The following is a 270,000-nucleotide window of genomic DNA, read 5'->3' on the forward strand; positions in this document are numbered from 1 at the left end:
AGTATGATTGGAATAAACCTAAATTTGTTTATAAAATTACTATATTTAAAAGGAACATTGAGTATTACATTAGATATGTTCTTAATACCTATAGTAGTTAAGTCGACAAGATCGGATTCATAGTCATTCTTAAAGTATCTCCAACTATACTTCATAATTTACTATTAAATAAAGTTTAGAATTAAAATCGTTTCAATTCCATTCAATTTTTTACTTCACATATAGAATTAATATTGATTATTCAATAAATTGAATATATTTATTTATTATTCATTATTTCATTTTTCACTAAAAATGTAGTAGAACTAGAAAAAAACTCAACCTTCAAATTGTTTTATTTCAAAAGAAAAAAAAATGAAATTTTACATTATAAATGGTTTTATAACGCAAAGAAAAAATTGCTATTTAGTGGAATTCTTGTTAAAAACTACAAAATGAGACATTTCACTATAAAAAAAATTTTCTTTCAAATCTTTGTGTCTATTAAGTTAAGTTTTAGCTTTGTAGTTTGTACACACTAGCTCGTTTATTAGTGGGAAAATGGTTAAATTGTCTTCTTTGCCATCACAAACGGAGTTAGCAGTAATATCCAATCCCAGAAGGACACGTAATGGTCTTCATACCAGCATGTGCCTTTGCGCACGCATCTACATGGATCGACGATTTTGATCCGATGGTCAATATTTAAATAACGTAAGAATCGAACCGCACGCGCTCTTCTACATCGTTCAACAGCTTCGTAATTCACCCACGTTTTTTCTCAACTTCCCTAGAATATCTCCCAACCGTCGATTCTACCAACGTGTCATCCATGCAAACGACTGCTAAGCTCTACGGCGTCGTTCAGAGACACGATCACGAGTCGCCACAAATGGTCACAACTCGCATAACTTGTTGGTCCAATTTCATAAATCTAATTTTTGGTTTAGCTGTAAATTCAGTATGCGTTAATTAATTATCTATATTATGGTCGTTGGAAAAAAAAATCACTAGTGGGATCATACAGCTGCACAGAGGAAACTGTAGACTGTAGAATAAAAAAATTTACAAACGATAGGAGTAATCATGCCGCATGATTTCTGGCACTTGGAATTTTAAAGCTGCAAAATATTTAATACTAGTACCATATAGTAATCTGCAATAAAACCATAACTACTGTCCAAACCATTTAACTACCAGTCTACCACTAATCATATTTTTCCTTATCCTGACTTGTATCTTTTTCTTACTACTAATTATGTATATTTAATTGAATTGTATAAAAAATCAAGTATTTTGCCTTTTAAACCTGCAGTGTATTTATTTGCTCACATTTTTCAAATTATTTAATTGTTAACAAATGTTATAATAAAAGAAATTGGTCATTTTTAATGGAAAGTCACTGGTTACATGAATTAAATGTTAAAAATATCTAGTCGTTCAAATTGATCCATAAATCACAAATAAATTCCATATTTTATATCGGAACTGTATTTCCATTAAGAAAAAGTGTCTTATTTATTGATTTTTGACTCGCGGCAAAACTTTAAACTATTTTTTTTATCAAAACAAGAAAGAATAAAATTGGAATATAGATGGACCCCATAATCCTAAGAGTTAAGCCAGAATAATGGGAGTGACGGGACGTCTCTTATGAGCTATTGGTACGTATAGAGTAGGATCATTCAGTTATGGATCAGTGGGTCTTATTACAGAATCTATTAACAATTTTAGATTCAGGTTTAGTCAATCTATGGATATTGACCCATCCCTAGTTTTCAATTTTCAAACACTAAAATCTTCTCTTTTATTTTTGAGAAATTGGTGTCAATGCACCTAAACCAACCTCTATTTTGCAATATACCCATTATCTTTGACGCCAAATTTCCTTCCCATTTTGCCCTTACCACCTGCTTTTCCCTACACCATAGACCCTGTGCGTTGAGTGTCAGGAGACTCTCTGCGTTGAGTGTCAGGACAGGACACACATCATTTTCCATCGGTCTAAGCATTAGTTCAACCTCTAATAACCACCTACTTTCAATTCACTGATTCATTCCTCTTTTATCCAATTTTTTTTTCTTCTCCTAAAACCAAAACTCTAGTCAAAGATAGTGCTTTGATTTCTTAATCATAAGATGGAAGAAATCATCCTCCCTTCGAAAGTGTTTGCAGCTGGCGAGGAACCGACTGGTGAACGAGGCAACCATCATGACAATGCTCTTGATTGAAGCTCACACCTCAGGTGATGTTGATCAATGTAAGGCTATCACTCCTTGCATTCTCGCAGAAGCTGCAAAACAATTGGCCGTTAACTAACAACATTGGACCCATATGTGATGATGTTGTGGGACTTAAATGACAAACAATCCACTCATTAGTTAACATTTTAATTACCAGCTACCATATGTAGGTTACATGTATCGTGCCTGCACTAAAACCATGGTGTCCATATTTTAGACATGTGGTCATATTGATCTTCATAACTGATAAACAATTCACTTATCAGATAACACCCTCATTAGCAACTAACAACCCCCACATAAGCCTTATTTATATATGAGGTGAGTATCTGATAGATTGTAATTTTCCCTCCAAAATGCTAATCCACTACCAAATCAGATAAAAAATCATTATCAACTGAAAGGTATGTTTCATGCATGTTTGTTTACACAAAGAACTGGGTCTTGTTTTTAGTCACATGTAGGTATTTATAGGTCATAAATGATAATCCATCCTCTTATCAGATAACATTTTTATTATCAACTAACAATACTGAAGGGAATCCATATTTAGCTATGCGGTGACATTATGATAGCCTATAACTATCCTGTCAAACTGATAAACCAATAACAAAACATATAACATATTATTTATCAACTAAAAAGTTATGTTCTATGCTTATTGTTTATCTACTAAAGACGGGGTTATTAACTTATGTGCTGACATTAGTGTACATAACGCCAAGCCATATAAGGCTGACAATTCCATCTGATAAATAACATGGACACAAGTATTAGTTAACGTATTCAAGTATCACCTACATATAAACATTATCAGGTAATATAGAAATTAGCAACTATTGAAAATGTTAGCCTGTTTGCTAAATACCTAGAATCCCATAATCATCAGAACCGTCGTCGTTTGGTAGGACATCAGCCGTTCCAAATTGCTGGGTGTGTGAACCTGAACCTGAACCCAGCTCCAAGTTCAGAAAGTGCTTTCCATGATCGACAGTGTCCAGCATCCTACCCTTCCTCTTATCAGATAATGCCTTCCTTACACAATCAACTTCAGGAATAGCCGTTAACAAAATAGTTGACAGAAATAATTCGTGTTAGCAACAAACACATTCTCTTACCTTTTTTGTAAACGAGTTGCTACCCTTTAAATTCTCAATCACAGTTTTCGTTTTAGATTTACCTCTCACACAAATCTCTCTGTGTCTCCTAAGTTATATATTCTACACTAGAAATCCTAGTATCAAGTACCCTTTTCCATAAGATATCATAGATCCACTTTTTGTTCAAAAAAAAAAAATAGATCCACTTACCGAAGCCATTGGAGGCTGTATAAAAAATACTCTTTATCCACCAGATTCTTCAGTGAAGCGTCCTCTACAGTCAGGTCTACACCTGCAAACAATTCTACACCAAATTTCTTCTGCATATCTTCTCTGACACAACTCGTAGTTCAGCCGATGATGTTATCAAAAAAGCAAGGGTATTATTGTCCTTCTAGGCCCAAAAGGGTAGAAGGCATTTGGAGTTTATCACCACTAGGGCATTTAACTAATATGAGTCTTTTTTGGGTATATTTCACTTAATCTCTCTTTATTTTTTTACTATTTATTTCTTTTAATCTAAAATAGAACTAAAAGTCTAAAATATACATTATTATCTCATAACAAGGGATCATATAACATAATAGAGAAAAATATAAATCACTACTCTATTTTAAGTAAGCTATGTTTCTTATATACTATTTTAACTTCATATGAATGTGGGATCCTAAGAGATGTAGAATTACAAACCAAAAACTCGTAGCATGCAACTAAAAGTTATGAAAAAGCGATAAAAAAAGGAAATAAAAGGGACCAAGAAAAGAAGGCTTGTATTATTACATTGAGAATGCGTAATAATGCCAACAGGAAAAAAAGGCAGATAAATAAATCATAACAATCAGGAGGAGAGAATATAAGAACAATCATACTTATAATGAACATTCCATTTACACCTACACACACACTCAACACATCAATACACATTACATATACGGTGCCATAAAATGAAAATGGTTACCATACGAGTGCCGTCAGTTGCATTGCATAAAGCCATATACAAACATATGTATATAAGACTGAAATATACGATCATCTATACTATACGGTTCTATAAAAGAGAGAAATGGGGCGTGGAGTGAGGGAAACATGGATACTGTGGGAGCTTTGTAGGGTTTGAAGCCGACATTTTTTTTCTGCAAAGTTTATTTTTAATCGAGCTCTGTAAAAAGGAGAGTCCATTTCTTTGTTTCTTCTGTTACTTTCTTTTCTCCAAAGCAACACTATTCCTTATCATCATAGCGCTATTATAGGGATAAATGTCAATAAGAATAAATAACGAGACTCCAAGTTGAAATAGTATACATATTAATCTTTGGTTATATACTATGAAAACCACCATCTATACTTGCATACACAGTAAAATGTGATGGATAAAGTTCACGGTGTGATTAAAGGTTATTACTTTAAGCAGACAGAAAACACATGTAAAGAAGTTATAACAGTTGTATTTAGTGTCGTAGCTGCAATTTTGTCTATTGTTTAATTAAAGTAAGCAGCTACTGGATGAAGGGGTGAATTAGTTGCAAGAAATAGGTATTTGGTATGAATTATTGGTAGTTTAATTTATGTTTCTTGACCACAATAATGGTTATTTAGTCAAAAATACTCAAAGATCTGCCCTGGCTCTCTTTATTTCTATGCTTACTAATTATATTGAAACCTATATATCCTTCTCCACTATATATGCTTAATTTATGTTTCTTGACCTATATATCATTCAGATTAATAGATTAAGCAATTACGTAGGGTCATAAACTTCCAAACATTTTTTTTTTTTTTTGAAACACAAACATTCATTACTCAAACAGAGAGTTAGGTACCATTTAAGGCATACAATACTTGTTCATCAGCTAGACAATTCTTAGCTAACATATCAGCTTCCATGTTTTTCTCTCTAGAAATCCATCGAAACGAAACAGAATCAAAAGCAAGAATTAGTTCATTGATATCCGCTACGATACCGTAGATTTCCATGCTCATAACATTCGTCTGCAACGCCTTGATCAGAAGAGATGAATCAGATTCACAACAAATTCTTCGAAGCTCCATATCCTTGCATTTTTGCAGAGCGGCTCGCAAGGCCAGGCTTTCAGCAACAAGGGGAGATCCGACGAATTCTGCATATAGTGCGAACTTGCACGACCGGTTTTCCGTAGTTATTGTCCAACCCAGACCTGCAAGCAAAAGACTTTCATTCCACGCAGCGTCAGTACGAATCAGGGCACCACTAGGCGCTACAACCACCGGAGTGCTCTGTTTTTTCTTCACAAAGCATTCTTGAGTTTGGCTAAGATTCCATTCTCTGGCCGCAGCTAAGGCCCGAGTTGCTGTTTCCTCCGGTGTGATGTACTTGTTGTTGAAACACACATTGTTCCTTGCTAACCAGATATGCCAAAAGATCCATGGGGTAAGTTGCTGAGAGGTCAGTCCCACTGGCGGTAGTACCACTTCATTGCGCAAACTCATAAACATTATATCTATATATTTGGTAGTAGAAAACAAAACTATAGGGACGTCCTTTAATGATTTTCTCTATGCCATTTTTTTGTTATAATCTTATTAGTTCAACAAGACTCAATCGTACGTGGTTAGTCTCTGACTGATTAAAAGAAAGTAAGAGAACTGGGCCCAAATGAACCCATTATTCGTTAATGGGCTTAACAACTATCTGTAAGTTTAAGAAACATTTTAAAGTGCGTGGTTCGGTTCCATTTTCGTCACTAAATGATTCGGGTACTATTACAAAATGGTTATAATTTTTTTGGTAGAGAGAATCTATGTATAGTTTATTAGAAAAGTTTTGTGTCCTGTGTTTAACTACTCTGACATCTAACGTGTCTCTATCTCCATCTACATGTTATGGCGCCCGATTTAGAAGATCTTTTGCGCAGACATATTTGATACGATATGATATTAAAAAATTAAGGAGGTTAAAGAACTTCGAGATCTTTATATAATTTCATGATTGATCAGGAAGATCTGAAACATTTTTAAATGTTTTTGAATTTGCTACTAACGGTATGGAATACGAATATATGGTTAGTGAGGAAGTAGGTGTTCTCTTCTTTTTCTTGCCTTCAATAATATCGCTTCTCTTTATTATACGATGATTTATCTTTCGTTTTCATTTGAGATTCAGTGAAGGTTGTTCCACATCGCAAACTTGAGTACTCTACAAGCAAAACTAACATTTCTCAAATCCAAAAAATCAATGATATATAGTACCTGACTGCTGGATGAATTGTGGTGTATTTCAATATATTATGTGGGGAGTTTTTCTAAAACTGTAGGATTAGCGTGATCATTGAAGGATACGTAACATCCTGAAAAGCTATGTTCAATACTGTGTGAGAGTAAAGATGAAACAAGAAAAATATCATGATGATTTGTAAGACTAGTCGACAAATGTTTAAAAAATTTGGAGTAATGACCGTTGAACGGTGTTGCCTAGTGATAAAAATGGCTCCGGCTGAAGTTTCCGCCCTGAATTTAAAGTAGCAATGGCTATTCATAGACGTTTTAAATGACAAAAAAAACTTAGATTTCTATGGATCTCGTGAAATTAATTTTTAAGTCTAAAAACTTTTGAAATCCTCGTAGTTGTAAAAAAATGGTGTGGAATCCACATGCAACTCTACAAACTGTAAAATTATCTTAATTTGTAGTGCAATATATATATGAAACTAGTGTAATAGGCCCGCCTGACAATCGGAAACAATCTTCCAATGAAAGATCGGCATATGAACTTTGTATCATGTTCATGTCAGAATTATGGGAGAAGTTGAAGAAAGCAGGGAGAGAATAACGATTAGTTAATATAGTTGGTGCCAAATGGCAAAAGAATATAGAAGGCAAAAGAAAATTTCAACATTCAATGATTCCTAAATTCCTAATCAGTACAATACAATGATTGGGTTAAGACTGAAAACCACATGATTAACAATATTTTAATCACCCCATTCATATACAACTTTGACTTCTCATGCGCACAGCATACTAACACAACGTACCTACCAGAAAAGTTAGAAACATATCTGTAACTTTTGATTTGGTTATGAGATTAGATTCTGATGATTAAGTCGCTCAAAGTGTTCTATCATTAAACCTCTTCATTTGCTAAATACTAGTATATCAAACGGTCTTTCTGATTATAGATCCCCTTCATGCCAAATCATTAGTTTGTTTTCTTCATGTTACCTTTCGTACAAATAATAAACAGTCGTAGTTTGCTATCTCCAAATGACATTTGTATTAAACCAAACATATAAAAAATGACCTATACCTATACTTTTAGGTTTAGTTCAAGATTCAAACTTGTAAATGAACTGGTAACCATCACATATCACGTGAAAATTAGGAACAAATAAAAAAAGTACCTATAGATTTTTTTTTAAGAATGACTAAGTAGTTTATTCCTTATCATATTTAATAAAGAATAATATTGTTCTATATTCTTCTGCAGAAAAATGAATGGAAATTATAAACTATTTTTTTTATAAATGGTAAATTTTTTAGAAACGTTATATTTTTCGTTATTCTCTAGTCACTTTTCATATCCTAAATACAGAAAACGAGATATTGACGAGTTCGTAAATATGTCGAGAAGACAGCTTACATGTCACATGAACAAAACCACGAGTTAAATTAAATCAAACAAAAAACACAAAAACGCTTTGGAACTCAAATAAGCCACGAGTGTTCTTAAGCATTTAGGAAAATAATTAAAATTCAAGACTGGCTTATAAAATGGGTACCGGTAAACCCTACAGTGTGGACACAACTATACAACTGCTTATGATTTCATGAAATATCGGTGTAATTCAATTTTAGAATTCCAATCATATAATATCCAATCATATTCGTCCACTAACAAAAACAAATAACTGTTTTCAAATGATCACGATGTTACAACTTAAAATATATATATATATATATGAAAAGTGTATAATTGAGGGCAGAGTTTGCAGCTAGATAAAGTCGGAAAGAAGTCTTAATACTATGCTTCGTATGGGCACTCACATTTTTTCTCGTTTCTTGGAACTCATCACCTTCTTCTTTTCCACCTCTTTGTTATTCTCATTAGCATGTGATGCTTGGAGTTAGAAGTGTATTTTAGTTAACTAAAGAGGTATCATGAAAGTAAATTGAAACCAGCAAGTCTTCCCGTAATTCATCTTGATCCGTGCCATGGTTTGTCTTATATCACAATGGGGATTTTTAAGTAAACCTGATTTAACTAATTACACGAATTGATTAGTACACATATAATATGATTTTAAATTTATGTATATATGAATATATTACATTCAACTAAGTGACTAACTATGAACATTTTTTGCAAATCCCTTTATAATGAAGTATTGGGCCAAATGATCATGAAAATAAAGTTAACTCATAATGCAGAAAGCTATCTCAACTTTAATGTATCGCTTAATGTTGTTTAAAGTAATGCTGGGAAGATATTTAATTGTATTGCGTATTTGTACGATAATTTCTTTTTATTCAATTGTGACATTTTCTACTCAGTCATCCTTTTCATTCTAAATTATTTTTGTCTCTTATAAAAAATAATTGACCAGGTGATCATAAATCATATAATGTCTTTTAAAATGCTAAAGTTAAGGATAATTGGAGGCCTGGTTATTATTAAATTGTTGCAATCAGATTCAAATGAAGCCTTCTACAATTTATATTGGTTTTCACTTTTCATACACTAAATTTTCATGAGCTGGTCTCTGAACTGGCTTGCCATTGACGTACTTCACGACTTAATCAAAACCAGTAATCATTTCCGGATAACATTTGAAATCACATACGTCAGGACTCAGGGCCTACTTTATTCCTCCACTCCTACAATCAATTCTATATAACTTTATTTGTATAATTGCAATGCAAGGCTGTTATGATCTTCCGCTTTTATTATTTCCTTTTCTTTATTAACATTATGTTTATATCTTTGTCCTATCAATTTTTGGATATCCGATATATACCCACCGTTAATCAATAACTTACGAGTAAATCTTAACATTTTTGCTGAATAATAGAGGAAATTGAACAGTTATTCCCTCCGTTTTAATATAATGTATGTTTTGGAGCTTTCACACATATTAAGAAAACACACAATTTTTTATTATAAATACATTATTTTTCATGATTAACTATTTTCTATAATTTTTAACCAATCAAAGTTCAGTAAACACAATTAATGTTTTGAAGTTTACAATTTATCATTATTACATGCATTGAAAATGTAAAATATATATTTTTTATAAACAATTTTTTTTTCTAAAACATAGATCATTTTGAAATGGATGAAGTATTACATTATATTTTTTTTTTTTTTTTTTGACGTCAAAAGGCTATTCTATTACTCAAACTTGAGGTGGTCTGGGTAACCAAACCGGAATAGAACAACCAACAAAATGTAACTCTCTACGAAAAGATCTAGCAGTCTTGGCTAGAAAATCTGCTGTCTGATTTTGCGCCCGTGGAACGTAAGTGATGTTGAAGTCCGGGAAACATATCTGTAACGTCTCTATTCTCTCCAATTCCGTCGCAAAGCTTGGCCACGCCTGAGGATCCTTAACCATAGAAATCAGTTCCTTACAGTCTGTCCCAAAGCTCTGGCAGGTCGAGTGCTGCAGCATACTCTCCATCGCCCACCGCAGTGCTTCTACCTCTGAATGCAAGGCTGATTCACGTCGAGGGAAGTTTTTTGTCCCCATAAGCTGACTATTCCCAGAGCTATCCATCAATGTCCATCCACATCCACTAAAGTTAGCTGAAAGTGTCCAAGAACCATCTAATAAACAAATATTTCCCAAGCATACGGCTTGGGGTTCCTCATTTATAGTGTCTTGTGATACTGCTTGTACCACTTCATTAGCCTCAAACCATGCGTGGCATTCACTTTCAGCATGTCTAACTAGTTCCAGAGGATCTCTATCTATTCCCCTGAAGAGTTTTTCATTCCTAGCTTTCCAAATGTACCATATTATCCAGGGATAAGGATCCCTGTCTTGCTCTGGCTCCATGATACTATTTTTCCTCCAGAATAGATAATCCATGTTTGTGTAGACGCTCGATACCGGAAAAATATTTGGGCACGTCGGAGTTGAAGATAAAGACCATACTTGACGGGCTGGTGGGCATTCAAAGATTGCATGTGTGACAGTCTCCTCTGCTTCTCCACATCTTGGGCAGTAATTATCACACCTCATATTGCGTCTAACTAAATTCCTCGTTACTGCCACATGACCAGTTAACAACTGCCACATAAGATGGCACATCTTCGTAGGGGCCTTTAATTTCCACGCAAAGGCCTGGAGCTTTGTAATACTTGGCTCCAAAACTTCCTTCTCCTCTGTTAACTTTAATAAATTCTGCGCCACCCAATATCCAGATTTAACCGTGTATTGGCCACTCCTTGTAAAGTTCCAGCAGAAAGAATCACGACGGTGAGTTGAGCTTATGGCCAAACTCCTTATGAGTGGTATATCCTCAGGATGAACATAGCTCTCCAATAGTCCCACATCCCAATCCTTCAATCCCTGATCAATAAGATCGCTTACTCTCATGTTAGGATTCATCACAGGAGCTATGGGGGCAGCTGGCCTAGCGGGATTCGATGGAATCCATGGATCCTCCCATACCTTAACCTCATAGCCTGAGTGAATCTTCTGTCTAATCCCAAGTAACAGCAATTTTCTTGCAGCAGAAATGCTAGTCCACACATAGGATGGGCTGCTAACCGGGCCTACTCTCAGTGGTGAGCTCAATCTATAGTACCTTCCCCGTAAAACTCTGGCGACCAGGGAATCAGGAAACTGTACTAATCTCCATAGTTGTTTCGCCAGAAGCGCCAGATTAAACTCATGAATCAGTCGGAAGCCAATTCCACCCTCCTCTCTGGATCGACAGACCTTCTCCCATTTCGCCCAATGTATTCCCCTTTTTGGGGGATTCGAGCTCCACCAGAACTGAGCAATGGCACTTGCCAAATTTTCACATATCTCCAATGGGAGCAGGAAAGTTGACATGACGTATGTCGGAAGAGCGAGCAGAATGGATTTAATCAGTACTTCCTTTCCACCTTTTGAGAGCCATCTACCTGTCCATCCATTCACTCTATGCATCAGCTTATCTTTCAGAAATGCAAAAAGTTTGCATTTAGACCCGCTTATGTCTTCGGGGATGCCTAAGTATGTTCCCATTCCTCCTTCATTCTGTATCCCAAGTGCGTCTTTAATCTCTTGTCTCGTATTTGCATTAATCCGCTTACCAAAGAGTAAGGAGGATTTGTCGAAGTTGATGCATTGACCAGATGCTTGACCATATTTCCTGACTACTTTCATTACTTCTTCACATTCACGGGGCTCCGCCTTACAGAAGAAAAGGCTATCATCAGCAAAGAGAAGGTGGGATACCGACGGACACGTGCGTGTAACACGCATCCCTGTTATCTTCCCTTGTATCTCTGCATGATTAAGAAGGCTAGCGAGCGCTTCCGTGCATAGAATAAAAATGAAAGGAGACAAAGGATCTCCTTGTCTTAGTCCTCTACCTGGAATAATATTCCCTCTTGGCTCTCCATTCATGAGAACCTTGTATTTCACCGATGTAATGCATCGCATGACCCAGCTAGTCCAAGTTTCTGAGAATCCCATTTTACGCAGGACAGCTTCAATAAACGACCACTCCATCCTATCATATGCTTTGCTCATGTCTGTCTTGATGGCCATCCTTTTATTTCGTCCACTTGGTTTCGTTCGCAATGCGTGGAACAACTCCTGAGCGATCATAACATTATCTGAAATCTGTCTCCCAGCAACAAAGGCTGACTGGGTCTCCGATATCAAACCTGGTAGCACTTTTTTCAACCTCTGGCATAAGACTTTAGAGATTATCTTGTAGCTGACATTGCACAGGCTAATGGGTCTGAATTGAGTCATTGCATTAGGCTTTGATATCTTCGGGATGAGACATATATTTGTGTCATTCAGTCCGTTCGCCATCGTCCCCTCGAAAAGAAATTTATTAACCATAAGAGTTAAATCCTCCTTTACTATATCCCAAAATTTCTGGTAGAAAAGTGCAGTCATCCCATCTGGCCCTGGAGCTTTCTCTGGGTGCATAGCAAAAAGTGCCAATTTGACCTCCCATTCAGAGACCGGAGCTGTAAGGTCGTCATTCATAGCACCAGTTATCGTTGTTGGCACCTGAGCCAGCGCCTCCGCGATCTCCTCCGGGATCGATGATTCAAAAATCTGCCTGAAGTAACTAGTAGCAATGGCTACAAGTCCTTCCTCATCCTCAATAATATTCCCATTCTCATCTAAGAGCTGCGTGATCTTATTTCTTGCTCTTCTTTGCTTCGTCAAGGCATGGAAAAATTTTGTATTTCTATCTCCCTCTCTCAGCCAAAACACCCGACTCTTTTGCTTCCAGAACATCTCTTCCGCTTTAAGAGCATGTGAGAGTTCCCTCAGAGCTGCAGCAATTTCTTCAGTTGTGGCATTATCATCTGCATACAAGCCTTCCACCTTTTCTTTAAGTTCCTCCACTAATTTTGCCGAATTGACATTATTTTGCTTCCGCCACTCACTCAAGGCTCTCCTGCAGCTGGCAATATGTTCCATAATATTCGCGTTTGGAGGAAGATCAGGAGATTTCCATCCATCAAGGATAACTTGCCGTAGATCCTCATTATCCAACCATCTTTTATCAAATTTAAACTTCCTGGATCTTCTCGTTGGCTTTATGAGTATGTCTGCAAGAATCGGACGATGATCCGATCCCCATAGCCTCATATACTTAACAGTCGAGTGGGGAAACTTCTCATGCCAGTCCGCATTTCCCACTGCTCTGTCTAAGCGACATCGAACTGTTGATCCTCCTGCTCTCTTCCCCACCCAAGAAAGCATATCACCCGTAAAAGGAAATTCTAACATGCCACAATCATTAAGCATCTGCTTAAAAGGAAGAAAAGAGCTATCAGGGCGTTGTCTTCCTCCTGTTTTCTCGTTATGACATGTTATCTCATTAAAGTCTCCTATCATGAACCAAGGTCCATTTTTAGTTGTTGAGAAACGCGTAAGACGTTCCCAAACCTCATCTCGTCGTTCCAAAACAGGGTCACCATAAACAAACGTCATGAAAACTTTTATTCCATCAATGATTGCCTCAATGTCAATCATTCTGTTATTCGAAAATAAAACATTAACTCGAAAATCATCCATAAAAAATAAAGCTAAACCTCCGCTAAGGCCAAGTGGCTCAACGGTAAATAAATGATCAAATCCTAAATCGGCCTGAATGTTTTGCAGCAGCGGCCTCCTATTCTTCGTCTCAGAAAGAAACACAAGTCCTGGGCGATGCTTCTCACACATCTCCGTAAGGCGTCGAACTGTGAGGTCGTTTCCAATCCCTCGACAGTTCCAACTGAGTGTCCTCATTTATACTCATGTGATGAGTTTTTGGAACCCATCAATCCATCACTTTTGGACACTCCATTGGAATCACCACTTCTCTGCCTCTTTGAACTATGGTCATGTTTCCTTGACCTGCTCGAATCTCTAGCCATATGAGCTCCGTGAGACGAAGAAGAGGACTTCCGAGGAGATCCTCGACGAAGGATCTCAAATTTTTTGCTCTGAAGGCCCAAAGGGACATTCATTTTATTACTTTGTCTGCTGTGCTTCGACCCTTTATTATCAGGTTCTGAAGTTGCAGGCCCCCTCACAACACTGCTCACAGCCTGCTGCCCTTCTCTCTCTTCCATCTCTTTGAGGTCAAATCCAAGTAAATCCTCATCTATCCCTTCACATTCCATCATTCCATCCTCCTGATTGTCCTCAATATCCATGTCATTCAAAGCACCAATAATCTGATTGTCTGCAGGAACGGTTACCGGCTCGTGGTCACTAAGGCTCGTGAAAGAAAGAGAGCGAGTAAGCTCCTTTGCCCGCTTTGTGACATTCTCCTCCATGTCATGGTCAATACGTGATGGCGTTACAATAGCACTGGCCAATCTCTTAGCACCTCTAGCACTGATACACTCTCCTGGCCTGCCGCTTTGATACTCAATCACACCGTGGGAACCATTTTTACTTGTACCAGTAGGTTGTTCATAAGGAACAATCTGTCGAGAGCTTGTTGGTGTTGACGCTGGCGCCATTGGCGCTGAGACTGGACGCTTAATAGGCACAGCTTTCTCGCGCCAAGTCTGCTTCAGATTACGGTCATACGGACCCTTAGAAGCTCCATATCTATTGCTCCGATTAGGATCATTATGGCGTCTCATGATCCTATCAGAATGCGTAGCACGGAGATTACCAGGCTGATGCGTCCTTTGTGCATACTTCCTGTCATCCTCGCCATACCTCGACTGAGCTGCGTGTCTGGCAGGTTCCATACGTTGCCCATAAGGCTGACGGTCGTATACATTTGGCCTCTGCTCAGTGTGAAAGTTATGATGCTGTGCCTTATCCTGTGGAACCTGCATCCTCGTAAAAATACCAGGTCGCTCTGGTTGAGACTGAAGCCGCGATCGCACATCCAAAGAAGGACAATGATCCTTCTCATGGGTAAGCATACCACATGTAGAGCAGTGCTTAAAAAGCTTCTTGTACTTGATTTCAATGGTGACCTCATCTCCGTCCTTCGACTCCACTTTCCTTGAGAATTTGAGGGGTTTCCTAGAGTCCACATCAATGAGCATACTGCCCTCAGCCACATCCAAAGAATCAACATGAACATGGCCTAATCTTGCCCCAATGTTCCTAAGATTTGTATCCGTCCAAAGATGCAAAGGGAGGCCAATCACTTGAACCTTAAAAGGAACGATCCACGGGTAATCATCATGAACAATGGGTTCCCATCGCACCAGCACAAACATACAGAAGTTAAAATGGAAAGGACCCTGTCGAAGAACAGAGCTGAGATCCTCTTCGGAAGTGAAATTAAGGAGAAATTTCCCATTGCCCAGGTCATTAGCCGTAATGCGATCTTCCATGCCCCATTGTGATGGCATCTTCTGAAGTAGCTTCTCAACGTTTTGTTTCTTCAGGTTGAGAACCTTGCCTATAAGCGAGAGACTGAACTCGCTAGCAACCAGTGAATCATCCTGATCCATCAGAATGATCGGCGCGTCATCATCCTCGTAAAGGATACCTTTTCCTTTCATGTCTGCCATGTGGCTAGAACGTGATCTGTAAGATGACCCCATGAATACTTAGCGTCTACGTGATCCTCGTATAGGTTCGCCGAGCCAAATCAAAGAGATTCGTGCTGTAGCTTGGGGACACGTGAGTGATCAGATGAGAGTGGATGCGAACAGATCAGGGAACGTGAACGCAGCGGCTAGTTCTGGTGACCTCCACGTCAAAGAACGTGATGATCAGAGGGATCAAAGCTTCTAAGGAAGCTCCAATCTAGCGTGGTCAGAGCGTGGTGATCAGATCCGAAATGGTTCTCTCCACCAAGCGAAGCGACGAAGCAGCAACGGGAAGCGTGAACAAGACGGCAGCTACGACACCTCCAGGAAACGCCGTGGGACCACCTCGATACACAGGGAGTGTCGGATAGTCTCCCCTGCGATGATGCAGAGACCGCCGAGTGCAGAATCGACGTCAAGTCTATCTGGATCGTGGAGTCGCCATTCTCATCCCCTCCTGAGCGGCTAGGGCTTCTGTCGATATTCTTTTGTATTACATTATATTTAAAATGGTATTCTAGTGGGAAATAATTTCTTGGTTATAAAGTACAGTATATAGTAGAAAAGGTCTTCGCTATGAAAAAACAATCCTTATTTGTTTTCTTTTTGTCCAACCACAATCCTTATTTGTATAATAGCTTTGCAAGGCTGTGTTCTCTGCTATCTCATTTCCTTCTTCTTTTTTTTTTCTCATTTCCTTCTGTTACAGAATAAAATAACCTTTTCCCCCAATTCTCATTTCCTTCTTCTTTAACTTTTGGCTTGTTTTGTTGCCATTCTACCCCGTGATGTAATCAAATCTAGTGTAACGCAAACTGATAAAATAACCAACAAAACACAATTTCTTATTTTTCAAACAAATATCTAAGGGAGGGTGTCAAGACGTGGCGAAACCTTAGAAGTTGTCAGAAGACGCCGGAAAGATATCTGCTAAATACAAAGCATTATCCTGATTAGTGCCTTAGTGATTAATATGTCTCTTAATGCTTCTTACCAACATAAACATGGCATGTGCAAGCTATGACCACACACACGACCACTTAATTAGTAGTACTAATTAATTAATGATTTTTCTTTTATTCTCGCTTTTAATCCTAAATTAAATAGACATTAAGGTTTAATAAAGTAGATAGCTGCAAACTGTTAACTGAAAGTCATTTTTTTCTTACGTACTTGAACTTATTAGTTCCATGTGTTACACTTTATATCATACTAATTTTTTACAAACTTTTTATTTTGTTATATTTTTAGAGGGTGAGATAGCGACCTCACTTTTATTTCTATGGTCCGTGAAAGCTATGATTAGTTATTTTCTAGCTTGGAAGATAAAAGAAGACTAAGATTTTCAATTAGGTTCATCCCCCCCTCTGCTTATTATAGCTAATCACCGGCTTATAATGAAAATAATTTAGGATACTTAATTAAGGCGATAGTTTTTAAATAGTGATAAGCTGTTATATATTGCATATATGTAAGTTGTAGACATATGTGCAATATAGTGGATTAGGGCAGAAGGAGACACTACAATGCCGATGCATGGCATTTAGATGGATGGTCATGCAATTATTATTGTAGCAATAATGAAGTATGCAGAGGCAAATAAGATTTGGTTATAAGAAGGAAAATTGAAAAGAGACTGGAAGATCCTTAAATCCAACAAGTGGGGTACGTGCGTACCGCATGAGGAGGGGATGGCACCCTACCCTCCCATATCACTTGGTTAACCCACGTACATTTATGTTAAATATTTTTTATGTTTTATTTCTACTCGTACTTCCCTTATAGTTGCAACGCATTATTATTTGTTGCAGATATTTACCATAATATACGAACATGTATATTCAAGTAATTCGATAAGACCGTAGCGTCTGCGTGTTTTGATTTTAATTTCCATGTAGTGAATATAACGATGTCAATCATAGATTTTATTGATTTTAACGAATTTGAAGAGCTTAGGCACATCATATTTGACCGAGAGTAATGTATCATGTGCATACTATGGATTTCAATATTTCATGATTCATTTTAAAATTTAAGATATAGATTTTGACTCGTCCTTAAAATAGCGAATATATATTTTTGTTTTACATTTGTTTAGAAATTTATTTTTTAGTCATATTTGTAGTTTCTTTGTATAATATTTTTCTTAAATAATTAATAAAAAGTTTTAATAATTATATTAGAATAATTAGACCATACCTATATCAATAGGTCATGTTCATGTTTTAATAGAATAGATAATTATATTTTTAGTCATATTTGTGTTTTTCTTTGTATAATTTTTCTCTTAAATGATTACTAAATTTTTTTAATAATTGAATTAAAATAGTTGGACCATATCTATATCAATAGGCTATGTTTCTGTTTTAATATAATTGATTAAAATAGTTGGATCATGCCTATATTAATAGGTGTTTTAATAGAATAGATATTTTTAGTTATATTTATGTTTTTTTTTGTATAATATTTTTCTTAAATAATTGATAAATTTTTAGTAATTATATTAAAATAGTTAGACCATATTATATCAATAAGTCATGTTCTTGTTTTAATAGAATAGATAATTAGTTTTTGCATAATTGGTTTGGCTGCTTGTTGTGAGAATATTTTTGAAAAGCAAGATACAAAAATACCGAGATGGGGCATCGCAGCACATGGAGACATTGACACATTACAAACTACAAAAAAAATTAGTGCCTTGGTACGTCGTGATATATTAATTCAATTTATGTTATTTCTGGAAAATAAAATTAAGTTGTTTGGGGATACAAAAAGAAGCATCTCCGGTTATCATTTAACCGCTAGTGATGAGAGAGAAGCTTATACAATTATATAATGTGTTTTGCTTATCATAAACATAAATTAATAATTAATAATCTTAATAATTCCTGCAAGCTGCTATCCATGTGGTTGGTTTTTACTTTCAGATTTTCGTCTGAAACCGAACTTTTAAAAGTTACTTAAAACCTAAAAAAAAATTAGAATTTAACTAATTTTATCTTGGCAACATTTTAATGAATGATTATTCAAATTTAAATTGTCTTTTGGTCAACAGAGTTAGTGCCTTTTGTTTTTTTTTGCCAACAAAGTTAAATGTCTTTTCATGTTTACTGTATAATCAACAAAGTGATAGATACATCAAAATACGAATCTTATCCTGATATAAATTAACTAAGGGCCAAGTATTTATTCCCATAATCGGTCCATCAACACAATTATCAAAAAACAAAGACTTTTAAAATGAACCACAATACTAATTAACAATAATAAATACATAACCCTAATCAAAATACAATCACTAATTCGAAAAGACAGAGAAGACAGTTCCGTAATTATCTCAAAAACCTGGTGGCATTTTTGTATTCCCTTCACTATTTAAACTTCGTCTCTCCCAAATGCTCAAATCCCTCCCACCTGCTTTCTCGTGAGAAGAAGAAAGAAAAACAGCAGCTCAAGATTCAGTCTTTTCTAACTAAACAGAGAAGAAAGAAAGAGACAACAATGGCCGAAGGTGTCGGAAAATGCAGCAAGATCCGCCACATTGTGAAGCTCAGGCAAATGCTCAGGCGATGGCGAAACAAAGCACGTTTATCTTCAGTCAGCCGTTCTGTGCCGTCGGATGTTCCATCTGGACACGTGGCGGTATGCGTGGGAAGTGGCTGCAGGAGATTTGTGGTGCGCGCGTCGTACCTGAACCATCCGATCCTGAGTAATCTCCTTGTCCAAGCTGAGGAAGAGTACGGTTTCGTTAACCAGGGGCCGCTTGTCATCCCGTGCGAAGAATCGGTTTTCGAGGAAGCTATCCGGTTTATTTCCCGGTCGAACCGGTGTACTTGTCCCGAAGATCTCCAGAAATGCCACGGAGGGGTCACAAGCAAGCTTGATCTTTTGATCGAATCTCGACCGTTGCTTCACGGGGTCGTCGATAAAGCCGTCTGGTGATTCTTTTAAGATCGACGGTGAAGAAATCAAAATTTTGAATAAATCGTCATTGACTAGGCTGAGTTACCACCAAGTCGGGTGGTGCTGATTTTAATCCCCCTTGGGTCACTTTTTTATTTTATACTATTAAATATATTTAATTATATTGGTGGGTTTGAATCGGGTGGCGAGTTACTCACCGAGTAGTGAAAGAGACAGCGGTTAAAAAGTGTGTGAATCATTCCACCGAGTCATCCCGGGTTCGAAGCCAAGTTCAAGACTGTAAATGCAAATAAGACAGATGAACGTTTGGTCTGATGGGAAATAGAGAAAGTGAGTTGATTTCAAAGGGCTTTTGATTTGAATATTAACACCTTCTCTTTTATTTTTCCATAAGTTTTAGAATCGATATTTGTGCTAAGTACTTTCAAATATCATCATTTCTTTAAAATTTATCAGAACTTTGGTAACAAAGTACAAATCTTCGACCCTTCCATAAAATACAAACTACTAGGGGGTTGTTTGTTATAACGTTTAACTATGAGTATATTTTATGGATTAAAGTATTAATATATATAAACATTATTTTGCAGGAAAATTTAGAGTGTTCCAATAGAAAAAGTTAACAACGATAAAATGTTATTTATGAGTGAAAAGTGTATCCGACCAAGGCCATGTGAAAGAAAGACTATTAGCCCATTTTCTGATTCGCCTGACTGTGTTCAACTTCTTTTTTTTTTTTTTTGTCTTCACTTTCTCCACACAGTAAAAAGTACAGTTTCCGGTACACATATAATCATTCGCATTTATTGGAATGATTTCTCGCGGAAATTGTGTACTTTAGATTGTCCATCGAATCTCTGAACTATTTGGAAAAAAAAAAAACTCCTATAACTCTAGACTAGTGCTAAGAGAGAGAAGAGAGAAAAGAGAGAAAACGCGTGGGAGGAAAGCACCGACGTCCGGCGGCGCGTTTGCGCGCGTGCCGGCGCCGGTGGCTCCCTTATTTGTCGATCCTCGCTAGGTTACCCTCTGTGTGCGTCGATCTGCTGTCTTATCCGATATATTTTCGGATCTGGACTAGGGTTTTATCGCCGGGAGAGAACCGTCTACGGCGGGTTTCAAACGGCGGTAAGCTCCCTTTCTCTGGCTTCGGGGTGAGGTAGGACGCGGCTCGTCGCGACAGCTTGTTAGTTTTTTGGGTTGAAGTTAGGTTTCATTCCGGGAGGCGGAGGCTTCGTTTAGCTCCGCCGTCGCCGTTCAAGTTTCCGGGGGGTGGAGGCTCCTTTCAGCTCTGCGCCGCCGGCAAAGCTTCCGGGAGGTAGAGGCTCTCACAGCTCTGCGCCGTCGGATCTTGCACCGAGGGGTGAAGGTGTCCTGTACCTTGCCTCGTCGGCTCTGGTTTTTTCTTCTTCTGCTTAATTTTTAAAATTAGTTTATAGGGCCTTAGTGTTGGTTTTTTGGCTTTGGTGATGTTTGAGTTCCGTGGGTGTTTCTCTCGTTGGTGGAAGAGAGAAGCGACCGTTTCAAGTTGGTGTGTTTCGGTGAGCCGTGGTTGTTACTCTGGTGTGTGCTCGAATGGTGGTGGTGATGATCTCGCTCCGGCGATTGATCTCGCCGGTAAAGATTTCTCTGGAGTACAAGACGGCGGTGATGGAGAGTGTTGGTAGGTCTTGGGATCCGGCTTGTCTCGGTGAGGCTTGTTCCTATAGTGGCCGGTTAGAAGCGTCCGTTCTCCGGCGTAAGTGCTTACGGTGGCGGCGACTTTTGCGGGTTTGCTCCTCGAGGTAGGGCGAACCGCGAGTCGGGTGTTTGGGTTCGAGGTTAACGGGCTTGGGCCTAAGCGGGTTGTTTTGTTTAAGTTGGGTTTTGTGGTTGGGCCTTTTTGGTCTTTGTAATTCTCTTTGGGCTGCGGGCCTGTTATCTATTATAATTCAGTTGGAAAAAAAAAAACTCTAGACTAGTGCTAGAAGTTTAAAAGGTAGTCGAGATTATTGATGTGCTCTCTCCATAGGCTATTCATAATGTCTCTCATGTCTATGTTTATGTGAAGAGGAGATAAGTATTTTTTTTTAAATGATTGTTGATAAATCTAATTCACTATTTTATTCAGCAAGGACTATTGTATCTGTATATTTACTAAGGAATAGACACAACTACAAAATTTGAATAGTTGAGGCATCATAAGTAATTAATTGGCATGTTGGAAAAAAGCATATGGAAACTATTCAATTTTTAACATGTTTAAAAAAATTTAAACAAAATGATATAATTTTTAAAAATATGACATGACATTATTTAATTATGGTATGTATAATTTTGTTTATAAATATTTATATTTTTGCAAAAAATTATAATATAATAATGATTAATAACTTTTATATCATTGTTATAAATTTCCTTTACAAAGATTTGGTATTATCAGCTATCTGTTTTCAGTTAAGCATAAAATTATAAAGAGTTGAAAGGAATACACTTAGTGAGAAAGTCAAAAAGGTCATAAGACCATCTACAATGCTACACTAAAATTTACTCTATATTTCACTCCAAAATAGAGTAACTCTATTATAGAGTTGGATTTGCTCCAATGGTTACTCTTTAATAGAGTGGAATATAGAGTAATCTTGTTTTTTTACTCCAAATATAGAGTGAAAAAATAAGATTACTCTATATTTCACTCTATTATAGAGTAACTTTCAAATTCAACTTTATAATAGAGTTACTCTATTTTAAAGTGAAATATAGAGTAAATTTTAGTGTTGCATTGGAGATGCCCTAATACTTTCTAAACCCCACAAGAATACGATATCTGGCATATCTTCTAACATTTTCTCTACTTTAAAAATCACCCCCATATATATAAAAAGAAAGGAGAATTCGGCCAAAAAAAACCTCAACTTTACACGAATTGCCAAAACAAACATGAACTTTGGGGCTCGCCAAAAAAAACACCAAACTTTCATTGACTATAGAATTAATTAACAATGTTTTTGCTGACTTGCCAATTTAGCACGCCGTCAACAAATTTAACAGAAATATTTGACGTCGTTTATTATTGACGTTAAGTGAAACGACGTCGTTTTCAAATTAGATGAAACGACGTCGTTTTACACGATTTGAAATTAAAAATATGTAAACCCCTGGATTCGAACCCAGGTTGGTTGGTCAAATAGGAAGGTATTTTACCACTGGGCTACTAGCACTTTTAATGTACTTACTAACATGTTTACTTTTATTTGGTACATATTAAATATAAAAAATTCTCTAAAAACTTAATAAGATCTTTAAAATTCCAAAAAAATTAAAAAAATAAAGAAGATTTTTATAAAATTAATTTTGAAATTAAAATTGAAAATAATTTTTTTCTTTTTAAAAAATAAAAATTCTTCCAAAATTTTCTAAAAAATTAAAACGAACTTTAAATTCCAAAAAATTGAAAAAAAAAAGAAATTTTTTATAACATAAATTTTGAAATTAAAATTGAAAATAAAATTTTATTTTTCTTTAAAAAAAATAAAAAAATTATTTTTCTTTAAAAAAAATAAAAAAATCTTCCAAAAATTTCATAAAAATAATTTTGAATTAAAATTAAATATTTGTTTTTCTTTAAAAAATCAAAAACAATTCCAAAATTTTCATTTTTTAAAAAAAATCCAAATTTTTTAAAATTATAATAAAATGCAAAAAATTAAAGTTAGAATTATCAACTTTTTATGTGTGTATAATTAATTTCAACTTTTAGCAAATGTATTAAAAAAATTGAAAATTTTGGAAGATTTTTTATTTTTTTGAAAAGAAAAAATAAAATTTTATTTTCTATTTTAATTTCAAAATTAATTTTATAAAAATTTCTTTATTTTTTCAATTTTTTGGAATTTTAAAGATCTTTTTAAGTTTTTAGAAAGTTTTGGAAGAGTTTTTATTTTTTAGGAGAAAAATAAAATTTTATTTTTAATTTTAATTTTTAAATTAATTTTATAAAAATCTTCTCTATTTTTTAATTTTTTGGAATTTTAAAGATCTTATTAAGTTTTTAGAGAATTTTTTATATTTAATATGTACCAAATAAAAGTAAACATGTTAGTAAGTACATTGAAAGTGCCAGTAGCCCAGTGGTAAAATACCTTCCCATTTGACCAACCAACCTGGGTTCGAATCCAGGTGTTTACATATTTTTAATTTCAAATCGTGTAAAACGACGTCGTTTCATCTTATTTGAAAACGACGTCGTTTCACTTAACGTCAACAATAAACGACGTCAAATATTTCTGTTAAATTTGTTGACGGCGTGCTAAATTGGCAAGTCAGCGAAAACATTGTTAATTAATTCTAAAGTCAATGAAAGTTTGGTGTTTTTTTTGTCAGCCCCAAAGTTCATGTTTGTTTTGGAAATTCGTGTAAAGTTGAGGTTTTTTTTTGCCAAATTCCCAAAAAGAAAGAGAATAGTTTACAAAATACACATGTCCTTTTCTATATGTACGAGCACAGTACTGCCACTTGGAATGACATGAAGTCTGTATCTAATTTATAGTTGGAGTTATATATGAGATCGTTTTTATTGGATTCGTATAAATAGCTACAGAAAATATTATTATTAGACAGAACTTAATTAATTTCTTGACAAGAAAAATGGTGAGAAGATTCTTTGGAAGGACAGCGAAGAGAAACCCATTAGGAGTCATCGATCCAATCACGGAACTTTTGATTTTTTATATTGCCCTTACCTTCTGATCAATTTACACCATACCCTTCCTCACGCTCATTGTTTTCTTTCTTTCTTGTTTTACAAACTTTTTTTTTAACAATAATTCAATAAATAAATGTAAATTTTGGAAAACTAAAGAATTTTGGTGTTTAGGGAATAATAAGATGCTATAAGAGTGCTTCGAGTAAAATTATGATCGTTGACCACTTTCGTTAAATTTGAATCTTCACACATGGTTGATGGTTTACGCATTATAGAGTTTTATATTTTTTTTTGCTAAGGAGTTTAAAATACCAAGGTTACTTGCAGCTGTATTTATTTCAACTAGACCAACATGCATACAAGTTCATGTTCATGCATTATAGAGTTTGATTTGGAATTTTGAAAACTTAAAAAAAATACAGCTGCAAGTAAATTTTTTTTAACAGAAAATCCACCTGGGTCAGTTGACCCATGTACCAACACTGTGGCTCCGCCACTGGTTAGGGCTATTTCCGGTGGGTACGTATGTCAGTATGTGTGTAGAGAAAACTGAAACCAGCGGCCCTTCTGTCTCTTACGTCCTGTACTTCTGTGTAGTCTTATTCTTTTAATTTTTATATATTTAACAAATCCTCTTCTAAGTAGTTGAACTAAATACAGTTGGATAGTAATGTATAATGTATTCATATTGTTTCTCATCAAGTTAAACCAAATATTGAAACTCAAAATGTTAGAACATCATTAAGAATTTCTGATCATTAAAATTAATAAAAGGTTCGCTCGTTTTTCAACATGTTTAATAGATAAGGCTTTTATATGGCGGCAGCCGCGGCACACTCAGGGGCGGACGGAGTGCATCGGGTACGGGGGCACGTGCCCCCAACTAATTTTAAAATTTTCTTTAACAAATGATGTAAGTACATATAAGTGCCCCCAACTGAAAAAAAAAATACAATGAAAACTTTGTTGTGCCCCCTATTAAATCTACTTAATTCTGCATCCGCCCCTGGGCACACTTAAGAAATCGTATTGTTTAGCCTGATGGTGGACTTCGATTTTGAAATAACGAAGCTAAGTTGCATTAAAAGAAAATGACTAAGATAAACACAAGCGAATATATTGGGTCGATCTTGTGAGGCTAAATACTGTAGAGGAATTTTATCGCGTAACTCTATACACGTCTCTCACTTTTTCTAAGTTTATCAAACGACTAAACGAGTAACACATTTACACATTACATACCAAACTCTATAATCATTATAGACTAGTAGACTCTCATTACACACGAATACTTATAGCCCAATATATATATACTGGTTATGATGTTAAAAAGGAAAGAAACGAATAAGTGAAGTAACCGCCCAAAACTGTGAAAAGTCATACAGAAACTAGGTACGCTTCCAAGCCCGGTTTCTGCAGTTCTGCTGCGGTATGCCTTTCAAATAGCCCTGCATTCTCTCTGGAGAGAAAGGAACGAGCGACGCCATGGTTCAGTACCAGTGCCAGTGGCATTCCTGGTCCGGTTTATTTACCGCCAAGTCAAGAATTATTGCCTGTCTATCTCAGCAATGGGGAGTCAAAAGCATGGAGCTCTTTTTCAGCGATGGTTTGCTTCACAAGCATAAATTTAATTTTTTATGTCGGGTGTAAGATTATCTTTTAGATAGAAGATTCAGTTAAACAAGTAAAAAAAAAAAGGCACGCTTCCCTGGTTCCATGTCTTTTATATACCAACTTGTTATTGCACGTCAGAAATTTTTTGAGGGGAAAATCAAAGAGTGAGGAAAAGAGGAAGGTAAGATATGTCACATTGTTTGCCAATTGAGGAAATGGTTGTCAGTTATACATATCGATTTATTTCTCTATTAGTTTTTGGATTTCTTTCAGAGGCCCTATCGATTGAAAAGTAGCCTGGCTTTAGATCGATATCGCTATGTAGTATATGTGACCAGAGCAGGGTTCAATATTGTTTTAGACTTAATTAGGAATTGGTTTAGCTGTCATTCGTGAAGGTGACATATGGGAATAAATACATATCAAGACATGGCCGGATTTCGGCGCATGCCTCTGAAACATTGGTTTGGTCCCAAAAAAATTAGAGGTCTTTTACATGGACATAAATCTCTAAAATTAAAAACAAATTATGAAAATTCTTAAAAAAATGTTTCAAGCCCCCAAAATTTCAGATATATCAAGATTGTGTTAAGTTCCATTGGATATCTTTTTGAACTTCTGAGAAATGATTTTTAAGTAAATTTGAATGCCAATGGCACGTAGCTTAGCCCAAACTGTTTTCACTAGCTAGGATGTGGCCGAGTTCTTCACGTATATTCTATCCAACTTCTCTATATTTAGAGTGTTTAAATATGATTTTTGGGTACATATAAACAAAAGATAAAAATAATTTTATTAGCTCAGGTGACTTGATCTCGGTTCACTTTTAACATGATTTTCATCTTTTTGTAATACACACGAAAGACATCAATCAAGAATATTGAACCGCATGAAAATTGTAAGATCGAGTGCGGTTTAACTGAGTTACGTACCCCTGCCTCCCATACATAACATAACTTTAGTTTGTGAATAAAAAACTTTATAATGTAGATGGTAACTATTTGGTTGTTTTGACTAAACTGTAACATAGTATTATCTTTTCCCTGTAAACCCTCGGTAAAAGTAATTGAAGCTCCATGGAGTTCCAACTTTGGTAAATAGGCCGAAACAATGAGGCCTGTTATAGACTTTTATTAAGAATATTAAATCAGTTGGATAGGCTGGGCTTTATCACTCACTCAGTTTTATTTCAATAATTTGAAACCCAAACAGACCACCCTCCGCTCAAAAGAACCGGTTCAGTTGGTAACTTGGGATAGATGGGAATGGGAGACAAGATACCGTCAAGTGATTCAGTTACAATTACAAAACCTAAACAGTTGGTTAATGACGTGATAACCCGATTTATAAGGTTTAGGTTAGGTTGAAAGTTGAAACAGAGTTTGGTGAAGGCCAGCAACACCACACAAACGTGCACTTCAAAAGTGTGTGCAGTGTAGTACAAATCTCTCCATACCCTCTCATCATCATTCTTTCTCATGTTCTCATTTTTCGCGCACTTATATGTACAGGTAGTTATATCTTATTATTATCATTACATAAAAGAAAATATAATTTAATGATGAGGACCAGCTCTCTTCGATGTTATATATTTTCTTGTTTTTATAGTTGTACGATTTAAGAATGAAGTTTTTTTTTTTTTTTTTTTGTCACAAGATTTAAGAATGAAGTTTATATATATATATATATATATATATATATATATATATATATGATTCATTCGAGAAACTGGACCACCTAAGTTTCTTCGGCAATACTTGGTGTGCATGAAGATGAAGTTGTCTACCAAAATTTTACCAAAAAAAAAAGTTGTCTACCAAAACGTGGTCTAAAAACAAATACAATCACGAAAAAATTGATTGTATTTCAGATAGGTTAACATATTTCTCTTTCAAATCATTTTCCCTAAATAAATTGGTTAATTATAATTTATAAACAACACCAGGAAGGATTGTTTAAGACTTGAAGTCTGAAGACAGGACTATGAGTGGTTGTCGTTGACGTACATACATCAATGTATATATGTATAGCCTTTATTTCGGTCTCATCAGTTACTAAAAATGTGCATAACATTTAACTTCTCTTCTCTGTTTCTCGTTGTTTTTTGTCTAATGAGGAATTGCAACGTACGAACGGACGAGGCCAGACGCACATGCTCGTTACCAAGTGTTTCAGATTCCCCGCATATTTGTTTTTCTAAATTTGTTTATTTACCTATTTTGTGAAATCATTCACGGTGTTACTTAGACAGTAAAAAGTATGTTCGCCGAAACAAATTGATTTATAATTTTCTATGTACACTAAGATATTGATTTAAGTCTAAGATAGTGTTACCATTTATAATGATCAAACTCTGAAATTTCTTAATTTACATTACAAAAGTTATGCGATCGACCTCATTTGTTTTATCATGCATATACTTCTGTGCTTGGAGGCTTCGTGTGATGATTTTAATACAAATGGTTGGAACCGGTAACGTTGGCTTTGATCAACTGTGTGTTTAATTAGTTTTAAGATTTGTCACTAATCAAGTTTTGGATGTTAGTGAACTAACTACAAATGCATTTAGCTATGTTGTAAAAGTAAATGCATTTAACTGCCATGATTATAACTTGAAAGAAAGACGAGAATCCACTCATGTGTCTCTCTCTCTCGGTCATTATTTTCAAAGAAGGGAAATTAAATATATAATGATCATTATAGCTAACTAATAATTAAAGTACATACGTTAAATTCAGGCGTCCTGGGTCCTGCCACAACCGGGAAAAGACCCATTGTGTTCTAAATTTTCTTTTTGTTGATAAAAAGTTCTTATAAAAACTCCTTCAAGATCCTCAAGCTAAATTCATTATCAACATAACATTTCTACTGAGATATCTCCCAAACAAAACGGATAAACTTTAAATGAATTGTCATGGACATGCCCCAGTAACATGAATTTGAATAGTGTTCGTTCTTCTTTTGGTTTTGAGGCAGATCACGGAGGTTCCATAAAATGGTTTAATAGTATAATCTGATAAGGGAAGGGACAAATATTAGCTGGGTAATTAATTACAAGAGGGGTTTACTAGAAACATAATGACAAGAGAATGGCCCAACTCCATCACTTCATGTTTGTAAATTGTAATTATAACTTCGGGGCCTATTCCTCTACTTTTATATTCGTTATCTACCTAAACTTTTTTAAAATACAAAGAGTTACTAAAAAATATTGAAATATCGTGAAACAAATACTAATCTATACTATACTAAAAGACAAATATAAGCCATGGAGAAGGTGTCCACGTAGGATAGAAAAATCAACCAATCAGAGAGCCCGAAATTGCCACGTTATTTTATTTATTTTTTCGTAAAAAATGAAAAACAATGCGAAGGAAATGATCGAACCCGGGTTATTATGACATTAATATAGGACAGTTACCACTAAGCCATTGAAACTTTCTTGAACACATATACAAGAATCACTAAGTATGTAATCACAAACTCTTATGTACAATTACAATAATATGAATTCAACTTTCAAGACTCCGATACTTTGTTTTGTAAAAAAAAATAAGTAAGTGACTAAGCTAATATATTCTTTGAAAGTGTGAGAATATTGAAAAATATGAAAAAACATAGATTTTTGTTTTCGTGACAAAGTTAAGAATTTTATAAAAGTAAATTTAACATATAAATTTCCGTGACAAATATGAAAAAGCATAGATTTTTGTACAATTTTGACTAAACAACTCAAAACATAGTTCTCTAATGTCTTAATAAAATATTATTTAAGGGTGCAATAATTAAATATATCAATTCAATAAATTTTGTAATTTATAGACAAAACAATAACACAACAAATTTTGAAACATTTCAAATTTTGAAACATTTGTTTAACCTATCGATTTCTTTTCATGAGAATCCAACTGAACAAGATAAAAAAAAACAATTAGATTTACAAATATTTAATTACCATTTTATTCAATTTTGATTAATTTCAAGCTGTAATAATGTATCTTTTTGAAGTTACAAAAAATAATGTTCTTTCTTTATTACACTAGCATTATATATAGATTCTATATACACAAATAAATATAATATAACAACATAAGATTGCTTTCTCCGATTCATATGAAATTTTTTTAAGTTATCCACCAAAGCAAATTAATTAAATCAATCAAATTGTTAGAATACAACAAATTAATATATAATTTTATTTTAAATTAAATTATTTAAATGTGTATTTTCATTAAAAACAAAATAATAAATAAGTAAAAATGATTCGATGGTAATTTTATGACATATATATATATATATCAATTCAGTGAAAGAAATAGAAGCTTAATATGGAAAAAATCTTAAATACAAAAAACTCTAAAAATTGACAAAAAAACTAATAAAAATTAAACTATGATATCACTTGAAAGCTTCTTAGACAATATTAATAAAATATTTTAGCGATAATTAGACAAATTTGATTTTTTTTGCCAGCCAAAATTTTATTATTAATTAGCATCAATTATTTCAAGATGTTTAAGAATGGATGGACCAAAAAAAATAGGATGGACATAAATGATATATGAACTATGAATAGTACTTTGTAAAACTGACTTAGATAACACATATGCACATCCATTTTCAGTCATTTTTGATGCCTAAATTCAATTACTTTAGAGTAGTTATTCCACAAAGAGATCGTATGAGATATTGTTTTGATATTCAGATTTGTTTCTTGACTTTTAAGAAGATTGATAACTGTAAAATGCCTTCTTCGAATATAATATGTCTATAACCGAGTCCCCAACATGAGACAAGGTTGTTTAAAAAGTAAATAATTTTATTTTTTCTTATATTATATAATAAATATATATTATTTACTGATAATAAAAATATAGTTATTCATCTATCACATATATCTATGCAAATATGCGAATCAAGTACAACCACTACAAGAAAACATATTTTTTACGAGGGCAATATACGTTGTAACTTCGTCGTAAACGGGGTGTTACGACGAATGAACCGCGAAACACGTTTCGTCGTAAAACGCCCGTCGTAACCGACGTTTCGTCGTAAATGACTTGTTAAGTTTACGACGAAATATATTCCTCGTAAAGCGCAGGGCAGAGATTCGTCGTAAACGACACGTAAAATTTCGTGGTAAACTCCACGTAATGGATTCGATGTAAAGCACACGTAAACATTTTCGTTGTAACACCCTCGTAAATATTTCGATGTAAACTCCACGTAACATTTCGATGTAAAGACCACGTAAAATCTTCGATGTAAAAGACTCGTAATTATTTTCGACGGTAATCAGTTGTAAATGTTTACGTCGAGCCTACATCGACGTTTCGTTTTATAATATATTTTGAATATTATTTTTAACCTCAAATATATATATATATAAAATTTGAATTTATTTAAAATTCTGAATTTTAAATAATTTTAATTTTAAAACGAAATATGAAAATAAAAAACATTTATAAAAAAGCATTTAAAAGTCATAATATTTAAATTCATAATACAAACCGAAAATATTAAAAAAACTACATATCATCGAAGTAGTCGGTGGGGTTGCTCGGCTGTTGACGGGTTGGATCGGACTCTTGGGGATCTCGTACTGGCAACCCAAGAGCGGCTCGTCTCTGACTCAACATTCTCTGCATAACCGGGTTTCCCACGGCCATCACGTCTAGCAAATCCTCAAGAGAGTCTAAACGAACCTGCTGGCTATCCATTCGAGCTTTCATCTGAGAAGTCTCTTCATCCCGTCTCGAAGTGTATGACGAAGTTGCCCTTGCAACTTGGTTAACGGAGCCTATACCGACTATTCGGCCCTTCTTTCTAGGAGCCAGCTATAAAATTAAAACATATATTAATATAGTTATAAAAAATAATGAAAAAAAAACCAACTTCACTTCCCTCCATTTTCTCCTTATCGCTCTACTGAATTGGCAGACAGACGAATGACTCATGTTCGTTATCGTTATCTTCGAAATAGTAATTGGTGGTTCGAGAAGAAGAGAGTTGTGTGTTGTGAGGAAGAGAGTTGTGTGTTGTGAGGAAGAGAGTTGTGGGAAATGACATATATATAGAGAAATATGGTAAGTTTTACATGGATTTTACATGGAAAATTTACAACGCGTTTACAACGAACTTAGGTAAGTTAAAGCACTTTCAATACACGTTTTCACCTTTATGTAACGGTAACATGATTCGTTGTAATGTCGATGTAACGTTTACAACTATTTTGCATTCCACGTACTTTCGTCGTAAACTTACATTAACTTTACGACGAATACATTTCGTCGTAAATTACCATCGAGTTTACGACGAAGTCATGTCGCGTCGTAATTGCGTTGTAAAGCTAATGTAAATTTACGAGGAAATAATTTCCTCGTAAAATGCCGTTGTTACTGCTACGTTTTCTTGTAGTGAACAATCAAATAACATAATAATTTTCACAAAGAAAATTAAAAAAAAATATTTATGTTATATAGTCTTATTTTATATTCTTTAAATAATATAATACAATATTATACATTATTTTTTTAGAATTGAGAAATACATATAATATCTTATCTGCGCGTAGCGCGGTTAAAAACTCTAGTGTACCTAATAAAGAGTGGTACGGGGAATGTAAACATCTCAGTACGCACAAATTTTAGAAGGAATAATTGTTTACACAAACTCTTTTCAGCGTGTCCACTGTAATATTTTTAGCATGCTTTTAATAAAAGTGAGCAAAAAAAAAAAGACAGTTCCTCACAATGATAATGATTTCCAAGAGAGTAAGCAAAATATCAGAATAGAAGTTGGATCATGTGACTTTTACAGAACAGAATCCTAAGGAATGTGATGTAATAAATAAAATAACATTTTGATGATGTTGTTGGTAATAATAAAAGATATGTGAATGATTTTTTTTCAAGTAGATTTTTCTTCCCCAGAGAAAGAAGTGGAGTAAAGCTGTCTTGTGCGCTGGTGGTGTTTTGGGGTTTCATTTTTTCAAATATAATAACAAACTATTTTCTCCAAATGTCTTTGGATTGTTAATTATACTTTTAAAACCCTTTTTTGGCCATGAAAAAATGATAACGTACGAACAAAGCAAAGGCTGTAAAATAAAATTGGTCTATTTCGAGGTAGAAAATCATTCTCTTGTAATCATCGCTTGTCCACCACCGCCAGATCTCTTTCACTCTTTATATTTGCTTAGTGGCTAGTGTTACTAATTAGAGTAGCTATTAGTTAACCTTTTAAAAGTTAGATTTGTTTATCTTACCAAATATTCTTTTCATTTGTCTCATATTCTAGTTGTTTGTTACTGCTATTTCTATGATTAAAAGGCTCTGGACAAATGCTCATACATTTCCCAAATATAGGACCATGAGATGTAATATAATCTCATCCAAAAGGTAACGGATTCGTTACCCAATCATGCAATTTTTAGGCTTTACACTTGGTATGCTGAATCAAATATTTTGGATTTAAAAATAAAATAAAAATAAATGTTATAAATTTATTAATGTAAAATTGGTATGTTAATGTTTCTCGTACTGATTCTTCTATATACAAAAATTAATAAAGAAACATATACTTACCAGATAATGAGACTATTAGTTTTTCGCATAGATATAAAATACCCTTAACATTTTTTTAATTAATCAGGAGCAAAGATTTTTCTATACAACTTTGGGAAAATCTTGTTAAAGGGATTATGGAGAGTTCTTATACAAGTTCTTGGTCAGAGATCATGCGGTTGGCTGCGGAGGGTTGTAACATGGATCGAAAGAGGCTTTTCTGTTTCCGTTATGCGTTTCACATTGTAATATATGGAATATGGAGAGAACGAAACAGAGTTAGGCATGGAAAGAAGCTAATGCCTATAAATGTGTTGAAGAAGGTGACTCATAAGGGGGTGAGAAACAAACTTAGTGTGATGAGAGCTAAAGGAGTAAAGGGTATGGAAGATGCTTTGCAACTCTGGTTTGGTACTAGAGTGTGATTAGCTTTGATTATTTTATAGGGGTTTTGTACAGAGTTTTAACTCTAGATTGATACAAGGGTGGCATCTTTTGTAAAAAGATTTTTTTGAGGAATAAAATTTAACATTTTTTCAAAAAAAAAAAAATCAGGAGCCAAGAGGTGTTTCGGCATTCGGCCCAAATAATCTCCTATACCCAGAACCAACCGATGCTAATATCGATGACATGGTATAAAGCATTAAGGGCGCAATAAAACCAGTTTTCAAGTACTAAACTACTAATCTAATGTACTATTGGTAAAATACACGAACTTGTGAGTTACTATAAATAGTTATTTTATCAACCGTAAAGAGTAAATATCAAAAAATAATTGTGTATTAGAGGATTTAGTATAACTTATACAGCATATATTGGTACATGTTTCATATATTTAGATATCTCGTATAACAAAATATTTAGGCATTTTCGAAATCTCTATTGCATTATTTTACAAAAAGAAAAAAAAATCAAATTGCTTTTTTTTTTTGACAAAACAATCAAATTACTTTTTCGAAATTATGTAGCCAAATTAAGTAATTTTCGCCATTTCATATATTATTTATTTATATTTTATAGTGAATACATACGTATTTATTTGCTTATGAATTTAAAGCTCTGGCTTAATTCAACGTGCAGGATACTTTCACATGCACCACAATGTAAATATACCTACGTGGCTATTCGCATGTGCACTGAACTTCCGCGAACATTTTCTAAAGTCTAAATTGATATTCTCCTTTTATGTTTTCTTTCTCTTTTGGAATTTCGTCTTGCAATTTTTTTGTCAAATTTATTAGCTGATAAATATATTGATATACATCAGGCAGAAAATAAATAGGAATTTAATGTATATATCATATGATAATTAATGTTGTCCACAACATGTGTAAGATTCGAGTTTTGTTTCAGCTACCTACAATCATTAAAGTACTACGGGATACATATGTATACAGTCTATATTTAACATGTATTTTGTGAGTAGTTGATGTACTCTGTCTTTGTTATAGCTAGCAAATGAAGATTTCTTGGTATTTTAACGTAGTTGGTAACAGTTAACCGTATTAGGTCAGTATTTAGGTTTAATTGGTTATCTCTATTTAAATAACGTTAAACAACCACCAAATTAATTAAAACAAATAACCCATTAATCGTTTTTTATTGAATAGCAAGGTCCGGATTTTAGTGGTAGTTGTAATAACAATGGTCCAGTGGATGATTCCTAGATAATATTAGTCATAAATGTAATTGCATAACTGCGGAACTGATTGATATAGTATTATCATATACTTTCAATAAGGTATAAATTAATACGAATTTTATAGAATCTTTATAATAAACATATACCAACTATCTTTTGGATCGATGTAGGTCGGTAACCAGTATTAAAGTCTTTAAGTTAAACGTGTTTAGGTTATCGATCAACATCAACAAGTTGAATGAGTAGTATTGATCTATTTTGTTGGTAGTACTTAGGATTTATCTAAAGTGTATTATCCACCAAATATTGAAGAACAAATAAGAAAACGAAAAAAAAACACTGGACGCATAAAATTATACCCAGAGTGATATTTTTTTTAAGTAATAAATTGTTCGTTTCTCTCTTATATTTTTTTGTTTTATGTGTAAGTTTGTCGTTTGGTCGATGGAGGCTTTTTCACTTCAAGGCAGGGCATGACCCCAGCTAGTCTCACCATTAACTATGCAATTTTTTAGATGAGTTCAATAGTATTAATTAGTGTATCATTTAAATACACTGTACTTTATCATTTTGATAAGACAAATATTAAGGATGTGTGGCGTATTTTCTTCTTTGTAAATTTTTCCTTGTATAGGGATTGCCGTTATGATTATTGAAAGATAAAGCGTACTGATACACACACGTACTAATGTAATGACCCTAGACAATGTAGACATATCACGTGATGAAAAGCGCGTTACGTGGTCTTTTTGTATCTTGACCCACCTCTAATTACTTTTTCTTTTAACATTCGTCAGTAGTCACTAATGCCATTCAACACAGCTCATCATATTCCAAACTTGGTTAGAATGATAGAATCCCATAACTTTTTAGACGATTTTTAATACAGTACTACTTATCTTCATATAAATATGAGAATCTCTTTCTTTTTTTATTCGTCTTCGTGAAGTTTTGGATATCTTTATATACTTAAGCATACTATAATGAATCAGATTCAACTATATCAAACGAATAACATACACTACTGATTAATAGTCTATCTATTGTTACGGGTCAGTGAAGCTACGAACAATCAATAGCAAAAGCAGACAACAGCCGTCAGATTGATTATGAGAATGGAAACTGTACAGCGTATACCATGGTTAGACCAAATGGTCAAGCGTGTGAAACAAAGCCACGGGTTTTTCTTGCTGTCAAGCTGCTGTGTTTGATTTCGACAATAGTTGGATGTTGACTTTCTTCTTTTTTTTTTCTTTTTTCCTCTCAACGATTTTAATTTCAAAAACTAGGCAGACAAAACTTAAAAAAAAATATATTTGATTGACACAACTTTCTAACGTATATGCATATTTATTTATTGACGCCATTACTTACAAAAGTTTATTCGGGTGGTGAGCATCTTATTTGAACAAAAAAATATAAGTTGCTTATTTTTAGTTTAAAATTGGATAAAACGTGTAGGTAGACAGTAGATAGTAGACATATTAGATGATATACCAAATGGAAGTGACTATGATTATTATGTAAAGTCGAAGCTATTTGATCCTCTTTTAAAAACTATATTGTATTTATCTCTATTTTCGAATTGAAAAAAGTTGAAGCTGATAGTCCATTTTTATTTTATTATTAAGTGAGATATAAGGATAGTTAAGAGATGGAAGTAGACGCTTCAACCTAGTTAATATATTTAGTCGATTTGTTATTTGGTCACCACTCTAGGGTAGTTCCATTTTCCATATTTATCACCACAATGATTCTATTATTTATACAATTAATCATTCCTGATGTAATCAGTCAACGTAGTTAAAATAAGAAATTGTAAATAAAATACTCCGTGTAAGAAACTGTAAGTATTCACATGCACGGTACAGTGAAAAAAACAATATCAAAATAGTTATTTAAAAAAAAATAAGTTCAGTAATCATTGTGTATATAATATATAGCCAGTAAAAGAAAGGGTTTCACCATTGAAGTCTAAGTTTCCAAGACGTTAGAGATTAATAGAGCTTTTAGGATAGGTTTTTATCTAAATATAAGAACTCGTTTTTTAATTTTTAATTAAAAAAAAACTAAAAATCGGCTTTTAAATAAAATATTTATTTTATCTTATTAATAAGAAGCAAATAAAATAAGAACCCCATCCTAAGAATACTTATTAATCATCCTCTAAATAATTAGGTTTATTTGCTTCTGTCTTTCCATTAAATGATATTGTAGAGCAAGTAAGCACATGTGTTACATGTCATTCTTTGACTATCGTCGTGGTAAGAATTAACTTGAAAAGCCTATTAAGAAAATAGGCTAGTGTATACGGATTTAGTATTTTTATTTGGTTTCGGCTGACACAGGTTTCGTATTTAATAGGGAAACTATCTAAAACTAAATAGAAATGAAAAAAAAAAACAAATGTATATTAAATCGAATTAGTAATTTATTATGGTCAATTAAATATATAAAAAAAAAGAAAGAAAGAAGAGAAAGCGTTGTTTAAAGAAGAGCCTCTGCTACATTTTAGGCTTTAAAATGATACAGAAGGCATAGCTTATTTTCACCGTCACCGTCACCTTCACTAACACCATAGCCCACCACCACCACCACCACTCTTCTCTCTCTCTCTCTCTCTCTCTTCCTAGAAACAGAGTTGATTCTGTGTTTTCTTGTTTTCAATCTGTATGGTGGTGATTGACTTATCTCCTGATAGTTGCTTTCTGGAGATTCTGTTTCACTGCTGCATTTTGAAAATTTCCGGTTAGTTTCTTCAGATTTGACTCTCTTTTCTCCTCTTGTTTCTGTTTCATTTACACATGTTGGAAGCTCATCAAAAATCAGAATAAACATTCGTTTCTGGAAACTACTTTTTTTGGTCGTTGCTCTGGATCTCTAGTGACTAGAGTTGCTTTGTGTAGATGGATCGTAAGAGCTGGCCATGGAAGAAGAAGTCCTCCTCTGAGAAACCTGCTCCAGTCACGGACCAGGACCAGGTACTTCATCTCTCTTTCTCTCTCTCTACAGAGAGACTTTGAGTTTTGATTCATTTTTTTAAAAATAAACAGGAAAATGGGAAGAAGGCAAGCTACATCCAGATCTCCTTTGACCAATACTCTCATCTCAATGGTTTGAAAGATGACGTTCACAAGTACGAGGCACAAGTCCTCAACCTACAAGATCACATCAAGGAGTTAGATTCCAAGCTATCTACAGCTAATGCAGATATTACATCCAAGGAGGCTTTAGTCAAACAACACTCCAAAGTCGCTGAAGAAGCCGTCTCAGGCTGGGAAAAAGCTGAAGCAGAAGCGTCCGCTTTGAAAACGCATCTCGAAACTGTGACGCTCGCCAAGCTCACCGTTGAAGACAGGGCTGCGCATCTAGACGGAGCTCTCAAGGAGTGTATGAAACAGGTAAGGAGTCTAAAGGAAGAGAACGAACAGAAGCTGCATGATGTCATTGTAACCAACACCAACCAAATGGACAAGATCAGAGACGAGTTCGAGTCCAAGATCCGAGAGTTCGAGCAAGAGCTGCTCCGTTCCGGAGCTGAGAACGACGCGCTGTCAAGATCACTGCAAGAGCGTTCCAACATGGTGATAAGGATAAGCGAAGAGAAGTCACAAGCAGAAGCCGAGATTGAGCATCTCAAGAGCAACATAGAGTCTTGCGAAAGGGAGATCAACACTCTTAAGTACGAAACCCATGTGATCACCAAAGAGCTCGAGATCCGCAACGAGGAGAAGAACATGAGCATGAGGTCAGCTGAAGTGGCGAACAAGCAGCATTTGGAAGGTGTCAAGAAGATTGCAAAGCTGGAAGCCGAGTGCCAGAGGCTACGCACTTTGGTAAGAAAGAAACTCCCTGGTCCTGGGGCGCTTGCGCAGATGAAAATGGAGGTTGAGAGCTTAGGGAGAGGAGGAGACTATGGAGACCATAGACAAAGGAGGTCACCTGCTAGGCCTTCTAGTCCTCTCATGTCTCCATTGTCACATGTCTCTGACTTCTCGTATGACAACATGCAGAAGATTCACAAAGAAAACGATTTGTTGACAGAGAGGTTACTTGCAATGGAAGAAGAGACAAAGATGCTTAAAGAAGCTTTGGCTAAGCGTAACAGCGAGCTTCAGGTTTCAAGAAACCTCTGTGCTAGGACAGCAAACAAGCTTCAAACATTGGAAGCTCATAGGATGAGTAATCCTCCTAGTATGGCTTCAATGTCTGAAGACGGAAACGAAGATGCTAGAAGCGTAGCTGGATCTTTGATGTCTGACCTCTCTCAAACCAACAAAACAAAGAGTGCTAACCAGTTGGAGCTTATGGATGATTTTCTAGAGATGGAGAAGTTAGCTTGTCTGCCAAGTACTGATTCTGATGCTGAGATTCCACCGCTGAAGAAAAGAATCTCTACTTTGCTTCAGTCTCTCCCCAAAGATGCTGCTTTCGAGAAGATTTTGGAAGAAGTACAATGTGCCATTGAAGATGCAGGTGGGCCTAATGTAAAGGAGATAGCCATGTCAAGTGAGACTACAGAGGAAACAGTTACACAAGAACTGGCTCATGCTCTTTCTCAGATATACCACTTTGTTTCCTACCTTGCGAAAGAAGCAACACCGTGTCAGTACACGTTCTCCCAAAAAGTTCACGAGTTATCTGTCACTTTGGACAGAGTATTGAGCAAGGAGAAGACTCTGGTGGACTTTCTGTTTGATCTCTCTCGTGTTTTAGTAGAAGCTAGTGAGCTGAAAATCAATGTGGTGGGATTTAACGCATCTGAAGTGGAGATTCACAGCCCTGACTGCATTGATAAAGTCGCTTTACCGGAAAACAAAGCTCTAAAAGATTCATCACGTGAGCATTACCAGTGTGGTTGTTCTCAGAGCTCTGATTCCGAGATTCCAGATGATTGCATCGGCTACGAACACAAGCTCTCAGCAGTTGCTTGTACATTTACTTCAGAAGAGTTTGAAGGATTGAAACTCGAGAAAGAAAAAGCAGAAACCAACCTTGCAAGCTGTGAAGCAGATCTTGAAGCAACTAAGTCGAAACTACAAGAAACAGAGCGGCTTCTTGCTGGAGTGAAGTCAGATTTGGAATCTGCTCGGATGTCTAATGGCATGGCCGAGACACAGCTCAAATGCATGGTGGAATCGTACAGATCTCTGGAAACTAGATCATCAGAGCTGGAAATCGAGTTGAGTTCTCTTAAAAGCAAAATAGAAAACTTGGAAGATGAGCTTCATGAGGAAAAGGAAAACCACCAAGAGGCTTTAACCAAATGCCAAGAACTCGAAGAGCAATTACAAAGGTATATTTAAAACTAAACACTAATCTCTTTATTCGCCATAAACTAAGTCTCTAACTTCTGTTTCCTACAAAACTTTAGGAACAACCAAACCTGCCCAGTAACTGAAGCTGCTCCCAAAAGCAAACAGGACAATGAACTAGCAGCAGCTGCAGAGAAGCTGCAAGAGTGTCAAGAGACTATATTGCTTCTCGGGAAGCAACTCAAATCCATGTGTCCTCAAACAGAGCAGTTTCCTTCTTCTCCAAGCCAAGAACAAGCCCTAAACTCAGAAGAAGAAAATGAATACGCAGTAACTTCCACAAATCCTCAAGACAAAACATCAAGTTCGCCTCCATACAAAGAAACACCATCGATGACTACAATGAGATCTCCTGTAGGGTCGAAACATAAACACACCAATTCAAACTCATCATCCTCCTCCTCAGGACTTACCCCTGAGAAACACTCTAAAGGATTCAGCAGATTCTTCTCCTCTAAAGCAAAGTAAACAAAAAAGTACAAATCTAACTATGCTTGTATATCGTATCTATTGCTATGTAAAAACATCCGTATTGGATCAATAAGACAGAAAAAAAAAGTTACACACAGTTCTTTAAAGAATCTCCAGCACCTTGAAAGAAGAAGGAAGAAAGCACAAAATCAGCAATAAAGATTCCGACAAGAGACATGACAACTGCAGAAGTTGTGGATTCTCCAACACCTTTAGCGCCTCCCTTAGTAGTAACTCCCCAAGAGCAACTAATCACAGATATTATAGCACCAAACACTTGAGACTTAATCATGGCACTCACAATGTCCCACGGTCTAAGCGCTCTATGAGCCGAGTCCATGATTATGTTAATACTAATCCCATAAACCGCGTCAGATAGCAGAGCGCTCGAAGCCATCCCGACAGTGAAACACATGAGCGTCAAAAACGGCAAGGCCAGACACGAAGCGATAACTCTCGGCGTGATGAGATAATCAATCGGGTCAGCTCCCAAGACACGTAGCGTATCTGTCTGCTCCGAGACTTGCATTGTCCCTAGCTCAGCAGCAAACGCGCTTCCCATTCGTCCAGCGACAACGATGGATGTGATGACAGGACTGAGCTCTATGGAGAAGGCGAGAGCCAGGACGCCTCCGATGGATCTGTTGAGGCCTAGCCTGGTGAATTCTCTAACGAACTGGATGGTGAAAGCCATGCCGAGGATTTAGCTCGCACCTTTTCTCAACTAAAAGAAATAGCAAAACATAACTTGGGCCGCTATAAAGCCCAATATGTTTTACAAATGAAACGTGGGCTTACCCAGTTCTTCAAGGTACTATTTCACCAACTATGTATATTCCATATTTCCACCAATCGATGCCATTATTTTCGTACCGCAAGAATACATATAACAGTCTATATATTTCAAACATTTCATTGTAGAAACATACAAATGTAAAATCACATAAATTTACTCCTACAACTAGAAGTACAACCGAAACTGTTACATTTTAGTCAACACACAAATAAAACAATCAAAATATCAAAATATGATTTAATTCACACAAGAAAAATTAAACAAATTTAAAATTTTAACTTAATTAGCTATTACGTCACTATCACGATTCTCTTTGTGAAGCCTGAAGAAATAAGCGGCGGCGCTCAAGACGGCAGTGATCAAGGCAACACCTTTGAACACATCAAACTCATCGTCCATAAAATTGAAAAATATCACCACAAGAACCGACACGATCGGCCACGTGACAACACTGATCACATTCGACAACACGCTCGACACAGAGAACACAAGTCCAACGATCCCAACCCAGTAGACCTGCCACGAAACGGCTTGGCCCACCATAGCCATCACGTAGGCGCCTTTCCCCTTGGAGAACTCATTCATCTCCCTCTTCAAATCGTCCTGCTCCCCGGCGATGAGAAGCCCCGCCACGGAGATGATGGTAGCGACGAGGGAGGAGAAGATGATGACTTCGAAAACTGAAGCGAAGCTTGGTCTTCTAGATTCCGTGCGTTTGAAGATATAGTTGTCGAAGACGTTTTGGATGTTACACAAGAGGAGAGAGAAGCAGACTCCGGCGAAGAGAGCAGCCCACGCGCCTCTCGCGTAATTCTCCTCGGCTTCGTCGGGCTCCCCGGCGAAGGCCGAGGATAACGTGAGAGCTCCGGTGGCGATGGCCAGAGCCAAGGAGATCACCACCCACCGGTTGAACTTGATCTTGTTGACGAGGCGCGCGAAGACCGGAGTGAAGAAAAGCTGCGTCGTGTAGATGAGGGTGAAAACGCCGAAGGGGATCTCGAGCTTTCCCATGGCGGAGAGCCTAGCTTGGACCGTCATGACGATTCCGATGCAGATGTAGATCACGGTGAGGGATTTGTAGTGGAAGTGGTCGGAAGGGTGTTGGTCGCGGCGGTTCTTGGCGGTGAGGTTGAGGAAAGGGAGGAGGAGGAGAGGGAACGCGACGGTTTGGAGGAGGGCTTGTGTCCAGACGCCGTCGTTTTGGCGGGACTCGTCGTACTCGCTTCGGTTGATTTGGTCGTAGTAGAAGTTTTCGAGGAGTTTGGCTACGGATTGGCCGACGATGACGAGGATGGTTGAGAGGAGGATCGTTGGCCAGTGGTTTGGTTTCCGGTTTGAGTTTCCGGTTTGGTTTATGAGTGTGGTTGAATCACGCTCGATGTTGATTGGAATCTGCACAAAATGTTCTGCAAATAGAGAAGAGGAAGATTGTAAGATATTAGAATCAAATTATTCGCCGAAGAGAATCATTTGGACAGAGTATTATTATTACCTTGTGGCTTGGTCTGAAAGATTGGTTGGTTCTGAGCCATGATTTGGAGCTGATTATCAGAGATTTTTAGTTCTACCGTATTGTCGGAGATTTGATTTGTTTGTTGCGTGTTGGGATGTTTTGGAGTGGATGAAGATGATATTTGATTTGGGATAATAGAAATGTGTTGAATATATATGAAAAAGAAGTCTACTTGGCGGCGTAATGGTCAATTAAGTGAGCTCATGTCTACGCGTCGTTGTTTCATATTTTCTTCGTTGCTTCGTCAGTCGTCGACTCGTCGTAACCAATAAAATACTAAACCACTTACAATGATGATACGTTGAAACTTAAATGAATTATTCTCTAGTCCAAACAATCGACAAAAATGGGGGTTGATAGTAGTCATCATTCAGTTTTTTTTTTGTGTGGTCAACGATATTCAGAATTTGGATTTACGATTCGGTTTTTAGTTAAATCAATTATTAAGGAAATGACATAATAACAAATATATAGTGCTCGTTTCTTTTTATCATGGGAAATAAAGATTACGGGATTATCCAACTTTCTACGTTACGGGAATTGGACAAACACGGTGCCCATTCTGGCAGCCCTCGACGTATTAAAATATCTTAAATGCGTGTCCTTCTTGTTATTTTTATACTCTTAACAGAGTTTGATATCATCTTCGCACCAATATTGCATACTTTTTTGGTAAATTGAAACTTACAACATCTCTAATATTTATATGATAGTATTAAAATAGTGGACTCCTTCATGACACTAATCCAATAAAAAAGTTATATTTTTCCACACAAAACAGGTGGAATTTTCCCATTACCATGGATTATCTGTGGTAACTACTTCGCAAATCAAGAACTCGGATTCAGTGGTACTCAACGCAAACACTAATCATTCTCAGGCCAAATGATTCTCTGGAGATGATTTGGATATGACATGATAAGTGATCAAGAGCGATGAATAAACAAGACAATTCCTTTGCTGCTCCTTTGACAATTTATTTATTTTTAGATTTCAGTCTTTTTTTATCTTAAGAACGTCCCCACACTGTTTGTACGACGCTCAACTCATTAGACCCTTAATGTCTTTTTTCAACATTGATGAGCAGAAACTATATAGCCCACAGATTTAAAAGCTCTCAGCTACACTGGACCCCTAATTTAAACAATATAGCCCAATACTCAAGTCAATGAACACTCCTCTCCTCCCTAAGCTTTAAGGCTTTATAAAGAAACTGAGGCAGCCAATATTGATGCATAGCTTAAGTAGCAAAACCTAACCCTCTGTCAATAGATTCAAAAAGTCAAAGCAACTAACACTATCCATAGATTATACATTTCTTTCAGTCACCAACCAAACACTCATCATCTGCACCAATTTTCGACATGTGTTTATAGAGTTCCTCCATTCATCATCCGTGTAACAGCTTCAGTACTAAAGCACTATGGGGCATTGAAACTCTGATCAAGCAAACTTCACTAGCTAGCAGATTTGCAGGCTTTTCAATGAAATGCCAACTAGAGAAGCGTGATTAAGAACCATACTTGCACCAGTAGAATCATAGACTATTCTTTTATCAGAAATGCAATAAAGAAAAACCTTTTTCTTGATCAATCCAACTACATGATATTATGGTCATAGATGCAATCAAGGGTTTGGCACGGAAACTGTGATTAAGCAAAAAAATATAGATAACAAAATAACATTTTAACAGACTTTCAGTGAAAATTCCAACTCAAGAAGCAATGAATTAGTATTAAGAACATAACCAGACTATTCAATCGGTCAAGCAAACTCATTTCTTCACCAAAGGTCCTACCATTATAGAGGCAATCAAGGATTTGGCACTGAAACTCCGTTTAAGCAAACTTCTGTAGATAGCATTTTAACAGGCTTTCAATGAAAATGCCAACTCAAGATAAGCATCACAAAACTATTCTTTAATCATAGAGGCAATCAAGGATTTGTCATTGAAACTCCGGTTAAGCAAACTTATTTAGATAGCATTTTAACAGTCTTTCAATGAAAATGCTAACTCAAGAAGGGAAATTACCACAAATAGCATATTGATAGTACCACTTTTCATGTTTACACTAATCACTTTTACCATCACTTTTAATGAAGGGTAAAAGACACTTATTCACTTAGGATTAACTAATTTAGACTTAAGGTTTAGAGTTGAGGGGTGGGGTATGATTTTTGGAATGTGAAATTTAGGATTCTAATAAATATATAAATAAATACTTAGAAAATATAATTATTTTTAAAAGATAGTTTCAAAACATAATTTTCTATTTTCAAAAAGAAATTTGAAAAAAAAGAAAATAAAAAAAAGTTTTGGAAAAAAAAATTTCAGAAAAAAGTTCGAATTTGAAAAATTATAATTCGAAAACATAAAAAAAGTTATTTTTTTTTTTTTATTTTTAATTATTTTTATTTAAATAATAATTTATTATATATATAAATAACAAGGATATAAGAGTTTTTTGCTACTTAATGAAGAATGTAATTTTGAAAATGTTCCTTTAATGATGGTAAATATAAAAAGTGGTAGCTTAAAAATGGTAAACATAACTTTTCCCCACTCAAGAAGCATCACAAGACTATTCTTTAATCATAGAGGCAATTAAGTAAAACAATTTTCTTGATCAGTCCAAACTATACGATCCTAGGAAACATCTCCACCATCAAGCACCTACGTTTCTAAAAAATTTACACATTGATCATACATAGTAAATTAAATAAAATATTATCTGCTGAGGAGAGGAAGACAGTGTTAGCCACAAATGAAGAAATTAAAATTTAATGAAAAATATTTGTTGTAAATTAAATAAAATCTTATCTGTTGATAAAAAGATGCTTTGTTCATTCGTGCATGTGGCCAGTGGTTTGTTATGATTCTTCTTTTGTTCGAAGAAAGTAAAAGAATAGAAGTCGAAGAGTGGAATCGAACTTGGGACAGCGGATACCCTCTTTCTTCAGCATTGTTCATCAATATTTCCCATTAAATAAACATGGAGTTGGGTGCACACAAAAAAATAAACATGGAGTTTGTTACAAAAAAAATAAATTAAATAAATTAAACATGGTGTATACTTACAGAAAAATACTAACAACCAACGCACTGACGACACTGACATATAAAAGCTAGGGGAGCTAATGAGATTAGATACCCCCAGTAATTCGTAATCGGTTTCGAATTAGATACGTTAAAAAATATTAAACTAATCAATCGACGTAGACTAGTAGACAAGATGCTTGGACCACTTTAAGAATGGTGATTGTTCCTGTAAAGATTATTGGTAGAGCGATTAGCCAACTCATGTGTCATTCTCATATGTTTTAGCCAAGGTACGACCTTAAACTTGATTTGAGCAGTCTTCTTTACCAGATAACCACGTCATGTGTCATTCTCATATGTTTTCTTTAATGGAAGAGGTAACTGATAGTTAGTACGTAGCATGGCTTGAGTAGATTTAATTGAAGTTGAAAGCTCCTAAACTCCAGTGCTACCTTGAAAGTTTTCTTACTAATATGGGCACCAGGGAACTGGACCATTGTAATTAGGAAGGTTCAATAGTGCTTATTTTCTTCGTAATCTTGGGAGATATGATTCTTTTTGATGAATATATGATTCTATTTTCCGACCACGACTTCACTTTGAGTGGAAACGAGAATGAGCTGCTTGCAATAACGTCTATTCTGTAGTATAGTTCCAGAAAATTCACAACCACAAACGTAACCTTTTCTTCCATTATAAATACTCGTCAAATGCCTACTATGTGTCACAGTAGTCAGCTATCTCTTCACTTCACGAGCTTCTTACACTTGCTTTGAGTCTTTTTGAGATCATCTTAGTCTGAGAATGGTATTAGCAACATCTTTTGTTTAGCCTCGTTCCTCTTTTTATATAAATGATTGTAGTTACGATTATGTAAGATTAACTTGAAGTTGTTGCTGCAGAATGTTCAAGGAAAGCCTGCTTCAGTTGGACCATGGGGAGGCCAAAGTGGTCATGCATGGGATGATGGAACATTCACCACCGTAAGGCAAATAGTTATAGCACATGGTTATAGTATAGACTCCATCCAAATTGAGTATGACAAGAATGGTACCTCGGTTTGGTCTGAAAAACGTGGAGGAAAAGGAGGCATTAAGTTTGATAAGGTAAGTCATATAGACTATTAATCCTTGTTGTTTTCAGAAACTGATTACCGTTCTTGTGTTGTTAAGGTCAAACTTGATTACCCGCATGAGTATCTGACTTCAGTAAAGGGAACGTACAGTGCCTTTGACGTGTGGGGCAATCTATGTGTCCGGTCGCTTACCTTTGAGAGTAACCGCAAACTATACGGACCATTTGGTGTTGAGTCAGGTACATACTTCACTTTGCCAAAATCAGACTCGATGATTATCGGGTTTTATGGGAAGGCTGGTTGGTATCTGGATGCTATTGGTGCTTACCTTAAACCAATTCCTAAAGAGACTAATCCCACGTCGAAAATGGTTTTGCACTCACCTCAAAATGTCCCTCATGGTGTGAAGAAACTCGAGCACTCGGGGAATATTCATGGAAGTGTAGGCCAAAAATTTGATATGGTTGGACTTAAACAAAAAGATTCAACTTTGTCTTCTCATGAAGGTCACGTTGATGCTGAGATCACTAAACATAAGGTGAGTGCAAGACTTTTATGTTATACATTTAGCTCTCTCTTTACCGTTTTGACCAAAAGAGTATGGATTTGTGCTTATCAGTTGGTGACAGATACTGAGAAGTTGCAGCCAAAAGCTGGAGGTGGTGTGAAAATACATGGACCATGGGGTGGAATCGGTGGTATCATGTTTGACGACGGAATATATACCGGTGTTAGACAGATCAATTTGTCACGCAGTGTTGGGATTGTATGGATGAAGGTGTGCTATGATTTTAAAGGACAAGCTGTGTGGGGAAGCAAGCATGGTGGCAGGGGAGGATTCAAACATGATAAGGTGTGTGACTTGGAAACCTTTTTTTTTTTTTTTTTTTTAATGCTAAATTACACTTCATATATCAGTTTTTTTTTTAATATAATTTTTTTTTGTATCTAAAAGTTTGAATATAATTTGCAGATTGTATTTGATTACCCATCAGAGGTTTTAACACATATAACGGGAACATATGGACCGTTGGTATACATGGGACCTAATGTGATAAAGTCACTAACTTTCCATACCAACAAAGGAAAACATGGACCTTGTGGAGAAGAACAAGGACCTTCGTTTACACATAAAATTGGCGAGGGTAAAGTTGTTGGATTCCACGGAAGAGAGGGTATATTTCTTGATTCCATTGGTGTTCATGTTATGCCATGCAAAATAAGTCCCTTTAAGCCATCTCCTCACAATGCAACTGTTCCTCATAACAACACTGGCGTAGGGGTAGTAAACGGCCATGGCGAAAAGGTAATATGTAGATCCCATAATAATGGTAGTTACATATCTATCTGTTCAGCTTTAAGACCTGTTCAGTTTATCTGGATTTTGACACCTTTATAGTAGCTTACTTGTTGGGTTTAAATCATTCTCACAGTTTGAGCGCGGAGTCGTGAAAGAACCAACACCGAACGGGTTTGGACCGTGGGGAGGCAACGGAGGTAAACCATGGGACGATGGTGTATTTTCAGGGATCAAGCAGATATTTGTAACAAGAGCAAACGATGCTATCTCTTCATTACAAATCGAGTACGATAAGAATGGACAATCTGTTTGGTCCGTTGAACATGGTGGTCATAGCGGAGTCGCCACACACAGGGTAAACTGTCACACCCAGCTCTTAATTTAATGTTTCTTGTGGGTGAAGGCAATGTAAATAACATGCCGAAGAGACTGTTGTGACATAAAAAAACAATCGATTCTTCTTTCATATACATAGTGCCACTTTTTGGTATTCATATATGATACTCATTTCAAATCTCGCTTGCAGATTATACTCGAGTATCCAAACGAGACGCTTACCTGCATTTCAGGGTATTACGGACCACTGAACAATTCAGACAAATCTCTTGTTGTCAAGTCTCTGAGTTTCTACACTAGCCGTGGTAAGTACGGTCCGTACGGTGAAGAGACAGGGACGTTTTTCACTTCGACTAAAACAGAAGGAAAAGTGTTGGGGTTACATGGAAGAAGCAGCTCTTACTTGGACGCCGTAGGAGTTCACATGCAGCAGCGGCTTGACAATAAGACTCAGTTCAACAGGACTTCCTGTTTCAAGCGCTACTGACAATCTTGTCGGCACAACACAAGACCAACATCTAACCTTGTATGGTTGGACTAATGCTTACAGTTTATTACAAGTAAAATAAACATGCGCCTAACCGCATTGTGTTTCCTTTCCGAGTAACTATGAAGATCTAGAGAAACAAGAAGAGAGTTTAGAATAAAATGAAGAAAATTTGTAATTTACTTGCTATATTCTGTTTAATGATATGCTAATTTGTTGTTCGTGAGTGAATTTTTGTGTGTTGCAACACTTCTCTGAGCACAGAAGCTATTCGGTGAGACATGTGATGTTCCAAAACCGCAAGCTCTTCATCGTCTTATATTAGTAAATCTTTTTTTAAAAAAATTACCAAAAAAAATCTTTATTTAAAACTCATCTGAATTATACTATAATTCATTTTACAAAATCGTAATCATAACCTATTTAAAAACAATGAAGTAAACTATCTCAAATTTCGTTACATTTAATCCATCCCTTACCAGCTAACTGCCTATATTTATTTTTAATAAATCAACATCCACGTGGGAGCAAAGTCAATATAATCAATCATCTCTTAAAGACTCTAAACTTATGAATAGTTTTCCAGCAGAATGGATCTTCCCAAATGATTTAGTGTCGGCTGCTCGAATTCAATCTCCAACAAACCAAAACGGAACTTATTTGTTTTTCTTATACCGAAAGAAACAAAATATTTAAAACTATAAGCTAGTGTAGCTACAAGAAAAAATTATGTGTTCTGCATTACCGAATTTGCAAATACAAACATATAATAGATCGAATATCGAGGTCTAACTAGCTTAAAAGAAATGAAAAAGACAAGAAAATAGAAAATGGGCATAACAGAAGAGTAAGGAAGGACTCACCAACTGGTTGTTAAGTCATTTAATCCTCCAATTAAGCAATTGAACAGACACACACACACCCACCTAAGTAGTTTTTTTTTTAATATCTTCTTCCTTAAACCAGTTTCTCAAGGGCACGTTTGTAGTTCAAGTTTCCACATATAGTGACGTTTCTACCATGTAAGCATATATCTGTTATATATATTGAAAACGAATTATGGAAAATGAAAAATGAATGATGATCTAAAATGTTAGCTACACTAAATTATAGTAGTATTTTTGGAAGTATGATCAGTATATGAGCCAAGTCTATAACAACACATCATCATTCATTTGTTTCATAATCAATATACAATAATATTGTTTTAATGGTCTTCACCAGAAGATTATTAAAGAAAAGTCGTCATAATATCATCCCTTATCTTCTTATGTTAAAAGTATATTATCCCTAATCAGAAAAGAAGGGAATTAGTGATTTTTGTGCTGTCACGTGTTTATTTAGCAATGGTTGGCACAAAAAAATCATTTAATTAATTTATAGTTAGGCATAAGATACAGAAGCTTCTGCCGGGAAAGATTAAAAATTACAGGTAGCGGTTGCCAAAAATTTCCTACTAGTGTCATTATTGTGTTGTGGATATTGCTAAACAGCTTAAATTTTTAAAATTGGGTTGGTGTTTGTCTAATGTCCCAATAATAAGATGAGTTGGTTTCGTTCTTGTGTAGTGAATTTTTTTGATTATTTCAAAGTTTTCAATAATTAATCGCTTCTCTCGGGATTGGGTCTCAAATCTTCTCTCTTTTTTTTTTGTCTTCGAGTGTTGGAAACTCTTCTCTGATATAGCTCTGCCAGCCACATCCACATTCACAAGAATCTCTCTCTTTTTCTAGGGTTTCTAAAAGCTTCAGTTTCTCTTGCAGGTAGTTTCTCTAGTAACTTTAATCCAACTTCTTGGTTTTGATTCTTGATTTTCTACGGTTGATCTGCCCGGCATTTCTTGTTTCCTGTTTTATTTTATTTTCTCCCTTTTATTTTTTGAAGATTGTCACATTAAGATGAGAGAAGAAATCATCAAAAAGACCAACTTTTTATGTATGTAATAATTGATCTTCTCTGTTTTTAAGTCACTGAGCTAATAATCTTAGACAACTTTTTACTCTGCATTTTTCATTCACCTTCGAACTAGGGCTTCTGTATAACCAAATTAATCTCGATTACACAATTACTGAAATGGGTTTTCTGGGTTTCTTCAGTTCGTGACGAAAAAAAAAAACACTTTGCTTTTATAAAGAATTTGACTTTAATCCTCGAAAGTTTGTTGCTTTCGATACTGTTACTGATAAAAATGCGTTTGGTATAATGGATTACGATGTTTTAACCTCTCCTCCACTCAGATTTCTCCAAAGTATTTTAAAAAAAAACTCCACCTTACACGACTCTTCCTCTTCTTTTTTTTTTTTTTTTGCAGGAACTCATTTCCCGACCAAACTCATCGAGTTTAAGACATCACTGTAATAAAATCTCTTCAAACTCACTAAACATGGCGGTTTATTACCCAAGTAATGTCAATTGTTACCAGCAAGAACCAATCTATCTCAACCATCATCATCACCAACAACAACAACAACCTTCCTCCTCCTCCGCCGCCGCCGCCGCCGCATCTTTCGTCGGCGGCGAAGAGAATGTTCGAAACGAGATGGTTTTCATTCCACCAACGGGTCTTCAGAATCTCAACGGAGACGTTCCCGTTTCGAGCAGCGAGTTAACCTTCCGCGACGGTCAAGGACTATCTCTAAGCCTCCTCGGCACTCAAATCTCTCTTCCTTCGTTTCACTATCATCAATACTCTTCAATCTCGGCTAAGGAAACGCCGCCGTTTAACAAAGAGATGTTGCTGTTGGGTCAATCTGATCCTTCCTCCGGTTATGCTGGAGTCTACAACAGTTACAATATGAGCAGCGTGTTGCGTTCTCGGTATCTTAAACCGGCTCAGGGTTTGCTCGATGAAGTGGTTAGCGTCGAGAAAGAGATGAACCAGTTGAGAAAAAAGAAGAAAGGTGAAGACTTTAACAATAGTGCAAAGGAGACAGAAGGTGGAGGAGGCATTGGTGGTGAGATATCAATAGAGTTATCTACAATTGAACGACAAGAGCTTCGAAGCAAGAAGGACAAGCTTTTAACAATGCTTGATGAGGTAGTTATTTAACTAACTCTCATCTCTTATAACTTAGTTAATTAACTTAATTGTTGTATTAATTGTTGTAGGTAGATAAAAGATATAACCAATATTACCATCAAATGGAAGCATTAGCTTCATCATTTGAGGTAGTAGCAGGATTTGGATCACCTAAGCCTTACACATCAGTGGCTCTCAACAGAATCTCTTGCCATTTTCGTGCTCTTCGCGACGCTATAAAGGAGCAGATTAAGATGATAAGAGAGAAGCTTGGGGAGAAAGGAGGAGAGTTGTCATTGGATGAGCAACAAGGAGGAGAGAGGATACCGAGATTGAGGTATTTGGATCAAAGGTTGAGACAGCAGAGAGCTTTGCATCAACAGCTTGGAATGGTTAGACCGTGTTGGAGACCTCAAAGAGGTCTCCCTGAAAGCTCTGTCTCTGCTCTTCGCGCTTGGCTCTTTGAGCATTTCCTTCATCCGTATGTGGTTTCTTCTCTCACAAGTCACAATTTTTACAGAACATTTTAAGAGAGTTTATGTTTGTTATATGTAGATATCCTAAAGAATCTGAGAAAATGATGCTTGCAAAGCAGACAGGACTGTCGAAAAACCAGGTAACCTGAGCTTTTTTTTGTGTCTTCCCTTTATAATCTTTGTGTTCTGCTTGAATCATTCTATGTGTTATGTAATTAGGTTGCTAATTGGTTCATAAACGCGAGAGTTCGTCTATGGAAACCAATGATAGAAGAGATGTATAAAGAAGAGTTTGGTGATGATGCCTCTGAGTTACTAACTTCCAAGTCTCCCAACAGCACCAACCAAGAAGACTCCTCCTCGCAGCAGCAGCAGCAGCAGGAGAACACAACAAACGTTGCCTTCTCATCAGAACCTAAACCAGACTGTACTCAAGCCAATGAAGATGACCCACAACTACATCAGATGAACCGGTCAGGGGATTACGATACTCTAATGAACTATCAAGGGTATGATTACCGTTACATAGACGGAAACAACCAGCAGGAGAGCAGATTCTCCAGTGGCCAGCACTTACACGACTTTGTCGTTTAATATTACCATTCTTGGAACAGAGGACATGACTCTTGAGGCGCAAGAAATGTGCTGTCTTGCATTTTTATAGATAGGCATATAACACACACATCTGTGGCTTTTGTGTATAGAATAGTACACTTGTAACACAAGTATTTGATTATGTGTGTAAGATTTACGGTGGTGTGAAGAATTATGAACAACCGCTTCATTTTACAACGGAGATTAACTTTTTTTGCCTTTAATTTTAATCTGGGCTGTATCATATTTATATGGGCCTAAAGCCCATATTGTTGACGTTGACTATCGACGAACCTACGAAACAGTCTCCTAGTCACTATCCATCAACCTTATCCATCCAACCATTTTGACAAATGCGTCGTACACGTGGCATTACGATTAATTTATTCGGCTACGGTTACTTGATGACTTGTCGGATTTTTACGAATACTTCACATACAAGTGAATTCTCATTTTTATCCTTCTCCATGAACATAAGCAAAAATGCAAGAAGTTAACTAAAAGGGTAAATTAGTCAATTGACGCGACAATAGAGTTTTTCTTTGTGTAGGCCAAATGGTCAGCCGTGCCTAATAGATACAGTAGAGTTCGATATATTGAGCAACATGATGCAAGCTGTTGATGAAGAACGGTATGATGAAGCAGGTAAGGCTAGGCTCTCTGCCTCTCACTGACTCCTCATGAAACCGTTTGAAAGAATCAAAGATCAGTGAGCTTGTTTGGTTACAATGATGTTGCAGCTGAGTACAGAGAAATGTATTAAGGGATATGTATCCCACATTGGAAAATCAATGGGACATTAAGTAATATATAAAAGGTTAGGGTCAATCCACTAATTGCCAATTGGTTTTGAGTTGGAAGCTCATAATAAACTCGAATCTAACATGGTATCAGAGCCCAGAATCCTAATAAGTTAAACCCCTAATTAATATTAATCCTACCCGACCGGGTATATATGTCGTAATTGACTCGCTCGACCGAGTATAACTGTCTTAAAAAAAAAAAAGTTTCCGAGATTTCTGACCGATAAAAGCCATCATCTCGAGGAGGGGTATTAAGGGATATGTATCCCACATTGGAAAATCAATGGGACATTAAGTAATATATAAAGGGTTAGGATCAATCCACTAATTGCCAATTGGTTTTGAGTTGGAAGTCCATAATAAACCCGAATCTAACAAAATGTTTGGTTACTTCCAAGCAAAACGCAAATTAAGGAAATACAATTGATAGGTATGCTAAGATAAAAAAAAAAGCTCATCTACCTTGGCTAAAACGCAACCAAAGTGGTGGAAGAGACGCTTGCAAATTGCAAAAGAAATAATATCTTTCGTGTGATGGAGGAAATATTGGAGAATGCTTTGTTCTCTATCTACACTTTGTGTACGTAGTAAATTCCCGTATATAAAAGACGAAATGAAAAAACAAAAGTAATGTAGCATGATCGTGAAATCAGTGTGATACATGTCTTCTCAAATATGGGAAAGTAACTAAGCATACTCTAGTTAGATTTAATGTTTTAGTGATAAATCTACTTGTGGTCTTATAGTCTAATAGTTTAACTAAGGATTTATTAACAATCTAAGGATTTATTAATAATCTTACATCAGAAAATATGAGTTCGAGTTTAAAAAAAATATAATTTATCATTAATTATGTAAATTAACGGTTAAAATTTTATAAAAGATTTTTAGTATGGTATAAGCAGAGTATGGTACAGGTAAAACTGTCAGACAATCATAGATGTATACTGTTATAGAATTATTTTATAATATTTTCTTAATCTATAGTAATATAAATAAGCGTTAAAAATTAGATGAAATTTGCATTGAGATTTTAGTTTAATCAAGTCCTTCGTTGAACCTGCTTGATGATACTATTCGATTGTGTGAATTATTGGTGCTTGTGACTTTGGATTCTGTAATTGAGGTCAAAAATAAAAAGGAAAAGAACAAAAAAAATTAAGTGAGTTGTGACATGATTTGTATAATGTATGGTCCTGCATGTTAGAAAAAGGGATGCATCGTCGATCGCCCACATGGTTATATGACCAAACAAAGGACTCGTCACAAGTTTCAGGTACAGTTTGTTCACCTCTTTTACTAGTAATCTAATACAACCTCCCCTAAAAATAGGGAATCATGCATGGCAATGCCACACAACAATCGTGTTCTTTTTGCTGTGAGCTGCAAATACATTGAATTAGGCTCAGCCAAGCTTTAACAGAATGTGAATCGATTCTTGAAATAGTACAATATGCTTTGACATAACAAGAAATATTAGTTAGGCCATGTGAAGTGTCTATCAAACTAAAGTTGATCTATAAAACTAAACCAAACTTAGAGAATATGAAAGAGACTACATTTTTCAACCACAATCAAAACAATAAAAGAGGTTATTCTTTGTACTATGAGGTTAAGAATCCAACCAAATTGTACCAAACTTGAAACGTATGATGATCCTAGTTTTCGAAATTTTTCACGTTGTGTAATTACGAGAGCTATCAACGGTTGGAGCACAATGGTTAGATTCAGTTGCCATGTAGCCGTACATATGTCTATTATGTAATCAACTGTTAGACATTATGATCATCTTATAAATTTTAACTTAAGGTAATTGACTATAACAAAAGATAAACACATTCTTTTTTTTTTTTGTAAAAAATATAAACACATTCTTTTGTACAAAGCAAATGGAAGTTTGTGGAATATACCTTCAAAGTATTTTCTCACTCCCAGGACTAGTCTGTATTGGCTCTTAGCATTTGCTTGCGGAAAATTTATCTTAATTTTCTTCTGCAATCGTTCATCAATTAACAAATAGATTAAAACGGAAATTGGCACAAAATGCTAAATGGCATAAATGTCTTGGAGAAAATTAGATCTAGGTTCTAGTTGGAATCTGGTCGAAGTACGAGTTAGAGATGGGCACGGATTTTTTGGTCTTACTTTTAAAAAAAGAATTCAGTACTATCTAATCTTTTCAATATCAACGACATGTATGAAGTGCAATAAATGTGTGCCAAACTATCACACCAGAAACATGTTTTGCCTTTTCTTCGATATAACACAAGAGGCTCATCGTCGGAACGTGAAGCAGAATCTTCACGTGAAATTACTATCTCATCTAGCAATCTATTCGCGTTGGAAAATTACTTGGCAGCAAAACCCACGTGGTTCACCGAAAAAAAATTGATTCTATTTATATTTTAATAGTTTGACGATAAAAATGAAATAGACCTATGGAAACGGGATAGAGAGTAGAGCTTCATATTTTTGCTTGCAATAAATTAGTAGATGAAATGAAATATTAGTTTCAGTTTCGATTCTACGAAAGTTCGTTTTTAGACACCCTAACTGAATACCATAGACCATGTCTCTACTGTGGAACAGAAAAATAAAACGTGACAAAATGAATAATGTGTTCTCTCACAAGTCACAAGTATTTGTCTTGAGGAATAGTTCGAATATCATTTGCAATAATATGTTCCACGAATCATATGCCATGTGATCTAAGTGATAACAAGTCAAATCATCTGGTATATATTTTAATTCGGATATTTATTCGTTATATTTTAATATCTTAGATTTGAGACCTTTATATACTGTTCTCGTATATTTCGAAGGATTGAGTGATGGCCTCTGTCTTGTGTTGATCATTCGAGTTCTTTACAAGCTCGGTGGGTTCGTCGTATGTGTTGACATTATTAACCCTAATATTTTTTTACAAAAAGATACATAGTGCCATAAGATGTTGTTCATACAAGACAAAATACATGTGAAGTGACCTAAAGTGTTTTTTTCTTGCCTACCTTAAAAACTCGAAAAGACTTATAAACAATATAAATTCAACAATATCATGCAGTCGATTCAGACAAATCCTGAGGCGTGTTAGTTGAAATCAATCTGTAATTGTAGTTTTCTGCTAGTATACAATTACTCGAAATTTCAGTATTGGGTTGAGTTTTTTTTGTTAATAAGATTATGTTACTAAAAATATGAGTTTTAGTGTATAGTATTAGTGTTAGCTGTCTATACACAAAGTTGACAGCCGAGTAACACGATTCCTCCATTGATCCGTGGCATTAAGTTTAGTTTATCATAGTTTACTAGTGTTTGGTCAAATTATAAAATTTGTTTTGAAGACCTAATAAGTTCGTATTAAAAACGTTAGAGCTTGAGTTAACTAGTGTCAACTGTAAAAACTGATCCTAAAATAGAAGTTGATTGTTAACAGCTTAATTACTCCTACCTACTATTAATCAATAATACACTATCGTAATAACATAGCTACCAAATATTGCAGACTAACAAAAAAAAAGTTTCCATATCCAAAAGATACTAAATACACTCTTACGTTATGCTTTACGCATATGTATATAATTTTTTACATAAAAGCAAAGGCTCATCTAGTTCTGTTTTCCTTAAGCTTATCAACAATTTTCACCTCTTTATAACCATCGACCGTGTAGATGAAATTCTTCCTTTTTATAGTTTTTCCATTATTATCTTGGATCAGATGCTATACCTGTACATAAGAGTAAGAGAAGAACAAATACTAATTAAGTAGACCCAACCTAAAGAGCTTGTCTTAACATTGGTATAAAAAATTAAACGAAATTCATATGAAATTGCATGTGGTAAGAATCTATCTCTTATATAAACTAACACAAGATTGAATAATATTACACTACTACTTTGTAGGTCTTTTTTTGTTTGTGCGAATATAAGTTCCCACATCAGGAGTTTAACTAACTGGGACATAATAATATATAAAAAATTAGGACTAATCCATTTATCACTAATTGATTTTAAGTAAAAATTTCATGATAAATCAAAATTTAACTATCGTTTTATTTTTTGTATGGCTGGATATTTGATCCATAAATCTGGCGAAACCAAAACCTAGAACTTTTTAACAAATGGATTCTCTTGCGCAAACCCCCATAATTCAAATCTACCATAATTTGCTCCAATTTTCTTCCAACCAGGTTGAAGCAACTACGTGTGGATTAATATGGTTAAACTTTATAGTTGTTGTCAGGAATTCATATAATATGGGTGAAAGCGTAAAAGAAATAGAAACGAACTAAGGCAATTAGCAAATACTTTCCTTTGCATTAAATGTGTGAATGAACAAATACAATCTTCAAATAGTTTAATTATGAGTTGAAAACCTGATATAATTAGGATTAAGAAATATAAAAACCATTTTTTTCTATTTAGTTCTAATACAGTAGAATGACTTGTAACCAGACATACTTCTTTTAGTTTTAAATCACCTTGAATATATGTTTTATCATAAAGGATTATTCGTAAAAGGAGAGCAACATGGAGAGAAATCAACGTACTTAAGATGCATGTGGCTGAGGCTGTAATAGGACTGTTTTCTAACCACACTTACCTTCTTTCCTTATATATACCAACCCAACATCACTTATTTTCTTCACTAACCTTCTGCCTTAGAAAGAGACATAGAGAGAGAGAGAAATGGAAGTAATGCGAATTCTTCACATGAACAAAGGAAACGGTGAAACAAGTTACGCCAAAAACTCCATTGTTCAGGTTGAAGATTTATATCAAAAACATATTCATCAGTCTTGCGTACACACACATATATATAGTATATACTGTAATGTCAAAATCCATCTATATTTATATTTTATTTTAGATAAGAAAATATAATAAAATATGTGTAAAATGTTTATGTAACTCGCAGAGCAACATAATATCTTTAGGCAGAAGAGTAATGGACGAGGCCTTGAAGAAGCTGATGATAAGAAATTCAGAAATTTTGAGCTTTGGAATCGCCGACTTGGGCTGTTCCTCCGGTCCCAACAGTCTCTTGTCCATCTCCAATATCGTAGAAACAATCCAAAACTTGTGTCATGACCTCGACCGTCCTGTTCCTGAGCTCAGTCTCTCTCTCAACGACCTTCCTAGCAATGACTTCAACTACATCTTTGCTTCTTTGCCGGAGTTTTACGACCGGGTTAAGAAAAGAGACAACAACTATGAGAGTTTAGGTTTTGAGCACGGAAGTGGAGGACCGTGTTTTGTATCGGCGGTTCCTGGCTCTTTCTACGGACGTTTGTTTCCTCGCCGGAGCCTTCACTTTGTTCATTCTTCTTCTAGTTTACACTGGTTGTCTCAGGTGTGTTTTCTGTTTCTCTATGCGGCATTTCAATTATGACTGATATTGACGAGTGTTTACTAAATATTTTATTTAAAAAGAAATTAGTGTCATTTGCCAACTCGCATAATGAAAACTGAATTATTAAATCTGATATACTATTATGACTTGAAAATCATAGTTAAAATAAATATTTCTAAAGTTAAATATGCCTTTTACGAAAATAAGTTAATCTATAGTTCGTAAAATTGATATACAATTTTTTTCTTACATTAGAAAGCTATTCTATTTTTAAATTAGATAGTCTCGAAAACCAAACTGGAATAGAATTATGATAATCACTATAGGTTTCATGCAAAAGTGTTGTTTTACTATACGGTACCAAGAAAATATTTACGCAAGTAATATACCTTTTTAAGTGAAATTTAGTGCGTGGGAATCTTTCTTATTCGAGATACCAAAACAAAACAAAAAGATTGGAAAACCTAGTGGTTCATACATGACATATCACACATCACACTGGAAACTACCAATGTGGTCCATTCATTTCATCAAAATATCACATATTATATGGTAATTTGTACATGCTAACAAATTATCATCTATATACAAGGTTCCATGTGGTGAGGTGAACAAGAAAGATGGGGTGGTCATAACAGCTGATTTAGACAACAGAGGGAAAATATACCTATCCAAGACAAGTCCTAAGAGTGCACATAAGGTTTATGCTCTTCAATTCCAAACCGATTTCTCGGTGTTTCTGAGATCGCGATCCGAGGAGTTGGTTCCTGGAGGCCGAATGGTTTTATCCTTCCTAGGTAGAAGCTCACCTGATCCTACAACCGAAGAGAGTTGCTATCAGTGGGAACTACTAGCTCAAGCTCTTATGTCCTTGGCCAAAGAGGTACAGTGTTGTGAATATGTTTACCTTTAATTAGAACCAACATGTAGCTCTTGGGGCTGTATTATATATATGGCCCATATTACTCTGTAGGGATCTGACCGTGGCACGTTACTTGACCAAATTAAGTTATCCCAGCCGGCCCCATGAATACTATTCCACATTTGTTTTCTCAAATAATTTAGTTTAGTCAGTTTATGTAAATTGATACATATCATGTACTGATATAGACATAGTATTGGTACCATATAAGTTTTGTTTGGTAGTGCCGAATAGCTCAAAACCGCTATTCCCCCCCTCCCCAATATGACAAAAATACATACAAATTATTGTAGAAAATCAAGTAGATAACTAAGAACACCAATGACGAAATCCATTTATAATAACTCAACTAATGTAGCCTGGATTTTCTATAAACCCATAGATACTAGCCCAGCCATAAGAATATTGGATCAATTGATAATACAGCCCAATCGAGTTTAATATATACTCAATGTCATAAATAAACGTCCTCCTTTTCTGTTCTTTATATAAAGGGTATCATCGAAGAAGAGAATATCGATGCTTTCAACGCTCCTTACTATGCTGCGAGCCCCGAAGAATTGAAAATGGCGATAGAGAAAGAAGGTTCTTTTTCGATTGATCGACTTGAGATAAGTCCGGTTGATTGGGAAGGTGGGAGTATCAGCGACGACAGCTATGACATAGTACGCTTCAAACCCGAAGCCCTAGCTAGTGGACGAAGAGTGGCAAAGACAATACGAGCCGTGGTAGAGCCGATGCTAGAACCTACATTTGGTCAAAAGGTGATGGACGAACTTTTCGAAAGATACGCAAAGCTAGTGGGAGAGTACGTGTATGTAAGCTCGCCTCGATACACTATTGTTATTGTTTCACTCCTAAGAATGGGTTAGTCATATTATAACATATGCTTTCTTACATGTCTGTGGACCTACAGTGACATGATTTGGTACTTTAACTATGTAACGCCATTTGCTTCCAGAATAAAATAAACAAAGTGTGTGTGCTTTTGAGTTGAAATGAAGATGTATTTTTTAGTTACGGATAATATATGCAATGTAAAATCTAATAATTTGTCCCTACAATATTTTATTCATGCATCAAATCAACTCTTAAACAAGATTTTAAATTTAATAACGTTTCTCTCTATTAAATATTTACGCCTAAAGAAAATAATATAAATGCAAATAATAAGAATTTAATTGTTCAATATTTATAAAATTAATTTGGGCATTGTCAGTAATTCAGTATCTAGAAGCTGAAACTTGAAATGAGAGACATGGGATGCATATAGAAATAGAAGCATCACTCGAGTGATTTATATATGTTCAACTTTAGTCACACGATTATTGGATTTTCTTTCTTAATGATATTAGAAATATGGAGATTAAAGCGGAATGTGACGTGAGTGTTAAAATTGATAATTACTTGCTGACAAAAAAAGTGATAATCACTTTAATAAGTGGAAAACAAGTTAATCATGCACACTCGTGAAAATGGAGTGCAATAGGCCCAACAGCCTCTCTTCACCGTCCACGTGTCTACCACTTTATGCTTTTATTCTATTTTTTATTCTTTTGTTACAACTTTCAGCGCCTCACGTCACATTCGATGACCAAGACAATTTTATAACAAGAGCGACAAAGTTCCATAACCATTTTAAAACTAAAGCATTTTTGCATTGCCGTTGAAACGTTTTCCGCATGCTCATCATTTATTCTTAGTTTTTGTAACGATCGTGATTACTTTCAAAAATTTCACAGTACCGTTGGCTTAAAACTCTCAACTGGTCGTAATAATGTCCATTAACAAAATAAACAGCAAGTTAGCAACTGGTTATCTAGTTTTTATGGGTTTTAAACGAAGAAAATTACATGAGATTTTACATGTAGAATTAATGTCTTGTTGTGTAGCTTCTCATCAATTGATTTATTTTCTGTATAACAGTATATATGCATGCACGCACACACTTGCGCGAGCATATATATATACTCAACTCAATAGATTTATAGTCAAAAGAAACATCATGAGGAGGGAAAAAAGAGAAACAGCACTCACTCGTTACAAAATATCTTCCTATATTTATAGACTAATTAATAAGCTCGATCCAAGATTCTATACTTCAAGAATCATAATTAAATCTTCTCTCTTTTTTATGTGGAAACTTTCTTTCTCTTTCAGACTGAAAAAAGAAACTTTGAAAACAAAAATAGATGGACCATCTTTCCCTCTGTCCCCTCGTAGTTCTCCTGCTGTGCTTAGTGATACTAGCACTCAGTAAAATATTCAAAACCGTGATCCAAGATCAAAAGAAATCAACGGCTGATATTCCTCCGGGAAGCCATGGTTTTCCGGTGGTCGGAGAAACACTTCAGTTCATGCTTTCCGTAAACAGCGGCAAAGGCTTCTATGAGTTCGTTCGTAGTCGCCGTATCAGGTAAACACAATAAGCCTCTGAACCAGTTAAAAGGTTTCTGGCTGAAGTACTTTTAGGACATTATTTAATACTAATATTACAGGTACGGAAGTTGCTTTAGGACAAGTTTGTTCGGAGAGACGCACGTGTTCCTGTCGACGACTGAGTCAGCTCGGGCTGTTTTAAATAACGAGTCAGGGATGTTCACGAAACGGTATATAAAGTCCATAGCTGCGCTTGTGGGTGACCGGAGCCTTCTTTGTGCTTCTCAACACCATCACAAGATTCTCCGTAGCCGTTTTATCAACTTGTTCTCCAAAAAATCGACGGCTCTGATGGTTAGACACTTCGATGAACTCGTCGTTGACGCGCTTAGTGGATGGGAGCACCGTGGTACAGTGGTCTTGCTCACAGATTTGCTCCAGGTTTGTTTTACACACGTTGCATGTGGTTTAAGAATAAGCCGTTTTTAAAGAAAAGGCTTATTTAGAAAGCCGTTTCCCTTTATGAAAAAAGTTCGGCCCAACTTGGCCCATTTTCATACGTCTCTTATGTGCTAAAAATAAAAGGAAGTTTGGAAAAGGAAAATGATATTTTTACTTTAGCCAAATCAAAAACTGAATTACTGAATCAATTTTTTTTTCTTTTTGAAACTAAAAAGAATTGAATCAATTTTGTTTATAAAGGTCAGTCTTAATATTTGTAATTTCTAAGTATATGAGTAACGGTGCAGATAACATTCAAAGCAATGTGTAAGATGTTAATAAGTCTAGAAAACGAAGAAGAATTGGGTTCATTGCAAAGAGATGTTGGCTTTGTTTGTGAAGCCATGCTCGCTTTTCCTCTCAATTTACCCTGGACTAGATTTCACAAGGGCATCATGGTAATATCAGTACGTTCTATGATGTTTTAACATCAAAGTAATGGAGATTAATTATTACACTTGGATTGGTTTGATTCATAAGAAGAGATGTGTTATAAATGATGCAGGCAAGAGGAAGAGTTATGGAGGTGTTAGAAAAGATAATCAGAGAAAGGAGGAATGAAACAAATAGTCATAATAATAATTATCGTGAAGATTTTCTGCAGCAGCTTCTTGCAGTAGATAGCGACGGCTCTGCTTCGTCTTCTGATCATTCTACTAAGTTGACTGATGCTGAGATTAAGGACAATATTTTGACCATGATCATTGCAGGTCCCATTTATTTATTTTAGTATTCATCACTTTTGGACAAGTCTAGAGATAAAAAGTAAATCATTACATCATATTTCATTTTTTACAAACTTTTGCTACAAAAATGCAGGACAAGACACGACGGCTAGTGCTTTAACGTGGATGGTTAAGTACCTCGGTGAAAATCAGAAGGTTTTGAATATTCTGATTGTAAGTTTTGAAATTAATACAGTTCAAAAAGAAATTATAATTAAATAGTTTCTCATGTATATTAATACTATAGATTATATACACACTTTTAATTTCTGCTTTTTTAATTTAGTCAACATAAAGACAATTTTCAAAGGGTTTTGTTTCTAAAACATGTCACTATACCGGTCAACAGGAAGAACAAACTCAGCTTGCTAAGCAGGCATCACATAAACCATTTCTCGAACTAGATGATCTCACTGAAATGACATATGCTTCAAAGGTAAATACATAACAACGTTCAAACGTGTTTCAATGGACAATTAATGTTTTTAATGTGTACGTATATATAATTTTTGTACATAGATGGTGAAAGAATCTCTGAGAATGGCGTCTGTTGTGCCTTGGTTCCCAAGACTAGTACTTCAAGACTGTGAAATGGAAGGTTTGCTATAAATACTTCATTTAAAGATCGCCTTCAGTTTATTTGTTTTAATCTCAGATTACGAAAAAACAGATTATCTCTGGCTTTTTATAATACATTATTTTCTGATTTGAAAGGATACAAGATTAATAAAGGATGGAATATAAACATTGACGCTAGATCCATTCATCTTGATCCTAACGTATATAGTGAACCTCACAAGTTCAACCCTTCAAGGTTTGACGTACGTACATGATACTCTTAAGAAACCATATTTCCTTTCATTATTCTTGTTTGCATAGTAACATTATTTTGTTTGTACTTATTATAACTTAATCCTAAAATGAAGGAGGAAGCAAAAGCAAACAGTTTCTTAGCATTTGGTATGGGAGGACGAACATGTCTTGGACTTAATATGGCCAAAGCCATGATGGTAGTTTTTCTCCACCGTTTTATAACCACTTACAGGTTCGTACAATTATCTTATATGAATTGCATAAATTGTAATTTCGGTTATAATAAAAATAATGCTTGTGACCCAAAAATAATAATGATTTAACTTTTTCAAAAAAAAAATAATAATAATAATGATGAAGATGGGAGGTGGTAGATGGAGATCCAAGCATCGAGAAGTGGACATTATTTGCAAGATTGAAGAGTGGATATCCGATTCGTGTGTCACGTAGATTGTAAATATATAAGTTTCAAATTAGATCTTATATGTGTATATAAAAAGACTCAACGCGCGAGTGTTCCTATATACGATGTTTCATATCCAAATGTAATATTTACAACTTTGCATTAATGTCATATATTGTCACTATATATACTGTAGATAAAGACAGACGAAGTTTCTACTTGTCTTGTGTTTTGTGAACACATGATTATAATAGTAAAGAATATTTGAACACCAAAAGAATTATAAGGTAAATCCATAAATTATCAGCTAAGAAAGAATAAAGCGATGATGGTTGTTCATTGCTTGTCTTTAGTTTGTGTTGGTTGTTTTGTTATTCCATCAAGGATTTTTCATATTACATTCAAAAATTTGAACCAGACGCCTTGGCTTATTTGACAGGTAACTTTTTCTTCTAATTCATATATTCTTAATATCTAATTTCTTTTAGTATTTTGAACAAATTTACTCTAATAACTATATAATATTTAGGGTAGTTGATATTACGTTTAGTGAAAATCGGTTAGATTATAAGACTCAGTTAAACGATAATCACTGCAGTAATGCGGCTACTTAATTGATACATGCACTGACAACTTTCAGTTCAATACAAAACCAAATTTCTGTTTATTCTCACTTCCTTTGATGCTAAGGAATGGCTCCAAAGAGAAGATTTAGTCTGCTTTTTATTGATTTGAATAATGGTTTAGTATTTAAGGTACAATAATAGTAGTATTATATTTGGTTTTAAAAATGGTTGTGCAAGTGGATAATTGTTCGCCAAAAATATAGTTAATTAATAATTAAATTCCTAAAACGTCCAACTATGTGTCATGGACAGAACAAAAGCTTGATTAAAGAAGATCAAAGTACAGGTTGTGGATCATCCTAGGAGCAAGTGTTTTGTTCTAATGTCAGCTTCGGCATATGGATATATATTCTTTGTACCATTACTATTTTGTAACAATGATGTATGGGCTGTAATTTCAAGTAGATAGCAAGAAGTCTGGCTACAGTTTTGATGGATCTGTAATATCGTGATCTAGACTTTTATATTAAAATATCTTATACATATAAAATATTAGTTTCTTAAATGTATTAGTTCATATTGTAAATATTTATCTAGATCATAGCAATGCTAGAATTTTTGTTGCAAAAAACTATAAGTTGTTAAGTTTGAACTTCTTACCAACAATTTAGTATTATTTCTGGTGCTCTTTTTAAAAGCTAATAGGATTATCTATTACACTTTTATAAACCTACATAAATTATAGAATTCATTTATACCTTACCTTGCAACACTGATACGAGTTTATGTATGTTTTTTGGTTGTCAATGACAAATGTGTCGGGATCAATAATATTGTATTACTCATCTCAGTGAGAGGACGTGGACTCATATATGCCTCTGGAAAATATAATAGAGAAACAACAAAAGTAAAAATGTTGGTGACCTGGTGGCAATTATTATAGAACAAACAAAGTAGTGGATAAGAACATATACTAATAAGTAATAACTTCATAGTTTGGACAAACTTTTTTTTTTTTTGTAAGGCAAATTTTGGACAAACTTTCCGGGAAAATATTATTAATTAGATTAGAAGGAGCTGCTATTGGCACTAAGATCAACAACTAATCATATAATACTACCAAATGGTATTTATTTCATATATGTAGTTTATTTATAACAATGTCACGAATTTAATATACTTTTTAGTTAAGTAGATGTCCCTTCAAATGATATACCACAATCCAAATCAAATGTAGAATAGTAAAAATTGAATTCTACTTATTACAGGATTTAATATAAAATGTTTCTCGTATATTTACATGGAAATTTCCATATATTTTAGGAGTTCACACCGTTTTCTCGAACTCTTCTTATATGAGTCTATAATCAGGAGACAATGAAACAGTCATTAGCACGTCTCATAATATATACAAGCTGAACTAGGAGAGAACAATGTTTCAAAAACTAATTGGCTTGAACTTGTAACAGTTCTCCTTTTCCCACACTGTCATGTTTTACTAACGAATTGATGAATTGACATAATTACAATCAAAATGTTGTCAGTTGGTTCCTTTGGTTTTTTTTTGAAACACAGTTGGTTCCTTTGGCTTTTTTTTTTTTGGAAACAAAGTTGGTTCCTTTGGCTTTAACATAGAATTAACTACAAAAAGCTCATAACTTCACTTAAACCTAAAATCAACCCCAAAACTAGTTGTTCAATTATTTCTCAAAAAAAAAAAACTAGTTCTTCAATTAACTTAAATGAATTTGTCAGTTTAATTATAATTCGGTGTTTTAGGTCGATATTTCGGCTGAAGTGCTGATTATACGTAACTAGTCAATAAGTGGCGTCCTACCATGTGACACAGATTAATAGCCTCATCTATATTAGAAATTTAGAATACAACATCATTGTCCGTAAAAAAGGTTGAGGCACAAACGAGATCTATGCCCCTCGTTTAAAAAAGGTAAAAAAAACCCTAGACTCTCTCAGACACGGGGCTCGAGGCACAAACGAGATCTATGCCCCTCGGCGCCGGCAACGGCGTTTCTCGCCGGCGCTGGGCCTTAACGACGACGCTGCTCTTCTCCTTCACCATCGTGTTCCTGATTTCCTGCTCTGTTTTTTGGTTATTCACTCGTGTCACTTGGATGTTTGGAGGAAGGCGATCCCGACAAATGGTACGACGGAGAAGAGGACTCTTCGTTACGCTTCTTTCGGTGGTCCTTTCCTTCCGACAGGTCCTTCTCTTAGCGATGAGTCGAGAGGGTTCTCTCACCGCCGCTGAGCTCTGGTCTTCGGGTTCAAACCCCGTCGTACCTCTCTCTGTTTGCTGTCAAGTCCAAGCCTTTAAATGCTATACGGAGCCGCGATTTCAACTGACGAGAACAACCTCCTCGTCTCCGGGGAGGCTTGAGTCCCACAAACCACTGCGCGGTGCTCCTCTTCATCAGACTGACGGCAGATCTCGAAGCATCACCAGTTCAGTTCCGAGTTACTTCGGTATCATTTCACTTCCTTCATACCGAAAAGTGATGCTCTCCTCACCTCCGTTAATCATCGACCGTGCTTCATTTCCTCTCCGTCGGAGCTTTGCCGGCGACTTCGTATCCTTCGTATTCCGTGCCAGAATGACAGCGTCTCCTGAGGTATCAATTGATTATGTTTGGGCCTGGCCCATGTGTGTTTTTGAACCTGTCAGCCCAAGATATTGGAAAAGACCCAGATATGTAGAAGAAAGAGTTATCCAACGATTAAGATTAGCTAGTGGTGGGGTCAGTTTGAGTTCCTGTGATTTCAACAGGATCTATCCTTCTCGTATTACACGATCATATTTATCCTTTGGGAAAGTTTTACCGGTGGGTTCACCGGGATTGGTTATCCTTCGTTCCTCCTCCTCGGTTTCATTGTCGCTGCCGAGTGTTTGCTTCAGTTCCCTCATCGGTTTGTCATCTTGCGTAGCGATCTCCACGGGATCTGAAGATGCAACCGAGACTACTTCGGTAGTTCTCGTAGATGAGGTCTGGACCTCAACGTCACATTCTGTGACTATTTTCCAGTTGTCCGACTTTGTCGTGAAGGCTCACTCGACGCATTCAAGCTTCGTCTCGAATTCGCTGTCATCTTCGGTTGAAGACTTATCTTTCTTAGACTATTTATGTGGTGTATGTTATGTTTATGGCCAAAGAGGATGTATAATTCCCTCTTGTTATTGTAGTGAAAAAGTTTGATTATGAATGAAAGTAAGTTTGTGTTCAAAAAAAAAACATCATTGTCCGTAAAAAATAACCTATGTTGTTAACGTCTTTTACTTTTACATAGTCCCCACGCCAAGCTCTAATTCGAAATGGCCAAGTACGGACCACCACTACCAGTAGAGCCAGAACCACCCACGAGCCTACGACTACGATGACGACGACGATCAGTTCCATCGTAATAAGGCTGATCTTGCAACTGGGGGACACAGTTCTGCCACTGGTCAACGCTGCCGTTTTGAAACCGAGAGACTCCGTTTCCCCAGTGATCAGCGACGCCGTTTTGGCAATTCATTTTCTTCTTGTACCCCGTGATAAATGTCTCCACCTTCATACGAAACTCCTCGCTGCTCAGCTCATCCATCGCATGCGACCTCCACGACGCCGTTTTCACCAGTACTCTCTCTGACTCCGTCCTTCGATACTCCACCGTCGACCTCTTCTTCTTCTTCTCCAAACTCGTCGTCTTCCTATAACTCTTAGAGCTCGTCTCCACCACTACTCGTTCATAACATTTACTCTCCTCAACCGTATTAACCGCTTGACACGGTGGCACAGTCTTGTAGTAACTTGACTTATTATAATATTCACCACCGTAGTCTCCAACCTCCATCAGGGCAGAAGACGTCTCCGGGGAGGAACGGACGACGGTGGGCACGGCGGCGATATATTCATCATAGAGATCTTGTTTCTTTTTTTCGGTGGTTTTGAGGAAGCTAAAGTATATCGCGCCTATGAGAGCGTTTAGGATGATGAAGATGAAGAAAACGTTTCTTAGAACCAAACGGAACCAACCGAACCAAAGGTCAACGCCGTCGAGTACATTTATAATCGTCGGGTAACCACAGTAACCGGTGAAGGCTAGGACGGCTGAGACTTTGACAATGAACAGAACATTCTGTAAGCTAAACGTATTGTCGTGTCCCTTAGTTGGCTCATCGTTCTCCTTCTCCATAGTTTGTTAGTAGGTGGAAGAATTATTGAAGGAAATGTTAACGATTTTCTATATGGGGAGAAGGAAATGTTATGTTGGAGAAAAGAGATGCACTGATGCTGAGACAGATACGATCGCTAGAGACTTGAGTGGTCCTTTTATAGAGTGCTTTGATATAAAAATTAACATGGTTAATTTAAAATATTTGCTTGGGCTTTTAATTTTATAATAATATTGTCGACACTCAACCAATAATGTCTCAGTTAGCTTGTTTCTTTTGTTTTCTAGTTAAATGATATGAATTATAAAAATGTAGTCTGTGGAATTATTTTAGCACATAAACTAATGGTTGTTTGCTGTCTATCTCAATTAAGGTTTATTATGATTTTAGCCAATTAAATTGGATTGAAAACTCGCAGTTGCTACTATATAGATATTGTATTATGGTTCCAATTCAACACATCATTGTCTTAAGAACTATTTACAGTTCAGTAATTTTTTTTTTATAGATTTTAGATTGCAGGATATTACTCCAAAACTACTATCACTGGCATTGATGGCTAGGTAGATATCTTGGTTTTATTAAAAAAAAAATTCCAATTATATATGCATACACATATATGATTCGTAGCCATCATGTTCAATTTATAAAAATGCCATATCCTATTTATATAGCAAGTTCTCCGATATGAAATGACACCCAACTGTGTTTCAAAAAAAAAAAGAAAAGGAAAAAAAGAAAAAAAGAAATGACACCCAAAATTTAATGAACATTTCACCAAAGTAAATTTTAGATTCGGGTGTAGATATTTTGCATCAAGTAATAATGTATCAATGTATCATATAGTGTTTTTTGGTAAACAATGTATCATATAGTTTTGAGTATATATAAAGTAATTACGTGACCTGTAACAAATATTTTCAAGTGTATAGTATACGTAGTTGAAGGACATCAATTAATTGATGGAGGGGTTGGTTAGCATATATAAAGCGTATAAGCTATAAAGCATATGCATACACTTGGAAGCACCTCGAACCAGACACGTGAAATCACGCGCCGTCAAGGGGAGGAAACTAAGAACGAACGAACTTATCCACACAAGATGATAGTATCACACTCACGAGGGTCATGGAAATTGAAAGTGACCGAGATCCGAGAATCACGTGAGATGGGATGAGTCACGTGCTCAAAAGCAATTTACAGTTTACTACACATAATAAAGATGGAGATGCTGTTTCAACAAAAAAAGTTTGAGATTCATGAAACATTTTATAAAGAGGTGCTCAAAAGAAACTACAGACAAAGACTGAGACTGGTTTATTTATGGTGCAGCAGATCCAAACACTGTCTGATTCTGTGGTCGCCATCAAACAATCTTTGTCATAATCACAACATTTTTTAATATGAAAAAAAACCCACGATATCAGGGAAATAAATAGATGTTTACAAATGAAAATCAAAGTAATTAATTATTTGTACGGTTACATGCATGTTTGATACAAATTGTAAAGCTTAGCCAGGTTCCAGTTCTTGTTTGACCACCGTACAATTTCGTTCCAACAACTCTGACTTAAATATATAATTCCGATTTTTCTGAAGGCTATATAATTTCGTTTTTGCACAGAAAGAAAAGACTTCCATTATTGCTGTGTTTGCATCCATGTTCAAATGTAATACTGTCTTGACTTTTGATATACATACAAACTTCAAATGTTTGTATCTGGTGTGTCATAGTGTCATGGTAACATGTCCGAACAAATTAGACGTCAGAACTCTTTGATAACAAAGTCTACAGTCAAAACTCCTACTGATTTTCGGATAGAGTTTGGATAAATAGTAGGCTGGGTGGGTTTCATCCCGTTCACACTATACTCTACACAAAAGACAGATCTAGAGAATGCGTTTCTCTATATATAAAGAGCCTTTCAGCTTGTGAATATTATTACCATATAACAAAATTCCATGGCTTCTTCTTACGCACGTTTGCTCTTGCTTTGCCTATCCATCTTCCTCATCGCTTCCACTGGTAAGTTCACTCCACTGCTCAACTGGTATCTCTAGTCACCGTTTTTACATTTTTCTATATCTTCTGTTTCGAGAATTTTTCCAGAGGTGATGATGGTGGAAGGAAGAGTTTGCCAGAGGAGAAGCAAGACATGGACAGGGTTTTGTGGCAACACTCGCGGCTGTGACAGTCAGTGTAAGAGATGGGAACGGGCTTCACACGGGGCTTGTCACGCTCAGTTCCCGGGGTTCGCATGTTTTTGCTACTTCAACTGCTGAAGCAAGCAAAAAGTTCTCTGAATCTTCTTCAAGTGTCACGGTGTTATCTTCTTTTGTTCTGTTGCGAATCATGTACATAGTCTCTATGACAAAACCATAACGTTTACCTTGGGTCCTAATAAAATCCCGTTTGTGCCGGGAGTTACCACTACATGTCTATTGTCTAGTGAAGTTGTGATAAAAACTATAATAAGAGGTTGTCTCGCAGTTTTGTTTATCTACATCAGCAGGGCAATAACTTGTTTGATAGAGCTAGAGCAACTAACTTACACTAGTGATTGCTACAGCTTCATGGTCACAATCTCTATTCTTGAATTAACTAACTACCAGGTAACAATTAAAGTTACGGGTTAAGCTGCCATGTTTGACCTCTAAGGACTAAAACTCTTTTAGGATTTGCATACTCCCTAAACACTAACTAGCGTATCACTCATGTCAAACACAATATTCACTTCGTAACTTCATAACATTACTCTGCTTCCTGAAGGAAATAACGGTAACCCTTATGGCCGAGTAGCCCACACTCGATCGTTGTGATCCACAGAGATACTTAAACCCCGATAAGCCTTTAACAACAGAATGCGTATTGAATTAAAGTGAGACTTCAGCACAGATACAAGGCATTTGCTTTAAGTAAATTCTGTAAGCTTCTTTGTGAAGAACATAAAGCTTATGAGCAGTTTCCAAGACGGATCTTTAACATGCACATGAACTAGCGCATGCTTCAGTCTATTATTGTTATTATTCAATCTTCATGTTTTATAATATTGATTCAGAATTTCAAAGAACCAAAGTAACAGCATCCAAAGTTTGTTCTCACAATACCATTCTTTCCTACGAAACCATGAAGAAAAGTCGAGCAAAAGTTTCTCCAAAGCTGTAATTTCACTCTACTCTAGTGTACTCTACATGCCATTATTCAAACCAGACATCTTCTTGAGACATCTCATAGATACTAGGTATTTAAGGTTTCGATCAGAAAACATACCCCGAAAAATCAGTTCACATTTAAAGGACGTTTGGCTTAGACTCGTTCTTGTTAGGGAGTTTAAGCTCTGGTGGAGTTTCTCTCACAATACCAAGCATGGAGTCGTACTCCTCGTCTTTTGCAGCATACCTCTTGCGTAGAACCTTCTCAAACTCGATCGCATTTAGTGGCTTTGCATTCTCTGCAGCGTGAGCCTTCGCGAGGTTTGAGTAGTTTTCAGCTGACACTGGGATAAAATCAATTTCCTTACTCTTGAGCTTCCTGAGGAACTTTGCTGGGTTTCCTCCCCATATCTGAGTCATTATAGACCAATATGGTAAAAAAAAGTTAAATCTGTCAGTAAGTATGGCTGTAGAAGGAGTTTAATCGGTCATGATGAGATACAAACACCATTTTGTATTCACATGCTGATTGTTTAAAATGAAATTTCACATAATTGACCATAATCATTAGTCTTTAAATGAAAGTTGAGCTTTTACAACACTTCACCTAAAAGGATGATAGATTATGTTTTATCCACTATCCAGACCAATTCATAGACTAAACTGTATTTCAACTTCAAATCTAGTCTCCACTGATCTCAGAATTAGAAAAGATATCATAAATGAAATAGCCTATGCTGCCTAAGTAGCAATAGAAGTATGTCAGCACATATAAGGTTATGGGTCTTCAGATAATGCAAATGTTCTACGCAAAATTATACCTCTCCGGAAGGAATCCTAGTGTTTTGTCGCACAAGCGCACCAGCAGCAACCAGGGCATGCTTTTCAACCACGACACCGTCCAGAAGTGTCGCTCCCATCCCGATAAAAGCCTCATCCTCAACGGTACATCCATGTAAAACAGCACTATGACCTGTTACAGATCTAGTCTAAAACTATATCCCAAATGCTTTGCGGAGATGAATGAATATCAGAAAACTGCAAAACATAGAGCAAGAGATTCCTACTAACCAATGGTTACATTGTCTCCGATAATGGTTGGAGGCACCTTTCCGCTTAAGTTAGATTTTGCCACATGAACAAGTGAGTTGTCCTGAATATTAGTTCCTGATCCAACACTAACAGTGTTCACATCCCCTGCAAAGAACACAAGAGCAAGTCATAGACTGTATGTTATTCCACTGTTTCGTGGTAATAAAGAAAAGGCTTAACCTAACCTAACCACACAGTACCAATCCTGAGTGACATAACATCATTCTGAACGAAAGAACAAACCTAATTCCATTACCATTTAACCTAAATAAAGATACCACAAATAAAAAACAATCTAAACTAGCCTAGGCGGGATCAAGCTCAAATTAGATAAAAGGGGATATTCATCAAGAGAATATGTAGTATACTTGTGTTAAGTCTCCTTAGGTGATGCTAGGAAGCTCCATATTGAGCAGTGTTATTCATCACTAAACCATAAAAGAAGTCTCAAGAACATACATTCCTTCTCTACTTAGTTGACATAGCTAAGGATACATACGTATATGATAGAACACCAAATCAGTCACTATATGAGAAATCAAATCAGTCAAACACCAAAAACACTGAAGAGCTTAGTAACATTTGCTCACCTCGTAGTACGCATCCATACCAAATAGACGATCCTCTTCCAATCTGAACGTTCCCAATGACTGAAGCACTTGGTGCTACAAAAGCTTCCTTATCCACAATCGGAGCCTTATCGAATACGTTCATCAGCGTCCGATGCCTAGATACTACAGAGAAAGCTACGATTACACACACACGAAAGCAAAAACCTAAGCAGCAAATCACAAATCAATGAATCCCTTCTGCTACTCAAAGACATCAAATACCAGATCTGCAACCTAATCGGAAGAGCTGAGTAACCTAATCGAAGCTTCTGTTTTGGAATTCGAAAACGGAGTGGTGAGATCGAGCTACAGTGAAGCTTACGTTGTTCACGGAAGCAGTTTTTGCCTTGGAGGCGACATCCGAGGCGATCGAGAGCCTGACCGGTCTCACGGATCCAAAATCCGACGGAGTAAAATGCTCTGCCTAAGGTTCCCATTGTTCGTCGTCACCTTCCTCGAGTTCACAGGCGAGGAATCTATAGTGAAGCAGATGAATTGCGTTGGTTTATTCTGGTTAACGCAAACCGCTATATTCTAAACTGAACCAAAATTAGATTTTTATTATCTCTGAGTCGATGATTCCTATATGGATTATTCAGTTACTCAAAATCTGAATCACGACAAATAAGTTATAACTAATCACGACAAATTGTACACATACATTAAAAAATTACTAACTTTTTATATTTTCTAAACAAAAATATCATTAATTATTTAACTAATCACAAATCAATTAATAATAGAATAAAAAGTATATTATCATTGTTCATATACATTACGTGTTAATAAATTTTATATAGAAAACCGAAAATGTTATATAATTTGAAACATAAAAATTTTTCTAAAACGGCTTATATAAAAAAAAAACGGAGGGAGTACTAGTTGTATGTTGCATTTGATGTTGTCGTTACGTTAACATTGTGCTAAAAACGTGAAAACCTTTACCGATACGGTTCAAAATTTTCAAATCGTATCTCGCCATGCACCAACACGTGGAAAAGATAACATGTCCTTCTCAAACGTTGGGCAATACTGGACCACTGCTTTTGGTTGAACACTAAAGAGAGAGTGTGTGAGAATTGTGTATAAAAAAACACTGAATAACTCAACAGTTCTTTGATCGCAGCAAAAGAAAAATTCAAGATGGCTCTCGAAGTCTGCGTGAAAGCCGCCGTTGGTGCCCCTGATGTTCTTGGCGACTGTAACTTCTTCTCTCTCTCTGTTTTAGACTTTAGTTCTGATTTTGCAAGATCTGAGTTTTGGATCTTTGAATGTCGTTTCAGGCCCGTTCAGCCAAAGGGTTCTTCTCACCCTCGAGGAGAAGAGTCTGCCCTACAAAATGCATCTGATCAACCTCTCCGACAAACCTAAATGGTCAGTTACTCATTCACCGGATGTGTTGAGCTTTGTTTTAACCGGAAATTGGATTTGGTTCGGTTAGCTCAAATGCTAACCGGAAACTGCAATGGCATTGTTTATATATGATTTTTCGAAAGTAGCTGGATGAAAGATTCGCCTAGAAACATTAGACTATAACCCCAAAATTTTGAGTGTTTAATATAAATGTATCTATCAATTGGTCCGTATAATTAAAAATATATGTTTAATAATTATTTCAAGCCGCATATATCTCAGAGCGTATATGATGCAGGTTCTTAGACATTAGTCCTGGAGGGAAAGTACCAGTGCTTAAGATCGACGGCAAGTGGGTGCCTGATTCCGACGTCATCGTCAGCCTTCTTGAGAAGAAGTATCCTGAGCCATCACTCAAAACTCCTCCTAAGTTTGCCTCTGTTGGATCCAAGATCATGAGTACTTTCGTGGCTTTCCTGACGACCAAAAACTCAAGTGACGGTCCTTTGCTTCATGAGCTAGAAGCCTTGGAGAATCATCTCAAGTCTCATGATGGTCCTTTTATCGCCGGGGAAACGGTCAGCGCGGTGGATCTTAGCTTAGCACCAAAGCTTTACCATCTCGAGGTCGCTCTTGGCCACTTCAAAAGCTGGTCTGTCCCTGGGAGCTTGACCCATGTTCATAACTACATGCATGCTTTGTTCTCCCTCCACTCCTTTGAGAAAACAAAGGCTGAGGAGAAGTATGTGATCGCAGGATGGGCTCCCAAGGTCCACTACTAAAACTACTAGTTCCATATGTTCCGCACCACTATGAGATTAACTGGTGTGATGTTGTGTTCATGGTTTATCTTCTCTATCAGTCAAATAATGAATGTTCTAACCAAACAATCTATTATGCTTTGTATTGTATCAATCAAACCAATTTTATGTTAATAAGGCATTCAGACATACATTATTCCAATATATGAGTTATATATTATTTTTGTTTTTAGATTTTGAGAAATTTTAAATAGATATAAATTTATATAAAAATGGGTTTCCTGATGTGGACAGTAAATATCCGAACAAAACCTGAACAACCAAAATTTATAAATATTCAAATGGAGATTAAATATTTAATCCTGAAAGTTTGAAATCCGAAACCGAATAGATCCAAGTAGCTACCCGAACACCCATCCTACTCCAATGTAGTATTTTGGATCTTACTCATTTTTTTATCTTTTGAAAACATCTGGAATTTGATTATGCGAGAACTTAAATAGACAAATACATTTATAAGCTGAAAACCGTGCCATTAGGCCTTGTTGCGTATACATGTTGTTTAATTTACTCGCATGAAACGAAAGCCACCTCACGTCGTGCTATTTTCGGTGTAACCTTAACGGTGGATATTTAAATAAAACCAAACTGTTTAAATTTAGGGCACAATCCAACAAAAGTAGTACAACACGTAAAAATCGTTGTAACTTTAGACAGCTTAAATAATCTGATTTGACTTCTTTTCTTAAACCATTCTTTTGTTTTAAATATTGAAAAGAAGAACAAGAATAAAAAGTTTGTAGAAGAACGGATGGCGAAAACATGGGTAGCTGTGGTGTTATCCGTGATGCTACTCGTTTCCATAAACTCGGTGACAATTTTGGCTGAGGAGGAACAGCCTACGATTGGGTCGAGGATAGACTCAGCCGTGACAGGCGTCACCAATGCATTCAATGAACACGGTGGCCCAGACGCCGTAGAAACCGTATCTTCCACCGCAAAGTCCGTTTACGGATGGTTTGGTGATAAAGCCAAGTATGTCTACGATTCTTTATAATATTTTTAATTTTTCTGGTATGAATATGATACGTTAGGTACTTAGGTTTAATTTTACTAGTGAATAATGTTTTTGCTACACTGTTGTTCTTATTTTCTTAGAATACATACGTAACATAAGAATAATAACTAACACTGTATATGGTTTGTTCCGATGTTTGTTTTCATTACTTCCATAATCACTCATTATAAATCTTCTTTTTTTTAGGGAAATGGGAATTCATTTCTAAAAGGAGGAATAAGGAAAGGTCGACTTATGGATGTGGTATATATGAAAACAAAAATAGCTTGACCTATCTGTAATTGATTTTATCTATTTAATCTTCATATTCTTCAATGCATGAGCATGAATATGTAAATGTAACCCAATATCTTTAAACAAAATGTTATCACGTCAATGTCGGATGCATGTAACATTACACATAGATTGACCATCTTACAAGCTACATCACTAAAGTTCATGATCCCTTTGTTTTGTCCAAGGCATGATCCAGATTGTTTCCGCTTTCTTTCTTAAACGCCAAAGTCAGAGAGTCGTACTGATCCAAGAAACAAAATTGGATTAATTATTATTACACACATCCAAGATTAGTAGTGTTTTCAGTGAGTTTTCTTGTTTTACAAGGCGAGAGCAAATGTTAAAGTTTTGTTTGCTTATTAGTGGGACTACATATTTATCTTTGATGCCTCCAGTTTTGTTTACCGACCAAACCAGATGAAGCAATCTCTTGACACCGTACGATCCCAGCTGCTCCACCATAACACAACCATCTCTCACTTCCTTTGTTCATATTCCACCGCACTCTATGCATCGCCACCATTTTAGGTGGGAACCTCTCCGCTTTCACAGAACTGCTACTGGTGCTTGCTTCTTTTCTCCTTCCTTCTTCTGCATCGCCATCTTCTTTAACGCAGACCAATGCTCCTCTGTTATCCTCCTCCTCCTCCTCTATTGTGTTGTTCTTCCCTTTCTTAGCCTTTGATTTTGACCCTTTGTTGCTAGTCCCCTCCGTTTCAGACTCTAAGCCCGGATCCTCATCGTGTGCAAAAGCTGCAGAAATGTAAAGTAAATTAATTCATTGGAATAAATGTTAACTTCTGTCGTTTAAGTTTTAACTTACCTAGAGGCTGAGCGTCTGAAACTGGAGGTGCGTGTCGGTTAGGAGATTCGTTCAAGAGACTCCGAAGACATCTCTGTTTTTCACCATTCTCACTAACTGGTTTCTTCAAGAAGATCGGTACGTTAGGCACTGGACTGTGCACTGTAAAGGTGGAAGAATCATTCATAGTCAATCGTCCACAGAGGAAGTGAGGAGTTCGGTTTCTCGAGTCTTTTTCCACTGCTTTGGTCGTAAGCTGTAAAAGCACATCAAGACAGAGAAAAATCTTTAAAACATATAAACCAAAAAGAAAAATCAATGACTTTATAACAGACCTGGAAATGGAAAACAGATCCATCTGCAGTGCAATAAGCTGCCATGCCTGATGAAATTGAATATCATTCAGTGTCACAGTAGTGCTTTATGTATTAAGATGATTGTGTTACTACTGAATGAAAGCACAATACAACAAAGAGCATTTACCTGTTAACCGTGATACTTGGATACTCCAGATGGGAAAAGACGAACAGTTATAAACGCTCAACCCTTGTTGTTTTGTGTTAGGATAAGGCCTTCCGGTTGATGGAACATCATACGCAATCTTAACCAAGCTTAGGATCCTCATTGTGCCATCGTCAAAGGACAATAACACACATCTGCAGAAGAAATTTGAAACACCAAGATGGGTTTAATCAGGACTCTCAAAGACGGTAATCAACTGAGCATGGAGAAACAATTTATACTTTGGGTCTTGTAACCAGTCGATGCTGTAAATAAATCTTGGTACTGGGTGCAGATCCCATAAAGGACGAAATGGATCACTACAGAAAAACCATAGGAAGCAAGCAATAAGTAATGGTATGTAGTACGGCAAAAGAAATTTTAAAACTCGGACATAACACTTGAAGTAAAGTGATGTAGCTGATATTTGTGAAGTTTACCGTAAGTCCCAAAACTTGAGACCTCCATGTCCAGCAGTAGCTACTACGTTTGAACTTTCCTGATCACTGGAAATTTTTCAGAAATTACATTTAATAATAAGCGAATCATCAAACAGAAGGAAAGAGGTATATTGGTTTTTAATTGAAGCCAGTGACAAAGCCAAATTGCTGTGATTTAATGTCACTGACCTTTCACCAGGAGCCCATGCAACTGCCCTAATAGGAGTTGTATCTGCGCTGAAGAAAAGTAAAGGTCTAGTATCTGCACAAAAAATTGAAAATCAAATGTGAAATCAACACATCACTCTCTAGCCACAATGTGAAAACAAACTATCAATACCTTGGGAAGATTTGGTTGTAGAAAATTTCCAGAGAGCAACCTTATGCAAGAGATCAAAACAAACATAGTCAAAAAAAATTAAGCATTGCAATTCCCATACTTGAATACACTTACATTTTACGCATTAAAGAAAAACACAATCATATAATGGAAATGGCAGTGTGAAAGTAATTTGTTAATTACCGTGCCATCGTGGCAACCAGCGAGTAAGAAATCAGGGTTCCCAGAAGTCGACCATTCAACTGTTAAAGGAATACTGTACGACAATAGATGAGCACCATATCAGGAGAAACCCAATAGAGACAGATATTGAGGAAGTATCAATAATAAAAGCGAAAATTAATTATATGTACAACTCTGAGAACACAAAACTGGCAAATGTTAGACATCTACTAACCTTTGTGTATCACCACACTTCAAGTTTGAACATTTGAAAACGGGAGCCAGTTTCACAAAACGAGGATCAGTCGCATCTTTCTTTGAAGATAAATACACAGCCGATACTGCCTGAGGCATTGGAACATCCCACCTGCATAAAGTTATTCATCATTCCGCATAGTACATATTGCATATTGCAAATATGATAACACTAACTATATTCACATAGTAAAGGAAAAGACAATATCTAATGCATTAGGAGGATACAAGATGAAAGAGAAGTAGCTGAACTTACACTTCCAGAGATCCATTCCCCAGCAAGACAGCTAAATATCCCATTCTATGCTTATTAAGAGAATCATCTGCAGATGGGGGACGCCATTTCATATCCCAGGCAACTTTTCCATTGTGTGCCAGACATAAAACAACCCTCGGAAGAGCAATGTCTTCAGAGATATCCGAGGATTGTTCCCCTGGTACGTTTCCAACAGCTTCACTATCTTCTGACACCACCGGTTCGCAAGTTTCTTCAGTAGGTTGGTGTTTTTGTCTCTTTCTCCGTACGGGAAGTTTGATATTTGCATTCTCTGAAGACAGCACTTGTCCTGAGCTTTCGTTGTTGGTTTTAGCTTTGGTTACTGAAGGTTTTCGTAGAACCCGGAGAGGAGTTGCGGGAACAACCGCCTCTTCCGGATACCGAACAGACAAAGCTTCAACGTATAGAACGTCACCATCAAGCTCAATAGGAAGCTCAGCAGTAGTCTTCTTTCTAGGTCTTCCTTTTGGCTTCTTAGGCTCTGTTGCTGTCTCTATTGGATGCTTTCTCGGCCTGCCTCTCGGCTTTTTAGGTTCTGTATTGCGATTACTTTCATCGGATGGTTTCTTCTGATACTTTCCAGACAACTTCTGTTTCTTCCCTGATATATGGGTGCTATCGTTGTCGCATGTGGCATTTATAATACACCATATCTGAATAATGCCTCTACCTGAAAGTCGAACTCCTATCTTGTGGCTGTAGGAATCAGGTGGATGAGTAGCCACAGCTAGAAACTGCAACAGTAAGAACGCACAACAATGAATTGAAAACCTAAGATTTGCATTTCAATCAAGCATCAAAAACAGAAGATATAACCTAATCACCTCACATTTTGCCCGAGCATCTGGGTTTCCATGAACTCTGGGACACCACTCCAATGCCCAAACAGAACCTCCAACATGCATAACAAAATCCTTGCTGCAGAGGTGAATAAATCATTATCATGACTAGGAAAACCTCTTTGATAATTGAAAAAGGACAAGAGCAGATATATAATACACACACAAACAAGCACTGCCTGTCTAGTTAATTACCAACTTAGTCCTGGCTCATACCCGCTTAACTCAATCACTAAACTTAATAAGTGAATTCATAATTTTGAACATGAGAAGGGAAAAACCTATGATCATTCCCCATAGTCAAGATTAAATGCATGCCTAATCAAGTTGTAAGTGATGCATGAGCTTTGCTAGCTAACAGAACCAGTTGGGATTAAATAATTACAGCTCATATAAACCTTAATTACTACCTGGGTTCACCAAATGATGATGGTTCATCGTCATCTATCTTAACCTGCGCCGATAATAACAGAGAGTAAAAAAAAAAAGAAGTATGGTTGAAGCAATTTATGAAGTAAATGGAGGGTAAGAAGAACTAAAGTAGAAAGAAAGAATCTTCTAGTGTAAAGATAAGACACACCTCAGGAGCTCGTGCTGAAGAAAACTGAGGCAAAGTCTGACTCTTGACGTCCTTTGGTTCACAGCTTTTTCCAGCCTCATCATCACAGAACCCAAAACGTTTTGGTTCATAGCTTAAATGCCTCCATTCCCTACAGATGAGGCTTATTGCAATCAATGAGCACTCTTCTACTAACAATGCAATTCACAATGATCAGCTGGTTTATCAAATTGGTTAAGAACAGCTGAATAAGGACAAAGGTAGAATTTTTTCGAAACGAAAGCCTATTACTTTGGTTTATGTTTCTACTCTTAAAGAGTGTTATTAACACAATTAAAACGCGAAGACAGATGTTGGAATAAAGATCCTAACCACTTAAAGTATAGATTTTTCTAGATACAGCACTAGTCTAAGATCAACGTTCTATGAATGCAAGCATAATTGAACTGCTCTTAACTCACTTTAAGAATGTAACTGATGATGACAGTCTGTTGATATCGGTCTCCTCAATACCAGTACCAGCTTCTCCACCGCAGAGATCACTGATAGAGTCTACTGCCTTCAAATGATTCTCAACAGAGTAATCAAACGTTGAGATGCTACATCCTTCTTCACCACTTCCTGAAGGCTCTTCCTCATTCATCGATCCGTTTTTTTTTTACTGTTTCGAACACCTCCCTAGAGCATAAGCAGATATTACGAACCAAGAATTGAAGCTTTAGCACATCGATCGCTGGAGAATTTTTCAATAATGAGACTGCATCTAAAAGGAATCTGGAAGCAGGAATTTTGAAAATTTCGAAAGGAGATCTAGGAACGAAACTTGGACGAACAGAACTTACCGGCGACAGTAACAACGGTTGCGGCAAAGGCTTTTGACTCCCGTCCCGAGTTCGACTCCTCATACTCACATTTCGTATCGACCGCTTAGTTTTTTTATTAGATAATGGGCTGTTAATGGGCCTTCAGGTTATACCGCCCCAAAAACCCATTGATCAATCAACAAACTCGATTTTCAATATATGAAGAGTCTTGGTCATTGAGTTTGGGGAAACCCAAGCTCCACGTTCTCTTTGCATAGCCAATCTTGCAGTTGAACCAAGACATGGGTGGCGCGAATGTTAGATGTTTTTTTTTCCTTTATTGAATGACTTACAAAGTCATTTGCCTAGTGGGCGAATTGATTTTGCTTATTTGTTGGCTGCTTGCCTTCAACATCAAAGTTAGTGGGTTTTCTTATTTTTCTTTGATGGGTAAAAGAATAAGGAGAGTTCTCTTGAGATTTTTTTTTTTTTTTGGTGTAAATTCTCTTGAGATTTTATTGGAAGTAATCGTACCTTTCACAATCATTCATATTATTCGAGCTCAAATTTTCTTTTTGGGAATTCAGGGTTTTTAAAGAATTTGGGAGATTTGAAAATTAGAAATAAGGTGGACAGGGAGAACTAACACTGTCTCTCTTTGTCCGTGGGTGGGTGTACAATGACTTGATCGACACGCAAACTGTGTGACTTTTTTACTCATTAGTTTGGAGTGTTATTTGATGTGTGCGACAGTGCGAGAGACAAAGAAAAGTCAAAGTCTTTCTTTTGTAGTTTGTAGAGTATGTTTGGAATTAATTAAAACAACGAGATGTTGACTATTGACTTAGGCTATCAAAAATTCGCCACTGGTTGCTTCCGTTTTAATCTCGGACGACAACTGTTACCGACACAGCACCCAAACTTGTCCTATAATAATATCTCCCAAGTTCTTATGAAATTCGAAACAATTTGTACTTGTTTAGCCTGCGTTGCAAGTAACCGGAGCTAATTCCTGTAAGAGAAGCAACATCTTTTTTTTTTTGAAAGAATTTTAAATTTATTCATCTCAAAAAAAACTTTTGTACAGAAAAACTGCAAACATTTCTATGAAAATATATAAAGAAATTTCTTTACTACTCTGTTCTAAATTCTCCCCATCCAAACTTCCATAGTCTTCTCATACTTCCTCCAATTCTTCCTTCTCAAAGATGTAATTCTGTTTCTCACCAATTTCTCCAACCTTGCTATCAAACAAGAAATTGGCTGCGACTTCTCTTCTGCTCTTCTTATATTTCTCTCCTGCCAAAGTGCATAAACAACCGCCTGAAAGCAGTATCTAAACAGGAACTTAACACATCTCTCCCAAGTCCCATTCACCACCAATCTAACCACTTGATCCCATTGGTAAATAACTCCACTACCGACAAGATTTCCCACAGTCACTCTCCAAACTTCCTTTGAGTATGCACACTCAAAGAAAATGTGATCTCTGGTTTCCATCTCTCTTTTGCAGAGCCAACAAATAGATATTGCTTGAGGGTTCCATCTTAGAACCCTATCTCCTGTTGCTAATCTATTTTGAATAGCAATCCACGCAAGAAAAGCAAACTTCGGAGTTGCTTCAGGGAACCATATCCCTGTACTCCAAGAAACTTTAGGCGCATGAGCTCTTATGAGATTCCACGTTTGAGACGTACTGAAACCTGTCCTGAAATCTCCACTCTCCCTTTTCCATAGACAGTCATCCTCCAACATGTTAAGTCCTCTGTTTTTTAACTTCATAATTTCTTGTTCTATTAGCCGATACACAGGGGTTCGCTGTCTTCTAGCTCTGTAAATCTGTATTGCACTTTCAACTGTTGCATTTAACGGAATGCCCAGCGCCATACACCCTCCATCTCCTGTTACTTCAATCAGCTTTCCCAATGGCGACCAATCTTCCAACCAGAAAGAAGTATTCGAGCCACTATTAATCTCCTTTTTTGTTAGCTGCTGAGCCACCGGTCTTAGCTTCAACAGCTTCTTCCACATCCATGATCCCAAAGAACTATTCTCCTTAACACTCCAAAAAGAACCCTTCCGTATGAGATACTTCCATATCCACTGAACCCATAAGGAGTTTCTCTCAGCTAATAATCTCCAAATGAGCTTTAGACAAGAGACTCTATTAGCTTCATACAAGTTTCTCAGTCCTAATCCTCCTTCATCCTTAGGCATGCACACGTCTGACCAAGCTATCTTAGCTTTCCTTGTAGACAGAACTGGACCAGACCATAGAAAAGCCGCGCATAAGCTCTGTATCTCTTGAACACACGAGTTTGGCAATCTATATGCTGACATCCAGAAGTTTATTATACTATATAAGACTGAGCCAATGAGCTGAAGTCTGCCCGCAAACGTAAGATGTCTCGCTGTCCACGAGGAGATACGAGCCCTTATTCTTGAAATGAGAGGACTATAGTCTTGAGCATTCATTTTCTTAGTCAGAAGAGGAAGCCCAAGATATCTTACCGGGAGAGATCCAGCTTCAAAGGGGAATTGTTCCAGTATTGCTGCACTATCTTCTTCTCTAACCCCAGCTAGATACAACGTAGATTTTTCAAGACTGATGTTAAGTCCAGATATCCTTGCAAACTGCTTAAAAACTGCTAAAATGCCTTCAATGGATCGCTGCTTCCCATCTGAAAACACTAGCACATCATCCGCAAAACATATATGGGTTAACTTCAACTCTTTACAATAAGGGTGGTATCCAATCTTCTTCTCCACTGCTGCTTTGTCGAGCAGCTTAGTCAAAACCTGCATGCATATTACAAACAGGTAGGGTGACAGGGAGCAACCCTGACGCAGTCCCCTCTTACTGTTGAAATAGCCCGCTAGCTCTCCGTTAACCTGAATGGAGAAAGATGCCAGCTCAATGCATTTCTTGATCCATACTATAAACTTCTCCGGGAAATTTAAAGCAGCCAAAACCGTTAACAGAAAATTCCACTGCACCGAGTCGAAAGCTTTCGAAATGTCTATCTTGACTGCACATCTCTCTGAAACTGAGTCTTTGTGGTAACTCTTGACCAGTTCAGACGCAAGAAGAACATTTTCCATGATAAGTCTATCCTTTACAAATGCTGACTGGTTCAAAGATATGAAGAGAGGAAGCAAACTCTTCATGCGATTAGCCAGAATCTTCGATATGACTTTGTAAATTACGTTGCAACAAGAGATAGGGCGGTAATCCTTCATACAGATTGCATCATTGTTCTTCGGAATAAGCGCCAGGATGGTAGAATTGATTCCCTTAGGAAGGAAACCTGTGTCGAAGAAGGATTTGATAGCTATCACAAAATCACTCCCGGTAATAGCCCAAGTAGCTTTAAAAAACTCCGTGGTATACCCGTCGGGACCCGGTGATTTATCTGCAGCCATAGAGAACAAAACCTTCTTCACTTCTTCACTACTAACCTCTTGTAGCAGCACATTCCTATCCTCCTCCGAACATTCATAGTTAAGTAATGATTTCAGATCCTCCAAGCTTGCCCCTTCATAATCTGCTGGAGAATGAGTTAAGAACGTATAGAAATGCTCCACAGCTTCTTCTTTAATGTCGTCTTGAGTGACTGCCATTGAACCATCTGGACGCTTGATCTCTCTAATAGCATTTCTCGTTTCTCTAACCTTAGCTGCCCTGTGATAACTTTTATTATTTCCATCACCGACATGAAGCCAATGTATCTTGGCTCTTTGACTGATAACCTTTTCCTCTATTCCAGATAATAACAGCCATCTGCTATAAGCCCTTGATTCCACTTCCATACTTATCTGCCCAGGATTCTCCAGATTCTTTACTTGTGCTTCACAAAGATTCTTATAAGCCTCGCTTGTCTTCTTAAAAATATCTCCAAACTTCTCCTTACTTAATTCTCGTAGAGCAGGTTTCAGAGCTTTGAGTTTCCGTGATAATCTGAAAAGTGCTGAAGTAGAGTTAAATAGCGGAACTGTCTCCGACCAAAATCCCTCTACCAGAGCAAAAAATTCCGGTTCATCTACCAGAGCATTGACAAACTTGAAAGGCTTTCTCGGCTTCATAATCTCTGATTTAATCTTTACTCTACACCGCTGGTGGTCTGAGCAGCCTCCTGCCTCAAACACACAATAAGATTGTGGAAATCGCCTCAACCACACCTCATTTATTAATGTACGATCAAGCTTCTTACATATCACCCCATTATCTCTCTTGTTGCACCATGTGAATCTCGGACCTTGATAAGACATGTCGAGAAGTAAACAATGTTTGACCGTGTCCTGAAATTCTCTCATTCCCATAGTATCTTCAGAAGTTCCTGCGACTGAGTGTTCAACTCCATATAGTATCTCATTGAAATCTCCCTGAATAATCCAAGGCGCCCTCCTTATAATAGGTGAGTCGTAGTGACTCTTAAGATCATCCCAAAGCTCTTTTCTTTCCACAGCCAAATTCTTTCCATATACAAAAGAACAGAAAAATTCCTCTTCCAACCCCTCCATAAGAACATACACTGTGATAATCTGATCACTCTAAAAACAAGGCGTTATTCTCACTTTTGAACTCCAAATAATCCATAATCTTCCAAGCCTATTATGCTCATAATTCGCCATAAAAGACCAACCCGGAACAACCTTCTCCAAAATCCCTTTAACTCTATTCTCCTTCACTCTAGTCTCAATAATACACCCAAATTGAAATCCACTCTTCCTTATCCACTCCTTCATAATCCGTTGTTTAGCAGGCTTGTTAAAGCCTCTTATATTCCAGTAAAACGCTGACATACTATTGACGTCGAGGTTTCTTTTTGTTCAGATAGCTTGGACCTGCATCCTGAGCTTTCTGCACTCCTTTCAAATATCTATGATTAATCTTTGAGTCCCGAGGCAAACACTGTCGAGGTACTATTACCTCTTCTTCTTTCTCCTCTGACAAACCCTCTTCTACCTCCTGTTCCCCTAGATCATTTTCATAATCCGGTAGCTCACCATCATCCACTGGAGTCAGCACCGAGAATCTAGACTTTGTAAGGATAGAAACCTGGCCAAACTCCAACTCTTTTTGTCTAGTATTTGGAGATCTACTAGCTTTTCCTGGAGAAACATCTTCCCACTCAGACTTACTTTCCAAACTCTTACTCTCTCGCGTTTTCTCCCCTTCTGTTCCCAAATTAACACCTTTATTTATATTCTCCTGATTTACAGCTATATCCTCAACTTCATCAATCTCCTTCAGAACTTGTCCCTCCTTATTTTGAACCTCCTTATTCTTAGAATTTACCTCTCTTACTTCCCCCTCTTCCAATTCCTCTTGCTCCTTCCTCAAGTCCTCCTTCTCTCTAGTGCAGGTTTTCTCTGAATGACCCCATGTTTTACATCTCAGGCACTTCTTTGGTAACCATGGGTAGTGATATTCCACCATCACATCCTCTCCATGTAGGTTAAAATTCAACTGCGCCGGCAAATCCTTTGTTAAATCCACATTCACAAATATTTTTGCCACCTCCAGATTCAAACATTGAGCTGTCTCCGGATGTAACCTCTCAGGAACTCCCAAAGGACTTGTTACAAAACTCAATCCAGGCCAAGAAAACATCTTCAATGGCACTCGCTTCACATGAACCCACATGGGAATAGATTGTGTTGGTGGCTTCTCTTTCTCTACTACCGGAGACCATTTAGTCATTACAACCGGAACCCCCGCAAGATTCCACATTCCTCTTCGCAAAATCCTACTCTTATCAGCCTGATTTAGAATCCTGAACTTCATTGTAGTAGAGTTCACTTCAAATACCTCTATCTTCTGAGCTTTGTCATTCAGTGTCCAAATTTTATTCACAATCGCGTGCACCTTTGCAATATGCGGAGCATTATCTAGGAACTTTCCTATCAAGAAATCATCCCATAGCGGAACCACACCCTTTGTTATTTCCTCCGGAACCTTCACATTTCCAATACCATCCTTCATCTCAATCGCCACTTCATACTTTTTGAGAATTTTTTGACCTTGGACTGCTCCAACCCACGATCCATTTAGTCTAGCCGGAATCTCTCCCTGAGTTTTTTGATTTCCAGTCTTCTCTTCTAACCCCCGTAGAGATTGATCACCTTCCTCACCACTCGTCTGAATCGTCACGATCTCCAAAGCTTTAGTTGTAACTTCCTCGGAACCTTGCGCCTCCTCCAGTGATGTACCATCCTTCATCAGAGAAGGAGGTAGATCCGGCGGATCCGCCGTACTCATGCTTCGATCGAGAGAAAAAAAACCAAAATCGCCAATCGCCTTTTTTGTCGCCAGTCAAAACGGAGCGTTTTTTGGTAACTATTTAATTTCAATATCATGTTTCTCCTTAGAAATCAAGGACACAGAAGTACTTCCTATAGAACAGATCCTGTTCAAGTAAGGTCGTAAACATTGTCTTAGATTTTTGTTATATTTCAATGAAGCAACATCATGAGGTGCTATATCAATTGTACTTTCACGATTCTTCTCTCTTTTTTACTCATGCCCATTCTTGATTCAAAATTTCACACTCTCCCGAGCTGGTGTCAAACCAACTGTGGGAATATAAATATTTCATACCCCTTTGGAATCCAAGAAGGTTGCTATCTCAATGAATGGTACAAAATCACATGCAGAAACGCTACTTCTCCGTTCCTCTTCAAGATGGACAAGGAAGTTGTCGGGATCTCTTCGCCAAACGAAGGCTCTGTTTCTTTTGAATCTCTCTCAACCGGGTCATTCGGATCAATTCGTGTCAAAAACCCGATAACATCCGTTGGATGTTCTAGAGATGGAAAAGAGTCTGATTCGGCTTTGAATTTGACGGGCAGCCCTTTTTTCTTTGGGAGAGGAAACACCCTTGTAGCATTTGGTTGCAACAGCAAGGCGTCTTTGACTAACATCGAGCCGAGCATGGTGGGATGCGAGCTGAACTGTACTGCAAGCAAAGTTACGCTACCTAGAAAAACCGTCCCTTTTTTGGACAAAACCGGGTGTTCTAACGATGGCTTTATATATACTACTAGCCCTCCATACTGTGAAAATAACCAAGGGGAAGGGGAAGGTGAAGGAAGCTGTGATGGTAACGGATGTTGCAGTGCTAATCTATCGTATAAAGAGGTTTACCAGGTGGTAGGTGTCAGAATAGAGAGCTTTGATCATAGAAACTTGACAAGCGTGAAATGCAGAGTCGCTTTCTTAACAGATGAAGGCTACACCATATCCGAACCACAAAGCTTTTTCGCTCAAGGGTATGCTACGATTACGATAGAATGGGTCATTCAGACGAATACTCTTTCCTTCTTGAACTCGTTAAGCTGCATTAACACAAAAGAGTACGGCGATCTTTCATCTAATACTCGACACAAAACAAGTTGCTTATGCGAAAATTTCACCATTTCTGGGACAAGTTATGCAAACTGTCAATGCAGCCCAGGTTATACAGGCAACCCATACCTCTTTAACGATTGCAAAGGTTAGTAAATAGTTTCTCAACTCCTTTCTTTTGGTATGTGTTAAAATCACGTACAGAGACTTAGTGCAAGTAGATTCCAACGATCTTTCATATCCCTTATTCAGATTTTGATGAGTGCCAACCTGATTCTACTGGAAGACGCGGGGTCTGTAGAGAAAGCGACACTTGTGTGAACGTGGTTGGACATTATAAATGCATACGCGATAAGACTGTACCAATATTAGTAGGTAAGTGACTGAATGTATCTTCTGTTTCATTTAGCACGTAACATCATATATATACCCTCTTAAATTTATAAAAATGACTATTTCTCATGCCATCTTTTGGTGCCATTTTCAGGCTTAGGTGCAGGTTTTGGTATTTTGGTTCTTGTTGGTGGTGTCTGGTTGCTGATAATATAGGATAGAAGGCTTGATCTTATTGAATGATATGAGAGCACTATATATAGTGATTTACAATACTAATCTAGGTATTACATAATGACTAATATGACCTTAATACATATATACTCTACACACCCCCTCAAGATGGAGGGAGTTTAAGCACTCCAATCTTGGATAAGAGTTCATGAAACCGTGATCTCGGTAATGGTTTGGTAAGAGCATCAGCAAGCTGGTCCTTGGTTGAGACATGTGTGACACGAAGGGCTCCAGACTGTACATTCCCGCGGACAAAATGAAAATCAAGAGCAAGATGTTTCATCTTGGAATGGAACACCGGGTTGGCGCTGAGATATGTGGCACCCACGTTATCGCAGTAGATGGTAGGAGTGTTCGTGAGCGTCACACGTAACTCAGAGAGGAGAGAACAGATCCATCGGAGCTCAGCAGCGGTGTTCGCGACAGAACGGTACTCAGCTTCCGTAGAGGAACGCGAGACACTGGACTGTTTGCGTGAAGACCACGCAATAGGCGTAGATCCCATGTAGACAATGTAGGCATTGGTGGAGACGAAGTCGTCTGTGTCTCCAGCCCAATCCGCGTCCGAGTACGCATGAAGTGTGGTCGGAGAGTGTCGTCGGATGTAGATGCCATGGGATAACGTACCAGAGAGATAGCGGAGAATGCGCTTGGCAGCTTTCCAGTGTTCATCGGTTGGGCGATGCATGAACTGAGAGAGACGATTGACGGCATACGCAATGTCAGGCCTCGTGAATGACAAGTATTGGAGACTGCCAACAACCATTCGAAACTCGCGTGGACTCTCTAATGTCGTGCCGAAAGTGAGCGTAAGTTTGGGACTCGTAGGGAGTGGAGTAGACACTTGAGTTGCCTCCTGCATGTTAACTTTAGCAAGAAGATCAAGGATATATCGCCTTTGCATCAGATGGAGACCACCATTTGTCCGAGTAACCTCAATGCCCAAGAAGTAATTCAAGTCAACCGGTTGTTTCAAGGAGAAGCGAGTGGAGAGAGCATGAATGCACGCTGAGACCAGATGAGGACTGCTTCCAGTGACGATAATATCGTCGACGTATATCAGGACATAGAGAATATGTTTGCCTTCAATGTATATGAAGACAGAGGTGTCCGCGGTGGAGTTGATGCAACCCATCTGAGAGAGAAACGTCTTAAGTTCTTGGTACCAAGCACGTGGTGCTTGTTTGAGCCCATAGAGTGCCTTCCGTAGACGACAGACATGATTAGGGCGATCAGGATCCACAAAGCCAGGAGGTTGACTGACGTATACTTCATCGGAAAGAGTTCCCTGTAGAAAAGCGTTGTTTACATCCAGCTGCTTTATTTGCCACGACTGTGTCACTGCGAGATGAAGAACCAGTCGGATGGTAGTGATTTACAATACTAATCTAGGTATTACATAATGACTAATATGACCTTAATACATATATACTCTACAGATAAAGTATCTTAAGAAGAGAAAGGTGACTCAGAGGAAAAAGAAATTCTTCAAACGTAACGGAGGACTATTGCTGCAACAACAACTCAATACAAGAGAAGGTAACATCGAGAAGACAAGAATATTTAGCTCAAGAGAACTTGAAAAAGCCACTGAAAACTTCAGCGAAAGCAGAATACTTGGACAAGGTGGTCAAGGCACTGTGTACAAAGGAATGCTGGTAGATGGTCGAACAGTTGCGGTAAAAAAATCCAAAGTTGTGGATGAAGACAAACTAGAAGAGTTCATCAACGAAATCGTCATTCTCTCTCAAGTCAACCATAGACATGTCGTCAAGCTCTTGGGATGTTGTCTTGAAACAGAAGTTCCTGTTCTGGTTTACGAGTTTATCCCCAACGGTAACCTTTTCCAGCACATCCATGAAGAATCTGATGACTACACAATGATATGGGGAGTGCGCTTGCGCATAGCAGTTGATATCGCAGGAGCTATTTCGTATCTCCACTCTTCTGCTTGTTCTCCTGTTTACCACAGAGATGTCAAGTCAACAAACATAATGCTAGACGAGAAGTATCGAGCCAAGGTATCTGACTTCGGTACTTCAAGATCAGTCACCGTAGATCATACTCACTGGACAACAGTCATTTCAAGCACTGTCGGATACGTGGATCCAGAGTACTACGGTTCCAGCCAGTATACCGATAAGAGTGATGTATATAGTTTTGGAGTCATCCTCGTTGAGCTTATAACAGGAGAGAAGCCTGTAATAACTCTTCCGGATTCTCAAGAAATAAGAGGCTTAGCGGATTATTTCAGAGCTGCCATGAAAGAAAACAGATTCTTCGATATCATGGATGCACGAATAAGAGATGCATGCAAACCAGAACAAGTAATGGCAGTGGCAAATCTAGCAAGGAGATGTTTGAATTCCAAGGGAAAGAAGCGGCCATATATGACGGAAGTGTTTACCGAGTTAGAGAGGATATCTTCATCTCCGGAGAATGCATTGGTAGAGGTTGAAAATGAAGACGGTGATGATGCAGAGGAAGAAGGAATGAATATGATAGAGATAGCTGATTCATGTACCGTTGGTGTTACCGCTCCAGCCTTCAGTACTGCCGCCTCGCCTTCCTCGGCAGATGTTGAACCATTGTTTCCTCGTACAACATGGTGAATTGTGACAAAGGGAAGGTAAAATTCTAAATAAAATTCCTGCCATATTTAAAGATTTGGTATAAGGTGTAATCTAGATGTTGTGGTTGCGTTTGTCTTCTAATTATAGACCTGCTCCTATGTAATGTCCAGAAAACGTTTGTCTTCTTCGCTTTGTCACTCTCTCTTGCACGTCCATCTAATGGATTTCCCTATACACTTCTCTTTTCTCGCCTTGAAAGTTTGAAATAAAACTGTTTTCTCATCTTCTACAACTTCGTACTCTAAAAGACTTATCATCAAACTCTTGTCATTTATCCGTAACTCTATATAACTATTGTCATCCTCTGGGTACAGAACAAAGTGCCAGGTTAACTCTAACTTGGTCAGCAATCCTTTCTTCAAGTCTTGATCTTCACTTCGTCTTGTTCATCCGCATGTGCATTCATAGTCGCAGGCTCTGCTCCATTCGTTGTTGTACTTGCGTCTGTATCAGGATGCTCTTTTCCCCATTTGAGCCGAATGATCCACTTTCCTACTTTCCTACATATAGGAGGGCTTGCTCACAAAGTACCTGATACGAAAAAAGAAAAATTTATAGCCGTGAATGCAATTAAGAACAGAAGCCATCATATCATATATATGAAACAATGAGCCCGACAGAGGCTAATGACTAAGTGAAACTAGAAGAACCGTGCATTAAAGTCTGATAATCCTACTACAGTAGTCACCTAAAACCTTACGATTGGAGGACAGTTTTTACAAAGAAAGCTTGCAAATCCACAAGATACAGATACCAACCTCTTAACAACTCTTTCAGCAATTTTTACATTCAGATTCCATCGTCCTACTTGGAAGCAGATTATTTCCTTTGCCACATTGATAGAATGGAGAAGATTGATTCTTTAAAGTTTTTTTTCAATGGCACAACAACTGAAAAAAGAATTCTTGGAACATATCCATCACTTTGGAATATCTTGAGGGTTAAAACCCCAACAAGCTTAAAATAAGTACTAGCACACACACACATCCCCATGAGAACAAATGGATGTTCTATACAATGTCATAGCCACATACCCAAAAAGGCCAATTCAAACTGAAGAATATAAATTCGCGGTAACTAGCTCGAGAGTTTATGGAGAATGGTATTCTGCAAACATGCCAACTCTGAGAGGTACTAAGAGGATCAATGTCAGGGGTGTGATTCCCTTAGTATGAATCCAACAAGAAAAGGCGGTTATTATGTTCGCGCGTTATTCTGTCAAGCTTCATTTTTCTTGCCAGGCACGTTTCCTATTCTCTAAATTAAAGATTTTTCTTAAAAAAAATTGTGATGACATGTAGGATTCCCTTCCTAATATGTAATCCTCGAAAAACACTCCTTTATTTACTAAGTAAGTAATTTGGAACAGATTTGAAAATAGATTGCTTGTAATACATAGACAACAATTTCGTTGCTACATAATCGTTTTCAGACAACAATACTTCAATGAAAACGCTGTTTATGCATTTTCATTTTATTTGATTTCTATATACAAGAAAATCTTATGCTACTCTCGTGGGCTTTCGTCTTCACAGCTCAACGACGATTGGGCTGGGCCAGACTCGAGTCGGGCTTAAGAGAGCGAACGAGAGACAGTTTAGCTATATCGGAAATAGCACCGTTTCGAACGCCGGCGGAATCACTGACCAAGAACTCATACGCCGCCTCGAAAGCCTCTCGCCAGAACTGAGGAACCCTAACTCCGCCGGAGCGTCCGTACACATCCCACATATGCCTCACAACTTTCTCTCTCTCCTCAATTTCCTGACAATTCCAGAAAAAAAAATCCCAAATTAATAAAAAAAACAATTTCGAGAAAAAAAACATTTCAATTAATTAATTAATTCGTACCAAGACGTCGAGATCGTCGCTGACGTGGAACCCGAACTTTCCGTCAACGGAATGAAACAGACCGAGTCCTTTGAGAGAGACAGAACCGGTTAACATAGAACCTAACGCCAAGAGAAGAACCGCTACTAAAACCCACAGCTTGTAACCAGCGCGTTTGCGGTCGGAACCGCCGTTTGCAGGTTTTCTCACCGGTAAGAGCGTTTGCGATCCTTCAAATTTCATTTTTGATCTCTCCGATTCAAAATCTGATTGTGATGATGGCCCCTTGATAAAGGAAACAAGGATCCGTGTGAAACGAGAGACTTTTGTAACTTGTATAAGTGGATAAAAACCCGTACGGTCTTCACTTAAAAACTAAGTGGGGACAAGGGAGTTGACTTCGTGTTGACTTTACTAACGCGTTCTCTTATTATGGCTGCGATAATTTAACTATAGCTAATCCAGACGGTGGATTAGGAAGTCTTCGTGTCCAAACAGTCCTTACATGAACCGATAAAACCAAACCAAACCAATCCTGACATTGTTTTACGGTGTTAATCCAGACCCGTTTTAGTGTCATGACGGGCTTGTTTTTATTATACTGGCCCTAGTCCATTTAAGCGTAAGCCTATTATCAAACTTATGTACACATGTTTTTTTGATTGCGATATGCACAGAGCTCTGAGCTACAAAGTTCGTTCACATGTTATCGTTCCTAACATCTCTTGTGATAGAACATTCTTTCTGGCTAACTCTGAATAGATATAAGAACAATTCTATAATTTGTGTCCATATAAGTATTCACAGAAAGGTCCATCTATTCCTTGTTTACTACACGTATCCATAAGGCATAATGACTTTTATAAAATGTTCTCATCTTTATGGTCCCGATTCACTAGTCAACTAGCTAGTAAGAAAAGGAGTATCGACCCAATAGAGATGATTAGGTTTCAAAGCATATTTCTTGCCATTTTAACATTTTGATGTAATGATGTGTAAGAAGGGTATACCAAATATATAGAGACTGTTGTATATTGTGGTATTAGTATGTTGATTTTGAATACTGATTTGGATAATAAGTAAATTAAAAGGTGGTCCACGAACAAAACAAAGATCAACTTATACAAAGATAACAAACCGTACGTTCACATGTCTTCCATCTATCTAGATAACTAAACACTTAGTTGTAGAGACGATGACTGAAAGTTATCAGGTGCGTGTCTATAATGAATGTTGGTTGTATTGTAATGCCATCATATGTGAAGCTATTACACTCTAAATCCATTAACATACAGAGCTAAGAATCACACGAATATTAAAATATGGCTCACCATCTTGTTATACTGAGACCATCCAGTACCAAATCTTTAAGAACATATTCTAACATTGCCCATGCACACATGTTAGGTCAAACATATTTTGTCCACTCAATGTCCGTGCGATAATGCCTATATATACACATATCACTAGAGTGTACTCATCAACACATCAGAAGTAAGAAAAAAACATATAACGAGAAACGGTGACATGAAGAATGAGAAGTTGTGTGGTAGCCAAGGATGACTTGCCTGCGTCTTGAACCATATCTATCAGAGACTTGATCAACATGCAGTCTCTGAGTTGGCTAGTCGTTAGGCAGTCTCTTTGGCTATTCAGACAATTCTCTTTCTCCTCATTTCACATTTCTTTTTTTCAAAGACCAAACACATAAAGAGTTGATACAATCGATATTGTTTGGCCACTAAACTATTTTCTTTTTGATTGGTCTTTTATATTGATGTTATAAGCATTGAGGCGGACTTTGTCCATCTATAAGCATTGAGGCGGGTCGGGTCTTGATTCAAGCGTATTTGGTAAAAGAAGAGATAATTTGTTTGGTAACAACCAAAGTTAATCTCTACACTTTAGCATTTGAGTTTTGACATGTAATCAATAGTTAGTTGAAAAGGTTATAATATTTGTAAAGTGAATTTCTCTCTATTATTCTCTGCCGCACAACCCAAATATCAGCGGTCCAACCCCTAAAATCGCGTTCTTGATCGCTGAAATCATATGCGTTTTGTTGAGATGCTATTATTCAAGGTTTGGCAGCTTAACTAACCTCAATCATAGTGTGTTTGGGCTAATCATGTGTTATCGTGCTAACAAGTGGTTATGTTGACCATCGAAATAGTCATCGAAATAGTCATCTCATCGAACGGGTGATATCTCATATTAAACAGGTGGATGCGAGAAAGAAGAAATGCATCTACAGCGCGAAGCAGAGGAATATTAGTTAGCAGCCTTTGTTTCATCATCGTCGTTGTCTTGGCAGAGGAGGCCAAAACAACCTCTCTCTTTCCCTCAACCACTTCAAAACTCAAAAGCATGGAGCTTTGACCCAAAGACCACCGAATAAAACATAACACTATAACAAACTCTTCTCATTTAGCTTCTCCTCTCTTGAGACCGGCCATGGCGGGTCGTAGAGACAGAACACAACAGCTCCGTGGATCTCGAATCGCGATCGCCATCCTCATCGGTATCATCATCGGCTGCGTATGCGCACTTATCTTCCCAAACGGCTTCTTCAACTCCAACTCGTCTCTCACCGTTAACGAACGCGTCCAGGTACTCAAAGATTAGATTTTTATAATCCCACTTGGCGAAAAAGTTCATCACTTTCTTTGCTTTAGGTTGGATCATCCTCTTGTGAATCCTCCAAGACGCTCAAGTCAGACTTCGCATCTCTCTCAGAGAAGAACAACGAGCTAAAGAAACAACTCAGAGAGCTAACTGAGAAGCTACGTTTAGCTGAACAAGGATCAGACAATGCAAGGAAACAGGTTCTGTCTTTAGGACCACAGATAAAGGCTGGACCTTTCGGAACCGTCAAGAGCCTAAGAACAAACCCAACAATCCTCTCAGACGAATCTGTAAACCCAAGACTCGCAAAGATCCTAAAGAGCATCGCTGTGGATAAAGAGGTGATCGTGGCTCTCGCAAACGCAAACGTGAAAGCAATGCTAGAGGTCCAAATCGCTAGCGTCAAGAGACTAGCTATAAAAAACTACCTCGTTGTCGCATTGGACGATTACATAGAGAGTTTCTGTAAACAAAACGACGTCGCTTATTACAAGCGTAATCCAGACAAGGAACTGGACGCTGTCGGGAAAACAGGAGGCAACCACGCCGTCTCCGGCCTCAAGTTCCGTGTGCTACGAGAGTTTCTCCAGCTAGGCTACGGCGTCCTCCTCTCTGATGTAGACATCGTCTTCTTGAAGAATCCCTTTAGTCATCTCTACAGAGACTCTGACGTTGAGTCGATGAGCGATGGACACGACAACATGACGGCTTACGGGTTCAACGATGTCTTTGATGAGCCAACCATGGGGTGGGCTAGGTACGCTCACACCATGAGGATATGGGTTTTCAACTCGGGTTTTTTCTATCTGAGGCCCACGGTTGCTTCCATCGAGCTGCTGGATCGGGTTGCGGAGAGGTTATCCAAGGCGAAGCTGTGGGACCAGGCGGTTTTCAACGAGGAGTTGTTTTATCCTTCGCGTCCTGAGTACGTTGGGCTGCATGCTTCGAAGAGGGTGATGGATATGTATGAGTTTATGAACAGTAAGGTGCTTTTCAAGACTGTGAGAAAGAATGAGGAGATGAAGAAGAAGGTGAGGCCGGTGATTGTTCATGTTAATTATCATCCTGATAAGCTTAATAGAATGAGAGCAGTGGTTGAGTTTTATGTGAACGGTAAGCAAGATGCTCTTGATAGCTTCCCTGATGGTTCTGAATGAGAGTTCACCTGCAAAAGCAGTGTAGGGTCAAAAAGTTTCAGAGTTTCTTCACATTTTGTGATTCTAATTTTACCTTTTTTTTTAATTGTTTCCATGTTCAATGCTCAATGCCTTTTTTGTGTTATGAGTTTTGTGTATCTTATGGCTAAAAATATCATATATGTTTCATTACTTGCCTGTTCTGGTTACATTCTCATCATTTGGTATATCTCAAATTTGAATGAGATACATAATAGTTCAAGCCACTTAATTTCTTCTTTTTTTTTTAAATTGTAATGTCTTACAAGACCTAAAAGGAATGATATAAAATAGAAACATGCATCTTAAATATTCTATCTACAAATAATGCCTTTGTGAAACAAACTCATTGGTACAATGAATATAGATGCTAGTACAAGAACCAAAACCAAGAACTGAACAAACACACTAACACTCAAAAACCATGCCACAATGGATTTTTTTTTCTTTTTGTTCTGAATATCAACTACATACGACCTTTAGCGTTTCCAAGTGTGAGCTCAAGATCCTCCATAGCCACATCATGGATCCTCTCCCCTTCCCACGGCTTCACTTGGCTATTCTCAAACTTAAACTCCGAGCTTTGACCAATCTCTTGTGTTGCTCCAGTGTTTGGAGACAACTGCTGAGGTACAGGCGGTCTCACAAGATTGAAAGTAGGAGAGGCTGGCACTGCAGAAACGCCAAGGAACGGCTGTTGTTGTGAGAACTTCTGAAAGCTTATCCAATGACCAGAATCAACAGTGGAGGCATCAGACTCGTCACACTCAGGTATAGTAGCCGGGGGAGCATTGAACTGGCGGTGATGAGTGGGGCTCGCCGGTGCAGAGACCGCGTAAAACGGGTAGTTGAAAGACGACATTGACTGTTTAGCAGACTGATTGGTAAAACATTCCCCCCAAGTGGGTAACGTCTTGGGGTGTTTAGATGATGGAGACGAGACAGGTGGTGTCACTGGAGCACTGTTTGAGATCCTGAGAGGAGGAAGCGACGAAGGGATCCCACCGTTCCTGAGGAAAGGGAAGATGGTGGAGATGTTGTTGTGCGTGTCTCCACCACCACGAGAAGGGCTAGGGAATGAGGAAGACGATGGACTGACTTGGTAAGAAAGGATGGGACTTTCGAAAGGGCTTTGGTTGTAGGAAGAGTAAGGAGTGGCTCGTGACGATGATCCAGCCACGTCACCAGGTAGAGAAGGAGGCTTGTGTCCCTGTAAAGGAAGAAACTTTGGATCAAAAAAGATCATTTCCACCTAAGATCTATATATAGTAAGCCAGATCCACTTATAGAAACTCCCATTTAATCTAGAAAACTTAAAAAAATTCAGATTCAGACAAGATCAGATCTAATCACCTTGCGGTAAGTGGTTCCGTCTTCTTCAACCACCCAACCAGCTTCAGAGCAAAGAGCCTTGAGCACTTCGTTGTTGTCGCAGTGCTTGGGGAGATTGTAGTTACCTTGAGCTCTCAGACCGGTGTAAATCTTCGCCGCTACGGCTCTTCTCCGTCTCTCCCTCCTCCGATTGTTCTCCCTCTCTCTCCACGACGGCTTCCTCCTCGTCGCCGCCATCGCTGCTGCTGCTGACGTCGACGTCGCGCCGTCCGACGTCATCTTCTCCTTCTCCGTAACCGATCGCTGCTGCAATTTGTGCGCACGGTCTGATGAAGAAGAAGAAGATGAATTATAAAAAGAATCTTTTTTATTATTAAAAGAAAAAGAAAAATTAAATATTTTTTACTGGTGATTTGAGGTAAATCGTCCACGTGTCGGTCTAGTTTGACGAACGGTGAGAAGAGCAGTGGCGTATGTTAATTACTGTGTGGTTTTGCGCAACGGATCAATTGAGGCAGTACGGTTTTAATGTGTGTTTCTCTCGATCTGTGTAAAATGACCAGATTATAAAAGAGAAAAGATGGCGAGACATGTGGGGTCTGTTTATGAACGTGGGTCCCTTAAATGTATGACCGGAAAACACCCCATCTGATTGGTTTTTCAGACATGTTAATTAGAAAACAAATTAGTTTAAGCCTCATAGTATTTAATGATTTATTTAAATTAACAATTTTAATTATCACTATGAACAAAAACATAAGAAATGTAGATTTTTGTCCGGGTTAGTGTGTATATTATCATGTGCATATCTAATGATTGCTATTCTTTTTATTTGTTTGCTTTCTAACAAAAAAAATTTAGTTGATAACATTGTGACAACAAATATATGCAAGTCGGTTGTTGATACATGATTCTGTGAATAAGATTTAAACTTTTGTTTAAATTATTTGAAATTTTCATAACACTATTATTACAAATCACAATACTTATTCAATTATTCAGTCAAGCTGCAAATCTATCATATTTGAAATATGTCGTTAATATTTGTGAGCATATTATTTGGTTGCTATACCAATCAACTATACTTGGAATTATTGTTGGCCCCTTATCTTCATTGGTCATTATTTTCTTTAATTTTCATGTTTGTTTTGAAAACTGTATAGTGCATTGAACATAACAGGAAAATGGGATAGTGGATTTGCCCCCACACATTGACCCATCAAAGCAGATATGTAATCTTCCAACGAGTAGTCACTTATTGAATTCATTCTACACGCTTTTGCCTTTAGTTATTCATATTTTGTTTTAAAAATATCTATACAATATGATGAAGTGCGATATTAATATTGTAAGGGATCTTACTGTACTGTATACATATTTGTCTGAAACATCTGCGATGACAGGAGAAGAAAAAAGCTTACTAAATTGATGGTACAATGACTTTAAAAAAAATTATGGTGACTTCTGAGACGATAATCTAACACTAGTTGTTTCAGGCTTCTCATCTGATTCTAACGTCGGCTCCTTCAAACGATGTCGTTTACCGAAACCATACCTCCTGACGTTACCGAAAGGTCTCCTCACTGTCCTCCCACCCCACCATGAAAAATGGCCCACGCCAATATTCTTCTGGCTAGAACCTATTGTGATGCACCCACTAATCTTTCAAGTTTCAAGAAATATCTCAAGTCCTGGAAGTGAAGTGATTCGTTTCCCCCACGAGGTCCGTCCAGAAGCCATTTCCATAGCAAATGACTCAAGGCACCAAGCTGGCTGAGACCCGGGAACATGTTCCATTACTAATTATTTACTATCTACACAAAAGTCCAAGTGGAAAAAAAAAAATTAGGGAACTTGTGCGGCAAGAATGTTGATGAAGCAAATCGCAGAACAAAGCTGTTGAAGTATGCCTCTAATTGGGGGCTTCCTCGAAAATCTCCAAAGATGCTTATCATTGTCATGTTCTTAAATATTAACCAAGAATTCACAATAGTTACCAGGATTAAGGTCTCGGATGTGCAGTAAATTAAACCTCAAGTCAATATCGGTAAAAAGAAACGTGAGACCGTCTAATGATGGTAAAAATCAGAAGAACCATATCACAGATCGACTTTATCAGCTAAAAGAACTCAATGTTTAGAGAGCAACCATAAGATGGTCAAAGGAAAAATTCACAAACCATGTAGTTCTGGGCATTATATATCTCCGGTTGGAAAACTCTGCTTCAACTTCTTCTTCTGTCTCGTTCAATACTAGGCTATTGAACATTTCAATTACTCAGTGTTCACTGCATTTCACTCTCTTCTACCTCTGCTTCAAACGTAACCCTCCAAAAACGACAGGGTTATAAGATCTTTCTTATAAACCCCTCAAAAGCTTTACAACTGATCACAATTCACCCTTTAGTTTTGAATGTTAAAAACAACCTGAAAACATGTTTTTGAAGTATGTACGAATTTGATTTAGGATGGGAGGGAAATGGTAAGCATTAAAAGTGATGAATAATTGAAGCAGGGGTTTTTGGTGAGGGGTCGCTTTGATAGTTTCCCCAAATATGGGGACGGTTTTACTTGTGGGTGGGTGGGGCATTGTAAACTGTGACTATGTGACAATGACCACATAAAAGTTATGCACAAATAATTGATCCAAAGCTGTGTATTTAATAGAGGAAAAAACATTTATCTTTTTGTATTAGTAACAAAAACATTTATCTTTTTAATAATTGATTTCGGATAATATTCTCATTGCTCAGGAAATGTTTCATGGACTGCGGACTAATAAGGTTTGCCAAAGTAAATATATGGCAATTAAGACGGATATGAGCAAAGCGTATGATCGGGTGGAATGGGGTTTTATTCAAGCGCTACTTCTCAGGATGGGTTTTGATCCCGCATTGGGTTAAATTAATTATGGAATGTATATCATCGGTTCAATACCATGTTGTGTTGAATGGGCAGCCGCGTGGACATATAGTGCCTCAAAGAGGTTTACGCCAGGGGGATCCCTTATCCCCTTATCTATTTATCATGTGTACTGAGGCTTTGATTGCAAATATTAAGAAGGCTGAAAGAGGTAATCAATTCACAGGAATGAAGGTTGCAAGAGCTTGCCCTTCGATTTCGCATCTGTTGTTTGCAGACGATAGTTTTTTTCTGTAAGGCACAGAAGGAAGAATGTCATACTATCCTTAGGATCTTGAAGGAATATGAGGTGGTTTCGGGCCAACAGATTAATTTTCAGAAATCCTCGATTCAATTTGGACATAAGATTGAGGAAACCACGAGACAGGAATTGAGAGACATCCTAGGGATACATAATTTAGGAGGGATGGGATCATATTTGGGTCTGCCGGAAAGTCTTGGGGGGTCCAAGATACAGGTTTTTGGATTTGTCCAGGACCGGTTGAATAATAGGGTGAATGGATGGACGTTTAAATTTTTCTCCAAAGGTGGAAAGGAAGTAATCATAAAATCAGTAGTCACGGCTTTGCCTAACCATGTGATGTCTATTTATCGATTACCGAAGGCCATAGTAAAGAAATTGACGAGTGCGGTATCAAAATTTTGGTGGAGCTCAGGGAGAACAACAAGGGGTATGCACTGGAAGTCATGGGACAAAATGTGTACAAATAAGGACGAAGGAGGTCTGGGCTTTAAGGACATAACAGATTTCAATACGGCAATGCTTGGAAAGCAATTGTGGAGGCTCATAGAGAAGCCTTTTACTCTTTTTGCTAGAGTTTTTAAAGGACGGTACTATAGGAATGCCTCACCCCTAGAACCGATCCGTTCATACTCTCCGTCGTATGGGTGGAGGAGTATTGTATCTGCTAGATCTCTGGTTAGCAAAGGACTAATCAAAAGGGTGGGAACGGGATCCTCTATCTCTGTATGGAGTGATCCATGGCTCTCAACCACTCGTCCGAGACCAGCAAACAAAAATCAACATGACACTTTTCAGGACCTCACAGTGGACTCTTTGATAGATCCAATTTCACGAATTTGGAAGTCGCAAGTAATTCAGAATTTGGTGGATCCCGAAGATGCTCAAATTATTGAAAGTATTCCTTTGAGTAAAACTCAGATGGTGGATAGGAATGGATGGCACTTCACAAATAATGGGAAATATTCGGTAAAATCAGGATATCAGTTAGAACGGGTCTATCCAGACAAGACAAAACCACCAGCATTTTATGGCCCTACAGTGGATGCTCTAAAAGCGTTTTGCTGGGAGGTTAAATGTCCTCCGAAGATTAAACACTTTTTATGGCAAATGGTATCCGGATGTATAGCTGTCAAAAAAAACTTGCAAGCAAGAGGAATGAAGGTAGATATTTGTTGCATTAGATGTGGAGCTGAGGAGGAATCAATAAACCATGTGTTTTTTGAGTGCCCTCCTGCGCGTCAGGTTTGGGCCTTGTCAAAGATACCGTCTAATCCAGTCTATTTCCCCACAAGCTCTTTATTTACGAATATGGATCATCTTTTCTGGAGGGTTCTCCCTAAGATGGAAGATCATCATTTTGCATGGATATTATGGTATATTTGGAAAGGAAAGAATAATAAGGTTTTCAGTAATTTGGATATTGACCCAAGAGATACACTTAAGCTTGTAGAAACTGAATCAATACTTTGGGCTGAGGCTCAAGAGTTGAAAACTAAACAGGCTCCGCAGCAGACGGAGGTTTTGAATTGTCAGCCGAGGGTCGGTCGTTGGTGCTTCATCGATGGTTCCTGGAAAGATAAAGAACCTTATTCAGGTCAGGGATGGTATAGCATACTTGAGGGTTTTTAGGGATTGATGGGTGCAAGGAATACTAGGACAGGTCTTTCACCCCTTCATGCAGAGATAGAAGCGCTGATATGGGCAATGGAATCTATGAGGAATTTACATCAGTTTCAGGTTACTTTTGCTACGGATTGTTCTCAATTGGTGAAGATGGTTTCGGAACCAGAGGAATGGCCAGCGTTTGAGAGTTACCTGCAGGACATAAAGCTACTGAAGACACGTTTTACTAGCTCAGAGATCATTCATGTACTCCGGACGGAAAATCAAAAGGCGGATAGTCTAGCACGATGTGCCAGAAAACAATCGTCTTTCATCGTTCATATGGATGCAGAGCTTCCGTATTGGTTCGCAGAGTCTATATGAGTATGTTTGTTGTTGACAAAAAAAAAACAAAACAAAAATCATTTATAAAAAAAAAAAACCATACCTGCTGGTTTGTGCCAATGAAAACTCTTACAATGCAGTGAATTTAGATCTATTGTATTGAACAATGAATGTAGTTTTCATAATTTTAATAATTCTTTTTGTAAACATGATTTCTAATTAACATAAATGGTATTTAAAATTCATATATTTTTTTTGTTCATACGTTAAACACCATTATTGTTGGTATCTAGAGGAAGTTTCTCAATTTAAAAAAAAAAAACAAAACATGAAAGAAATTGTAGAAGAAGTCAGAATGATTTCTATTCAAAATATATAGATTTATCCATTTTTACTGACTCAATTAAATTAAAAATTAATTATATCACTTAATACTGTTAAAATATTAATAAAACTAGTTTAAACCTATGTGTTGAAATGTTCTTATTATTTTTATAAACCATGGTAGTTTTGGAGATAAAATATAAATATCATTTAAGAAATTTTTTCTCTGTTTATACAAAAAACTAGGATAAGATCCGCGTCTTGCGCGGGATTAAGTTATTATTTTTATTATATTTTGGAGAATGAAACAATAGTTTGGCTTCATTTGGATTACGGGTGTTCAATCCGAATATCGGGTTGGTTTTGGTTCGATTCGGTTTTTTACGGTATTTGGTTAGTAAAATATAACTAGTATTCTAAATCCATATTTACTTTGACTTTAGTCATTCACATACTTTTGAAAGATTTCAACTGGACGACTAAATTGATCAGCCAATCTTATTGCTTTAAATCATTAGTGTTTATATATATATATATATATATATATATATATATATATATATATATATTATTTAGTTTGAATATTTATTAAATAAAAATTCATATGCGTTATATTTTATGATCATTTGTAACTTATTATAACAAAAAAATAATCTATTGATCACAAAATTTTCAGAGTGGGAATATTCAAATTTCTAATAATATATAGACGTTTTGAAAAATTCAAATATAACATATAAGAAAAAATATAAATGTTTTTATTATATATTTAATGTGATTTTTTAATATCTTTCAATAATATAAAATTAAAAAAAAGAACTAAAATACCAAAATTGTTATCAAATATTTATTATTCATAATAATTAATTTTCATATATACGTTAATCATATTAGGTAATTTCGTAGCTTCTAATTAAGGAAAGTGCAAAAATATTTTGGTAGATTATTTATCAATTCGATAGTTAGTTTAATAAAAAATATAATGTAAGTCAAGATGGACCAACCTATTTTTCTAAGAATAGTATATTTTATATAGTCATTTATTAAATGAGAATTTATAATCATACAGTTCTATGATCATTCATATCATTTTATAACTGAATATTTAAATCATCGATAACAAAATTTTCAATGTGAAATCTTTAATAAGTTTATAATTTATAAATGTTTTTGAAAATTCATTGATAGTTTTAATATTAAAATATTTATGTAATCTTATGGTATATAGTATAATCTATATATATATATATATATAAATATATGTTTTATTATTTAATGATATTTTTTACTCATATGGTTTTAAAATAATGTGTATCTTCTTATAATATTAAATAAAAGTTCATATTAATACAATTTTATGATCATTTGTAACTTATTATGACAAAAAAAATAATCTTTTGATCACAAAATTTTCAGAGTGGGGATCTTCAAATTTTTAATAATTTATAGACGTTTTGAAAAATTCAAAATATAACATATAAGAAAAATTATAAATGTTTTTATTATATATTTAATGTGATTTTTAAATATATTTTAATAATATAAAATTAAAAAAAGAACTAAGATACAAAAATTGTTATCAAATATGTATTATTCATTATAATTAATTTTCACATATATGTTAATCATATTAGGTAATTTCGTAGCTTTTATTTAAGGAAAGTGCAAAACATTTTTTGGTACGTTATTTATCAATTCGATAGTTAGTTTAATAAAAAGTGTAATATAAGTTAAGATGGACCAACCTATTTTTCTAGGAATAGTATATTTTGTATAGTTATTTATTAAATAATAATTTATAATCATACGGTTCTATGATCGTTCATATCGTTTTATAACAAAATATTTAAATCATCGATAACAAAATTTTCAATCTGAAATCTTTAATAAGTTTATAATTTATAGATGTTCTTGAAAATTCATTGAAAGTTTTAATATTAAAATATTTATGTAATCTTATGGTATATAGTGTTTAATATATATATATATATATTTATTTATTTTATTATTAAATGATATTTTTTACTCATATGGTTTTAAAATCATATGTATCTTCTTATAATAAAAATGTTAAACCATTGATCATTAATTTTTAACATAATAATTTTAATAGTTTTAGTCATTTATTGTCGTTTTTAAAAATTCAAAATATAACATATACGAAAAAATCTAAATTTTATTTTTATAGCTAATTTGATTTTTTAATTTATTTTAATAATATAAAATTAAACAAAAATGATGGAGGAGATATACATTGTTATCAAATCTTTATTATTAAACTCATTAATTGTCATATATATATTAGTCATTTATGGTAATTCCGTAGGTTTTATTTAAGGAAAGAAAATATCATATCATATCATTATATCATATAGTTTGACCAACTTATATATCTAACAACATATAAAAATCGAATGTGGACCTACTTATTTTTCAATTGAATGTAATTGACTACCTAATTGAGTGCCACCTATGCATTGGGGCCTCTTTTAATTAATACAAAATTGAGGTTACATCTTTTCAAATGTTCCTCAATTAATATATAAGGGATGTTAATGGAGACTGGAGAGAATAATTACAGAAGAAGAGAAAATTACTCTCTATGTTTCATATTAAATGTTATTTTAATCTTTTTTGTTGCAAAAATGTCACTTTACAATTTTAATACAAATTATACTTAATTTCAGCTGAAAGTTAATTAATTGAAAATTGTATTGATTTTATAAATAATTTTATTTATTTAAAATATTATTGATCAGAAAGGTATAATTAATAATAATTTACATATATTTCAGTCAGTTTTTTATTTTATTTGAAAAATATACTTAATTTCAACTGAAAATTAATTAATTGAAAATTACATTGATTTTATAAATAATTTTATTTATTTTAAATATTATTAATCAGATATGTATAATTAATAACAATTTATGTATATTTCTATCAGTTTTTTTATTTTGTATGAAAAAAGTCAAAGTGATATTTATTTAGAAACAAAAAGAAAAAACTATAAGACGAGTAGAAAGGAAATTCTAAATTTCAAATAATGGGAAAAAGTGATGTGTATAAGGTTACAATCGTCATTTAAGTCGAAATGGGCCTACACGCGCCTGTCTTTATTAAACACTAGTCAACCATTCAGGTCAATCGCGCATCTAAATTACAAAAAGGTACCCCTCCGCCGGTTATATCCAAATAAACAATTAAAAACCGGTTTCTGTTTCTTCATAACGCATATAGTTTCAGACCAATGCTTACGGGGCGAGTTCTAACTGGCCTACGTGGTGGAAACCGGTCGCTATTAACACTCTCTCTCCTCTTTCCCTCGCTTCCTCTCTATACCATAGTACTCTGCTTTTTTTTTCTCTTACTCTCTGGCAATGCATGATCTTCTATCGGATTAGAGAAGAAGAATAAGAAGAATGCTGGAAACTGTGGATAGCTCAGGAGTCATTAATGGTGGATTTCGTCAAGTACAGAGCTTTTGCGGAGTGAGCAGTAGCGAAGAGGAGTTATCGGTGCTGCCGCGTCATACGAAAGTGGTGGTAACCGGAAACAACCGTACTAAATCGGTGCTTGTTGGTCTTCAAGGTGTTGTCAAAAAAGCTGTCGGCCTCGGTGGTTGGCATTGGCTGGTTAGTGATTAAAAAAACTAAATTTTCTTTTCCTTAATTGGTGAAAATTTAGTCTTTGTGGTAAAACATTTCGATCTAATCTACTGTTACGCTGCAACTTCTTAATATCATCGAATTTGAACCATCGATGAATAGAATTTAGGATTTTTCTAGTTTTGAATTTCATATTTCGTTTTTTTTTTCTTTTAAATTTCTGAAAATGATTTTGTTCTGGTGAAGGTCTTCCTTTTTTATTTTTATTTTGTCAACCCTTGTTTTAGTTTATATCATCAATGAGATTTGATTTACTAGTTATAGATAAGAATGTTTCTCATAGATAAGATAATTAGTGTGATGAGAAGAAAAATGATCAACTCTTATTGTCTTTGTCACTGTTAAAAATTAAAATATGTAATGTCTGAAATTTGGCGACTGATTACTTGCATGCATGTAAGCATTTAAGTTACCATTAATCAATACTATTAAAACAGGAACATGCCCCATTGATATTAGTTGAGTCCAATTTAAAAAAAAGTGATTTTTATATAACTGCATCAAATATAACGGCATCAGTTGATATATTCATAATTATGTAGATAATTGAGTAACTGAATCTAAAATTAATTAAAAAGGACGTAGGAAGCAGTTACGTAGAAGAGTTGATCAATTATATTAGAAATAATCAGAACCCACTTTACTGAATTATCTGACCCACTAAATTATATATATATATATATATATATATATATATATCTTCTTTTATCAAATAGTTATTCTGGTCATCGATTATAAATGGTGTATTCTGGAAGTTTTTCTTTAATTTTATTTTACTTTTTAATTTCCAGTTCATAAAATGTTATCGTAAATGTTTTGTAAAGTCTGTACATATTGTTTGTTATATGTACCGCTAAGGAAAAAAAGGTATCGATAAGGAATATTTAAATAAGTTAAAAAATATATCATATATTGCTAATAGGTAATTAAATATAAAATTCTAATTTAATATGGATTAGATCAATTGTATATCCTAATTATAAGAGATATCATATTTATTAGATAGAATAGATATGAAGTATATGTTTTTAATATTTAGTCACAATATGTCTAATAGGTGCAAAACAAAATATAAACAAAATATGTCTAATGGATTAAAGTATATGTTTTTAGCTATTTATTCTTTAATCCTTCGAATAATGTAGTATTTTGTCAAAATCAATAGCATGCTTCAATCTGAAACTAAATATATATGAGCATATTCTAAATACAAAATTGAAGTATTTAACAAAATCATTTAAGATATAGAAAATTTAGTCCAACCAAAATCTAAAAAAGTATATTTTGGGAAGTAAATTTAAGATTATTAAAACTATTTAATTAAATTGATATTATTATAGAAGTATTATTTATAAAAATATATTCTACGAGTTTTAGTTAAAGGGTTTTAAATAGGTTATTCGATTAAAAAATATTTATTAAATGTGATTATAATTAAGGTTAGTGAAAATCATATTTACCCATTTACATATATATAAATATTATTTATAAAAATATATTCTACGAGATTTATTCAACGGAATTTAAATAGGTTATTCGATTAAAAATATTTATTAAATATGATTTTACTTAAAGTTACTGAAGATCATATTAACCCATATATATATATATATATATATATATATATATATATATTTAACAGAATATATTAATATTATTTTTTAAAACATTTTTCAAAAAAATTATTCGGTTTTTGGTGTGGATTGAATTTGATATTAGTTTTCAGATATAACACTCTAAGAACCGTTCCAGTATATCAATCATAATCGTGTTTTAATAAAATATATTAAACACAAATATAAATAAAAAAAATAACACAAATATAAAAATTAAATTACTCAAAAAATTTAAAACAAAAAATATACCCGCCCTTCAAAAGGGCGGGTTAGAATCTAGTTACACTGTTAAACCTTGCATTTGGTGTTCTTATTAGGTAGTAATTAGGTTACTCATGAATCCTACATTGATTTTTTTTTGTGTTCCTAATTAATTTTTATTTTCTTGGGATTAAAGTATGTTTGTAAGCTAATAAAGCTTCTGAGACATGTTTACTAGTAGTATCTATTTTGATGTTTCTTGCTGAGATTCAGGCTCAGTTTCAGGAAATCATTTTTAGGGTTGAGTTTGTATAAAATTAAGTTAGGCAAAAAGAAGGCAACTTTATTTTCGCGCCTGTAAGAGAAAACATCATATCAACTACGCACAGGTTATTTAATTATCCATCATGTTTCTTGACAATATTATCCTTTTTCTCTCCACCTTTGTGGGATTCAAGCTGGCTTTTTGAAGTTTAATTCGCTTTGATTAATGAATAATCATTTGTTTCGATCTTTTTTAGATGTTCTTTCTTTTTTAGTTGAGTCATTTTCGTCCCCAAGCACTCAGTGTCACTTCTGTTGATATGTTTATATTGTAAGTTTTTCTGTGTGTGGATCAAAAAGGAGTAACCTCACCAATATCCTAGCTTTAAACTTTAAAGAATAATCCGAATATTATATACGACTTTGAATATCTTTTAGTTAATAATGAAAATCACATTCCACCAGTTTGTGTCTCCCTTTTTCTTATGGAAATAAGAATAATAAGCGAACCCCCTTTTCTCAAAAAAAAAAAAGTAATTTATCTGGAAACATATCATATTCCTTCTTTTGGAGCATATTTAAGTGAATATGTCAGTTCTTGTTTCTAGGTGTTGACAAATGGAATAGAAGTAAAGCTGCAGAGGAATGCGCTTAGTGTCCTTGAAGCTCCTACTGGAAACGAAGATGACGATGATCTTGATTTCGATCACACACACATGAATAGTTCTGACATGAGTAAGTTTGGTTCCTTGTTTTTCATCAAGATTCTTCTTTTCCATTTTTTTCAGAATAAGAAAAGTAATAATTTTGAATGAACTACTTGCTGGTATTATTGTTCTTCGGGCACAAAAGCTTTTAACATTTTAATTTAACTGATTTTCTCTGTCTTGTTTCTATGACAAGTTTTCTCTTTTCCAGCATCTGAAGACACACTGAAGCCTCATAAGGTGAAGCAAAGAGGTCAGAGAACATCTCGGTCATCTCACAAGTCCTTGAGCAGGTGTCTGTCATCTGACTCCCAATCTAAAAACTCATGTTTTACTCCCCCTGAAAACATGGTATGCATTCGATATTTTGAGATTTATTCCATGTACCATTGAACATAAACGCGACTAATCGTACGTTTACTGATGCGATATTATATGCTTTCACTCAGAAAGTTGATCTTAGCAAACTAGAAATGCCTGCTTTGCTGAAATACTGGCGACATTTCAACCTCGTAAGTTGATTTCAAGAAGAGCTCTATATTTTGTATGTTCTCGCGTTTAAATAAACAACTCACGAAATATTTGTAGGTGGATGCGATTCCTAATCCATCAAAAGAGCAACTAGTTGACATTGTTCGGAGACACTTTATTTCTCAGGTAGTTATCCCTTCTGAGCTTTCACTTGATTTGTCTTCTTCTGTGTTTTAAAACTGTGCTATGACATTTCAGCAAATGGACGAGCTGCAAGTTATTGTGGGGTTTGTCCAAGCTGCAAAGAGAATGAAGAAAGCGTGCAAGTTCCAGTCAGAAGAAGCCAGAAACACTGATCTTAACTGCATCAGCTAAAAGAAAAGCCATTACTTTATAACAGGTCCTGTAATTAATTACAGTAGTGCCGACTTGTTTAACCATTTGGGGCTTGCTGCTTGCTAGTTTTACTTGTTTATGGAGATGTTTGGCTAAGGAGTAGAATGTTGTTTTCTTCTTGCTTCTGTTGTTTAGCCATGTAAATTACCCCAGCAAGAAAACTAATGACCCTGAAACCACTTACTCTTTTCAATTGAAAGTATATGTTCTGATCCACCGTGGCCATATTTTTTTCTGCATCTTCTTTTTTTCGGTTGAAAATAATCGAACCTGAGATTTCCAGGGCAGACAATTTACAAAAACTTTAATAATTTTTTTTAATAAATTAGAAATCTGTATTTAAATATGGACTCTTAAAATTTTGGAGATTCAAGGTTAATTTTTCATTTGATTATGTCCAGAAGATGCATAACGACTATGTGGTTGAGTTTTAATAACATATACGAACAAGAGTCGCCGTTATACGACGATGAGAAAATCAAACACCAGAGGATGCATGGCATGGTAAATTGATTTCTATGCATGCATCATGCATTATGACGAAGGAAAACGCATGTGGGGTCAACTGTTGAAAGCTAATTTTTGAATTTTATACATATAGATAAGTTTAAAAAAAAACATGCTCGATTACATCCGATTGGTTCGTGCAAATAACATTTGGTTTCTTCTCAGCACAATATACCATAGTATTAACAAAGTTCAAAAAGATATTTATTTTTATTGAGTAAAACTCACAAGTAGTTTATTCATTATAGTTTGCGGAATTTATCTCATTCCGCAAAACTTTTTTTATTTCTTTCAGCGATTACACATAATTATTATAATTACCAATCGTCGTTGATAAAAATTGATAATGGGAACTATATAGTGGGACAGAAAATGATGGAGTAATTAGCATTGGCACAAGTAAAAGTGCTTGTAGCATCATCGTATGCGTAGCTATACGCTTTGGGGCAAGCTGCTTTAAAAATCCTTGAGTAATCCGTAGGCGGACAAGTCTCGGGCTTATTGAATGCACCGGTGCAACAATACTGCGGTGATCCAAATGCCTCGCAGGCGCTCTTACACGCCACAACACTTCCCCCGCTAAGAACGCTTAGCTCGGTGGGACAAATCTTGTTCAGGTCTGAAACGCATCCCACGTTTTGGCAATCGCCTGAGCCGCCTTGCGTCTTGATTTCCATCTGGACGTTGTAACCATCGACCAGGCTTACGTCGTAAAAGTCCATCGCGCCGCCATGACCGATCGTGAATTCGGCGAGTGTAGCCGGTGGAGCTCCTCCTGCTCCGGAGCACTGTACTTTGTTACCACAGTTTCCGGTGAGGCAACTTCCAGTGCCGAACGCGTCGAAATTGCAGCCAGTTCGGCCCCAGATTCTGCCGGACCAGCCTGCAGGAGCGGCTACGTCAACCGAAGCTCCTGTCTTTAAGGCGAATCCACCGCCGTTGAGTTGTACACCGTTGTCTCCGGTGAGGATTCCAGGCCAAACGGGGAAGTTGCAGCGGTTCACTATGGTAAACACTGTACCGGAGACGACGGAAATTGCACCTTGCAAAATAAATAAAAAAAAAACAAAAATAGTTAATTAGGTTATTTACATATTTTTCTCTGCATGGAACAAACAAACGTTTATATGAGGTGCAATTTTAATCCTAAGAAAAATGATTTATTTGAAATGTTTAATTTACAGAGAAGAGATAAATGTATGCATGTATTTATACCTGTAGCTATGATGAAGGAGAAGAAGAGAATGTGTAAACCGGAGAAACTCGCCATTTTATATCTCAAGTTTCGATCTAAATTAATGTGTATTGATGAATGAAAGTTTGTGTCTCAGATGCCTCTATTTATAGTTTTTCTGTAGTCAGTTGCTGGTACTAAATTGTCCGGCCAAGGTACAGAGAAATTTTAGTTTCCACGTTTTTACAAATTCAAGTAGGTTAGAGAGACTTGACAATGCGTTTGAATACAATGTATTCCAGTCCGTAACACAGTTTAGGGCTGCCCAAGTTATCTATTTGACGTAACATTCCTACAAAAAAATAAGGCAAATTGCAAATATTAATTTCACGAAGGTTGGATTTTCATCCTGATATATTAACAAATTATATGTATACATGGGCATATCATAAATTACTTATTTCTTATAATTAAAAGGGTAAATATAAAAGACATGCATGATAACATATATATATATATATATATATATAATATGATAAAGAATTTTAAGTAAAAATTATAAATGCTTTTTCCGAATTGAAAACATTATTTTTCTTTTTAACGTTTTTGATTGTTTATCTATATTTACTTATTCTATTTGGAAAAATCTAATTGATTCCCAGTTGATGATTATTATTAAAAATAAGAAATGAAAAGGATAGACCACTTTAATATATCAAATGGCTTCAGAAGACTTGACAATGTATATTAGACCATAACATAATGTAGGGCTGCAAATAGCAAGAGCATGTTTAATGTGATGTTCTTAGGGTGAGATTTTTAGCGGAATATAAGAACTTGTTTCTTTTATTTTTTAATTTAAGAGTCGGTTCTCAGTTTTTTTACTTAAAAACTAAGAGATGATTTTTTATATTCCGATAAGAAAATCACCTTAAGAACCTCTCATTAAACATGTTCTAATTTGTAGTCACTAGTTGGTGGTACCGCCTGAACTAAAATTGGCCAGCCAATGTACATAAAAATTTTAATTTCCACGATTTTACAAATTCAAGTAGGTTAGATAGACTTGATATTGTGTTTGAATACAATGTATTCCAGTCCGTAACACAGTTTAGGGCTGCACAAGTTATATATCTATTTGACGTAACACTCCTACAAAAAAATAAGGCAAATTGCAAATATTAGTTTTATGAAGATTGGATTGTCATCCTGATTTACTAACAAATTATATGTATACATGGGCATATTATATCATAACCTTTTTTGAGAATAAAGGGTAAAAAGAACAAAATTTGCATGATAATATATATATTTATATTTATATTTATTTATTTTAATTATTATTAGATTTTAATAAAATATAAATTTATTATAGTATTTAAAGTAAAAGTTCACAAATATACTTTTTAAATACAAACACAATCATTTATTCAGGTTTTTTATTTTTGTATATATTTTAGTTATTCTATTTGGAAAACTTAGTTACATTTATTTATTTAATTTTTTGCTAAAATGTTAAATTAATTTATCTTCCCGCTTGATGATTCATATCATAAAATTGAGAAACTGAAAAGGACAGACGACTTTTATAAGATTACAGAGACTTGACAATTTATTTGAATATAATATATTCTACTAGTCTGTTACATAGTTAAGGGCTGCACACGTTATCTATTTGATTTCAAGAGTTTCGGATATCTACTAGAAATCAAAGTAAAACAAAAAAAAATGAAAAACTTGTATCCGTTAAAAATAATATATATTGTTGAGTGTTGTTTCATCTTGTCTGTGATGTACAGGGGCTAACTAGTTTTTTCACTACCACCCGCAACCGCAGATTTTGCGGTTGATAGCGGTTCTTGGCGTTTTGAAACAATCATAGAAAACATTACAAATCGCTTTTAGCCGTTTCGAACCTCTTAAAATCAAAAGGTGGTTTCAACTAGTGTTTACGGCTACAGACGGTTACGTGAGGGTAATTTTTTTTTAGAAAAGTAAAAATAAAACAAAATATTCAATAAATTTTTTAAATTGAAATAATAGAAATAGTAAAATATATATATATTATATTTAAATTTATATTATAAAACTTTAAAACAAAAGTATTTTCTATCATTTTAAAAAAATTAATAGTATAAGTTTATAAATATAATTTTTATATTTATTATAATATTATGATTTTTAATACTTTTAGAATGATATAAAATATAAATATAGTTAATTATTATTTAACAATTACTGTATTTTGTAGTTAACCAGTTATAAGTATCCCGCAAATGCACCAGTTTTTAACCGTTGTTTCAAATCTCTTTAAAATGCTTAAAACCACAACAACTTGCATCTGCAAACTCCCGCAACCGCATCTGCAACTACATCGGTAACACTAGTCAGGCCTTTAGCTATGTAAATATGTACCCCATCAATAAACCTAAAATGACCCTGAAACCAATGAGTCTCCAAAATTTATACTATATGTTCTGATCCGACCTAGATATTGGTAAAGTTAGAATGTAAATATGTTTTTATATGACTTAAAGTCAAATTTGAAAGACGATGCAAGAGAGTAAGACACGTGAATATTTATTAAAAACTATGATTTTTAGAAAACTGTTTATAACTTCAGAAATCTCAGGTTTGATTCTGCACAACCGAAAAAGAAGAGTAAGAAAAAACGACCAGTAAGAGATTAAGCGTTTCTAAATAGGTGAAAATAATTGTATGTAGTAAATAGCTCGTGATCAAGCATCCAAGACTTCCTGAGCTCTCCCCGTATGGCTGAAGCCCTTGCGGTGCGACTCACCCTCATTGAATAGGATTACTTTTCTCAGGATGTCCTCCGGTAATCTTTTTTACTTTCGTCAAAATTTCCTTATATATCTCTCTCGCAATCTCAACAGGGAAACGGATGTGTTAGCTAAGCTCTCCCTACAATCTATTTCTGTTTTGGACTCTTTTCTGGGCTACTTTGAACCTGAGACCTTTCTCCATTAATATTGATTTGTGCACAAAAAAAGAAGAAGTTAATAGCTGATATCTTCACTATATGTATATATCTCTAATCGAGTCTGATTACATCAAAGAAAAGAGATTAAAAGTAATGAAATATGTTGTTTATATAAAGATATGCTCATATCTTCACTATATCTTTGTGTGTATATATATATATATATATTATATTTTCGTACATCCTGTGAATATCTTATTAGGATTATCCCATGTCTTATATAAGAAACGTTGTATTCTCAACCTATATTCAGGAAACATTCAGCATCTATAGTTACTATGCAATATAGAAGAAGAAAAAAGAGCATAGACAAAAGTACTCTAGAAACTCTATAATTTAATAAACACAATTTAATAAACACTATTAATTAATAAATTTCAAAACCGAGTATCTATGTTTATAGACTACTACAAAGAAATTAGCCACGAGAGAATGTTATTTCATGGAGAATTTGGGACGGAGAAAAACAAAATACTAACAAGAAAAATTGTCTTAACTATGTACTCCCTCTGTTTTTTTTTTTGAAAGTTAACTGTCTATTAATCTTACACCGAAAAAAGTATTAATTTGTTGAGATCAAGTTTGTTCATTTTAAACATTATCGAGAAGTTCAAAAAAATAATGCACAATTGCATTCGATTGGTACGTGCACAATAACATTTTATGTCGTCTCAGCACAATAACTCCAGTTGATTATGTACGAGGAAAAGTATAACAAAGTTCAAAAAAAATATTTGTTTTTATTGAGTAAAATCACAAGTAGTTTATTCATTATAGTTTGCGGAATTTATCTCATTCCGCAAAACTTTTTTATTTCTTTCCGCGATTACACATAATTATTATAATTACCAATCGTCGTTGATAAAAATTGATAATGGGAACTATATAGTGGGACAGAAAATGATGGAGTAATTAGCATTGGCACAAGTAAAAGTGCTTGTAGCATCATCGTATGCGTAGCTATACGCTTTGGGGCAAGCTGCTTTAAAAATCCTTGAGTAATCCGTAGGCGGACAAGTCTCGGGCTTATTGAATGCACCGGTGCAACAATACTGCGGTGATCCAAATGCCTCGCAGGCGCTCTTACACGCCACAACACTTCCCCCGCTAAGAACGCTTAGCTCGGTGGGACAAATCTTGTTCAGGTCTGAAACGCATCCCACGTTTTGGCAATCGCCTGAGCCGCCTTGCGTCTTGATTTCCATCTGGACGTTGTAACCATCGACCAGGCTTACGTCGTAAAAGTCCATCGCGCCGCCATGACCGATCGTGAATTCGGCGAGTGTAGCCGGTGGAGCTCCTCCTGCTCCGGAGCACTGTACTTTGTTACCACAGTTTCCGGTGAGGCAACTTCCAGTGCCGAACGCGTCGAAATTGCAGCCAGTTCGGCCCCAGATTCTGCCGGACCAGCCTGCAGGAGCGGCTACGTCAACCGAAGCTCCTGTCTTTAAGGCGAATCCACCGCCGTTGAGTTGTACACCGTTGTCTCCGGTGAGGATTCCAGGCCAAACGGGGAAGTTGCAGCGGTTCACTATGGTAAACACTGTACCGGAGACGACGGAAATTGCACCTTGCAAAATAAATAAATAAAAAACAAAAATAGTTAATTAGGTTATTTACATATTTTTCTCTGCATGGAACAAACAAACGTTTATATGAGGTGCAATTTTAATCCTAAGAAAAAAGATTTATTTGAAATGTTTAATTTACAGAGAAGAGATAAATGTATGCATGTATTTATACCTGTAGCTATGATGAAGGAGAAGAAGAGAATGTGTAAACCGGAGAAATTCGCCATTTTATATCTCAAGTTTCGATCTAAATTAATGTGTATTGATGAATGAAAGTTTGTGTCTCAGTTGCCTCTATTTATAGTTTTTCTGTAGTCAGTTGCTGGTACTAAATTGTCCGGCCAAGGTACAGAGAAATTTTAATTTCCACGTTTTTACAAATTCAAGTAGGTTAGAGAGACTTGACAATGCGTTTGAATACAATGTATTCCAGTCCGTATCACAGTTTAGGGCTGCACAAGTAATCTATTTGACGTAACATTCCTACCAAAAAAAATAAGGCAAATTGCAAATATTAATTTCACGAAGGTTGGATTTTCATCTTGATATACTAACAAATTATATGTATATGATATCACAAATTACTTAATTCTTACAAGGAAAGGGTAAAAAACAAAAAAAAACATGCATGATAACATATACAAAATATATGATAAATAATAAATTGGAATTTCAAGTAAAAGTTTATAAATGCTTTTTTTTTTGCAAATTCGAAACCCTGGTTTTATTTTCAACGTTTTTGAGTGTTTATCTATATTTACTTATTCTATTTGGAAATTTTAATTGATTTCCCACTTGATGATTATTATTACAAAACGAGAACTTGAAAAGGATAGACCACTTTAATAAATCAAATAGATTAAGAAGAAGACTTGACAATGTATTTGAATATAATGTATTAATTTAGACCGTAACATAAGCTCTGTTCGTTTCTTAAACGCGGAGACAACAATGTGCGATCAAAAAAATATCAAAGACCACGTCAGCAACTAATTAAAAACAGCTCGTTTGAAGACGTCGCGATTCAACTTATAGACGAAACAATTGCCGCCGGCGACAGTAACGTAGTCGCTGCTTTTTACGGCGGCTATTAAAGCGGAAGAAAGAGCTTAAGCGTCAGTTGGCAGCGGCTGTTATTAAATGACGATGCCGTGAAAATTAGTCATTTCCTTTGCAATTTTTGAAACGTTGACGCTGTCGCCGCGTCTCCAAAAGAACAGTGCTATAGTTTACTAGGGCGGCAAAAGCAATCTTTTTGATTTAAAGAAATTCAAATATCCAGTAGAAATAATAGCAAAACAGTTATCAAAATTAATATTCTATCCGTTAAAAATAAATTATAAATACTAATTTTAGAATGGTTGGATATCTTTCCCAATCAACTAGTAGTATTACAAGTATGTTAAAACTAATAAATTTCAAGTAGATTATTTATCTTTACATACTATAAAAAGAAATAAATTTGATTTGCACTCGAAGTTGAGGAGAATTTAATTTCTTATACAAATTTCAAGTCAAATTAATGATCAGACGCGGTGAACTGCAGGGAACACAGAGATGTTAAAAGGCATACCAACACGGTGAAATTGACTTCAAAGCTTATTAATTATTCTACTACTAGTATTCTTACTGAGCCGCCTCGAGTTGACGGTAGCCCTGTTCGGTGGACAAACGCTGCGGCAGCGTCTGGCGGTTAAAAAATACACATAAGAACGGAGAGGTCAAAGCTGCGGCATTCCGATGGTGAGAGAAAAAAGGAGGCTGGCGACTTAAACCCTTTCCATGGAGGATACTTGCATAGGCATGGTTATCACCGGCACACGGGGGGACAAGGACAACAAGACTATTACATGAAAACATTCTTTGTTTTCATCTTCGTTGTGTTTTCCCTCATCTTAAGCTAGTGAGGAGATAGATTAGATATGATTTCATAAACCCGTGAAAAATATCATGTGATTTGGCTTGTTTGATCCATTCATTTCTGCAAGCCCAGAGCGCCTCTGTTTGCTTTGCGAGTCTTCAAGACTCATCTTTTTATGTTATTCTTCGTAATGTTAAAATTCGATCATTATACTCACTGTCATATCATGGGGGTTACCTTCAGTGGAATTATTGATTGGCTTCAGCAAACACGTTCTTTGAGCCTTTTCTTTTTGAGCAAGTTCTTTGAGCCTCTCATTGTTATTGAAAGGTCTTGAATTAGCGAGAGACTACTTTGTCTTATTGTCTGCACAATGTCAGTTTACTTTGTCTTCATCCCATTTTGCAGTAAATTATTCTCTACTGTGATGGCTTTGTAAGACAAGACATAAGATGCTCTAGCACAGTAGAGAATAATTTAGACTATTGTTTTTAATCTTAGCACTAGCTAGCAACCACAAGGATTGTCTGTCCTGGAATAGAAAAATACTGGTTACATGAATTTATTGTCATAATTATATTTGCTTACACCGTTAACATATGATTATAAAATAAGTATGGGACCGATTTGTTATACATATAGACATTTATGTAACATGAAAGTCCATGCATCCAAGTTGTTCTTAACTATTAGGAAGTAGGATATGTACCTATGGAACTTATGGCTTATGGACTCATGGAAGTGGATGTATACTATAATTGCTTATTCGTGATCTACCTTTGAGACCCATTACAGATTTTATATTTTATGTCAGAGAGTTCACACACATACATGCACAAACTTCATTACAAAGATGTTTCTAACCAAATAATACTATATTCTTTTATTTTTGAAAAGTATGATACATATGTATATTGCATACATACATGAACGTGTACTGCCTTCCCTTGCACTCATGACACATGCTTATTTATTATTTCTATCGTCTGTATGGTCTATTCAGTGTGCTATATACCTTCATTGATCATATAACGTGAAGACATAATAGAGAGAACTAAGACTTAATATGTGCGTAGATTGTATTAAGATGACCGAATTATTATTCAATAAGATCATATATACTTTTAGCTAACAAAAAATATTAGACTTAAAGTTTGTTATTATTTTTATTTTTATACATTGTCATAACTTTAATACTTTATGTTAGTTATACATATGTTTTTGTTTCTATATCATACGATGGTGTTAATTATCAAAAGATTAGAAACAATAGTTTAGAGCAGAATTCGAATTCAACGTATAAGACAATGAACAAGAGTAATCATAGTTTTGAGTTTCATGATTTCAAACTTGAGGAATAAAGTTAGCTAATGGCCACTGTCGCTAAAGATATTATGCATATTAATAATATGAGAATCATAATGATGAAATGAAGTTAGTCTTGTTTAAAATATATGAAAGTAAATAGAAGAAGGAACCTCGCATTCAAGCAATGCTTAGAGTTTTAGCACCCAGTTCCCTTAAGAAATAAGTGAAGCAGTTCTCAAGAAAAAACGATGGCCCAACAGATCAATTTTGTCTTCTTAGTATTATTTTCTCGTGTTTACTTAGACGTTTTAACATGGGGAGTAAGTAGTGGTTGTAGGGCTGAGATTCGAGATCGGTTCGTACACAATGCATTTTATCTTTTATGGTGCATTGCAATGAGGGGTCTTTTTCTCTTTAACAGCTGCAATGAGGTGTCTTAATCGCGAGTGTTTACATTATGAATGGAATTCATTTGAAATAAAATGTTCTTAAAAAGCAAAAAGGACTACAGAGAAAAAAGACATGTCTAAACTCTATAAAGACTTAGAACAAAAACTAAAGCACTCGCGATTTCGCATTTGCTGATGAAAGAAAAGTCGTGCCCTTTGGATTTGAGATATTATTCCACTTCATGTTTGGCCCACGCGTCTTGCTTTTCCTGCATTTATTTTTATGATAATGGGTGATAAGTGTTTATTAAAATGAAAAACTTTATGATATGATATTTTCTTTATTTGAAAAACTTCCATTATGTGATGAAACTGATGAACTACTATCAGTACTAAAAAAAAGAGCTTATATGTGCTTAAAATTACCGGTTATTCTTCAAGTTCAGTTTCGTTTTTGTGTGTGACAATAATTAGATAATATGAAACTGGGAAGGGAAGGAAAAAAAGGGAAACCCACTCCCTGACCATGTGCCCATCCCCATGAACTAAAATTTAGAAGACTATTCAGAAAACAAAGAGGTAAAATAAAATTTCAATAATTGAAAAATAATAGACCAATAAGCCACACAGAAAAAGTGTGGCAGCAATATTGTAAAATGCATATAGGCGTTATAATAGAATTAAATGTATTTAATTTGTATATACATTGTAAAATGTCATTTCACCTACAAATTATGTAGTCATGGAAAGTGACAAATGACCATAATAGAACCTTCAAAGAAAATCTAACAAAGCCTATATCAAAAACGAATAGATTTACTATAAAGCTTGAAGCTAGACATTACATCCCAACCATCAGAATTATTGACCAAGTCATGTATATAGTATATCTAAAAGGATTGCTAAATTCAAAAAACATTAATTTCACGTTTTTATCGGGCCTTATTTTTGTGTACTAGTTTTGAATCGTAATAAGTACTAAGAAATAGCCACACAGTAATTTGTTTTGATCGAATTTCTTTTATTTGGGGTGCAACACGAGGGACACAGTATATTATATAAATCCAATACATGATTATCAGGAAAATTTGAATTCCAAGAGTATTCGTTTGTATTCCATGCAGACAAATATATGTATATTACGTGTGTGAATTTGATTTTGAAAAGTACTTATCATTGTCATATATTAATTTCCACGCATTTTGTAATTTGTAGGAAATAAAATTAAAAATACCACAAAGACTAGAACCTTATTCCTAAATCATTTAGTCATCAATTAATATTAATATACATTTGTATATCATATAATGTGGATCTCAATGATTTTCGGTTAACATGTGGAAGTAATAAATTGCCACACTTCTTCAATCAATATAAAAAAAGACATTTAAACAAGTCCAAAGTTATAAAAATCTGTAAATGATATTTGACCAAAAAAAAATTGGTTTCACTGACAATGATATGGATTTCAGAGCTTTATATCAACTAATCATAATCAATAAAAAAAATTAAAATAGTAAAATGATGAAAATGGCTTGGAATCTAATCAATATATAAATTTATGAGAGAAACCCAAAATCTAAGCAAAACCCTTCTCACTCTCTCTCTCTGAAGCACATGATAAAAAGTCTCAGAGACAGCTCTTCTCAATTGAGAGAAACTCTTCCGGAACAATCAGAGTCTGAGAAAACATGTCCCAACATCTTCTTCTCATTCTCCTCTCGCTTCTCTTCATTCTTATTAATCCCATTTCCGCCTCTCCAATTATCCAAAAATTCAAAGAAGCCCCACAGTTTTACAATTCAGCTGATTGCCCCATAATCGATCCGGGAGACGATGACGATGACGTGGCGGCGAAGCCAATCTTCTGCTCCCGTCGAGCCGTCCACGTGGCGATGACACTCGACACAGCCTACATTCGCGGCTCAGTCGCCGCCGTCCTCTCCGTCCTCCAACACTCCTCTTGCCCGGAGAACATCGTTTTCCACTTCGTCGCCTCCGCTTCCGCCGACGCGTCGTCTCTACGCTCCACCGTCTCCGCCTCGTTCCCTTACCTGGACTTCACCGTCTACGTCTTCAACGTCTCCACCGTCTCCCGCCTCATCTCCTCCTCCATCCGCTCCGCCTTAGACTGTCCGTTAAACTACGCCCGGAGCTACCTCGCCGACCTCCTCCCGCCGTGCGTCCGCCGCGTCGTCTACTTAGACTCCGACCTAATCCTCGTCGACGACATCGCCAAACTCGCCGCCACGGATCTCGGCCGAGACTCCGTCCTCGCCGCGCCGGAGTACTGCAACGCCAACTTCACCTCCTACTTCACCTCGGCTTTCTGGTCTAACCCGACGCTCTCGTTAACATTCGCCGATCGTAAGGCGTGCTACTTCAACACCGGAGTCATGGTGATCGATCTCTCGCGGTGGCGCGAAGGCGCGTACACCGCACGCATCGAGGAGTGGATGGCGATGCAAAAGAGAATAAGGATTTACCAGCTAGGTTCGTTACCGCCGTTTTTATTGGTATTCGCGGGTTTGATTAAACCGGTTAATCACCGGTGGAACCAGCACGGTTTAGGGGGAGATAATTTTCGAGGACTGTGTCGGGATCTGCATCCTGGTCCGGTGAGTTTGTTGCATTGGAGTGGGAAAGGTAAGCCATGGGCTAGGCTTGACGCAGGTCGTCCTTGTCCTTTAGATGCGCTTTGGTCTCCGTACGATCTACTTCAAACACCATTCGCTTTGGATTCTTGACCAGTTTGGTTTACTTATTATACCGGTACATACATACACGTATAAATATACTACATGTGAATTTTTTGTTTGTATGATGTAAATCTATTCATAAATCGTGACAAGAAACAAAACAAAAGTACATTTTGGTTCTATTCGTTGTTGTTCTCATCGGTTTTGGTCGGAATATACAAAAAGTGGAATTTTTAAAAAATGGAGGCGATTGAAATTACGCGAGTTTAGAGGCGGCAAATCGCTGTGTTTGCGTTTGCATGTTGGAATATGGAAGTATGGAACAAATATATCTTTTGAATAACGATTCGAGATTCTGATACAAAAACCAGTTTCAACTGATTAATGGTTGTATTAAACATTCAAACTGAGGCATGCTATTGTAGAAAAAACAATGTTCAGAAAATTGCTAGCTGATAATTATGTACTTTTAGGGAATTAGTATTTAGAAGAGCGCCTAGAAACAGTCTAGAACTATTTCGTTTATGATCGATTTGTCGTCTGGACGTATAAGCGCAGTCTAAACCTATTTTTAAAAGAATCGAAAAAATATTTACATTTTGTGTCAAAGTATAGAAATGAACAATAATCAAATAGAGATGGTTGAATTATTGGATGTTTATAAGCCGCAACTGTCAACGTTTGCGTTGCATATATGGGACAATGAATGAGAGTAAATGGAACATTTTAGAAACATAATTTCATGTATGCCCAACCTTACAAAAACTGCAGTATTATTGTGAATAAAAAGAAGGGACATGATGTTCGATAGACCGATTCTATGTGTAGATGGTTCATAGGTCGAGGCCTCGAGGGGGCACATGTGTTGCCCCTTTTTCGACGTTCTATTGTCCGTCTTTAAAACAAAAGCATGTGTCTTAAGTTCTGTCTCCTCCACGTATATTTCCATGAGCTCCTTATGTGTGGACGGTGGATCCACAAGAAAACCAAAATGCAAACATTTTGCGAAACTGTTCTTTGTATGGAAATAGATAAAGAATAAGATTACTACAATTAATTCGTAACCAGGGAGGTGCTCGTTTGAAGCTTGTAACGAGAGACTACAATGCAGATACGTAGTCTTTAACTTGTTAATTAAATGTGTTTAGTTTAAAGAAATAATTGAAGACAAAAAAGTGTCGGTGATGTGAGCAAGAGAAGGTGATAAAGCACGAGCAAAGTCCCATCATACATTTATGTAAAAGTTGTTTGACCTTTGAGCCTTCTTTCATCATCTTTCTTTCTTATTAACTCTACATTCCTCGTGTGTAAGAGCATCATTAACCCTAACAACTCATTAGGGGTGCTTAAATTATTTCTTTTTTTTTTATTTTTTTCTGACTAAAAAAAATTTTTTTTTTAAAAAGTGACTAATAGCGGGCCGTTACGTGTCGGTAGGGCCCACAAACAGAACAAAACAACGACGCTTAAAAAAGCATCAGAAGCGCTGGTGCTTCTTCTTCTCTTTCCTTCTTTTTTTTGATTAAAAAATTGCTAACAACTCCTTAAGCAACCATGGATAATGGTGGTCTAACACTTTAAAAAAAAATCATTCCTACAGAATGTATATTATAAGATATTAATACATCAAAATGGAAAATTATTTAGTCTACAATATCAAGTTGAGTGACTTCTGAGCTTTCCGAAGCAACACATGACAATGACATTGACTATGGACACACTCTGTCCCAAACAAAACCGAACCAGACCGGAACAAGATCTCCGGTATGGCAGATAAGAAACACAAATCAAAGGTAGGTTTGTGGTTTTGCTCACTCAAAAAAAAGAGGTGGCTCGTCAATTTAATCACAGTAGCTTGAGTTGATATGAAGCAACTTAATTATTAATCAATCACATTTATTACATTTGCTACATTAAACATTACAATAGTATAATATGACCCCACAAGTTCTTTCGGAAGGAACGACTATGAAACAGAGAGGTTACTGGTTTGATCTGTTGATCATCTTATCTTATCACTACCAGTGACTTACAATTGTCAGTTCCTTAGTTTTGTCAGAGTCTAAATACTTTCACTGAACAGTTTCATATCCAAAGAAGTAAAGCTTTTGAAAGTGAACAACTTGATTTCACTAACAGATTCTTGAGCAAGTGTAGTCCATGCGTACCTGAAGCCTTGTGTTAGGGTTCAGGGAGCTGCTAGACACTTCAGGCTTCATGAATATGATGTCTCATAGCTTAAAACGTCAAGGATCAGGATAATACAGATGAGATTGAATCCTGGCAGAAGGATCTCAACCTCAAATGATCCAAATCAATCCAAATGATTCGTAGTAGCGTCCCAGTCCTGTTTCCCATCAGTCATAGCAACATTGAAGTGATGCTTGGAAGATTCCACAAGAGCTGTGGATTTTTTTTTGGACATCATACTTAAACTCCAGAAACTATCCTAACATCATAAGCCTCATCTGAATCCTCTTCCATCACTCCAGTAAACCCTGACTTGCTTACCGGATCCAAAACCTCGTTTAGCTTATTACAAGATCCTCCTCTAACTAAACCCTTTTCAATCATTTTATCTTTTAAACGCATAGCTTCATCCAAACGACCACTTTTCATCAGCCCATCAACCAAAGTGTTATAGGTAATAGCATTAGGAGTTATCCCCTTCTGTGGAAGCTTACGCAACAGCCTCTGAGCACGATCTAGATTCCCTGACTTGCACAACCCTTTTATCAACGCATTGTACGTAACAACGTTAGGAGTAATACCTTTCACAGACATCTCATCCCTCAGTTTGAACGCTTCGTTTATCTCACCGTCAACAGCACACCCATGGATCAAGATCGTGTACGTGTATTCGTCTGGTGTAAACCCCTCGCGCAGTATCAACTCCGAGAAGAGCTTTCGAGCTTCCTTGACCTTCCCAGCTTTACAGAGACCTGCTAGAGCAACATTGTACACAATGTTGCTGGGAACTAAGAGCTTCTTAGTAAGAGAATCAGCGATCCTTTGTGTTTTAACACACGTAGTAGCACCGGGTTCAAGAAACTCTTTGAAGCTCTGGTAACCAGGAAGAAGAAGATCAAAATCCACAAGCTTATGCAACAGCAAACAAGCCTCGTCGATCTTGTCAAGCCGAAACAAACTTGTCGCAATCTTGCTGCAGATATTAACATTTACATCAATCCCTTTCTCTATCATCTCGAAACACGTGGCGTAGGCTTTATCCATCGCTCCGATGTTGCACCAGCCAGTGATTAGAGCTCCGTATGTAGCAACAGTAGGAGTTAACCCTCTTGCACGTAGCTCGGTTACAAGATCACTTACTTTAATCAAATGTCTACACTTGAAAGCAGCAGAGATCAGAGTGTTGTACATTTCTATTGTGGGGAACATTCCTTTCCTCTCCATAGAATCTTTAACTCCAAAAGCTTCTTTGAAGGATCCGACTTTGTAATAACCATGGCTCAAAGCTTGATACGTTTGCACATCTGGCTTACATCTGAATGTTTTCACGCTATCTAGAATCTCTTTGGCTTTATTGACCTTCTCCATTTTACACAGTCCGCTTATCATTACGTTTAAGGTTACTGTATCTGTTAAAAGACCTCTTGCTAAGACGTTCTCCCATAGCTTCATGGCTTCATCAAAATCGCCAAGCTTGAACAATGCTTCAAGCAGAGTGCTACAGCTAATCTCATTCCCGCTCACTCCTCTTTTCACCATCGTCTTCCAAAGGCTTACAACGTCGTGATAAGCACCGACACGAGTAAAGCCTTTTAGAAGAATGTTGTAAGTCATAACCGTTGGAACAACGTCTTTCTCACACATTCGATCACAGAGGTTTAAAGCCTCGTTGACGCGACCAGCTCTGCAGTACCCGTCCACAAGGGTGTTGTAAGTATAATGATCCGGATCCTTCATCCGCATAAACATTCGTTCCGCTTCTACTAGTTCACCAGATTTGCAATAACCATTGATCAAAGAGTTACAGATGGTTGCATTAGTTCTCACTCCCTTCCTCAACATATCATCATGAACTCTAACAGCATCACTGACTCTACCACTACGACAGTATCCATCTATCAACACACCGTACACACGCTGATCAGCTTCCTCGACAGACTCAAACACCTCTTCCGCTTCTTCCATCAAACCCTTTTTACAATAACACTTAATCACCGAAGTATAAGTAACAACGTTCTTAATAACCCCTCTCTCAGACATCAACCCCAATACTCTCCTCACTCCCTCAACATCCCCAATCATCGCATACCCATTAACCAAACTATTGTAAACCACCACATTCATCTCCAAACCGAACTCACTCTCCACCTCCTTAGCAAACTCCACACCTTTCTCCACCTCTCCGTTCCTACAGTACGCATTCACAACGATACCGCAAGTAAACACATCCGGAGAAACCCCAAGACTCACCATCTGATCATAAACAAGCAACGCCACAAAGTATTCACCTTTCTTAACCAAACTGCTCAACAAACTATTACAAGACAACAAGCTAGGGACTCTCCCAACGCTTCCAATATTATCAAACACATGTAAAGCCTCCTTAACCAAACCCTTCTCCGCGTAAACTCTAAGCACCATGTCGAAGACAGTAGGAGAGAAGTGGAAACTCTTGTAAACACGAACGAGCTCGTCCCAGACAACGAAGCACGAGTGGTTAAGACCAACGAGCTCACTTAGATACGCTCTTGTCTGATCGTACATTCTAGCTTTCGCCAAGATGTGGACCATTTTGCAGTAAGACTTGTAATCCGGTCGGAAAGTTTGCTGTTTGGAAGCTAAGTTGAAAACCTCGAGGCAGGCTTGAGGGTGGAGGCGGGAGGAGCGGAGGAGGGAGTTGAGGAGCTGGTCTGAGAAGTCGAGAGAGAGGTCGTGTAGAGCGTCGTACCTTCCGAGGACGAGTAGACGGGAGACTCGTTCGATTAGTTCGGGTCGGATTGGACCGTGTCCTGCTCGGAGGTCGCGGCGTAAGGCTCTAGAGGCATCGGAGAATCTGCGGAGATTGAGAAGAAGCGGAAGAAAGGCGGCGAGGCGTGCCGGAGATTGTCGGAGGAGCATCAGGGAGTTGATTAAACCTTGGAGCCCATTAAAATTGGGACCTCAGGGTTCTTCCGTTCGTTGTGTAGGTCCAAAGGTTTTAGGCTATATACTAGTACAGGTCGTCGGCGACGGAGAGAGAGAGAGTGTGTTTGTAAAGGAGAAACCTTTAAATTGGTTTTTGTTTTTTTTTTTATTTGTTTGGTTTGGTTTGGTTTTTGTCTTTTGGTTTGATACGGTTAGATTTAGTGTGGGTCACTTATAGTTTTGGAATTTGAGAACATTTACAAAGGTACATTTGGATTTTGATTAGGTGTTTGTTACTGAACCCTAGATTTGAACAGAACCTGAATTTAAAAAAAAAAACCTAAATATATACTTAATCTTAATTATCTCAATGTTCAATAAATCACTAGACGGTGATTTGGTGTTTTATAGAGTATTATTGTTTATGCGGATGTTTTGGTTGATTTTTTTAACGCGTAGACCGACTTTTAAAAAAAAATTAGTCTGAAAAGAATTATTTAGTTTAGAGCCGATTTGACGAATATGCATATGTCTTGGCACTGTAAATATCAACTTTTAAAACACTGTTCGATCCAATATGTAAAAAATATATGAGTTACTTATGTAGAAAAGTATTTTAAAATATGAGTATTATTCGTATTCAAATATGAACAAATTCCTAAAAACCCAAAAACCAAAAAAACTGATCTCGAATATTTGAAAAAAAAAATTCAAAACAAATATTTATTTTGATATAATATATAAAAATAATTGAATCCAAAATATTATTAACCGAATCTGAAAGGAATTTGGATCTTAAATGGATTTTAAATTGAATTATAAAATCTATCTTAATCTGAAATATTATTGTCCAAACTCAATCCAAACATATATAAAACTCGACTGAGGCTTAGGAAACAAACTCGATTCAAATCCAAATGCTCATATGCCAAATTCTGATGGATGCACATAATTACAAAAAAAAAACATTGAATGAATTACACTATAAATTCAATAACATGAGGACATGGTCAAGAAATTTCATATTTTCACCAAAGAATAAGAGTATTATGTAATAACAATCTACCAATGATCCTATAAAACAAAACCCAATCGAAAAAGACTTTGGAGTTCTTAAACCGGGAATCTCCCAGTCATCTGTATATGCTCAAGTGTTCTCCTCAAACCATACTTGTTAACTGCTAGCCTCCCGGCTCTGAACCCATCTCCATAAACCGGAGAAGCATCAGCCTCTATCTGGTGCTTGAAAAACTCACCAAGCTTCCTCTCGTACTGAGACCTTGGTCCCTTCTTCACTCCTCCATAAGAAGATGATGAAGATGATGCAGCATTGCTATTTCTTGAACCAGCAGCTAACTCAGCTTCTAACCACTTATGAGCCATCACTTGACATATCCCCTCTTCAACATCTTGGCTAAGTGGCCGGAACCCTTTTTCAAGACCACACATTGTAGTAACGGTTCAACAAATGTGAAACAAGAGAAGCAGTTAGATAAGAAACAAGAAGCAAGAAACTCACCTTTGAGCCGCATCCACGCGTGCATCATCTCATGAGCTAGAATTGAACCAGTGAGTAGCCTAGGGAGACCAAACAAGATGAGAATGGCAGTAACCTCGCATCGACGAGTTAGCTTGAATTGCTCTGTAATCATATTCCCACTCCAGTTTCCCTTCGATCTCTTTCTCACAGTTCTAACAGTTTGTTCTTCCGACAGACAGAGTCCTCTTGTCTCTGGCATGTGATAGTGACCCTAAGAAAGCACACAGTGACACAATATAAATGTGACACATTCTCAAATAGTTACTAAAGTAAATTTGTATTTTTTGTTCTACTCACATTCCTTTCACCTTCTCTGGCTTCGTTAAGTGCCTGCCTCTCAACTAAGAGAAGTGGAACCTCCTGCTCTACCGTCATGTTAAGTCCTTCATAGAACTCTTGTATCTGCAAGTACAGAGGCTGGCATTGAAAAGTGTCCATCACCGATGAGTCTAGACACTCAAGGCAAAGCTTCCGTCCATCGTTGAGTTCAAAATATCCTGTATTACGCGGCTCCATTCTTTCACAGCTGCAACATCTTGGCGTAGCATCGTGTTCGTGAGAAGGGCAATACTTCTGGACCCAGAAAGGATGTGCTCTATACTCAATAAGACCAGCATGGTTTGTTGAAATCTGTCACAAGAAAAGAAAATAACATAAGTGGAATATCCGAAAGAAAACAACTGAAAATGCTAAAGATTTTACATACAAAGAGGCTGCAGACATCACATTTTGGATGGAACCTCTCCCTGTAACAAGCTTTGTGAAAAGGGTAGTTCCCAGACGTCGAGAACTATTTAAGACCAAAAAAAAAAGAAGGAAAACATGTTATTACATTGATTCAAAGGTTAAACTACAACGGAAAGAATGAGTTTGAGTTCACCTCGTACTCAGAGATTGGGTGACTGCAGCCATAGCATCGAAAACATTGTGGATGCCATAGTGCGTTGAGGCAATTCAGATATCTTCCATGGCCAATCTCCATATTGCAGCCAGCACAGATCCTATGCCAGTAGTGACAAGTTGTTGATAAAAAGCTAAAAGAAACTATAACACATCAACCCAAAATTAAAAGGCTATCTAAGTGAAACCTGAAGTCCATTGAGAAAGCAATAGGTCTTGGATAATAAATATCACCATTGTCATATACATTGCCTCCTCCATGCATATGTCCATTCCCATATGCATTCCCAAAGTCATAAGTAGTTCCATTCCTAGCTATCATACTCTCTTGTATGGCTCTAGCAAGTTGCTCATCGTCATCCATCATTGCGTGTTTCCCTGCTTTTCATTTTTTATTTTTATTTTTTTTAAATGTATGAAACAAAACTATCTTTTTTTTCTTCATATTATTCTGTTTTGGGCTAAAACAATCAGTAAAATGTATAAACTCACAGGCGCCTGTATTAGTCTCTGGTCCTTGATTCTCTTCTTCTAAAATAGACAATGCAACTGCACAGTCTACTTCCTCATTTTCCTGCCCATTCCATGTCTCCCCCTTGTAAAAGTAAAAAAAAAAAAACAAAATTTTGAGGTTACACTACAAACCATTATCTGATAAATGGAGACTAATATGATTTATTTGACTATTTTTGAGATCTCCTAAATCAAAAAACAAAAAAACTATAAAAGCAAAGCTATCAATATTCAATCAGCATATAGTAACACCTCAGAAGTAGATGGTTCCTGCGTATGATCAGCATCAGTAGGCTCAGAATGTTCGTGCGGGTAGTTCTCGTAATAGCCGCCATTATGATGATAGTGTTCATTCCCCATGGGGTGCCTTTGGTTAGAGCCTTTGAAGATCTTGTTTAACCAACCCATAGTAGTTCCCTTCCTAATAAACTATCTGCTCAAATATAACTCAATGCAGCTAAAATTCTTTCACCTGCCACACAATCATCAAATCTCTGATTCAGCAACAAAAAAAAAAAAACTTTATTCAAACTATATTAAAAAAAACAGTCTTTACCTTTGAGAAACCTTAGACGAAATCTTATTAAAATCTATAAACAATCTACGAAATTGGAGCAACGTAAGAATCTACTTCTCCTAAGGATCCTACAATTGGGTAGAAAAAAAAAAGAGTAAAGGAAAAAAAAATGTAATTTTAATTTATAGATAAGAAGGTAAGCTTTGACAAAATCAATGTCTTTGTACTCTGACGAATCAACCCAGAATGTGCTTTGATTACTACCCAAAATTCAAAGTCAATTTTTTTGTGCAAACGCAAACACCCAAAAATAAAAATCGCATTTTTTTTTAATTTGATGAGGATAAGAGATTGATTATCGAGAATCTTGGATACGAGATTACAGAGGATAGTTTAATTAATTAAAGAAAAATACAAAAGTCTATGCCTTGGCTTGGAGGTTTGGTCGTTGAGCTCTTTCTCCTTACAAGAAAAACGTTTTATTTTCGAGGCAGTGTGGGAAGGAAGTTTGAGATAGAAAGAGAATCAAAACGCAATTTTAAAAGTCAAAGTCTTGTTTGCAAATCTTTTTTTTTAATGCAAGTATCTAGATAATGACATAACTTAACCCAATCTTCCTAATTATAATTAGGCATTAATCTGACAGCCGTCTAATGCAAATATCCTCCTAGATAATGACATTTTACTTTTCAATGAGTTAGGGTATGACTGGTTTTCCCGCTACCACCCGCAAACGCAGCTTTTGCGGTTGGTAGCGGTTGCTGGCGTTTTGCAACAATCGCTCAAACCGCTCTAAACCGCTCCAAATCGCTCCAAATCGCTCTGAACCTCATAAATTCAAAAGCTGGTTCCAGCTAGCGTTTGCGGTTGCGGGCGTTTGCGGGAGGATAAAAAAAAAATATTTTTTTCCAAAACAATATAAATACAAAAATAAAAAAATTCAATAAAAAAATTAAACTGAAATTATAAAAATGCTAAAATATATCAATTAAATTTTAATTAATATTATAAAACTTTAAAATAAAAATATTTTCTATATTTTTAAAAAAATTAAACTATAACTTTCTAAATATAAATTTTATATTTATTATAATATTATTATTTTTGATATTTTTATAATTGTATAAAATGTAAATATTGTTAATTTATTATTTAACTGCTGCTGCATTTGGTAGTTAACCAGTCATAAGTATCCCGCAAACGCACAAATTTCTAACCGCATAACCAGTCGTACAAATCTCTTAAAACCGCTAGAAACCGCAACCACCCGCATCCGCAAACTCCCGCAACCGCAACCGCAACCGCTGCGGTTAAACCAGTCAGGCCCTTAATCATGTTTTTATTTCTTAGTTTGGTCTACCGCACACGTCACAAGCAGCTAGGTAACGAGATATTATACATTAGGGCTGTTCGTTTGGTTGCCGCAGGTACCGGCGGCAGCGGCAGCGTCAACATTCTGCGTCAACTCTTGTTCGTTTCGTTGACGCAGGAACCGGCGGCAGCGGCAGCGTCCGAACGCTGCGTCCTGCGGCTGACGCCGATAAAACCTGCGGTCGCGATATGATATGCGGCAGCGGCAGCGTCAGCGTCTGCGAAACGAACAACAACATTCCTCATTGACGCTGCCGCCGCTGCTGACGCTGCCGCTGCCGCCGAAATCTGCGGCAACCAAACGAACAGGGCTAATATTGTATACGTGAATGTCTAAACTACGCGGCAATGAAGAAGATGTAATAAAACATTTTTGGTTAATTAATCTAAGATAAATTGTTTAATATATACAAATTCTTGTCAACTTTCAACAATAATCTGGTAATTAGATACTTGACGTCACCGTTACATTATTTATTCTTTGTACATTCGCTGAAGTTATGGTGACCAACTGACCAAGCGAGACCGTAACTGATACTTTTAGTGGGCTTTTTATAGGCCTATACCATTACAAACCCATACATACGCGCCTGATCCAGTTGATGCTTGACAATAGCTTTATGTCTTTTATTCATGCGTGTGTTATGGACCCAACAATTAAGGGGAATGCATACTAAACTACTATCCTACTACTAGATCCGACATATTCAACACTCCTTTAGTTCGAGAAAAATAAATAAGAAAAAGCCTTTTAATGTTTCATTTGTATAAATATTTAGTTATGATAATTAGTAAAGAACTGCATGTCTGCATGAACATCCCAAAAATAAAATCAAAGACTTTTCCTCATATGACTCATATGTAGTAGTTATGTATTTCATTTGTACATATAGCCAATCTTGCAAAAGAAAATGTTATATACAAACAAACCTTTGTCGTATTTTATAATTTAAATAAAACTCTAACCCTAGATATGTAAATATTAACATATCAATCACCTTCGGTAAGTTTACACCACTCTCTCTCTCTCTCTCTAAGAAAATATAACAAGGACCACATGAAGGTATATATGTGATGTGTGCATGTAATGTCCTAAGGTAACAAAGACACGAATATTACAAAGTATCAATCGATCATAAGAAAATTGAATCGTACCAAACAATTAAAATGATACAATGTATTTACTCTCTCCCTTTCATAATTTTATCGAACCATATTCCTAACATTCTCTATTCTACTTGAGTATCCTTCAAACACCTCATTTTCTTTGTTGCTTCCTCTTCTTTCCTTTATTTTATTATATCTGTATGACTATATACATAATGCGAGTTTCGTGTTTCAAAAAAGTAGATAAGTATTCCATTTCCATATATTATATATAATATACCATGCTCAACTTCATTGGATTTAACATGCTTTGTATAGTCTTAAAAAAATCTCCGTTAATTAGCTAAATGATTTAACGAGAATAATAGTAAATTTCGAAACTAGTATAATTGTTTCCAAGAATGTGATTTATTCACTGAATAATTGGCCATCTTCCAAGTCAAATTCTACATGTGAGTTGTGACTTAATTAGTTTAATTTTGTGTGTGCTTTCTTTTACGTTTGATTTGAAAATTCTCCACATTCAGAACTGAAAAAGTTGGTTTACTCGGTGCACGTGTAAATTACCACCACTATATGTATACGTATGCCTAGACATTATTAACTAAATGGTTGGGGATGATTCTGTATGACATGTATGAATTGGATATATAAAAATATGTTAAAGATATGTACGGTTAATAAATTTTGTTTTCTTCGTTCATTTGAAATAAATTAATGCCAATAATATCAAAAGCCATCGCAAACGACATAGAACAGAAGAATGGTCAACCGAAAAAGGCTAGTCTTATTTTAGCAGACTTGTTTTTGTTTGTATGTGTATGAAATATAGTTTGAAGTAAACAAAAAAGTTAAATTAATTTGATAGGGCAACTAATGATTTATCTGCAAGTTCTGTAAGTCTATTTCATTATCTTCATATTTAGTTTCATAGATAATCCATTTTTATCACAATGTATTTACATCAAATTACATTGTAGTTAAACGATAAAAATTGTAATATTAAAAATATTATTTGAATCAAATTATTTTATACTGTTCTTAACTAAATATTTATATTTGTTGCGATATTATTTTTGGCAGCCCTATATATTGTTATTAATTTTGGACTCAATTTTATTAATTCGTATTTAAATATGATGACTAAGTATTGTAAAATTTCAACCAAAATGTATTAATATACTTGTGATGCCGTGACTCTTTTAGACAAACGAAAAACCGAAATGTTATTGTATAGTTCATAATTTAATTTGTATGCGAGTCAAATATAAATTATAAGGCTAGACATTTTTCTGCTGTTTTAAAATTCAAAACTTGCGTGGACTTATTATTTTATACTAAATTTTAGGAATAAAGATTTAGTCTAGTATTAGTACAGACTAGAGACAAGAAGAACATAAAAATATACTAGTCACAGTTCAAGAACCAGACAGAAATAACAGATTAAAGAATAGACCTATAAATGATTCAATAATTTTCTAAAGTCAATCGACCAAAGACCATATATATATATAAATGCAATGTACTATTTTCCGTTATTTTTCTCGTTGATCAAACTTAAGATCTTGTATTTTATTGGAATAGTTTTAAACTAGATCATTATATCATCATTATATCATTGAATTTCCTCTGGTTGCTTAAGTATATTTTCAATTTGAAATAAAAAGTTTGGGTTTGAACAATAGGTTGGGTGAACAAAAAAAAGGGTTTGAACAATAGGTTGGTTGAACAAAAAAAAAGGATTTGAACAATAGGTTTATTTATATTTTGTTTTAGTAACTGTTTATGGTAATAAACAAAACCTTTTAAGCATCGACGAGTTAAAGAAGATAAAGAGTCGTCTTGTTCTGCTAAGGACCAGTCTAGAAGCATTATTATATAAAAATACTTACTCAAATAAAAAAATATTTTAACTAAATTAGATAAAAGTATAGTATCCATTTCTGTTGATTTTATATGGTTCTTACTTCTTAGCTAGTATAGTAGTATGTATGGTAATTCTGTTTAAACATATTTTTGTTTATAAACGGAATTATATTGGAAACTATAAAAAATACGGCCGAAACGTAATTTCTAAAAACGTTAAATTTGTCACAATGGAAAATGAAAATCTACCATCTCTAGATCTCGATCCTTCAATTAACGTTCTCAATGGTATTCCAATTTCGAAGATTTTATGTATCCATTGTAATACATATCTACCTGAGGAGATATCGAGAACGAAGTTAGAACCGCACGGAGTTTTTGTCTATTCCTAGTTTTATAGTTAGTCAATATATAGACTATATAAGCTCTTAATCAAATTTACGAAGACATAAGCAAGTTAAATAAATAATTTAAAAGAAATATTCCATTAGACTTCTTGAAAATACTTAGAAATTTAACACGAACAATTACAAAAAAAAAGAAGCCGAAGTATTAATCTCATAACGCACGCTTGCAGAAATTTCCACACAATAACCACCAAATTTCTCAAAGAAAGAACAAAGTATACTTTAGATCTTTCAAACTCCTCCAGAATAAACCGGTATTCAAAACCACGTGCTCTATAAAAAAAATTAATACTTGCTGGCCAAGTGCACAAGGCAACTCAAAACCTTATAAATATGTCCCATGCAAACTCACAAACAACTCAAAACACTCTTCATCAAAACCATTTTCCTCTGACTCTCTCTCCCAATGGCTTCTAACGATAAGCTTACTTCTTCCAGAGTAGCGATCATCGGTGCTGGTGTTAGCGGTTTAGCAGCCGCTAAGCACTTAGCCCATCACAACCCGATCGTTTTTGAAGCCTCGGAATCGATCGGAGGTGTTTGGAATAGTTGCACTTACGAGACAACTAAATTACAATCGACTCGAGTCGATTACGAGTTCTCTGACTTTCCATGGCCCAACAGAGATGACACTACTTTTCCATCTTACGTTGAAATATTAGATTACTTGGAATCTTATGCTAAGCATTTTGATCTCCTTAAGTTCATGAAGTTTGGCTCTAAGGTCATCGAGGTTAGGTACACAGGTGACGGCGGAACTCCACAGATGGCTGACCTAGGTGCTTACAGCAACTCGTTTCCCGAAAAACCTGTATGGGAAGTTGCTGTTCAAAATGGAGACGCTGGAGAGATTCAGGTTTGTCTTATTTCATCTCATATATTATTGCATGCAGATCACTCTGCACTCATATATAATTTTTCCTTTTCAATTATGTTCTTATGGTTTTTTCTTTAAGAACTTGGCATCTCAAATTAAATCTTAAACTGATCTATAAAATTATTTGACAACAAAATATTAATCTCCTTAGAATTTATAGCAGCCATGTAATTTTGGTTGTGGCTAAAAAGAATTTAATTATGTATATGAACCGGGGTTTTTTGTTGTTGTAGTTACAACTTAAATATATCTTTTAGTTCAAAAAAGAACTTAAATACATCTTTTATCCAAAACTTGTAAAGAAATTACAAGTAGTTTTTTGTAAACTATTGCATGCATCAGTAAATAACTCGAGTTTACGTATTCTTTTTCTTCTTCTTTTTTTTTTGGTGTTTTATGTTATCTATGTCTATTTGTGAATCGTCATTGCATGGAATTTTTTTGTACATGTGTGTGCAGTGGTATGCATTTGAGTTCGTGGTAGTGTGCACCGGAAAATATGGCGACGTACCAAGAATACCGACGTTTCCAGAGAAGAAAGGGCCCGAGATATTCAAAGGGAAAGTGATGCACTCTATGGATTACTGCAAATTAGAGAAAGAAGAAGCTTATCGTCTTCTCCGTGGCAAGAAAGTCGCGGTCATTGGTTTCAAGAAATCAGCCATTGATTTGGCTTTAGAGTCTGCTCTAGCAAATCAAGGTATATAAATATTAAGATTATATTATCTTTCTTTCACAAAAGTCTTTATTAATCAATACTTAATTATATCTTCACTCTAACAATTTGCTCAAGTCAAGATATAATATATGTAGATAACCATATTCTTATATAAAATACATAATATTATATTTTCGGTGGACTTGGACCGTTATTCTGATTGACACAATCAAACAGCTGCTCAAAAGTTTGGTAATGAACCGACACATTAAATATTTCCAATATGATCCATTCGAAATTTCGAATCATTAATTATATGATCAGTATGATTCCAATAACTAAATAAAATGTATAAATTTTGCAGGAGAAGGTGGACAAGCATGCACAATGGTGGTGAGAACGACACATTGGGTGGTCCCGCATTATTGGGTGTGGGGTTTACCATTCTTCTTGTTCTACTCTACCAGAGCTTCTCAGTTCCTCCATGATAGGCCTAACCAAAGCTTCCTTAAAACTTTCTTTTGCCTCCTATTCTCTCTTCTGGTTTGTGATCTTAACTATACATTACTTTGGTCTCAGTCAATTGCGGGATTTTATGTGATTTTCTAAGTTTTTATAAACATATAACAATACAGCGTGCGGTGGTTTCCAAATTCATCGAATCATATGTTACGTGGAAGCTTCCTCTAGAGAAATATGGCCTTAAACCGGACCATTCTTTTGAAGAAGACTACGCTTCTTGTCAAATGGCCATCATGCCGGAGAATTTCTTTGAGGAAGCGGATAAAGGGATGATCCGGTTTAAGAAAACATCAAAGTGGTGCTTTTATGATCAAGGGATTGAGTTTGAGGATGGGACTATGCTAGAAGCTGATGTAGTGATACTTGCAACTGGTTATGATGGCAAGAAGAAGCTCAAAGCCATCGTTCCTGAACCTTTTCGAAGTTGGCTTGAGTTTCCATGCGGTGTTATGCCTCTATACAGGTATATGCACTTATAAAATCTCCATCACAAGACTAAGAATATAAATCTTGTCTAAATTAAATAAAAAATACTCGATATAGAAAATGAAACGCTAATTAGTACTAGTAAAGCCTATATTGTTGCTTATAATAACAAAACCAAATTTCAGGGGAACAATCCATCCATTGATACCAAACATGGGTTTCGTGGGATACGTTCAGAGCAACTCAAACCTACACACATCAGAGCTACGTTCGCTATGGTTAAGCCGACTCGTGGATGGGAAATTCAAATTACCGAGCAAAGAGAAAATGTTGGATCAATTTTCCAAGGAAATGGACGTGATGAGAAAATCGACCAGATTCTATAAACGTCATTGCATTTCTACTTTCAGCATCCAACATGCCGATGATTTGTGTAATGACATGGGACTCGATCCTCGGCGTAAATCCAACTTGTTCCTCGAAGCCTTTAGTCCTTATGGTTCTCAAGATTATCGACTCAATCAAAAAGAAACAAACTAATTGAATATAGTACCAGTCGAAGGAAAATAACGAGATTACATCGTGTAGAATAATAAAACAGTGTTGGTGAGTCGTTGAATAATCATGTGTGTTCGACTACATGAGCTTTTATAAAAATAAGGGAAATTACCTAGAATAACTCACATTTTTTGGGTAATGACTAGAATGACTTGTAAAAAAAAAAGAAATTGAAAAATACTGCCAAAAGTCTAAAATACCCATGGATAAATGAATTCAAAGTATTTTTTTTTTTTTTTTTTGGAACACAACTTGCATTAAACTAACAGGTTTCAAGTTCCACAAGAGGGAGCAATTACAACAGACGCATTCAACAAGGCCTGCTTCGCCAGGGCATCCGCATCCTTGTTGTTTGTACGTCGAATCCAAGAAATAGAGAAAAATTCAAAAGCTGAAGATAAGCTGATTATATCAGCAAGGATGCCGTATAGTTCCGAGATTGGAGACCCAGTCTTCAGAGCATTAACGAGGAGGAGGGAGTCAGATTGACAATGCAGGTTCTGCGTGCCTCGGGTGACACAATCAGCCAAGGCTTCCCTTAGAGCTAGAGCTTCTGCTACTAGGGGGGACGACACAAAGCAACAGTGCGACATTCTTTTTGTGGTGTTGTTGTTCTCCCGTATGGTCCATCCAAGCCCTGCGAGCTTACGGTCAGCTAGCCACGCCGCATCTGTATGTAGTGTGGTCGTGTTCGGTGGGGTTGGTTCACGAGGTGAAGGAGCCGGTTTCAGCGTCGAGCTCTTGATGTTTTGTTCCCATAGCCATTCTCTTGCTGCCTTGATGGCCTTTGCTAAGACTTCCTTTGGAGCTATTATCTTGTTGCTGAAGATAAGGTTGTTTCGAGCGAGCCATAGTTCCCAAAGAATCCAAGGAGCCAGCTGTCCTGTGACAATACCTGCAGGGGGGAGACAGTCCAGAGTACAGAGATCATGCCAGCCAGATGCTAAATCTACCATTCCTCTAATATCAAAACTTTGCAAAAAAGGAGCTAGGCTCCACACTTTCTGCGCAAAGTCACAGTGAAGAAAAAGATGATTTGTAGATTCAGTGGCATTGCATCGCGCGCATAGCCCACCCAAAGTTATGTTTCGAGCCGCAAGATTGCTCCCCACCGGTAGCGCTCCTCGAAAGATTTTCCAGAGGAACAGTTTAATTTTGGGGGCAGTGTGAAGCCTCCAAATGTCTGTGGTCCAGTTGATGGCGTTCCGGTGTGGATCTTCAAGCGTGGCAGTAGCCTTCTTCAGAGCTGTTTCATATCCTGATCGCGTCGTGTACTCGCCAGAAGAAGTGCCAAGCCATATCAATTTGTCCGGAGCCCCGATTCTGCTCGGTTTCAGGCTGAGGATGGTCTCCTCGTGCTGTGGGAGTATTAGACGGATAGCATCGATGTTCCAGTCTTGCCGGTTTGGTTGGAGTAACTGGGCTACTGTCAAGTTTAGTTGCGATTCAGGTGGTGGTCCCATTGGTCTACTCTGCTCCGTGAAGCTGAGCCAGGGTTCACTCCATACTTTAACGGTTTCTCCATCACCAATAACCCAGCCTGAGTTCTGTAATATGAGATCTCTACCAATCATTATGCCCCGCCAACCATGGGACTCTGCTGACTTGTTGGTCGCCTCAAGAAAGGTTGAATCTGCAAAATATTTTCCTTTTAGGATGCGGCTGAGAAGGCAGGAGGGGTTTTGAAGGAGACGCCAGCTGAGTTTCCCTAAATATGCGTCATTAAAACTCTCGAAGTCTCTAAGTCCGAGTCCTCCTTGCTCCTTTGGCATTGTCATTTTTGTCCAGGAAACCCAGTCTATTTTCTTTTTCCCGTCTTTGCCATCCCACCAGAACCGCGTCACTGCGGATTGGACTCTAGAGCAGAGGGATTGGGGGAGCTTGAAGCATGTCATGGCGTGAGACGGGATGGGGGAGAGTACGCTCTTGAGCATCACCATTTTGCCTGCAGTGGAGAGGTGTCTGTTCGACCAGCTGCGCGCCTTGATTTTGATCCTGTCGACTATGGATGAAAAGATATCACGCTTTCGTCGACCAAAATACTCGGGTAGCCCGAGGTATTTTCCCAGCCCGCCTTCTTTCTGGATTTGGAGGACATCTTTGATCTCTGCTTTAATAGACGCTGGCGCTCGCCGTGAGAATGTGATAGCAGATTTGTCGGTGTTGATCGATTGACCCGAAGCTTTCTCATAGTTAGTCAGGATCCGCTTGAGAGTGGATGCGTTGGTGTTGTCTGCCTTGAGGAAGAACATAGTATCGTCGGCAAAGAGGAGGTGATTGATCCTTGGGCTCTCAATTGCGACTCGGACACCGGTTAGCTGTCCCGCTTCTTGAGCTCGGTTACAAAGTCCCGAGAGAACTTCACTACACAATATGAAAATGTATGGTGAGAGTGGGTCTCCTTGTCGGATACCCCTGCTCGGTTTTACTCTTCCTCTAGGCGAGCCGTTGATGAGGAAGGCGTAGGTAACAGAAGAAACACACTCCATGATCCATGAGATCCAAAGCTGGTGGAATCCCAACCGCTCGAGTACAAGTTCAATGAATTCCCACTCCAATCTATCATAAGCTTTGCTCATATCCGTCTTGACGGCCATAGAGACGCGTTGCTCAGCTTTGGAGGTTTGGAGATAGTGGAGAACTTCGTGGGTGATCAAGACGTTGTCCGCAATCGCTCTGCCCGGTACGAATGCGGATTGAGTTTCTGAGATGATATCGGGCAATAAGGATTGCAGTCTCTTTGTCAAGATCTTTGAAATGATCTTGTAGTAGACATTGCACAGCGCGATAGGCCGGTAATCCGTAACTGCTTGGGGGCTGCCTATCTTTGGGATTAGTCTGATGAAAGTCTCGTTAATCTTTGCTGGCAGCTTGCTGGTTCTGAAGAACTCTTGCACCTCTTCAACGATATCCGGTCCAATGGAATCCCAATTGGAATGGAAGAATCCCGCGGAGAATCCATCCGGCCCTGGTGCCTTATCCGCATGGATTGAATGTACAGCGGCCTTGATCTCTTCCGCACTCGGTATTGTAATCAGTCTTTCATTGGCCTCGTCAGAGATTCGCGGCTGGAGGGCCTGTGCAATAATATCTCTTCGATCTCCCGGAGTGGACGTGAACAAGCGTTGGAAGTAGCCGACTATCACCCTAGCAATCTCCTCTTCTCTATATACTGGATTCCCAGCCTCGTCCTCAATGACTGAAAACCGGTTCGCTCTTGTCCTCTTCTTTGTGGTAGCATGGAAAAAACCAGAGTTCCGATCTCCCAGTCTAAGCCACAGCAGCCTGCTCCGTTGACGCCAATAAGCTTCTTCCGCACTATATGCATTCTTGAGTTCAGTGATGAGTTTGTTGATCAGCTGCATATCATTGAGACTGCTGGTTTGGGCTTCTTCAAGCTCTTGTTTCTTGTTGTTGATCATCAGGCGACTGTTTGATTGTTTCGTTTTATTCCATCTGGAAATGGCTCCCCGTACCAAGGAAATCCTCTCTGCCACTGTATGCTGACGGGCTTCCGCCCAGACCGATTTGATCATCTCTGTGACCTCCGGGTTATCTTTTAATCTCCGGTCATATCTGAAGATACCCGGTCGTCTCTTATATCCCGGTTCGAACACAGTGATGAGTGGTTTGTGGTCTGAGCCCTCATAAGATAGATACGTACATCGTGCTGTTGGGAAAAGCTCAGCCCAACTTGTGTTTGCTGCCGCCCTATCTAGGCGACACCTAACTAGGAAGTCTCCTCTCTGGCCTCTCCACGATAAGAAATCGCCCGTATGTTGTAGATCAAACAAATCTCCTTCCGCATAGAAAGTTCTCAAGTCTGAGAACGATCCATCCGGTCTTAACGGCCCGCCAAGCTTCTCGTCATTGCTTAGTAGGTCATTGAAATCGCCTGTAATGTACCATGGTTGGTCTCTGATATTCGAAAGGTTGATTAAGCGATCCCAAATCTCTCTTCGTTTCAATCGATCAGTGTCAGCGTATACAAAGGAGGCGAAAAAATTCTTTCCTTCAACTTCAATGCAAGTATCAAGTACATTAGCGTTTGCATCTAAAACAGTCAGCTTGATATCTTGTTTCCAAAGTAATGCAAGACCTCCTGCCCCGTGTCCTGTTGGAGAAACCAGCTCATAAAACTCATAGTCCAGCGATTCAAGCTTCTCAAGGACAAAGGCATTGGGGTTTTTTGTTTCCATGAGGAAAATAATATCCGGAGAGATGTCTCGCACGATCTCTCGGAGTCTCTGAACTGTCCAGGGATTCCCCAACCCTTGACAGTTCCAGCTCGCAATTTTTAAGGAACGGGAGGTAACGGATTCCGAAAATCCGTCTTCTTCTTCTTGGTTGAGCGTGGGATCATATTGCATAGTGGCTGGTCCTCTGAATTGAGCGATGTGTCTTGGCGGTTTTCGCCTTTTCGGGAGTCCCCTGTTCTGTTGTTGGTACTACGTCGCTGGCCTGTTTGTTTCTGCGCCACCGAGATCTTGCGGCATGCCGTTGGTTTCGTTTGTTGTAGTTTTCTCTTTCGGGAACCAGCTCCTGTTAGTGTTTTTGGGCTATTGTTGACTCTTCTCTTCCCAGGGGGCCGTCCAGGTTTGCGACGGGCTTCGGTAGGTGGGCTCTTGGCTTGAGCTGTAGGAGAGGGCCCGAGTCGCAATAGAGCCGGAACTCTTTCCGGGCTTGCAGGCCGCTCTGTTTCTATCCCTTCCGCGGCGGGTCTCTGCTGGTGCGTCAGTGCTGCCTGGACCATCTGAATTGCTGTTTCCTCAAGCTCTCCCGATTCTTCAGAAAGTCGGAAGCGTTCTTTTCGTGCTGCACTTTCGGTTGGGTCCGCACACGACGAGTATTGGCCCATCACCTCGCGTAGTTCTTCAATGGCCTCGTTCACTGCATCCTGTGGTAGGTCCAGGTGACCCTTCCGTAGAGGAATCCCTCTATCAGAGGATCGGGGGTCTGATCTTGGGTTGCTTGGGGCTTCTCTCTCTTTATCTCTATCTCTTGATTCTTTCTGCCTCTCATAGTCTCTGTTTTTATCTTCATGAGGGGGAATGGTTAGTGAGGGTCGCTGGACTTCTCGATACGTCAGGTTATAGGGTCTGTGTGGTCTTGGCAGGCGCCAGTTCTCCCGTCGGGTTCCGTTGTAGGGTTGTTTGTCTCTTTCTCCAGTGTTGCCTCCTGACACTCCTCTTGAATAGCTGTCATGACTTCTGCTGTTTCCATATCCAGGGCGGTCTCTATGACGCTCATCTCGGTAGTTTGACTCAATGGGGGCAGGGGAGTCTCTTGGTACCGTTTCTCGGTGGTGATGGAGGTGTCGATCGGAGTCCCGTCGTACACTTCTGTCTGTTCTCCCTGGGGAGCTTGCGGAATGGGACTGTGATATCTCCTTCTTCTCATTTGTCTCCTGGAGCTGGCGTTTCTCTGCCTTGGCTTGCAAGCAGTCTCTCAGTTCGTGATCTAGGCGAAAGCACTTTGAGCAGTGTCTCTCAAGTTTCTCATATACGAGTGTGGCTATTACTTCATCGCCATTTGGATACTCTATAACAGAGCTCTTGATGAGAGGTAATCTACCGTTCACATGGATCCTCATACGAACGGTTAGTGACGTGATATCAGCTTCTTCATAAATTCCAATATTCTTGCCAATGGTTTTGACTGTGGGTTCAGTCCAGAGATGGACGGGAATCCCCTGAATTTTTATCCAGAAGGGAATGAGGGAGGGGAAATCTGGCGCTGCGGTTGGTCTCCATCTTTCGACAATTACCATCCACCTCGCAAATTGGTAGGGTCTTTTTTCTAGAACTCCCAGTAAGTCTTCTTCATTGGCAAACTGGAACTGGAACATCCCGTTTCCAAGGTCAGCACCCACTGGGCGGTTTTCAGTGCTCCACTTCTCAGTGAAGAAAGGAATCAGGGTCCAAACTTTCTGGACTGATGGGTTAGTTACTCTTCCTATCACGGTGAGTGAGTGCTTCTGCATGAGGAACGCGTTTTCTGGTTCTTGTACTCTGACTCTGGGTTGTCGGGGGGCTTGATAGTCATCAGAGACCACTCCCTTTCCTTTTTCTGTGGCCGAAAGTCTTCGGTTTTCCATTAACGGAGTAGCTTCGTGTTGGGGTGATGAGGGGAGAGAGGTAGGAGCTTGCTTGTGAATAGGGTTTAGGAAAGTCTTACTGGGATGTTTCAGGGAGGAAGTGATGAAAAGCTGGCTTGCAGATAACTTGAGAGCCTGTTTCCATCTTCTATGTCTTCGGTGGTGCTGTTCCGGTGAACCAGAGGGCGAGTGCGGTGGCGCCGGCGGTCCCTCCGACCCGGGTCGGGGGAAGAACCCGGAGTGTAAAACGCAGGGGCGTTGTGTTATCCGGTGGTTCTTTCTAAAAGTGGGGAACAATTTGAAAGTTTTCAGAAAGTTCCTTTGTCTTTTGCCGAAGTTGGTGGGGAGTCAGACTGCGTCAGAGTGAGAGCAATCTCGGAACTGGTGGGTAAAGACTTCTCTAGGTAGCAGGGCCTGGGAGAAAAAAACTATCTACGAACTTTTTTTTCCTTTTCATACGCGCCTGATCCAGTTGATGCTTGACAATAGCTTTATGTCTTTTATTCATGCGTGTGTTATGGACCCAACAATTAAGGGGAATGCATACTAAACTACTATCCTACTACTAGATCCGACATATTCAACACTCCTTTAGTTCGAGAAAAATAAATAAGAAAAAGCCTTTTAATGTTTCATTTGTATAAATATTTAGTTATGATAATTAGTAAAGAACTGCATGTCTGCATGAACATCCCAAAAATAAAATCAAAGACTTTTCCTCATATGACTCATATGTAGTAGTTATGTATTTCATTTGTACATATAGCCAATCTTGCAAAAGAAAATGTTATATACAAACAAACCTTTGTCGTATTTTATAATTTAAATAAAACTCTAACCCTAGATATGTAAATATTAACATATCAATCACCTTCGGTAAGTTTACACCACTCTCTCTCTCTCTCTCTAAGAAAATATAACAAGGACCACATGAAGGTATATATGTGATGTGTGCATGTAATGTCCTAAGGTAACAAAGACACGAATATTACAAAGTATCAATCGATCATAAGAAAATTGAATCGTACCAAACAATTAAAATGATACAATGTATTTACTCTCTCCCTTTCATAATTTTATCGAACCATATTCCTAACATTCTCTATTCTACTTGAGTATCCTTCAAACACCTCATTTTCTTTGTTGCTTCCTCTTCTTTCCTTTATTTTATTATATCTGTATGACTATATACATAATGCGAGTTTCGTGTTTCAAAAAAGTAGATAAGTATTCCATTTCCATATATTATATATAATATACCATGCTCAACTTCATTGGATTTAACATGCTTTGTATAGTCTTAAAAAAATCTCCGTTAATTAGCTAAATGATTTAACGAGAATAATAGTAAATTTCGAAACTAGTATAATTGTTTCCAAGAATGTGATTTATTCACTGAATAATTGGCCATCTTCCAAGTCAAATTCTACATGTGAGTTGTGACTTAATTAGTTTAATTTTGTGTGTGCTTTCTTTTACGTTTGATTTGAAAATTCTCCACATTCAGAACTGAAAAAGTTGGTTTACTCGGTGCACGTGTAAATTACCACCACTATATGTATACGTATGCCTAGACATTATTAACTAAATGGTTGGGGATGATTCTGTATGACATGTATGAATTGGATATATAAAAATATGTTAAAGATATGTACGGTTAATAAATTTTGTTTTCTTCGTTCATTTGAAATAAATTAATGCCAATAATATCAAAAGCCATCGCAAACGACATAGAACAGAAGAATGGTCAACCGAAAAAGGCTAGTCTTATTTTAGCAGACTTGTTTTTGTTTGTATGTGTATGAAATATAGTTTGAAGTAAACAAAAAAAGTTAAATTAATTTGATAGGGCAACTAATGATTTATCTGCAAGTTCTGTAAGTCTATTTCATTATCTTCATATTTAGTTTCATAGATAATCCATTTTTATCACAATGTATTTACATCAAATTACATTGTAGTTAAACGATAAAAATTGTAATATTAAAAATATTATTTGAATCAAATTATTTTATACTGTTCTTAACTAAATATTTATATTTGTTGCGATATTATTTTTGGCAGCCCTATATATTGTTATTAATTTTGGACTCAATTTTATTAATTCGTATTTAAATATGATGACTAAGTATTGTAAAATTTCAACCAAAATGTATTAATATACTTGTGATGCCGTGACTCTTTTAGACAAACGAAAAACCGAAATGTTATTGTATAGTTCATAATTTAATTTGTATGCGAGTCAAATATAAATTATAAGGCTAGACATTTTTCTGCTGTTTTAAAATTCAAAACTTGCGTGGACTTATTATTTTATACTAAATTTTAGGAATAAAGATTTAGTCTAGTATTAGTACAGACTAGAGACAAGAAGAACATAAAAATATACTAGTCACAGTTCAAGAACCAGACAGAAATAACAGATTAAAGAATAGACCTATAAATGATTCAATAATTTTCTAAAGTCAATCGACCAAAGACCATATATATATATAAATGCAATGTACTATTTTCCGTTATTTTTCTCGTTGATCAAACTTAAGATCTTGTATTTTATTGGAATAGTTTTAAACTAGATCATTATATCATCATTATATCATTGAATTTCCTCTGGTTGCTTAAGTATATTTTCAATTTGAAATAAAAAGTTTGGGTTTGAACAATAGGTTGGGTGAACAAAAAAAAGGGTTTGAACAATAGGTTGGTTGAACAAAAAAAAGGATTTGAACAATAGGTTTATTTATATTTTGTTTTAGTAACTGTTTATGGTAATAAACAAAACCTTTTAAGCATCGACGAGTTAAAGAAGATAAAGAGTCGTCTTGTTCTGCTAAGGACCAGTCTAGAAGCATTATTATATAAAAATACTTACTCAAATAAAAAAATATTTTAACTAAATTAGATAAAAGTATAGTATCCATTTCTGTTGATTTTATATGGTTCTTACTTCTTAGCTAGTATAGTAGTATGTATGGTAATTCTGTTTAAACATATTTTTGTTTATAAACGGAATTATATTGGAAACTATAAAAAATACGGCCGAAACGTAATTTCTAAAAACGTTAAATTTGTCACAATGGAAAATGAAAATCTACCATCTCTAGATCTCGATCCTTCAATTAACGTTCTCAATGGTATTCCAATTTCGAAGATTTTATGTATCCATTGTAATACATATCTACCTGAGGAGATATCGAGAACGAAGTTAGAACCGCACGGAGTTTTTGTCTATTCCTAGTTTTATAGTTAGTCAATATATAGACTATATAAGCTCTTAATCAAATTTACGAAGACATAAGCAAGTTAAATAAATAATTTAAAAGAAATATTCCATTAGACTTCTTGAAAATACTTAGAAATTTAACACGAACAATTACAAAAAAAAAGAAGCCGAAGTATTAATCTCATAACGCACGCTTGCAGAAATTTCCACACAATAACCACCAAATTTCTCAAAGAAAGAACAAAGTATACTTTAGATCTTTCAAACTCCTCCAGAATAAACCGGTATTCAAAACCACGTGCTCTATAAAAAAAATTAATACTTGCTGGCCAAGTGCACAAGGCAACTCAAAACCTTATAAATATGTCCCATGCAAACTCACAAACAACTCAAAACACTCTTCATCAAAACCATTTTCCTCTGACTCTCTCTCCCAATGGCTTCTAACGATAAGCTTACTTCTTCCAGAGTAGCGATCATCGGTGCTGGTGTTAGCGGTTTAGCAGCCGCTAAGCACTTAGCCCATCACAACCCGATCGTTTTTGAAGCCTCGGAATCGATCGGAGGTGTTTGGAATAGTTGCACTTACGAGACAACTAAATTACAATCGACTCGAGTCGATTACGAGTTCTCTGACTTTCCATGGCCCAACAGAGATGACACTACTTTTCCATCTTACGTTGAAATATTAGATTACTTGGAATCTTATGCTAAGCATTTTGATCTCCTTAAGTTCATGAAGTTTGGCTCTAAGGTCATCGAGGTTAGGTACACAGGTGACGGCGGAACTCCACAGATGGCTGACCTAGGTGCTTACAGCAACTCGTTTCCCGAAAAACCTGTATGGGAAGTTGCTGTTCAAAATGGAGACGCTGGAGAGATTCAGGTTTGTCTTATTTCATCTCATATATTATTGCATGCAGATCACTCTGCACTCATATATAATTTTTCCTTTTCAATTATGTTCTTATGGTTTTTTCTTTAAGAACTTGGCATCTCAAATTAAATCTTAAACTGATCTATAAAATTATTTGACAACAAAATATTAATCTCCTTAGAATTTATAGCAGCCATGTAATTTTGGTTGTGGCTAAAAAGAATTTAATTATGTATATGAACCGGGGTTTTTTGTTGTTGTAGTTACAACTTAAATATATCTTTTAGTTCAAAAAAGAACTTAAATACATCTTTTATCCAAAACTTGTAAAGAAATTACAAGTAGTTTTTTGTAAACTATTGCATGCATCAGTAAATAACTCGAGTTTACGTATTCTTTTTCTTCTTCTTTTTTTTTGGTGTTTTATGTTATCTATGTCTATTTGTGAATCGTCATTGCATGGAATTTTTTTGTACATGTGTGTGCAGTGGTATGCATTTGAGTTCGTGGTAGTGTGCACCGGAAAATATGGCGACGTACCAAGAATACCGACGTTTCCAGAGAAGAAAGGGCCCGAGATATTCAAAGGGAAAGTGATGCACTCTATGGATTACTGCAAATTAGAGAAAGAAGAAGCTTATCGTCTTCTCCGTGGCAAGAAAGTCGCGGTCATTGGTTTCAAGAAATCAGCCATTGATTTGGCTTTAGAGTCTGCTCTAGCAAATCAAGGTATATAAATATTAAGATTATATTATCTTTCTTTCACAAAAGTCTTTATTAATCAATACTTAATTATATCTTCACTCTAACAATTTGCTCAAGTCAAGATATAATATATGTAGATAACCATATTCTTATATAAAATACATAATATTATATTTTCGGTGGACTTGGACCGTTATTCTGATTGACACAATCAAACAGCTGCTCAAAAGTTTGGTAATGAACCGACACATTAAATATTTCCAATATGATCCATTCGAAATTTCGAATCATTAATTATATGATCAGTATGATTCCAATAACTAAATAAAATGTATAAATTTTGCAGGAGAAGGTGGACAAGCATGCACAATGGTGGTGAGAACGACACATTGGGTGGTCCCGCATTATTGGGTGTGGGGTTTACCATTCTTCTTGTTCTACTCTACCAGAGCTTCTCAGTTCCTCCATGATAGGCCTAACCAAAGCTTCCTTAAAACTTTCTTTTGCCTCCTATTCTCTCTTCTGGTTTGTGATCTTAACTATACATTACTTTGGTCTCAGTCAATTGCGGGATTTTATGTGATTTTCTAAGTTTTTATAAACATATAACAATACAGCGTGCGGTGGTTTCCAAATTCATCGAATCATATGTTACGTGGAAGCTTCCTCTAGAGAAATATGGCCTTAAACCGGACCATTCTTTTGAAGAAGACTACGCTTCTTGTCAAATGGCCATCATGCCGGAGAATTTCTTTGAGGAAGCGGATAAAGGGATGATCCGGTTTAAGAAAACATCAAAGTGGTGCTTTTATGATCAAGGGATTGAGTTTGAGGATGGGACTATGCTAGAAGCTGATGTAGTGATACTTGCAACTGGTTATGATGGCAAGAAGAAGCTCAAAGCCATCGTTCCTGAACCTTTTCGAAGTTGGCTTGAGTTTCCATGCGGTGTTATGCCTCTATACAGGTATATGCACTTATAAAATCTCCATCACAAGACTAAGAATATAAATCTTGTCTAAATTAAATAAAAAATACTCGATATAGAAAATGAAACGCTAATTAGTACTAGTAAAGCCTATATTGTTGCTTATAATAACAAAACCAAATTTCAGGGGAACAATCCATCCATTGATACCAAACATGGGTTTCGTGGGATACGTTCAGAGCAACTCAAACCTACACACATCAGAGCTACGTTCGCTATGGTTAAGCCGACTCGTGGATGGGAAATTCAAATTACCGAGCAAAGAGAAAATGTTGGATCAATTTTCCAAGGAAATGGACGTGATGAGAAAATCGACCAGATTCTATAAACGTCATTGCATTTCTACTTTCAGCATCCAACATGCCGATGATTTGTGTAATGACATGGGACTCGATCCTCGGCGTAAATCCAACTTGTTCCTCGAAGCCTTTAGTCCTTATGGTTCTCAAGATTATCGACTCAATCAAAAAGAAACAAACTAATTGAATATAGTACCAGTCGAAGGAAAATAACGAGATTACATCGTGTAGAATAATAAAACAGTGTTGGTGAGTCGTTGAATAATCATGTGTGTTCGACTACATGAGCTTTTATAAAAATAAGGGAAATTACCTAGAATAACTCACATTTTTTGGGTAATGACTAGAATGACTTGTAAAAAAAAAAGAAATTGAAAAATACTGCCAAAAGTCTAAAATACCCATGGATAAATGAATTCAAAGTATAATATCTTATTTTAAAAAATAAACTTTATTAAAAAAACTAGAAAAGATAACAATTAAAAATACCATTCCCGATCAAAGACAAAAAAAAAAGGCGCTCCCCACCAAAAACCCTTTTCCAGTAACAGATGAACCCTAAATCTTCTATTCTCAACTCTGTTCTCCTTCGTTTTGACCTGATTTCTCATTGATTCGATCTTGTTCGCATTCTCATCTCTATCACTAAAACCTAGCTTCGATTCACATAGAGGGAAGTGAATTTTAAACCCAGAAAATCCGACAAGACATAAATCCCCTTTCTGATATTTTCGGTTCCGTTGAATTTCAAGGCTTTAATCACTTAATCTCGTTAATTTCGTCACTCTTACAACCTCATCTCCGCTTTAATCAGTTTTGGACATATGTCGATATCATTTTGGCTTTCCCTGGTTCTACCTGTGGTCCCACTGATGCTGAATCCGAAGAACTCAGAGCAATGCCTTAACTGATTACACTCTTGTGCATCTTTTCTTAACACACCAACCATGAAAAACGTCTTCTCTTAGCTCAATATGTTATCGGTTGATCACAGGGAAAGGACCATATCATTTTAGCTCTGCTCTTTGTTAGGAGTCCATATCATTTTGCTAATGTCTACATCAAGACCACCTTAACCTGCGGCTTTCAGATGCTGGTCCATTACTTTAGGATCTGCGCAGATCATGTGTTGTTCTTTCTTGTACTGTATCAGTTCCAAGCTCTAAAGGGTGAACAAATCAATGTCGTAGTAAAGAGTCTTGTGGTCAAGAAATAACTTTTCCAGATAGCAGAGGTTCTGCGCATAGACTGTCACTACATACAAGTATATAACTCGTAAAAGTCTGCCATACCGTACATAAAAGCATGCTATTATATAGAGTTAGTTTTGTTATTAATTTGTAAGTCTGCTAAGCATACTTTTTCGAAAAGTTTGCCGTTATAAACGATGAAACTATAAGTCTGCTACCTCAGAAAAAGAATAATCTGCTAAACTATAAAAAGTCTACGAGTAAAATTTGGTTAACTGTGTAAAAGTCTTCCACATATTAAAAACCTGCTATCATATGACAAAAAATATGTCATATAAAATCTGCCAGCTGAAAACAAATCCGCTAACGTAAATAAATCTATCGTCACACTGGTAGACTTATTTTTGAAAGTCTTTTATAATATTAAGTCTATTGTGATAAGTCTGCGGTAGAAAATAAATCTGCCAAAAACTAGAAAAACTGTCATTTCGTGTCGCAGATTTTTAACGACATACTTATTTAACTATTATGGTAATTTCGTAAATAATTTTATTTTTTGATGATGTGGCAAAAAATAAAATAATGACAGTTTTGTAATTATGTTTTCTGTTAACAAAGGAATGAAGGGTATTATAGGTATGAAAAACATTCTAGTAATTAAAAAAAAATATAAGCTAATCTAGTAATAAAAACATGATTTAGTGTTATTTGAATAATCTTCCCTAAAAATAATTATTATACTTTTGTAGTGTTCCACAAAAAAGAAAATTACACCCTTGTAAATGTTTGAATATATAAAGGCATATCAATTTAGTGTTTGCTTCTCGTTACTTTACACCTTAATCAAAATCATTTTCTTTTAAACTGGCAATTTTTTCCTTCGTTATACTTTAAAAAAAAAAAAATTAAAAGCAAAAGTAAAGTAAATACTTCATTCAGTAAAGTAACACTTATATTTGTGTTATTTTCCTCCATTACTCCTCTAAACCATTCAACGGATTCTGGCTCCTTTGTGACCCAGAGAAGTAAGACCTCCCTGCTTTTCTATTTCCCTAGTGTTGAAGTTGGGGTTGGTGTACGCAGATGTATAAGCTAACATAACTCAAGAAATAAACTTCATCAGGTGGTGGGGCTGGTAAAATTGTGAGATATTAGAATAGGCCTGAAATGGGCTTGATAGTTAAAAGATACTCATGTGCTGTTCTCGATATATATATTTTGGGCTAATTTAGCAATATCTTAGAAATAAGATTAAAAAATTGACAGCTATTAAAAAGGATTTTTAGTGAATGTTCGTTTGAAGAAGTACTGTATAAGATAGGCATGGGCATTCGGGGTCCCAATCGGGTTTCGGTTTTATCCATTCGGGTTTCGGTTTTTCGGGTTTATCAAAATCAACCCCATTCGGATTATATAAAAGTTCGGTTCGGGACCGGTTCGGGTTCTATCGGGTTCGGGTCGGGGTTAGTAAATCTTCAAAGAACCGGTATAACCCATTGTACTTTCGGGTTCGGGTCCCAATCGGTTCTTCGGTTTAAAAATACCTGATTTGTACCTATTTTGTAACTAAAACATAAATAAAATCGGTTCTTCGAATTTAAAATACATGATTTGTACATATTTTAATAGCCAAAACATAAGTAAAATTGATTCAAAAATAAGAAAAAACATCAAACGTGATCATTCAAAATCAAGCGAAAGATAAACATAGTTAGTGATATAAAGAAAACTTTATAAATGAAATCATAAAACAAAAAATAAGTTCTCATGAAATGAGAAACATTATTCAATAAAAACAAAACCAAAATCTAAAAACTTGAGGCATCAGCCGCCACATTCCACCATCAACCTTCATTTGATGTAACAGATAATTATTTTAGAAGTTCAATAATATCTTAAAGTATTTTGGATACATATTAAGAATTAAGATCATATTTGGTAGAAGTTTTTTTGTGATTTTAAATGTTTCGGGTTCTATCGGATATCCATTTAGGTCCGGGTTCGGTTCGGATAATACCCATAACCCAAAATACCAAAAAACAGGATCCATTCGGTATTTATGTCGGGTTCGGATCGGTTCGGATTCATTTTTATCGGATCGGGTTCGGTTCGGATTTTCGGGTTCGGTTTATTTGCCCAGCCCTAGTATAAGACATGATTTAAGGAATTTTTATATTGAGTAATAAAGTAAAAGCTTTTCTAATTTAATTAATATCAGGATTAGGAAATTATCCTAAATTCACATGACCCATGGAGATGAAGGGTGACATTTGATTGAACATGAATGGGGAGGGAATAATAAAGGTTTTTTGGAATAATATTAGCCAGTGATGGATTATGACACGTGTCGTCTATATTGCCGTCCGATGTATCTGTCATATGACGGCATATATTTCTGAAGGAAAACCTAACCAGTAACACAAACTAATAAATTCTTATTCAAAACTGTTATTTTTATGAGAAATTTTCCTAAGATGTTTACATTATATAAAACCAGTAAGGTCAGATTTCTTAAAATTGGTAACTGCGTATTAACAAAATATTTTTTTGAGTTGTAATTGTAAGAGCTTCATATGAATATGTTATACAATATGAACATTGTTGATGAGAAAAATAATATAAATAGAAACAAGAAATGAAGAAATCCAGGAAAATAGTTTAAACAAGATATCTGGTGATTGGGACCTTAGTGGTCTGTATTCACCAACAATATATGATCTAATCCATTTACGTAATTTTCTGCCGACACGAATCTATGCCAACGGCATTAAACCAGACAAAACTGATTTAGTTGTCCAAAAACACTTATTCAAAGAACTGGTTGATTTTTTAGATTTTCATTCTTAATACTATAGTAAGAGAGTACAATAGATCCCATCAAGAGAAGTTTAGAGTTTTGGTTGTTGTTTCATATTGTGAACCACACATGGAATCCAGAAATAAAAACAAACTACCGCACTTTCAATGGATATGAAAATAATATATATTTCATTGCTAAATTTGTAAATAGTTTGTTTTGGTATATTGATTTTCATTTGTATGCAAAACCAAACCAAATAAATTTAGTTGTAATTCGCTAGTATATGCATTCCAATCAATTTAGTTTTATCTACTTAATTCGCATTGGTAGATGGTAGTATCTTTATAATTTACAGTTAAATCGGATGAGTAGGTTTTGATGCGATTGCAGCAAAAATTAAATATTGATCGTTAACTATTTTTAAAAAATTTGTATGTGTATATACAATTTTGAAAATTGGGATCAAAGCACAGAACAGACAAGAATACAAGAACAATAAATGTAACGTCTAACTAATTTCGAGTTAAAATAGATAGATCACGCTTTAAGCAAATGTTGGACCGTCGAAACGAGGATACCTTGGTCGGTGAATCTATCTCTATCAACAAAGTTAAGACCAAGGAAGAACTGTTATCATATCATGTTGTAACACGTAGAAAAACATGAAAAAACATCATAAGAAAATATTTATGTTGACTATATCATACTATAAAATAAAATAAAATAAATACAGATTCATTTTTATAGACCATAACCACACAATGAGAATGAGAACGAGTATGATATAAATACAAATGCGATCTACACGTATTTTTAGAAAAATTCCACAACTACAACTAAAATAATATAACGGTGATAATTAGCGGATATATTAGTAGTAGACTATTTAAAGATAACTGTAAGAGAGTTAAAAAAAGGGCAATGAGCGGAGAAGGGGGACAAAAGAGAGGCAGGCTTTCGAGTTATATATCGATATAAACAACATAAAGATTCATTGATAAGCATTAAAGGAGAGACTACTTAATAATTAGAGAGAGATTAGAGGAGACAATAATAATTGATGATGATGAATAATCGAACAAACAGAAAGGAGAGAAGCGGAAAGAAAGGCATGTCCAGTAGTGATGGCATGTAGAAACCTATAACATGGGATCATTCCAATAGCGTTTTCCAACGCCACCAGCTGTGTAATTTCGCTACACCGAATCATTATGTTTGCTCTTATGTCCTCTACCACAAAACCACATATACATAAAATATCCAGTAGATCTTATACATATATAAAAAAAAATTTACTTGGTCGTACGTATACACTTCCCATGCATGTTTTTTCTTCTAAATTGTATTTTTCTCTCTAAATCGTGTACCATTGTATCAGTAAACGGATCCGGTATCTTTTGCAATTCATCCATGTATAGACTCATATAGTCACATTAGAGTTCAATACCACTTAAATGGCACCTTGTTAGATGCGTGAGCTTACCGTACTTGAAATAAATGTTCATTTTGTTCTCTCAATAGCAAGAACTGTTAAAATTTTACTTGAAAACCAACTTCGTGTTTAGTCTATGTTGAATTATTGGGGTTCTCTCTCAGAAGGCTGTCTTTTTACTTGTCGTCTTAAGTTTGATGTCTAAGTTTAATTATATATCGATCATGTAGGGAAATCCCAATACAGTGAGAAATTTATGTATATGATAGATATACATTCATATGTTATCGTAGTACTCGTGCATACTATTGAAAACAGATTTGAGTTCACGAGAAAGATGACCACAATTTATTTAGACAGTTGCATTGTTATATCTATAAGAAAGTTAGAAATTGCACCGCACCGAATCTGCGAATCTCATGCCATGTGAATTATGCAGTAGTGCAGTACTAGTCAAGGGGATATACATCAATTTGTAATATCAACCGGTCGTCATGGTGATTCCGCTCAACTATATAAAACACTGTTAGATATTTTTTCTATTCAATTATTTTTGTTGATTTTCTGTTTTAAATTTGCGTATCATGCTAATTATGCAGTACTTGTACATCCATAAGTTTTTATTGTTACCGTGAAAAATGTATATATATACGAGTATATATTCTTATTTATTATTATTTGAATAGTTTGCTCTTTCTATTATACATGGGTGCAATGACAAGAGAGGAAATGAAAGTAAGAAAAAAAAGGAGATCAAAGCAAAAACGTGAAATGTTGATAGCAAGATCCTCTGTTGATTGATAACTGAGAAAGGGAGAAGTAGTTGAGTCTTGTCGCATTGACGCATAATCTTTGCTTTTATTAACGTTGGTTTCCCACATATTCTAAACCTTCTTTTCTACTGGTTGGGTTATTTGTGAATGCGTGTCATTCTTGTAATTAAAGATCATACCATTCGTATAACTATATATTATAATGGATGTGTTTCATACTTTATAGATTCTCTATTTTGCTGTAATCATACTATTCATATATATTATGAAAACAAGGTTTTTTTTTAACTGAAAAACAAGGTTAGTACTCTTGATATCTGTAGTCATGATGTATATATTTTGGTTACCACCATGACGTAGTAATTAATCAAATGTTATGTTTTTTTTTAAAACAATCATGTTATGTCAAGGTTGTATATTTTGAAATGAAACCAAAATTCAGCTTGGACTTTAACTTTATAAATAGTCATAATTTTTTAATGTAAGATTCTGATTTTACTATGTAAGTAAACATTTTTACCATGACTTTATCTACCGGGCGAACAAGTAACCGAGTAGGAAAGATAAGCCTATTGGAAGTAAGCCAAATTTGCATTAGGCGAGAAATTATCTATATAATTTATATGCGTCTTTTATGCCATATCACATGTGTATATTAATCTGTTCTAAAGTTTTCTACTATCATACTCAAAACATATAATAGATATTTACATGCACGAAGTCCCGGGAAAATGTTAACACTAAGCCATTAGCCTTGTCATAATATATTTTGCACAGTAGTCTTTCAAACGAAAAAAAAAGTGCATATGTTCAGTCAGAAGATTTTTTTTTATTTTGTAGAAACCATTAAAGTTATTCTATATATGATTTTGAGAGTACTATCATCATGGTAAGAAGATACAAGTTTCATCAATCCAAAAGGTTACGTTATAAAAAAAGAATAATACTGGCATGAGATTTCTTTCTTACGCCAAAGATCATGGTGACATGCAAAACAAAATCTTAAGCGGTCAGGAACATCTTAGATTCTTAAGTTAAGTAAACTAAAAAAATATTTGCTTACAAAAATAAGATGTTACAACAGGCTCAAGGTGTTAGTTTGGAATCTACTATAAGAGTAGTTTAATATATATGTGTGTCTAAGTGAATGTGTATGCATCAATAAGTGACATACATGTGGGGCTGTCTCTAGATATATAGAAGCTGTCTAGCCTCTACGTTTGACCAATCCCTCTATAATTTTTATCCCTCATCATGTAATACTCATTACCAGAAACCACATGTTTTTGTTTATTAATATCACAAACTGTTCTCGAATATCACACACAATAATTGTTCAAATTATTTAGCAGTGATAGCCTACACACCCATGATTACGTATATGAAAATGACTATAAAATGTTGGCTTTTGTGGCTGACAAAAATTAACTAGGCAACGCTCGAATGGGACATGTGTATCGGCGATGATTTCATTGTGTGGTGTGGAGTGTTTTGACACGATATGTCTTGCGCTTAGTCATAAACTTAATCACATATGAGAATGGTATAAAAATGGTTACTTATAGATTTTGATAGGAATTATTAATATAAATCAGCATTAATGAGGATATATAAATTGTAAAAAGAATTGTAAAAATAAAACATGCGCACTATCGTCGTTAAATCAAATATATGACAATCAAGATTCAAATATACTGTATGTTTAAGAATAGAGTTTGAGTCTTTCAACATATATATGTGGATTTTGAAGAAAAACATATTCTGTGGATAAGTTAGCTTTGGTTCAGGAGATTTCTATTAAAAAACAATGGTCGTAATACTGTAAGAACATAGTTCTTTTTTGTTGTTGTACTACTGAAAGTCTGAAACAATAAACTCGATCGTGTGCGAACACGAATTTTAAGATTGTCTACAATCCGGTTTACAAAAAAAATAGAATAGTGTTGGTTGGGAAATATTAGAACAAACGAGAGAGTGTGTGGTTACGAAGAGGAGAAGAGACACAGAGGCACACACTCACTCAAAAGCAAAACCATTTTGGTTAAACCGAAAGACTCGGTCGGAGTCTAGAGCCTGTCTCTTCCGACATCGTCTGCCACACCTCACGTGCATGCTCACCCACACTCACGTGCACATGCATTTTAAGTGTTTTATTAATGCATGAAAAAAATTGGGAATATCTCAAAGAAAAATCAAGTTTCAATTTATACAGTGCATGAGTCCGAAGAAAATATCTACATGGCCATTTCGATCTGAGGAAAGAATAAGGTTGCAGAATGCATGTATATTTATATATTATTACAGAATCAAAAGTCAAAAGTGAGAAGTAAAAAGGGCCGGGTGTTATGTTGAGAATCTAATCAAAACAATGATAGAGTGTATTTCTCAAAAAAAAAAACAATGATAGAGTGTAATTAGGATCGTTTTGATGAGTGGTTTCTAAACACATCAATGTTATACGTACATATACCTCCACGCGCAGCAAATATTTTTTGTTTTTTGTAAAAAGGCTTTCAAATTAAAATACTAAAAAACATACAATGTATGGTTGAAACAACCATAAAGTTTGAAAAAGTATGATGAGACATGCCTCATATTCAACCAAGCATTAGCTTACATAGGAAAAGACTTATGATTCATAAGCTTAATGAAACAAGAGAGAAATGAAACTACTAAGAGGATGGAGGGTAGTTTCCACGGCCTCGACGACCCCTTTTACCTTTTCCTCTTACTTTTTTCCATTCCATATCTTGAAACTTTTGGACTGGTTTTATTGGCCTTCCACCTCGTGACATGTTGAGGTTTGCCGTAGCATCACTCATATATCCTCTCTCATCATCTTGCTCATTACAAGCAATTTGAGTAACAGAAGGACTGCCATGTGCAGGAGAGTATAGAGGGACCAAAGAATTGTCCGGTGAAACCAAGTTGGCCTCGAGGACAATAACAGGGGATGGAATTTCTTCCATAATATCAGCTACAGTTGGAGCAGATTGTGTGTCTGCTAATGGTGATGAAGTCAAAAAATAGTTGGAGCCAGTGGCTAAATGTACCTTAGAGCAAGTGAGATTGTTTACCGGAGTGGAAAATTCCTTCAGCTCATCTCTGAGTTCAGTACCACTTTCTTTAGTAGGTTCCAAAGTCTGCTCAGTAAGTTCCTCTCGTGCTTTTTCGCGCAGCAAATATTGACCCAAAAGGAACAAAACTAGAGCATGCCTACTTTCATCTTTGATGGAATTTACTTTTCGGTGCCATTTCTTTTGAGATTTTGATCCTATTTATATGTGTGTGTGTGTTTTACATTTAACTTATCCAACGTTTAAATTCCATTTTTTTGGAAATTATTTTAATCAAAATTAAAGGTGGTTCTCACGTGTTTTACCTCGTATCTAAAGAACTTGTGGACAACGTAATGTTAGTTCTTCGTTTCAGTCTCGCAGAAATATAGATGTCTGTTTAATCTTAAGATATAAAATTACTTTAACAGCTAAGATAAAGTCAAAATTAAAAAAATGGAAAATTTAAAGTACCTGATTCTTTTTCGTGGATATCTTAAATTACATGCTTTCTAGAAACAAAAGTTTAATCATACGACTATGTTAATTTTAAATCAATAAGAAAGATGGCGTCGAAAGCAAAAGGCTTTACCACAACTTATATTTATACGTAGAGAGCTAGCTGAAAGTAAGGAACTACCATCTACTCCTATCCAGATTAAGAAATTTTTACCCTCAGAGACACATTTTGTCTTCTCAATATCACTAAAAGACACATTGTGATACAACACACTTTCTTATGTTAGAATTACTAATATAACCCTTAACTAGAGTCATCTTCACTTAGATAGAAATCCTACCCAACTAAACCAATCTAGTTAACCAAAACCAAACAGATTTCTTATCTTTTACTTTTTACAAACCCTCCGTTTACCTTATCTTTTTTTTATTTTTCACGGTTCTTGTTAATCTTCTCTTTCTCTCGGATACGCCGACGAACCCGATGAACCCTAATCCTGTCTCTTTCATTTTATGACTCTCTTCTCCGATTACGCTTCTCTGTTTAACCCAATCATCGTGAGTTCCATTTCTCGACCCAAATGTTCTTGAGCTTTGCGGTCCAAATCAAACTTCCCCAGACCTTTCTCTTTGATTTTATGATTCTTCTCGAGGTTCAGTCCCGTAGAAACGATGGCGGTGGACGTGGAGGGCATGGTGGAAGAAGTGGTGGATACCACAGTGGAGGCGGTGGTGGTTGTGGAGGCAATGGTGGAAGACGTGAGTATGGATACAATGGTGGTGGTTGGTGGAAGTGGCTGCCGAATCTTCATCCACAAAATCTTGAACATAAGACCCCATCCACAAGATCTTCATCCACAAAACCTTGATTCATGTGTTCACATTTTTCAGTGTCCATAATTTTACCATCCACAATGTGTATGTTCATATCTAACTCGTCAACAACTTTTCGTTTCCACAAACACTTGACATGCAAGGTGCAATTTCTGCTTCAAAATCGAACCATTTTAGCTTTGTTTTGTTTCTAAGGATATATCTCAACTTTCGTCTCTTTGTTCTAAAATTAGCAAAGAAGGGAGAAAAATAGTTTATTCCCTGTCAACTGTTCACCGTAACCACAACCATTGCGTCCATACATATCCATCCATAAGTATCTGTTAAGTGTCCACGTTTCTTGGGTCCATATTCTTTATGTCCATAAATTTTCTATTGATTGTGCTCAATGACTTTTCAGATTTACTTAACTTTTCTACTATATTTATGTACATATAACAAGTAAAAAGATAATTAAACAGATTTTAGTTTGCTTGTCCATAATTCTTGTTTCTACAACTCATTTGTAATTTACGTGTTCACAACTCATTAATCCACCTTTTTTTTATATCCACAATATAGATGTCCATATTTCATTTGTCTACAAATGCTTAATCCAAAAATCTGAGTTTACAACTATTTTTACTTTTTAGTTTTTTTCATTTATTTCAACCAGAAAAAATATTTGGTTTGGTTCTTTAAAGGGAACATCTTTTTCTCATTCATGTTGGTTAACAAGCTGAGGGTATTTTTGTCCACCACAAAGACACCTGTACCAACAATGTGTGTCATATCCATTATGTGTCTTTGAGCGTAAACAAAAGACACAAAGTGTCTCTGAATGTAAACGTCTCCCAGATTAATTGTAAAGCACTTCAAACATAATGTAGAAACCCTACTTTATATTATACAAGACATGAAGATTAATAATGATTTCCCTGAAAAAATAATTATCACACATGAAGCTTAGCTTTTAAATGGAGTATAATGATGTCCGTAGCTCTGTAAACATGTGAAATTCTCCTCCTTTTGCGGCGAGTGGGTGCTCCATTTCGTATCAAAAGGAATACTATTTTTCAGTAAAAAAAAAGGAATACTATTATAATCATAACTAAGAAATTGAAAATACCTTTATCAGGGTATCAAAATAATTATTTCCAATGTTTTTGCTGTCATGACTCGTTATTTTTCTCGCACTATACGGACATGTCTCAGTTTGGACCAATTCATAATTAATTTATACACGACTTACAGTTTATGACAGATAACAAATATGCAATGAAAAAAGATTTATACTTTGGTAAATCATAATAACAAAATATATTATTTGTTATGTTTAATTATTTATATAATTTTAAATCAATAGAAATTCAATAAACACAGTTAGTTTAATTTTTTTAAAAATTTTACCATTATTATATGATAAAAATACATAGAAAATGAAAGAAAACTATATGTTTTTGAAACATTAAAAAACATTAATCTTCTATATCAATCTAAAATGAAGAGAGTAACAAAAATTCTGTATATAAAAAAATATGACATCTTTTCTGGTAAAAAAGAGTTTATATAATTCATAATTAGTTACTAAAATATTTAATGTTTACATAACTTGGTTTGCAGTTCAATCCGTGGAACTAATCATCAATAGTTTTCTTAACAAATTCTCTTATTATACTAATTAATTCTACAATACGAGAACTTTTCTAACATGAAAGCTTTTCATATTATTCTGAATACAATATCTTCATAATAAATTCCATCACCGTAAAATACAATTACATATTATAAAATTAAAAAAAAATTGTCGACAATTAAAAAATATTTAAAATTGAGGATTATATAAATTAGAAAAAATTCTCTATAATAAATATTTTTAATTTATTTTCACAAAATAGTGTTTAAAGAAAAAATGACAAAAAGAAAATTTATTAAAAATAAAAATATATTTATACCTTAAAATCTAATTTAAATTCAAGGTTTAGAGATAAAGGGTGTGGTTTTGATTATAGAGATTCAAATATTTTAAATAAAAAATAAAAATTAATTTTTTCAAAATAAAAATAATAATTTTTGATTATTTTTTCATTGAGAATTATTTTTGTGATAATTGTTTTAAAAAAATGTTATTTAAGATAATTACCCTATAATTTACTTAAAATCCGAAGAAGATAAAATGAAAAATGTAATACAAAACTAAAAAGCGGGACCGACAAGAAAAAGACATCAAGTGGGGTGCCACGTCACAAGCCATAAGAAAAGATTTCATCTTTCCGATCCCAACTAGCTTAAAATCTCAAATCGCAAAAAAATAAAAAAAACAAAGAAAAAATAAATAAAGGAACAAATAAAACACTTGAGAATCTGAAAATAAAAGCTTCAAAGCTTTTAAGAGCTTAAATTATGCTTTGATGCTATGAAGTTTTAAATCTTTCGTTTGAACTTACAAAGAAAAAAAAAACTTTTGTTTCTTTTCTTTTAGCAGAATGCTCTTTTCTCTTTTCGTTTAGTTGATTTTGTTGAAGAACTCTGTTTCCTGAAACAACAAAACAAAAAACAACTTTTGTTTTGTTCTTTCCTTTCTAGAAACCATGAAAGCTCCATCAAATGGATTCCATCCCAGTTCAGCCGAAGGTACGAGCCTTTTATGTTTTAAGTTAATAAGTAATAAAAAAATATTTTCTCAAGCTTTCTTGATTTGGATGGAGTTCATCACAGTTTCTGCATTTCATGTTTTGTGATTTTCTTGGTTTGTGTTATTCTATTACAACATGGAGTCAACAGAAAGCCACAAATCTAGTTCGTTTCAGTGTATTTAATACAGTAGTTGTCACACATAAATGAATAACTTTTTAATATAAAGTTTCATACTTTACATTTTTTCATTGTTGTGATGAACAACAGGAGAGAAGAAACCAATCAATTCTCAGCTATGGCACGCTTGTGCAGGCCCTCTGGTTTCACTGCCTCCTGTGGGAAGTCTTGTGGTTTACTTCCCTCAAGGACATAGTGAACAAGTATGTTCCAAACACAAACCAAAAAAAACACTTGGACCCTTTTAACTGCAATCATCCGTCCAAAGTAATAATATGATCAATGGAATCTTTTCAGGTTGCAGCATCGATGCAGAAGCAAACAGATTTTATACCAAATTATCCAAACCTTCCTTCTAAGCTCATCTGCTTGCTTCACAGTGTCACACTACATGTAAGCCTCTTCTGTCCCCCAACTTGTAAATCAAAATCAGAGAGAACAAGAAGAAAAACTAATCATGACTATTGTGAAAATCTGAATCAGGCTGATACCGAGACAGATGAAGTCTATGCACAAATGACTCTTCAACCTGTGAATAAGGTCTGAATCTTTAGTCTCCATCATTTTACCTTATGGTAACAAGAACTTCAAAGCTGATCTCTTTGCCTTGGTCATCTAAAAATATGTATCAGTATGATAGAGAAGCATTGCTAGCATCTGATATGGGTCTGAAGCTAAACAGACAACCTACTGAGTTTTTCTGTAAGACACTTACAGCGAGTGACACGAGCACACACGGTGGGTTCTCTGTACCACGCCGTGCAGCTGAGAAAATCTTCCCTCCTCTTGTACGTCTCTGACCAAAAAAGCTACTCTTAAAAATTGTTTTTGTCTCTTATGCTGAGAAAATCTTTTACTGAGGATATGCTTGAAACAGGACTTTTCCATGCAACCACCTGCACAAGAGATTGTAGCTAAAGATTTACACGACACTACATGGACCTTCAGACATATCTACCGAGGTATGAATCCATATCAAGAAATTGGTTTATAAAAACTCGAAATCTGATTAGTTGTCTGATCACAGGCCAACCAAAAAGACATTTGCTCACCACAGGCTGGAGCGTTTTCGTTAGCACAAAGAGACTAATCGCTGGTGATTCAGTTTTGTTTGTAAGGTATATGAGTCATCTCTTAGTTAAGAAATGGACTTTACTCTTCTCATAAGAACTGTTTTTGCAGAGATGAGAAATCACAGCTAACATTGGGTATAAGACGTGCAAACAGACAAACACCGACTCTTTCCTCATCGGTCATATCCAGCGACAGTATGCACATTGGGATACTCGCAGCTGCAGCTCATGCCAATGCTAATAACAGTCCTTTTACCATCTTCTTTAATCCAAGAGCGAGTCCTTCAGAGTTTGTAGTTCCTCTGGCTAAATACAACAAAGCGTTGTATGCTCAAGTGTCTCTTGGAATGAGGTTTCGGATGATGTTTGAGACTGAGGATTGTGGGGTTCGTAGGTATATGGGTACAGTCACCGGTGTTAGTGATCTTGACCCTGTTAGATGGAAAGGCTCCCAATGGCGTAATCTTCAGGTAGGATGGGATGAGTCAACAGCTGGAGATAGACCAAGCAGAGTATCTGTATGGGAGATAGAACCAGTTATAACTCCTTTTTACATATGTCCTCCTCCATTTTTCAGACCAAAGTACCCGAGGCAACCGGGGATGCCTGGTAATGTTTACTGCCACCCATGTTCTAAAAATTGGTCTATGCACCCACCTAGGCAGCAAAATGGTCCTACCTGAAACAATTTAGAAAAAATCTGATTTATACGAATTAAATTGGTTCAAACCTTTATCGGTTTAAATCGATCTAAATTAGTTTAAATCTATTAAATTAAGCAGTAATGTCAGTACAAATCCACAAATTTGTCTTTCATCTATCTTTGATTGAGTTTATGGATACTAACCTTAAGAGGTTTCTGTTGCAGATGATGAGCTGGATATGGAAAACGCTTTCAAAAGAGCAATGCCTTGGATGGGAGAAGAGTTTGGGATGAAAGACGCGCAGAGTTCGATGTTTCCTGGTTTAAGCCTGGTTCAGTGGATGAGTATGCAGCAGAACAACACATTGTCTGCTGGTGCTGCTGCTACTACTCAGCTACCATCTGCTTATAACCTACCAAAAAATTTTGCTCTCAACGACCCTTCAAAGCTGTTGAACTTCCAATCACCTAACCTATCTCCTGTGAACTCCCAGTTCAACAAACCGAACATGGTTAGTAGCCATATCAGTCAACAGATGCAAGTACAACCAGCCATGGTGAAATCTCAACAACAAGTACAGATATCACACCAACAGCTGCAGCAAGGGGTTTATAACGCAGGTTCCGTAAACAATGGCGTGAGTGTTGTCTCTTGTCAGAATCAGTCTACTGGTTTTTCTCAATCTCAGCTTCAGCAGCAGTCAATGCTCTCTAATGGTAGTGCTAAAATGAACCACCAAAGCATAGTTGGGAATAAGAGCTCATCTCAAATGACATCACAAGAATTGCAGTTTCAGCAGCAAATGGAATTGCACAACAGTAGCCAGTTATTGAGAACCCAGCAAGAACAGTCCTCTATGCATTCACTACAACAAACTCCTCAGCAACTCCAGATGCAACAACAATCATCCACACCAAGTCCCTCACAGCAACTTCAATTACAGCTACTGCAGAAGCTACAACAGCAGCAGCAGTCAACTCCTCCTGTAAGCTCGTCCTTACAGCCACAGTTATCGGCCGCATTGCAGCAGACACAAAGCCATCAATTGCAGCAACTGCTGTCGTCTCAGAATCAACAGCCCTTCTCAGCTCCAACATTCATGCAGCCTCCACAGGTCCAGGTGAGTCATCATCAGCAACAAGGACATATGAATAACAAGCCTCTTGTTGCCGCTGGAGGATCACATTCTGGTCACACAGATGGAGAAGTTCCTACTTGTTCGACCTCGCCTTCCGCTAATAACACCAGACATGATAATGTCTCACCAACAAATTTCCTGAGCAGAAGTCAACAACAAGGACAAGCAGCATCTGTACCTGCACCTGATCCAGTCCAGAGCCGGAACAATCAAGGCATGGTGAATTTGAGGAGTGCTGCTGATCAAATCAATGTATCCACAGCGGGAACAACGTATTGTCCTGATGCCGTTGGCACTGCACAGCAGCAACAGACTCTCCCACTACCATCATTTGGATATTGCCAACAAAGAAACAATTTAGCTTGCGCTGGTAATATTGAAGCAGTAACTACTCCTGATGCACTCTATTCTCAAAAGGAGTTTCAGAACTTGGTTCCGAACTATGCCAACGCACCGAGAGACATTGAGACAGAGCTGTCGAGCGCTGCAATAAGTTCTCAGTCATTTGGTATCCCCAGCATCCCCTTCAAGTCCGGAGGCTCAAATGAGATCGGTGGCGTTAATCATTCAGGCATCATGAATGGTGGTGGACTCTGGCCTAATCAGGCTCAACGAATGCGAACGTATACAAAGGTTCAAAAACGAGGATCAGTAGGAAGATCAATAGATGTTACCCGTTATAGCGGATACGAAGAGCTGAGGAATGACTTGGCAAGAATGTTTGGCATCGAAGGACAGCTGGAGGATCCACGACCCTCTGATTGGAAACTCGTCTACACAGATCACGAAAACGATATATTGCTCGTTGGTGATGATCCTTGGGAGTAAGTTCCACGCCAATAATCTCTCTGAATCAATCAAAAATATTTCAACATTTACTGATCATCCTTGCTTTTCCTGTCAGGGAGTTTGTAAACTGCGTGCAGAACATAAAGATACTATCATCAGTAGAAGTGCAGCAGATGAGCTTAGACGGAGATCTTGCAGCTATCCCAGCTACAACCCAAGTCTGCAGCGAAACAGACAGCGGAAATGCTTGGAAAGTACATTATGAAGACACTTCCGCTGCAGCTTCTTTCAACAGATAGAAAACAAAATGATGCAAATATTCATCAAAATCAACAAACTACTACAAGGTATATATAGGACAGTGATTTGATTCGTCATTCTAACTTGATCTTGTTGTCTTCCAACCAAAACGAAGACAAAGTGTATTACTAGTGTCTCTATACAGTTACTTCAATGTAACTAAATCAATCAAAATTATATTCAGTAATCACTTTCTTTGTTACTCTCTAGGAAAACAATAAAATTAGCAAAATAGTCAACTTTTTAAATTAGAAAAAAAAACAAAACAAAAAGGATTAAAATCTCGTGGAAAACAAGAGAGGACAAGGACATCAAAAAAGAAAACCAAACAGTCTATTAGTTCTGCTGAGCTTACCCGTGTGACCACACAGTGAGACAGCCTGGTTCAAACATCCGCCACGTGTCAAATAACCCTGACACTTTGCGGCGTTTTACTCGAGCACCTAAGCACAAACGCGCTTTTGACGCTCGTTTCTTCTTCACGCGCCGTACAAAGTCAAAAACGCACTCTCTTGTTCAGTTTTCAACTCCTCACTCTCTCGTATATATAAACCCCAAAGCGGCAAATTCTAATTATTCAATTCAAATAATAACCAAAACGAACTCAAAGAGTTAACTGAAGAGCAGAGCTAAACCAAAAACAGAATCGTACCGTATTGAATTGAATTGAATTGAACCGGGTTGGTTTGTTGTTTCGGTTTAAGTGATGGAGGGACCGTCGTCGTCGTCAAAGTACAAAGGAGTGAGGAAGAGGAAGTGGGGGAAGTGGGTTTCAGAGATCAGACTTCCCAACAGCAGAGAGCGTATCTGGCTAGGCTCCTACGACTCTCCCGAGAAGGCGGCGCGCGCCTTCGACGCCGCTCTTTACTGCCTCCGAGGCAGCGGCGCCAAGTTCAATTTCCCGGATAATCCTCCGGCGATCAGCGGCGGAAGGAACATGTCGCGGTCGGAGATACGAGAAGCCGCCGCGAGGTTCGCTAATTCGGAAGAGAGTGTGGCGAGAGAGATGGTGGTGCAGCAGCAAGAGTCTCCTTCGAGGATGGAGATGGAGAGTGATTCGGAGTTTTTGAATATGCTTCCGGCGGTTGGGTCGGGTAATTTTGCTTCGGACTTCGGGTTGTTTCCCGGGTTCGATGATCTCGTCGACGAATATTCGGGGAATCGTTTTGTAGAACAGGTTTCGCCTACGTGGAATGAGAGTTATGATGGTGGCTCTGTGTCTCTTTGGAATTTTTGAATCGCATGATTAACTCTGGCAGAGAATCTGCGAATTTGTTTCCTTTTTGGGAAGTCTGACGGGCCCCATCAAATTTGTTTCATTTTGTATCCACAACTTTAGTTTGGATGTGTTTATTTTTTTTGTAATTTCCCCCCACTTTTTTGGACATTATTTCGATAATGATTCATTATCCTCCCTCAAATATTTGTTTGTTTTGTTTTTAAAATTGAATAAAATAAAAGTTGACAAAAAAATTAAAGAAAATAAAATAAAATGTTTGCTTATTATTCAAGTGAAAATATATTATTTCTTTTAATTAAATGAAATAATCAGTTACCAGGACTTGTGTTGGGTCTAAGCTTATCCATCATAGTCAATACCACTCAACCCCACTAGTATTATTTGAGTCCCATTACAACCAATAAGGCAAAGCTGTGTTGATGTTCCTAGCTTTTCTTTAACCAGCATCTTACTATTACAGTTTCCAACATCATATCATACTTAAACTCACTGGAAAAGATGATATAAGTCCACAAGTTTTTTTTGTCTTGGAGCTTGGAACTGTTGATTATATAGTTAATGTTTGAGGGATAAACAATTAGGTCTCTTGAATTTCTTCTTTAACGCTACACTTTTCACATTTCTTACACTTCTGAGTTTTGTAGATCCATTTGAAATATGCTTGCTTTACAAGCAACAAATTTAAACGTTGTCGTCACAACAAACTTGTCTCAAAAACTCTGCAAACCTCTGAACAAGTAAACGAGCATTATCAGAATCAGGAATCCTAATATGGAAGACATGATCTTCATCCTCAGTCTCCACCACTTCAACTCTTCCTCCCCATCCACACTCCTCCAGCTTCTCCGCGTAAACCCTACCTTCCCTAGCAAGTAAATCCTTTCCCGCCACCATCACCAAAACCCGCCTACACTCCAATCCAGAAAGATCCGACCCGACCACGTTGATCCACGGATCCTCCACTCCCTTCTCGCTATTCGGACACACAATCTCCCAAATCCCTTCCATGTATCTCCTCACCCCATCTTCCTGCTCCTCGAGGATAGCTTTCGAAAAGAAAAACGGATGAAACAGAGTCATCCCCGAGATCTTGATACTACCGTTCTCTTCACCGGCTCTGATCGCCATATGATGCGCGATGTTTGCTCCGGCGCTGTCTCCGGCGACGAACACTCTCCTGAAGTCGGCGTGATCGTTCACCAAATCTTCCGGTCCAGAACCGGCGACGTGAGTGAATATCCATTTGACCGCGTCCCAGGAGTCTTCGTACGGGATGGGAATGGGATGCTCGGGTGCACGGCGGTAATCCACCGAGAAGGCGATGCAGCCGGCGGCTGAAACGGTTGATGTGAGGAAAGTGTTGTAAGCCGGGGAGAAAGCGGTTTCCATGATGAAGGCTCCACCGTGAAAGTAGATGAGGAGTGGGAGTTTTTTCTTCTTCTTGTTCGCTTCACTGGTCTCGAGGGTTTGGTGAGGGAGGTAGATTCGGAGGGAGAGGTTTTTCTCCGGTGAGTAGACGGCGTCTTTGGAAACGACGCCGTTTTGAGGGGTTAGTGAAGATGGGACGAAGGTTTCTGTGACAAGGCGTTGGATTTGGCCGTTCTTGTAGACACGGAACCTTGGAGAGTAGTCGTATGCGAGTTCCTGATCTGAATCCATTGGTCGTTTGATAGAAGTAGTAGATGGATAGTTGATTTTATATAATGTTTTTTGTGGATTTGTTACACCTACCTACTAGCTTATTGTCTCAATAATTGGTTCGGTGATAAAATGTGATTAAATCAATTAGAGTCGTAAGTAGGTTGGAAACTTAAACATATGAGAACAAATCAAAAGTTATAAGAAATTTTTATGTTTAATTTTTTCAGCAATCATTCAAGACACACCACGGAAATGTGTAAATGTTTAAAGTATTATTTTTATTTGACCATCTGATACTACTATTGAATTATAGAAGGTTTGGAACAACCACAGACAGATAGATATAAGCCCATCCAGCTCAAGACCCCCAAACATAGGTCCCTTACTAAACCCTACCGACCCAACACTTATTACAATGGCCACATCCAGAACAGGTTGCTATCTTACACAACTCAAGCGACCTGGAAACAAGACTCTGCGCTAAGAGATGTGCATAATCCTGAAACCAATCCACAGGCCATACACAACTGTAAAACTAAGCCTGAAAGTTACTTTCCAAATTCAGAAACGACCTTCAGCTATTTAATAATACTTTCACATCCTTGTCTCCTACCACACAAGCGGCCCCTAGGATCTTCTTATCCTTTGACCATGTCACACCAATATTAGAACTTAACCCACCACTCCAAAAGTAGAACTATAATGTCTTTTTCTGAGGTTAAAAACAGTACTTTGGAAATAGATCAAGAAGGAAGATTAAAAATGAAACTAATATAGTCCTCAACAAAAATTGTTGTTCTTACAAAACCAGTAACAAACGAGACTAATTATGAGATAACCCAGAGAGTGGGTGTTTAGACAGACATAAGACAACACCCTCGTAAAACAAGAAACTAAAAGACAATACCACTAACAAGAATAAATCAAATACATACAAATATATGATGTTTCCTAGTAACTGAATAGTTGTTAAGAACCATGGACGCATGAACTTTTTCATATATTCTCGTTTCTTGATGCAAACGTCAAAAAGAATAGCCCGGTACGGTTTGTGGTGGTTCCGTCATATTTGAGCTGCTAAACCGAGCCAGGAGGTGGTGTTGTTGTCTCCGGTTTGAGGCTTTGAAGACGCTTTGGCTGGATCGCTTAGTTGGTATGGTGCCTTTGACGTTACTCTATCCTTTCTCTTGGCCAAGAACCGATGGAGTGAAGCTCTTCTAGCAATAGGAAGTTCTGTTAAAAAGGAAAATATATTTGTTAGAAGCTGTGTAAAAAGAAACGTTAAGAAGACATGGAAACAAAAAAGAGTTTTGAGATAGATTACCGCATGCCATTGCAGCTGAAGAGGATAGGATTGGCTCTTGTGCTGCGGGTTTCATGAGATGAGGAACTTGGTTCGAGGTAGGAGCGATGTTGGTTCTGACCTTGGTTTGATTCTTGGGTAAGTTAACAGTAGATGTGAAACCGGTGAAGCTATTAGCGGTTCCTTTGCTAGCCAGGTCCATCACTTCTTTAGCTTTCTCAGCAGAAAAGTCGTTGAACACAATCACTTCCCCGTTGTAGAATATAGTCAACGGTGCTGTTTGAGGCTCTGGTTTCACAGATCTGTTTTTAAAAAAAAAAACACACCATAAATTAGGCAAAAAGATTTTTTAAAAAAATATTAGCTTTACTAATCAGCTTTATATTGTCTGAACAGAACATACCTAGTAGTAGTGGTTTGTGTCATTTTGAGGACTTCTTCTTTCTTCGGGAGAGAGGATGATGAGGAAGAGAAGCTTGGTTGCCTAGGAAACAGATTCTTGGGTTTAACATCTTGAACCGTCTCCATGGGAGCAGCTTCACAAGGGAATAAACTCATGGTAGTTGTGGGCTGACGTGAGTTGCCTGCAAAAATATGATCCAAATAAATTGTTAGATCTCTTGAATATGTAGATGTGAGAAACCGGTTCCTCTGCTTGGTTCCGGTTAACAGATTCGATTCTTGAATTCAAAAGTAGAGAAAACTAATCTAAAAAGAAGGAGAAGGTGGTGGTGCATTACCGTTGACTTCAGGCTTGCAAGACATCCCTAAGCTGAGATCTCCAAAGCTACCGTTCTCTTTCAGGTACTGACTCAGCCGACTACACGTCAGGGAGAAGCTCGGCTTCCTGGAGAATCTCCGAGCAGCGGCGGAATCAGAGCACTCCATAGAACTTGACATCATTTTAACAAAGTTTCAGTTTCTGTCTTGTTCTTTTTCTTCTTTCTTCTTGCAAATTGAGATTTGTCACGAGGGAGAAATGTTGGGTTGGTTGCTGAGTCCTCCTCTACCTCCAATACCAATATATATAATACTTTTATAGTTTTAAATGATGTTTTGTTTAATTCGTGAGTCCTTAGAAAACACGTGTTTTATTTTTACTATTTTATTTGAATAATAATCCGGAAATATCTCTGGGTGCACTGTTCTCTTTAACGCTTTCCTGCCGTTTAGTTTAATTACAATTCTATCCCCTCTTCACGACGCTACTTATCCTATATTAGTATTAAGGGTTGTTTGTTTGCTGGTAGGACGAAGTCAAACAAAACCGCAGACACTCACACTGCACGGTTAACTATTTTACCCATGTAGTGGTATTGCACAACTTGCAAGTGAAGAATAGACGTTGTTCTTGTTGTATCTGTTTCCTCATTAACCGTTTTTGGTACACTAATTAGCGCTTTCCCATATGAAGTCAAGTGTAGGATCTATACTATGCTTTTTAATTTAGTTTGATATCCATGAAGTGCTCCTTTTAAGCCGATTAGATAGTCTATTTTTACAGATGTCAGTGTAACGTTTTGAGAATGAGAAATTTTGTTAGCAGAAAAAATTACTCCAAGGTTGTATAAATATGAGATATTAGTAGCTGCAAAATTCTGTATTTGCTTATATCACATAAGTAAAACATTGTTGAAACAAATGTTGGGTTGAACTCGAATAAGTACACTGCACACTAACTTCTTTAGTAGCTTATGAAATATATATGCCTGGCCTATAATCTATATTCACAATTAGTGAAAATCATTTAGAGTGTATAAACAAAGTATAAACTAAGTATAAACTAATTATATAGGATATTCGATAAAGCTGATTAATAAAAATATATTTTACTAACTTTTTTTTGTGAAAGATACATTTTATAACTTTAATAATGAATTTGTAACTGAATCATGAAAGATGCACCATGTTAGTTGAGTGACTCTAAGTTCGTGTCCTCCACTACAAAACCAATCATGGTTGATCATTATAAGTGTTTAAAATAGCAAAGGACCCATTTTGTAACAGGTTTTAGATAAATGACTATGAGTGATGGTTAATCTTACAGGTTTGGCTACGGTTGATGCATGAAGGAGATGTTAAATCTTTTTATGGTAAGCATACTTTTTCCTCATGGTTTTGGTGGTAAATATTTGGATCTGATACTAACAAGAAATCAACCGAACACATCCAAAATGTATTTTCTCAAATGTGGAAAAATATTATAAATAGTGAATAAGAGACGAGCAAAACGCGTTACAAGTCAATAGTCAACCCTCTTTGGCATATTGTAAGTTTGTAAATTGTAACGTGCTATTATAATTTTGAATATGATCAAACCATTTTCAACCTAATTATTATAGAGTTTACTAATGCATGATTCCTGCAGAGATACAAACTAGTGTTTGTTTCTTAAGGTCAACACTAGCGTTTCTAATTATTATAGAGTTCACTAGCGCGCGATTCATGCAGATATACAACTAGAGTTTGTTTTTATGGGGTCAGAAGTAGCGTTTATTTCTTGAGGAAAAAAAAATTACAAACAACTAAAGTCTAGGAGCCGTCTATTAGTAATTAAATGCGGCGGAAGCTAAAGAATTGAAGTCAATCCACATGTCGGCCGTCACAATTGATTAACTCCATGAACCATATAATAATTGAATCAAATAATCAAAATTAATTCTGAGACCTAATAAAATGGAGCGTATAGTAATATCCGGCAACTGCGACTAATCCATATGTCAAGGGTACTATAGTCTAACTTGATGAAACGTAAACGAAGCAAACTTTCACGGCGTTAGTACTGAGAGTGGGTTCCAGTTGAAGACAACTACACCACCCACATGTTTTGTCGACCACGTTTTGTTATTATAAATAGTAATAAAGTTAGAATGATATTTAAAGAAAAAGAAAAGCAAAGAAACTATTACAAAACAAGGAGAAAACCTGAAAGAAGGGGCAGCAAGTGCACGTTGTCTGTACCAACCTGACGTGATGCGTGTCCAACTCTTATTGGTTCTATACTTATATAATATTTAAGTTTATTGGCTACAAAACTTATACGAAACAAGGCTATGGGGATATAAAATTAAATAGGATTAGTTTAAACGAAAAGGTTTGTAAAACTCGTGGGAAATACGTGTAGTGGTTGGGGAAGGTATACAGATCGGCGAGGCAAGTTGAGTAACGTGTCCATTTATATATGTTTTTACAACTTTTCATGCACCATTTGAGTTCACCTTTTAATTCACGACTCTTATTTATTTGTATTGTATCATAGTTTAGTGTCGTAGTACTTGTTGATGATAATCATATTAAAGTTTATTTATTTAGTGTCCAATATAATATACAGATGAAACTTGGAGGCCTATCTTTTTTTAGGGTATTGTTTTAAGAGCAAGGAAAATTGTAAGAACTTGTGGTTGACTTTTGATAACCGTAGCTTCATACGTAGCCACGTTGTATAATTAAAACAAGAGAATTTGTACTCCCTACACACCACTTTTCCCCTATTTGCACTCTATACTCTATATCCCTCCAATTTTTTTCCCCCCAACATTACCATTTTCCCCCCATTCAATGATATCCCACCTTTGTTAGTATATTTAGCTAATTTACTCTTAAAACAATACTGATGTAACTTACAATGACGCGTCGAATACATTTTCTTTTTTAAAACAATACGCACATGAAATTTCTAGAAATTATCAAACAATGGTTCTGCAGTTTCGTTTTGTTACATGTACAATAAAGTAACGCATATGGCATGCGTTTGTTAAACTTTCAATGAAAATTATAAAGATGTAAAAGGTAGAAAATATCATAATATAGCAAACAAGAATACAGTTGATGAGGCGCCACATGCGTGTTGGCCATTATTTGGGTCGGTGGTGGTTTGCAGAATATAAATATACTACTACTGTTTGGAACTGAGCTAATTAACTTTAGTGGTGGAACATGCTTCTCGTGACATTAAACAAAGATTATTTCATAGATTTATAAATGTATTAAAATTACAAATAATCTATAACAGTGAAAAGCGATGAAGAGAAACAAATAATTTTCACATTGGTCCCAAAATTTACGTTTATGTACACAAATGACCGTGAATTAAAAAAAACACTCAAATGTCGTAATCAATATCCGGCACAGTGGACTCAGTCGCAGGCTTAACAAGACGACCTTCCTCGTCGTAAACATCAAAGTTCTCACATGGCCGAGGGAAAATCGAGCCAACGACTCGTCCTTTCACGAACGAACACTGAAATATATGTTTCTTCTTGTACGTTAATCCAACTGACATGTCCCGAAACGTCACATTCCTCACAGGAATCTGCTCGCTCCCATGGATTCGGACCGGCACTCGCACTCCTTGTCCGTGGATTCCTGAAAAACTGAACCCCGAGAGTGTAGGATACGCTTTCCGGTCGTAGTTATCGTCAGCATGCTCGTTGTAGTCCGTTTTGATCACGATACCAACTCGTACGTTGTCTAGTGTTACGTTCTTGTAGGTTATGTTTTTGATGTACCCGCCTCGTCCTTGAGCTGTCTTGATTCTGACTCCGCGGCGTGAGTTCCAGATGAGGAGATTCTCGATCGTCACGTTTGATATTCCACCGGACATTTCACTTCCGATTGATACACCAGCACTGTCGAAACATAAGATCAAGCTATCAACAGACAAACTTATTATCACGAGTAATCAATGTTCAAGTAACAATCACCAAAACATGCATAGAGCTTTCCTTATTTGTATAAAAAAAATGAAGTGAAACGTGAGAACAGAGGAAACTCTATACCTGATAACGGAGCGGACGATGAGATTACGGATAAGAATGTTCGTAGAAGGTCGTCCATAAGCAATCCCAAACTGATCCCATCCACTTTTAATCGCGATGGCATCATCCCCGGTGCTAATGTAACAATCCTCAATCACCATATCCTCACAGGAATCTGTTCACGGGAAGAAAAACGGTTCAAAAGGGTTTAAATTTAACCGAAGAAGAGACACTAAGAGGTGAATGAACATACCTGGATCAATCCCATCTGTGTTTGGTGCTCCGGTGACAGGAGCCAAGATGGTGACATTCCTTATCGTCACGTTTTTGCAGTCATACGGATGAAGAGTCCAAAACGGTGAGTCACGCAGCGTAACGTTAGCGATAACTATGTCACTCGACCACATAATTTGAACTAAAGGTCCCCTCGTATTGTTGAGAAGTCTTCTTTGATGCTTCTTCCACCAAGATTGCCCTTGTCCATTTATCGTCCCGTTATGACCTGCACGTTTCCATTCATCAACCACTGTCCCATTATCACAATTCTACACACCAAGTCCAAAATAAGAATCACCAACCGGTTATAACAACGTCTTTGAGGTTTTGACCATGGATTAAGCTTCCATAACGAGGTCCAGGACGCTCTCTACCGTAACCATACGAAGGTAACGGTGGCATTAAAGGCCAAAACTTCTCGTCCTGATAGTTAAAAAGTGACACATTCAGTAAACAATGTCCACACAAAAACCACTAAAGTCTAGAAAAACTAAAGCCTCAAGCACCATTAGTCTCAGCATTCTCACTGTCTCATTGATCTACACAATAGAAACAGAACCAAGCAAACACATTCAGCTTCAAGCCCTATTAGTCTCAGCCTTCTCATTACACACTCTAGAATCTATCACCAACATCTCCAAGACTCATACTAAACTCATTTGCAAACCAAAAATAGCACTTGTCATCCACTTGATTCGTACCTAACAATCTCCATTCAACAGAACCAATCAAAACACAGTCCATATACTACTCACTGCAACCTAGAGATCTCATGCTATAAGTTTTATCGTAGCTAAAATCTCAATACTGACCTAAACAGAGCTCAATCACCAATCAAGCGTCTATAACAATCAACCAATCAAAACACAGTCCATATACTCTCTGTAATCTAGAGATCTCATGCTACAAGCTCAATCAACAAAAACCAAATCAATTCCACAAACCTCAACTCCAAGAATCTCACAATCCTCAGCGAGAAACAGAGTCATACGACTAGTGAGATTAAACGGCGCCGTAAGCCACCGTCCAGGCGGCACATTCAACTGTCCCCCACCACCGCCGCCAAGCTTCGAGATCTCCACCACCGCTCTCTCAAACGCCTCGGTATTAACCGTAACCCCGTCGCCGACACCTCCGAACTCCTTCAAATCGAACACCGCAGGCCTCAACCTCGGCACCGGCCGCAACGGTTTAGCCCTGCCGAAGACCGTGAACCTCCCTCCGGCGACGGGGCCGACGACGTAGCCGCCGATGTAGGAAGTTCGCTGCCAGAGGAAGACGGAGGCGAAGGCGGCGATCCAGAGGAAGGCGAAGAGGAGAGTCTTGTGGGAGGCGATGGTGGAAGCGAGGAGGCGGCGCTTGGGGTCGAGCTTTTGGAGGTGGGATTGGAATCGAGAGGGAAGGAGAGTCTCCACCATCGTTTGTTTGTTTGATTCACATGGAGGTTGCGAGTGAGATCTAAGGCGATATAACGTAAAGAGGATCTCGGGGAGGAATCTTTCGATGGTTGAGTAGTCTGTATCCGAAGCTGGTGAGTTTGGTGTGTGATTCGATGGGCTAGAAACTAAACCGGTTTGTTTTGGTTCAATTTCAGTGGGAATTAAATCTATTTGGCATTTCAAATTAACTCCTTAAGTTTGTCAAAGTTCACATTCTGCCAGGTTATTCGGGTTTGACTGTTTGAGTCAAAGTTTTCAGTTTTTTTTTTTTTTTTTTTTTGATGTCAAATCTCCTATAATTCAGATTTCATATGCATGCTTTAAGTAATAAATAAAAAATACATACTTTAAATTCATATAAACTTTATAGTTCTTTCTAGCATTTATATTGGATTCATTTCAGATTCAAATTCATTTTAGATTCAAATATTTTACGGTTGGATAAAAATTATATGAAACTAAATATTTGAATATCGTAGATACTTATTTAAGTTTCGAATATTTATTCTACATATTAATTCAGAAATTTAAATCAATTTTTGAGATTTCTATTTTTTTTGTATATTGCATTCAAAATTATTGATAGCTAATCTAGAAGAGTTCCATATCATCCATCAATAAATTTCATGAATCTGGTAGATTCGCTCAGATTCAAGCTATCAATTGGAAAACCTCTCCTAGGCCTGGGCATTCGGGGTCCCAAACGGGTTTCGGTTTTATCCAATCGGGTTTTGGTTTTTCGGGTTTATCAAAATCGGCCCCATTCGGATTATATGAAAGTTCGGTTCGGGACCGGTTCGGGTTCTATCGGATTCGGGTCGGGGTTAGTAAATCTTCAAATAACCGGTACAACCCAATATACTTTCGGGTTCGGATCCCAATCGGTTTTTCGGTTTAAAAGTACCTGATTTTTACCTATTTTATAACCAAAACATGAGTAAAATCGGTTCTTCAGTTTTAAAATACCTGATTTGTAACTATTTTGTAACCAAAACTTAAATAAAATCGATTCAAAAATAAGGAACATCAACCTTGATCATTCAAAATCAAACGAAAAGTAAACATATTTACTGATAAAAAGAAAACCAAATAAATAAAAGCATAAAATGAAAACCAATTTCTCATGAAATATGAGAATCATTGTTTAACGAAAACAAAATCAAAATCTAAATACTTCAAGATTCAACGGCCATCTTCAACCATCAACCTTCATGTAATAGTACCACCAACCTTCATGCAATAGAACCACCAATCATCATGTAATAGATAAGTATTTTAGATGTTCAATATTTCATAGTGTATTTTGGATACATATTAGAAATTGAGATCATGTTTGGTACAAGATCTTTTCGAGGTTTTGAATGTTTTGGGTTTTATCGGATATCAATTTAGATTCGGGTTCGGTTCAGATAATACCCATAACCCGAAATACCACAAAACAAGATCCATTTGGTATTTATGTCGGGTTCGGATCGTTTCGGATTCATTTTTATCGGATCGGATTCGGTTCAGATTTTCGGGTTCGGTTTATTTGCCCAGCCCTAACCTCTCCGGTGGAATTTTTATAGATATCAAGTGTCTTTCTGTGTTCTCTTCTTTTCGTTTAGCTCTCAAGAGTTTAATATCACTGCTGATTCTCTGGCAAAAGCAGCATTGTGTAATCACTCTATCTTTTACTAGACTTCTCTTCATCTGATTAAAGTGTTTGTTGTTCAAAAACAAAACATGTAATATATCTTCATTTCTCAGAAGTTCAATGACTTAACTAACAATTTTTGAATTTTGTCTCTTTAGAAAACAACGATATACAAATAATTAAATTCATAACAATAACGTAACTGACACTATACACCAAAGTTATAACATCATTTGGTTGCTTATACAGCCATAAGAAAATTATATTCGCCGCAAACTAATCTCAATCAACGTGATCATTGTGATGTAAATGCCTGCAAAACAAGTTCCAAGTACCAATGAAAGTCGGTCAATACACAAAATCATCAATACAATGATCTTTCATCATTGACATATTAAACTTACAGAGAAGACGTTGCAGTGACCAGGATCAGCGAGATGAGCCATGAGATTCTCAATTGGATCTTGACTAGCACTGTAGTTAGCTTGGAAACAAAACCCAACGAAAGCAAGCATCGCTAACCGTCCGTTTTTAATCTCTTTAGTCCTCATAACCATGACCGGATCAGGAGAACCTCTCCCCCACATCATCGGATCGAACCATAAACCTCCCGGGTAACCAACATCCGGTTTAGGATTCGTCTTGTGCGGATACTGAGGCTCTATGTCCACCGAACCCGGTTTGATAAAATCAGCCCAACGTCTACCTTCAGCCCAGCCCATTAATACTAATTGGACAACGAATAAGGTAGTCGAATCCGCGAAATACTCGCGTGACCCTGCGTCGTACCATGAGTAATTCTCGATGAAGCCTAACCGTTCTAGACATTCTGGTATCAAGATACCGGTTACTGCTAGCATGGCCCACCGGCTATGTATGAGCTCAGCTTGTGCAAACCATCTGAGGGTCTCCGGGTCAGACCCTATATAACGAAACCGGTTTAGTTAAATTTCGGTTAGTTTTGGCAAACCGAACTGAGTTTTCATGTTTACATACCTAGACCAAGAGGATCGAAACCGAAATCACCAGGAAGACTGCCATCGAGCCACTTAGGTGGAGAAGTACCGGGGAACCACATAGGACGGTCCGGAGGAAGTGGTTCACAGACACTAGAAACTTCTTTACCGGCACGAACCACCACCAAACGCTGACTTGTTCTTCCATCGACACGTGATGAGAACGCTCCTCGTCCGTTTTCCACTCTGCTCGTGGATAAAGCGAGTGTGGTGGAAGTGAGAGCAGAAGCAATGGCTAAAGCCATCTTTGTAAATGTTCTTGTGACTCTCCTTGTTGCTGTGAGTGTATATGGACTCGCATGTTATGGGCTTTGTTATCCAGAAGAATTTGTGAAGCCAGTGTTACGTGACACGTGTACGGTTCGATGTGAATGATAACCTTTTTTGACGGATAATTATATACGATGATTGGTGAAAAGTGTGAAACGATACAAAATTGTATAAATTTATCTTAATTCTAATCATGGACTATAACCATCAATAAAATTTAAAAGCTGATTCTGAACTATGAAATGAGGTTGTTTAGTTATAAGTTTCTTATTGATTTCGTCATTTATGTAAATAACTATAAATATTGGGCAAAACAATGTAATTATAAATTAAATAAACGCCCAGTCTGACTTGTTCATATCAAAGGAAGCTCTTTTTAACTTCTCTTGGCAACGAACTCATCCACGTGTCAAAAAACTGATACCCTTAACCCACGGCGACGATGTACCGAACGGCGGCGAAGCGTCTTCTCGGCGCTGGTTTAACAACCAGCCGCCTCCTCCGATCCACCATCATCCCTTCTTCTTACACTTCCAATCTCTGCACTTCATCGATGGGTCACACCGAATCACCGATTAGTAATCAATCGGGTCCCACGGGTACAGGGGAAGGACCTCGTAGGAAACCAAGACCCGAGTTCGAGGAAGAGCAGGCTCGTGTTCTCTCAGCGTCTCTCCGTCACGTGGTGAGTCTCTGAACGCCGTAAAGTTTCCGTTTTTAATTTATGTAATTTAAGAGTTTTCTGCAGGCGAGGTTAGGTTGGACGGAGGAAGCGATGATGGCTGGTTCGAGAGACGTTGGTGTGTCTCCTTCCATCGTTGGGTCTTTCTCCAGGAAAGAAGCTGCACTTGTCGAGGTATATATGTCTGTCTTCAACAACACTCTTTTGAAAGCTATAAACTTCATGAAAGCTTGAAACTTTGTACTCTTGTTCAGTACTTCATGGATGAATGCCTACAACTGCTTGTTGATAGAGTAGACTCTGGATTGGATTTGCAAAACCTGATTCCGAGTGAACGTATCTCCAAGCTCATCAGAGTTCGGTTAGAGATGCAGGTGCCTTACATTTCAAAGTGGCCTCAAGCTCTTAGCATTCAAGTAAGTTTTGGGGCTGGTTCTTTTTGTTTTGTGATAAGCTTATGCATATATTCTGATGTTTTGGATACATCTCCAGGCGCATCCGGTGAATGTTCCAACGAGTTTTAAGCAACGGGCAATGTTGGTTGATGAGATGTGGCACGCTGTTGGAGATGGAGCCTCTGATTTGGATTGGTATGTGAAGCGCACTGTTCTCGGAGGAGTTTACTCAACCACCGAGATTTACATGCTTACCGATGACTCCCCAGGTTCTTAAACTCCTCTCTCTCAAATGCATTGTGCTATTATGCGGTTGATGAAAAATAACACAAGTTTTGAAGTTTTGTTATCATCATTATTTCATGCTGAGCAGAGTATCGCGAAACATGGGAGTTCTTGGATGACAGAGTCAAAGATGCTTTTGATCTGAAGAAAAGCATACAAGAGGTATACAAATAGAACCTTTCTTGCTATGCTTCATGCTTGTTACTATTTACATATTTGGAATGAAAGTTCTCACTGGAGACAAATTGACATATTGTGTGGCAGGCCAAGTATTTTGCACAAGACATTGGAGCTGGAGTTGGGAAATCGTTTCAAGGACTGATGAATGGAGTTATGCAGACCATGTCCACAAGGGGTGGTCGTAGTAGCTCTTCCTTTTGAAAAGATCACACACAACTTAAGACAATGAATCTGCTTCATATACATTGAGTTATGCTATAATAAATTATATCACTATGTATGACTTGAAATGTATAAAACTTTTTTTGTTGAATAAAACCACTGAGAACATTGATTTTCTGAAGTGCATGATGTTGTGATATGTGAGTGAACAGGAGAGAAAGTTGTGTAATCTTGGGTTCAACTTATTTAGGAAGGTTGTTTAGCGTTCGAATACAAACTATAGGGGCTTCGATGTAATTAATCAAAATTGAGGATAGTTGTAGAGAAAGCTTTTAAATATTCCATTTTGACCCCGAGAAGTTTTAGAAAAGTCAATTTTGGATGGCAGCTATTTTAAGCTGAACTCGAGCCAAGCTACAAACTGATTTGGTTTTGGAGTTTAGACAAAAGCCTGAGAGATAGAGAGTTTCTGTCGGTGAATATCGGGGAAGATGGTGAAGTCTTCAGAAATCGTGAAGAAGCTCAATCTCAGGTCTCACCAAGAAGGTGGTTTCTTCTATGAAACGTTCAGAGATTCTTCTGTTCTCCTCTCCACCTCTCATCTCCCTCCCACCTGTAACTCTCTCTACCTCTCTCTCTCACTCTTGTTCCATTATGATTTGTAATCTTACTTGTGTAATGTAGTCATTTAGATCCGAGTTTGGTTGAATTAAAATCGCTGATATTAGAAAATAGTATTGCTTGATTTGTTTTTGGAATTACTGTTTCAACAACCCACAAAATGTTTATTACAGATCATCTAGAAAGTCTGATCCTTTTTGTTTTGTGTCTGAAACTGTGCACAGTCAAGGTGGACAGAGCTGTGAGCACAAGTATCTACTTTTTGCTTCCATCTGGTAACGTTTCTCGTCTTCATCGCATTCCAATGGCTGAAACCTGGCACTTCTATTTGGGTGAACCCCTCACTGTAAGTGTGTGAAGAAAAAATAATGATTTTTTTAAATGTTTTTTTTTGGTTCTTTGTCTTAATAAACCTCTGTTCTTTGTCTTGGATCTCAGGTAGTGGAGATCCACGATGATGGGAAGTTGAAATTCACGTGTCTTGGTCCTGACCTGGTTGAAGGTGACCAGAAGCCTCAGTATACTGTCCCTCCAAACATCTGGTTTGGTTCTTTTCCTACAAAGGATTTTCATTTCCCTCACGATGGGACTCTGCTTAGAGCCGAGCCTAGAGACTCGGAGAACCATTTCTCTCTTGTCGGATGCACCTGCGCTCCCGGTTTCCAGTTTGAGGACTTTGAGCTTGCCAAACGCTCTCACCTCTTATCGCTGTTTCCTCAACATGAGTCGCTGATCACAATGCTCTCTTACCCGGAGTGATGATGGGTGTTACTGCTAAAAGAAGAGACTCTCTATGTTGTTTTGTTACTGCAAAACCTTACTTATGAACCAACCATGTGAAGTTGTAACTGTACTCTTTGATTTCACTTTTGAACTATCTTTCTTTGTTTTTTTTTCAAGTTGTGGATTGATCAAATCATGTTCAGCATAGAGAAAAGCTTTAGTTTCGAATCAAAGTTTTATTCAAGAAACAGAGCTGAATCAGCTGATGATTTACAAGAGATTCCAAGTTATGACTTATGAGGATTTATCAGTGTTATCTGCACACACAGACGCTAACGACTAAAACATTATGACATACAATAACAACTAAAACTAAGGTTTTGATTTTTTTTTTTTTAACAAATATTTATTTTCTATAAATGATAATATAAACTTTTAAAATTTATCCCCATTAATTGTTTAACATGACATTTCTAAAAAGTAAAATCTTATAGTTTAAATTAAGTAATTTTTATTTTATTTTTAAAATCATCAATTATATCATCCACGACTTGTTGACAAAAAAAAAATATGACTTGCGCATCTACACAATTTTAGAATATGACTTGTCGACTTATGTTTCTTTCCACTAAGTTTTGTTTGAACCCAACAAAAAATCTGTATCCAACAAAATCAAAATTATACATGATCAAAGAAAGATCAACACAATACAAAAGTTATGTTAATCCAGACAAATATGAAAACAAACCTTCATGTTGCAAGAGACATAAATAAGCACATGTATGTGTGTCTGTATCCAAGAAATTCCTTTTCTGTAGATGATCTTTGATATCCTTGAATAGCTTAAGGAGATAAAGATGATCATAGTGGTCCCATGTTTTCAAAGACACAGTAAACACTAAACCTTGAAGCCAGATAATGCCAGCAAATCAAAAATTGGGTTCAAGTTTCTATAAACCCTCGAAATCACCGTTTCTCTAGCACATTATCCCATCTTTGTGGACTTTGTTGAATGTTAGTTCAACAAAATCACATTCTTTAAATATAAAAAATGGCTTAAGAGATCAAATCAAGCAACTAGTTGAAGGAAAACACATGGATTTGTCTGTTCTTTATACTTTCCCCCCTGAAGCAACTATACAAAGTACCAGGCCGTACAGAAATTACATGTAGTGTGTAAGGTAAATGTACAAACTTACTTTGAAGCTTTTTAAAACCGTTTCTTATAACTAGTCTTCTCCACCACATGCACAGCAAACATTTGTGCAACACTCAAAGCAAGCAATGCAAGCAAGCGCTGTGAAAAGCTGCGTGAAGACAAGGACACATTGATCATTGAGCTTGGTGCAGCATTGGACACAACACATGCAGCAACATTTGTTGCACAATGAGACACAACAGCTCGAGGCAGCCTTCACGAACTTCTCAGCAGCATCAGGTGCTCTCTGCTCTCCATATCCTGGTGGAACATTCTCTCTTGTAGCTGTTATATCACCAAAGCCTATACTAAATTTTTGCAGTGGGATTGTTCTTGATATCAGCTTTTGTTTCTCGCTGTTGCTCGCTGTCTGTTGAAAATATTTGGTGTACATATGAGTTTTGTAAATTTTGTACTAACTTAATTGATGTGACTATACCTTTTTCTTTCCTCCAGTGTCACTTTGTTTTGATGCTTCTTCTGTGTTCTCCAGTTGGATCATTCTAGTATACTCAGATGGTACGCCGGTTTGGATGCTTAGTTTAGTAACCTGAGAAGAAGAAAACTTAGAAGAGAATGAAGAAGATAACCATGAAGAGAGGACAAACTTGAATAGTAAACGAACCTTTTCTATTAGCTGTTTGTCTTCTGACAACCATGCCTCAGCAGTAAGCAAGTCAATCACATTCTTTGCAAACACCTGCGTAAGGGAATGACAGTTTATGTTAAAAACACATGTCTTTAGAAGGAAAGATAATGAGAAGGAAGATGATCTTTTACTTTGTCAAGAGGCATGTCTTTTGCACTTTGTACAGTCAGCTTTACAGAAAAGCTGCTAAAATCTCCTAGCAGACCATTGGCTTTCACATTCTCAGGGAACTTTCCTCTGTATCTCCCATATATCATCAACGGACTTGAAGACGTCAGATCAGGAACGTTTGAAGGGTATACCTATTAGTAGTCACAAGTAACACTTTCAGTTTCCATGCATCAAAAGCAGAAAAGAAAGAAAGCAATATTAGTATAGAGGCACACCTCAACTTCATCAAGATCCTGCAGAGGCTCTATCGTTATATTCAAAAGAACAGTAGATAAAGCCCTTGTAAACAATTTGTCTATCCGTTCCTCGATATGATCTGTATACATCAGAAAAAGGAAAAAAATGTCTAAGAAACTATATTACATATAGTGTATCTTTTGGAGGCAAAGTGTTACCTGTGTTATAAACTGATTCATGCTGGCCTCTTGATAGATTTGCAAGCGTTTGCAGGAAGTAGTGATTACAGAAAACACCTGAAAATTTTGCAAAGAGTTCACATATGAAGAGGTAAATAAAAAAAGATAATCAAAACCATGGAGGAAAGTTTTACCTAGCCCAAAAGTGTGTATCCGTGGAGACACTGATCCACCACTAGCAAGACGTTTCTTCATCACATTACATATGTGTCTCTCATCTTCAACAGACCCATCTGTTACAAAGAAGATCATAGGAACAGAGCCGCGAGTGTTCGAAAGCATTTCCACAGCCTGAAAATATTGAAACAAGTTTGGCTATTATCACCAAAGTTTTAAAGCTTTTAAAGCTACAAATGAGTGAGGGAAAGACCTTCTCTAGAGGAGGGAGCATGTTTGTACCATCTGCGACAACAAAGTTCTTGTTCATCCACTCAATGCCTCTTTCAACAGAATCTGAAGTTACCAACTCCATTGAGGTTGTAAACAGAGAAGTATCATCACTGAAAGTGATGATGTTGAAGGAATCTCCGGGACTAAGCTTAGATAGAGCTGTAGATATCGCGTTGTTTACATCCTCAAGAGGTTTACCAGTCATGCTTTTACTTATATCAACAACAAACACAACCTCCCGCTTGAATGCCTGAAGTAGAGTAAAAGAAACTTAAGATGTAATTCAAATAGCAATCATTAATATAAAAAAGTACAAAATCAAACCTTAATTTTTTGCTGCTTTCCTGGGAAAAGATAGAATGAGAATACATCTCTCTGATCCACATCGTGAACTGGCGCAGATTGAAGAAAAAGTCCACCAACTATATTACTTGAAGAGGCCTACCACAATAACATAAAGGGATAAGCAATCTTTACAGCATTGGAGCATGAACAGGCACCAGGGAGAGAGTTAGTACCGTGTAAGAAAAGCTAAAGTCTGTATTCGACCACTTCAAAACATCTGCTTCATATGAAAACCTCAACGTCCCTGCGTTTCTCATTTTCTCCTATAACACATGAACGGAATCAGAAAGTGTTGGAAAAAAGATCTCACATCGAAAAATTAGAAAGAAACTAAGTAATATATAAGAGATTTGGGTCAATCCACTTATTATCAATTGGTTTTAAGTTACGGTATTATGGAACCAGACCTTAAGTTGATGACTGCATCCTTTACTAATAACTTCTGTTCCGGTTCCGGCATCAACACTCAAGTAAATCTTCTCCCTCTTGGAGATTTTCTTTACAGCAGGAGTCACATCAGGCCCGGCTCAAGACTTACGTGGGCCCTGTGCTATATATTATACAAATTATTTAAATAATGATAAAACTATTAAAACAGTGACGTGTTTCTGGTTTTTCTTTCCTTCTCAACGCTACATAACTCCACACATTTTATTCGCCCCCCCCCTTATGTTAGTTGTTGAATAATGATATAATGATATTTTTCAAAATTTTGGACCCTTGATCTTAAGGAAATTTAACAAAGAAATATAGGGCCCTGTGCCTGTGCACCGTTTGCACACCCCTTAAGCCGGGCCTGAGTCACATACTCAGGAAAGTTAAAAGGAATGTCTAGGAAGAACTCTCCTTCCTTATACGTCAGCTTCTGGGACCAAGACATCTTGATGGCGAGGTTGGTACCTCCATCAACCTGTGAAAACAATAGATATAATCATCATAAAAGAGAAATAAACAGACACAAGAGGCAAAAACATTTTAAGTAGAACCTGTGGTACAGTGAGAGTGAATATGTTTGGTTTCAAGAACCCTCCACTTTGAGGTTGCGTCGTCTTCTCCAACTCGTTACCATCTTGAGCCGCGATCAGTTGCGTTGCGTAAGACTTTCTAGTAATCTCGACCTCAACACCTAGAATCGAACCATGTTCTCCCATAGGAACAGCAATACGACAATCACATCTCTTGCTTCCCATGACGCAGTGGACACGCCACGTTCCGGTGACGGTTACAAGAGCCGTGTCGAGGTAACAATCGACGTTGAGCTCGATAGCGTTCATCTGGAGAGGAATCAGAGCCGGTGGGTAGCACCTGCCGTGCACGTGAGGCTGGTAGCTAGGTAGGTCAGGATTATCCACTATTCCCGGGTCGGGTATAACCGCGTAGACCATGGGGGACGAAGGAAGGTAGGCATGCACCGTGGAGGTTCTCTCCATCGGCGGAGCTAGCCTCGGCGCCGCGACGGCGCGATCGTTACCGAGATAAATGCGTTTCGCGAGTTTGAGACCATCTTCCACCGCCCTTGCGAAATCCTCCGCCATCTTGAGGACGGCGAAGAGATATTTTGTCTCGGGGCTTGGTTCTCTCTTTCTTTCCTAAATTTTCTCCGGAAAATAATCTGAGAGGAGGATGTTCCTTTCTTCAGACAACGAGGGAAACAAATCACTTGGGAAGTTCTGTCTTTTCCAGCGCATTTTTTTTCACTTTAATTATTTCAATTTATATAATTCGTTTATGATTACGAAAGTACCCCTTTCCTTTTTTGGCGCGATCGAGATCTAACGGTTGATATAAGTATGCCGACAAGATACAAATACGCGAGAACGAATTGTTTTTGTACACGTTGCAATATATGGTGGACCCACCGTAGTATAAATGTGGTTGAAGCATAGGATTCTAGACTTTGACGTTCTTCAACGGTAAAGTCTCGTGGATGCTTGTGCGGGGTCTCACGTGACGAGCCGTTGGCTCATGGGCTTTCTATGCGCTTATTGGGTTGGTTGGTGGGATCAACTGACGTATCACATACACTTACTTTTGGCTGGATTACTAAAAAATTGCTGGATGATTTTCCTGATATAGAATTTTGGTAATATGGTCTCAACAAATCAAAGACTTTATAACTTGAATAAATAGTGGGATTACAATACAATGGTTTAAATAGTTAACGTGGAGATATGATTAATCCATGCCCTTTGAGATTTGCAATCCAATTACAGAAATAATAAGGTGTTTCATTAGTGGATGATTGTTATATCGTAACCGTTTGATAGCTCAATCCATAAAACTAAAATTATGTTCTCACAAATTCTGATTTTAAGTATGAATATGATTTGTAGAAGCGGAAAGTATGCTTTAGAAGTAATTATAGCTGTAATTTTTTTTTGGTAAAATGTTAAGATTATTATACCAAGGTTTTTCAATTTTTTTACAGAAGAACATAGAAACTAAGTAGCAGAAGTACAATAACGAAACTAAACATAGCACCTAAAGCAGTGAAACTTAAATAAAAGAAGATGGGTCCAAAGAGGGACCGACATTAACGTTGCAGTGACAGACCTATGCAAAGACATGAGCGGAACGAGCTCTTAGTTGCCGCGAGCCGGAGAGAAAGGCGCCCTCATACCTTGAAGCACCGGGTCCTACAGCTTCCAAGAAACTCTCTCATCAACACCTTCACAAAGAATCAAGCGTCTCGCATCCGCAAGCCTATCCAACATCACACCACCGGCAGCACGAGAAGGAGTCCACAACCGGCGATGCCGTCGTTCAGGACTAGAGACCGGAGATTGCTGCCTCCATGGTTGTTCGTTTTGTCACATGGTTGTTCGTTTTGTGTGATGCGTGCACTGGGTAAACTGTTATCTTGTAGTCTCTGGAGCTTATTCTACAAGAACGAGATAGTATATATCTGCAAAACTTGTATGTGAAATATGTTGGTAAATGGTAAACACAATAGCTTAGTGATGATGCAAATAATTTTAAAAAAACTTTCGGCACTCTAGTTTGGTTCTAGCTTCCTCTGCAGTCTTTGTATAGTTTATGCATGGTGTGCCCGTTTAAAGTGAATTAATTACAGAGAGTCAGAAACACAAGTCAGGTATGTTTTGACTATGGACTTGATAATTAGTTGAGAACGAATAAAGTGTCTCTCTACACTTGTAAAGCAGCCATGCATGCATGGGGATGGTACAAATCTCCGGCTCAGTGATATATTATATATTAACCATCCGCTCTTAATTTGCGGCTTGTTGGACTCGTCGTGTGATGTGTGCTAACCACTAATCAAAATATTTGTACTGTGGTTCGGTTATTTATGGACTATATATGGTATGGAAACTGATGATTTGTATCATTTAGTTATGTTCTTTCACCTTAATTGTTGAGATAGAAAATTGATTCTCAGTTGTTGAGATAGAAAGTTAGATATGTGTTCCTATTAAAACTGCAGTGATAATATTGCCTAAAGCATCTCCAACCCCACTCCATATTTATTCCTAAAGTAAAGGTTCACAACAAAATAGTTATAGTTGATGAGAGTTACTTTGAAAACAAAAAAAGAAAAAATGGAGTGAGAAATGGAGTAATCCTTTTATTTTTTGTTCATTACTCCATTTCTCATTCTATTTTCTCAATTTTGGAGTAAAATATGGAGTGGGGTTGGAGATGCCCTAAGACATCAACATCTAGAGAAAATAAAACAACCTTTTAGAAAGTAAGATCTGTTCCGTATGGACTTGCAATGATAGTTTATTCTGAAACTGAGCCAACTTTTTTTAAAGTAAGAAAATTTGAAACATATTGATGTTTTTTCTTCTTTCTTTTCACCTTTTCAGTGATGTTCTTACGCCTAAAGTGACAAAAATAAATTAATAATTAACATGTGGAAAACATCACAAATATTTTACTGTTTTCTTTCCTCAACTTTTAATTGACTCGTTTCTATAAGCAATTCCACTGTCTTTCGGAGCTGTTAGGTGTGAAGCCCATCGTATTTATTTACAACAAAAACGTGAAGGCCATCGACCATCGTATTGGGATTTCTTTTTCAGATACCTATCAAATAGATATCGACGAAATTGCATGATTCTTAATCTAAGAAACCAAATCTTTATATTTTATGTTGTTCAAGTCTCACGATTGGCTAGAGGATGTTAATAAATATAAAGGATCCTCCTCCACAACTTTAAAGATTTTGCTTTCTAGATTTGGTCCAGAAAGGCTTCACTAATCACGGCCAATCTAAAAAATTCGTAAAGAATTTAAATTAAAAAAACGAAAGAAAGAAATACATTACTTTATTTTGAACTTTACTATATTACTTTTGTTGCATGATTAAAAAACCTGTAAAGAGACATGTTAGTTTTATCCCAAAAAAATTAACATGTTTTATTATTAACATGTTAGTTTTTAGAAGTATATCACCCAAAATGACCTAAATGTTGGTTATCTACCTAATTGACCCTACATTAAATGGGGAAAATCGGTACAGAAAGAATCATATAACGTGTCTTGTCCAAGTCTAATTTCTATTTTATAGGGCTTGTACTTAATTAAGGATCTATTATATACGTTTATACTTTATTTACCTTATCTATTCAGAAAATATAATTGCTAATTCATGTCGACGACATAATATATATGCATGATTCTATTTAGTTTGAAACCAAATCTTGTGTTGTACTGCCTATCCTCTCGTAATTGGATAGAAGATGTTTTTTTTTTTTTGTCAACCGGATAGAAGATGTTAAAATAGAGACATAAAGGATCTTCTTCCACTCCAATAATTTATCCATATTTTTATTTGGGAAATCTGTTTTTTTAGAGCAAAAAAAAGGTAACTATGTCCCTTTAGACTAATCTGTACTACTTTATGTCCTATTAGACTAATTTTTTCGAAAATGGCAGTAATGCCCTTAAAATTGTAATTTTTTTAAAAAGATAAATAATGAGTTCGACAAGCGGGATCGATCGATCCAGCTTTACAAGTTACAGTGGATCGATCGATCCCGATAATTATTCAGAACAAAAAAACGCGAAATATATACTGATCGACCTGGTCCATTTCACTCGATCGGCGAAGGTCGATTCTTTACAGATCGACCGATCCACTAAGGATAGATCGATCGATCCCGTGCCCAGGAAAGAATCCCAAATCGATTTTTTTTGGTTTTGTATGATTATATCCGGGTTGATTCCCACTTGATTTGAACCGACTAAGCATGATTTCAACTCTTTAAACTCGATTTCTCTGGGACGAAATCCTTAATTTCCCATTCACGAACAAAGGGGGAGAAAATCAAATTCTCACCCAAACTCGATTTGTCGTTTTTTTTTGTTCTTTTTCGTTTTTTTTTTTTAAAAAAAAAAAAAATCGATTTTTAAAAAAAATATAAAAGTGAATATTCTCAAATATTTTGTTTCCATATTTTTAGGAACTGATTTCTTATCCGTAGAATACAACTAATATGTAGAAATCAATTTCTACAGTTTTGTAGAATTATAGTAATTTTTAGAATTTGATTTCTACATGTTTTAGATTTATAGTAAATCTGTAGAAGTCGGTTTCTACATGTTTTAGAATTAGATTAATGTGTAGATTTTGATTTCTAAGAACTTTAGAATGGTAGGTTAAGCGCGGAATGTGTATTCTACATATTTGTAGAATACTCCTATTTACGTAGATCACGTATTCTAAACATTGTAGATTCAATGAAAAAAGTAGATTTCGTTTTCTACTTCGTAGAATGTCATTTCTACTTTTTTTAGAACATAATCTGAAATTTATAATTTTAACTTTTTTATAACTGGAAAATATACCATTAAGTTCATATAGGTATTTTAACAAATGTTACTATTTTTCCAAATTTTTTTTGTTTGTAAAACTATTTATTAAAATTATTTTCATAAATATTAAAGGATATTATAGGAAAATATGACACAAAATATAGATTAGTCTAAAGGGACATAGTTACTATTTTTTTGCTCTAAAAAAACAGTTTTCCCTTTTTATTTTATCTCAAGATTTTGTCCAAAAGCAAATGAGATTCACAAATCACACAATGGTCCACTAAACAGAGTGCATTTACTACATAAAAATCAATTTAAAATAGAGGAACTTAACTGAAAACGATGCAACAGTTAATGAATTGACCATTTTGTCGAAAACAATTTCTTTATTCAGAGAAACTTGACATTATGTAGTACTAATAAACTAATAATGTATCAAAATAAATAAAGAATCAACAAAACTACCAGAATATATCAACATAATACTTATAACTTGAGCATAGTTTAAAGTTATCCTGTCACTAAGTGTATTGGAATTTAGTAGAGCATCAATGCAATATCTATATTTGAATGCAAAGATCACTTCTCTATTTTTTTATCAAAGAAAGAGATTACCTCTCTAAGTGATTATTTTTGAATGGATTAGATTAATTGGTCGAACTTAGGGGACTGAATAGTCTGAATATACAATAACATCTTACTAATATAGAAATAAAATGAAAAACGAAGATAATCTTGTGAGAGGTAATTACTGAAAGAAGGAGGAAAATTCCAGGTCAAGAGAGAGAGAGTGGTCGCTGTCGGATTGAAAGAAACAGACCAAACAAAGATCTTTGAAATCTTAAAAAAGATTCGGTGCCCAAAGATTTTGACCTTCAAGACATAAAAGATTTACTATTACATGTGTTTTTTTTCTGACACTTGACCCAACTTAAGATTTTGTTTCCTCTTCAAAGATCTCACCAGCAACATCTGATCTTCCGTATCTCTCTACTGCAACCCCACCTTTTATATCAATGTCACTTTTTTCCCCTTCTTCCTCCATCACATCACATTGATTTCTGAAGTTTTTTTCTTTCTCTTTAAACCAAAGCTTCTTCTTCCTCGTTTTCTTTAAAAACCAGTCTTCATTCTTTTCTGAGTTAGAGAGAAATGGCTGTTGGTGAGGTCATGAGGATGGAGGTTCCCACCGGCGGAGATCTGACTGTTAGTTCGCCTGACCTACATGTTCTAGCTGTCGACGATAGTATTGTGGATCGTAAAGTCATCGAGAGGTTGCTAAGAATCTCTTCTTGCAAAGGTAAACTATACACAGCACCACAACAATTTTATGTTTCTCTGTTTTTATCTCTTTGCCTAATAGTTTCTGTTTTTATTTCAGTGACGACTGTAGAGAGTGGGACTAGGGCTTTGCAGTATCTTGGCTTAGATGGAAACACAGGAGCTTCTGATCTTAAGGTACAGATCTTTTTGGTTACTGAGAAATCCTCTAAGGAAAGAAAGAGAGACCCTATGCAACTTTTGCTCTTGCTTCTTGTCTGAAAAAATAAATAAAATAAAAAGACTATTTAGTAATTAGTTTGTTAGGTGACTTAGGTCTGATATTTTGTTGTTGTTGAAGTTATTTATTAATAGTTATGTGTGATCTTTCTTATTACAGGATTTGAAGGTGAATTTGATAGTGACTGATTACTCAATGCCAGGACTAACAGGATATGATCTTCTCAAGAAGATTAAGGTAATAATTAATTAATTAGTAATAGATTTTGATTTTTCACGTATGAGAAAAAAAACTTGAATAAATGTTCTCCAATGTTGATACAAGTATATATTGATAATGTGCAGGAATCTTCTACATTCAGAGAAATACCCGTAGTGATCATGTCATCTGAGAACATCTTAACTCGTATAGAACAGTAAGTGATTCTGTAAATGTGTAACAATACAAAGTAGATCATATTTTATCTACCCTGTGATATAAACTAAGTGACTTATCTTCTCTATTTTTTCAGATGTTTGAAGGAAGGAGCAGAGGATTTCCTTTTAAAACCGGTGAAGCTTGCAGATGTAAAGCGAATAAAACAACTTATAATGAGAAATGAAGCAGAAGACCACAGAACCTTGAGCCATTCTAACAAGAGAAAGCTTGGAGAAGATGTTGATACATCACCATCATCAAGTCATGATTATTCCTCTGTCAAGGACTTTCCATCTTCAAAACGAATGAAGTCAGAATCTGACATTTTTTCTCCTTTTATTTGAAATACATAGAGCCAAGGCCTTAGCTAGCATTGTCTGTTAATATTCCACAACTAAGTTTTTTTGTTCATGCCTTTTTGTTTTGTGGTCAATACAAAGACTGTGTTTCTGGTTTTATTATCTTGTAAGGACTCAACTACTTCCTCCAGATTCTGGCGAGGTTTTGGTGTACTACACATTGACTGTGTATGCCATTTCTCTCATGTAGATGATCAGATACCTGAGAACTTTGTGATCTTGATCAGATACACATTGACTGTGTATGGCATTTTATACTATCTTAATACATCTCTCTCATGTAGTTGATCAGATACCTGAGAACTTAGTCTTGCTCTCCCAAAGAAAGTTACATGGAGATTCCTTCTAAGGCATAGTCTCGGAAGCTGCTTCGTTATGCTATTCAAGGTTCCACTTTCGGAATAACCTTCATCATCTCACAAACATACCACTGAGCTGAAGGGAGAATGATAAGATGGAGAGAAGAGAAAACTAGAGGAAGGAGCATTATAATATGGTTAACTAATGTTTTAAAGAAAAAAGTCTAAAAAAAAAATCAAAAAGCTCTCCAAAAAACGTTCTCTGATCGAAACTTATTTAAATCTCCGTCACCGACTCCGGTGGTTCGCCGCTACCGGAGTCGCCCTTCTCCTTTCCTATTTTTCTTTTTTGCTTCTCTTCCATCTCCTAGCTACCTTCCGATATGCTTGTTCTTGTGGGGTTCGCTCTTCCAAGCCCTAGATCCGGCCAGATCTGAGGTACGGCAGTTGCAGGTTCCTGGAGGCACGGCGAGGAGGTGAGGCAGGTGAAGGAGGTTGAGTCGGCTCTTAGGGTGGGGAAAGATTGGTTCGGCGGTTTTGTAGATCTAGATCTGCTTGTTCGGTCGTCTTTTCCAGAAGTGGCAGCACGTGAGCTAAGGAGCTTCCTCTTCTCGGATCTGTTCCTCGGGTTTGTAGTCGGAGTGGGGTGGTGGTTCGTTTGCGGTATCCTCGCCTTGGCGTCTTGGCTATGGAGCTTCTCTTGACTCCACCCAAGGTGGGTGTCGGGGTCTATTCTCCGGTGGCGCGTCTCAGTGGCTACCTTGGTTTCGTGTGTTGGCTGGTGTGTCTCTGTCGACGGCGCGTGGGGGGTTCTCTGGCTGGTAAAGGCACGTGGAGTCGTCTATGGCTCTAGCGTCGGCTAGTCGAAGACCTTCCTCTGCCTTTGGATTTCTTCAGTTCTCGGTTTCTTCGTGTAGGAAGACCTGATTGAGATTTTCGAGGCTTCTCTTCAGGTTTACTTTGGGTCTACTGGCCTCGGTTCCGTGCCTCTGACCTGGTACTTTGCAGGCACGGTCTCGGCGGTTGGAAGATGATTCGTTTCTCTGGTTCTCAGAGGCGTAACGTGCGGTTGAGTTTGGGTTTCTACGGTCATGAGGAGACCTTCACTTCACCGGTGGCGGCGTTGTTGAGTGTTGCCATCCCAGTGGCGATTTTGATCGTCAGGTTACTCTCTTTCTCTTCCATTGTAGGTCCCGGAGTTTTCTTATCAGTGGTGCGGCTGTGACTTCAACCCGCTTTTGTATAGCTTTTTGAGAGTAGTCGCTTCCTTGCTGACTTTGTGTCGGTCTGTGGAGATGTTGTGTAAGCCTGGTGGTCTCGTTACTATTGTTGCGGCATCTGCGGGTTTCTTGGTTGTGGTTTGCTGTTTAGTTTGTTGAGCTGTAGGAGGATGTAGTAAGGCTTCGGTGTGTGGAGATGCGGCTTTCCTTTATTTGTGGGCTCCTGCTATTAAGCTTCCTTGTTTCTGGTTCTGAGAGGAGATGCGACTCCTCTTTGTTTGTGAGTTCCTGCTATTAAGCTCGGGTGATCGTTTCTGGTTCCGAGTGGAGATGCGACTCCTTCTTCTTGTGAGTTCCTGCTATTAAGCTCAGGTGATCGTTATTCTGAAGTGGAGATGCGGCTCTTCTTTGCGAGTGAGCTCCTGCTATTAAGCCCCGTTAGCTTGTGTTGTCTTGGCGTTAGTCCCATCTTGGTCCTTCGTTTTTGCTGCCATTTGAATCAGCTTCCTATGTGTTCGCAATCGGTTAGCACCCTCCTAGTGTTCTTGTATGTGTTAGCCTTGGTCGAACCTCTTCTCCGGGAATACAGTCTTTATCGCTAATTCTCTAGGTGGATGCTTACAAGTTGAAGTTTGGAGAATTACTGATTATCGTTTGTTTCCATGTTTTTATCTTTTTTTGCCGTGGAATCAATTATCCTAGGTTCTACAATTTGTTAACAACAGTCTGTAAAACCTCTTGTTCATTTTTCGAAATGATATTTACATTTTTAGCAAAAAAAAATATGGTTAACTATCAGCAAATATAAATGCGAGAATATCTTGAGTAATCCATATTGATTATTATATGCTTAATTACGGACAAAAATATATGATATAAATGCGGATTTTTTAAAGTAATCCACATTAACTGAATTATAAGAGAGATGCAATATTTTAATTTTGGAGTAAATTATAAGAGCGTTGTAAAATTGTGAAATTTCATGCAAGAAGATTAACTAAAACAAACGAAATCGGTCGAAAACAAAACAGTTCTTATTTGTTTTCACTTTTATATTGAACCATAATATCAATTGTATATAATATAGCGAGAATATATTTTGGAGGATTAAAACAAAAGATTGGGAGGATATAAGATTTATGAGAATATATCGCATATGACAGAATTTGAAGAATTTTTAGATGAATAACTAAATTACAATGATACAAAAAGTAATATAACATACAAAGTAAGAGCATTTTCAAAATAGCAGTCATGTTTTAATAGTGTCGATGATCATAAAAGGAAAATTGACTTTCTAAAAGGTTTGAGAAGTTATGAGAAAAGCAAAGTAGTTGGAAAAAAAACTTATATAGTCAAAATTAAACGGAAATTATATCAACAAAAAGGAAAGTAACAACAAAACCTAAATAAATTAGGTTTCAAAGATCCTCCTAGACTAAGAAATTGGTATTGTACCCCTATAAATACCCCGCCCGTATTAAACTCTACAATTCATCACTGCAATCAAACAGAACAAAGCAAAAACCCTAAGAAACTATAGATATCGTTTTTCATTATGAGATCCAGAGGCGACTTGTATTTCAGGCATGAGATCGACCGTAACCCTTCAGCCTCGGATGCTGGCACATTCAAAGCATGCGCAACCATGGTCACATGGCACGAGGACATGGAAGATTCTGAAACAACATTCTCGTTTACGTTGTCGGCGGAGGACGTCATCGAACGGCAAGGACTTGCCAACAAAATACAAGAACTAGATGAGCTATTCATGGAAGCTGCTTTCCCTCAAGAAGATAATTTGCTTTTGTTGACCCAAGAAGCCTATCATTGTTTCATTGAAGTGATTTCCTCAAGTGATTATAGCAGAGATTGTGCTGTGTCTCTGTGGTTTACTTTTCGTGTTTGGCGTTCTCCTCCTCCTCTTCCTCCTTCAGTTGATGAATTTGAGGATGATGATGATGATGATGATGAGGCGACCAATAGTAATATTCCAATCAGGGCAGCAAGCAAGCTCGCCATCAAGTCCTTAACCAAGAAAATATACAACAAATGTGACTCTCTTGCCATTGACAGTTGCACTATTTGTTTGGAAGAGTTTAAGAGTGGAGTCAATGTTGTCGAGTTACCCTGTGGACATGAATTTGATGATGCATGTATCGGACACTGGTTCGAGACCAATCACATTTGTCCATTGTGTCGTTTCGAGTTGCCTCGTGAGCATCATTGAAGATATTGAAAATTAGGTTATTCAATTTTCATAAAGTATGTTGACAAAAATAAAACACTGTTACATGTTTTCATATTTTCGCTTTTTTTCTTCCCGTAAAACTATGCACTTGATTCGATTTCGCTTAATATAATGGAATGCATCCACTGTTCTTCGGCTTTTGTCAACCATGATGCTCATAAAAAAATATTTTGGTTAAGTGAACTTAAGGGCAAAGCTCATTCATTTTTTAGATGAGTCTTGTCGTAAGATGAGGAACATCAACTGAAATTGTTAGCTAAGGTTTTGCCTCCATCACCTAAATTATGTTAACCATGCTTCCTTTACACATAAACTAGGGTTTTAAATTCGTTATTCTACAATTTTGATAGAACTAACAAAGACACCTTTTTACTAATATTAATGGTATATTTAGAACAAAAAACACACTTGATTTTATGATAATTTCAAGGTGTTTCTCAAAAATTCTCCAAACCATAAATATGATTGAAAATGATTCAAACACTAAGTGGTTTATTATATAGTATATCCTTTATATATTAGTAGAAAAACATTTAAAAAGTTGTAACACGTTGTTGTTTGTAATAATTACTATAATATATGTTTGATTATAAAAGGAATTAGAAGGTGAGCACTTCAAATTTACAAGAACAAAAAAAATCAAATTAAAAAACATGTATATAAAAAAGCCAAGTGAATGAATAGTTTCAAAATATACAAGGAGAATGAAAATGTTTAATGTTCAATATTTGTTAGTGGTTTTGTTATACTTGTCCTTGACCCAACGAAAACCAACTGCAGAGCCAGTCTTAAGCTTTTTAAAACCCGAAAAAGCCACAGCTTTTGTCTTATCTAGTCCATGTCCAAATTTCTCCTTGTACTTAGCGGTGTATGAGTTCGAGGCAGTGCCACCTCCACCGCTTCTGACGACGGCGGTGCCGCTGTTGTCCCACTGGTCAGCCCACATGATGCTACGTAGGATGGGATTCTTTTTAATTTTTACAAAATTTAAGTTATAACTATCTAAAAGATCCTCAATCAATATATAAGGGATGTTTTGAATAGGTCCAAAAGTGTAATATCACCTATTATAAGCAGAGTCGTGTATTGATTAGACTAATAATCATTTAATTTTGTATTGTTATTCTATTAATAGATAACTGATGGTAGTTTAATATGACATTGGTTTAGTTATATTAGCAAGGTTGGTTTAGTTTAAGTAGTTCTTTTTGTCAACTAGTTTAAGTAGTTAGTTTACATTTCTTAAGTAGTCTGTTATATTATTGTAACATTTATGAAAGAATCCAAAATTTAAATGACAACTTCTATCATTAAATAAAATAGATTTTAAACTAATAAATTAGATTTTGTTTAAAAATATTTTCAATCTTTGCGTGGGTGCAAATCTTGTATATTTTAAATTACAAGTTGAATAAAACTGGATTTGAAAGTGCATTGTAAATTTTATGTTTAAATAATAGATGATCTATTATTTTATAAAATTAAATTAAATTTCAGATTGAATAAACCACCCACAATAACATCCAAGGAAAACGAATTTTAGCTTTGGGTCCAATCTGAAATAAAATTATTATATAATGATAACTGTAGCAACTATAAATTGTGATATTTTAACTTAGGATTCATGCTTATACATTTTGAAGAAGATATCATTTTAAAATACTTTGTTTTGGTTCAAATGCTTTGGAGGCCCGCAAGGAAAGGTACATTGACATCTATAGTACTGAGGACTACCTCCCGAGCGATCACAGTAGGCAGTTGCAAGATTTCCATAATTGTTGTAGCACTTGATTCTGCAATTCACGCAATTCGTTCCAATAACCGCCACACATGTTCGTCCCCCCATATTCTGCGAAACTATATCATGCAAGGTCGGTTTTAACTTTAAGTAAATAAAATTTGTTCAGACTTTTTTTTTTGCTTAATAAGTTGTTCAGATTTGAGAGATATCAAAACCCGGAACTATAACATAAGATCATATATTAGCTAATGAAGAAAAAATACAGTTAATCATTTTCGAATATTTCTATGAGTAAACCACAAATAGTAAATATAGTTAAGGCTAATATAACAATAAATTAAAAATCTACAACATTTGAAGTATGTACCATAGATTTGAACAGAAAATAAAGTAATTTTTGTGATAGAAAATGTTGAATATATTATTTTGAATAAAACATTAGATAAATGTACACCTGAAAGAAACATCACAAGGAAGATGATGGGGACAACAAGTGAAGAAGTCGCTTTAGCCATCTTTGCTTTTTCTCTATTATTTTTTTGCTTCTAGTATATTGAATAGAATACTGATAGATCTTTGAAATGAAGAGACTATGAAAAGTTATAGAATATATAGGTGACCAAAAATTTTAAAGTATAATGAATTTAGTGTCCCAAATATTTCTTTCTTTTAATCACATATTGACTTATTTTTTACAGACATTTTTTTTCTTTTTTTCATAGATTTGTTTCATTTAACCACATATTGACTCCACAAATTTGTTTCTTATATAAGAGTCACAGTTAGACCATTTAATTAGTAACTTACCAAATTAACCTAAATATATTATTAATTTTGGGATTAATGTAAATAAGGTTAATATCTAAATATTTTGGGATTAACTTTTTAATGTGCTGTTACATTTTTAAATAAAAAAAATAACAAGTGGATAATAATATATGAATAGTAAAATTTCATTAAAAAAAATTTCCATCACTAAATATAAAATTTTCAAACTAATATTATATACAAAAACTGAATTTAATATATAACATATATTTTTATAAATTATTTTATGTTTTAAATATTACTTTTAAAGATAAAATATACCCGTGCAAGTGCGCATGTTTAACTCTAGTATTTATTATTTTCAAAAATTTTATCCCAAAAACATTTTGACCGAAAATTTATTTATGACAGATTTATTTGGTTTCTCACATTTTTTTCTTTTTTACCATATATTTATATCTTTTTATTTCCAAAAGACGTATTTAGTTTCACATATTTGTTTACTTTGACCCCACATTTACAATCCAACATATTTGTTATCTTTTGACCCTATATTTACAACAACAAAAAAAAAACTGTAGTTAGCCACAAAATTAGCTACACAATTTCTCTGTTGTGTTATAATAATATACACAAACATTTCATACTCTAAAGCGTGTTTCTGTGGTCACTGGTCAACAGAGCCGGGATTGACTTTGACTGGCCCTCAAGCTGTCACAATAATTTTGGCCCATTTTAAAAAAAAAAATTGTTAGGAAAATATAAATGAAGCACTTGGTTTCGAACTTGCAACATGTATAACTCTAAAATGAATCATTACCAGCACTGCTATCAGAGTTTTTTTGATACTTATTGTCCCTTAAGTAAATATTTTAAAGTTAGAAGCACATGCTTGACAATTGATATGCTTTGTATCAGGCCCGGCCCTGCTGGCCAAACCTTGTGTTCGTGAACAACAATGAATTCTTTTGATTTGCTTCTTTATTTTATTTATTTTTACTAATCATCAACCATCTTGTGAAAGCTTGGCCGGAAGGTTACATATTACTGTAACATTAGTATGTTTCGTTTATTGAGGAAGCTTCTTCAAGTTCTCTCTCCCCAAGCAACCGAGCAAAACGAATGCTTAAAGGAATCTAAATAAACGACTCAAAACTAGCCTTTTCCATTAGTCTATAAGCTGACAATGTGTATTGATGTTAACAATCTTACTACTTCAGCTAACTTCGCTAATCAACCATTCAGAGAGATCAAATGCAACTGATGATAGAATAGGACCTTCCATGATTACTTGCGACTCAAGAAACATCATCACTTTGGTTCTCCTGCGACAGTATCTTCTCTGTGAATGGTAAAAGCTGCGCCGCCAACAAAGAATAGATGGTCAAAACATTGCTGTCACAGCTAGAAGAAACAAACATTAAGTTTAGATTTACTAACCTGACGAGCGACCTGAGCAACACGACGACTATCACGAGATGATGATTCAGTGTTGAAGGAGTCCAAGTACACATTGTCTTTCTCTCCAGTCTTTTGTCTTCTGTTTCTGCTCTCATCGTCTTCTTGCGAGGAGGAGCTTCCTCCTTCAGGGCTAATGCTGCCGCTTCTTTCATCCTTCTTACGCTTCCTCTTGACTGTGAACTGGACATACTCTTTCTCTGAAGGCGACAAAGATGTAGTCAGTAGCTCCTTCTCTTCCGCATTAGGACAATCTCCTTTTTCTAACGCATCAGCATCTCTGCGTCTGGTCAGTATGGAAGGAAGAGTATGGTTGCAAGGATCTTTATTCTCTTTATAAGAACACCTGTTGATACTCATATCTCTGTCGCTCGAATGTGGTTTGATGATCCCACTAGCCACAACCGTTCTCTCGTGGTTACTAGAGTCCTCACACGCTAAAGAAACCACTTCATTTATTGGCTTGTTTTCCTCCTCGTTGCTTTGATGACTATTTATCAATTTCTCAAGCTGGTATCGAGACTCTCGCAGCTCCATCCTTAGCTCTCCAACTATATCTTCAGCTTCTCCGAGTTGAGCTTCAAGTTCTTCAATCTTTTGCTGCTTGCTTAAAGACATCATCTCTGCCTCTTTGACCTTTATTATCAATTAAGTACATAAGAGAAACCATTCTCAATGACACTTTCAATGCAGCAAAACAAAACACTATCAAGGATCTAATTAAAGCTCAGAAATGACAAAAAAGCAAGAACTCAATAAAACAATAAAGATTAAGCATTGTAACTATTACCTTGGAATCATACATCTGCTTAAGCCTTAGACAAGTACGAAGAGCCTCGTCTCTAACCGCCACAAGCTCCTGCTGATACCCACGAGCCCTCCTCTCCGAAACCATCACACGTGCCGCCGCTTCCTTGGCCGTGTTCAGTATCGTATCCGCGTAAGCCTTCTTCAATGCGGTTAATCTCTGCTAAATAAACAAAAATGAACCAATTCAAATTGCAAACAACCCAGAAAAGACAGGACAAAACCCACATCCGAAAACACTGATTCAGATCAAAACACATGAATCCATAAACGAAATCAGAGACAATAACAATCCTTTGTAAGAGAGAAACAGAGAAAGTAGAAAACTTTTGTTTTTTTTTTTTTCAATTCGGCGGAGAGTTAGGGTTTAAAGATTGGATTTTTTTACCTCTGGGTCAGTCATTAGGTCTTCTGAGAATGCGGTTGCGGAGAGGTTTTTTTTTTTTTTTTTGTCCCCGACAGAAGTCGCGAAGAAGAAGAAAGGAACGAATGAAAAAGAAAAAAGGTGGTTTGGTGTTTTTTTTCTTTCTCCCCTTTGTGTTTTGTTTGTTGCCTTTTGCTTTCCAGAATCTGTCTGTTAGGAACTGAAAGAGATCTTAATTACTTTCTTACCCCTTTTACGGGAACCCCCAACTTCTCTCGTCCTTCTCTTTACACTTTCTGTAAAACGACGATGCGGTTTCCCGGTTTGCCCGTTGCTATATTTTTTCCAATGAAAAGAAGAAAAAAACCAGAAAACCAAACAAAATTCTATAAAGTATATATTATTTTTCGTATGTACATACTAGAAACCATTTATTAAAATCCTTGGTCAGAATTATGCTAGGCGCTAGTCAGACAACGATTCCAAACCTATCGAATTACCAAAAAATTAGGGATTAATGGGAATTAGTTTTAATTATTATTTTATTTATTAAAATATTTGAATTAAATATATAATATAAATATATTAGAATGTAATAGGTTTTTATATGTTATTATTGAAAATTATATTTATTAGTTTAACAAAAGTTAATTGTTAGCATAAGTGAATGTCTTATTTTATTTTTTTATTAAAGTATGTTTATATAGACAATAATATATGCATAAACAACTAAATATGCGGTGGTGTTTGAAGATGACTATGGTGTATAAGGTTATGTGTTTGAACATCGGATATGTCATATTTAATTTTAAACAAATTTTTTATAACTAAAAACACACATGAAGTAAAGTTCCACATCGGTAAAGTATAAGAATGAAAGCTGATGAAAATAGGCGGTCAGAGTTATTTTCATAGCTTGCAACTGGGTTTCAAAATAAGTCCAATAGTCCAAATTTTATCCGGTTTAGACGGTTAAAAATTGGTTTAACAGTGATTAATTGGTTGATTGTCTAATTAATCAGTCGACTGAGTAGTTGCACCGCATTGGACTAGGCGTCCGCGTTTTTGAATAGAAATTTAAACTATATTAATTTAACACTCACATGATTAATTTCATAAATTTTCATTTATACACTTGGACAAGTCATATATAAAATTATTTTACTGTTTATTTTTTCTGGATCAACTCTAACAGTGGTCAACCTTGTTATTACAAAAAAAAATACAAAATTTTGTTTTTGACCAAAAAAAAAAAGAATACAAAATTTTGATAGGTTAAAACCATCTTGTGTTTATGTTTTCTGAACGCTAGTTAGCATGACCATACATCGGTCCAAATAAACACTTATTGATGAGTGTTTAGGCTGCCTTAGTGGTAAAAAAAAAAGACTATACCAACCACTGCCAATTCCGTATCAGAATTCTCTTACAATAACCTACTCTTATCTTTTAGATACTTAAGATACTTTTGAGGATAAGCCACAGTTATCTTCTTCTGCTATAGATAATCCATATTATATGGTGATATGTTGTTAACATATAGAAAATGGTTTCATAATCTTTTGACAAGTGTTTTTGATCAGTGTAATATGTTATAATGTATTCTAAAACTTGGTATGAGTCATTGTTGTCTTATTGTTGCTGTGTGTGGGGAACAGCCTATGTTCTTATGATGCTCTCTGAAACTCATAAAAGGGCTTGGGCTTGTCAAATGGGGAGTGCAACATCATCTTTTTTTAAGAAATTCCTGATTGAACAAATATTATTTTTGTTAAGTTCCATAATGTGCTCACTCATGATCCACGCTCTTCTAAAATTCTAACTTAAGGAAAGTCACAAACTCATGCAAATTGGCTAAAGCTAAATTAAAAGGAGAAAAGTCATCTTTTTAGTGGCTTTAAACAACTTTTTAACTTCATCTTTGTGTGCAACCAACAAAAGGCTAATGGTGGTGGCTTTCATTCCTGGCCAATATTTGTGCTTTTCCTTTCCTTTTTCCTTTTCCATGAAAATCTTTGATTATTAATAAATTAGGAGACTTATTTGTATATTTTTAACATCCATGTTGTTGAACCCCATGTCTAAACTTGAATAGAGTGATCATGACACCACGTTAGAAGTAAAAACCACCAGAATAAAAGTAAACCTCTTTAGATAAATATTCCTATTTGGTTTAGAACACTAATTTATGGGAAATAACGTTTTAGAAAAAAGGAAAAACAAGTTAATAACTCTTGAGTTAAAAACATATAACTCTTTATGAAACTTACACAATGTTTTTTTTTCTTCATAACTCCGATTTATAAAAAAAAACATTATGTTACTCTTTTCTTTTTTTCTTGCATAGTGTTAACGCATTTTATATTTAGTACTAGTTAGTACACTGAAAATAGCGCTTGCATCATTAGGGACTCCAAAATTGCCAAGTCTCATGAGCACTAAAAAGTGTATAAATTTGGTTTAGAATATCTAGGTTGAATTTCTAACAAAACAAATTGATCACATCGATTATGAGTACAATAATTCCTATAAAAATTTATATTTTATTTATTTATTTAAAAAAGTCCAAACCTATTCAGCATCACCATTCTACAGAAGTTGTGAGTCCATTTCTTTCTTCATTTTATATGAAAGAATGTGGTTAAGCTCAGTTTGTATAAGTTTATTTTTATAAGATAAAAATCATAAATCCGGCTCTCAAATTAATTAATCTGTTAAAATTTAATTAATTAGTCGATTTAATCGATTATTAATTTAAAAGTATGAACCCATAGTTTTAGTTTGCGATGTGAGGAGATTCATATTTTGGTCATTCTTCTAATCAATAATTACATATAGTTTTAAGTAAACAACTTGCAAGATAAGTTACAACTTAAAAAGGCAATTGATGGGCAAACAAGAAAAGAATGGACACATATTAAAGTAGATCAAGATGTCATGTGCGTCCAGTGGCCCCATGTTGTCATCAACATATTTTGATGCCACAAACTGGAATATCCTTCTCATCAGTCTATCATTCTGGTTAGAATTTCAATATATATCAGGACAAATGTTTCAATCAAAGAGATTGGAGGATTTAATTGGATTGGATATATCATATGAGGATGAGACTGAGACGAAGTATTCTTCTAACTGACTTGGGTTTTTGAGGCAACAAATCATACAAGCAACAAAAGGTTAACTTAAACAAGAAATGATTTTAAAAGGTAAATCACGTTGGATGTAATTGGGAATCGCACTGGGTTGACCAGATTCGTCTAATACTAACATCACATTATAAAAGAGTACTTAAAAAAGCTGGAACAATATTATATGAAACAGTGAAAATATCGGCAAATTTTCATTCTGACAAACCATATATCATAAGACTAATGGCTACAAATAAAAGAGCCATTATACACAACTGGTTTTCTTTTCTGGATACTTTACAATATTAAACACGTTCATACTGTTTATACATTGAAAAGATTGAAGATCTACCATTAAAAATCATAATTAAACTCTAACAATAGAATTTCATGCGCATTACGGCATATGTCATTTACCAACTTTTCTCATTTTATATTGATAATGTTTGAAAAAAAAAGAAAGATTTTTTATTACAAAACAGTACTTTTGTTAAGTTGAGAGCGACTTATGACCGATACTCATTCAATTTGATTAAACAAAAAACAAAGAGAGAGGGTCATTACTCATTAGCAGAATATATCCAAATAAAAATAAATAAATCCAAAAGGAAGGAAGATAAATATAGAGAGACAAGTACGTCACACAGGAAACGAGTGACAAACAAATAAAATCCAGACACGTACAACAGTGTAATAAATCTTGTTTCGAAACGAGCCACGTGGCTTCCGGACACGTTTATAAAAATAAACAGAAGTAAGCTCAGATCCACTCACACCTACGTCTCTTTATCTGTACGGTTCTAAAGAGATTGAGAAAGTTGTAATAAAAAACCAAAACAGACGCAAGGGGGCAAAATCGGAAAAAAAGCATTCAAAATGGCCGCCGTTAGTAGCTCGTCGGAGACCGGAGGCGGTGAGAAAGGAGAGATCATGCTGTTCGGAGTTAGAGTCGTGGTCGATCCGATGAGAAAGTGCGTGAGTTTGAACAATCTCTCTGATTACGAGAAGTCTTCTCCTCCGGAGGAAGAGATCCCCAAGATCGGAGACGGAGACGCCGCCGGTTACGCCTCCGCCAATGAAACTCTCCAGATTCCGTCGTTCTCCGGCGGGAACCGCGAGAGGAAACGAGGTACTCTCTCTGTCCTTAGATTGTGATTGAATCTGTGCATGTTGGATTGTCTGAATGAAAAAGTTCGTTGATTGATTTGTTGTTAAGAAGCTAATCTATGGTTTGGTTGGACAAAACAGGAATAGCGTGGACTGAGGAGGAGCACAAGAGGTTCTTGCTTGGTCTGCAGAAAGTAGGGAAAGGAGATTGGAAAGGGATTTCTAGAAACTTTGTCAAGAGCAGGACTCCTACTCAGGTAGCTAGTCATGCTCAGAAGTACTTCCTCCGCCGGACCAATCTCAACCGTCGCCGGAGAAGATCTAGCCTTTTCGACATCACAACCGAGACGGTAAAACCTCTAATCTAATCCTAAATCATTTTAATTAAGCTAAGCATAAGATGATTGTGTATAGGTGTACTTTAGTGTGAATAGCTTTCTGAGAGTTCTTTCCTTTATTACTCAGTATTAATTACTAAAGTTTCCTTTTTTTAACAATTTGTTCTCTAAAGAAGTTTATTTTTAGTATTTCCTCTTTGGAACTAAAAGATAGAATGATTTTTCATAATGGTTTTGTTCAAATTGGGAATATATGTTTGGAACTAAAAGATAGAATGAAATTTGACAATGGTTTTGTTCAAATTGGGAATATATGTTTTCAAGCTGTGCTAGAAAGTGATTAATTGAGTTTTTACAAATTTTATGTATATAAACAAAGAGTGTGTAACAGTTAGGTGTGATTGGTTTTATCAGGTTACAGGAATGGTGCACATGGAGCAAGATCATCATGCTCAGGACAACTTATTACTACCCGAGACTAACATCAGCTCTGGACATCAAGTTTTTCCTGAAGTTGCAGTGCCGACAAGAACTGAGAAGGCACCACGGACGGTACCAGTAACCTTCCAAGCAAGTCCTGCATTCAATCTAAACACAGATGCTGCAGTTCCTGCTCCGCTTTCTCTCAACCTCTCTCTGTCCTTTAATCTTAACGAACAATCCAACTCAAGACATTCGGCTTTCACCATGATGCCAAGCTTCAGCGACGGAGACAGCAACAGCAGTATCATCAGAGTTGCTTAGACTTAAAAAGCCAAGGTGAATCCACAAGACTTTGCTTCTTTCTTTGTTTCTCTGTTCTAGACTTCTAGTAGTACATATTAGGTTTAAAGTCTGTATTTTTATCTTTCTTTAAGCCTTACTTTTGTCAAACTGTTATGTATTTTGTCTGAAAAAATAATCAGGGGATAAAAGAACAATAACAACAGAGGAAGGGGCTTTAGAGATGGACGAACTGTTGTTTAGGGGGTTCTTCATCATCTATGTTTTGTATTGTTTGTATTGTTTGTAAAACTCTGCTCCCTGTGTGTGGTTTGTTATGTGGTATGTAAGTTAAAAGAAGTTGTGAGACTCTCATGTGGCCCATCTCAATCAATGGTTGGTGACTTATGGGGCTTTTCTATATCTTATCTTTTGGGATAAGCTAAAATGTGTGTATGTGGTTCATCGAATATCTTATCAGGATCACCTTTAGTTCCATAATAATGTAATGTTAGCCACTCTGACTTTTTGGTGGATTTTTGTTTTCTTATAGATGATAGTTAGGCGTAGTTAAGTCTATCTGTGCTTACATGGATTTCTCTGAAAAAAAACTAAAATGCAGAACATAGAACTTTATAAACCATTTCTAAATTTGTAGTTAAGTTCAATTTTTTTCCCATTCCAAAAATAGAAACAGAAATAATAATGATGGTCAGGTCAATTACACAACCTCTGTTTTTCTTCTCTGCCACAATCTCAAACTTTCATGCTTTGCTCCTGCTAATTGTCACTGTGGTTGCTTCTATCTTCATGATAAGCATTTTGCAGTCACAACAATGTCTGACCGTTCCTTCAAGAACTTGGAACATTCCCACACTTCTTAATCTATTATATCCTTGAATGGGACCAGGACTCCTAGCTTCTTCTTCTCTAACCAGTTTGCAAAGTTCTTCGACCTCAAAAATTGTAACCACTCTTTCTTTGTTGCCCCTACTCATTCTCCTAGAGTCTCATTCAATCAAAGAACCTTTGAGTTATCTCATATCAAGTACAGGCCGGCTCAAGAATTAGATAGACCCTATGCCATATTTTTTTTTCTTTCTAAAGACAATAACAAAATTTTAAAATCGGACCGTTGCTATATACTCTCTCGGTTTCATAAAGTTACATATTTTAGAGAAAAAATTTGTTCAAAAAAATCTATTTTTTGTATTTTCAAATTTCAATGCATGTTTTATTTAACTAATTATAAATTTCAAAAATCTTAATTGTATTTATTGAATTTTTATTGGTTTAAAATTATGGGAAAAGATAACAAAAAAATTATGCAAATTTTAAGTGTTTTATTAAAATGTGTGAAAAATCTAAAATATATAAAGAGAATTTGATAAAAAAATATGGGACCATGAGCATTTGCACCATGTGCACTACCCTGGAGCCTGATCAAGTACTCAGAACTGCCAGAGAATGAAGACTTTTAACACGAAAGGCGCCTCTGGGGAGTCAGTTGATGATAAAACACTTAGTCTTGCAAAAGGAGATAAGCAATATATTCTTTGGGATTCCTCTTTCTGACTCAGCTCAGGATAGTCCAAGATGGACTTCATCATTTAAAGAGACGGGTTAGATTGGATAGGAAGTCCTTGATGGACTTGTGTATGGAGTTATGAAGAGAAGAGTGCTTACTTGAGAAAACTGAGTAAAATAGTAAAAGAGACGTCAAAAGAGGCTTTGACAAAGACCAGAATGAATCACTAAATATTTACAAAACAGAGTATCCTCTGTTTTATCATTAGGACTGATGATGCAACTGTGAACAATCTCAAGTCCAAGTTTGCTCTTTGAATCTTTTGATTTATGTTTTCTTTTTTGAAATGATCTTTCTCATTTCGATTTTATAGAAATAATCATATGAATAATAGGTAATGAAAAATCAACATTTATAAGATTTCTTGAACCCCCAAAATAAAATGAATAAGATTCATCTCTTTCTCTATTTTTTTTTGCTTCTCCATTATAATAAAGATAAACCAACTGTCTCTTTATTACATTGTTTCTTTATTTAGTAGTTGAGACTTGAGAAGAAGAAGAAGAAAGATAAGATAAACTAGAAATGGAAAGGCTGATCCAAATAGCTTGGAAATCCCAAGAACAACTCTTTTTCTTTAGCTATAATCGACTCAACGAACCCATTGCTTAGAGACTCCTCTTCCATTTGAGCATCTGGAGCTGATGTATTAGCCATTGTAGCTACAGCTTCTGCCTCAGAGAACTCATTACCAAACAAGTTGTCTAGTTCTTGATCAGGAAAGTTCTGTTGGTTTTCATTGAAGGTTTCTTGATCAAGAAGAAAGTCAGACCAGGTGAAGTTAACCTCCGAATTCTCCTGAGCTATGGTAGAACAAGTTGAAGAGAACAACGGAGGAGACGAGTTAGAAGAAGAGGAAGAGGCGTACATAAACGTAGAGTCTGGCTTGACTTGGTTTGATGACTCAGTCATAAGCTTGATTGCTTGTAGATGAAACATGAGATCTCCTGAATCATTTGATTGTTGTTGTTGTTGTTGATGAGAATCTTCGTTGAGAGAGGGATTAGGTCCAAGAGATCCGGTTTGGTTCATGGGATTCGGGTTTAGGTTACCACCACCACCACCGTTGATGTTGCCGTATTCAGCAAGGACATGAGAGAAAGGACGGTGAGTGACATGATCTATTCCCATTTGAGACAGTTTCTTCTTTAGTTTTGAGTTCCAAACCATCTTCACTTCTTCTTCTGTCTTTCCTGGTAGATGTTGTGCAATAAGTGGCCATCTAAATCCAGACAAAAAAAAAGATCATCAGAATCTGTTAAATCTATTTTGAGTAATTCAAGATATATATAACACAACCTGCTTCCCATTGCCGCATGCATCTTGATGATGAGATCTTCTTCTTCAGGAGTGAAGCTCTCATGCTTAGCTGCTCCTGCATTATCAGTCTTTCTCACTCTGCAGCTCTTCCCACATCTCCTAAGTCCTATAAATATGTTCACACACACATGTATATATATCATGTCAACATCATGAATAGACAAATGTTTCTGCAACCTATTTTCTTAGGAGTGGATCCGTTCTTGGAGGAGGCAGATGCAGATGCAAATGCAAACTTCTGGGAGGTGTTATCTTCATCTGTCCAAGGATTCTTTGATTTGGAAGAGCAAGATCTCACCATTTTTCTTTAAATAAAACTTTTTAATAGAGGAAGTGATTAGTATTGGTTATTTAAAAGCTTTTCTTAACAAAGATGAAGAATGAGGCATGTAATAAGAGTTACAAAGGGAGTGTTGTGAAGAAGGAAGGGATTAGGAGAAATGGGTTTGAAGGTATAAGAAGCGTGTGTGGCAAGAAAGGCATGAATATTCTTCATCTTTCATAAAAAATTACATATGCATGATTTCTTTAATTATAAGTATTATTCCACTTTTCTTTATTTTGACACATCTTTGGTTCCAACTTCTTTATCACAATTCATTATATTATTTTAAAATTTTCCTAATAAAATTAAATTATAATGAAATTGTTGATAACGAAATTCAAAAGCTAGAGATATTGTTCGTCTGGCGAAGGCCATCTTTTTCGATTGAAATTTGAAATATATGAGTTCCTTTAGTAATGGTAACAAGAAAGACAATATTTGAGTCTTCTATGGTGATAATTGATAAGAACATGTTTGTGTAATCATATTGATCTAACTTCATGGAATCATGGGATTTTAAAGCTCATGAATGTGATATGGGACAAGGCAAAGTCTCAAAGGTACGTAGTTTTACCAAAATCCTAAGAGACCATGAACGTGTTCATACAAAAGTTAGAAAAGGTGGATTGTATTGTACACATAATAATTCCACAACATTAAACAGCTCTTAGGAATCTCTGGTTCACCCTCTTCATTGTTTCTTTTTTCAAGGTAAGATAAAAATGCTAACCTAATCTACACATACTTCATCTTAGGCCTCTCTGCAACATTCTCCACTTCACTTCTTACCCGCTGCCTGAATAAGTTGACAACAACAGAGCAGAGATGCTTGAATGCAGAACAAGCCAATGAAGTATATCTTACCGTTTAACTTCTCCGGAAATGGGGTTTGACCAGAAATAAACTCGTAAAAGATTGCTTATATCATACAATGGTGACCAGATGGAGCTTTCAGACGAAGAAAGGTCTCCATGTCTTATGAACTGTCTGCCTTATCATCTTCCTTCAAGACAGTACTTGGACCATCATCAAAACCAGATACAGGAGCAAGCTCGTTTAGGTCTAGGAAACGCCTTTTGCCTACTACACCCTCAGCTTCTTCTTGGTCTGTGCCGTTTGATTTGCTAAGTAGATTATTCTCGGCACCATTTGTCGTCTCGGCATAGTCATTGGTGACCTCTCTGGGCTTTTCTTCTTCTCTTATTTCTTCTTCAGAAGATTTTGTTTCAGGGTCATTTGCATTTTCTTCAGAGTCCTCACTTCCCATGGTGAAATCCCCATTCCCTGTTTCATCAGAATGTTCATCTGGCTCAACCAACCGCTTACGTTTTGCCGCTCCTGTTGTTTCTTTGTCTGATTCTGAGAGCTCATATTGTTGGTAATCGATTCTTGTGGCTCTTTTACTACGTCTCAGGCCTGGTCGCAAATCCTTTGACCTTGATCTTGACTTAGTTTCTCTCCGTGGCATTTTCTTAGCCCTTCGGGGTTCATCACTATCTTCTTCGCTATCACTTAGAGAATCTTCCTCTTCCTCTTCCTCTTCTTCTTCTTCTTCTTCCTCGTACTCAGCATTGTCTTCATCCCATTTGTACTCTTCATCTCCTTTATCTCCCACTTCCTCTCCCTCAGAGCCACTAGAAGACTTCTTCTGTTTACGCTTCCTCATATATTCTTCATCATAAACTGCTTCCCCAACAATGTCATCATCGCTTTCATATTCTACATCATTGTCTGAAACAGTTTCAACAAAGTCCGTTGCTGAATATCGCTGGGACCGTTGTCTGCGCCTGTTCCTGTCACGACATTATATTCAGTTAGTTCGGACTAAATTCCCTCCAAAGTTCTGGAGGGATGACTGAAGGTGGAAAGAAAAATGTAAGGCGTCTTGCCTTCTGTCCAAGGACTCATCTCTCTGCTCATCGAACTCATCATAGTCGGCAGAATCAGAAGATTTGGCATATGCTGTATCGTTCACAGGCTCAGTAGGGTGGGTTGAACTTGTCGATCTGCCATTCTCAGGAGCCTCCAATCTGGCTGATTCTCTTCTGTGAAGAAAAGATTCTGGTGATGGATGTTTCATCCTGAGATAGTATTTACCAAAACAAGCGGAATGTAAGAGGCAACAAAATAATAGTCACCAAATAACAAATGTTAAAGCAAATCAAGGGCAGAAATGGTTCACTAAGAGCGTACTTTGTTATCTTGATAGCTTCATTTATCGACTGATCATAATCATCTGCAACAATATTAAACGTTTAATCAGGCAAAAATACAAAAAAAAACGTATTTAACCGGGCATCATGAACTTCCAACAAGTTCGAAAACCTTACCAAAAGTGTATCTAACTGGTTTCCTATCACGGAGAGAACGGCCAGCACCATGACCGTCGACAACCAAACAGTTATCAAGGAGAAGCGCCTGTCTATGTTGTTTTTTCAACAATTTTTCTTTCCTCTGACAGAGGAACACAAAAAAAAAAGACAATTGATAAGAATTATTCAGCCACAAACTTAGTTCAGTAGTGGAATACTGTAACCAAGGTGAAACAGAAACAGAAAAAAAAAAAAAAAAAAAGCAGAGAGCAAATTGGAACCTTGTGTTCTTTTTCAATCTCAGGAAGCATATCTCTCGTTAACTTCTTCCCTAGAGAAACTTCAATTCTACTACTACTTGAATTCAGCTTTTCCTGCAAAACAAAGAGACACATCATCTCAATCAGCAGTACATACATAAAAACTTATACCTATTGTCTGTTATAATAGTGTAGTCCTTTAGAGAAGCAAACATCAATTGACAGTCAAACCGAGGGAAATTTCATAAGCAAAGAAGATTAATATTTGAGTGTATAGATAACACTAGCCATCACAATCACATCAGAGCAAAGCAACCATATTTCATTGCGCAAATTAACTACATACAGCCATATGGAAGTGTCCTAAGCAATTTATCTGGCAATTCAGAATCATTAATTGTAGTAGAAGAGACTTACAGAAACATCCTGGAATTCGTCGAAATTAGTGGCAACAGCTTCCCATTGGTATGTTACGTTAGGAAGAATCTTGGAGCCCTTTGTTTTGGCCTTAACCACCTCTGCCTTCCTTATTTCCCGATATAAACGGTGACCAACTAAGGGATCATCCTCATACCTTAAATTAAAAACAGACAGATGCTATCAGAAATATGCAAACAGTGGAGTCCTGGTTAGATCTTTTGTATTTGCCACATACCAAAAATTAACTCCATGTGAATCACCCCCAACGCGATCTTTGCGAAAAGCTGACAGATGGACACCAGTTTTAAGAGAGTTGTCAATGTAGCTCCTGATATCCTCTTGCTGTTGAAATTCAGAAAACACATAGAAACTGTAATTGATATAACGATCTTGTTTTCAAGTCAATCATTGGCCTCCAGAGCTTAATAGTGAACATTTATAGACCAAAACATAACGAAAATTCATTTTCAATTGCAAACAGATTGACATACAGCAACAACAATACCTCAACACGAATATCACATAAGGCTTTCAAAATCACCACACGAATGGCTGGATCAAAAGATTTGTACACTTCAGTCTCCCGCCTACAAGATTCAGACAACAATCTCATAAATGATTCCTAAACAGTTACCATAAGATTCAGAAAATTATAATAACTCACCCTTGAGAGGCAACAATAGGAAGGTCCCCTTCTGCTACCTAAACAAGTAGGCAAAGTTCATGTGAGAACATGATGTAATGCAAATAGTCTATTTCCAATATCAGAACAAAGATGGTTGGCAATCATTACCCAATGCCAGCAATCTCTTATTTTTCTGCACAAGACAGTAACCCAGGTATCACGTGTGAGGGCCATTCGAGTTACCGGAGGAATGGCCTGCAGGTTGAAAAGAATAAAAATTGGTAAACTGCTAGGCAATTTGGACATTCATAAGTACATATTACATCAGATTTCAAATCATCCACATAAAAAAAGATTCAAATGAAATATGCATAACAATTAAAATCATGATATCAACCAGGAAAATGATCATTTCAATAAATAAACTCTAAAATGACTCAACAAAGCTTTTCAAGTGATCCTGTACTGGGCAGCACAAGCCTCTAAGGTGTGTACGAGAAAAGCTAGCCAAAAAACATTGAAAGACTTAACCTTTAACATAATAAAACGTTTTATCACTAGTTCTTATACTAATAAGAGCCAACATGCCCAGAAGTACGGTACATCAAGCTCCGTTCATGTAAATGAGACAAACTCTCGGAAGTACATTAAAGCTAACACTAACAGAAACCAAAGCAAACCAACAAGACTGATGAAAGCATCAGTAAGACACAAAAAGTACCAACCTTTAACAGAGGAATATGAATGTCACTTAAAGTATCGTTAGGATTCAGCAAAGCCGTCTCAAACTCCTCCGCTGAAAACTCCACATTGATTTTCAAAAGCGGTCTAAAAACCTTCACCACCCAAAAAAAAAAGAGAACTTGAGAGTGAGTGAGTGAGCTACTCATTAGCAGCTATTAACAAACAATTGAAGAGAAGAGATAGAGCTCACATGCAAGAAGTTGAGCACGGAAGCAAGTTCCCACATAGACCTAAGATTCCACCGCGGCATCTGCGAAGCCTCCGGCGGCGAGACAAGCGAAGTAACGATCTTGCTTCTCCCTAAACTTCCTCCAACGCATTGCATCTGACTCTCACCATCATCTTCCTCCTCCTCCTCCTCCTCCTCTTGATCGTCCCCATCCTCCACCTCTTCCTTCCGTTTACACTCCTTCTTAGGCTGCTTGAGCTTCCTCTCCGCCGCCTGCTGCTCCCGAAGCCGCTGCTGCGTCCTTAAAGTGCAGGCGCGCGAAGGCCTCGTCCTCCTGAGCGGCGTGGTGGTTTCCTCCGTGGGGGGTTTAGTATCGGTGACCGGAGAAGTATCGTCGGCGGGAGGGTGGTGGGTGCCGGAGACGTCGTGGTCGGGGACGGCGTCGGAGGAGGAACCCATTAAAGAAGATGGTGAAGATCAAAGAGAGATTGAAATTAGGTTTTTTCTTTTTTTCAAGAAAGTGTTGATTTTGAGATTTTTGTTTAGGGCATTGTGGTGGAAATCTTAAATCGGTTAAAACGAAAGAGGAGGAGGAAGACGAAGGTCCAAGAGCGTCGACTGGTGATGGTTTAAACGGTGTCGTTTTGTGGATCTGGGGAAGGAGAATAAAAGATGGTAAATAAAGGCTTCGAATGTTTACAATCCGTCCCGCCGGCACCGCAGTTAACGGTAACAAAAATCTCTACATATACCATATATTTATACGTTTTTATAACTGTTAAAACCGCATCGCAGTTGAACCGTTTATCCCGCACCGCTTAAACCGCAGTCACCATTTAGAGCCAAATTGTCAAATAGAAGTCTTAAATGAGACCATTTCAATAAAAATATGAAAAAATCATTATGAATTTTAAGAATAACATAATTTGAAAATTTTGTAAGTTATTATTAGTGATATAAAAGTCAGGAATCTAATATTTTTTTATTCAATTTACATAAATGAGTAAGAAAATGATTTGGGAAATATAACTATAGATGAGAGACTACATGATTATGTAAAGCAAATGATCTCTAAATGGCAAAGGATGATTTACTATTTTTTGATCAAGCAAGGATTGATCATTAATGATCTTTTTAATTAGGTCCAGTGAGATATAAGTAAGATGCTGACACTTGGTTCTTACATTGATACTTCATTTATGTCACACAACTATAAACTCCATAAACTAATTTATTAGATCTACAATTTTGCCTGTATAACTCCATTTAGACCTAAGGGGGTGTTAGTGGGGGTAACATTTATATAGAGTTTGTTGATTTTAAAAGTTAAGAGATTTGTTAAATTTGGAAAGAGTTGTAGAGAGTTTTGTACATTGTGAAATTCTATGAAAATACATTGATATAATGATTCTAAGAATCTAAGGTATATAAGTAGTATTCTCAAAATCTTGTGTTATGAGTTAAATGGTGAAGAATACAAATCCCAATAACACCAACTTTAATAGATTTAAAGAATCATTAAAATCTAGACTTTTTAAATAACAAAAGATTGTGTATAGAATTACTGAATCATGAAACCAATAACACTAGATTTTAATGAAAATGTGAAAATGCGTAAACCAATAACACTAGATTCTATAAATTCTAACAATCATCATAAATCTAACTCCCACTAACACCCCCTTAATCAGACTTGACTAGTTCCTTACCATTAGCTCAATCACAAGTGCTCTTCTTGTGCCTTACCATTGGCTCCACCACAAGTGCTCTTCCTGTGCCTCCTACAGAAGCAGACTTCTCTGGTTTCGTCTCCATTTTTTCTTCTCTATCCATTGTACATAAGCAAGTCTATAACATATTTTCTTCTTCTCTTTTTGGAAGCATTTAATTTTGTATGAAAATAATAATTCTGTATCTAAACAAATCTAGGACTTTGTTACCTCATTTAACAGTTTATTGCAAGAGGACACAAGACTGGGGAGCAGTTTCAAATCTATCCCTAACCTTAACTTATGACTTACAAGCTAAACAAATCATAAATAAAAGAAATAAACTCTAAAATGTGAAACAAACAACACTCACAGGCTCACAGCAAATGCATCCTCTCAACATAAGACTGCAGCAACCACCTGTTGAGAGCTTCACCACAACCAACGAAACACCCCGAGTTCCCACTCTCAGTATAAAACGGCGAACCAAAGATGCTAAGCAGCTCTTCAACGGCTTGTCTAACCATCGACGAACCAGTGACTCTACTACGCCTCCCCCAACCAGTCACTATATCAATCCTCGCAGGGCCACATCCCGAGACCAACATCTGCTTGCGGAACCAAGCAAGCGTCCTAGCCAGCGCGGTCACCGCAGTCCCCTCCGACATCACATGGAGATTAATAAGCCAGTAGCTCCTGCTCTTCTCCCTCAACGCATCAGGAAAAACGTTCTTCTGCGCCGCGACTTCCCAAACCGACCCCGCCTCTTCTTTCAGCCCTGACTTGTGCAAGAAGTCAACCACCGCGTCCACAAGTCCCCTCTTGCTCTCTCTGTCCTCGCTGTGCATCAAATCCAAGAAGCTCTTCGCATGATTCCGCACGTTTTGGCCGTCAGGACCAGCAGACGGCATCTTGAGGAGAAACGTATGCGCAGGATGGCCAGTCCTCGCCATCAGCTGACCACAGAAGCCCATGTCAAGCTTTGACCTACCATCCGTGCAACAGCTCAAGAGCAGCGTGTAGGTCTGCAAAGAGGGACGTAGACCTAACGCCAGCATGTTTTGCAACAACTCAGAAGCTTCGGTTACTTTATTAACCCTAAGGAAGGAGCTGAGAAGGGAGTTGAACGTAGGAACATTAGGTAACACCCCAGCACGAAGCATCTCCTGATACCAACGCCACGCCTTCTCCACATTACCAGCTTTCCCCCAGAGATCCACCAGAAGCCCGTAAACCGGCTCATCAGGAACCCAATTCTCCTCCTCCATCTTCTTGAATACACCTTCCGCTTCCTCTAGATACCCACAGTGTCCAAGCACCACCATCACAATACTATAAGTCACTTTATCAGGCTTAAACCCGGCGCTCTGCATATCACGGTAAAGCTTCAACGCGCTCTGGTAGTTTCTCGCCTTGGCGTGCAAGTCAATCATGATGTTGTAGGTGACCAAGTTAGGAGCACATCCCTTATCAACCATCTCGCAGAATAGCTTGTGCGCAGCTGGTAAACGCCCGGCTTTCCCAAGACAGTTGATTATCAAACTGTAAGTGAAAGTGTCGGTTTCGATCCCCGCCGCGTTCATCCTCTGGTGAATATCCATGGCAATATCTAAAAATCCAGCCTTAGCGTGTATGTCTATGAGTGTACAGTACGTTACACGGTCTGGTTCGCATCCAGACTTTTGCATTTGGTTAAAAACATTCATAGCTTCCTTCAGGTAATTGGCTCGGCCGTAGCTGTGGATAAGACGGTTGTATGTAACTGTGGTTGGCTGACATCCTTCTCTAACCATCTCGTTTAGGAGCTTGTTTATCGCGCCAAACTGTTTAGCGCGGCCGAGGCTACCAAGCATAGTGGTGTAGGTGTAGTCATCGTGCTTGAAGTCAGGTTGTCTTTTTAGCCAGTAGAAGAAACCGAGAGCTTTGCCGTAGTCATTCATCTGCATAAGGACTTGGTTTGCTTGGCGTGGACTCATCACAATCCTCTTCTCAGTGCGGAGTTTCTCTAGGGCCTCTTCAGCGGCAGGGCCCCACCTGAAGCTTTTCAAAACGCTGCAAACATTCTCCACAACGTGTCTGGTATTACAATGCTGCCCTCGAGCAGCTTCCTTAGACCCTTGGAAGCTGCGACAAGGGTTTCTAGTTTTACTCTCTTTTGAAGATGATCCAGGGTAAGCTTTGGCTTTCACGTTGGAAGACTTGACGCTTGTAATAGGCCGAGTTGGATCCACCATAAAGGCTTTTGGTAATAGTCCAGATACTTCACTTTCTCTATCAAACGAAGGAAGCTTACAGTTTGCTAAATCAGAGAGAATGTTTACCGCTTTAACACCAGCTCTGAGAATCTGATCCCCAAAAGGTGCTGAAGAAGCTTCCTCCTCCTCTTTAATGACTGCTGATGCATAACTAACCGAATGTGATGAAGACTGTGATGACCGAGCAGAATCATCAACCTTCTTCTTACTTGTCTCTCCTGGTAATATACTTGCAACTACAGAAGGATTGAGGACAATACTGGACTGTGTTTTTCCAGTGTGTGCAGCTTGGTTCCTAAGCTGCTGGCGTCTGGAGACAAAAGGTTCATCATCAGTGTGTGCACGAGAATTCCCACTAGCTGCACTTAATCTCGATCCATTGAGAATAAAGGATCTTGCTGAACTTGAAAGTTTGCTAATTTGCTTTGCCGGTGTCATTTCTCTGCAACAAAAATTGAAACTTTACAGAAGAATGATTATCAAACATACTTTGAAAAAAAATACTTTACAGCTCTTCTCCAAACTCTGTACATTACTACAACAACTAGCTTTGTCTGAAACAATTCAAAGTCTCCAACTTTCTTGTTTACTCACAAGTTAACCATAAGCCCACTTCGAAATAGTATACAAAATCCAAAGCTAGAATACAAAAAGGTCTATACTTTGTTCTGCATCATAACATATAACACGAGGCTGAGAAGCATGTGCCTTTTGACATCTGATTCGAATCTCACAGACGTTTAAAACGTTTCTTAAATCCAGTGATTAAGAAGAAAGAGAGACGTAAGGGAGATCAATAGAGCACCTGGAGAACGGTGAAGTTGACTAGCTCTAGCTTATGGTTTTGGTTTTTCCCTGCTAAAATCTTCAAGGGAGATTGAAAACAATGGTCTTCTCGTCAAAATTGAGAGAAGCAGCGTCGTTCTTCTTACTCTCCAAGCATATTGATCACACGACGGTGGCTGCGAATTCAAGGTCACAGCTTTTTTCTTTTCTCTCTGTTTATATATTTTTTTTTCTCTTTTTTTTTTTTTAGTTTTCACCTCAACTTTCACATATACCCCTGAGTTTTCATTTGTTTATAAATAATACCCTATAATCTTATTCCTTTCAGAATTCTCTCAATTCTGTTTTGCCTTTCAGTTTTTATTTTTCTTAGATCAAATTATTATTTTTATATTTTACTTGGATTTTGTTTGTTCCATAACAATTCGACGAATGGTATTTTTTTTTATTCAGTAGCGTTATCAAATTTGTCATTTTTTTTAGAAAAGGTTTGTTTTATTATTTGAACCGTAGAAGCTTTCTTTGCCCTCTTCAACTTTCTCAAGTTACTTCCATTTGCACGTGTCGTTTTGCTTTCGTGTCTTGCCCGTGTTTGTCGTGTTACTTTAGTATTCAAAGAAGGAGATTTATGTAATGTTTTGTTTAAAGGTGTTGACTCAGAGCCAACTCAAACTCCTAAACCCAAAGAGGCAGAAGTACATATCTTTATTACACTGAAACCTTATCAAACTCATTACAAGACTTGTCCATGTCCTTGTCTTTGACCACAACATCTTTGTAACGGTACCAATGTGATACTAACAAGAAATAAGCAAAGTTTAGAGTCATCATACCAGCAACAAAGTAATAAAAATACTCCAGCTTCCCTTTGTTTAAATCTTCAGGAAGCCAGTTCCCACCAGAAGATCCCTCCGTGACATCGTGCACTGCCGATAACAAAAAGCTGCTAAGGTAACTCGCCAAACCAATCCCACAATAATACAAAGAACCTGCAAAGCTTCTCATGTTCTCTGGAAACTGTTTGTAGTAAAACTCCATTTGACCAACTCCAGCTAGTGCGTCTGCGATACCCATTAGCACTAGCTGAGGGATCAGCCACATACCGGACATGGATGAGATTGCTCCTTTTCTTGGTGCAAAACCTAGCGGCGGTCTTGTCAAAGCTATATTTCTTCTGTGTTGTTCTACTGCTGCGGACACCATCATACTTGCGATGCATAGAAACAAGCCTGCTCCAACTCTCTGAAGCTGTGTGATACCGCCGTCTCTTCCTGTATACTTTCTAAGGAAAGGTACAAGGACGCGGTCGTAGATAGGTATGAAGATTGTCATTCCAAGCATCAAGAAGACAGTATAAGTCGCCGCTGGGATCTGGAAAGATCCTGAACCGAGGCGTCTATCGGATTGAAGAGACTGAAAGATTGTGTAGGTTGTTTGTTGAATGTAAGCTAGGTAGAACAAGGCGGCTGAGAGCCAAACCGGAAGCACCCGGATCACGCACTTCACTTCCTCCACTTGCTGGACACTGCAGAGGTTCCATGGGTTAGCTGGTGACCCGTCTATGTTCAGCTTATCCTCTGGTGTTTGGATTGCCGCTTTGTCAAGGCACCTGAAAATTAAGAAAAACCCTAAAACGTTTATGCTTGTTCCACAAGAAAACTCAGAAGAAAAATACTCTTTCCGCAAATAGTGTCACTTTCATGTTTTTCACACAAACTGATTGAATATAATTATGTTTTTTATTTAATATCTGAGATGAATAAAATTCTTTATAATATTAATGTATTTTGTAATAAATATTAAGATTAAATTTAGTGTAAGATGCATTGGAATTTTAAAATGACATTTGTTATGTAACATATTGATTAACTTGTTTAGTACCTAAACTGCTTTGTAGGGCTCAGTTTAGAGTTCTTGAAGTCATTTGCTATGTAGTTGTAAAGACCATCAGAAGACGAGCCAACGAGCTTTAACCTCCTTTTCTTGATCGCGACGACGATGACTCGTGTGATGCTATGAATAGGACTGCCACTAGCTTTAACCTTGACATAAAGCTTAGAGCCAGCGAAGAAGATGATGCAACCAAGTAACATCAAGATAGCTGGGATGGCTAAACCAATGCTCCAGCTCACGTTTGACCGAACATAGACGATGAGCGTTAACGACACCATCTGAGCAAACGTGAAGGTGAAGAAATACCAATTAAAGAAACTCTCAATCCCTCGTTTGCCTTCTTTAGTCTTGGGATCAAACTGATCAGCACCGAAAGGAAGATTGCATGGCCTGATCCCACCGGCTCCGATCACCAGCAAAACCATTGCTCCGGCGAGGAACATTATCTGTCCGATGGATGGCCCCTTGCACACGCTTCCTATCTCCTTAGCGCATTTAGCTGGATGCAGCTGGTTAATCACAGCCGTTAGATCCATCGCTACAGAACCCTTTGAATCAACAAAAAAAAAACAAGAGATTCATACTTTCAGACAGGAACAGTAAGATCAGTTAGTGTTTTAAAAAACTCGTGTGATAATGAAGTAAGTGGTTACGAGGAAGCAAGCGAGCATGGCGAAAGAAAGGGTTTTGTAGCGGCCGAAGTAAGAGTCACAGAGGAAAGCGGCGACTATGGTGCCGAAGTTGCTTGTACCACCGTAGATGTTGACGACGGTCGCCGCCGTGATGCTCTTCATGTTGAAAACCGTCGTTAAGTAGATGACTAGATTCGATGAGCTCCCAACTATTCCAAGCTTCTCAAATGTCTCATTTCCTAACAAATTATGAAACGGAGCGTTAAGCAACTTTGTTTATAAAACTCATCTTGTTAGGTGATTTGTTCGTTTCAAGATGAGAGTTTGCATGCAAATTAAAAAAAAAAGAGTTTAAGAAATAATATAGATCAGTTAGTACCAATGATGAAAGGCATGACTTTCCATCCTCTGTAGATGATCTTTGACTCATCATCCTCTCCCCCTGTAGTGTTCTCCTGTGTCTTCTCAACCTCCATTGCTCTGTGTTTCTCTCTCTCTGCTCTGCTCTCAATAAATGTGTGTATATATTAATATATATATATAGTGGAAAGTGTGAAGAACCAAAGAGTTAATGGACATTATACCAAACCAAAGTGTTTGATTAGATATTAATTTGACTAAAAAAAGACTACACTTTATCAAAGGAGAGGATATGAGTTGGTATTCCTTGAATTATTTGTCAACAAACGCAATGCCTTTGCCCAGCCTATAGAGGCCAAAGGGTGATTATAAAATTATATTATTTTAATTTTGTTTAAACTGATTATTTTAATTTTGTTGAGTTTATTTTTTATTTTTTTATTTATACTTTTTACTTATCTTAGTATTGTGTAATTTTTTTACAAAAGTGTTATTTCCAATATATATATATACGTAACTGTGAGAATATAAGCTCTCATATCGGAACTACCAACTTAAAACTAATTAGTGATAAGTGGATTAGCCCTCACATGTCTCAGTTAAATTTTCGATGTGGAAGCTTGTATTCTCACAATAACTATGTAATTTTATTATATTAGTATAACAAAATGTCATTTATTTTACCTATTTAGTTTCAAATAACAAAAAAAAGTGTCCCTTAAAATTGGAAAAGGTTTGGTGGCCTACGATCATTACCTTTTTCAATACAAGCATATCACATCTCTGAACAAACGCACATTCCATTTTTATTTCTTGTAAAGGAAAAGTTTGCAGTTTGGATATCTTATTTATATATTTGTTATCATGGCTAGTGACTTATGAAATATTCCAAGTTCTTTTTTTTTTAAACAATAAGTAGCAATCAAGAATGTATCTTTTACTATATCTGTAATATGGGCAACGAATCTATCTTTTGCAGTAGGTACTACTGTAAACTATGAAGAAACGAAAAAAAAAAAAAATTGTTTGATAAACCTACATCGACCATATCGACAATAAATGGAGGCAGTGTAAATGGAGACAGGGTTGTAAATTTTATTACGGGATTGACGATACCGTTACTGATTTACCATTCATGAAAATTTGTTTGACACATGTAGTTTTCAATTAAATAAATGATAATGGACGTTAGGAGTAACACAAAATATTTATGGTCGTTTGGTTTTTAGTTGAATGCAATATAGCTGACAGGCTTTAAAAATTCAAATATTATGTAAAGGCAATCTCCTCGCTAGCGTTACTTTTTTCATACTTTAATCATGCATTTTATAGCAAAGTCATTTTTGATCGCAATGATCGTCTCTTTACTCCCCATTTGCACGCGTAAATGCATCTTTTTCTAATGGTAAATATGAGCCTCAACACAGGTTCATGTCATATAGATATCTCTAGATGAAGAATCAATGAATGAGAGATTTATCTTTTGTATACTTTGAAGTTTTACATTAAGTCTAATCTGAAATTATGCTAAAACTTTTAAAGTGTGAGGTAAAAGAATATTTATATTGATTTCATAATAAAAAGGTGTCGTTAAATTATTGGTACTGGAATAAAGCATTTAATTTTATAGTGAGATATGATTGTAAGAACAACTTGAAGAGAATATGACGATGAGAAGAGGTCCAATAGACCCATCGTTCTCTTTAATTATAAATAAATTCTATAAACTAACGTATTTTTGTTGGTTTAACGCAAACCTAAATTAAAAAAGAAACCAATCACGTTCAGGAAACAATATTTGAAAGTATTTATTCACTAGCACTTACTGATAATAGAATACGTTCAATCGTTATAAAAATAACTTGTCGTTTTCTCATGAAGGTGGTGGAAATATAGTCAGCTTTAGATCATAACGTGCGTAAGTGCGTTATGGACCTTACTGTCAGTTTATAGGATTATCTTTTGGTCAGCATCATCATTAGTTGATCGGCTGCAAAGCTGGCTCATGTTCAAGTGTTTTAGTGAACTGCAGATACACACATAGCAATATGTTTACCGATATCATAAGGACATGGAAATTGCATTGCTGTCTTAAGAACAAAGTTTCTCACCTGAGAGATTTTAAGCTCAAGCTCGTTCCACTCTGAGGATGGATCGCTTCCTGAAACTATTCCTGTTCCAGCATAGACCAATGCTCCAAGACCCTGAGGAACACAACAAGAAAAGAAGATCAGATAGATGCAATGACTTCACAGTAGATGTGTTACACTGCGGACATCTTACCTTTTGGACTAAAGCAGATCTTATGCCTACAGAAAATTCACTCTCTCCACCACCAAAGAACCCAACAGGTCCAGCATACATTCCTCTATCAAATGACTCTGGACAAAAAAAAAAGTAGAACATGTACCAAGTTTCAGTATATAAGCATACTTATATCATATCTAATCAAGTATAAGCATAAGGTATAAGAATCAAAGCATCTTATACCAATCTGCTTAATCAAAAGTCTTGCTTCATCTACTGGGCATCCACAGACAGCTGGCGTGGGATGCAAAGCATTTAAGATGTCAAACTGAAAAAATAGACAAAACATGTATTGGTGTAAGATAAGATAAGTTGTAGCTTGCCTTGCTTCACTCAGTACCATGATGACTAAGAGAATATAACAAGAATTGAGTTCGAAAAGACTAATGAAACTATTTCAAATAAACCATGAAGAACAGTAATCTAACCTCGTCATCTTCTCTTCTAAGCTGACCAGCCAACTGAGAATATAAATGTTGTATTCTTGCAAGCTTTCTCACTGTTTTTTGGGGCTTCACAATTACTCTGTCACATATGGCCTACAAAGCAGAAGATTATATATGATTCTCCTATAGAAAACTGATTGTTATATGAAACAAGTGCCATTATAAGTTCTTAAAAAGCCTCAAAAACCAAGGTAAAGTTATGACTATACACTTCTACTTGAAGAATGGATAACTTACACTAAGTTTTTCTCTTATATTCTCTCGCACAATGGAGAATTCAAGATCGTCTTTGGGACTGCAAATTTATTTGTAAATAATAATATCAGTACGCATATCTGGAAGTTTATAGACAACATACTTGCATCCCATAAATGTTCACAGCACAAATCAAAACAATCGACCTGGTTAGTAAGTCACGCTCTATCTCCAAATCAGAAACCTCTGAATCACCTCTAGGCCTGGTTGCAGCCAAAGCCTCACTCCAGACACCTAGATGTTTCCTATAGAAGAGTCTCTCGGGCTGCTCCACAAGAAACCAGCACTCGAGTTCACATCATTTCTAAAAACCACAGTGTGCTAACAAATCTCTATAACGAAATAGCTAGAGTAAAGAACCTACCGTGTTACCTATGAATGCTGGTGCACCTGGTGGCTGAAGACAGAACTGGTACGCATCTTTTCCTTCACACTGTCATATTAATAATTAGAGATATTAATACCTAAATGTTGTTACTTAAGAGTAAAGAATGTGCGAGGGAGAATAGACACCTGCAACCGTGCTAGCCAAGCAATAGGATCAATGTCTGTATCTGTAATGATTCTGCTGCTCCGTGCAAGCACAACCTGATTCCCAAAACCAAAATCATCAGGTTCATGAAAGAAAGAACATATGGTTCTTTAACTAAGTACCTTGCTTAGTGGCGAATATTTTTCCTTAATGATCTCCAGAGCACTATTTACAGAAGGGTAATAGTCTCCTTTACTAGGAACATGGTTCTTACTAACAACAGAAACTCCTAATGATTCTCGCCTTAATCTTACTATTACAGAAGAAACCTCAAGCAAAGTCTTCTGAAGAGCTTCAATGGCATTTTGCAGCGTCCATGAGAGCTCATCCTCCCAAGCAAAAGTTGCAGCCAGCATCGAGTTTCCCTCAAACTCAACAAACTCTACCTATATGTATATCAACCAATCAAACGCAGCCATAACGGTTACATAACTGTCTTAAAACAAAACAAAAACTCTCATACCTGCGGCACTGTAAAGTAAAAGGAGCCAAACTGTTCCCATTCAACACCAGCTTTCCCGTTGGGATCAAACCGAAGTCCACCGTAGGCACGAATCAGAGGAGAGTTCGGAGACAGAAACCTTTTCAAGAAACAGAGGAAAGTGACTAAAAAAACAAGTTTTCTAAAAAATCAGTATGACTTTTTCAAACCAATTTTTTCAAAAAACGGTCTAGGCGTTCAAAAAATAGGCATAGGCAGCCGACTAAAAAATAATTCTCTATAAGACGCCTAACCACCGGCTAGCTATTTTTAGAACATTGTAAAAAACACAAATACTATTATATAGTTGTGGTTCTGGAAAAAAAAACTGTGATGTTACCTTCGGATAGATCTCCAGTGATCATGAGAGAATGGGTCATGATCACGAAAAAATACAGCAGACCCGAGTCCAGCAACACTGACCGGGTTAGCATCACATATTCCATTCATATTCTCGCTAGCCAAGTCCTGGAGAAGCTCTGGACGGCCAGAGTCGCTGCGCCGAGAGAAGAAACTGCGAGGAAGAGCATCATTCTGTGCATGAAGCCAGTCGAGTGCCCCGATTTGCTGGTCAACCGGCACCTACAACACCATAATTAAAGCCTCAAAAGGTCTGGAACACTAACTGTTTTTCTTTTGTTTTGATTTTGAGCGGGACAATTGATTTGGTTATCAGACCTTGTGTAATTAATCATTTTTGTTTGGTATTTTTCATCTTTTAAAATTATAGTTTGTATTTTAGTCCTTGATATTATTAATAATCATCATTTTTAATAAATACATAAAAATACATGAAAATAAAAATAAAAATAAAAATAAAAATGTGACTGTAAATAATATAAAAATGTTATACTAAAATATTTATATAAAATATAGTGATAGCCAGTCAAATATGATATAAAATATTAAATATGTGATTATATGCTTACAGGGGAATAAACTGAAAACTGAAAAGTCAATAGTATTTTGAAAAGTCTTGAGATGTGGAGATAAAGGTTTGTTGAGGGGATAAGGATTATGAGCAAGCCAATGGACCAATATCCCAAACACCAATGAAATGTCTCCACGTGGCGTAAGCTCACTGTTTTTCCTTGTACATAATGGAGAAAGTTGTAACGTACCTGCAATCGGACAATACCGGAGGAGAACGGAGGAGGTTCGGACTTAAGGTTAGAGACGGCGGATATCAAACCCTCCGTGGCTGCCGCTAGTGACGTAACCGTTGATAGAGATCTCGTCTCTACCGTGCCAAGTGGCGCTTTATGGCTAGCCTCACACCCGTTCATGGTCAGCGAACAGAGTAGGGGTCTTTGTCTGACGCAAAAGGTTACTGGTATATAGAGAGACACGTAACGCAAAAAAAAAAAACTTTTCGAGGGACACGATTCGGTGGATGAGGCTGGACAGTAGCTTTGGAAGATCGGAATGGAGTTATGTTTTTATGGTTTGTTCCCAGGAGATAAGATGAAAATTGAAGCGACGCCATATATATTATAGACTAGAGAGAATAATTAATAAAGTGTATAGTGTGTTTATTTATTATGGTATGCACGTCTTTTATATAGATGCCATGGTGATGCCACGGTGATGCCATGATCCTTACGTAAGAGAAAAAAAATAATTAACTATGTCGTTAGATGGTGTTAAACTAGATGAGTTTTCAACCTAAAATCAATTGGTGGTAAGTGCAGTGGTCCATCCATCTTATATATTGCTAAGTATTCCTTCCAATATTCGATGTGGGACATTTATCCTTATCCCTAATACATCCTTTCGAGATGATGGTTCTATGAGAGTCAATCTCGAAATGTTCGGGCAAAGATCGATGAGCCGACTTTGGGCTGGATCGATAGTGGATCGGATTGGACTGCATGGATCGGGCTCTGATACCATGTTAAGCTAGATGGACTTCCAACTTAAATCCAATTGGTGCTAAGTGGAGTGGTCCATTCATCTTATATATTGCTAAGGATCCCTTCCAATATCCGATGTGGGATATTTATCCCTAATACACCCCGTCGAGATGATGGCTCTATGAGAGTCAATCTCGGAATGTTCGGACAAGGATCGATGGGCCGACTTTGGGCTGGATCGATAGTGGATCGGATTGGACTGCATGGATCGGGCTCTGATACTATGTTAACCTAGATGGATTTCCAACCTAAAACCAATTGGTGCTAAGTGGAGTGGCCCATCCATCTTATATTTTGCTAAGGATCCCTTTCAATATCTAATGTGGGATATTTATCCCTAATAGATGGGACACATATATGTTCAAGTTTGACATGTACACATTACCTCCATAAACTCCAACAGAAAATTAAAATTATGATTATAAACCAAAGTAGAGATGAACTAGGAAAGTATTAAAACGAAACCCATATACCAAAGTATGAGAACATATACTTTAAGGGCTCTTCTCGGCTTCACTTCTAGTCACATTATCTATCTTTAGGTCGCCGCCTATGATGGAAGATAAAGCAGTCGCCAAGGCCGATTGAAAATTTGGATCTGTCGTGATGGCCTTGATTGTTTCCGCCGGTAAAGATTGCACTTGATCATGAGTAATATTCTTGAAATTGACGTTGTCTAGACTGTTTTGTGTGGGATGTGGAGACGATGAGGAAGATCTTCCAAATGTGTCAAATGATAATCCGGCGGCTCGGGTTTGAATCATATGTTGGAAAGGTGATTGTTGATGGGTGCTAATGTTGCCGTAAGGTGCACGGTATTGCTCATTGCGGTTACTACCACCACCCCAATTCATCAAAGTGTTGGTGTTGTTTGAAAAGCTGAGATTGGTTGAAGGGTAACTATTAGATCTTGGGACGTTACTAGGAGGAACACTGAACCTATTGAGCATTGATAAGAATGGTTGTTGGGACGAGGAGGTGGTTGTGAGGTCGAGAGTGACGGTGGGATGGCCTGAAGAAGTTTGGAGGAGTGGTTTTGGAGTGATGCTATTGCTGGAGATAGAGAAGTTAATGCCATGAAGATCGGCTGCGGAGGAGGAGGAGGAGGCTCCGGAGAGGAGCATGGAGGCTGCGGCGGAAGTGGCAGAGGCCATGGCGGTTGCTGACATGGGAAGTGGATGGCTGTGTGTTCCTTCGTAAGTTGAGATAAGTATAGACAGATCTTCTGAACATCTTTGCACCTAAACAAGGGATTTGATTGTTATGGTTGATTATCTTTGATAACATAAATGTATATTAATATCTATATGATTATTTGGAATGATTTAGTTTAGATTTAATTACCTGTTTTCTTACGGGACAAGAAGGTGCAATGGTACAACGATAGTAAGCTCGAGGACATGGATTCCCTTTAGCTATTTTCTGGCCATATTTCCTCCACTGACATCCATCGTTCATCTACATGACATGAACAAAAACCCAAGAAAATAAAGTCTTTTATTTAAAAAAAGTCAAACGTTAAATACCTTTTTGCAATGTCTTTTAACCAAAGAGAAGAAAAAAATTATACAAAAATGTTTCTAACTTACATACTATATTAAAGCTATTTTTTTAGTTTTCCTGTCTAAAATAGATTAAAGCTTAAAGACTACAAACGATAATTTGGTTTCACTCTCCAACTAAGCAAAATGAATATTTACATTTAGTTGAGTGATGATATATATAACCAATCAAAAAATTTGAGAACCAAGAATTATACTATACATGTTAGTATCCATATGTATACATACTAAAGTAAAGATGTGAAGTAATCATGTAAACGTACTAACCGTCGGTGTCTCACATCTTGCTCTCACAGAAACCCTAGTTTTCTTAGCAATGTTTTGAGGCAATGGCTCTTCTTTATCTTCATGCTCATCTCCATCATTCTTAAACCCAAAACTATTCTCTGATTGGATCTTATTACTGTTACTAACCTCCAAGGACGTCTTTTCTTGATTATGGTCAACCTCTAACTTCTCACTAGGATTACTCAAATCTTTGTATTCAAATCCCATACTTAACCCTTGTTCATTAATTCTTTTGTCATCATCGGTTTCCTTCATGAAGTCTTTCATTTTCTCTTCTTTATTTGTCATTGAGCCACTTGGAACCGGTGATTTTAACCGTCTACCTAGGCTCAACAAGACAAGATCTTCACGGTCGCTAGTTCTTTCTTTGTCTTCTTCATCTTCTTCTTTGTGTTGATTATAGCCTTTTGGTGAGAACTTATTCGGGTCTTCATGTATTATTACCATTAATTGGTTGTATTGTGTTTGAAGGATCTCAAACTCCTTTTTTGTCCTACTCAATGATGATTTTAACCTTCGGTTTTCCTCTTTAGCCTCCTCCATTTCGACTTTAATTGAGTCCAACTGATTTCATCATACATTTATAATAAATGAGGAATCAAAATATATAGCATATACAAACATTTATTGATTGGTTAATCGTTCATTGATTTGATATGTACGCCTTATAAATCCTATGCATAGTTTAAACTGGTAACTTTCTCAGTTTTACCAGAAAAAAAAACTTTCTTTCTCATAATTATTGTTGTTGCTGTGACACATGTGAGAATTCTTCTCTGGTGTAACAGACATGATCATAGTAATTTGAAAATAGATATGATCGTCGTTTCAACAAATTAAACTTATCATTAAACCAGAAAAGAAGACAAAAGTAACAATTAAGAGATTCACAGATCTAGCCAACTGAAAGTTAAAAATTCAAGTATTGTTAAGCTTCATTGACTAAGATAAATCAGTGATGTTGTCAACAAAAAAAAGAAGATTAAGATAAATCAGTGATAAATAGTTTCGGATAAAGAACAAACAGTTAACCAAGCAACTCATGTGAGAAAACTACATATGAAACATGCGTATGTGACTCCAGGATTGATTTATGCATACATATGACATATAATTAGTTCAATATTGAACAAAAAAATCAATTATGATACCTTGGATCTAATAATATGGTCGTGTTCTTGATCAGAATCAAGTTTTCTCATCTCCTCGTTTCTTTCTTCTCTTCCATGACCACTCCCCAAGAACTCTTCCTTCTCCATTATTCTCCTTTGATATTCTTTAGCTTTTTGAAAGGTCTGCATAATTTATTTTGGGAACTGTTGATTTTATATAAGCAAGCTATACATCCTTTGACTATACCAATTAAATAATTCACAAGAACTGCAAGTTTCTTATATTAATATTCAGAAATATAATCTGTATATTATTAATAACATGGCGAAAATTTATCTTCAACATATATCATATATACAAATATAAAGCTAGATTAAAATCCAAATGAAATAGTCTCCTGTTTGATTTAGCGATCTATTCCAAAATTATAAACTAAAACTATAAAAAAAACATCAGCTTAAAGAGCTAAAGAATATCAGTTTTGTAGACCAAGGGTAAAGAAGCATTGTGCATAAATGGACTAGACTAAATATTTTTACAATTTATATGTAGACATTTTTGGTTGCAATGTTCCAAACCATCGGAAAACACAAGCATGCAACTCTGAAATCTTGAAAGGTCAACAGCCAATCCAATTGAACTAAGCAAACAAGTTAAAATAACAAAGTATATGATCAAATTGAAATGAGATATTAGATATTGAGTAATTATTTTTCTTTTAAACAAATACCAACACACGTACTTAAAAACAATTAATCGTGCATCCGTTCATTAGGAAAAAAAGAAAGAATAATAGTGTCGAGTAATTAGAAAATAAATATTCAACTTCAACGCCTATGTTTAGGTATATACATCAATGTCTCAACAAATAAACACTATTAAAAAAAAAACAAATAAACACTATTAAGGTTTGGAGCCGAAATCGTGGACCCACCGCCGGCCGACGTTGCTGCTAAAGAACAGCGTTGAAATTTCTTGTAAACATGTAACATGTTACTAGTTTATCTCAAACGAACTAATTTATTGAATTTATAACTTGTACTTTTACATGCAACTTATTTTATCAACAAAAACATATATTGTATGTATATATACATAGTTATACTATCACGTAAAATGTTGTTGGATCTGAATTCAAATGCAAAATACATTTTTGGTAATACTTCGTGTAATATCGACAACAACAACACTTCATGTATTGTACGTGTGATGTATTGTGCAAGTGTGGAATTATGATACATCAATGATTAGTGGCTTAGAAAGCCTTTGGCTATATAATATAGATCGAACATCTTGAATTATATAAAAAAAACTACATGCATTTGAGGTAATAGATATATGCATTTTACCTTTAGCACTCCAGAATATGATCTAAAAGTCAAAGTTGGTAAACATCACACTAACAGATGATCTGTAATGTACATTTGATCATTAACCAAAAAAGAGCTTATAACGCTGTAAATGATGCCAAAAAAAAAACGCTGTAAGTCAAGACCAATAAATAAATGACTATGTATATATCTAGTTGATCATCTTGCAAATTTATAATCATACAAATGACACTGTTACAAAAAAATCCAACCAAAAGTTTAATCAATTTCAAATTGCATAAATAATTAAGTTTAGGAGTTTGTCTCTTTGTTTAACGAAGTCTTTTTAGAATATCTCCAAATGGTTGGTAGACTTGGGATTGTATTAGTCATACATAAATCTAGAGATGTATACATCAACATGATGGATAATGTTTCATGGACATGTGATTAATATTTACAACTACATATTTTAGTGGACCACGATCTAAGGACTTTCTTTGCTGGTTGCGTATAGATATGCATATGCTGCCATTGACATTTTACAATGATTAGTCAACGTGTTGACCAAGATTAACAAAGCTCATTTCCTGTCTTAATTGCTTCCATTTAGTTTTAAACATTTTTCTACAATTGGCTAATACATGGGTATATTTGTAAGCACATAAAAAATCCGATTTTTAGTGAAACTAGTGAAACTATATGTTCCATAAAATTTTAAAATTAATTATATTTTATAATACGTTATATTTTGAAAATTATAATTTTTTATAAAGATTTATACGTTTTTCTTAATTTAATACTTTTTAATTAATTTTATAAATGAAATTATTAAAACTATATGTTAAAATAATAATTATATAAAATTTTACATTTATAACTCTTAATTTAATTGTAGATATACTCTATTTGTATAAGTAACAGAGCTGAGCGGATATCTAACACTAAAATTTTTAGTATTTGTGATTTACTTTATTTTTAATGAATATTGATTTTCGATATTTGCTTTGCTCCAAAGATTTATGGATATATGGAGTTTTGGATCGAATTGAAATAAATTTAACGGATAAAATATTAGCCCCAGGCCCCAGTTATGATCATACATGTGAGCAGCTAAGGGGAACCAATTCGCAAAGGACCACAGTGCTAAAGCCAAGGACAAAACAAGAGCAGATCTTCATTCAAGAATCAGAGTCACCATTCAATCCGTTGATTCCATTTCAAAGCGCATCCAGAGACAGCTCCAGTCACAGATCTTAAAGGCTTTCTCCAAGGGTGTAGTACTAGTAGTTACTAATAGCTAAAACTCTCTCAACTTTTCTGTTAACTGATATTTCTGTGAAATCTCTTTAGGTTTGATAAGAATGTGGAAAGCAAAGCTCGAATGTCTATCCCGTTGTCGGAATTCATCCAATACAGGGTCAGAAAACGCCCTCAACTCAAGAGACGGATTTGGTCTGAGCTTCTAGAAGAAACAGGATTTGGTTAAACAGTATGACTTCTTTTGTTGAAGCTCCTGGCTTCACAACTGTGTTTTGCTGTAAAGCTGCCACCAAGCTCGGTTTAAAACTATATGACTTGGTTCATAATCTCCAGGAACTAAACCAAGTGTATGGCGTGAGAATGATGCAACCCCTGTTTCACCTTTTAGTAATGTTATTCAGTACCTTTTTATTAGTATTCTCTAGCTTCAGTTCATTCTATAACAATAATTCTTGTCGGTAGCAGCTACTGTGAAAGCGAGTTCAGTAGCAGCAAGTTACGGTGCCGTTTAATCATTCAATGCCTTTACATTGCTGGACTTAGAAAAAAAAAACGAACTGGCAAAAAACTCTTAGTTGTGTCTGGAAATGCTTAGTAAACACGCAGCTGAGTTTACTACACTTGTTCCCGAAGCAAGCTACAACTCTGGGGACTACCCACCTCCCTAACTTTCTCACCTTCTTCAATTATTTTACTCATTTATTACCAATTTATTTTCTTTTCTTTTGATTTTTAAAATAGAAAAGAATAAATTATCTCTCTCTATTCGTGGTCACTGAACTAAAGTCTCTTCACCGATGCTCTTAACTCTATAGAGAGATTGCAAATGGGAAGCAGCTTTAGCTAAATCCTGTCCTTGAAACCCATTCACGGTAAAATGTTGTCTTCTTCTTAGTTTGTTGTCTGATTCCGACAGGAGATCCGACGTGTGCTTCTGTCTGAAACCGACATTTCTCGTTAATAGTTTTAATTAACTACTGAGGAGAGTTTTTCTTTTTCTTTAGTTATAAAAGAATTATAGGATCATTGTGTTCTTTGTTGTTGTTGTTGTTGATTCTGAGATCAGGTACTGTGGATTTGAGATCAGGATTCATTTACTTTTGCAAGGTGAGTTCCAGATCTGGTGATTTTAGTTTCCTTTTTAAGGTATACTCATTCTATTTTCTTTCTCTTTCTTTTTAATGATTGTGATCTATTGTTAAACCTTATGATTAGAGATGATTACATGATAAAAGAAAGTTGAAATCTTTAGCTCATGAACGAATGATTCTGAATTTTTGGCTCTTTACTTTAGTCTTCTTTATGAACATATGGGCTGATCCTTTGAACTCAGCATAGTGCCAAAGTTGCAATCTTTGGTTATAAAAAGTGATTGGTCGGTTGAAAAATTGCAGGAGGTGTGGTTTTGTGTATTGGTTGTGGACATCATGGGAAAGCCTGCAAGGTGGTTAAAAAGTGTACTACTTGGAAAGAAATCATCTAAATCTAGTGCTTCTAAAGATAAGGAGGTAACGCTTATACAAACATATGGATTAAGATTCTTCAATATGATCCTTTGTATACAGTTTGTCTGTGGTGTCACTCTCTGATGTTCTTTCTCTTTGTTTTGTCTGTTTCTAATAATATGTTTCCATGTGCAGAGAGTTGTGAATGGAAAAGAGGTAGTGGTTGTTTCCAAGATTGAAGAATCCGATGTGGTTTCGGATCTTCCATCCTTTGGTAATGCAACAGTTTCCACCAGTGCTGTTGTAGAAACACAGAAGACAGAACATGAAGTGGTTTCAGACGACGAGATACAACTTCCTGAGAGCCAAGTCCAACCAACAGATTCTCCAACTGCTGCTTCTGTTGTTGTTCCTGATGATTTGCTATCAGATTCAGACAAAATTCAGCAAGAGGTTGCAGCAACAACTCTGCAGGCTGCCTTTAGAGGCTACTTGGTAATATTATTAACCTCTTGGTGTGTGTGTTTTTTTGTTTTTTGAATACTGAACCTGAGCTCTATGTGTGAAGGCTCGACGTGCTTTCTGGGCATTAAAAGGTATAATAAGGCTACAGGCACTTATCCGCGGCCACATGGTAAGGAGGCAAGCTGTTGCGACTCTGTGCTGTGTAATGGGAATTGTCAGATTGCAAGCACTTGCTCGAGGAAAAGAGATCAGACGTTCTGACATTGGTGTTGAAGTTCATAGGAGATGTTTGGTAATGCTTCAACACTTTTGACTCTGTGATTAGCTTTTAACTTTAGTTCTCTAACTCTCTTTTTTCTTTTCCATCAGGGGAATAAACTCCCTGAAGACTCTGTTGTTGAAACACATACTTATCTTGGAATCAAGAAGCTAACTGCAAATGCATTTGCTCAGAAGGTATGCTTATTATGGTTAGTACTATTACTGAAACTAGGAGTTGATGTTGTTGTCTTTCTTAACAGCTCCTAGCTTCATCTCCAAAGGTGATGCCTGTGCACTTAGACAATGATTCTTCCAACTCAATCTGGTTAGAGAATTGGTCAGCCTCTTGCTTCTGGAAACCAGTTCCTCAACCGAAGAAAACATCAGTCAGGAAAACTCAGAAGAAGTTTGAAGGGGACTTTACTAAACCAAAGAAGAGTGTCCGCAAAGTCCCTGTCTCAAATCAGGACAGTTCCTCTGCTGGTGCACAGACAGCATTTGAGTTTGAGAAACCAAAACGCAGCAGCTTCCGCAAATTCTCAACAAGCCAATCTGTGGAGCTACCACCACTAGAAGAGCCTCCTCAAGTTGATCTAGAGAAGGTGAAACGTGGCTTGAGGAAAGTGCATAACCCTGTAGTTGAGAACTCTATCCAACCTCAACCATCTCCAGAGAAGGAGATTGAGAAGCCAACTCTGGCTTTGAAAGAACCTGTGACTGTGAGTGCCTTTGATGAAGAGGAAAAGGAGACTGTGGTGGAGATACTACACACTCATGGACCATTGGAGACCAATGAAGCAGCACCTGATTCTCCATTGGTGAACAAAATCGAAGAGAGCCAAGAGAATGTGATGGCTGAGGAGAAGGAGGATGTGAAGGAAGAGAGAACTCCCAAGCAAAAGAAGTCAGCTGGGAAGGAGAATAAAAAATCAGTGAAAAAGGATTCTCCGGTTAGTGCCACTACTACTACTCAAGCTGCTGAGTGTCAAGAGAGTAGTAATGGGAATCAGAGTAGTACCCCGGGACTACCGAGCTATATGCAAGCGACTAAATCCGCAAAAGCAAAGCTGAGACTTCAACAAGGGTCTTCTTCCCCTGAGAAAGTCACTAGACGTTACTCACTACCGTCTTCAGGTAATAATGCAAGAGTCACTTCTGATTCTCCTAAAACAACAAGAGTCTCAAACTCTGGTGGCAAAACCGGGAAGAAGACCGAGAAACCTTTGGGCCGAGAAGGCAACGGTTAGTGTCCTAAACACGCCACACAATATTTGTTTTTCACAAGAAAATCTGTAGGTATTATTCTATGTTTCTTGTCGACTAACTTTTCTTGGATTGGTTTTGGGTTTTGTAGGAAAGACAACTCAGGTAGAGTGGAAGAGATGATGGATCATCTGGTATACAAAGAAGTCTCTAATGTTTCCCACTCTACAGATATGTTACCATCTATCTATAATATAGTTAGAGTATGTAATTTCTGTTTGTGTTTGTGTTGAGAATGTACATCATCGGTTTGTTTTTTTTTGTGTGGCAAGTTCATTTTCTGTTTGCATGCTACATTCCTTCTATTACCTTGAAAATCAACTTTGGATGTTTATGATATATGTATTCTCAACTCTAAAAAATAATAATTTAGTCATGAAGTTAAACATTTTTTATGTTATAACCCCTTGAAATAATTGTTTTGAAATTCATGAAATGGATTCATAGTCAAATAGTCCTAAGTTTGAATGCATAACTAAGGAAGGAGTGGCTAAGTAATTAAAGGAGGGAGAAACAAAAAAGAAAAGCATAAAGTAGATAATCCATTGAGCTCAAAGAAGCAAGACTGGATCTTATTGCATGGAGTAAAGAGCTTTGGAATTATTAAAAGTTGGTATTGAAACACTTTTTCCCTCTTTAAAATGGCCTTCTTGCTTCTTCTTGAATGCCAATTGTTTCTTTATCTTAGCATAACTACATCATATTATTTATTTTTGTTGTTGTTAGATCATCTATATATTAAAGCAAGAAGGTAAACCACATCAACATTTTGACAATATATACTTTTTTTTAAATTAATATCTTCTTTATTTTATGTTACTAAGTTATGATGCTGAATTTTCTGTATGAACATCAATCAAACACACACACATATCACATATATATATACATATATATATAGAGGCTGTCCATATCAGGCAAAAGGGAATGTTCCAAAGATATCTCAATGCTCTTTGGTGATTCCATTTGATAGGGACATTTTGTGTGAAGGACAATCCTCAAAAAGCAACACAAGACTGCACTCTTTGCCGCCATATGTGTATGTATGTATCACACCATTCACCATTTCACCTTATCCAATAAAAGTGGAAAAAAGAGAGAGAGAGAGATAGTATATGCTTACCTTCCCAGGAACAGAGTTTCAAATGTAAACTTTTTTTTTGGTTCAAACTTGTCAGAAGAGAGTTGTTCTAAAACCAGTCTTTATATATGCTTCTTCCTTACCAATCTTCTCTCCATTCCAAAGAAAGAGAAGGAGAGACAAACTTCTCTCTTCTTCTTTAACCTTTTTATCCATATATCTAATCTCTCAAGATTTTTACATATATATTCACTAGCTAGTAGCTAATATCTACACATATTGTAGATTTCTTGAAAATGGGTGTTTCAGTTCTTCATAGAGGAATGGTTCTTCTTCTTGTCATCTCAGTTGTTGTACTTCTTCAAACGGATAAGGTCTCAAGTCTAAGGTGGGAGAGAGACATGAGGCTGCAGCTACTGTCTGTTCATCCTTTGCGTGTTCTTGAAGAGTCGTCATCATCAAAGGAAGGAAATATAGATACAAATCCAGACTTGGCGCCTTCTCCTTCCGTTATGTCTGTTCCAAATCAATCTGTAAAAAGAATGATTGGAAGAGGATCCGATCCTATACACAACAGATGCTGACATTATTCTAGAAGGAAGAAACAATGTTTTGTTACTGGAAGTAAATGCTAGTCTATATTCTGTTCTGCAGTCTCAGTTACTTTTTAAAAAATGTTATCATTTGTCTCTTAATCCTTTAAGGGTTCAAGTGTATATTGAATCCTTGTCATTTAAATCGTGTTTTTCATTATATATCGTTTGTTTGAAGAGTTATATGTTGAATATACAAGACTTGATTTGTTCTTTGTAAGATCCTCTCAGCATAGTTGAATTAATTCTGATTAATCAGATTATCATCAGTACAAACATCAAGCATATATGAGCCCAAATGTTTTGGTTCTTGAGCCCAAATCAAGACAGCTCAGAGTCATTCAGAAAAGTTGTTGAGTTGACTAGGCTTTAAGTTATAAATAAACCCATTAAACACTTCTTCTTTTTTTTTCTGAATGGCTCCCATAAAACACTTCAAAAAACTGAGGGCACTTCTGATCAACACTATTTTTTTTTCTAAAACCGAGTAAAAGTAAAACGGAATAAAACAGAGTAAAAATAAGTATGAAGTAAAAATACTCTAATCCTACTTCATTTTTTGTTCTATAATAAGATTTACTTTCATAATAAGATTTACTTCATAAATAGAGTAATCTACTTTTTGTTTGTTACTTTATTATGGAGTGGAAAATAACGTAAGATTATAATATTTTTAATTCATACTTACTTTTACTTAATTTCAGAAGAAAAAATGAAGTTTTACATTGGATATGCTCTAAAAAAACATGAAAACAAGAATATACATAATCTACACTGCTTAATAAGGTAAGTGACATGCATAAACAAATAAAAGAGTAGTTGGGAAAAGGTGGAGTAGATTTACCTTCCCAACTACTCGTTGATTATTGGAAATTTTCTGAACTCAGTGAAGAGATCAAACAAGAACTCAACGTGTATTCATTTTTCTACTTGACAAATCAACCTTCTTGACAATCTCCCGTGACTTTTGGCTTTTAATCATTATGATTACAAGGATACCTTTCTTAAGATAGAAAATACAAACTCAGTTGAAGCCAATTTAACTCTAAAAAGCTTACATATCTGCCGATATCGGTTACAATGATTAGTACAAGTAGGTGAAAAATGCAGTGACTCGGATACGATTGAACATAGTTTATGGAGATTTTTTCTGCGCTAAATTTTGAAAAAAAAAATTGAAAATAGTTTTATTTACATTAGGACGTAAATAGAAGTCCTTTATAATTAAAAATGCGGTTGATATAAAGCGATTGTACTCGAACAATCTGTTGGTGTCTATTGCTTGTGGGAGCATGTCCTTTGGAGTGACTCGGATACGCATTTTTGTTTATGCGACTATTTATTTATGTAGTGATCCGGGTAGTGGATGTCATTCAACTTGGTTTCTAATAAAATATACTCCCTAAATTTCAAAATAATATTAAAATATTAAATTTTTATTTCTCATAATTTTAAACTAGTAAAAAATTAGGAAATACATCAGTTTTTCTTTATTTCGCACATTTTTCTTTCTAAAATGTGTATTTGCTTGGAAATATAGTATTTTCGATGAACTAATACTCTTTGTGGAAAATGATGCACGTGAAAATAACAGAAAATTAGGCTGGTTGCTGAGTTTCTTCTTCTTTTTTTTTTTGTCATCTAGTAGATTAATATTAACTTTGAACAGAGTATCATACAAAGCCAGCAAAGGTTTAGCAAAGGTTTGCAACCTCTCTAGAGCCATAAGCCGGCAAGGTGATATGCACCATCCGGAGCCAAAGATTAGAACAAACATTGAACCATAAACTAAACAAAAGAAAAAGACAATGTTGATTAGGACCATAGGGAGATACACGAAGCACTTCCAAAATGAAGAAGCTTAACGGAGCCGGAAGCAGAGATGAGTGAGAAAGCGATGCAAGCCTAATTGAGTTTCTTCTTCTTTTTATTTGTTTATTGGTCAACTCTGAAAAAGAAATTAAAGGTAAGCGGGATGCGGCTATTTTATCATATTTGAAAATGGAACGAACAACATCATATAATTTAATTTTTTTAAATCTAAATAACAGTCATGATAAGGAGTAGATTCACGTAACGAAACTATTGAAATAAACTATAACTAGATTTTGACCCGTGCAACCGCACGGGTGTTTGTTTTCACTTTTCTATACATAAATTATTGTTTTAAAACATAAGTGGTATATATTTTTAAAGTTAATCATGTACTTAAATATTTATATAACTATTTCAAATACAATAATTTTATAATTTACATGTTATAAGTAATTAATTGTTTAAACCTTATGTATTTGCCGCTTCTTATTATATATTTATCTTATTGTATTTGCATTTAGTTATTAAGCAAATTAATATATGCATGAGAAAATATATTTAAAAAATATTTTGTATTTAATTTATGCTAAATTCTGACCCGTATTTTAAAACTGGATTTCTTTTTACCAATATTTTTATGCTTATTCATTTTAGGTAATTTATTATTGTATATATAAAAGTGTAAGATATGTTAATTTTTAGATATGTATTATATAGTTTGTTAATTTTAAGTCGTTCTATCATCATATTATATTTTAAATAAATAGTTTTATATTTATGAAAATAAAATTTATAAATTTATCAATTGAATATAATTTTATCATATTTATTTTAGTATAATAATTATATTTTAACAGGATCATGACTATAAAAGTAGATAAAATAGGATATAATTTATTTATTTTCATTTCTAAACGATAACTTAAAATACATTAAGTTATTGTTTAAATATTACACAGATTTATTAGAATTTTTAAAATATAATATATACATATATATTATATTTAAAATTAAAATATATTATGATTAAAGTAGTTACAAAGATTTTATATTATTAACTTTAAAAAAATACATGTTAATTTTTATACATGTATTATATAGTTTGATAATGTTAACCCATCTTACCAACATATTAGATTTTATTTTTGAACATAAATATTTTATAATTACGAAAATAAATTATATAAATATATAAATTTAATACAATTTTATTATATTTATCTCAATATAATAATTTTAATTTAATATGATTGATTATGATTATATAATAACTAAAATATTATAGATTTTTTTATTTTTCATTTTATATAACTGAATATATTAATTTATAATAATATTTTAAACTAATTTTGAAATTAGTGAAAATATTTAAATATAATTTCAAAAATGAAGATCTTGCAAAAATCTTCTTAAACAGATTTGTTAGAATTTTAAAATAAATATATTTATATTTAAAATGAAAAGATATCAAAAGATACTATGATTAAAATATTTTTAAAATTATATTTATTATTAGTCTGAATTAAAATATAGTATGAATTTCTATGAATAGGTCCATTAGGTCCATTTCTAAAAAAATCACACATGAATCAAGGTTGTGACTTCTGTTTTAATATATAAGAAGTAGTATATCTATTTTTAATGCTTGTTAATTAATATCTACATAGGTTTCAAAAATATATTAATCAATTCCAACTAATAAAAATATGGTTTACATGTACACGACACTAGATCACTAGCTAGTAATCTCCCATTATTTATTGTTTTTTTTTTTTTGAACACCAATCTCCCATTATTTATTGTACTTCTTCATGTTAATACATATATTTACCGTTATAAATCTAAGTTATGTCGAAGTCTTTTACGTATCAAATATAGGTAAATTTAATTTAACAATGACTTCCTTTTGAAGCGACTATTTTTAAAATTCCGTCTACAGTGTAACAGTGATATAGTCAACACTCAACAACCCTATTTATAAATAAGGGATACAAAGGAGCATTTTCAAGTACCCTTTTACTTTGTATCTAAAGTCTTTGATCATCTCCGCCTAAAACGCAAAAATATATTAGGTTTTTTCAGAGATCAGTTCACGAAGATGAAGAAGAGGCAAGTCGTGATAAAACAAAGAAAAAACTCATACACTACGACTTCGTCTTCGAGCAACGTCCGTTACATTGAGTGCCAGAAGAATCACGCAGCTAATATCGGTGGCTACGCCGTTGACGGTTGCCGTGAGTTTATCGCAAGCGGCGGCGAAGGAACCGATGATGCTTTGACGTGCGCTGCTTGTCGCTGTCACCGGAATTTTCATAGGAGGGAAGTTGAAACGGAGGTTGTTTGCGAGTATTCTCCTCCGAACTGAATCAACTAATTAATAAGATGTAAAAAATAAGGAAGAATATACAAGAAAAGTTATTGGTGACTTCAGTTAAAACAAAAACTACTTTGGAGTTGCTTTGTTGAGTTTTATATAAGAAATGTATTTATATATGTAATATGGTTATTGATGTATATTCTAATACTTACATTAACGCCGATCTAAATAATTAATGATTCTTTAATCTTGATGTGGTGTAGTGTTAATGTTATATATACTTAGTTCTGCGGATTTTTGTTTTGTTTTTAGTAGCCGAAAAGTATTAAAGACTTTTAAGTAGTAGTAGATAATTGTAGTGACGGATTCTGATTCCTGAACGTAAGAGTCCAGTCTACACTTATCTTGATTGAGCTAATAACATTTGGAAATTATAGTCTATATTTGTATGCTAAAGTTGCGAGTAGATAAATAATCAAATGAATTTCTTATATGAAGGAGATGAATCCTTATAAGATATATATAAGAGCACTTGCGTTGAAAGAGATGAATCCTTAGGAGCACTTGCGATCTCTTTCAATACTTTCGTTATGCTTACATATATTTGGATATATATATATATATATATATAGCACATGTGCGAAGCATATAGTCAATGACAGCAAAATAATTGGATATATACAGATTTGTGAATGGAACCCAAATTAATAAGCGAGTTAGATACATGGTCTAGGGTCTGGCAAAAAAAAATTATTTTACCATTTAAATTTTATATTTAGATAATGTTTAAAATATTTTTAAAGTTTAATCTGTAATATTTTGTATATTTTGTAATGTAAATAAAATTATATACATATCAAATAATTTTAGATTTTTTTTCAATTTTATTTGATATATTTATAAATTTTTTATATATAAAAATATAGATTTATGAAAAATTGAACTCTTTAACTTATTATAAGGGAAGACACGTATTTCTCGCCTGTGCTTAATGAGCCGGTCCTCTGATCTTCATGTAGACCCATGCATATGCATGGCTATATGATTATTGGTACCTGTATGCATGCTGACGTGGCGCAAGGAAGTGAAAGAAAACTCTAAATTATTATTATAGATAGATAAATGAGTCTTAGCTTTTATCAAGCAAAATAAAATAATGAAATTAATGCATACAAGTACCAATAATCATATGTTCTTCCATTTGTCTCTTTCTGTTGACTATTCGACTCACCACTACACATACAAAATACTTTCAAAAGAAATATTCTAGACATTTAAAAGAAGATACATTTGTATCCAATGAAATTAATTTTATTGTTATGGCCACTGGCCAGTATCAAACTATATATGTGGATGTCAATTTTTTTTAATAAACCGTTTAAAAGCTTTTTTATATACGTATGAATCATGCTATTTTGATGATTATTAGCGGCCCACATTTCATATCATGCTATCAAATCGTTTAGGTTCTTGTATTTCAGTTCGCTCAATTAGCTATAACTAAAAAGAAGTTAACTCGAAACCATTACAAATAAAATAAAGTAAGGTTTGTTACCAATACCACGCAAAAAAAAACAAACATATTGGCTGATTCTGCTCTCATCTAAGTAGCCACTCGAATTTGTTGGAAAAGACAATTGTAGTTTGTTTATTTAATTGTTAATTATAATATGAAAAATCAATTAATGTACTTAAAAATACTCTTTTGGAGAAAACACATTGTGATTTTGTGAATTTCTACATTTCTTTTACCATATAAGTGAGCTTTGTAAATGTATGTGGTAAGTGACAAATGATAACTTAAGCTTTAGACTATGGTTCACTTTATTTTTCACTCTAAAATAAAATAATTCTATAATATAGTTAAGTTATATTCCAATAGAGTTCAATTTTAGATTGGAAAATAGAATGACGAACAAAAAACAACAACTTACTCTATATAGAGTAATCTCATTTTTTAGAGTGGAAAATAGAGTATCATTGAAACTATTTTACTTTAAATCATATTTAAAAATTAAAAATAAAGTAAGGTTGGATATGCCCTTATGATACAGTGTTCAAAAGTATTTAACTATTAAAAATAAAAATAAAAATAAAAATAAAAAATGAGATAAGAAAATCAAATGGTTGGAGACCACTTCATTCATTTTGACTTTAGTTAGCTAAGACTAAGAATGAGACTAAAAGAACATTACAAGAAAAGGAAAACAATCTGTTAAGAACTGTATTAGACTTTTAACACCAGTCTCATGAACTCAGGCTTTCCCAAGATTGCTTGGCTCTGAAGCTTTCTAAGCAACTGCTGATACTCCTGGGGATTCAAAGACCCAAAAACATAAAGAAGAGAACAAATAAAGACAGTGAACGAGAATATACTATTTATGCTTTATAGATCACCGACTCAAAGCACTAAGTACATAACCCAAGAATAGTGATGCTTTAACTCTACCTAAATTCGGTCAAAAACAAAAATCAGTAAAAAAAAAAAATCTACCTAAATTCCTGTGATTTTATATCTAAGAATCCCACATAATCTCACCTTTTTCATCGAACATTTTGCCTTCCTTTTATCATTTGTTTAAGTGGTAGGAGCCAGAAGTTGCATTCATCCCATTCGGTGGACGCCAGATGCGCCTGTTTTCCACAAAACAGCAGACAAAGTTGCGTTTCTTCAACATTTATAGAATACTTAAAGTGAAAGACTACAAAACATAACAAAATTTTTACCTGTATTTGCAAAGCTGCAACAAAGTCATGTTTGTCTAGAGCTTGACATAGCAGAGAGAGTTTTTCTGCAGCGTGCTTTGAGATGTCCTCATTATTGAGTTTCGCAAACAGAGATCCTACTTTTCTTGAGATACCTTCTATATCACGCTTCTTGGCAGGACCTAATGTGTCTGATGTCTCTTTAAAAAGCCTTGTCAATGTAGCCACAATATGTTTCTGGTGAGCTGGAGCATTCCATACCAGCATAAAGAAAACATCTGACTTTAGTTAAAACAGTTTATACAGAACAAAGGCAGGTCACTAAAATATATAATTCCAGTTGAGCTGAACAAAGTGTATATATATTTTAAAACATTAATTGTTTTAACGTTGTAAAAATGTCAATACCTGGTACATTGGAAGTGTCCACTGTCTGAACAGTCGGTGGTGGAGCTACAGGTGCAGGGGGTGGTTGCACAGCTACCCGCTGTGCTGGAACCATGAGTTCCACTTGTTGAACAACAGTTTGGTGAATCTTAGAGTTAAGATGTAGACCAGGTGGTGGATTGTATGTTGCGTTTGTGTATCTCTGGGGACATAGGTTTTTTGGTTAGTCAAAAACAAAATATAAACTAAATAAAATGGAGATGGAAGTGAAACATACAGTAGATGAATGAAAATTCATTGTTCTCTGTTGATGAGGAGGAGGATTTAAAGAAACTAAAGTAGTTCTTGATGGCTCAGCATTGGTTACTGGAGCTGGAGTGAAGGATTGCTGCAGAAAAAAAAAATTGTAATCAAGGTTGGTCCAAGAAAGTGATACATAACTCATGGTACAAAGGATGAGAGGAGAGGAAATTTTATTGTTGTTAAAATCCAAAATGTTCAAGAAACCTGGAGAGCTGGCTGAGCTTGGTTATATGGATTTGGCTGCGTCTGAGTTGGCTCCTGATAAACACTTTGAGAAAACCGTTCCCTCAATATTGAAAGTTCAGATGAGAAATCACCAGGCTCAAGAAGTTTTAAGAACTTTATAGCCGTTGCAATAAGTCCTTGGCTGGCCAATATCTCAGCATAACTCTCAAAGAGTTTGTATAAAGAGCCACTGAATCTCTTGTTCTCGGTTGCCAAAGCAAGGACAATAGTCTTCTCCATAAGATCCTATTTTGGAAGTGAAAAGAATGTTGAGCAGAGAAGCCCATATTCTATGTTTATACAAGATAGAGAACTCAACAATACGTACTTGAACACGCTCAGAATAAGATTCTCCAGCATTGTCTTTTTCAAGGCTCCTCAACCATATGTCTACTGTTTTGTCGACATTTCCGGCGCAAATGTAGCACAGAGTTGCAGCCAAAGTAAAACCAGAAGACAACAAATGTGAGGCAAGAGCATCACAGAGGCTTGTCCATTCATCTCCTTCTGCAAACTGTTTTTCAAAAGCAACATCCATGAACAAGAAGTTAGTGACATCAAAAACGTCTTGGAACAAACATTTTAATATCATCAAACAAAACAGCTTACAGTGCAGATGAGAGCAAGAGTTTCTTTCCATAATTTAGCTGGCCTTGTATGAACAAGGCTCATTAAATCATTGTTCACCATTGCAGAAACAACCTGAAACAAGATTATCAAGATGGCAATAACTAACATAGCTAAAGTAAAGTTGAATATAAACTACAGGTGCATTACTCATCTTCAGATATTTATCAAGAGTACTCTCCCACAAGGTAGTACCACCAACGTGAGCAATAACTAAAGCATCAGCCATCTTGTTTGCAGATAAACAATGAGCTACTGCTTCCTTGTAATCTCCCACAATCAATGAACGTTGGATGGCATCATCAAATAATGGATCAGAGATTTCTTCTTCTATGTTTTCAGAAGAATATGTAGCATGATGCTCTTGATCCTTTTGATCCTCAGAAGGTAAACTAAAGCCAAGATGGGTACGCAACTTCGTCTTTGCGTTCCCATCCTCTTCAAGCATGATTTTCAGCAAGCTCCATGTTTCTTTCTCCTCCTCGGATCTTCAGAAAACAAAGAATAAGTTTCTGTTAGGGATAATTATGTTAATTTTTTCAATCACTGAAAATGATTTACTCGGTCTCTTCAGATTTCTTCTTGCACAAACTCATTAGTGAAGTCTTCTCTCCGTTTTCTATCTCCGTTTCAAATTTAGTTATTCGATTCACCAAACTTTGTTCTGTGGCAAGGCTATGCAAGAAAACCTGACACATGACATGATAAGAGTCAAATAGAATGAAGAAAGGAAACAGAATTATACAATGTCCAATCTAAAACCCTACCACAGAAGCCTCAGGGAGCTTTGAGTTAGATGACACAAGCTTTCCTCCAAATCCAAAAGATGCACTAACCGGGCGCTTCTGAAGAGATTTGTAGAACAAGATAGATTTGTGTCTGAAAGACTTTATTGAAACATAAACTAGGATTAGCTCAAAGGAGCTTTATTGAAAAGTAAAGAACAAGAAAGGAACAAGCTTGATGTTTGTCTTCAAGAACTAAATGAACCTTTTGATATCATAAATAGAGTTTGAAGTAGGCTGCTTGAAACGCAGCCAAAGTTGCATTGCCATAATGATACTAGACATATTTATACCAAATCTAACTTGCTAAAACCCTAAACACTTAGTCTAACAGGCTTGGTTGTTCTTCTTGGGCTTGGGCTCTTATACTCCCCTGCAAACTTAGCGTGGATGGAGCAGCAACGGAGCAGCAACGCAAAGTTTGAAAGCACAGATGAAGATGACTTGAAATGACCAGTAGGATGCTTTTGATGTAGGCAAAGGGCTCTTGTTCTTCTGGAAAACAAACTAAGTGTGAGATCTATTCAGGCCTATACTTGGAGAGTATTACATGGCTTCACTCAGAGGTTTCTCTTGAACTTGGAGAGCTTAGTTGATCTCACTCAGAGGTATAACTATGGCATATTTGTCTCACTATGAATCTAGGTTTCCTTTACCCATTTCATTCTTCTAATGTGTCTCATGAAGAACTCTCTTTCCACACCTACCAAATAAAACTATACTCAATCTCTGCTTCCCATCAGTATACTGCTAAAAAACTCTGCCTCTAAACAATCTGACAGTGTCGTTGGCATTTTACCGAGCAGCTTGCGTGCATTAGCATTAAAGCCAGAGACTTGCATCCAAATCTAACTTGCTAAAACCCTAGGGTTTGGATGTTCGATCGAGATTGGGATCCGGGTGCTCATAGGAATTTCACGATTCGAGGAGAATCATATGGAGATGGGAAATTAGGGGAACTCAGCGGAGATCTGCGAATCAATTACCTAATAACGAGTTCGATAGAGTTTCAATCGAAAGGGGTTGGGAATGGAGATACGATTGGGCTTTTTAGGATATGGTTATCATTCAGATCCTCGGAGTGGATGCGGAATCCAGAAGATCAAGCACAATCATTAAGGGGTCGAACTGGAAATATCTTACAGATGGAGAAGGAACAGATATGGATCAGGTGGGGACAACAGAAGTTGTCGAAGAAGATAGAACTGGAGGCATTGTTGAGGGTAAGGGGGAAACGGCGGCGGAGAAGAAAACGGGGCTGCGCAAGCCTTTGTTTTCAGTTACTGGTGGACACAACTCCAAGTTTGCTCAAGTGCTTATGTAGCCTCGCAAACGGGTACAAGCTAAACAGAGCCTCCACAGGGGTGGTGGTGCTAAGCAAGTGGAAGAAAAGGGTACCTCACACCCGAAACAGCTACCCAAGCCTTAACTGTTTATGGATTGTGGGTGTTTTGAAGACAGCTATATTACGGGTTTGTTTGTTTTTTTTTACTTTCAGTTTTTTTGTTGGTTCAATAAGCTCTACGAGCAGTTCAAGTTTTATTTGGTATGTCTGGGTTTTAAATGGGCATTTATTAAAATGTGGTTTGTTTGGTCTTTGGAACGTATGGAATAATATTTTTGGTATTGGTTTTTGGATTTGGTTTATTTTGTTGAGCGTATGTGATCATAACAGGAGGGTTGGTATTCTCGAAGCGGTATTATTTATGCTGGTTATTGTTCTTAAAAGACAAATAAATGATTTGGCACTTGTGTGTTTTGTTGGTTTTGGGAAGTGGCTCACGACAGAACATAACGTTCTTGTTGTATCGACTCGAGACCTGTGGCTGGTCTCTTTAAACCAGTCGCAGATGGTTTATTTGGTGAAGATTAGAGTGGTTACTTTGGAAATAAAGGAATTGATATTTGGTATAGATATTGAAGATGATTTAGAAATGTATACAGATTATTCTTCTCTGCTTTACGTGAAGAACAAGTCTCATATGTTTGTTTTTTCTATCATGGTGTTTATTGGTTTCAAACTAGATGATGAGGTGGATTTGGAAATAATGTATATCATTGGAATAGGGACAGGGCGTACCATTATTATATTGAAGCCGTTTTATTGTGACGGGTGGAGTGAAAGTTTGGTGTTTTATGGGGTTATGGTGTTTTGGTGGTTGGGATTTCAGGGTATCATTAAACCCAATTTTGCTAACTCTTGGGAGTATTTTTATATTTTTTAATGAGAGCACTAAGTTGGAACTGTAGAGGAATGGGAAGTAAATGGACAATGAGTTATCTGCGAGAGATATGGCACAAACATAAACCAGATTTTCTTTTTTTATCAGAGACCAAACAGGAGTATGACTTTGTACACAGATTTCAATTACATTCGGGTTTTGATAATCTGGTTACAGTGGAACCAAATGGAAGGAGTGGTGGTCTAGCACTTTTCTATAATAATGAGTATCAAGTTAATATACTCTATTCAAGTAATCGAATGATAGATGTGGAGGCGGTGGCTTTGGGGAAAAAGGTGTTTCTCACATTTGTTTATGGAGATCCGGTTCAACAAATGAGGGAACAAGTGTGGGAAAGATTAACTAGGTATGGCATTGCAAGATCTGAGCCCTGGTTTATTATTGGTGATTTAAACGAGATTACGGGAAATCATGAAAAAGATGGAGGAGCTTTGAGAAGTGCGGATTCTTTTATCCCTTTTAATAACATGATAAGAAATACTGGACTTCTGGAATTTCCGGCTAGAGGGAACAAAATGTCGTGGCAGGGGAGAAGAGGAAAAGGAAAAGGGGCTGTGACTGTAAGGTGTCGGTTAGATCGCGCTCTAGCAAATGAGGAGTGGCATACTCTATTTCCCTGTTCTTACACAGAATATCTAGGTTTGGTGGCATCCGATCATCGACCAGTGGTGGCGTATCTAGACGATAAAGTTCACAGAAGGAAAGGGCAATTTCGGTTTGATAAGAGGTGGGTAGGGCAAGAGGGGCTTCTGGAATCCATTACGACGGGTTGGTCAGATGATAGGATTCGTAGCGAGGATGATATAGTAGCAAAAATTAGCAATTGTCGACATGAAATTGCAAAATGGCGGAAAAATAATCCACCTTATGGCAAGGAGAAAATAAGCGATTTACAAAAGGCCCTCGAGGAGGTTCAGACAGATAATGCTAGGTCACAGGAGGATATTGTGGAGGTCTCCAGAAAGTTACAAGAAGCTTATAAGGATGAAGAAGATTATTGGCACCAGAAAAGTAGGAATATGTGGTACTCTTCGGGGGATCTAAATACCAAGTTCTATCATGCCTTAACTAAGCAACGACGAGTTCGGAATAGGATTGTTGGCTTACATGATGCTGCGGGGAACTGGATTACAGAAGATATTGGAGTGGAAAAGGTGGCTGTTGACTATTTTGAAGAGCTGTTTAGTACCACTTCGCCGACAGGATTTGATAGTTTTCTCTCAGAGGTAACAACGGGTATCACTCCTCAGATGAATCAACGATTGTTGAGAGTGGCGACTGAGAGTGAGGTAAAAGAGGCTTTGTTTATGATGCATCCAGAGAAGGCGCCAGGACCGGATGGTATGACGGCTCTTTTTTTCCAGCATTCCTGGCATATCATTAAGAATGATTTGGTAACAATGGTAAATAATTTTTTGGTGTCTGGGGACTTGGATCCACGGTTAAATATTACTAATATATGTATGATCCCAAAGACGGAGAGGCCTACTAGGATGACGGAATTGAGACCCATTAGTCTATGTAATGTCGGGTATAAAATTATCTCGAAGGTTCTGTGCCAGCGGCTGAAACTTTGTCTGCCGTCTCTTATTTCGGAAACGCAATCGGCATTCGTGGCAGGGAGGTTGATAACTGATAATATTCTTATAGCTCAGGAGATGTTTCATGGATTACGGACTAACAAATCATGTCAAGGAAAATATATGGCAATTAAAACGGATATGAGCAAAGCGTATGATAGAGTGGAATGGGACTTTATTAAAGCTTTACTAGAGAAGATGGGTTTTGATCTTCATTGGATTAAATTAATGATGGAATGCATATCATCGGTTCAATATCGGGTTTTACTAAATGGACAACCAAGAGGCCTTATTATTCCGAATAGAGGGTTACGGCAAGGAGATCCGTTATCTCCTTATTTATTTATTTTGTGCACTGAGGCTTTGATTGCAAATATTAAAAAGGCGGAGGATGGGAAACAATTGACAGGAATGAAGGTAGCTCGAGCATGTCCTTCCATTTCACATCTACTGTTTGCGGATGATAGTCTTTTCTTTTGCAAAGCCCAGAGAGAGGAATGTCAAACTATTCTCAGAATCTTAAAGGAATATGAGATGGTGTCAGGTCAACTCATTAATTTTGAGAAGTCTTCGATCCAATTTGGACATAAAATTGAAGAGTCCAACAGACAGGAAATGAGAGACATCCTGGGCATTCAGAATCATGGAGGAATGGGAACTTATCTAGGATTACCAGAAAATCTTGGGGGTTCAAAGGTTCAGGTTTTTAGTTTTGTGCAGGATAGACTAAACAAACGGGTTAATGGTTGGACTTTTAAGTTCTTTACAAAAGGAGGAAAAGAGGTGATTATTAAATCGGTGATTACGGCATTACCAAATCATGTGATGTCTTGCTATCGATTGCCTAAGGCAACCGTAAAGAAACTGACAGGTGCGGTAGCCCAATTTTGGTGGAGCCCCGGGGGAAGTACGAGAGGTATGCATTGGAAATCTTGGGATAAAGTATGTGTTAGCAAGGAGGAAGGAGGACTGGGTTTTAAAGACATCACTGATTTCAATACAGCGATGCTTGGTAAACAGTTTTGGCGATTGATCGAGAAGCCAAATACTTTATTTTCTCGAGTTTTTAAAGGTCGATATTTCAGGAATGCCTCACCCCTGGAACCGATTCGCTCATACTCTCCGTCATATGGATGGCGGAGTATTACATCAGCTAGATCTCTGGTTAGCAAAGGACTAATCAAACGGGTGGGATCAGGATCTTCTATCTCTGTATGGAATGATCCTTGGCTCCCAACCACTCGCCCGAGACCAGCAAATAAAAACCAACACAATCTTTACCCTGACCTCACAGTGGCTTCTCTTATAGACCCCACTTTGGGAATTTGGAACTCGCAGGCACTTCAGGCTCTAGTGGATCCACAGGATGTGAAAATTATCGAGAGTATACGACTGAGTAGATATCAGTTGGAGGACAAAGATGGATGGCATTTCACAACAAAAGGGAAATACACGGTTAAATCGGGATATCAGGTAGAACGAGTTTACCCGGATAGAGCAAAACCACCAGCATTTTTTGGACCTACGGTCGATGGTTTGAAATCATTCTGCTGGAAAGTCAGGTGTCCACCAAAGCTTAAACATTTTCTCTGGCAGTTGGTGACAGGGTGTATAGCGGTTAAGAAAAATTTACAAGCGAGAGGGATAACTGGCGATATATGTTGTACAAGATGCGGAGCTGAGGAGGAATCGATAAATCATGTGTTTTTCGAATGTCCTCCAGCACTTCAGGTTTGGGCTCTCTCAAAGATACCATCAAATCCAACTACATTTCCCACACAATCCCTTTTTGCAAATATGGATCATCTTTTCTGGAGAGTCTTTCCGCAGTTAGATGATCATCAGTTCGCATGGATACTATGGTATATCTGGAAAGGAAGGAATAGTAAGGTTTTTAGTAATCTGGATATTGATCCTAGGGATACGCTCAAATTGGCGGAAACAGAATCAACCCTTTGGGCTGAAGCCCAACTAGTGAATGAACAGAGAATGGTCCCACAGGAAGAGATTAGGTCTTCACTGTTAAATCCAGGACGATGGTGTTTCACAGATGGTTCCTGGAAAGAGAAAGATACTTTCTCCGGCCAGGGTTGGCACAGCACTTTAGAAGGCTTCGCTGGGTTGCTGGGGGCGAGGAATGTTCGGGCTAGCCTTTCTCCTCTACATGCGGAGATGGAAGCACTACTATGGGCTATGGAATGTATGAGGAATTTACGTCAATCTCAGGTTACGTTTGCAACGGATTGTTCTCAATTGGTGAAGATGGTTTCGGAACCAGAAGAGTGGCCAGCGTTTGCAAGTTATTTGGAAGACATCAAAAGTCTGAGAGCAAGTTTCCTACAATCAGAGATCGTCCATGTACCAAGAGCGCAGAATACAAAGGCGGATAGCCTAGCACGCAGTGTTAGGATTCAGCCGTCTTTCGTCGTTCACATGGATCAATATCTTCCGGCTTGGTTTACAGAGTCTATATGAGTCTGTAAAGTTGACGACAAAAAAAAAAAAAAACTTGCTAAAACCCTAAACACTTAGTCTAACAGGCTTGGTTGTTCTTCTTGGGCTTGGGCTCTTATAGCTTCCACCATTTTGGTGCTGTTAATAAAGGAGCTCCATCAATAAGATTGTTCTCTCCACTACCATTGCGGCTGCAACCCTACATATATAGTACATACATTCTTCAGAACACAAAAGAGAATGAAACTAAGCCCTAAACGTTTTGGTCTTCTAAAACAAACCATGACGATGGAAAATGATCTCTGAGTTCATAAGGTTCATTATTATCGTATCTTGTGTATTATTCAGATTGGTCTACTACACATACTTCAATCACCAAAGAGAAAGAGGTACCTCAAGGTTATAGATGCTAATATTCCCATCAGCTGAAGATGCTGATACAACTCCAGGTATCTTTGGGGACCAATGAACATCAAAATTTGAATTGTTTGTAGTAGGTAACTCAGCCACAATCTGAAATAAATTGAAACAAAAATTCCATTAATTTACATAAATTACTATATAGCTAACAGAGCTATATCAAAATTATTGTTCTCTTTTACCTGTCCTGTCTTTGTGTTCCAGCAAATAGTTCGGTTGTCTCTAGCACAGGTAAGTAGATACAAGCTGTCACTTGGACACCACTCCATTGCAATCACACCTTATATATAACATGTATCACCACTTATGTTTCACCAATGCTATAAACACTATAAAAACAGGAACACAAAAATAACAACATGGTACATAGATTTAGCTAAAACACATAACAAAAGGCATACCTCTGTGGTGGCCAACAAATGTGCGAACAGGTGATTGTGGATACCTTATGTCCAAAAGCTAATAGCAAAAAATTATCTTTAGAAAATAATAAAGAGCCAAAATTATTTAAAACTTGTACAACAAACAGGTTAAATGTTTGATTACCTTCACAGAAGGTGAACTGTCTTCATCTGATGCAATCATTATCTGATTACAATTATCAGGATCCCATTGCAAAACTGAGCAGCTAATGAGACCTTTAAATCTATCGCTCGATTCGGAATTTTTGAATCTGTTGGTTGATAATTAGTGAACATGTCAGGTTATGATAAAAGAGATATCACTAATTAAAGGATGTATCACATTTCAGATAAACAATGCATGGTAAAGAAGATGTCAACACTTACCCTGTTATAACCTTCTTGTTATTCACGTCCCATATCACTAAGAATACACAAGAACGAGTAACAATCAGCAGAAAGTGGAATCAGATTATATAGAAGGAAGGAGAAACACTAATTCTCACCAGTAGTCCCATTATATGAGGTCGATGCTAAAACATGTTTAAACTCTCTATTCCATGAAACAGAGGAGATTTCACCTTGCGTATAAGAGCCACTGCCCTGTAAACAAGATATGAAGTTGTAACCATGCAATTTCAATGGTACTTTGGGATAAAGCAAGACCCTGACATGCATGGTAGCCTAATTATATACCTTTAGGACATGAGAAGGATCTGAAGTATTTGCTAAGTCCCAAATGCAGATCGTGCCATCATCATCCCCGGAAGCAAGTTGGTTTGGGGAGATAACATTAAACTCAAGAGCACGAACCTAACATACAAGAGAATATATATATATATATGTAAGCATCGAAAAGAACCTAGCCCAACATTAGATTCTGTTAAAGAGATTACAACTCACTGGCCCTTTATGTTTTGAAAGATGTCTAACGTGCGCACTTTCATTACACTCAGAACTGAAATAAACAAAAAGAAAATCAAATACTTTACTTGTCCATTACGGAAACACTTTTTCATATATAAACCCTAACAATTAGGGTTATAGAGAAAGAGAAAACTCACCGAATCAGAGTGATTGGATTCCATAAACCGATATTCCCGTCGACGAGGCCACCAGCGATGAGACCATAAGGAGATTCCTCGGACCCGGGTCCATAACTTCCCCAAGCGAGTCGAGTAAACCTCTCTGAGCTTGAGCACTGACCTAATAGTTTGATCTCGTGGTCTTCGGAGTTAAAATCGAGTTCAAAGATCTCGAGGTTGGAGGATGAGCTGAAAGACAGATCAACGGCTCCGGCCATCGTTCCGGCAGCCATGAACGGAGCTTCTGGTGCCATGGCAACGTACGCGGATCTATCAACTCTCTTAATGCAAGACATTGTAGCAGCGACTCAAAGCTGAAACTAACAGAAGCAGAGTCACCGATCCAATAGCTAGAGAGAAGAGCGAGGAAGGGACTGGGAGATTTGAAGAGGGATTTGATTTGTTCGATGTGGTTTATATAGTAAACGAGTACGGGGTAATATCGGAATGTTCGTACTTGGTGTTACGCAAACACAACCTTTTAGAACATGACACGTCACTTATGCTGTTTTTATGTTTGTGGAAAAGACAGAAACACCACCAGACAAATATTGCTTGGACAACAGTCGCTCAAACAAACCTGTAGTATAATTCCGGTTCTGAACCATCGCCTTTGATTAGAAAACTTTCTCAGCCCAATAGATTCAAGAAAGGCCTTGTTTCATTTTACGAGATTGGATAAAGAGAAATATCTCATATATATTAACTGACAATCATTTAAACACTTGTAACTTTAAGTTTAATTAATTAAAAAAATTATGTTTAGGTATCACTTAATTAGAAATAGGATAAAACATGCGCTTTGGGTGAATTTATTTGTATATATTATCGATAATTTTTATCAAAAATTATAGTTTAGTTCCACAATTTTTAATAAAAATTGAACCGCTTCATCGGAAAAAAATTATATAATAACAATAAAAAATATTGTATATATATAAATAAAATGATCAAATATATAAAAAAGTTATCGATAATATATACAAATAAACTCACTATCCGCAAGATGCATATCTTATCCTAGTATATATTTAAAAAGCAGAATAAAATTACATTTGTCAAGAATGGGTTTGGACAACATAAATCTAAAGGAAAACTGATAAAGTACTTTAAATTGAGACTCTATTTTGAAAACTAGGCTATTTTAATATCTCACTATGTTATAGACTTTATTAGTAAAACTGTTTATTGTTAGAGATAATTTTCAAATATTTCAAAAGTTATCCTATTATGAATATTTATTATTTAAATATATGTTTATTCCAAAAATAATATTGCTAAGTTCAGAATTTACATAAATAAGTGTAGTTTAGTTGACAATAAAAGTGTAGTTTCCACAAAAAAAAGGGGTTAAGAGCAGTGTATTTTCCAATTTTCAAAACTTAGATAGGGTATTTTGCCAATTATCCCTAAATCTAAAGGGTGTTAGTCTTTGACCTCTGTTAATACTTCCCTTCAGGTCTTGAATTGTGTATGAGTTTCACTACCAAACTAAATTAACGATCTCAAAATCATGTTACATAATGATTTTTTTCTCTTCACGAATCATGTGTATAAATAATATTTTTTCCTATATCCTATATGTATCGTTAAACAAGTAGTTAAATATGTCCATTGTGCTTGTCTGTTGATAACTTGTGTTTTCCTTAAGACGAGTACTGTGAAGAAAAACAAACATTTGTTTTCCTGACAAATTCCAAAGTTAGTTTTGGATTGTTATTATTCAAAAAGGACAATGACATGATATTGAAAAGATCTTTGATGTTGCCACTGCCAAACTTTCCAGCAGACGTCTAGGCAGTTTATAATTGAATGTGTGATACATATACGTTAGAATTGAAAATTCCATCTAAAACCAATCTTTCAACCTATTTATTACTGAACAATGAGCATAACAATAAATAGCAATCTATTCCTTTGGTCCTTTTATTTCTTTGCACTACGATACCAGTTGTCATAACATTGTCCACATCTTATTCTCATGGATTAAAACACAAAATGTATAATTCCGATATAAAGAAAGAACTATTTGGTGATTGTGATAATTCGAATCATTCCTCGTTAGGGAAGAAGAAATGTACAAAGTTAAAAGGTCTAAACTCATAATGCTAATTTGGCTTTTATCTACGTTTGATAAAAATTTGAATTCTCCTGATTGTCACATTATTTACTTCAATAACGTTGTCGATTTTTTTAAAAAGTTTTCAATATTAATTTATATATAGCTTATGGCTAAAATACTGTCCCTAAACCAGCTTCCATCTTTAAAACTAAATAAATATTCGTAAAATGAATGATACAAAAAAAGTTGTATAAAAAATGTGAACAGCTCCTACTTTTACCAAACAAAAATAGTTTTTTTATACGATAACTCTTTAAATCATATTAAAACCACATCTAAAATACCTTTTTGTTTTTAAACTCTAACGTTCTAATGTACTAACCACTTTATGAAAAAAATGTACTTATTTTATATGACAAATCTTGAAAAGGCCACAATTAAATTTGTGTTTGCAAATTGTCTGACTACTAACTATGACTTGGAACCACTTCCTCCAATAAGATTATGTTTTCTCTATATAATAGTGAAGAAGCCCCCTCATGAACACATCCACCTTCAAAGCTTTTTCTCTCTGCAAAACCCCCCCATCATTTCCATAGATTTCTTCTTCTTGTCATTTCCCTTTAACTCCTTTTTGTTTGATCTTTTGTAATTTATCACTTGATAAAGTAGTCACTAACTAAACAACATATATACAAACACAAAATAGAGATGGATGCTGAAAAGAAGAGTGCCCATTTTCACCAAATCTCAACTCATAAACCACAACTACTTGTCCTCTCTTCGATCCAAGAGCAACCTTCTTCAAAAACCTCAGACAAGCCCACAATCAAAGCTTCTGTTGCTGATGTTGACTCCGAGATTGGAGTATTCGGCGCAGAAAAGTACTTCAGCATGAAACTAGATCATGTTGACTCCACGGTGGATATCACTAAGCCACACGAGAAGGAAAACAAAGAGTATCATCCTCATACTAATACTCAGTTGACGAAAACGACGTCATCTAGATCAAGAACAAGCCGACATGGAACTCCAAGTGTAAGATCCGAGTCAAGTTACAACAGTCAAACCTTTCTCATGAGGATGAACAACAACAATGACAACAAGCAACGTAAAACAAACGATGTAAGCGTCTCTTTTGGTGGGTTTAGATGCAACGGTCCATGCTCGGGGGTTAAAACCATCAATACCGACAGAAAGATAGCTGGTAAAGGTAGAAATTATGATCGAGATTTCGTTGCTTACGACGCAAGAAAGCACATGGATAAACCAAGACCCATGATTCCAATACCTATCCAAAGGTCTGATATCGCCATGAACCTCGAGAGAAAGCTCTCTATGCTTACATGGGACGCGATACCAAACCATAAGAACAACATTCACAACAATGGTAATAACTCTTCAATGAGCAGCAAGACACAAGAGGAGGAGACAGCAAGCGAAGCGAGTTCTGATTTGTTTGAGATTGAGAACATAACGAGCAGTGTCTATGAGCCTAGTGAGGTTAGCATTGGATGGAGTGTGGTGACGGGAAGTATGGCAGATCAATCGGTCATTTCGGATTTCGATATTATGAAGAGAGGCACGAGAAGTGGTTCGGTGGTTAAAACTAAACCGGTGATTGCTGAGAAAGTCCGGTCGGGTGGGTTTTTGTCGGGTTGTAAGAGTTACAAAGCTGTCTCGGTTGTTGATAGTGCTAAAAATGTTAAAGAAGCAGCCAAGGTTGATCATCACGAGATTTCTCAGCATAAGAAGTTAAAAACTGAGATTAGGATTCAAGACTTGAGTTTTCTTTAAGAAACAAAGTATGTGTGTGTCTTTATAAATTATAGCTATTTTCAAATGTTTTGTAATATTTGCTTGTGTGCATGATAATGGATTTTGATGATTTGGTCTGTTGCTGGTTTATGTTATCAAACCCTAGAGTATTGTGATTTTAAGAAAAGAATCAATGGAAAAAAAAACTCTATAAAATTTCGAGTTCTTTGGAGTGATCTAAGTTTTAAGTTTTCAACGGTATGTTTATTCAATTATGACGTATCTAACTGTAAGGTTAAGAGGTGACATTAACATATAACTTTATCATTTCTACACCACAAGTTTCAATGTTTCATATATCACATCCATGCTAAACGCTTGATGGGAACGAGTTATGTAATAAAAACATTGTGATTATATAAATCTTTCTCGTGAGTCTTGATCAGTCTTGACCCCACAAATTTTGCATGTGGATAATAACCAATAAGAAACGTCGACGATAACTTGACGTCGAGACAAAGAATTATTTATTAGTCTCTGTGAGATTATACAAAAATGGCATTAACATTGGCTATGCGTTCGTAGCCATGCAATTACAAACTTAGGGTTGGTAGTAGTAAATGTGAAGGGAATATTCTCAAACTGAGACCAATCAATAACTCGAAAAATGTCTATAGCCCTGTTCGTTTGCTCACCCAGGTGATCCATCTGGGTGAAGATGCAAATTGATGTTCGTTTAGTGCATTATAATGCTACATCCAGATGGATCACCCAGCTGAATTTTTAAAAACTCATCTCAAATTCTCATCCAAATGAAGGTGAGTCTTGATGGTGCATCTGGATGCAGATGCATCTAGTTCAGTCCAAAATAATAAATGACAAAAATGACCTTTTAAAATAGAAATATTATTTTCAAACCGTCAATCTTATTTTTTTGCAAATACATTTTTCCGCCAAAACCAGAAAATACATTTTCTCGCAAAAACGGAAAAACACACTTTCCCGCCAAAACCGCAAGATGCATTTTTCCGCAAAAAACATAAAACACACATTTTCATTAAAATACATTTTTCAGCTAAACCAGTAAAACCACACTTTTCGACCAAAGCCTAAAAAACGCATATTCCCGCCAAAACTCCAAAAGCATTTTCCGGCCAAAACCGCAAAAAGCATTTTCCAGCCAAAACCGGAAACAAAGCATTTTCTCGCCAAAACAAAAAAAAACGCATTTTCTCGCCAAAACCAAAAAATACAATTTTTCCGCGAAAACGAAAAATACAATTTTCCCACCAAAACCGGAAAACGGAATTTTCCCGCCAAAACCAGAAAATGGAATTTTCCAACCAAAACCAGAAAAATGCATTTTTCAGCCAAAACCGGAAAACAGAATTTTCCCACCAAAACCGGAAAACGGGATTTTCCCGCTAAAACCGGAAAAACGCATTTTCCCGCCAAAACCGGAAAACGCATTTTCCCGCCAAAACCGGAAAAAATGTATTTTCCCGCCAAAACCGGAAAACTTATTTTCCCGCCAAAACCGGAAAACGCATTTTCCCGCCAAAACCGGAAAACGCATTTTCCTACCAAAACCGAAAAACGTATTTTCCCGCCAAAACCGGAAAACGCATTTTCCTGCCAAAGCTGGAAAAATGTATTTTCCCGCCAAAACTGGAAAAATGCATTTTCCCGCCAAAATCGGAAAAATGTATTTTCCCGCCAAAACGCAAAAAATAACTTTTCCCGTCAAAATCGTGAAAAAAAAACTTTTCCCGTCAAAAACACTTTTCCCGCCAAAACTTCAAAACACACTTTTTCCGTCCAAACCGCAAAAACGTATTTTCCGCCAAACCCATAAAACTTATTTTTCTGCCAAAACCATAAAAATGCACTTTTTCGCGAAAAACACATTTCCTCAAAAATCGCAAAAAATATTTTCGGCGAAAACCGTAAAAATGCTATTTTTCCACTGAAACGTAAAAAAAAATATTTGTCATTTTATTAACAAGTCTACCCGGATGCAGATGGAAATTAAAAATGACAAACAAACGAACATAGTTGCATTCAGATGATTCATCTGGATGCATGGACGAAATGAAGAAACGAACAACATCCAGATGGAGCATCTGGATAAGACATCTAGATGGACCATCTGGATGCATCTTCCAGATGTACAAACGAACAGGGCCTAAGTTAATCTTTTTTTTTTTTGTCATCGTCTGTTAATCTTTTCTATAAGTATTGTGGTACCACCGGCTATGGAGAATGTTTTCAACAATATTAATTATTTTGTGACCACCTTACCCAATTCCATTCAATATTTAATAAGAAAAAGAAGTATACCTGTTATTTTTTAAAAAATATATATGCACATAAATTCCCAACTAGAGCCAAACAACTCTAATAAATCGAACGTCGAATATGAATAGTGCGATACCTTTTTCTCTAAAAAGCCATCCCCATAAACAAATATATGAAAGTGGATTGGTTAATAATTAGTTCTTATACAAAAAAAAAAAGTTAATTCTAAGGTATGGGCGTTTTTACCCCAATCCGAAGTACATACCTCAACTCAAACCGGAAAAATTAACAGAAACTGGATCTAAACTGTTATACAAAAATATCCAAACTGGATTTATGAGCTTAGTACTTTGGAGTTTGGTTATAACTCAAACCGAACCGAAATCCAAACTAGGATCCGAAAATATCTAAAATTAGTTACATATGTTAATGTTTTTATACATGTTAAGGTGATTTTGATATTTTAGAGTATTCAAAAAAAAAACTGTAGTTTGTTTTATTTGTTATTTTGAATAATTTTTAGTTAATTTAGATATTTTAATTAGATTTATGAATAATTTTTATATTTTGGTTTTTTTGTCAATTT

At 36.3% G+C, this 270,000-nt stretch overlaps 51 protein-coding genes and 2 long non-coding RNA genes across 69 annotated transcripts; 25 read left to right on the forward strand and 28 right to left on the reverse strand.

Annotated features, from left to right (window-relative positions):
* Window positions 1–1,633: 1,633 nt before the first annotated feature.
* On the reverse strand, window positions 1,634–5,648 carry LOC125577156. The gene is made up of 2 exons (XR_007315471.1): window positions 3,533–5,648; window positions 1,634–3,270 (listed from the first exon to the last, which is right to left on the reverse strand). It is a non-coding gene; the product is annotated as an uncharacterized LOC125577156 (long non-coding RNA).
* Window positions 5,649–6,600: 952 nt separating this feature from the next.
* LOC125576967 lies at window positions 6,601–13,476 on the reverse strand. The gene is made up of 3 exons (XM_048737530.1): window positions 11,886–13,476; window positions 9,759–11,648; window positions 6,601–6,665 (listed from the first exon to the last, which is right to left on the reverse strand). The coding sequence occupies exons 1-3, from the start codon at window positions 13,474–13,476 to the stop codon at window positions 6,601–6,603; spliced, it is 3,546 nt and encodes a 1,181-aa protein (XP_048593487.1).
* A 5,463-nt stretch (window positions 13,477–18,939) lies between these two features.
* On the forward strand, window positions 18,940–20,221 carry LOC106369880 (auxin-responsive protein SAUR50-like). The gene is made up of 2 exons (XM_013809979.3): window positions 18,940–19,790; window positions 20,051–20,221. The coding sequence occupies exon 1, from the start codon at window positions 19,038–19,040 to the stop codon at window positions 19,476–19,478; it is 441 nt and encodes a 146-aa protein (XP_013665433.1). The 5' UTR covers window positions 18,940–19,037; the 3' UTR covers window positions 19,479–19,790; window positions 20,051–20,221.
* A 17,239-nt stretch (window positions 20,222–37,460) lies between these two features.
* LOC106440758 (filament-like plant protein 4) lies at window positions 37,461–40,851 on the forward strand. Its single transcript, XM_013882491.3, has 4 exons — window positions 37,461–37,716; window positions 37,875–37,949; window positions 38,022–40,264; window positions 40,343–40,851. The coding sequence occupies exons 2-4, from the start codon at window positions 37,875–37,877 to the stop codon at window positions 40,749–40,751; spliced, it is 2,727 nt and encodes a 908-aa protein (XP_013737945.2). The 5' UTR covers window positions 37,461–37,716; the 3' UTR covers window positions 40,752–40,851.
* LOC106440760 (protein TRIGALACTOSYLDIACYLGLYCEROL 1, chloroplastic) lies at window positions 40,270–41,527 on the reverse strand. Its single transcript, XM_048738092.1, has one exon. The coding sequence runs from the start codon at window positions 41,446–41,448 to the stop codon at window positions 40,843–40,845; it is 606 nt and encodes a 201-aa protein (XP_048594049.1). The 5' UTR covers window positions 41,449–41,527; the 3' UTR covers window positions 40,270–40,842.
* Window positions 41,528–41,635: 108 nt separating this feature from the next.
* LOC106440761 (purine permease 14) lies at window positions 41,636–43,287 on the reverse strand. Its single transcript, XM_048738093.1, has 2 exons — window positions 43,043–43,287; window positions 41,636–42,956 (listed from the first exon to the last, which is right to left on the reverse strand). The coding sequence occupies exons 1-2, from the start codon at window positions 43,080–43,082 to the stop codon at window positions 41,830–41,832; spliced, it is 1,167 nt and encodes a 388-aa protein (XP_048594050.1). The 5' UTR covers window positions 43,083–43,287; the 3' UTR covers window positions 41,636–41,829.
* Window positions 43,288–46,802: 3,515 nt separating this feature from the next.
* Window positions 46,803–49,550, forward strand: LOC106440762 (jacalin-related lectin 3-like). The gene is made up of 7 exons (XM_013882494.3): window positions 46,803–46,910; window positions 47,006–47,209; window positions 47,276–47,716; window positions 47,798–48,031; window positions 48,152–48,484; window positions 48,612–48,833; window positions 49,005–49,550. The coding sequence occupies exons 1-7, from the start codon at window positions 46,908–46,910 to the stop codon at window positions 49,299–49,301; spliced, it is 1,734 nt and encodes a 577-aa protein (XP_013737948.2). The 5' UTR covers window positions 46,803–46,907; the 3' UTR covers window positions 49,302–49,550.
* Window positions 49,551–50,739: 1,189 nt separating this feature from the next.
* Window positions 50,740–53,585, forward strand: LOC106444595 (BEL1-like homeodomain protein 10). Its single transcript, XM_013886051.3, has 5 exons — window positions 50,740–51,064; window positions 51,613–52,338; window positions 52,410–52,801; window positions 52,876–52,936; window positions 53,016–53,585. Exons 2-5 carry the CDS (start codon window positions 51,685–51,687, stop codon window positions 53,388–53,390), a joined length of 1,482 nt encoding a protein of 493 aa, XP_013741505.2. The 5' UTR covers window positions 50,740–51,064; window positions 51,613–51,684; the 3' UTR covers window positions 53,391–53,585.
* Window positions 53,586–58,824: 5,239 nt separating this feature from the next.
* Window positions 58,825–61,529, forward strand: LOC106444596 (jasmonate O-methyltransferase). Its single transcript, XM_048738095.1, has 4 exons — window positions 58,825–58,954; window positions 59,109–59,543; window positions 60,136–60,426; window positions 60,960–61,529. The coding sequence occupies exons 1-4, from the start codon at window positions 58,880–58,882 to the stop codon at window positions 61,335–61,337; spliced, it is 1,179 nt and encodes a 392-aa protein (XP_048594052.1). The 5' UTR covers window positions 58,825–58,879; the 3' UTR covers window positions 61,338–61,529.
* Window positions 61,530–62,527: 998 nt separating this feature from the next.
* LOC106440764 (abscisic acid 8'-hydroxylase 1-like) lies at window positions 62,528–65,470 on the forward strand. Of its 3 annotated transcripts, none has more exons than XR_007315472.1 (10): window positions 62,528–62,881; window positions 62,964–63,285; window positions 63,594–63,752; window positions 63,851–64,055; window positions 64,165–64,244; window positions 64,420–64,506; window positions 64,590–64,668; window positions 64,785–64,884; window positions 64,997–65,115; window positions 65,244–65,470. XR_007315472.1 is itself a non-coding variant. In XM_048738094.1 (10 exons), exons 1-10 carry the CDS (start codon window positions 62,658–62,660, stop codon window positions 65,338–65,340), a joined length of 1,479 nt encoding a protein of 492 aa, XP_048594051.1. In that variant the 5' UTR covers window positions 62,534–62,657; the 3' UTR covers window positions 65,341–65,470. The 3 variants fall into 3 exon arrangements, 2 of the variants coding, with proteins under 2 accessions (XP_048594051.1, XP_013737949.2); XM_048738094.1 differs by having other exon boundaries at window positions 62,534–62,881; window positions 64,785–64,891; XM_013882495.3 differs by having other exon boundaries at window positions 62,542–62,881; window positions 63,594–63,743; window positions 64,785–64,891.
* Window positions 65,471–66,390: 920 nt separating this feature from the next.
* LOC106444598 (defensin-like protein 19) lies at window positions 66,391–72,525 on the forward strand. Of its 2 annotated transcripts, none has more exons than XR_007315473.1 (2): window positions 66,391–72,049; window positions 72,134–72,525. XR_007315473.1 is itself a non-coding variant. In XM_013886054.3 (2 exons), the coding sequence occupies exons 1-2, from the start codon at window positions 71,986–71,988 to the stop codon at window positions 72,304–72,306; spliced, it is 237 nt and encodes a 78-aa protein (XP_013741508.2). In that variant the 5' UTR covers window positions 71,970–71,985; the 3' UTR covers window positions 72,307–72,525. The 2 variants fall into 2 exon arrangements, 1 of the variants encoding a protein (XP_013741508.2); XM_013886054.3 differs by having other exon boundaries at window positions 71,970–72,049.
* Window positions 69,171–70,043, reverse strand: LOC125576968. Its single transcript, XM_048737531.1, has one exon. The coding sequence runs from the start codon at window positions 70,041–70,043 to the stop codon at window positions 69,171–69,173; it is 873 nt and encodes a 290-aa protein (XP_048593488.1).
* A 536-nt stretch (window positions 72,526–73,061) lies between the features above and the next one.
* Window positions 73,062–75,450, reverse strand: LOC106440766 (gamma carbonic anhydrase 1, mitochondrial). Its single transcript, XM_013882497.3, has 5 exons — window positions 75,202–75,450; window positions 74,859–75,002; window positions 74,248–74,373; window positions 73,998–74,149; window positions 73,062–73,587 (listed from the first exon to the last, which is right to left on the reverse strand). The coding sequence occupies exons 1-5, from the start codon at window positions 75,314–75,316 to the stop codon at window positions 73,315–73,317; spliced, it is 810 nt and encodes a 269-aa protein (XP_013737951.2). The 5' UTR covers window positions 75,317–75,450; the 3' UTR covers window positions 73,062–73,314.
* A 443-nt stretch (window positions 75,451–75,893) lies between these two features.
* Window positions 75,894–77,182, forward strand: LOC106440767 (glutathione S-transferase DHAR1, mitochondrial-like). The gene is made up of 3 exons (XM_013882498.3): window positions 75,894–76,080; window positions 76,163–76,253; window positions 76,531–77,182. The coding sequence occupies exons 1-3, from the start codon at window positions 76,023–76,025 to the stop codon at window positions 77,012–77,014; spliced, it is 633 nt and encodes a 210-aa protein (XP_013737952.1). The 5' UTR covers window positions 75,894–76,022; the 3' UTR covers window positions 77,015–77,182.
* Window positions 77,183–77,743: 561 nt separating this feature from the next.
* On the forward strand, window positions 77,744–78,445 carry BNAA08G22030D. The gene is made up of 2 exons (XM_013884383.3): window positions 77,744–78,028; window positions 78,258–78,445. The coding sequence occupies exons 1-2, from the start codon at window positions 77,805–77,807 to the stop codon at window positions 78,277–78,279; spliced, it is 246 nt and encodes an 81-aa protein (XP_013739837.2). The 5' UTR covers window positions 77,744–77,804; the 3' UTR covers window positions 78,280–78,445.
* A 144-nt stretch (window positions 78,446–78,589) lies between these two features.
* LOC106440768 lies at window positions 78,590–83,546 on the reverse strand. 3 transcript variants are annotated; one of them, XM_013882502.3, is made up of 16 exons: window positions 83,365–83,546; window positions 82,984–83,200; window positions 82,544–82,673; window positions 82,374–82,417; window positions 81,949–82,042; window positions 81,104–81,858; window positions 80,828–80,959; window positions 80,614–80,686; window positions 80,431–80,470; window positions 80,280–80,352; window positions 80,091–80,156; window positions 79,893–79,970; window positions 79,633–79,805; window positions 79,485–79,531; window positions 79,171–79,405; window positions 78,590–79,100 (listed from the first exon to the last, which is right to left on the reverse strand). In XM_013882502.3, the coding sequence occupies exons 2-16, from the start codon at window positions 83,163–83,165 to the stop codon at window positions 78,724–78,726; spliced, it is 2,499 nt and encodes an 832-aa protein (XP_013737956.2). In that variant the 5' UTR covers window positions 83,166–83,200; window positions 83,365–83,546; the 3' UTR covers window positions 78,590–78,723. The 3 variants fall into 3 exon arrangements, with proteins under 3 accessions (XP_013737956.2, XP_022572620.2, XP_013737957.2); XM_022716899.2 differs by having other exon boundaries at window positions 82,984–83,255; window positions 83,365–83,426; XM_013882503.3 differs by lacking the exon at window positions 83,365–83,546 and having other exon boundaries at window positions 81,954–82,042; window positions 82,984–83,146.
* Window positions 83,547–89,461: 5,915 nt separating this feature from the next.
* Window positions 89,462–94,052, forward strand: LOC106442733 (putative wall-associated receptor kinase-like 11). Its single transcript, XM_048738097.1, has 4 exons — window positions 89,462–90,821; window positions 90,926–91,048; window positions 91,161–91,212; window positions 92,679–94,052. Exons 1-4 carry the CDS (start codon window positions 89,798–89,800, stop codon window positions 93,850–93,852), a joined length of 2,373 nt encoding a protein of 790 aa, XP_048594054.1. The 5' UTR covers window positions 89,462–89,797; the 3' UTR covers window positions 93,853–94,052.
* A 1,140-nt stretch (window positions 94,053–95,192) lies between these two features.
* LOC106444600 lies at window positions 95,193–96,100 on the reverse strand. The gene is made up of 2 exons (XM_013886058.3): window positions 95,725–96,100; window positions 95,193–95,637 (listed from the first exon to the last, which is right to left on the reverse strand). The coding sequence occupies exons 1-2, from the start codon at window positions 95,944–95,946 to the stop codon at window positions 95,410–95,412; spliced, it is 450 nt and encodes a 149-aa protein (XP_013741512.2). The 5' UTR covers window positions 95,947–96,100; the 3' UTR covers window positions 95,193–95,409.
* Window positions 96,101–97,190: 1,090 nt separating this feature from the next.
* Window positions 97,191–99,656, forward strand: LOC106440769 (arabinosyltransferase RRA3-like). The gene is made up of 2 exons (XM_013882504.3): window positions 97,191–98,313; window positions 98,379–99,656. Exons 1-2 carry the CDS (start codon window positions 98,158–98,160, stop codon window positions 99,483–99,485), a joined length of 1,263 nt encoding a protein of 420 aa, XP_013737958.2. The 5' UTR covers window positions 97,191–98,157; the 3' UTR covers window positions 99,486–99,656.
* A 128-nt stretch (window positions 99,657–99,784) lies between these two features.
* On the reverse strand, window positions 99,785–101,374 carry LOC106440770 (protein BRASSINAZOLE-RESISTANT 2-like). Its single transcript, XM_013882505.3, has 3 exons — window positions 101,242–101,374; window positions 100,857–101,161; window positions 99,785–100,713 (listed from the first exon to the last, which is right to left on the reverse strand). Exons 2-3 carry the CDS (start codon window positions 101,112–101,114, stop codon window positions 99,970–99,972), a joined length of 1,002 nt encoding a protein of 333 aa, XP_013737959.2. The 5' UTR covers window positions 101,115–101,161; window positions 101,242–101,374; the 3' UTR covers window positions 99,785–99,969.
* Window positions 101,375–109,483: 8,109 nt separating this feature from the next.
* LOC106444602 lies at window positions 109,484–113,808 on the forward strand. Of its 2 annotated transcripts, none has more exons than XM_013886059.3 (6): window positions 109,484–109,906; window positions 112,629–112,755; window positions 112,924–113,078; window positions 113,177–113,239; window positions 113,316–113,384; window positions 113,457–113,808. In XM_013886059.3, the coding sequence occupies exons 1-6, from the start codon at window positions 109,694–109,696 to the stop codon at window positions 113,571–113,573; spliced, it is 744 nt and encodes a 247-aa protein (XP_013741513.1). In that variant the 5' UTR covers window positions 109,484–109,693; the 3' UTR covers window positions 113,574–113,808. The 2 variants fall into 2 exon arrangements, with proteins under 2 accessions (XP_013741513.1, XP_013741514.1); XM_013886060.3 differs by having other exon boundaries at window positions 109,487–109,906; window positions 112,939–113,078.
* A 524-nt stretch (window positions 113,809–114,332) lies between these two features.
* On the reverse strand, window positions 114,333–115,450 carry LOC106431833 (pathogenesis-related thaumatin-like protein 3.5). The gene is made up of 2 exons (XM_013872657.3): window positions 115,317–115,450; window positions 114,333–115,143 (listed from the first exon to the last, which is right to left on the reverse strand). Exons 1-2 carry the CDS (start codon window positions 115,369–115,371, stop codon window positions 114,455–114,457), a joined length of 744 nt encoding a protein of 247 aa, XP_013728111.2. The 5' UTR covers window positions 115,372–115,450; the 3' UTR covers window positions 114,333–114,454.
* A 3,549-nt stretch (window positions 115,451–118,999) lies between these two features.
* Window positions 119,000–120,155, reverse strand: LOC106361955 (pathogenesis-related thaumatin-like protein 3.5). Its single transcript, XM_013801769.3, has 2 exons — window positions 120,023–120,155; window positions 119,000–119,849 (listed from the first exon to the last, which is right to left on the reverse strand). Exons 1-2 carry the CDS (start codon window positions 120,075–120,077, stop codon window positions 119,161–119,163), a joined length of 744 nt encoding a protein of 247 aa, XP_013657223.1. The 5' UTR covers window positions 120,078–120,155; the 3' UTR covers window positions 119,000–119,160.
* A 4,663-nt stretch (window positions 120,156–124,818) lies between these two features.
* LOC106361956 (probable galacturonosyltransferase-like 1) lies at window positions 124,819–126,289 on the forward strand. Its single transcript, XM_013801770.3, has one exon. The coding sequence runs from the start codon at window positions 125,100–125,102 to the stop codon at window positions 126,153–126,155; it is 1,056 nt and encodes a 351-aa protein (XP_013657224.2). The 5' UTR covers window positions 124,819–125,099; the 3' UTR covers window positions 126,156–126,289.
* Window positions 126,290–127,967: 1,678 nt separating this feature from the next.
* Window positions 127,968–131,734, reverse strand: LOC106361957 (putative pentatricopeptide repeat-containing protein At1g19290). Its single transcript, XM_048738098.1, has one exon. The coding sequence runs from the start codon at window positions 131,193–131,195 to the stop codon at window positions 128,538–128,540; it is 2,658 nt and encodes an 885-aa protein (XP_048594055.1). The 5' UTR covers window positions 131,196–131,734; the 3' UTR covers window positions 127,968–128,537.
* Window positions 131,735–132,153: 419 nt separating this feature from the next.
* LOC106361958 (protein DA1-like) lies at window positions 132,154–135,234 on the reverse strand. Of its 3 annotated transcripts, none has more exons than XM_048738099.1 (9): window positions 135,099–135,234; window positions 134,407–134,626; window positions 134,134–134,236; window positions 133,830–134,022; window positions 133,622–133,742; window positions 133,448–133,531; window positions 133,039–133,371; window positions 132,721–132,952; window positions 132,154–132,631 (listed from the first exon to the last, which is right to left on the reverse strand). In XM_048738099.1, the coding sequence occupies exons 2-9, from the start codon at window positions 134,560–134,562 to the stop codon at window positions 132,315–132,317; spliced, it is 1,539 nt and encodes a 512-aa protein (XP_048594056.1). In that variant the 5' UTR covers window positions 134,563–134,626; window positions 135,099–135,234; the 3' UTR covers window positions 132,154–132,314. The 3 variants fall into 3 exon arrangements, with proteins under 3 accessions (XP_048594056.1, XP_013657225.2, XP_013657226.2); XM_013801771.3 differs by lacking the exon at window positions 135,099–135,234 and adding an exon at window positions 134,711–135,084; XM_013801772.3 differs by lacking the exon at window positions 135,099–135,234 and adding an exon at window positions 134,711–135,083 and having other exon boundaries at window positions 133,830–134,019.
* Window positions 135,235–139,024: 3,790 nt separating this feature from the next.
* Window positions 139,025–142,545, forward strand: LOC125577158 (probable flavin-containing monooxygenase 1). The gene is made up of 5 exons (XM_048738100.1): window positions 139,025–140,278; window positions 140,759–140,999; window positions 141,322–141,500; window positions 141,593–141,942; window positions 142,091–142,545. Exons 1-5 carry the CDS (start codon window positions 139,829–139,831, stop codon window positions 142,443–142,445), a joined length of 1,575 nt encoding a protein of 524 aa, XP_048594057.1. The 5' UTR covers window positions 139,025–139,828; the 3' UTR covers window positions 142,446–142,545.
* An 8,913-nt stretch (window positions 142,546–151,458) lies between these two features.
* On the forward strand, window positions 151,459–154,944 carry LOC106361959 (probable flavin-containing monooxygenase 1). The gene is made up of 5 exons (XM_013801773.3): window positions 151,459–152,669; window positions 153,149–153,389; window positions 153,712–153,890; window positions 153,983–154,332; window positions 154,481–154,944. The coding sequence occupies exons 1-5, from the start codon at window positions 152,220–152,222 to the stop codon at window positions 154,833–154,835; spliced, it is 1,575 nt and encodes a 524-aa protein (XP_013657227.2). The 5' UTR covers window positions 151,459–152,219; the 3' UTR covers window positions 154,836–154,944.
* A 12,521-nt stretch (window positions 154,945–167,465) lies between these two features.
* On the forward strand, window positions 167,466–172,135 carry LOC106361960 (auxin response factor 19). Its single transcript, XM_013801774.3, has 10 exons — window positions 167,466–167,809; window positions 168,080–168,192; window positions 168,287–168,382; window positions 168,473–168,529; window positions 168,622–168,777; window positions 168,867–168,951; window positions 169,017–169,107; window positions 169,172–169,671; window positions 169,931–171,668; window positions 171,749–172,135. The coding sequence occupies exons 1-10, from the start codon at window positions 167,767–167,769 to the stop codon at window positions 171,930–171,932; spliced, it is 3,063 nt and encodes a 1,020-aa protein (XP_013657228.2). The 5' UTR covers window positions 167,466–167,766; the 3' UTR covers window positions 171,933–172,135.
* A 217-nt stretch (window positions 172,136–172,352) lies between these two features.
* On the forward strand, window positions 172,353–173,434 carry LOC106359294 (ethylene-responsive transcription factor ERF017-like). The gene has a single exon (XM_013799019.2). The coding sequence runs from the start codon at window positions 172,640–172,642 to the stop codon at window positions 173,168–173,170; it is 531 nt and encodes a 176-aa protein (XP_013654473.2). The 5' UTR covers window positions 172,353–172,639; the 3' UTR covers window positions 173,171–173,434.
* A 14-nt stretch (window positions 173,435–173,448) lies between these two features.
* LOC106360168 (probable carboxylesterase 1) lies at window positions 173,449–175,338 on the reverse strand. Its single transcript, XM_013799756.3, has one exon. It carries the CDS (start codon window positions 174,830–174,832, stop codon window positions 173,855–173,857), a length of 978 nt encoding a protein of 325 aa, XP_013655210.2. The 5' UTR covers window positions 174,833–175,338; the 3' UTR covers window positions 173,449–173,854.
* A 227-nt stretch (window positions 175,339–175,565) lies between these two features.
* Window positions 175,566–177,132, reverse strand: LOC106361961 (protein TIFY 10A-like). Its single transcript, XM_013801775.3, has 4 exons — window positions 176,858–177,132; window positions 176,521–176,701; window positions 176,139–176,419; window positions 175,566–176,047 (listed from the first exon to the last, which is right to left on the reverse strand). Exons 1-4 carry the CDS (start codon window positions 177,018–177,020, stop codon window positions 175,878–175,880), a joined length of 795 nt encoding a protein of 264 aa, XP_013657229.2. The 5' UTR covers window positions 177,021–177,132; the 3' UTR covers window positions 175,566–175,877.
* A 2,936-nt stretch (window positions 177,133–180,068) lies between these two features.
* On the reverse strand, window positions 180,069–182,690 carry LOC106361963 (probable polygalacturonase). Of its 2 annotated transcripts, none has more exons than XM_048738102.1 (5): window positions 182,095–182,690; window positions 181,453–181,573; window positions 181,128–181,376; window positions 180,896–181,049; window positions 180,069–180,745 (listed from the first exon to the last, which is right to left on the reverse strand). In XM_048738102.1, exons 1-5 carry the CDS (start codon window positions 182,566–182,568, stop codon window positions 180,220–180,222), a joined length of 1,524 nt encoding a protein of 507 aa, XP_048594059.1. In that variant the 5' UTR covers window positions 182,569–182,690; the 3' UTR covers window positions 180,069–180,219. The 2 variants fall into 2 exon arrangements, with proteins under 2 accessions (XP_048594059.1, XP_048594058.1); XM_048738101.1 differs by having other exon boundaries at window positions 180,069–180,766; window positions 182,095–182,678.
* Window positions 182,691–184,346: 1,656 nt separating this feature from the next.
* LOC106361964 (photosystem I chlorophyll a/b-binding protein 6, chloroplastic-like) lies at window positions 184,347–185,540 on the reverse strand. Its single transcript, XM_013801777.3, has 3 exons — window positions 185,222–185,540; window positions 184,630–185,147; window positions 184,347–184,538 (listed from the first exon to the last, which is right to left on the reverse strand). The coding sequence occupies exons 1-3, from the start codon at window positions 185,484–185,486 to the stop codon at window positions 184,521–184,523; spliced, it is 801 nt and encodes a 266-aa protein (XP_013657231.2). The 5' UTR covers window positions 185,487–185,540; the 3' UTR covers window positions 184,347–184,520.
* Window positions 185,541–185,864: 324 nt separating this feature from the next.
* Window positions 185,865–187,396, forward strand: LOC106431838 (ubiquinone biosynthesis protein COQ9, mitochondrial-like). The gene is made up of 6 exons (XM_013872664.3): window positions 185,865–186,196; window positions 186,260–186,367; window positions 186,448–186,609; window positions 186,686–186,857; window positions 186,962–187,035; window positions 187,138–187,396. The coding sequence occupies exons 1-6, from the start codon at window positions 185,954–185,956 to the stop codon at window positions 187,252–187,254; spliced, it is 876 nt and encodes a 291-aa protein (XP_013728118.2). The 5' UTR covers window positions 185,865–185,953; the 3' UTR covers window positions 187,255–187,396.
* A 166-nt stretch (window positions 187,397–187,562) lies between these two features.
* Window positions 187,563–188,792, forward strand: LOC106361966. The gene is made up of 3 exons (XM_013801779.2): window positions 187,563–187,830; window positions 188,061–188,182; window positions 188,275–188,792. The coding sequence occupies exons 1-3, from the start codon at window positions 187,707–187,709 to the stop codon at window positions 188,593–188,595; spliced, it is 567 nt and encodes a 188-aa protein (XP_013657233.2). The 5' UTR covers window positions 187,563–187,706; the 3' UTR covers window positions 188,596–188,792.
* An 819-nt stretch (window positions 188,793–189,611) lies between these two features.
* On the reverse strand, window positions 189,612–193,430 carry LOC106361967 (inter alpha-trypsin inhibitor, heavy chain 4). Its single transcript, XM_048738104.1, has 13 exons — window positions 192,715–193,430; window positions 192,534–192,638; window positions 192,136–192,243; window positions 191,902–191,991; window positions 191,708–191,824; window positions 191,364–191,633; window positions 191,128–191,284; window positions 190,973–191,050; window positions 190,793–190,893; window positions 190,538–190,708; window positions 190,383–190,457; window positions 190,197–190,307; window positions 189,612–190,127 (listed from the first exon to the last, which is right to left on the reverse strand). Exons 1-13 carry the CDS (start codon window positions 193,261–193,263, stop codon window positions 189,789–189,791), a joined length of 2,271 nt encoding a protein of 756 aa, XP_048594061.1. The 5' UTR covers window positions 193,264–193,430; the 3' UTR covers window positions 189,612–189,788.
* Window positions 193,431–198,293: 4,863 nt separating this feature from the next.
* LOC111199848 (two-component response regulator ARR7-like) lies at window positions 198,294–199,888 on the forward strand. The gene is made up of 5 exons (XM_022690314.2): window positions 198,294–198,812; window positions 198,894–198,970; window positions 199,173–199,250; window positions 199,358–199,428; window positions 199,525–199,888. Exons 1-5 carry the CDS (start codon window positions 198,665–198,667, stop codon window positions 199,772–199,774), a joined length of 624 nt encoding a protein of 207 aa, XP_022546035.2. The 5' UTR covers window positions 198,294–198,664; the 3' UTR covers window positions 199,775–199,888.
* A 222-nt stretch (window positions 199,889–200,110) lies between these two features.
* LOC106431826 lies at window positions 200,111–204,118 on the forward strand. Its single transcript, XM_013872650.3, has one exon. It carries the CDS (start codon window positions 202,867–202,869, stop codon window positions 203,536–203,538), a length of 672 nt encoding a protein of 223 aa, XP_013728104.3. The 5' UTR covers window positions 200,111–202,866; the 3' UTR covers window positions 203,539–204,118.
* An 882-nt stretch (window positions 204,119–205,000) lies between these two features.
* On the reverse strand, window positions 205,001–205,864 carry LOC125577159. The gene is made up of 2 exons (XR_007315477.1): window positions 205,755–205,864; window positions 205,001–205,416 (listed from the first exon to the last, which is right to left on the reverse strand). It is a non-coding gene; the product is annotated as an uncharacterized LOC125577159 (long non-coding RNA).
* A 1,345-nt stretch (window positions 205,865–207,209) lies between these two features.
* On the reverse strand, window positions 207,210–209,038 carry LOC106361969. 2 transcript variants are annotated; one of them, XM_013801782.3, is made up of 4 exons: window positions 208,722–209,038; window positions 208,317–208,496; window positions 207,509–208,162; window positions 207,210–207,426 (listed from the first exon to the last, which is right to left on the reverse strand). In XM_013801782.3, the coding sequence occupies exons 1-4, from the start codon at window positions 208,734–208,736 to the stop codon at window positions 207,367–207,369; spliced, it is 909 nt and encodes a 302-aa protein (XP_013657236.2). In that variant the 5' UTR covers window positions 208,737–209,038; the 3' UTR covers window positions 207,210–207,366. The 2 variants fall into 2 exon arrangements, with proteins under 2 accessions (XP_013657236.2, XP_013657237.2); XM_013801783.3 differs by having other exon boundaries at window positions 208,317–208,493; window positions 208,722–209,031.
* A 3,542-nt stretch (window positions 209,039–212,580) lies between these two features.
* Window positions 212,581–214,508, forward strand: LOC106361971 (transcription factor MYB1R1-like). Its single transcript, XM_048738106.1, has 4 exons — window positions 212,581–212,954; window positions 213,074–213,282; window positions 213,685–214,029; window positions 214,176–214,508. The coding sequence occupies exons 1-3, from the start codon at window positions 212,702–212,704 to the stop codon at window positions 214,012–214,014; spliced, it is 792 nt and encodes a 263-aa protein (XP_048594063.1). The 5' UTR covers window positions 212,581–212,701; the 3' UTR covers window positions 214,015–214,029; window positions 214,176–214,508.
* Window positions 214,255–217,481, reverse strand: LOC106360169 (transcription factor MYB35-like). Its single transcript, XM_013799757.3, has 3 exons — window positions 217,058–217,481; window positions 216,860–216,986; window positions 214,255–216,782 (listed from the first exon to the last, which is right to left on the reverse strand). The coding sequence occupies exons 1-3, from the start codon at window positions 217,179–217,181 to the stop codon at window positions 216,080–216,082; spliced, it is 954 nt and encodes a 317-aa protein (XP_013655211.2). The 5' UTR covers window positions 217,182–217,481; the 3' UTR covers window positions 214,255–216,079.
* Window positions 217,482–217,757: 276 nt separating this feature from the next.
* On the reverse strand, window positions 217,758–222,386 carry LOC106361973 (DDT domain-containing protein DDR4-like). Of its 2 annotated transcripts, none has more exons than XM_013801786.3 (12): window positions 221,757–222,386; window positions 221,548–221,658; window positions 220,991–221,077; window positions 220,862–220,899; window positions 220,703–220,784; window positions 220,433–220,539; window positions 220,195–220,351; window positions 219,799–219,891; window positions 219,536–219,659; window positions 219,399–219,441; window positions 219,095–219,286; window positions 217,758–218,992 (listed from the first exon to the last, which is right to left on the reverse strand). In XM_013801786.3, exons 1-12 carry the CDS (start codon window positions 222,192–222,194, stop codon window positions 218,182–218,184), a joined length of 2,283 nt encoding a protein of 760 aa, XP_013657240.2. In that variant the 5' UTR covers window positions 222,195–222,386; the 3' UTR covers window positions 217,758–218,181. The 2 variants fall into 2 exon arrangements, with proteins under 2 accessions (XP_013657240.2, XP_013657239.2); XM_013801785.3 differs by having other exon boundaries at window positions 217,758–218,998; window positions 221,757–222,384.
* A 1,256-nt stretch (window positions 222,387–223,642) lies between these two features.
* On the reverse strand, window positions 223,643–226,713 carry LOC106361974 (pentatricopeptide repeat-containing protein At1g18900-like). 2 transcript variants are annotated; one of them, XM_013801787.3, is made up of 2 exons: window positions 226,505–226,713; window positions 223,643–226,141 (listed from the first exon to the last, which is right to left on the reverse strand). In XM_013801787.3, the coding sequence occupies exon 2, from the start codon at window positions 226,135–226,137 to the stop codon at window positions 223,822–223,824; it is 2,316 nt and encodes a 771-aa protein (XP_013657241.2). In that variant the 5' UTR covers window positions 226,138–226,141; window positions 226,505–226,713; the 3' UTR covers window positions 223,643–223,821. The 2 variants fall into 2 exon arrangements, with proteins under 2 accessions (XP_013657241.2, XP_013657242.2); XM_013801788.3 differs by having other exon boundaries at window positions 223,643–226,159; window positions 226,505–226,707.
* Window positions 226,714–227,110: 397 nt separating this feature from the next.
* LOC106361975 (protein NRT1/ PTR FAMILY 2.9-like) lies at window positions 227,111–229,652 on the reverse strand. Its single transcript, XM_013801789.3, has 4 exons — window positions 229,390–229,652; window positions 229,032–229,249; window positions 228,367–228,926; window positions 227,111–228,094 (listed from the first exon to the last, which is right to left on the reverse strand). The coding sequence occupies exons 1-4, from the start codon at window positions 229,484–229,486 to the stop codon at window positions 227,194–227,196; spliced, it is 1,776 nt and encodes a 591-aa protein (XP_013657243.2). The 5' UTR covers window positions 229,487–229,652; the 3' UTR covers window positions 227,111–227,193.
* Window positions 229,653–231,023: 1,371 nt separating this feature from the next.
* Window positions 231,024–235,117, reverse strand: LOC106361977 (isochorismate synthase 2, chloroplastic). The gene is made up of 13 exons (XM_022690315.2): window positions 234,513–235,117; window positions 233,732–233,973; window positions 233,374–233,491; window positions 233,033–233,296; window positions 232,892–232,966; window positions 232,743–232,811; window positions 232,525–232,643; window positions 232,361–232,418; window positions 232,106–232,216; window positions 231,861–231,945; window positions 231,654–231,751; window positions 231,482–231,574; window positions 231,024–231,396 (listed from the first exon to the last, which is right to left on the reverse strand). Exons 1-13 carry the CDS (start codon window positions 234,675–234,677, stop codon window positions 231,349–231,351), a joined length of 1,545 nt encoding a protein of 514 aa, XP_022546036.2. The 5' UTR covers window positions 234,678–235,117; the 3' UTR covers window positions 231,024–231,348.
* A 171-nt stretch (window positions 235,118–235,288) lies between these two features.
* LOC106361976 (probable WRKY transcription factor 61) lies at window positions 235,289–240,567 on the reverse strand. The gene is made up of 4 exons (XM_013801790.3): window positions 238,306–240,567; window positions 237,134–237,718; window positions 236,649–236,762; window positions 235,289–236,545 (listed from the first exon to the last, which is right to left on the reverse strand). Exons 1-4 carry the CDS (start codon window positions 238,453–238,455, stop codon window positions 235,799–235,801), a joined length of 1,596 nt encoding a protein of 531 aa, XP_013657244.2. The 5' UTR covers window positions 238,456–240,567; the 3' UTR covers window positions 235,289–235,798.
* A 75-nt stretch (window positions 240,568–240,642) lies between these two features.
* Window positions 240,643–244,662, forward strand: LOC106361978 (protein IQ-DOMAIN 30). Of its 4 annotated transcripts, XM_013801793.3 has the most exons (9): window positions 240,643–240,852; window positions 240,931–241,712; window positions 241,907–241,947; window positions 242,235–242,348; window positions 242,481–242,780; window positions 242,854–243,042; window positions 243,120–243,206; window positions 243,272–244,253; window positions 244,366–244,662. In XM_013801793.3, exons 4-9 carry the CDS (start codon window positions 242,268–242,270, stop codon window positions 244,395–244,397), a joined length of 1,671 nt encoding a protein of 556 aa, XP_013657247.2. In that variant the 5' UTR covers window positions 240,643–240,852; window positions 240,931–241,712; window positions 241,907–241,947; window positions 242,235–242,267; the 3' UTR covers window positions 244,398–244,662. The 4 variants fall into 4 exon arrangements, with proteins under 4 accessions (XP_013657247.2, XP_013657246.2, XP_048594065.1 ...); XM_013801792.3 differs by having other exon boundaries at window positions 240,682–241,712; window positions 241,907–241,986; XM_048738108.1 differs by having other exon boundaries at window positions 240,682–241,947.
* A 4,976-nt stretch (window positions 244,663–249,638) lies between these two features.
* On the forward strand, window positions 249,639–250,338 carry LOC106360170 (mini zinc finger protein 3). Its single transcript, XM_013799758.3, has one exon. It carries the CDS (start codon window positions 249,862–249,864, stop codon window positions 250,126–250,128), a length of 267 nt encoding a protein of 88 aa, XP_013655212.1. The 5' UTR covers window positions 249,639–249,861; the 3' UTR covers window positions 250,129–250,338.
* A 1,853-nt stretch (window positions 250,339–252,191) lies between these two features.
* Window positions 252,192–255,966, reverse strand: LOC106359295 (protein transport protein SEC31 homolog A). 2 transcript variants are annotated; one of them, XM_048738111.1, is made up of 11 exons: window positions 255,096–255,966; window positions 254,890–255,017; window positions 254,479–254,816; window positions 254,311–254,403; window positions 254,030–254,215; window positions 253,681–253,947; window positions 253,451–253,561; window positions 253,195–253,375; window positions 252,808–253,031; window positions 252,620–252,714; window positions 252,192–252,391 (listed from the first exon to the last, which is right to left on the reverse strand). In XM_048738111.1, exons 4-10 carry the CDS (start codon window positions 254,389–254,391, stop codon window positions 252,625–252,627), a joined length of 1,140 nt encoding a protein of 379 aa, XP_048594068.1. In that variant the 5' UTR covers window positions 254,392–254,403; window positions 254,479–254,816; window positions 254,890–255,017; window positions 255,096–255,966; the 3' UTR covers window positions 252,192–252,391; window positions 252,620–252,624. The 2 variants fall into 2 exon arrangements, with proteins under 2 accessions (XP_048594068.1, XP_048594067.1); XM_048738110.1 differs by having other exon boundaries at window positions 254,311–254,816.
* Window positions 255,967–261,475: 5,509 nt separating this feature from the next.
* LOC125577160 (protein transport protein SEC31 homolog A-like) lies at window positions 261,476–264,142 on the reverse strand. Its single transcript, XM_048738112.1, has 10 exons — window positions 263,276–264,142; window positions 263,115–263,169; window positions 262,908–263,024; window positions 262,718–262,814; window positions 262,599–262,635; window positions 262,357–262,483; window positions 262,212–262,269; window positions 261,993–262,090; window positions 261,784–261,903; window positions 261,476–261,589 (listed from the first exon to the last, which is right to left on the reverse strand). Exons 1-10 carry the CDS (start codon window positions 263,590–263,592, stop codon window positions 261,506–261,508), a joined length of 1,110 nt encoding a protein of 369 aa, XP_048594069.1. The 5' UTR covers window positions 263,593–264,142; the 3' UTR covers window positions 261,476–261,505.
* Window positions 264,143–265,737: 1,595 nt separating this feature from the next.
* LOC111199849 (protein PHYTOCHROME KINASE SUBSTRATE 3-like) lies at window positions 265,738–267,254 on the forward strand. The gene has a single exon (XM_022690316.2). The coding sequence runs from the start codon at window positions 266,070–266,072 to the stop codon at window positions 267,153–267,155; it is 1,086 nt and encodes a 361-aa protein (XP_022546037.1). The 5' UTR covers window positions 265,738–266,069; the 3' UTR covers window positions 267,156–267,254.
* The last annotated feature ends 2,746 nt before the right edge of the window (window positions 267,255–270,000 follow it).

Source organism: Brassica napus, chromosome A8 (assembly GCF_020379485.1).
Source record: "Brassica napus cultivar Da-Ae chromosome A8, Da-Ae, whole genome shotgun sequence".
Classification (NCBI taxonomy): Eukaryota; Viridiplantae; Streptophyta; class Magnoliopsida; order Brassicales; family Brassicaceae; genus Brassica; species Brassica napus.

Bases quoted from the DNA above. Each gene is read 5' to 3' on its own strand.
- LOC106360168 (XM_013799756.3), bottom strand. From the start codon at position 174,832: ATGGATTCAGATCAGGAACTCGCATACGACTACTCTCCAAGGTTCCGT.
- LOC106440758 (XM_013882491.3), top strand. From the start codon at position 37,875: ATGGATCGTAAGAGCTGGCCATGGAAGAAGAAGTCCTCCTCTGAGAAA. The intron at 37,950-38,021 runs GTACTTCATCTC...AAAAATAAACAG, and splicing joins CAGTCACGGACCAGGACCAG to GAAAATGGGAAGAAGGCAAG. The intron at 40,265-40,342 runs GTATATTTAAAA...ACAAAACTTTAG, and splicing joins CTCGAAGAGCAATTACAAAG to GAACAACCAAACCTGCCCAG.
- LOC106440769 (XM_013882504.3), top strand. From the start codon at position 98,158: ATGGCGGGTCGTAGAGACAGAACACAACAGCTCCGTGGATCTCGAATC. The intron at 98,314-98,378 runs GTACTCAAAGAT...TCTTTGCTTTAG, and splicing joins CCGTTAACGAACGCGTCCAG to GTTGGATCATCCTCTTGTGA.
- LOC106361971 (XM_048738106.1), top strand. From the start codon at position 212,702: ATGGCCGCCGTTAGTAGCTCGTCGGAGACCGGAGGCGGTGAGAAAGGA. The intron at 212,955-213,073 runs GTACTCTCTCTG...TGGACAAAACAG, and splicing joins GAACCGCGAGAGGAAACGAG to GAATAGCGTGGACTGAGGAG. The intron at 213,283-213,684 runs GTAAAACCTCTA...TGGTTTTATCAG, and splicing joins TCGACATCACAACCGAGACG to GTTACAGGAATGGTGCACAT.
- LOC106361963 (XM_048738101.1), bottom strand. From the start codon at position 182,568: ATGGTGGAGACTCTCCTTCCCTCTCGATTCCAATCCCACCTCCAAAAG. The intron at 181,574-182,094 runs GTTTGTGGAATT...TTTAACTATCAG, and splicing joins GTGAGATTCTTGGAGTTGAG to GACGAGAAGTTTTGGCCTTT. The intron at 180,767-180,895 runs GTATAGAGTTTC...GTCTGTTGATAG, and splicing joins ATCGTCCGCTCCGTTATCAG to CTTGATCTTATGTTTCGACA.
- LOC106442733 (XM_048738097.1), top strand. From the start codon at position 89,798: ATGAGGTGCTATATCAATTGTACTTTCACGATTCTTCTCTCTTTTTTA. The intron at 90,822-90,925 runs GTTAGTAAATAG...TCCCTTATTCAG, and splicing joins CCTCTTTAACGATTGCAAAG to ATTTTGATGAGTGCCAACCT. The intron at 91,049-91,160 runs GTAAGTGACTGA...TGCCATTTTCAG, and splicing joins GACTGTACCAATATTAGTAG to GCTTAGGTGCAGGTTTTGGT.
- LOC106440760 (XM_048738092.1), bottom strand. From the start codon at position 41,448: ATGGCTTTCACCATCCAGTTCGTTAGAGAATTCACCAGGCTAGGCCTC.
- LOC106361967 (XM_048738104.1), bottom strand. From the start codon at position 193,263: ATGGCGGAGGATTTCGCAAGGGCGGTGGAAGATGGTCTCAAACTCGCG. The intron at 190,894-190,972 runs GTAACACTTTGC...TGATGTATACAG, and splicing joins TGAATCAGTTTATAACACAG to ATCATATCGAGGAACGGATA. The intron at 190,128-190,196 runs GTATAGTCACAT...TATTTTCAACAG, and splicing joins ACACTGGAGGAAAGAAAAAG to ACAGCGAGCAACAGCGAGAA.
- LOC106361978 (XM_013801793.3), top strand. From the start codon at position 242,268: ATGGGAAAGCCTGCAAGGTGGTTAAAAAGTGTACTACTTGGAAAGAAA. The intron at 242,349-242,480 runs GTAACGCTTATA...TTCCATGTGCAG, and splicing joins GTGCTTCTAAAGATAAGGAG to AGAGTTGTGAATGGAAAAGA. The intron at 243,043-243,119 runs GTAATGCTTCAA...CTTTTCCATCAG, and splicing joins AAGTTCATAGGAGATGTTTG to GGGAATAAACTCCCTGAAGA.
- LOC106361977 (XM_022690315.2), bottom strand. From the start codon at position 234,677: ATGAACGGGTGTGAGGCTAGCCATAAAGCGCCACTTGGCACGGTAGAG. The intron at 232,419-232,524 runs GTCGATTGTTTT...ATAAATTTGCAG, and splicing joins GAGCGTGACTTACTAACCAG to TCCCAAAGACGATCTTGAAT. The intron at 231,752-231,860 runs GTATAAGATGCT...TTTTTTGTCCAG, and splicing joins ACTTTTGATTAAGCAGATTG to AGTCATTTGATAGAGGAATG.
- LOC106361961 (XM_013801775.3), bottom strand. From the start codon at position 177,020: ATGATGTCAAGTTCTATGGAGTGCTCTGATTCCGCCGCTGCTCGGAGA. The intron at 176,420-176,520 runs GTATGTTCTGTT...TTTTAAAAACAG, and splicing joins ACACAAACCACTACTACTAG to ATCTGTGAAACCAGAGCCTC. The intron at 176,048-176,138 runs GTAATCTATCTC...CCTTTTTAACAG, and splicing joins TTCAGCTGCAATGGCATGCG to AACTTCCTATTGCTAGAAGA.
- LOC111199848 (XM_022690314.2), top strand. From the start codon at position 198,665: ATGGCTGTTGGTGAGGTCATGAGGATGGAGGTTCCCACCGGCGGAGAT. The intron at 198,971-199,172 runs GTACAGATCTTT...TTCTTATTACAG, and splicing joins CAGGAGCTTCTGATCTTAAG to GATTTGAAGGTGAATTTGAT. The intron at 199,251-199,357 runs GTAATAATTAAT...GATAATGTGCAG, and splicing joins ATCTTCTCAAGAAGATTAAG to GAATCTTCTACATTCAGAGA.
- LOC106361964 (XM_013801777.3), bottom strand. From the start codon at position 185,486: ATGGCTTTAGCCATTGCTTCTGCTCTCACTTCCACCACACTCGCTTTA. The intron at 185,148-185,221 runs GTATGTAAACAT...TTCGTTATATAG, and splicing joins TTTCGATCCTCTTGGTCTAG to GGTCTGACCCGGAGACCCTC.
- LOC106361956 (XM_013801770.3), top strand. From the start codon at position 125,100: ATGTCCCAACATCTTCTTCTCATTCTCCTCTCGCTTCTCTTCATTCTT.
- LOC106440766 (XM_013882497.3), bottom strand. From the start codon at position 75,316: ATGGGAACCTTAGGCAGAGCATTTTACTCCGTCGGATTTTGGATCCGT. The intron at 75,003-75,201 runs GTAAGCTTCACT...CTTTCTCTGTAG, and splicing joins AAACTGCTTCCGTGAACAAC to TATCTAGGCATCGGACGCTG. The intron at 74,150-74,247 runs GTTAGTAGGAAT...GATCTGTAACAG, and splicing joins CGGAGACAATGTAACCATTG to GTCATAGTGCTGTTTTACAT.
- LOC106361960 (XM_013801774.3), top strand. From the start codon at position 167,767: ATGAAAGCTCCATCAAATGGATTCCATCCCAGTTCAGCCGAAG. The intron at 167,810-168,079 runs GTACGAGCCTTT...GATGAACAACAG, and splicing joins CCATCCCAGTTCAGCCGAAG to GAGAGAAGAAACCAATCAAT. The intron at 168,778-168,866 runs GTACGTCTCTGA...TGCTTGAAACAG, and splicing joins AGAAAATCTTCCCTCCTCTT to GACTTTTCCATGCAACCACC.
- LOC125576968 (XM_048737531.1), bottom strand. From the start codon at position 70,043: ATGGAGAAGGAGAACGATGAGCCAACTAAGGGACACGACAATACGTTT.
- LOC106440767 (XM_013882498.3), top strand. From the start codon at position 76,023: ATGGCTCTCGAAGTCTGCGTGAAAGCCGCCGTTGGTGCCCCTGATGTT. The intron at 76,081-76,162 runs GTAACTTCTTCT...ATGTCGTTTCAG, and splicing joins CCCTGATGTTCTTGGCGACT to GCCCGTTCAGCCAAAGGGTT. The intron at 76,254-76,530 runs GTCAGTTACTCA...TATATGATGCAG, and splicing joins CTCTCCGACAAACCTAAATG to GTTCTTAGACATTAGTCCTG.
- LOC125576967 (XM_048737530.1), bottom strand. From the start codon at position 13,476: ATGACGTTTGTTTATGGTGACCCTGTTTTGGAACGACGAGATGAGGTT. The intron at 11,649-11,885 runs GTAGAGGACTAA...AATATGGTCAAG, and splicing joins AAGAGGGAATATTATTCCAG to CATCTGGTCAATGCATCAAC. The intron at 6,666-9,758 runs GTAGAGAGTTAC...ACTCTCACACAG, and splicing joins CAAGACTGCTAGATCTTTTC to TATTGAACATAGCTTTTCAG.
- LOC106369880 (XM_013809979.3), top strand. From the start codon at position 19,038: ATGGCCGAAGGTGTCGGAAAATGCAGCAAGATCCGCCACATTGTGAAG.
- LOC106361973 (XM_013801785.3), bottom strand. From the start codon at position 222,194: ATGGGTTCCTCCTCCGACGCCGTCCCCGACCACGACGTCTCCGGCACC. The intron at 220,352-220,432 runs GTATGTGGCAAA...TTTTAATTTAAG, and splicing joins TCACATGGAGTTAATTTTTG to GTATGAGGATGATCCCTTAG. The intron at 219,660-219,798 runs GTTCCAATTTGC...TTCCTCTGTCAG, and splicing joins AGATTGAAAAAGAACACAAG to AGGAAAGAAAAATTGTTGAA.
- LOC106359294 (XM_013799019.2), top strand. From the start codon at position 172,640: ATGGAGGGACCGTCGTCGTCGTCAAAGTACAAAGGAGTGAGGAAGAGG.
- LOC125577158 (XM_048738100.1), top strand. From the start codon at position 139,829: ATGGCTTCTAACGATAAGCTTACTTCTTCCAGAGTAGCGATCATCGGT. The intron at 140,279-140,758 runs GTTTGTCTTATT...ATGTGTGTGCAG, and splicing joins GAGACGCTGGAGAGATTCAG to TGGTATGCATTTGAGTTCGT. The intron at 141,943-142,090 runs GTATATGCACTT...ACCAAATTTCAG, and splicing joins GGTGTTATGCCTCTATACAG to GGGAACAATCCATCCATTGA.
- LOC106431838 (XM_013872664.3), top strand. From the start codon at position 185,954: ATGTACCGAACGGCGGCGAAGCGTCTTCTCGGCGCTGGTTTAACAACC. The intron at 186,197-186,259 runs GTGAGTCTCTGA...AGTTTTCTGCAG, and splicing joins CAGCGTCTCTCCGTCACGTG to GCGAGGTTAGGTTGGACGGA. The intron at 186,368-186,447 runs GTATATATGTCT...ACTCTTGTTCAG, and splicing joins AAGAAGCTGCACTTGTCGAG to TACTTCATGGATGAATGCCT.
- LOC106444595 (XM_013886051.3), top strand. From the start codon at position 51,685: ATGGCGGTTTATTACCCAAGTAATGTCAATTGTTACCAGCAAGAACCA. The intron at 52,339-52,409 runs GTAGTTATTTAA...TAATTGTTGTAG, and splicing joins TTTTAACAATGCTTGATGAG to GTAGATAAAAGATATAACCA. The intron at 52,802-52,875 runs GTATGTGGTTTC...TGTTATATGTAG, and splicing joins TTTGAGCATTTCCTTCATCC to ATATCCTAAAGAATCTGAGA.
- LOC106440770 (XM_013882505.3), bottom strand. From the start codon at position 101,114: ATGACGTCGGACGGCGCGACGTCGACGTCAGCAGCAGCAGCGATGGCG. The intron at 100,714-100,856 runs GTGATTAGATCT...CTTCCTTTACAG, and splicing joins ACGGAACCACTTACCGCAAG to GGACACAAGCCTCCTTCTCT.
- BNAA08G22030D (XM_013884383.3), top strand. From the start codon at position 77,805: ATGGCGAAAACATGGGTAGCTGTGGTGTTATCCGTGATGCTACTCGTT. The intron at 78,029-78,257 runs GTATGTCTACGA...TCTTTTTTTTAG, and splicing joins TGGTTTGGTGATAAAGCCAA to GGAAATGGGAATTCATTTCT.
- LOC106444598 (XM_013886054.3), top strand. From the start codon at position 71,986: ATGGCTTCTTCTTACGCACGTTTGCTCTTGCTTTGCCTATCCATCTTC. The intron at 72,050-72,133 runs GTAAGTTCACTC...GAATTTTTCCAG, and splicing joins CTTCCTCATCGCTTCCACTG to AGGTGATGATGGTGGAAGGA.
- LOC106444596 (XM_048738095.1), top strand. From the start codon at position 58,880: ATGGAAGTAATGCGAATTCTTCACATGAACAAAGGAAACGGTGAAACA. The intron at 58,955-59,108 runs GTTGAAGATTTA...TGTAACTCGCAG, and splicing joins CCAAAAACTCCATTGTTCAG to AGCAACATAATATCTTTAGG. The intron at 60,427-60,959 runs GTACAGTGTTGT...CTTTATATAAAG, and splicing joins TTATGTCCTTGGCCAAAGAG to GGTATCATCGAAGAAGAGAA.
- LOC106360169 (XM_013799757.3), bottom strand. From the start codon at position 217,181: ATGGTGAGATCTTGCTCTTCCAAATCAAAGAATCCTTGGACAGATGAA. The intron at 216,987-217,057 runs GTTGCAGAAACA...ACATATTTATAG, and splicing joins ATCCACTCCTAAGAAAATAG to GACTTAGGAGATGTGGGAAG. The intron at 216,783-216,859 runs GTTGTGTTATAT...GTCTGGATTTAG, and splicing joins CATGCGGCAATGGGAAGCAG to ATGGCCACTTATTGCACAAC.
- LOC106440764 (XM_048738094.1), top strand. From the start codon at position 62,658: ATGGACCATCTTTCCCTCTGTCCCCTCGTAGTTCTCCTGCTGTGCTTA. The intron at 64,245-64,419 runs GTAAGTTTTGAA...ACCGGTCAACAG, and splicing joins AGGTTTTGAATATTCTGATT to GAAGAACAAACTCAGCTTGC. The intron at 64,507-64,589 runs GTAAATACATAA...TTTTGTACATAG, and splicing joins AAATGACATATGCTTCAAAG to ATGGTGAAAGAATCTCTGAG.
- LOC106361958 (XM_048738099.1), bottom strand. From the start codon at position 134,562: ATGGGTTGGTTAAACAAGATCTTCAAAGGCTCTAACCAAAGGCACCCC. The intron at 133,743-133,829 runs GTTTCACTTAGA...CTACTGGCATAG, and splicing joins GCTTTCTCAATGGACTTCAG to GATCTGTGCTGGCTGCAATA. The intron at 132,632-132,720 runs GTGAGTTTCTTG...GTCTTGAAAAAG, and splicing joins CGCGTGGATGCGGCTCAAAG to GGTTCCGGCCACTTAGCCAA.
- LOC106361976 (XM_013801790.3), bottom strand. From the start codon at position 238,455: ATGCAGACCTTTCAAAAAGCTAAAGAATATCAAAGGAGAATAATGGAG. The intron at 237,719-238,305 runs GTATCATAATTG...TGATGAAATCAG, and splicing joins ACCATATTATTAGATCCAAG to TTGGACTCAATTAAAGTCGA. The intron at 236,546-236,648 runs GTAATTAAATCT...TCCCTTGTTTAG, and splicing joins CTTGTCCCGTAAGAAAACAG to GTGCAAAGATGTTCAGAAGA.
- LOC106440768 (XM_013882502.3), bottom strand. From the start codon at position 83,165: ATGAATGAGGAAGAGCCTTCAGGAAGTGGTGAAGAAGGATGTAGCATC. The intron at 82,674-82,983 runs GTGAGTTAAGAG...CCTCATCTGTAG, and splicing joins TCATCAGTTACATTCTTAAA to GGAATGGAGGCATTTAAGCT. The intron at 79,532-79,632 runs GTAAATGCTCTT...CAATTTCATCAG, and splicing joins CCAAGTATCACGGTTAACAG to GCATGGCAGCTTATTGCACT.
- LOC106431826 (XM_013872650.3), top strand. From the start codon at position 202,867: ATGAGATCCAGAGGCGACTTGTATTTCAGGCATGAGATCGACCGTAAC.
- LOC106431833 (XM_013872657.3), bottom strand. From the start codon at position 115,371: ATGGCGAGTTTCTCCGGTTTACACATTCTCTTCTTCTCCTTCATCATA. The intron at 115,144-115,316 runs GTATAAATACAT...TTATTTTGCAAG, and splicing joins CTCCTTCATCATAGCTACAG to GTGCAATTTCCGTCGTCTCC.
- LOC106361974 (XM_013801787.3), bottom strand. From the start codon at position 226,137: ATGACACCGGCAAAGCAAATTAGCAAACTTTCAAGTTCAGCAAGATCC.
- LOC111199849 (XM_022690316.2), top strand. From the start codon at position 266,070: ATGGATGCTGAAAAGAAGAGTGCCCATTTTCACCAAATCTCAACTCAT.
- LOC106359295 (XM_048738110.1), bottom strand. From the start codon at position 254,439: ATGTTAGTTATTGCCATCTTGATAATCTTGTTTCAGGTTGTTTCTGCA. The intron at 253,562-253,680 runs GTTTCTTGAACA...TTTTTTCTGCAG, and splicing joins AAGCTCAGCCAGCTCTCCAG to CAATCCTTCACTCCAGCTCC. The intron at 253,376-253,450 runs GTATGTTTCACT...CTATGTCCCCAG, and splicing joins TGAATTTTCATTCATCTACT to AGATACACAAACGCAACATA.
- LOC106444602 (XM_013886059.3), top strand. From the start codon at position 109,694: ATGCTGGAAACTGTGGATAGCTCAGGAGTCATTAATGGTGGATTTCGT. The intron at 112,756-112,923 runs GTAAGTTTGGTT...TTCTATGACAAG, and splicing joins CATGAATAGTTCTGACATGA to TTTTCTCTTTTCCAGCATCT. The intron at 113,240-113,315 runs GTAAGTTGATTT...AAATATTTGTAG, and splicing joins ACTGGCGACATTTCAACCTC to GTGGATGCGATTCCTAATCC.
- LOC106440761 (XM_048738093.1), bottom strand. From the start codon at position 43,082: ATGGCTCAGAACCAACCAATCTTTCAGACCAAGCCACAAG. The intron at 42,957-43,042 runs GTAATAATAATA...CTCTATTTGCAG, and splicing joins CTTTCAGACCAAGCCACAAG to AACATTTTGTGCAGATTCCA.
- LOC106361969 (XM_013801782.3), bottom strand. The intron at 208,163-208,316 runs GTAATAGTTACA...TTGATAATAAAG, and splicing joins AGCAGATGTATGATTCCAAG to GTCAAAGAGGCAGAGATGAT. The intron at 207,427-207,508 runs GTTAGTAAATCT...TTGGCGGCGCAG, and splicing joins TTGCTCAGGTCGCTCGTCAG to CTTTTACCATTCACAGAGAA.
- LOC106361957 (XM_048738098.1), bottom strand. From the start codon at position 131,195: ATGCTCCTCCGACAATCTCCGGCACGCCTCGCCGCCTTTCTTCCGCTT.
- LOC106444600 (XM_013886058.3), bottom strand. From the start codon at position 95,946: ATGAAATTTGAAGGATCGCAAACGCTCTTACCGGTGAGAAAACCTGCA. The intron at 95,638-95,724 runs GTACGAATTAAT...TGGAATTGTCAG, and splicing joins GCGACGATCTCGACGTCTTG to GAAATTGAGGAGAGAGAGAA.
- LOC106361955 (XM_013801769.3), bottom strand. From the start codon at position 120,077: ATGGCGAATTTCTCCGGTTTACACATTCTCTTCTTCTCCTTCATCATA. The intron at 119,850-120,022 runs GTATAAATACAT...TTATTTTGCAAG, and splicing joins CTCCTTCATCATAGCTACAG to GTGCAATTTCCGTCGTCTCC.
- LOC106361959 (XM_013801773.3), top strand. From the start codon at position 152,220: ATGGCTTCTAACGATAAGCTTACTTCTTCCAGAGTAGCGATCATCGGT. The intron at 153,891-153,982 runs GTTTGTGATCTT...ATAACAATACAG, and splicing joins GCCTCCTATTCTCTCTTCTG to CGTGCGGTGGTTTCCAAATT. The intron at 154,333-154,480 runs GTATATGCACTT...ACCAAATTTCAG, and splicing joins GGTGTTATGCCTCTATACAG to GGGAACAATCCATCCATTGA.
- LOC125577160 (XM_048738112.1), bottom strand. From the start codon at position 263,592: ATGTCTTGCATTAAGAGAGTTGATAGATCCGCGTACGTTGCCATGGCA. The intron at 262,815-262,907 runs GTATATAATTAG...TCTTGTTTACAG, and splicing joins ATCCTTCTCATGTCCTAAAG to GGCAGTGGCTCTTATACGCA. The intron at 261,590-261,783 runs GTACCTCTTTCT...CTATATATGTAG, and splicing joins TTAGCATCTATAACCTTGAG to GGTTGCAGCCGCAATGGTAG.
- LOC106361966 (XM_013801779.2), top strand. From the start codon at position 187,707: ATGGTGAAGTCTTCAGAAATCGTGAAGAAGCTCAATCTCAGGTCTCAC. The intron at 187,831-188,060 runs GTAACTCTCTCT...AACTGTGCACAG, and splicing joins CTCTCATCTCCCTCCCACCT to TCAAGGTGGACAGAGCTGTG. The intron at 188,183-188,274 runs GTAAGTGTGTGA...CTTGGATCTCAG, and splicing joins ATTTGGGTGAACCCCTCACT to GTAGTGGAGATCCACGATGA.
- LOC106361975 (XM_013801789.3), bottom strand. From the start codon at position 229,486: ATGGAGGTTGAGAAGACACAGGAGAACACTACAGGGGGAGAGGATGAT. The intron at 229,250-229,389 runs GTACTAACTGAT...ATAATTTGTTAG, and splicing joins AGTCATGCCTTTCATCATTG to GAAATGAGACATTTGAGAAG. The intron at 228,095-228,366 runs GTACTAAACAAG...CTTAATTTTCAG, and splicing joins AGCCCTACAAAGCAGTTTAG to GTGCCTTGACAAAGCGGCAA.
- LOC106440762 (XM_013882494.3), top strand. The intron at 47,717-47,797 runs GTGAGTGCAAGA...TGTGCTTATCAG, and splicing joins CTGAGATCACTAAACATAAG to TTGGTGACAGATACTGAGAA. The intron at 48,032-48,151 runs GTGTGTGACTTG...TATAATTTGCAG, and splicing joins GAGGATTCAAACATGATAAG to ATTGTATTTGATTACCCATC.
- LOC106360170 (XM_013799758.3), top strand. From the start codon at position 249,862: ATGAAGAAGAGGCAAGTCGTGATAAAACAAAGAAAAAACTCATACACT.